The sequence below is a fragment of the Carcharhinus amblyrhynchos genome, chromosome 23, assembly GCF_965287045.1.
Source record: "Carcharhinus amblyrhynchos chromosome 23, sCarAmb.v2.hapA, whole genome shotgun sequence".
NCBI classification, from domain to species: Eukaryota; Metazoa; Chordata; class Chondrichthyes; order Carcharhiniformes; family Carcharhinidae; genus Carcharhinus; species Carcharhinus amblyrhynchos.
This window is the reverse complement of record NC_137346.1, coordinates 8586722-8817966: the sequence shown is the minus strand read 5'-3', so window position 1 is coordinate 8817966 and position 231245 is coordinate 8586722. Positions and strand designations below refer to the sequence as shown.

The window sequence follows — 231245 nt, the reverse complement described above, 5'->3', positions numbered from 1 at the left end:
GCGCCAGGGACCCGGGTCCGAATCCCGGCTTGGGTCACTGTCAGTGTGGAGTTTGCACCTTTTCCCGTGAGACGTAGGAGCAGAATTAGGCCACTCGGCCCATCAAGTCTGTTCCGCCATTCAATCATGGCTGATATTTTTCTCATCCCCATTCTCCTGCCTTTTCCCCATAACCCCTGATCCCCTTACTAATCAAGAACCTATCTATCTCTGCCTTAAAGACACTCAATGACCCGGCCTCCACAGCCTTCTGCAGCATAGAGTTCCACAGATTCCCCACTCTCTGGTTGAAGAAATTCCTCCTCATCTCTGTTTTAAAGGATCGTCCCTTTAGCCTGAGGTTGAGCCCTCTGGTTCTAGTTTTTCCTGCTAGTGGAAACATCCTGCCCATGTCCATGTCCGCTCTATCCAGGCCATGCAGTACCCCTGTGTCTGCGTGGATTTCCTCCGGGCGCTCCAGTTTCCTCGCACAGTCCAAAGATGTACGAGTTAAGTCGATTGGCCGCGCTAAATTGCTCCTTAGTGTCCAAAGATGTACAGTTAGGTCGGTTGGCCATGCTAAATTGACCCTAGTTTGAGGAGGATTAGCAGGGTAATTGTGTGGGGTTACGGAGTTAGGGCCTGGGTGAGATTGTTGTCACTGCAGGCTCAATGCACCAAATGGCCTCCTTCTGAACTGCAGGAGTTCTATGTAATGTACCCGAACAGAGCGTGGCAACTAACAGATTTTCGCAGTAACTTCATTGCAGTGTTAATGTAAGCCAACTTGTGACACTAATAAATAAACTTAAACTGTACAGCTTTTGCATTGAAGTGATGAAGAGAGGTTGGGTAGGCTTTGGGTTGTCTGCGTTGGAGCAGAGAAGAGCGAGGGGTGACCTGATCGAGGTGTACAAGATTATGAGGGACATGGACAGAGTGGATAGGGAGCGGCTGTTCCCCTGAGTTGAAGGGTCAGTTGCGAGGGGACACAGGGTAAAAGTGAGGGGTGGGAGGTTTGGTGGGGATTTAAGGAAAACCCTTTATACTCAGCGGGTCTGGAATGCGCTGCCTGGGAGGGTGGTGGAGGCGGTGGGATGTTGAGAAGGACCTGGGTGAGTACTTGGCGCCCCAGAACATTCAAGGCTTTGGGCCAAGTGCTGGCGAGGGGGATTAGGTGGGCAGGTCAGGGCCTTTCATACCTCAGTGCAGACTCGATGGGCTGAAGGGTCTCTCCTACACTGTAGTGATTCTGTCAGCGGCGAGGCAGAATCTGAGTAAATCAATAAATTGGAGACATTGAAAAAAATCAATTCACAAATCACTTTGCAGCTGTTGGGTTAAGCATGGACCGTTCTTTCATGAACCCGGGACAGAGTGCAGAGGACTAATCAACACAGCTTTAATCTGTGGCTCCATTTGAGTCCAAGTAGCTCCTGCATTGATCTTAGAGTGTTTTATAATTACATAGTGGTAATTCTCCTGAGGAAACATCAAGATCAATAATCAGGGAATCATGTTCCATCACATTATCTTCTAAACTGAACTAAATGACTGAGCAGAATCAGGCCTGCTTTTAAATACAGCGTTATTTCAGCTATCCCCCGTGAGACCCAGTCCCCAGGGGTCAAATGAAATTCCTCTTAGAAACATACAAACCAGACCTTTGGGGGGCACGGTGGCAGAGTGGTTATGAACCTCACAGCGCCAGGGACCCAGGTTCGATTCCCGGCTTGGATCTCTGTCTGTGTGGAGTCTGCACATTCTCCCCGTGCCTGCGTGGGTTTCCTCCGGGTGCTCCGGTTTCCTCCCACACTCCAAAGATGTGTAGGTTAGGTGGATTGGTCATGCTAAATTGCCCCTTAGTGTCAGGGGGACCAGCTAGAGTAAATGTGTGGGGATAGGGCCTGGGTGGGACTGTAGTCAGTGTAAATTCGATGGGCCGAATGGCCTTCTTCTGCATTAGGATTCTATGATTTAGTCTGTTTTGTCTTCTCCGTACAATTGTGATACTTCAGGCATCACAACAGATACATCCTTCAACCCACCTAGAACCATCGCACATCCTAGAGAAGATGAAAATCCAGGACAAATTTGGAAATTAGATCCGACCCATCTGGGCAATCACAATTACTTCTCCCCAGCTCTGACTTCTGTGTGGCACCAACCTCTTGTAAGAGATAATGTCCATTCCAACCAGTCAGAAGTCTCACAACACCAGGTTAAAGTCCAACAGGTTTATTTGGATTCACGAGCTTTCGGAGCGCCGCTCCTTCATCAGGTGAGTGGAGAGGTGGGTTCACAAACACGGCATATATAGACAAAGGCACAATTGCAAGATAATTACAGATTGGAATGCAGAGAATGGTTGGAATGTAATTCTTTGTAGGTAACCAAGTCTTTACAGATACAGAGACTGTGAGTGGAGAGAGGGTTAAGCGCAGGTTAAAGAGATGTGCATTGTCTCCAGACAGGACAATGGTCCAGGTCAAATGGTGGGGGTTACAGATAGTGTGACATGAACCCAAGATCCCAGTTGAGGCCGTCCTCATGTATGCGGAACTTGGCTATCAGTCTCTGCTCAGCAACTCTGTTGTTGTGTGTCTTGAAGGCCGCCTTGGAGAACGCTTACCCGAAGATCGGAGGCTGAATGCCCGTGATCGCTGAAGTGTCCCCCGACAGGAAGGGAACACTGCTGCCTGATTAAAAACAGGTCCAACTAGAAACAGGTCCAGCTCTCGCTTACTGGAATTGAGTGAGTTGATGCTCCGGTGGTTCACCGCTCTCCAGCTGGCGCAGTGGTTAGCACGGCTGCCTCACAGCACCAAGGTCCCAGGTTCGATTCCAGCCTCAGGTAACTGTCCACGTGGACCACTAGGGGGTGATGACCTGCAGATACCCATCAGCTCCCCACATCGTAGGTACAGACGGAAGAGGCAGAGCTGGAAACACTGTAAACATTGAAGCCACTGGGCTACTTCTAACAATAAGACGGACATCTGTATTCAAAAACAGAAAATGCTGGAAAATCTCAGCAAGTCTGACAGCACCTGTGGAGAGAAAATAAAGCCAACGTTTCGAGACTGGGTGACCCTTCGTCAGAGCAGACAGCAAAGAAAATCAGAAGAGATCTATACAGTGAGGGGGGGTGGGGGGGGGCTGTAATAGGACAAAGGGAATGTGAATGAGGATGATAAAGGCTGAGAAAGGTGCTAACAGTGTCCGTTCAGTGCTCAGAATGTGTGAATGGCAGGGCAGAGGTACAGATGGTTAAGGCAGTTAGGCTGAAAGTGGCGGGGGGGGAGGAGGGGGCAAGTAGGAGAGTGAAAAAGTGGGAGTGAGAAAGAAGGATAATAAAACAATGCATGAATGAGATGAAAAGAAGAAACAAGGTGAAAGAAAATAAATGGAAATGGGATCATAGAGAGTAACAGACTGGTTTGCAGCATGGAAACAGGCCCTTCGGCCCAACCTGTCCATGCCATCCAGTTTCAAACCCCTAAGCTCGTCCCAATTGCCCGTGTTTGGCCCATATCCCTCTATACCCATGTGTCTGTCCAAATGCTTTTTAAAAGACAAAATTGTACCCGCCTCTGCTATTACCTCTGGCAGCTCATCCCAGGCACTCACCACCCTCTGTGTGAAACAATTGCCCCTCTGGACCCTTTAGTATCTTTCACCTTAAACCTCTGCCCTCTAGTCTTAGACTCCCCCCACCTTTAGGAAAAGATGTTGACTATCTACATTCCTTATTATTTTATAGACCTCTATAAGATCACCCCTCAGCCTCCTAAGCTCCAGGGAGAAAAGTCCCAGTCTATCCTTATAACTCAATCTGTCAAGTCCTGGTAGCAGCCTAGTAAATCTTTCCTGCACTCTTTCCATTTTCTAGGGTGAAGGCGGAGGAGAGAGTTCATGTTCTGTATCTCAGTGCCTTGACATGTAGCCACTGACACAGTTCCCAGGGAACAAGCAGTGAGTTAAGAACACTTCAGCAGAAACATTTAATTGTGATGAATGGGGAGCATTTTAATCATTGCAGGGGAATTAGGGTTGGGCAATTGTCAGTGCTATCCACATCTCAAGAATGAAATGAATAAAAATTTAATGAATCTAATTGTTGCTTTCATTCATTGCTACGATTTGTCATCACGATTGGAAACAACTTTAACTTTAACAACTCAGTTCTCATTTACAAGCTATAATGTGAGTGCTTTTCAATCTGGATTCAACTGCTTGCTTCATTGTAATATTGATACAGACTTGAGGCCTTAGAAGTTTACAGCACGAAAGGGTTCTTCATCCCATTTTGCTTGTGCTCCCTCTGTTCTAAAGAGTTCCAAACTAATTTGGAACCAAACACCTAGACCTCTCTTCAAAACAGTTCAGCACCAAATTCTTACACTCAATAAACGTTGGCACAGTGGTTAGTACTGCTGCCTCATAGCATTGGGAACTCGGGTTCAATTCCAACCTTGGGTCACTATCTGTGTGGAGTCTGCATGTTCTCCCTGTGTCTGCATGGGTTTCCTCCAGGTGCTCTGGTTTCCTCCCACAGTCCAAAGCTGTGCAGGTTAGGTGGATTGGCCATGCTAAATTGCCCCTTATTGTCCCAGGATGTGTGTGGGTTAGGGAGATTAGCTATGCTAATTTGATCCTTAGTGTCCCAAGATGTGTCAATTAAAGGGATTAGCCAGGCTAATTTGCCCTTTACTGTTCCAGGGTATGTAGGTTATGGGGATTGGGCTTGGGTAGGACGCTCTGTCAAAGAGTTGGTACAGACTCGATGGGCTGAATGGCCACTTTAGGGATTCTATGATTCCTTGAGTATCAGAAAGTAATGTGTTTGTTGTAAAGTGCTTTAGGATCTCGGGAGGGCAGAAAGGCCAGTTTGTAAATGTAATTTTTATTGCCTAATCCATTTACACCTTGTTAGCCAATTTCTTAATGGACATCTCAAAAAGTCTCATTGTGATAAAGCACAGCCCAGCTTTGCCTGTGGAGACCCTGGGGATTAGCGATATTGTCCTGGACACTGTGTGAGGGAAAACCCAGGAGAAATATCACAGGGGCATTAAAAAGAACATTTTATATTTTCACCTTCTTCGAACTCTTTTGTTTAGTTACAGAAATATTTGAATCGTGAAGAACATTTGTTTGATCATGTAAAGATGTGCGGGTTAGGTGGATTGGCTGTGCTAAATTGAGCCGAGTGTCAGTGGGATTAGCAGGGTAAATGTGTAGGGTTATGGGAATAGGGCCTGGGTGGGATTGTGGTTGGTGCAGACTTGATGGGCTGAATGGCCTCCTTCTGCACTGTACGGATTCTATGATTCTAGACCTGGCTGCTGGAGGTTTTGTAATAAGGCTTCCAGGAATGTGTCCACCCAGAGTTGACAACCCTATATCCCACTGGAATTCCCTGTAAAAGTTCCTTCAGGAACATGCAAGGACCTTGAAGGAGATACTGATGGAATCTTGGTTCCCACAGCCCAGCATAAGGCAGAGATTACTGGAAATGAAGGGTGGCTTTAAGGTCTCACTTTAAGTTTAAGTTAAGGTTATTTATTAGTATCACAAGTAGGCTTACATTAACACTGCAATGAAGTTTGTGTGAAAATCCCCTAGTTGCCACACTCCGCTGCCTGTCCGGGTACACAGAGGGAGAATTCAGCATGGCCAATGCATCCTAACCAGCACATCTTTCGGACTGTGGGAGGAAACCGGAGCACCCGGAGGAAACCCACGCAGACACGGGGAGAACATGCAGACTCTGCATGGACAGTGATCCAAGCTGGGAATCGAACCCAGGTCCCTGATGCTGTGAGACAGCAGTGCTAGCCCACTGTGCCACTTTACATAGGAGTGATAGATTCCAACGAGTGCGAGAAGAATTGTCAATCACCATTGTAAGTGTGTTGGGTTCCGGAAACACTGACAACCAGGACCTGTAACAAACAATGGTTGATTCAGGAGCTGAGCAGCTATTTCAGGTTTGTACTCTGCCCATGTTTCTGAGGGGGACTCCCACACTCCTGACATGTGAGCCTTCTTGAGAACTTACTAGGTTGCTGGTGGCAGAGGAAGGCTGCTGTGGTTTTGATCTTCAATATAGAGTGAAATGACTCCACTTTCCACTTGTGCTGCATCCTTTACCATACGAAAGGACGCGATGGCCTAGTGGTATTATCGCTGGACTATTAACCCAGAAACTCAGCTCATGATCCGGGGACCCGGTTCGAATCCTGCTACGGCAGATGGTGGAATTTGAATTCATCAAAGTAAATCTGGAATTAAGAATCTACCAATGATTATGAAACCATTGCAGCCTGTCGGGAAAAGTCCACCTGGTTCACTTTAGGGAAGGAAATTTGCCACCCTTACCCGGTCTGGCCTACATGTGACTCCAGAACCACAGCAATGTGGTTGACTCTCAGCTGCCCTCTGAAATGGCCTAGCAAGTCACTCAGTTCAAGGGCACCAAGGGATGGGCAATAGATGCTGGCCCAGCCAGTGATGACCACGTCCCACAAATGTTGTTGTGTTCTCAGTTTGTCCCTGAACCGTGAAAACTTCTGTTTCAACCGTCTAATACCTCTGCATCTTTTCTCCGACTGCTCATTCAGCACGTGGAAACTAATGTCTGCAACGCCAAATCTTTCTCTCACAGCTGATTTGATTTATTGTCACATGTATTAACATGCAGTAAAAAGCATTGTTTCTTATGCGCTATACAAAGCATACCATTGATAAAGAAGGAGACAGTACAGAATATAGTGTTATAGTCATAGCTAGGGTGAAGAGAAAGATCAACTTAATGCAAGGTAAGTCCATTCAAAAGTCTGACAGCAGCAGGAAAGAAGCTGCTCTTGAGTCAGTTGGTACATGACCTTAGAGTTTTATATCTTTTTCCCAATGGAAGAAGGTGGAAGAGAGAATGTCCGGGGTGCATGGGGTCCTTAATTATGCTGGCCACTTCTCCAAGACAGTGGAAAGCGTGATCAGAGTCAATGGATGGGAGGCTGGTTTGTGTGATGGATTGAGCTACATTCATGACATTTTGTAGTTCCTTGCGGTCTTGGGCAGAGCAGGAGCTGTACCAAGCTGTGATACAACCAGAAAGAATGCTTTCTATGGTGCATTTGTAAAAGTTGGTGAGAGTCGTAGCTGACATGCCAAATTCCCTTTGTCACCTGAGAAAGTAGAGGCATTGGTGGGGCTTTCTTAACTATAGTGTCAGCATGGGGGGGTCTAGGACAGGTTGTTGGTGATCTGGACACCTAAAAACTTGAAGCTCTCGACCCTTTCTACTTCGTCCCCGTTGATGTAGCCAGGGGCACGTTCTCCGTTACGCTTCCTGAAGTCGATGACAATCTCCTTCATTTTGTTGACATCGAGGGTGAGATTATTGTTGCCGCACCAGTTCATCAGATTCTCTATCTCATTCCTGCGCTTGGTCTCATCATTATTTGAGATCTGACCCACTTCGGTGGTATCAGCAGCAAACTTGAAATCAAGTTGAACGGGAATGTGGCCACACAGTCATAGGTATGTAAGGAGTATAGCAGGGGACTAAGGACACAGCCTTATGGGGCACCAGTGTTGAGGATGATCGTGGCGGAGGTGTTGTTGTCTATCCTTACAGATTGCAGTCCAGCAGTAGGACTGCTACTACTGCACTACAAGGCCTCTTAGAGACCTACCTTAAAACAGCAGCAGCAGCAGTGAGCCATTGACTTAGTGGTAGCTCTCCCACCTCCCTGTTTTTCAAGTGGAGACTGGAGCTGTAGCTCTGAGTTCTGGCTTAATGCCTGGGAGGACACGAACATCCAGTGGGTGTAGATGGTGGCTTCCTCGCCCCCACCCCCCCACCCCACCCCAATTGTTGAAGAGCGAGTTGATAAAAACCTCTCACCATGCAAGATTAACAGCACTCACAACTGCCACATCATAATCTGTCTATAAAGAGTCTAAATCCTCCCTCTACATCACACTCTCTCCCAGCTGTCGGGTGTTAAAATACAACTAGAAAAACATACACCAGGCAAGTGTCACCACAGGAGAGCATTTTGTGTGAAATAAACAGGAGCTGCCATTTTTGGTAGCCCTTTTAAAAGGTTGCATTTCCATGTAGAAGACTTGACTATCATTGTACTCTCTGTGATGATCACTTCGGGTGGCACAGCGGTGAGTACTGCTTCCTCGCAGTGTCAGGGACTCATGTTCGATTCCCAACTTGGGTCACTGTCTGTGCGGAGTCTGCACATTCTCCCCATGTCTGCGTGGGTTTCCTCCAGGCGCTCCAGTTTCCCCCCTCAATGCTGATTAGGTGCATTGGCCATGCTAAATTCTCCCTCAATGTTCCTGAACAGGCGCCAGACTATGGTGACTAGAGGATTTTCACAGCCAAGTTAATTGCAGTGTTAATGTAAGCCTACTTGTCACACTGATAAATAAACTAATCTTTGAAAGAACATTGCAAACATTTCCAATTATTTTACAACTAAAGTATTCTGTTTTGCAATGAAAAGATTACATTTCTATTCAACTTTCAAAATGCATGTTTTCTACCTTCAACGACGCATTGGGTTAATGCCATGGTGTTAAGTGCAGCATGGAACTACATTGTCACAGATTTGATCCCTTGTCCATGCTGAGTAAGTCAGGGCAAAGATTATATGTTAACAATGATAAGGTAGAGGGGAGAAAAATATTCATTACAGGCTCTCCAATGACGTGTGTTGCAAAGTACACATACAGGGTCATTAGGTGACAGCAGGATCGTTTCTCCCCATTCGTTACCACTCTGAGGTAACAAAGTACCGGTATTTGGGTTAAACTAAAGTATTAGTATTCCAACTACATAATTTTCTTTTTAAAAACATAAATCACATTGGCAATGAGAACAGGCTGTGCAACAATCAAACTGGTTATTTTAACGTATAAAAATTCAACTTAAACCATGTTTTGATTAGAAGGCTCAAAGACTTTAAATAAACCATTAGCACAAGCCCTAATACAATTCTAAATATTTAGCCACTTCCAGCATAAGAGCAATTACTGCGGATGCTGGAATCTGAAACCCAAAAAACACTGAAAAATCTCAACAGGTCTGGCAGCATCTGTAAGCGGAGAAAAGAGCTGATGTTGAGTCTGCTTTGACTGGCAGCCACTCCCAGTACTTGGCTGTATAGTGCTGCTTGGAAACAAAACCTATAAACACTGCTTGGTATTCCAAGAGCTTTGCTAGCCAATTTGGCCATCACAATGGATCTACAGATTTGGTTAATTTGCTCTGTATTTCATGTCCTCCGGCATTCTCACAATTCCCTCACCCACCCTGCAAACAAAGACCTAAACATTAATCCATCCATAAACCCACACTAGAATCTGTTGCTGTTACAAGACTCCTTCTGATATATACAGTTGGATTACACCGATGCAGAACTGTTGGTAAGTGATAGCCCATTCCCCCAGTCTTGCCTTCCAATGTTCAGGGGTGGCATGGTGGCAAAAGTGATAAGCACTACTGCCTCACAGCACCAGGGATCTGGTTCAATTCCTGGCTTGGGTCACTGTCTCTGCAAAGTTTGCACATTCTCCCCATATTTGCGTGGGTTTCCTCTGGGTGCTCCATCTTTGGATTATAGCTGGATTGGCCATGCTAAATTGCCCCTTTCTGTCAGGGGGACTAGGTTGGATCAATGTATGGCGTTACAGAGAGAGGGCCTGGGTGAGATTATGGTCAGTACAGACTTGATGGGTCAAATGGTCTCCTCCTGCACTGTAGGGTTCTATGATTCTCACCTGGATGATAGCCATCAATCCCACCTTCCAATCAGATTTCTAACATTCCCCCCTAAGCGATGGTCTATTCCTCTTTACTTTTTATCCTGTTTTAATGTTCTCGCCTAAAGCCACAGATGCACTTGTGCATCTCGTCATCGTCCAGTACTTCACCATCAACTCCACTTCACCCATTGACCCAGCCACCATACCTGTACCTCACAGTTAACTCTCCTTATTTAATCTACACATTTTTCAGGAATCACTGGCTCCTGCATTGATTATTCATAGAATCCCTACAGTGTAAAAGGTGATTTGGCCCATCAAGTCTGCACTGACTCTCCAACACAGCATCCCACCCAAGCTCTCCCCTCTCCTATCCCCATAACCCCACACCGTTGGACTGCATGCAGACAAGGGGAGAACGTACAAACTCCACACAGGGTCACCCTAGTGTGTAGAGGGACACATAAAAGATCCATGGCATATTCAAAGAGCAGGAGTGTTCCCTGGTCAACTCCATAACAAACAGATTTTCTGGTCATCATCACTTCACTTGTAGAAGCTTGCTGTGTGTTAATTGGCTGCCATATTTCCCACAACAGTTGGCTACATTTTACTGGGTGTAAATCACGAACAGTCATGATAAGGTGTCTATAAATAGAAGTATTTGCAGAAATCTTGCCTACCCAATTAAAGCTACATTGACTGAAACCATCTAACACAGCACCATCAAAGGATCAAGACCAAAACTTTGCAGAATCCCTACCATGCAGGAGGCCACTAGGCCCCATCGAGTCCGCACCAACAACAATCTGACCTCAGCCATATCTCCGTAACCCCAGATATTTACCCCACTAATCCCTCTAACCTACGCATCCTAGGGGCAATTTAGCATAGCCAATGCACCTAATCCGCACATCTTTGGACTGTGGGAGAAAACCAGAGCACCTGGAGGAAACCCATGCAGATACAGTGAGAACGTGCAAACTCCACAAAGACAGAGATCCAAGCCAGGAATCAAACCCGGGTTCCCTGGGACTGAGAGGCAGCAGCGCTAACCAATGTGCCACCCTGAAATGAAGATAAGTGCAGACAAAATTCATTCATTAACCGTTTCCAAAATCCTTCCCTCCTTTGGGCCCTTGTATTAACACATTATTTCCCAAGGGAAAAGAACGTGTGCCTGGGACTCTGAACTTGCCAGACCATTTGAGAGACTTTGAGTGATAGAATTTTCCAGAATGTACTCTGCCCATTGTGCAACAAATACCTTGAATCCTTTTCCTCAACACTACTGCAATCCCAAGGTTGTTAAAACCATAAGTAATATTGAAAGGGGGAGGGATTCCCATTGAGAACATGTGGAAAATAATCAAGTCAGGCAAAACCTGGATGGAAGGTCGATTTGAACCTACTGCCCTCTCTGCTGCTGCTGCCTGATCTTCAGTTCCCCAGCATTTTCTGTTTTGATTTCAAATTTCCAATATATGTAGGTCTGAGAGAGTAAAAGAAAATGGGACCTTTGCAACTAAACCCAATCCTATCACCAACTTGCTTCCCCAAAGCAAAATTCAAGTTGTGTGGCATTTTTCACCTACTAAAGCATTTTACAACCAACACGTTACTTTTGAAGGAATTATTGCTGCAAATGAGATCGCAACGTTTCAACAATTGTAAGTGAATGAATGATACCATGTGCCTTTGATGTTTAGGTTGCGAGAGAGAATGTTGGCCAGGACAATTCCCAGCTCCTTTTCAAATAGCATCATTGCGCTCCCTCAGTTTAATATTTAAACATGAAAAATGGCACTTCTGATACTGTAGAACTCCCTGGCTATTTACTGCACTGAAGTGCTAAGGTCTACAAGTAGGGTTGGAATGCAAAACGATCTGATCTTCCACCAAAGCCAAGCCCAAGCTTTGCTTACAAAGGTCACTGGAAAACAATCTTGTGTAATTAATACAGTGCAGAAGGAGGCCATCAAGCCTGCACAAACAATCTCATCCCTATCCCTATAACACTGTGCATTTACTCTGCCAACCTGCCTAACGCTAAAGGGAAATTTAGCATGGTCAATCAACCTAACCCACACATCTTTGGACTGTAGGAGAAAACTGGAGCATCCGGGGAAACCCATGCAGACACAGGGAGAATGCGCAAATTCCACACCGACAGTCACCCGAGGCCAGAATTGAACCCAAGTCCCAGGGTGCTGTGAGGCAGCAGTGCTAACCACTGCGCCACCATTGTTTCCACCCATCTGTTCAAATTTCATACAACTCGGACTCACTAAAATTAAACACGAACAGCACAGGAAAAGTCAGAAAATTGTCATGTTAAAGGACATCACACATTGTAGACAGTAAATCAGAATCATCAATCCATTAATATTCCAGGACAATTTTATTTCTGGCTTCTTAATGTACATTTTTATAGGCCATATTAAAAAGGCTGCTACAAGTGAATGTGTCTGCAACCTGATTTTGTTGAGTATGCATGCCATTATACACAAATGAGAGGTAGAAACACTGTATTAAAGACCTAATAGTACAAATATTTTATAAATAAAAACAGTCTTCGGAATTAATGGAATCGCTTACAGATAAATAAAAGTACACATTAGATCTTCTCATAAAATAAAGCGTTGTGAGGGGTTGGGGGGAATAGAACGGTTTTCATGAACAAGTCAAATTCATCGCTAGGTGGGAATATTGCAAATACACTGTCTCTGGGACATTAAACATGATTGTTATGAAGAATTTAGTTCAATATTCAAGTATTCAAGCAGCTGAGTAACAAAACAAGGTAAAAAATAAAAATAAATGCTCAAGGGTGGAAAAAAAGTATTTACCAACTCCAGAAAGAAGCTGTCCAGAGAATCCAGGGTATGGGGACAAACCTGGTCGTAAATGCCAACGGCAAAATCTGTTCTGCTGGGCATCTAACTTAATTGCACAGACTGGGCGGGCAATTTCTTTTTTGGGTTAATAAAAAAGGTACAAGGACTGACCAGGGATTGGGGGGGCATGAAGAAGAAAAGAACATGACTGCTGATTCTTAACCCATGTGTACCAACGGAAATATCGGCTTCCATTAAATGCATACTTCACTCCAAATTACTGCCCGCAATTGTCATTCAATTTTAAAATTACAAAAATAAGATTTCCGGTTGAATACTCTTTCAAGCTCACAAATGCCATTGTTGGTTGCAACCCTCCACCAGCCAGTGGGAGGACCAAACCACTCAATCTGATCACACACAATATAAAAATGGATCATTGTGCTTCTCCACTAGGTATACACTGATTTACATAGATGCGTAACATCATAGAATCCCCACAGTGCAGGAGGCGGCCATTCAGCCCATCAAGTCTGCATTGACCATAATCCCACCCAGGCCCTATCCCCATAACCCACGTATTAACCCTGCTAATAGTCACCCCCTCCCCCCAGACATTTGGGTCAATTTAGCATGGCCAATCATCCTAACCCGCACATCTTTGTTTGTGGGAGGAAAGTGGAGTACTCGAGGAAACCCACATAGACATGGGGAGAACGTGCAAAATCCACACAGGCGCAGTGGCCTGAGGCCGGAATTGAACCTGGGTCCCTGGCGCTGTGAGGCAGCAGTGCTAACCACTGTGCCACCGTGCTACCCCAATATGTGTATATAATACACATACAGGACTGGAAATGAATCTCAAGACTCTTTAGCTTATATGCCAGTGACAAAAATGCCCTTCAGAAGCATAACTGGGGCTTCAAGACAGTCTGAACCACTTTTTTTTTCCTGTTGTCTAGTTCCCAGAGTCCTGATAATTGGTTTCTTTCCACCCCTGAAAATACTAAATGTTACATTAGTCTGCACAACAGGTTCTCAATCTACAGGAAAGATGCTTTATTTCCATAATACTGTCCGAACAAACAGCATCGTTAGCAATATTATCAGGCCAGTGGCACAGTCACACTTATCACATGCACAACATAAAGCCAGCCCAAAAATATTGTTTAAAAGTCAGCAATCACTGGCAAAGAGAGAAAAAAATACTAGTTTCATTTATATACAGACAGTTGCTCTATACGAACTACTCAAGTATTTAATAAGTAAAAAAAATGGAAAGGCTTGTAATTAATACAGGCTTTTTTTGCAGTCTTTTTAGTTAAAGTGTCAAGCACTCTGTGCTTCTTGCTCCAAAAGCACACTTTAAATGTCTTTTGTTGAATGCATTGGAGCTTAACCTACTTTGAGAGTTTTCCTTTTCCTATTTCTTCAATACAGCTTTTAAGCTGTGCTGTTTTACAAGGAGTTCTGCGTAACATTACTGTTATCAAAGCTGTTCAAAGAATTGTAATAGTGCAATCAGAAGTGGTTGTCTGTTGGAGCAAAGTCTTTGTGGTTTCTGCGACTCCCGTGTGAGGAGCATCTAAATTAAAAAAAACAAAAAAATGACAAAATCCCCTCTCTCCATCCCCATCCAAAGTGATGCCCGGATTCCTTTCTGGTTGACAAGGTCATTGAGCTGGGCTGTAGACATCCCCTCTTGTCTCGTCGTGAACTTCCCATCCACATAAAGTGCTTAACTCCTCCATGATGATCTGTGGTTTGATATGTATGTGATGCAGTCGATGATACAAGACTATGCATGCCTTGGACTGGCTGTACGAAAGTCCTGGTAAAACTCAAAACTGCCGCGAGTAACTGTGACTCATTCATCACACTATTAATGTCTTTAAAATAAAAACTTAACAGCTTGACTTGGAGAAAGACAACTTGTCAAATTGCCAAAGCACTGTACTGTATATACACAAGGTCATCAGATCTTGGAGCTCCTTTGTAACCCACTTTTGTTTGAATGTAGGTTCTTAAGTACCCAGTGAGTTCTGTGACAAAAATAGAGGACAGGCTTCAGTTTTACTCTCGTGCTTGTGTTAACACACTCCAGTGATAAAGCGGCTTTGGAAGCCAAATGTAGTGAATCTGCCCCACAACTTTACCTCTTTGAGGTAAATTGAAATGAAAGATAATGCTACATCGTTGAGAGGATTTTCCAGAAATATAATCTGTATTTATACATAAATGTCCTTTCTTTTGAAACAAGAACTCCTCTTTGGTAACTCTTCAAAAAAAACAAACGTTCCTCACTTTGTGGGCTGACCTGTGTGGTGAACACAAAAATAACTCCAGTATGAACAGTTTTCTGAAAATCAAGAGGGGAAGGAAAAAAAAAGGAAAAAGGCAACTCCAAGACTCTAGGACTTGATCCAGGAAGGGTGGTGGTCCCTGCTCTGCTGCTAGTGGTCCATTTCAGAAGGCTAGTTTTCATACAGAGCTACAGTGCCATGGCACAGTGCAGAGAGTCTGCGTTCAATGCTGGTCTTATCTGCAAAACAAGTAAAAGCACGTGTTCACTTTGTCAGCTGGACCCCAAAGAATCCCAAAACATGCACAATCCACCTTCATTTTTCACAACACCATCAGTGGCACTGTTCACTCATCATCTGCACTCGCCCCTTGTTAGTGTAATGTTTATTATAGAATCCCTTCAGTACAGGAGGCGGCCACCTGGCCCATTGAGTCTTCACTGACCACAATCCCTCTCTCCGCCCCTCTCCCCTCCCTCTCTCCCTAGTAGGACTAGAGGGCACAGCCTCAAGATAAAGGGGGGGGGGGGGGGGGCGGTTTAGAACAGAGTTGAGGAGGAACTTCTTCACTCAAAGGGTGGTGAATCTCTGGAATTCTCTGCCCGTTGAAGTGGTGGAGGCTGCCTCGCTAAATATTTTTAAGAAGCGGGTTGATGGGTTCTTGATAAGAGAGGGGATTAAGGGTTATGGGGAGAGGGTGGGAAAGTGGAACTGAGCAGCGACAGATCAGCCATGATCTTATTGAATGGCGGGGCAGGCTCGAAGGGCTAGATGGCCTACTCCTGCTCCTATTTCTTATGTTCTTATGTTCTTATGTTAATCCCACCCAGGCCCTATCCCCATAAACCCCACCTATTTATCCTGCTCACCCCAGACACTAAGGGTAAAGTTAACATGGCTAAGAAACCTAATCTGCACATCTTTGGACTGTGGAAAGAAACCCATGCAGACATAGGGAAAACGTGCAAGCTTCACATAGACAGTGACTCAAGGCTAGAATTGAACCCTGGTCCCTGGAGCTGTGAGGCAGCAGTGCAAACCACGGTGCTGCCCATTTTCTCCTGGGCTTGGATGGTTCCCCAACAGCTGTCATATAGCATACTGCAGCAACCCAAGATAAAAATCAGGCAGTTCCTTCCCTTCAATATTCCTTGGCACGCCAGTGAGGAGTAGGAGAAGGCATCAAATGCCAGCGAGTTCAAAAGTTCAACCTTTTTCTTCAAAATATTTCAACACATTTAAATATGTAATTTTACTCACCAACTGATGTAGGGGTCCTCTGAAGAAAAATACTCCCTCCATTACTTTGTTGGCCTCAATGCTCAACAAATCAAACCACTTAACCAAATGGAACTCAAATTAAACTGGACTAAAAGTAGATTTACAGTATGTCATTAAATTATGGAAATTTAAATATTCCACGTCCAATTAATCCACTATTCTTTAACAACAACGCAACTGCTTACATCCCAACTAAACTTCATTAAACATTATAATTGTCTCTGTGCTACTTAGGAAAGTGAACTTGCCAAACTTTTCAGTTTGCTTCCATTTTTCCCCTGTAAAACCTCCCAGGGAGATGATAAAAAGTGCTCGAAAATATAGGTACTGAAAGTGCTTTGAAAGGTGTTCTTTTTATCCTTACATTTGTGGATGTTGTCAATATCAGCAGGATCTTGCAGGGTCTTCGTCAAGCCTTCCAGCAACAATGCTGCTTTGTGGTACCGGTATGTGATGTCTTCTGTTTGCTGGAACATTTCATCAAGTGCAGCTGACTGTACCTACAGATACAACAACGGCATTAGCACCAACAACTGGCAACTCAAATTTTCAACATGCAGGGGGCTACATCTAGAAATTCACTTTCCTTAATTGAATTACTTATTACTGCTAACTTTACATGAAATATTATATGTGAAACTGCTAAGTACCCAGTAAGTAATCAAACATATTTAACTGCTGATCTGAAAAAATGATTTACCCACCTTTTATATCAAATTGAACCAGTCCAAGATGGTGCACAGAGTTTATTCTCAGACCTCTAGAAATGCACCACAGACATGAAAAGCAGTTCACCACTTTCCTAATTCCTAGCTCACTTGACAGAAGCACTACCTCCAGTCTTGCCCTTCTTCCAGTACAGTCCATGATCGTTAGCAACATTGCAAGCTTCTGGTTCAGGATGGTCCATACCACCAGGCCTCTCCGTAGTCACGGAGAGCAATTTGTTCGGGAACAATTATTCATCTAGCATCGCAATATATAACTACATGCTAACCAATGCACTGTCCGATGAAAGTCGGTACCAATAAAGACAGCAATGTGAATGTTTGGCTGATCACCATCTCCCCCCATCCCAAACCAAGAAAATCCTCTAATTTTCAAGCAACTAAAACTGATTTCAGTGAAGGATTGAAACTTAAAGTTGTCCTTTTAATATTTTCTTTTTACCTCCACTGGAGGAATGGACGGATTATATATAGACTGTGCAACAATAGCCATTATATCTAAGACAACTAAATACAAAGTATACCTCACTGGATAATTACCACCATGAAACTTGTCCAATGATGGAAAATCTATATTGAAAATGTTATGCTTGCATTTCCTGTTGTCAACTTCTCCCATACTAAATTCAATTACAACATTCATGATGCAAACTATTTATGTAAACAGACTATGGTGTAATTAAATGCACCCTTTAGATTGGCCTCCCCCAGCACCAGAAAACAGCTCTTACGCTTTCCTCTTATACTTCCCAAACTGCTGTACGATCAGATTCTCTTATTTAGGTTAGTTTCATTTAGTTTCAAAAAAAAAACAAAAATAAAGACAGATGCACAATTAAAAATTGAGCCTGATCTCCCTGCCTTCAACCCTGCTTCACTTGAAGATTACATTTGATCTTGCCTCATTGGGCAAGATAAACAAAACGAAGGAGATAGTCATGGACTGCAACAAGCATAGTGGAGGACATGCTCCTGTCTACATCAATGGGGACAAAGAAGAAATGGTCGCGAGCTTCAAGTTTTTATAGTGTCCAGATCACCAACAACCCGTCCTGGTCCCGCATGCCGACACTATAGTTAAGAAAGCCCACCAATGCCTGTACTTTCTCAGGGGACGAAGTAAATTTGGCATGTCTGCTACAACTCTCACCAACGTTTACAGATGCACCTTAGAAAGTATTCTTTCTGGTTGTATCACAGCTTGGTATGGCTACTGCTCTGCCCAAGACTGCAAGAAAGTACAAAGGGTCATGAACGAAGCCATCCATCACTCAAATCAGCCTCCAACCCACTGACACCATCTACACTTGCCACTGCCTCGGTAAAGCAGCCCGTATAATTAAGAACCCCACCCCACTGGGACACTCTCTCTTCCACCTTCTTCCATCCAGAAAAAGATACAAAAGTCTGAGGACACGTACCAACCAATTCAAGAACAGCTTCTTCCCTGCCGCCATCAGACTTTGACCTACCTCACATTAAATTGATCTCTCTCTATATCCTAGCTACAACTGTAACATTAATTCTGCGCTCGCTCCTTTCCTCCTCTATGAACAGTATGCTTTGTCTGTATAGCACACAAAAAACAATACTTTTCACTGTATACAAATACATGTGACAATAATAAATCAAAGAGACATCAGGTGGTCATTAAAATAAACTGATCTTGCTATCCTCAGCTACTCACCCTTACCACACCACTAATACTTCACAAAAATCAAATTAGACTTTCCTTCCATCAAAATACCCCTCAGAAACCTAGAAACATGTAATAGTAGTTACCATTTCCACAGCATAGCTATAAATCAGCTTTTCTGCAGTAACACTGTTGATTTCATCCACAAATCTCTGCTTATCGGAGAAGAAGCGGTTCAGTTTCTCAGTAAGTTTCTTGCAGAAGGAGATGCAACACTTGTAGCGATCGTTCAAGTTTTTAACAACTGTAAAAAAAGGAGGGAGGATTATTGGGCCATTCCTAGTACCCGCGTGTCTTATTTTGAACTTCAGATTAATTTTACATTTTAAAATGGGAAGGATGGCTGCTGAGGGTCAACTGATTTCTTTTGTGGATTGGAATCATTCCTCCTATTTCAACAGGAACAAAATGTAAAGCCCTTCTCGGAAACCGATCAAAAGAGTTTCATCAGATTGAATGGGTCCAAGACAGGTCACGTGATATGGCACACAAATAACTATGTTTCTGTCAGCTCTGCCGCTATCCATCCTCTAATCCTTTCACTTATAGGGTTCACAGAGCCCATACTTACTTAATCTGGTAGTGAGAACTCCATATTACGTCCCTGGAAGATTTCTGGTTAAACATTGGTGACGAGAAATATTAAGAAAACCATCGATAAGAGAGAGCAGTCAGAAGTAACTGAGGTGGAGTCGGTTCCTCAACTTAGGGTACGAACAGGAACTCAATCGAGCACTGTCAAGGACATTTCAGCTGATGAGAAACTTATTTACACAGGATATCAATGCTCATGCCACAGAACTGTTCAATATTGGTAAAAGCTTGATGAAGTGGAAGAGAAACTCCTTAAATGTTGAAAATGAAGCTTCCTCGATTGAGGCCCGCTGCTTACAATCCTTGGAAAAATAGTTCCATGGTATAACAGAATTCCTGGACGATCTGGAGAACAGAGGCCAGAGGGAAGCTGTCTGCATTGTTGGTTTACCAGAAGGACCTGAGAATAAGTTCCCCAGTTAAATTCCTTGACAATTAGCACATATTCTTCATATTAAATTAGAGGGGGCACACTGTATCCTATCTCTGAAGCCTCGGAACAATTAGCGACCCTGGCCCACAATTGTGTGTTTTCATAACTTCAGAGATCACCAGAGTGTTGGAGGCAACTCAACGTGATGGGGTCTTGCTCAATCATGGAGCGTGGGTCTCTTTCTCCCAAGACTTCTCGATGGCGATACATCAGATGTGCAACAGCTTTGATGAAGTTACAGAACAGCTAAAGGCTATCGGAATGCAATAAACCCTACCATATCCTGCTGCACTAAGGATGACGTTCAACAATTCTATAAAGATGGTCGACAATCCACCTAAAGCCATGGCCTTTGTGAACTCCATGGAAGGCAACAATCTGGAGTTCACTGTGAATTTTGGACTTTATGCTTTAAGAACATAAGAAATAGGAGGAGTAGGCCATCTAGCCCTTCGAGCATGCTCCGCCATTCAGTAAGATCATGGCTGATCTGAAGTGGATCTGTTCCACTTACCCACCTGCTCCCCATAACCCTTAATTCCCTTATTGATCAGAAATCTATCTACCCGTGACTTAAACATATTCAACGAGGTATTAATGTCAGTATATTTATACTGACAGTATATTTACACTGACATTAAACTTTTTTTTTAAGTTGACAGCTTTACTGCAGGAAACTCATTTGGATGACAAGTGTGGTTCACTGTTATCTTTTGAGCAACTATGACAACAATTTGATATTGTAAGTGTCCTATTGCTTATGGTTAGTGTTCCTTTAATTGCATATTGTTAGCGTCCCTTTAAGAAAGTTTTTTTTTTAAAAAAATCATGTTCTCAGCCTTGGATGATGTCATTGCTGGAAGGAGGAAAACAAACTGTGCGCTAGTCAGGTGACAAAAGTCATTTTTATTTTTGTTTTAGCTGCAGTGTTAGAGGCAGCCTTAGAAGCAAGTGGGAAAAGAAGTCTCTCTCTGTTTTGCTTTGAAAATTTTACCAATTAGCTGATAGAAAGAGTATGTAATATTTGGCCTTTTGGGTTGCTAATAACTTTAAGCTGCTCTAGGTTTCAAGATTATTTGAAATCAGCATTCAACCCAGGGAACTGGATTCTGGGATTATGTGAGCTTTAGCCTGTGCTGTGATAAATCTGTTTAGGAACATCTGATATAATATTATATACATACTTTTTTTTAAAAGGGTTATACATCAGCGGTTTTGCTTCTTGTTTGTAATTGATAAAAATTCTTGCTAATTTTCTTAAACATGTTGACTATATTCTTAAATAAACTTTGAAATAAAAACTCCCTAGTGGGTCACTCGAACCACACTCAAAGTGAAACATCTCATGTTTATCCTAGCCAAATTTAAAATGCAAAACTTATGACTCAGGTAGGCTTTGTAAAACACTTTGGAGTTTCTGACCTGAACCATAACACAAAATACTCCTTTTTCAGGAATCTACAACTCAGACTGTATCCTTAATAAGGCATCCTTGCATCTTGATACCAATATCCATTTGGTGGGAAAAATCCCGATATCAACAGAACTCAAGCAATTTAATCAGCATATTTTATGACACTTTGTGCTCCAGATCCTGTGTGAATATACCAGAGACTCAATGGTCCTGAGGGAAAAGGACCGCTAGTGAATATTGATAAGGAGACTTGGGCAATATATGGGAAAACCCCAACTGAATCTCAGAAGGAAGGCAGCTCACCTTAAAATATTACACCTAGCTTATGACACATGGTTGACCCTACCACATCCTCACTGTGCCAAAAGTGCAAAGTTGTTAGGGGCAAATACACAAGTTGCATTTTGTCCCATGTCAAAATTAAATCCTACTGGTCTGGCATACTTAAAGAGCTTGAGAAGATATTTGACACGACCTTAGAATTGATACTTTGTTTTTACTTCTGGGGCCCCCAGATACAAAGACAAGGATATACACACACATACTGATCCTGGATTAGCAATAAATCTCCTTCGGTTCAGAACTGACATATCATGGAACGCATCCCAATGGAATTCCTAACCTGTATACTCCAATGCAAATCGGATGCATTCCAAAAAGGATGGGGCCCCAATGGGTTCCATAACATCTGACTTGCTTCTACAAACTTTTCCATAAGCTATGTAACACTGCTTTTAACATGCTACATGAGAGGGTGTGCATCATTTTCCTATGTTTCCTTTCCTCACATTTGTCCTTTCAACTTTTTTTGCATAAATGGAAGCACAGGGTATAACGTACAAGGTGAATCAACCATGTTGATGTCCTCCTGGATTTTTCTGTATTCTTAGATGGAGAAATGATCATAGAATCCCTACAGTACAGAAGGTGGCCATTTAGTCCATCGAGTTTGTACTGACCATGATCCCACCCAGGCCCAATGCCTGTAAACCCACACATTTAGCCTGCTAATCCCCCTGACACCAGGGTCACGTTAGCATGACCAATGCACCTAACCTGCACATCTTTATCATGCTGTACCCAATTTTGAGGGTACATTGCGTTATTTGCAAAAATGGAAAAAAAAACCACTAAGTTTTTAAACATGACACCAACTTAAACTGCAGAGGTACTAACACAACATTATAATCAACATTAACACCACTTTGTTATTCAAAAAAGGCTTTGAACTTGTGAAAGGTCACATGATAGGACGCAGTCTTTTTTTTTAAAATCTGCTTTTAAAACTCAAAAGCTTTTAATGGAGCGGCACAGTGGTTAGCAATGCTGTCTCTCAGCGCCAGGGACCCGGGTTCGATTCCTGGCTTGGGTCACTGTCTGTATGGAGTCTGCAAGCTCTCCCCGTGTCTGTGTGGGTCTCCTCCGGTGACTCCAGTTTCCTCTCACAGTCCAAAGATGTGCGGGCTAGGTGGATTGGCCATGCTAAATTTTCCCTTTACGTCAGGGGACTGGCTAGGATAAATGCACGGGGGTGTGGCGATAGGGCCTGGGTGGGATTGTGGTCAGTGCAGACTCGACGGGCCAAGGGCCTCCTTCTGCACTGTAGGATTCTACGATTCTTTACAGGCAGTTCTAGCAAAAAGACATCAGAAGCACCGGTTTCAGCCAGTTGTGTACCAGGCTCAAACTAAGCTGCGAGACATCAAGCAGAAGTACATACCGCCACAACCCCCAGTTTACAGCTCACCTGACAGCAAATCTCAATAGAATTGACTACAAGGAACATCACAACTTGATGAGACTGGTTTGCTTTACGTGAGCCTCGCTTCAACTTAAAAGCATCAAAACCATCCAAGAAACCACAAGCCTGCCACGTGAGAGACCAGAAATCGTATCAGAGACACAGACAATTTTGTTTAGGTCGCAGGCTCGGCAGGTGCTGCTAAGGAGGCTTACTAAGTTTCTGTAGTGCGTCCTGTGGGTGGCATACACTGCTGCCAGTTGAGAGACAGAACGTTTAAAACAGTGGATGGAGTGCCAGATGAGTGGGCTTCTTTGTCTTGGATGGTGCCACGTTTCTTGTATTTTACTGAAACTGTACTCACCCAGGCAAGTGGAGAGTATTCCATCAGACACCTGACTTGTGCCTTGTTGATGGTTATTAATTGTAGCCAAAGACATTTCCGCAATTTAATGACATTTGAGGCTGACGGAATTAGCATATATGAAAAGCTGCAACGTTTGAAAGTGACGATTCACTGAGCTATAAGGTTTCAGTTAATCATGCACGTGAGAATTGGCCTCGTGTAAAAACGGCAATGTGTTTTGCTGCATGTTTCTTTTTGCAGAAAGGTGGAGTGCATTGGGAATTAACATTTTTTCTGCATCAATTACAATCGCAAACACTGCAAGGTCAAACGAAATACAGAGCTTGTACTATGCTACAAACTCTCAATGCCATAAATAGCTTGCAAATAAAGCAGGTTATTTAACTTGGATGATACAACGGGTCTGAAAGATAGGTATCAAATTGTACAGCATCAAGATAGACTATACATTAGAAGGGCCCCTTCCCTCCCAAGTACAATATATGAGAGCGGTAATTTGCAGCCATTTCCACTCTGAAGTCTTCAATTTAACTTTGTGCTCATTAATGTGTGCTAATATTTTTCTCTTCCTCCAACTTTAACACTGATCCAATGCCTTTGGAGCCAGTACACTTTCATAAGAAAGGGTTTCAGTACCTTGCTTAACGGCTGTAGATGGGTTCAGCTTGCCTGACTTGACCTGGTCTTTTGCAAGGTGCAAAGAGGATGCCAAGAGCTGCGCGCCTTTCATGTAAAGCACAAGCTGCTCCACTTGTCTGTAAAATAAACACAGGGATAAGTATTCCAACAAATGTCAGAGTCAGCTAACAAATATCTGAAATGTCCTAGCTCCCACTATTCAGGGAGAAAAAAGTGGGCCGTGCAAAACAACAGCATTCAGACAGAATGAAGCCTTCATCATCATTAGAATCATAGAAACCCTATAGTGTAGGAGGAGACCATTTGGCCCATCGAGTCTGCACCAACAATCCCTCCCTAACCCTACACATTTACCCTGCTAATCCCTCTAACCTGCACATCCTGGGACATTAAGGGGCAATTTAGTATGGCCAAGCAATTAACATGCAAATCTTTGGACTTAATACTTCAGCTCCCCAATAAGCAGCATTTTGGTTCTCACATGCAGCACAATGCCATGAACTGCCTTGCTTCCTGATCGTCCAGCCAGTGATAGATATTTTCCACACTCACACAAACTCCAGGGATTTGCTCACTCAAGACACTTCTTTGAATCACCTAGCAACTGATCAGAGTGGCAGTACCCTGGGAACACTCTGCTCTTTCAGGCAGAGAGTGATGCAAGAGAATGGAAAGCAGCATGTTTTTGGATTGGGGGGTGCGTGAACAGGGTGCATTTCAGGTTTCATTCACCCTTTTGAGATGAGGAATGACTTGATTGTTCCAAATCACTCAAGATTGACACAGCATCATTGGACAGAAGTCACAACTTTATTCAGGAATGCCATTCCATGAACAGTCAAACAAGAAGTGCCAGAAAGATCACAAGAGCTGCATTTTACTTGTCACTCAAAAGCACCATCAACACACAGGAACAAAATACACACTGTACGGCACACAAACAAGACCTGCAGTCACCTACTTTGTGCACTGTTATCAGAAGGTACAGAACCATGCAAGCATCTGAGTGATATAAAATGTTTCTTAAATACACCACAAAGACAGGCACTTATAGCAGTGAATTGGGTGCTTTTAATTAAAATAAATTCAGGATAACAAGTTTTGATTGACAAGATACCCAGGTTTTTGAGCAGCTCCACACAGCAGCACCCTTTTTCACAATCCCAGATGTATAAAAAAATGTGAATAACTACAAGTACTAACCCCCACTCCTTGCTGAGGCGACTGATCTGGTCAACCACTACACTCTCCTGGATTTGGTAGAGGGAAGCAGCAGAGGTCCCCAGGTCCAAACTGCCGCCTTTCATCACTGCAATGTCCATGATGCATTCTGCAAATGTCAGCATTGTGTTCAAGTGGCGCAAGGTATCCGTATGCTCTCTCTACAATCAGATAGACAGAAGGAAAAGTTACTTTACTTTGAATTTTTTTAAAACATGCTCAGGCCAAACTGTAATTAAACTAACTAGAACTGATCAATTTCACTTAAATGAGCCAATGAATAAAAGCCATTTTGTCCTGATTTTTAATATCTCGAGTTCTCAGACTCAAGGCAGATCCTTCGTGGTTATGTGCCAAACCAGAGCAAGATGTCATGACTTTTTTTACTCCAGATATGGCAAGGAGGCAAAAGGTCTTCTAGCAGAATGAACAGCGTCCCTGCCTCAGCCAGAAGCCCCAAGACTCGATGGCTGCAGAAACCCTAATAAGGTTAAAAGTGGGGATGTTTGTCAATGATTGCACAACGGTCAGTACCATTCAAACTCCTCAGATACTGAAGTAGTCCATGTCCAAATGCAGCAAGTTCTGGATAGTATCCAGGCTTGGGCTGACAAATAGCAAGTAATATTTGTGACACACAAGTGCCAGGCAATGGCCATCAACAAAAGAGTGTCTAACCACTACCCCATTACATTCAATAGCATTGCCATCACTGAATTCCCCGATATCAACATCCCGGGGATTACCATTGACCAGAAACTGAGCTGGATTAAGCATACAAACACTATGACTACAAGAGCAGATCAGAGGCTTGCAATCCTGCTCTGAATAACTCATCTCTTGACTCCCCAAGCCTGTCCACTATCTGCAAGGCATAAGTCAGGTGTCTGATGCTACACTCTCCATCCACATGCCTGGATGAGAGCAGCTGTGAATGTCAGTACATGAATTCACAGACAGGAAGAGTTTAAGAAGAATGAGACATTGTTGGTCTTAGAGAATAGAGGGCGAGGTCAGTAGAGATGGACGTGAAAGTTACTTGGCACAGCAGCTGAAGGAGGAAAGCAGTGAGAATACTTCATGAGAAACTTGGTGTTGGTGCTTGACCATAAAGTATTATTGACCGCTTTGGCTATACCTTCAACCACTTGCCCTGCCTTAAACTGCCATGATGACATATGTAATCCTTATCACCAAATCTCATCCCAGTGTTATCTCCATTTTTAAGCAGGAGGATTTAAAGGATGAGTGGAATGAGGTGAGGTGCTTAAAAATGGAGATAACACTGGGGTGAGATTTGATGATAAGGATTACATTTGTCATCGTGGCAGTTTAAGGCAGGGCAAGTGGTGGAAGGTATAGCCAAAGCGGTCAATAATACTTTATGGTCGCCCAAAATAATGTGCATGCTTTACATCTGAAGCTTGATAAATGTTGGCAACAAGGATACTTTAACAATTCAACACTTTAGAAACTGAGAGGTTTATAACAAAACCGGAAAGAAAAGAATAATTTTGCGTCAAAATATTTTCACTGGCTTTGCACTTTAAACACCAGTGACTGACTGAGTGATGAGTAACATGCACCATGTTGAGGAAAAGTTCTAGCTCCTAATATAGGAGCTGTTCCTTTGTTTACATCTCAGTTGTTCTCTTTCAACCCCCCACAGAAGCAAGTGAAGCAACAGCAGCTGATGTGTGCCAATTGCCACATTCACAAAATGTCACATGATGAGCAGACTCTGGGAGACTGGAGAGCAGATTTGTTGTTTCTGGTAAACAAACTACTCAAGTCTCTCATGCATTCAGTTATACAACCAAATCAAGTATTACATGTTTAAATAACCACCACTGAACAATAGAAAATCTTCCACTCCAGTTAAAATCTTGTTTTCCGTCAGCTGCAGATAAGAAAGATAGATTTAAAAACCACAAAACAATTCAGAAAGCAACAGTATGCTGCACTGTCTCCTTCCTTCCTATTGCTAGGGACGTGCACTCTTTCAAAGTGTACAACTATAAATATAACTTTAGGCTGTTTCCTGTTATGGTGCATAAGAAAATAACAGCAAGAGAAACAGACTTTGTAACTGCTGTGGCTCTTCTTACAGCACAAATGAGACAAGAGGCCAAAAAGCCTCATGTTTGTCTCAACAGTTGCAAAAGTCACAACAGATGGGAATCTGTGGAAGGTGTCAACATTGACCGTGAAGTTTATATAGTGAAGATCTATTGACAATTTCAGGAGCCCCATAATTATGCACCCTGGTTCAACAGTAGAAATTCCTCATCACTCAAGCAGCACTGTTGCATACTGTGGTCCCAGATATGGTGCTCGGAGGTAAAACAGGATGTCACTGGAAGCAGTGTTCAGGTGCAAAACAGCTGTTTTTTTGCTGAGCCTCTGGGAGCAGTAATGCGTCAGGTGTCAGGAGGGTGGTAGCAAGGGATGATATAGGAACCAAAGAGCAGAAAGTGGAATCGTTGTGGGTGGAGATTAGGAACAGCAAAGGGAGGAAGACGCTGGTGGGTGTCATCTATAGGCCCCCGAATAATGATCTGGTGGTGGGGCGGGCTGTTAACGCGCAAATAAGTGCGGCGTGCAGGAATGGAACGGCGATAATTATGGGGGATTTCAATCTACATATTGATTGGTCGACCCATGTTGAACGCGGTGGGCTCGAGGAGTTGTTCTTGGAATGCTGCTGGGATGGTTTCCTTGAACAGTGTGTGTTGGAGCTGACGAGGGAGCGAGCCATCTTGGATCTGGTGTTACGTAATGAGGTGGGTAGAATTAGGGACCTTGTGGTGAAGGATCCTCTTGGGGAGAGTGATCATTGTATGGTGGAGTTTCTGGTGCAGATGGAGGAGGAGAAAGTGGGTTCCCGGACACACGTCCTTTGTTTGAACAGAGGGGAGTACGGTAGGATGAGAGAAGAATTGGCGAATGTTGACTGGGGGAGCGCGTTGGAAGGTAGGTCTGCTGAGGAGCAGTGGAGGATCTTTAAGGAGATCTTTCTTGGTGCTCAGCAGAAATTTATTCCGATGGTTAAAAAGGACCGTAGGAGAGGTAATAAGCCGTGGATAACGAAGGAGGTGAAGGAAAGTGTTAAATTAAAAGCGGAGGCATTTAGAGTAGCTAAAAGTAGTGGGCGAGAAGAGGATTGGGAGAGGTTTAAATGTCAACAAAGATTGACAAAGAAGTTGATAAAGAAAGGTAGGAGAAACTATGAAGCTGGGCTAGTGCTTAATATAGAAAAGGATAGCAAGAGTTTTTATAAATATATAAAAAGGAAGAGGCTGGCTAGGGTGAACGTTGGACCCTTGGAGGATGAGAGGGGGGGACTTAGTGGTAGGGGATGGGGAAATGGCTGAGGTCTTGAATAACTTTTCTGTTTCGGTCTTCACGGAGGAGGACGTGAATAATTTGCCGGGTGTTAGCGATGGAAAGGTGGTAGGACTGGAGGGTCTCAATGACATTATTGTTACTAGAGAGGCGGTGCTCGACAGACTGGAGGGACTGATTGTGGACAAGTCCCCAGGACTGGATGGAATGCATCCGAGGGTTCTGAAAGAAATGGCGGAGGTGATAGTGGATGCCTTGGTGGTTATTTTCCAAACATCGCTGGATTCCGGGGAAGTGCCGGAAGATTGGAAAACGGCTAATGTTGCGCCGTTGTTTAAGAAGGGTGCCAGGCAAAAAGCAGGGAATTTTAGGCCGGTTAGTTTAACGTCTTTTGTATGTAAAATGTTAGAATCCGTCATCAAGGAGGAAATAGCAAGGCATCTTGAGGGGAATTGCTTGATAGAGCAGACGCAGCACGGTTTGGTTAAGGGGAAGTCGTGTCTGACAAATTTACTGGAGTTCTATGAGGATGTGTCTAGGGCGGTGGATAGAGGAGAGCCGGTGGATGTGGTCTTTCTTGATTTTCAGAAGGCGTTTGACAAGGTACCTCACAAGAGGTTACTGCAGAAGGTAAGGGGGCATGGAGTTGGGGGTAGGGTGTTAGCGTGGATAGAGGATTGGTTGTCAAATAGGAGGCAGAGAGTGGGGGTTAATGGGTCCTATTCGGATTGGCGGTTGGTGACTAGTGGAGTGCCCCAGGGGTCGGTGCTGGGGCCTCAGCTATTTACCATTTATATACATGATCTGGAGGAGGGAACCGAGTGTATGGTGTCAAAATTTGCTGATGACACCAAGATTGGTGGAACAGCAAATTGCGCGGAGGGTGTGGAGAGTCTGCAGAAGGATCTAGATAGGCTGGGGGAATGGGCCAGGAACTGGCAAATGGAATTTAATGTTGGCAAGTGCGAGGTGGTCCACTTTGGTAGGAATAATGGTAGGAAGGACTATTACTTACGTGGCAAAAAACTGCAGCATGCGACGGTGCAGAGGGACCTCGGGGTCCTTGTGCATGAGTCGCAAAAACCCAGCCTGCAGGTGGTCAGGAAGGCGAATGGGATGCTGGCCTTCATAGTGAGGGGGATTGAATATAAAAGTAGGGAGGTCTTGCTGCAGCTGTACAGGGCATTGGTGAGGCCGCAGCTGGAGTAGTGTGTGCAGTTTTGGGCGCCGTACTTACGCAAGGATATTTTGGCCTTGGAGGGAGTGCAGAGGAGGTTTACTACGCTGATACCGGAGTTGAGGGGGTTGAGTTATGAGGAGAGGCTGAATAAACTAGGCTTGTACTCATTAGAGTTTAGAAGAATGAGGGGAGATCTCATTGAGACGTATAAGATGATGAATGGGATGGATAGGATAGAGGTGGAGAGACTCTTCCCACTCAGAAAGGACAGTAGGACTAGGGGGCACAGCCTCAAGATAAAGGGGGGGCGGTTTAGAACGGAGTTGAGGAGGAACTTCTTCACTCAAAGAGTGGTGAATCTCTGGAATTCTCTGCCCGTTGAAGTGGTGGAGGCTGCCTCGCTAAATATTTTTAAGACGCGGGTTCTTGGGTTTTTGATAAGCGAGGGGATTAAGGGTTATGGGGAGAGGGCGGGAATGTGGAACTGAGCCACGACAGATCAGCCATGATCTTATTGAATGGCGGGGCAGGCTCGAAGGGCTAGATGGCCTACTCCTGCTCCTATTTCTTATGTTATTATGTTCTTATGTGTAACTGTGTCATCAACACTGTGTCATCAACAGTAGAGACAATAATCTTTCCTACTTTCACAGGGACAAAGTACAAGTGCATAGGATAGCATCAACTTTTTCTAAAAATAAAACAGAACCGTTTCGAGAAGCAGTTCTATAATTAGAGGGAGGTCAAACACAAACACCAGAATTTGTGGTATTTGAACAATATAGACTGTAGCACATGGAAAATTATACACAGTTCAAGGATTTTTCAGAATGACAGGGTTTTACCAGTAACTTTCTTTTGTGAACACTGGCCTGCACCTAGGGCTTTGGAAGGCTGTCCAGGAATGATAGGAAACCAGGCTTGAATTCCAGAGACGCAAACATCAATACTGTACTAAAATTTGGGATCAGAGAGATTTGCCCCACTAGATATCAGCTTGGTGAGACAGTAAGGCATGCAGTAGGTCCAATATCTGTAGAGGGATTCGAATTGATGGCCAGATTCCATGTTTTCTCGCATTCTAAAATTCAATATCAAGTTATCATTTTTACCAATTGTTCAGGAACCTCGGAAAAACATAAGTCCTTTCTTCGTGATTTGTAACTTCTTTGCAGTCGAAAATCTCATTGCATTTTTACTGCAAAGTTAAACTGAACGTATCATCTTTACTTGGATTCAATTATTAGGCAGAAACTGAAAATGCACTGACACTTAAGAATTTATACAATCGAGGGAATACATGCCCAGACTTGCAGGTTGGTGGCCCCGGGATGCCATTCACTAGAGTGAGTAACACGTGTTCTAACTTCAATTCAAACCACTATGTGAACTCACCTCCATTAACGTCTCTTCTGGCAGTTCAGGAGCTTCAAACGTGATAAATCCTTCTAAACTGGGAGGCGAGGTACCAAACGTCATGTACTTCAAACTTGAAGGAGCTTCCGCTCCAGGAGGCGAGGTGCCCATGTAAGCACCTGGCGGTGAGCCCATGCAAATTCGTCCACTATTAGAGCAGAGAGATCCAAGTGGGCTATTTGAGCCAACTGCAAAGAAGGAGACCAAAGTTAAGCAAAAGGAATCAATTTCCCTCAAGGACATTCTACCCGTAGCTATGGAATAGCTGGAAACACACTTCCAAAATAAGAGAATCTTAGGCTCTTAACTTTGAGATAGAAGTATTTTAAAAATAAACTTACTCAGTTTCATTAATGTCATTTCAAAGTACATCATAAAAGCAGATCCATTTTCAATTGGCATTATGACATTGTAATGACTTTGTAGTCATTACAAGTAACTGATAAATCCTGTTGGGTACTGTCTCATGGATAATTACACCTTTGAAGTTAACTCTCTTCCCCAAACCAGCTGACCACCTCCCCCAGGTAACCTGTAACTCAGTGTGAAAGGCTACAGGCTGACTAAAGTCACGTTATAATTTTAATTTTCTCAGCAGTCAAGTCTTACCTGACATTGTCCTTGTTCTGGTGACCATGTGACTACTATGGGGAGGGGTGACACTACTTGGTGGCGAACCTACAGTGAACACCACAGTCCTTGGACTCACTCCTATCACCATGGCAGGGGAACCCACTGTCAAACCAGAAGCACCTGCTGGAGCTAGGCAGAAAGAAAAATAAATCATGCAAACAGGAAGAAATAGTGCAAAATGTGCAGACTGCAAAATGCACCTCAATAGGACAGACAAAACCCACAGAATTTGCTAACACTTCGTGCACTATTTCAACTCGGTACTAAATTAAAAATGTATGAACTGGCTGGTTTCGAGTACATTTGTACTGATGTTGTGCACTATATAATGGCATGAGGCAAGCACATTTCAAACCTTTCTTACAACGTGAGCTTTGATGGCAGCTTGGCCATCAGGGAGGGCTGACAATCAGAGGCAAGATATTTCAGGCAAAGCAGGAAAAGAAAACAAGTTCAATTAAGCTGCTGCAGTGCACCTCAATTGTAGAATATTGGCTACAGAATGCCCATCCTTCTGGGTTAAAATTATACACTGGGGCTGGGAGAATGGATCAGAATGCAAAGCAGAGGTGAAATACTGTCATTTTGAGCATCAGATATATGCAACAATACATGTTTAACCGATTCAATTAGTCACAATAGTATAGATATGCCTTTGCTCTTCCATCCCTTACTACCTTCCCCCTCCTTCACGAGTTAACTTGCACTCACAGGTTCTGGGGAAAGAGGAAACGGGGGGAGGGGGAAAGAGGAGACGGGGGGAGGGGGGGAGGAGCTGCAGCTCTCCAATACCTTGCTCATTTAGTCATTTGTACAGCCACATGTGGGGGGCTGGGCAGTGAATGCCCACTGGTAAATTACTGTGGATGTGAAACCACAGCCGAGCCTAAAGATAGCCACACTCCAGTATCCCCACGAGCAGTAACCACCAACATTCCCAGTGCACCCCACTAACTCCCAACCATTCCCACCCCATCTTCACCAACATGCAATGTTTATCATATTTATCTTTGAAAAACCTGCAGCAGGAAAACGGAGGGAAACAAATCCAGGGTTTGAACAGGCAACTCTAGGATGGCACCATTGGGAATATGGAAAAGGTCACTTGATTGTCTTTTACATGGAGAATATTGCTAAGCATACAGAGATGAAAAGACTTACAAAAAACAAAAGGCGTGAACTGATGGCAAAGTTCTTCTGGAAGTCTTGATCTAGTTTTGAGGGGAGTAGGTACAGGATAATAAAATGAATACTAGGTACCAGATACAAAACTGAAGTAACTAGCATGCGGACAGAATTGAAGAGGTGCCCTCATAACAGTATTGGCATGCAACCTGCAGTTTCCTTTACCTGTGTCCATGGGCCGCTCTGTATTGAGACTATCTGTGCTGCCTTGATAGGTCTGCCCTCCAAACGTGGTCTTTATCACCTGATCTGATAACCTTCCTGTGCTTACAGACCTATAAAAAGATTAAAATCTTATTTTGTATGCCTCAAAGGCCACTATAAATGCTACTGAAGCCAACATTACAAACACATTAAAAGTGTTTTTCTCATAAATTTTACAGAAAGAAAAATCTTGCATTTGTAATGCATCTATAAGAACCTCAACGTTTCAAACAGCTTTCCAAATAATAAAGTATTATAGTAATGCAAGAAATGTGAATTTAGCAGCTCATCTACACACAGCTAAACCCTCCAAGCGGTCATATGACATGATACACTGCTTTACTGATGTTGAGGGCTAAACATTGCCCCAGGGGAACAGAGAGAACTCCTCTGCTTTTCTTTGAATTGTGCTATGGGATAACAGGTGACACGCTGGCACAGGGGTTAGCACTGCTGCCTCAATGCCAGGGATCTGGGTTGAATTTCAGCCTTTGGTGACAGTCTGGGTTTGATTCCCGGCTTGTACTAACTGTGTGGTGTCTGCACACTTTCCCCCACGTCTGCGTGGATTTCCTCTGGGTGCTCCAGTTTCCCCCCGCCCCGTAAAGTCCAAAGACGTGCAAGCTGGGTGGACTGGCCATGCTAAATTGCCCCTTAATGTCCAAAGATGTGCAAGTTAGGTGAATTAGCCATGATAAAAGTGTGGGGTTACATGGATAGGGAAGGGAGGGCCTGGATGGACGCTCTTTTGGCGAGTCAGTGTAGACACGATGGGCCAAATGGCCTCTTTCTGCACAGCATTAATGTAAGCCTTACTTGTGACTAATAAATAAACTTTAACTTTAAATGGCCTCTTTCTGCACTAATCAGGATTTTACGATTGTTTACATTTAACCATGAATAGACACTGCCTTGGAATTACACCTCATCTGAGAGGAAGCATTTTTGACAGTACAGCATTCCCTCAGCACTGAAGAATCCAGTCTTCTAACTTAAGAGTTCACACTCTTGATTCCAAGACAAGGCTGACATTGTGTACTGGTATTGTGCATTCTTAAGTCAGATGCAACCCAGCCCAGACATAAAGCTCACTCTGATCTTCACTAACAAGAGGTACAAATCATTCGAGTCAACTTGGCCAGTAGCTCAAAGCAAAGTTATCTTTCTGCCCAGGAAATGTATTTAACCTTTCGTGTTAATACAACTAATCAATTAATCTGGATCGCAATGTTATCAAAGAACAAAGCAAATGATACCTGCCAAAAGTGGTTTTATTCTCTTCAGAAGCTGCACACTTAGCACTTGCTTGTGGATAATGATAGGTGCAGAATTCCCTAGCCTCCAGCATGGCTTTGGATTGCATTGGCGGACTCTCAGTCAATCCTTGCTGCGCAGCCAAGGCAAGCAGATTGGAAGATGCTTGCGTTTTTGGCAGCTTGAGAGGAGCAGTGGTCTATAATAAAACAAATGTGGCAAATTTCAATTCACCTGAAGAGCAATCATGTCCTTTTCCTAACCCTCCCAAAATAAAGTTGAGTATTTCCATTGGGTGGAAGTAATTAGTATTAATACTACATATTTACATACCTTTGTTGGCGATCCAATGATGGTGGGCAACGGAGTTTTATGCAGCCAATCTGAACTCCGTGGAGATGTTCCCATGTGCTTTGTGGGGGAAGTACCAAGGCTGACTGGTCTGCTAGGCTGTGGAGAGTGGCTACATCCATACCCTGCTGAAGGAGGACAGACTGGGTCCGAATGCTGCTTACGCAGTTTCTGCTTGCTCTGGTAGATGTCAGTAAGAGTTGGGGTATTCTGGAGTCTGGCACCCAGAAAGTGAGACTGAGGAGAAGGTGATCCTGGAAGCAGTAAAAATCTGGCATTAATCTCTCAGTGAGGAAAAGAAATATCAACACAAACCTCTACTAATATAGCATTTGCAAAACTATAAACCACATTCTTTCCTTTGAATCAAATGCACTCTGCTATGGCTACACTCATTCTGCTGCAGATCATAATCTTAGAATCCCACAGTGCAGAAGGAAGCCATTCGGTCCACCAAGTCAACACAGACCACAATCCCACCCAGGCTCTATCCCCACAACCTCTTGCATTTACCCTAGCTAGTCCCCCTGACACTACAGGGCAACTTAGCATGGCCAATTCACCTAACCCATACATCTTTGGACTGTGGGAGGGAACCCATGCAGATACGGGGACTACGTGCAGACTCCACACAGACAGTGATACAAGCTGGGAATTGAACCCAAGTCCCTGGTGCTGTGAGGCAGCAGTGTTAACCACTGGACCACCGTGCCAGCCATAATATATCCTTTAATCACAATTGTCATGGAGAAATATCAGTAAAAACTGTGATATGTTTCTTGAATTTGTCTATATATCAGAAAGCTCAGGCAAAATAAAATATTTAGAGCAAATGATACAAACAGGAATGGATCATAATCAGCTATAAGAAAGAAGTAAATATCACTAAATAATACTATACACAAATAAAGAGAAATGGTGTGGTTAAGCATGGTTACTTATTATTTATGAATGAAAAGGACAATCATTCAGGCAGATATAAAAGCATGGTACTGAAAGCATGGTTATAAAAGCATGGTACTGAATAAAGTCCTGGTATCCTGATCAACATTTCTTCTTCAATCAAGATTAAAATACATTTGCCTACACAACAGTCAGTACACTTTGCAACACATCCTGTTAAAACTTTAGAAATGTTTTGATGTGAAAGGAGTCACGTAAATAGGGATGATCTTTAGATTGTATCTAAATTGTATTTAAGAGGCAGCTGGATGTAACACTTGGGGCAAATGGGACTAAAGGTTATGGGGAAAAAGCAGGATTAAGCTATTGAGTTGGATGATCAGTCATGATCGTAATGGATGGCAGAGCAGGCTCGAAGGGCCAAATGGCCTCTTCCTGCTCCTATGTTTCTATGTAAGGCTTATTTTGCAAATCTGACTCTTCAAAATTCATGAGAGCTCCTTTCACCATTCACTAATTTTAAATTGGATAGCAGCAATCACACATTTGAATTAGAAAGTGATGTCATTAAAAGCCTTTACAAAGCCATTATTTCAGCACCTCAATCCTTTATGAAACATTCCCATGGTACACCCATTTCCTAAGAAAGATTTAAGGAATAATGACTACACAATCTAACAGCCTGGCTGATTGTTTTTAAAAAAAGAATGCACTGGAGGTTACGTTCTTTGTTTGCCTTTACCACAAAATACTCTGACTTCATAGTCATTTTAAGTTATTTCAAATAGGGATAACAAAAATAATTACGCAAACAAATTACTTTTCTCTAAAAAATTGATGGCCAAAAAATGGTGTATTTCATACACTGTGTACATCATAAAATTTTCTATACCGTGCAACAATTGCTTTTAAACGTAATTACTAAAAAATTTAAAGGAATTCATAATTATCACATGAAATTTTACATTGAACACATAAGGAAATATTAGGAAACCAGGTATGATCATACGAACTTAGGAATAAACCATTTCAGCCCATCAAGGTTTTATGGAATGTTATAAGAGGCGAGAGGGGTGGAGAAACAGAGGGAGAAAATTCCCTCAGAACCTAGACAGGTATGAATTTGAAATGGACAGCACATCTTTCAGTATCTTAAATTTAAAAAATCAAAATGTGCATAGACCTAACTATCTGCCTGCCTTTATGCCAAAATGCTTTCAGATAAGACTTTTGCCAGATTCCACCAATGGTTTGTAGTACATGTTGCCTGTGTAAGCTTGTCATGCTGCACTCTGATATTGAATGGCTTTGCATCCAGTCTGTAAACATCCGCACAGAAGTTCTGAAAATTCAGGACTTCACACTTTCATCTTGTTTGAACTTCATCACTAAAGCAAATTTAGTCAGCAACAGGCCAAAACTTGCTTCAATATCCTTTTCACTTGATAACGTACATTCCCCTGGAACAACAGAAATGAGAGATTTTGACTCCTGCTTCCCATAATGCTCACCTGATGGGGTTCTGGACCTTGAATCGTGTCCTGGAGGCAAACCACAGCAGCAATGACTAAGTTGTTCAGGGATCGTCCCAACTGCAGAAACATGAAATAGTTAACAATTTTGGATTCAGGCAATTTTAAAGTCAATTCATTTTATCATTACTGCAGTTCCACTAGGGTAGCATGGTGGCACCGTGGTTAGCACTGCTGCTTCACAGCTCCAGGAATCTGGGTTCAATTCTCAGTTCGGTTCACTGTGTTGAGTTTGCATGTTCTCCCTGTGTTAGTCTGGGTTTTTTCCAGGTGCTCCGGTTTCCTCCCACAGTCCAAAGATGAGAGAGTTAGGTTGATTAGTCATGCTAAATCAACTCCAAATGTCAGGGGAACTAGCAGGGTAAGTACATGGGGTTATGGGGATAGGTCCTGGGTGGGATTGGCTTCGCTGCAGGCTCGATGGGACAAATGGCCTCCTCCACACTGCAGGGATTCTAACAGCAAAAGCTTTCATTCATATACTGCGAATGGTAAAAGTGGATCAAATAAATATTGATACAGGCAAGTCTATAATGGTGGACCTGTTATTTTGATACCTTGCATCATTCTTAAAGTGAAGGAAAGGACAAAATATCAATGCCAAAAAAGCATTTAAAAAGAAATCAAGAATTTAGCAAACTTATTACAATTCTATTTTAAATGGTATTGGAGAAAATGGGACTGAAGACAGACATAGCTCCAATACCTGATAGTGTCCATTCCAAGGTGTGAAAGGGTGTGTGATGGAATTGTAACTGCATTAGTGATAAACAAAACTCCCTAATTCCAACACTTCCGCCATGCTACAATTGTACAGTTTTGGTCTCCATGTTTAGGGAGAGATGTACTTGCATTGGACACAGCATAGCAGAAGTTCACTAGGCTGGTTCCTGCAATGAGAGGGCTGTCGTATGATGAGAGACCACATAGTCTGGGCCTATACCCTCTGGAGTGGAGATGAATTAAAGGTAATTTCATTGAAGGGCATCAGATTTAAGATGTTTGACAGGGTAGGCACAGGGGTCGTTTCCCTTGGCTGGAAAATCTGGAGCACCAGGGCACAGAGGCCAAACAGTTAAGACTGAGATGAAATGAAATTTCTCCATCATAAGGGGAGGGAACCTTTGAAATTTTCTACCTCAGAGATGGATGCTTCATTGTTAAGTACATTTAAGGCCATGGTGTACAGATTGTCTCTCGAGGAATGAAGGGATATGAGAAGCAGACAGGGAAGTGGAGTGCAGGCCAAAGATAGCCATGATTACATTGAAAGGTGGAGCAAGCTCAAAGGGCCTTGTGATCTTGTATTTCTTTTGTTCTTAAGTGTGGAAAATTGCAAATGTCATTAATTATTTAAGCAGAGAGGGAAAGAGAAACCAAATAGCTAGAAATGTCAGTTTAACAAGTTACAGGAATTGATCAAAGACAGTGACTGAGCACTTGAATAGTCATCTGACACCACAATCTGTTGATTGAGAATCAGTATGGATTTGTGATGGATAGATCATGTTTGAGAAATCAGGAAGCACTTTCTCACACAAATCTCGCTATCCATCAGGCTGGAAAAAACTGGGCCAATTTTATTCATGAAGGCCAAGATGAATAGATGTTTGTTCAGTAAGGCCATTTGGGACATGAACAAGCCAATGAAGTTGAGGTACATAAGAACATAAGAAATAGGAGCAGGAGTATGCCATCTAGCCCTTCGAGCCTGCCCCGCCATTCAATAAGATCATGGCTGATCGCAAGTGGATCAGCTCCACTTTCCCACCTGCTCCCCATAACCCTTAATTCCCTTGTCTATCAGAAATCTATCTAACTGTGACTTAAACATATTCAACGAGGTAGTCTCCACCACTTCAATGGGCAGAGAATTCCAGAGATTCACTACCCTTTGAGTGAAGAAGTTCCTCCTCAACTCTGTTCTAAACTGCACCCCCCCTTCCTTATTTTGAGACCGTGCCCTCTAGTTCTGGTTTTCTTCCTTAGCAGAAAGAATCTCTCTACCTCTACCCTGCATAGCCCCTTCGTTATCTTGTAAGTCTCTATAAGATCCCCCCTCAGCCTTCTAAACTCCCACGAATACAGGCCCAGTCTATTTACAAGATCTGTCACTATCTAAAAGAACATCGAAGAGGTTCTCGGAGCTGAAAAAATGACCCCGGTTCAATGCTTTGGGATGTCACATGCTATTCCAGGGCAAGCGTGGCCTTTTACATCGTTTGTGGTTTATATATTAACAGCTGGGAGAGAAAAGGCCTGAATTCATTATAGTTACACACCTAGAGGTGAAGGAGAGTAAGGCCGGGAGGATCCAGTGGAGAGTCTGCGGCCTGGATTTTGTGGTGCATCTGCTGCAATTGGTGACCCAGATGTTGGCTTAATAAAACCTACTGGGCTTGTGTTCGATCTCTTCACCATTCCAGATCTGAAAAGTTCATAAAGGAAACAATGAGTACAGAACTTGCATTTATATAGCACCTGTCATTAAATGTCACATGGTTCTTCAAAGGAGTATAATGAAATAAAATTCAATACTGAGCTACATAAGGAGATATTAGGACAGCTGATCAAAAGCTTGGACAGAGGGAGATTTGGGGGAGGGAGGGGTAAGAGGACACCAGAGCTTAGGACCTGGGCAGTTGAACATACGGCTGCCAATAGTGGAGAAATTAAAGTCAGGATGTGCAAGAGGTTAGAGTTGGAGGAACACAAATTTCAAAAAGTTGGAGGTGGTTACAGACAGAGAGAGCCCACATAGGGAATAGGGAATAGAGGGGAATTTTAAAGGTAGCAACTATTCCTAAAGCAGTATTCCACACATGTTCAAAGCCGTCAGGTATCTCATTAGGGAGATCGTTTTTATGCACAAGTTTAGAAAGTACATGTCAGCATCACAGTTCGGCCTATTGCAGTCCTTCCTTGTTTACAGAAATACAATTAGAATCACAGAATCCCGACAGTGCAGAAGGAGGCCATTCAGCCCACTGAGCCTGCACCAACACAGCATCTCACCTAGGCCCCATTCCCATAACCCCACAAATTTAATCTATCGAACCTACACATCTTTAGACACTAATGGGCAATTTAACATGGCCAAATTAACCTAACCTGCACATCTTTGGAGTATGGGAAGAAACCAGAGCACCTGGAGGAAACGCACACAGACACGGGAAGAACGTGCAGACTTCACACAGACAGTGACCCAAGGCTGGAACCTGAACCCAGTCCCTGGTGCTGTGAGGTTGTAGTGCTAACCACTGTGCCACCCCGTTTGCAGAATTACAGTTTATAGCAAAAAATACTGGAGCGCAATAAACAAACCAAGTCCAGACTAATTTTCTGCATCATAGCTATGGAGCATTGAACTCCATTGCCATTACTATACAAGATGCAGTAACTTTGCATAGATCATGGATTGAATCTTTCTAGAGGGGAACTTTCTAGCCCATCTGTCCAAGTTTTCCTTTGGTGCAATTCCAATAACTCTGAACCCTATTTTGATGCTAAAAACTTCCCTCAACTCCTAGTCAACATAATATAATACTTTTCATCTCATCACTCATGCCATATATTTAGCACTCTTAGTTAAAATCTCTTCCCTTGCAATCATCTTTTCAGTACATTAATGCTAACAGATGATTTGATTAGTGGTGAGCATGTTGATTTGATGTATTAGTATACAGTGAAAAGTATTGTTTCTTGATTTGTCCTAATTTCATCGCACATTTTAGTAGTTGATAATTATTTCTAGAATGGACATGTGAAAACTATCCTCGAAACTGTCCTCCAGGTGGCATAACATACAAGCTGCACTGTAGCGAGCTATCTTGGATCTGGTGCTATGTAATGAGGCGGGTAGAATTAGGGACCTTGCGGTGAAGGATCCTCTTGGAGAGAGTGATCATTGTATGGTGGAGTTTCTGTTGCAGATGGAAGAGGAGAAAGTGGGTTCCCGGACACGCGTCCTTTGTTTGAATAGAGGGGAGTATGGTAGGATGAGAGAAGAATTGGCGAATGTGGACTGGGGGAGCGCGTTGGAAGGTAGGTCTGCTGAGGAGCAGTGAAGGATCTTTAAGGAGATCTTTCTTGGTGCTCAGCGGAAATTTATTCCGATGGTCAAAAAGGACCGTAGGAGGAGATGTAATAAGCCGTGGATAACGAAGGAGGTGAAGGAAAGTGTTAAAAGCGGAGGAATTTAGAGTAGCTAAGAGCAGTGGGCGAGAAGAGGATTGGGAAAGGTTTAAATGTCAACAAAGATTGACAAAAAAGTTGATAAAGGAGGGTAGAAGAAGCTATGAAGCTGGGCTAGCGCTTAATATAAAAAAGGATAGCAAGAGTTTTTATAAATATATAAAAAGGAAGAGGCTGGCTAGGGTGAACGTTGGTCCCTTAGAGGATGAGAAAGGGGACCTAGTGGTAGGGGATGGGGATATGGCTAAGGTCTTGAATAACTTTTTTGTTTCTGTCTTCACGGAGGAGGACGTGAATAATTTGCCAGGTGTTAGCGATGGAAAGGTGGTAGGACTGGAGGGTCTTGATGACATTACTGTTACTAGAGAGGTGGTGCGTGACAGACTGGAGGGGCTGATTGTGGACAAGTCCCCAGGACCGGATGGAATGCATCCGAGGGTTCTGAAAGAAATGGCGGAGGTTATAGTGGATGCCTTGGTGGTTATTTTCCAGACGTCGCTGGATTCCGGGGAAGTGCCGGAAGATTGGAAAACGGCTAATGTTACGCCGTTGTTTAAGAAGGGTGCCAGGCAAAAGGCGGGGAATTATAGGCCGGTTAGTTTAACGTCTGTGGTAGGTAAAATGTTAGAATCCGTCATTAAGGAGGAAATTGCGAGGCATCTTGAAGGGAATTGCTTGATAGGACAGACGCAACACGGTTTCATTAAAGGGAAGTCGTGTCTGACAAATTTACTGGAGTTCTATGAGGATGTGTCTAGGGCGGTGGATAGAGGAGAGCCGGTGGATGTGGTCTTTCTGGATTTTCAGAAGGCGTTTGATAAGGTACCTCACAAGAGGTTACTGCAGAAGGTCAGAGGACATGGAGTTGGGGGTAGGGTGTTAGCGTGGATAGAGGATTGGTTGTCAAATAGGAGGCAGAGAGTGGGGGTCAATGGGTGCTATTCGGATTGGCGGTTGGTGACTAGTGGGGTGCCCCAGGGGTCGGTGCTGGGGCCTCAGCTATTTACCATTTATATAGATGATCTGGAGGAGGGAACCGAGTGTAGGGTGTCGAAATTTGCTGATGACACCAAGATTGGGGGAAAGGCAAATTGTGCGGAGGGTGTGGAGAGTCTGCAGAAGGATCTAGATAGGCTGGGCGAATGGGCCAGGAAATGGCAAATGGAATTTAATGTTGGCAAGTGTGAGGTGGTCCACTTTGGTAGGAAGAATGGTAGGAAGGACTATTACTTACGTGGCGAAAAACTGCAGCAGGCGACGGTGCAGAGGGACCTCGGGGTCCTTGTGCATGAGTCGCAAAAACCCAGCCTGCAGGTGCAGCAGGTGGTCAGGAAGGCGAATGGGATGCTGGCCTTCATAGCGAGGGGGATTGAATATAAAAGTAGGGAGGTCTTGCTGCAGCTGTATAGGGCATTGGTGAGGCCGCAGCTGGAGTACTGTGTGCAGTTTTGGGCGCCGCACCTGCGCAAGGATATTTTGGCCTTGGAGGGAGTGCAGAGGAGGTTTACTAGGCTGATACCGGAGTTGAGGGGGTTGAGCTATGAGGAGAGGCTGAATAAACTAGGCTTGTACTCGTTAGAGTTTAGAAGAATGAGGGGAGATCTCATTGAGACGTATAAGATGATGAATGGGATGGATAGGATAGAGGTGGAGAGACTCTTCCCGCTCAAAAAAGACAGTAGGACTAGGGGGCACAGCCTCAAGATAAAGGGGGGGCGGTTTAGAACGGAGTTGAGGAGGAACTTCTTCACTCAAAGGGTGGTGAATCTCTGGAATTCTCTGCCCGTTGAAGTGGTGGAGGCTGCCTCGCTAAATATTTTTAAGAAGCGGGTTGATGGGTTTTTGATAAGAGAGGGGATTAAGGGTTATGGGGAGAGGGCGGGAAAGTGGAACTGAGCCACGACAGATCAGCCATGATCTTATTGAATGGCGGGGCAGGCTCGAAGGGCCAGATGGCCTACTCCTGCTCCTATTTCTTATGTTCTTATGTTAAGACCATTCCCAATCACTAAGGTTTACTGCTGCTGGGTGAAAGACTGCCTTTTCCCACAATGGCGGCTTGCGGATACAAAGCTGCCCTACTTTACATGAAAACTTGTTGCAATTAATTTTCGCTCTTATATTAAGCGCGTTTTGCCTTTTCTCTGGGCCTTCTGTGACAGAAACCAATTTCTGTCTAAAGGATGGATGAAATGGCTGGGAGTTCAGTATATGTGGAGAAATGTCAAGTGGACAGAAACTACTCCGCTGCATTGTCAGGGGTTGACTCACCTGACGAAGGAGCAGCACTCCGAAAGCTAGTGGCATTTGCTATCAAATAAACCTGTCGGACTTTAACCTGGTGTTGTGAGTCTTATTGTGTTTACCCCAGTCCAACACTGGCATCTCCACATCATAAGCGTGTGGGGTCAGGGAAGAGGGCCCGGGGAAGATACTCTGTCAGAGTTGGTTCAAACCTGTTGGGCTGAATGGCCTTCTGCACTGTAGAGATTCTACGGTTCAAAGATAATTAGCAATGGGCAACAAATGCAAAATTTCATGCAATCTTTATTATTCCAATAGGCCATTTTTCAACGCTTTGTGAAACCTGCGTAGTACAGTCATGTTCTAAGCTGCAGGAAGTGCATTTACTCCCACTGAAGAGTGATCAATTACAAATCTCAAAAGGAGGTTCAAATGCTGCATCCAGTTAACATGTTTGAATTGGAGAAATCCTTGAATCTAGCAGGCACATCTCTGGAAGAGGTAATATACCAGAATCTTACAAAAAAGACTGGTGTGATTGTATACCTGCTATAAAAAAGCTGTGTCTATAAGAACATAGATGTGCAATGACTGTACATTAGCTCCACTGTTAACTAGCCAATTCAGACGGGCCATGTAGCATCAATTACTTGACCAGCGTGGGCAAATTACAAACCTGAGGCAGAAACCAGTCAGAAAATCCCCCCTCAGAACCCAACGTCCCTTCCACTGGGGCATTTTGGAAAAAGACAAAAAATTGCGTTATGAAATAGCTCAGCCTGTTCACATGCCCTACTCCCATCTAATTACTCCTGACTTGAAGTCTTGCCAGCTTTCAACCCATTCACCCCCATGACTCAATTCCAGAAAGGTCATCCATTCATTCAACATATTTCAGTTGATAGTACAGTGATCTGCAAGCTCCAAATAGAGTGGATGCCTTCAACAGCAATGCAGTCCCAGCTCAACATCTGAACCAGCAAGAACACAAAAGTACTTCATACGTCTCCAAATTATACAAGTCCATGCATCAGCTTGAAGTGTTGTTCCCCTGATACAAGGGCAACATCACACAAATCCTCGGATGAAAAATAATGCAGAAATCTCTCAGGCTACAGTAGTACTCTCTGAACTGAAGTGTTGGTACGTATTGAACCATTTCATTTATGATGCAGCATCAGTTAATGCATCAGCAAATGTTCCATCAACTGGAATAAAGCATTAGCATTTAGCAAATCGTATAATTGTGCCTTATTTTGAAACTGGGGCTGAATGCAGCTGGCAAACCTTCTCTATCTAACCAAAATATGTCATGATTTAATAGTCTTGACATATTTATGTTATTAAAGATGCTCATTCAGGGACTGATTAAGTGGAAGAAGAATACACAGTTACTCTGCTTAAGCTGCACCCACATCACAGTAGAACACAGTATTGAAAATTATACACACAACACTGCAGTCTGTTACTAGGTTAGGTAGAAATCTAGAAATTTAAAGAACTATTGATAAGAAATCTGGAAAGGAAGATGGAACGGTTGGGAAAATGCTATCATGGATTTTTTTTGGTTTTATTCCAATTCAGAGTCTCAACAAGTTCCAAGCTGACAAGACAGGGCTCTCACCTTCTGTCTTGGGTTTGATCTACGTGATCCAAGCTGATTGGAATAGGCACAGCTCCTCCTCCAAGGCTTAATCTTATTTGCAGGTTAGCCAAAAGGACGAGATGCCACTTTTAAAAGTTGCTTCAAATGTAGCTGAAATGTAATCTAATGACTTCAACTAAGCACAGCATGTCAACACTACATCTGATCTTAGCCAAAAGGCCGAGAAGTGATCATAGTCTTTAAACAGTTAAAATTCTTACAAGCAGGTTCTCATGACACACTAAAGCACACCGAATGCAAATAAACATACCTGGGTGACCCATAGGGATTAGTGTTATGGCTGGAAGTGACATGCAGGTTCTGCTCAATCCGCTGGTAGTTTCGAATCTGTGTCGGGACAGGAATCGGAGCCGACTCAGTGCGAGGAGAGACTGGAGGTGGACACTGCCTGAAGTCAAAACACACAACAGCTGGCCATGAAGCAGGAGTTCCAACTTCTCAACATATTTGCACCATTATCTGGGTACTAAATTATGAGGTATTTAAAAATATCTGGAGCAGCTGCTACGAGATATCAACCTGAGCTAGAAGGAATCAATGACAGCTATGTTTCTCTCTTGTAAACAATGCTCCACTTGAAATATGACTACCGATTGCATAAAACTCCCATGAACTTCCTTTCAACTTTGTCTGGATGAACCACGTAATGAAGTCCAACTTTAACGAAAAAGAGTGAGCTTCAACTGGATTGGAAGCTCTGCGCTAAATTTGAAACAACATTTACACAACACCCCCCCTTCCCCCATCCAGCTTCATCAGATTACACAAACCCTAGAAGTTTCCAAGAAAATAAATACAGAGAACGTCATTGGGAACGCCGTGTTCCAAGGCAGTACCCAAATGGTACACCAGAATGAAAAGGTGACAAATCAACATCACAACGAAAACTGAAGCCAGCAACGCAGTTCAAGGCAAATACAATTTGTAGCAGGGGTGCTTCTGAGAGGCGCAGCTTAAATTGACAAACATGTGACAGACTGAATGACGACGCTCAGTTCCTCATATTCAGTTAAACTTAAATGACACCTGCAAAATACCCCTGCTACAAGTCTTATTTGCCACTTTCTTGGCATGGAGAGATCCTTCTCAATTGACTTTCCAAGGACTTGATGAAAACACTAACTGCAGCCAAAAGAACACTTTAAAAAAAAGTTCAAGTTAACTCTTCAATAGCCAAATAGAAAGACTGACTAAATTATTGGATATCCAGAGTGCAAATGATAAACGATTACTTCAAATCATTAAGTCTCACAATACCAGGCTGAAGTCCAACAGGTTTATTTTGAATCACGAGCTTTCGGAGTGCTGCTCCCTCAGGTGAGTCACCTGATGAAGAAGCAGTGCTTCGAAAGCTTGTGATTCCAAATAAATCTGTTGGACTTTAACCTGGTGTTGGGAGACTTCTTACTGTACCCACCCCAGTCCAACACCAGCATCTTCAGACCATTCTGAACCATCTGTATCTTTACCAACTCAGTTGGTCATGGATCCCTCCCCCACACCACCATAAATTGTGCAGTCTTAAATTTTTCAAACAATGCTGAAATTAAGTCCTATTTCTTAAATTCGGTTTGTAACATTTAGTCTAGACAATACTGTGACCAGCTCTTATAGAGCATCCTGCTTACCAAATAACAATCACACAACTGTCAAGCTGGGAGTGACAGAAAAGGCACAATTATAATTATTTCAACTCCTCCACTTTTTTGACACCTAGATGAAGGAGGGCAGGATAGGCGTGCTGCATATAACTACAGCTCCAGCCAAGAACAAAATGAATCACCAGAGAATAGGGGTCGGGGAGAGCAGAAAAGAGGAATCAATCGGTGGCTGATATTCATGTAGTATTTCACAGTTCCCACAAAAAAAACAAATTAAAGAGTAAGATATACACTTTAAATGACTCTTTTGGAAGGAGAGATGTGCTTGAGTAATTCCACCTAGCAACAAGCATGAAAATAAATGGACCATGTTTATGCATTTTGTTGAAAACATAGTGGCAGGCAAAGTAAATCCACACAATTAAAATAGATTTCTCTATAAATCCACCCCAAGACCACTCTTAGGCTGAGAAGGGTAGTATTCTGCCAAGCATAAATCTGGAGTTACATATCACAGACCACATTCCTCTGTAACATCTCAGCTAAAGAGAAATTAATTGCATAAGACAAGAGCCACGTCCTGGTACCTTATACATGCACACCATGCCAGAGCTGTTTTTAACAAAACAAAGTGAGAAGCAGCGTTTATGTTATGCTGAACAAGTCAGCAAGAGCAAGTTATTTATCAAAAGGTATGTGCAGAATGGTTAAACAAGAAGTTTTTGAAAGCTGGGATCCTCATCACATGTAACCAGTGGGCTGTGGAAACTTAATCACTGAAGCATGCTCAAGACAGAAATCAGTAGATTTATGAACACTAAAGAGAAGAAGAGATCTGGAGATAACACACAAAAATGGCATTGAGGTAGTGATTAGTCGTGATCATAGAACAATAAACAGAACCACAGAGCCCCTACAGTGCAGAAAGAGGCTATTTGGCCCAATGAATCTCCACTGACTCTTCAAAAGAGCATTTTACCAAGTCCATCCCCACCCCACCTTGCCCTATCTGTGTAACCCCATGCATTCACCATGGCTTATCCATCCAACCTACACATCTTTGGACAGTGGGAAGAAACTGACAGACACGGGGAGAACATGCAAACTCGACACAGTGACCCAAGGTCAGAATCAAATCGTGGTCTTGAGTGCTGAGGCAGCAATGCTAACAATTGTGCCACCCCAACTGAATGTTAACCACCATGCCAACCTTTTTGAATGATGGAGCAGGCTCGATGGGCCAATTGGCCTGCTCCTATGCATCAGTTAAATGCCAGATAAACAACAAATCTTCCAAGTTCAATCCCTAATCTGTCGAGTCTGTGCTCTATTAGTGGGTGGCAATAATGGAGGAGACAGAATTTGCCCCAGCACACCTGGACCCAACTTGGTTGGGAGGACAAAGAAATCAGACTCCATTCCTGCCACTGACTCCGACTCAGAGTATGCACATGAACTCCGGATAATAACTGACATCCTTCACATACAACAAACATACATTTAAAGAACAGTCATTTGGATAGAGTACTTGGAGCTCAGCCAGTGCCCATGAAACTGTAACCAAGCATTAAATAGCACTTCTAGAAAAGGAGAACAGGAAAAACCAAGTCTTGAAAAACATCAGAATCTAATTAGAGCCAAGTAAAACAAGGTTCGACTCTGAACAGATATCTGAGGTGCAATAAAGGAGATTAGTTCAACTGAACGGTTATTTTATTTAAATCATAATCTTGACAGACTGCACAACTTCCCTTCCTGAGACAGACCGTTGTAAATGGAAGCTACAGCTTCTCCTCACAGTCTGAAGCTGGGTTGATTCTAGGGATGTCAGTACCTTGTGCAAATGGCCACGCTTTACTTGTCGAACACTGAGGGCGGGATTTTATGGCCTCGCTTGGGCGAGATCATAAATTCTGCCCGAGACTAACAGATTCTGTTCTGGGAACCTTGCCCACTCCTTTAGCTGAATGTCATTTGACCGAATTGGGTAAAATTTGATCTTCAGTTTACATCCACATCAGAAGGTTATCACATGATGATAACCTTGACACTTGCTGGTTCGATCATCCCAAAATTGGAACAGCTACAGAGTGAAAGCTTTTCTAAAATGGAACTTTGTTGAGATTTGGGTTGATGCTCTTCCCATGTTAGGATCAACAGAAATTTTCCTAACTGAGATTAGTCAATTTCTATTTGGTCAGGGTCTTGAGGGAAATGGAGCAAAGGTTAGTAAAATGAAGTGAAGATACAAATCAGGCATGTTTTTATTGAATCAAAGCACAGACTTGAGAGACTGATCAGCTTACTCATGATCCTAATACTCCTATGCAACAGCAATGGTGCTGAAATAGAACATAGAAAAACTACAGCACAAACAGGCCCTTCGGCTCACAAGTTGCACCGATGATAGCCATACCTACTAGGCTTACCTGCAGCCCTCAATTCTATTAAGTTCCATGTACTCATCCAGAAGTCTCTTGAAAAACCCTATCGAGTTTGCCCCATGATTTTGAGCACCTCGGTCAAATCTCTTCCCAGCCTTTTCTTCTCCAAGGAAAACAGTCCCTACTTCTCTAAACTATCTCCAAGTTTCTCATCCCTGGAATCATTTTTGTCAACCTCTTCTGCACTCTCGCCAATCCACAGTTGGCTGGGGTGAACACATTCATTAATAATAGACTTGGGTTCAGCTGTGCAATAAACGGGGGCCTAATGATGATCCAGTAAAAATAAACTGCTCTGTTTGTAAGCTATAATGGCTAATGCCATTGGCAGAAGTCTGCGACAAAAGAGCAAAATATAAAATCCAAATTGCTGAGGTAGACAGAATGTAAACAAACTTGCTTGGATTCTTTTCCTATTAAATGTTCTTCCAAATCTTTCATCATTCTCTGGCCAGAACAGTGGGTATTCTTCTCCCAGATCTCTCCAATGCTCTGCAAGCAGCCGCTATGAGGTGTAGATGCAATTCAGTTCACTCACCCATTGATTTCTTTTTTCCCCTCCCTTTTTATAAAGAAGTACCTTTTGTTTGGCATCTTCCCAACAACACAGCCATAAACTGGCAACTCATCGCTATGAGCATGTATCCCATTACTTCGTGGCTTACTGCGTTGATACACCAACCCATTGCGCCACAGGATGCAGTTCCAGTGGATTCTTAAAGAAAAACTGAATTATCTTATACACTGTACAAAAATCCACAACAGTCAGCAGCTTCTCAATCTTCAATTGTAATTTCTCAGCAGCAGAAATGTACATATCTGAAAGAATGTCAGAAACTACTGAACAGAGCACTGGAGCAGTTCCCCCCTTCAACTAAATTAGAATTTTTGCATTGCAGGGAAAGGAAGTAACTTGAAATTCTATCCTTCACAGCCTTCACACTAACATTTCACTTGCAAATGAATACTTATCAATATGCACTACATACAATCACCTACAAGACAGCAACACCAATTTTCTTTCACCATTCAGCCCCCATCCCTTCTGTAGTGAAGTGCCATGTGCACCAATAGATCTCCAGTACCTCAATTAAATGGCTATTCCACTAGAGTTATCAAAGGCAGGCTACTAACTGTGGGAGATATAATAATTCACAGCAACATCCACACACAAAGAACAAGGGGACCTTGGCTGAATTAGACCGCTGAGTGGATGCCCCAGATGTCAGCCAGGCACAGGCCAAGAATTAAAACTAGACCTTTCTGATCTAAACCACACCAGCTGGTGGATCCAACCATTGAGCCAGCCAGGAAGTTGCAAAACTCACTTGCATTAATTTAGTAAGATTAAATGTTTGTAGATAGAAATAAAGTCCAGACATGTGTTGACCTCGCCAAGAAATTTTTTGCACTCCAGATACTTGCTGTTTTGTCAGTTACCCTGCTAGGCTGAAACTAACATGTTTGACATAGGCCAATACCACTTATACAATAATTCAAATAACTTTAATATTTGGAATTTAAATACCTTTGATAATATTTCACCAACTTCAGTCACATCCTCATACTTGATGAGCAGAGGAAAACTAACTTGGAAATGCAAAACTTCCACACAACTCATATACAGTTCCTGACAAGCCAAACAAAGCAGCAAGATACTTTCACCAGAGAAATGTCCTTGCCTCATTAACAATTCTGTTAAGTCCCACTAATAACGCTCTGTTTTAAGAATTGAGGAAACTGAGGTAATCAATAGGATATTTAATCCTGAGGTGACAGTGAGAGAAGCTGTCTTTGAGATAAAAACAGAATTTGACCAAACCTGACATCAAGAAGCTCCAACAAAACTGGAGTCAACAGGAATTGGGGGAAAACTCTCCACTGTTGGGAGTCATGCATAGCACGAAGGAAGATAGTTGTGGTTGTTGGTCAGTCATCTCAACTCCCGGACATCGCTGCAGGAGTTCCTCAGCATAGTAACCCAGCTATAAGAGGTCAGAGGCTCAGAATCTTGTGACAAGTAGTCACCTCCTGACTCCCCAAAGCCTGTCCACCATCTCCAAGGCACAAGTCAGGGGTGTGACAGAATACTCTCCACTGGCTTGTATGAGTGCAGCTCCAATCATGTTCAAGAACCTCCACATTCTCAAGGACAAAGCAGTTTGCTTGACTGGCATCCCATCCATACACATTCAGTCCCTCTACCGCTGACGCATTGGTGGTAGCATTTACCACCTAAAAGATGCACTGCAGGATCTCAAAGCACCTTAGGCAGCATCTTTCAAATCCACAACCACGACCATCTAGAAGGACAAGGACAGCAGACACATGGGAACACCAATACTTGCAAGTTCCCTCCCAACCACTCATCATCCTGACTTGAAGCTAAATTGCTATTCTAGTGCCACCAGATAAAAATCCTGGAACTTATTCCCAACAGCATTGTAGATGTACCTACACCACAGACTGTAGTGGTTCAAGGCGGCAGCTCATTACCATCTTCTCTATGTAAATAAGGTTGTGCGATAAATCTTAGTGATACCCATAGCCCACGATGAAAAAAACTGGACCACTCAATGATGGTACTGCTGCATGCTAAAGGTGTCATCCTTAAACCTCAATGTTTTGATTCAGGTAAAATTAAAAGATTGGTTGTACAATTTGAAGAGCTATCAGTTTACAGATGTCTTGATCAACATTTCCAACTGTAATCATCATAAAAAGATTAACTGTTTTTCACCTCACTTGCCAGTTTTGACAACTTACAGCTGAGGGCGTAGAAGCTGCAACTGGTCACTCCACAGTGACTTAATTTCAAATATAATTAAGTGGTTGAGAGGCTTTGGGACATCCTGAATATGTGATCAAACATGATATAAATTCAGATTCATTCTGCAACATGACAGCTGCTTATTTTGGTGCAAGGTGACAAAATTACTCAAACTCCAAAACATTCAAAGAAAACCCATTGTGGAAAAGGTGAAATTAATGTTGGATTTTAAAGTAGCCTTTGGATCACTCGGCTGAGATAAATCCAAAATGAATGCAAAGATTTTTGAAGGACTACAGTTAGTACTAAATTCAGTATGAGTAAACACACTTTGCTTTACAGATAGGTGCATCTTTTTTTTAAGAAAAAATTTCACTACTCATACATGATCTAACATAATAAAATGTCCCATGGAGTTTCAGAGCATTAGAAAACAAAATGAGACCGAATTAAATAAGGCGATATTACATCACATGACTATAAACTTGGCCATAGTAGTAGGTTTTAAAGGCAAGACCCATAGCAACAAAGCGAGGTAAAGAGGGGGAGTGTTGCTCAACGGACTTCCAGAACCTAAGGGCTTAGATATGTGAAGGCATGGCCACCAGTGGATATAAGATTTAAAACAGGATGCTTGTTTTTAAATGAATAGTTTGATATAATTTTCATTCTGGGTTTGGTGCAAATCCAAAGGTTTGGGATTTTTGTAGGCTGTGGCTATCCACAGGTGGATGCAACATAACACAAGTGAGGCTTTGAAGGTTTAAAGAGTTAGCATTTAGAATTCCAAGTGAAAAAGTACCAAGAGTTTAAGAAATGTACAAAACTCAAGAACATGGAACTCAGTAGAAGTGACTTCCCCTCTGAAAACTCCTGACAATTATATGGAAAACAAAATATGAAGTCCCACAGAGCACTATTTGCGCCCCACAAGTCAGCTAAATCAGCAGCGTGCTCCGGCCAACATCATGAAACAAAAAAAGCATGCTCCAAATGATCTATTTACACAATATTTATTTGACAATGACATGGATAAAAACAGCAACAGGTTTTACTGGTACAACAGATTAACAGAAACACATTTAGGTGGCACCCCAGAGGATTTTGTAAATCTTGGCTCTTACACCAGAAGATTCCATTTCTTTTCTCAAAAGTGTATTGATTTCCCCCACAAAAATTGCGAGTCAAAGAGTGTTCTGATCTGAAAAACTAACAATTTAAACAATTTTTTAAAAAATATAAATCGGTCAACCCTCAGGTTTTAATAATACCTGTGCACAAATGTCAAAAATTTTGGTTCCTCCCCGGTCTTGTCTCAAATGACTTCAAGGTGGCTCTCTAACAGATAATTAAAATACTGGGAGGAGTTTCTGCTGGTTTTGCGGACAGATTTGAGTACAAGTTGACTGAACTACTGCCAAAACTTGGTAAATTTAAAACATTGGTGAAACATGCCCAGAACCACTTACACTCATTTTCCACAATCTTCTCTGTGGTTCACAATTTAATTTGGCCCAGGTTGCATTAACTGGCCACACCAAAGTCAAAATTGAGAGATTTGCCAGTTTCATTGGTTTGAGAAGGCTTTTCAAATTCCAGTTTCTTGGGCACGGTTTAAATATTTTTAATGTGAAAAAATCTTTTAAATGATAATGTATTTTTTTTTAAAAGACATTTTCAATCATCTTAAAATCAGGTTACCCACAGACAGAGGAGTGGACACCCATATTAATATAGTGTCACTAGGTTACCATGCTTTAATGCAAAGAATATTTTTTTAAAATGGAAAAGAAACACTTGTGTTTCATTACACTGCCTGATCGCGCTTGTTCACAAAATATTTTACATTTGTAAACATGCAAATAAATTTTATTGGAAGTTGAAAACAGGAAAATTTCAAGCGTAGTGTAATTACTCGATTTTGTCCAAAGCAGAAACTCTACCCCCATGCTTATTCCTTTTAAACTCTACACGAAGGTCCTACCTGTTGGCCGAGCTAGAAGAGCTTGACCTGGATGAGGCTGAGGAAGGTCTCTGCAGAGCTGCTGAGCCCCCAGAAGAGGTTAAAGGTGACTGCCTGATAAGTTGGTGGAGACAGAAAATCGAAGATGCTGATTTAATTCTCTGTTTTGAAACTAGCGTTTGTCCTGTGAACCTTTTGAGTGTTTCAGCCTCAAGGCTCATACCCCCAACACGTCCTCCTTCTGGCCAACTGAGATTAAACATCTGCCGTGAACTTTTCCTCAGGACTTTCTTTGGAATACAATGTTAGAATACTGAATTTCATTTTGCCACTGAGTTGCATATCTTTCACAGGAGCAAGTCAATAGTCAATGAAAATTTGAACTTTGGTAAAGCGAACGGATTTCTGCTTTTTGTAGCCTCCATAGCTTGGACCATTATTTGCTCCTCAGCAGTTAAAAACTTTCAAAATACATTTCCGAAAATGTTTATTATTCAACCATTGATGCCTAAATTATTAAAAGACTGGAAAGAACTTGGAAACTGGTGCGAATAACAAATGTTACTGAATATTTATTGTACTCAGATGCCATGCTGCATTCTAATCTTTTCAAGAATTCAGCATACATTTTTGTATTTTAACAATATTGCTTTACTCAAGTGAAGAATATGTTTAGACATCCACAGTTTACACAAGAACACACATTAGGGTGCCATGCAAAGCAACACAGAGCTACGTTTATTACAGAGCAAGATGCACTCCTGTTTATCTTCCAAGGCTGCAAATCCTGGTAAAGAAATACATCTCACAATGAGGCTAAACTAACAGTCATGTGCATGCCTGACAATTCCCAACATCACATTTTATCAAGTGAATAAATGTTGAATTTTGAAATTGTAACTCAATATAGTGAAATATTTTTATTGCATGAACTCCAAGTGTTTGCAGAATTATACAAACATAAATTCAGATAGTGATTTAGGCATTGGATAACACAGCCCAAAGTAAAGAAAGCCTTTGGCCCAACCCACCTATACAACTATATGTTGTTTGTGAGCTCCAATTCTCCTCACACCACCCAATCACACACTTGATCTTCCAAAAAGAAGCACAAAAGCCTGAAAATTACTGCTGCAAATATTAATAGAAAAAGTATTTATAAGCATTCCCCTTTGTACAGTTTTATTGAAAAGATCAGATCAAGTTTTGCAAATGGATGAACACCTTTGTTAAAGCAACAAAGTGAAGATCCCACATTTAATTAGCACTGTTATTTCTACTCGCAAGTTCCTTGTCCTATCCCTACTGGGGAAAGGGAATCAAACAAGCTATTAATCCCCAATCCTCAATCAATGTTGATTCAACTCCCTTTAAAGCCCATTCCAAATCGGTAACCTTCTCTCTGAGTTCTCATTTCCACCACCCTAGCACTGAGGGCAACGGGACAAATCGTAGTTTACAGCTTTTCTCAAATATGGTGAATTTTGAACCGGCGCCCCTTCTAATCCTTAAATCACTAAATAACAAACTTAATCGACTAACTGGTTTTACCTACAGTTTTAAAATAAAGTCTCTCTATATGCAACCTGCTCCTGATATCTATTCCAATGAATGCAGCATTATTCCAAATCATTCCTCCATCACTTTTGGACAATCACAAAACAGACTTTTAGTTGATTTGTACGTACCCTCCACACATCAAAAATTCACTGGAAGCTCGTCTGCCAACCGTTCCCAACGGCATGTCATCTGCATAAAGTTTTAGAAGAAACTTAGAAGAATAAGCTTTGTCAGAAACACCAAACCCTTTCTATGCGAATACAAAGGTAGCTAAATATTTACATGTTTCAATTTAAGTGAGTGATAACTTTGAAAGAAGAGTTCGACTGTTTAAAAACTATGCAATTATGTAAACAACACATCTGATAAATACTTGAATTCTCTGGGTTACAACACAAAGCTTTGTGATAGAGTGTAATTAACTAGGAATGAATAGCAGATCCAGTTTTGAATTCAAAGTAGCTCTTCAAAAAGACTGAGTTTGAGCCAATTCATCCTATTACAGCATCAGCATCATCCACTCGCTTAGGTATCAACCTAGAGTCAATGAGGACACTCTTCCATTTTAGAGGTTTAAAAGGCCAAATCCACAGATTTAAAATAGGCTGACTCCAGAAAAGAACTGAGAAATCCTGTACTGCTGGAGATGCCATCTTTTGAATAAGTCATGAAATATGTTACATGAGAAATTGGGAAAAGGGAAAAAATATCTTTACAGGAAACCAAATATAGGGAAGATTTTATTTGATTTTCCAAGTATTCATATAGTTGGCAAACCTTTTTTGCGTCACCGAGGAAAGGTATTCCATTGCCGTGGCTGAAACACGTCTTTATTTTGGACACCCCCAATCAGACAGAATAAAACACATTTACTCTACAAAGCTATGTCTTTAACTCAATTCTGGAAGAGATGCAATGCAGAAGAGGAGGAGGATTGTAAGAAAGAATATATTTGCCACAGAGGGAGTGCAGTAGAGGTTCACTAGGCTGATACGGGGTTGATGGAACCGTCCTACGAGGACAGGTAGGTTCATCTGGGCATGTACTCACTGGAATTTGGAAGGAGGAGAGGAGATGTGATTGAAAGGTATAAAATTCTAACAGGATGGGCCAGATTAGATGCAGGGTGGATGTTTTCCCCTGGCTAAGGAACCTAGAATAAGAAGTCTCATAACACCAGGTTAAAGTCCAGCAGGTTTATTTGGTAGCAAAAGAATGGCTTTTGCTACCAAATAAACCTATTGGACTTTAACCTAGTGATGAGAGACTTCTTACTGTGTTTACCCCAGTCCAACTTCGGCATCTCCACGTCATGAGGAATCTAGAACCAGGGGTCACATTCTCAGGATACAGGGCAGCCTACTTAGGACTGAGGTTAGGAAAAATTTCTTCATTCAAACCTGTGTAATTCTCCACAGGAGGAAGTGGTGGCCAAGTCACTGAATGTATTCAAGAATGAGGCAAATGATTTTTTAGATTTTATTGGTATCAAGAGATATGGGGAGGATTATGGCCTTGAGATAGAGGATCAGCCATGATCCAATTGAATGGCTAAATGGGCTATTCCTGTTCCTAGTTTCCATACCATGCAGTTTTCAAGCCCTCATAGCCTATGTTGCAACAGTACAGTCAAGCTGCTTCTGGATTCCTCAAGGTTTTTTCTCCCTCTATGTGTAGACAGATATTATGGCAAACTTGAATATTTGAAGCAAAGAGCAGCTGCTTACATGACTGATCTGAAGAGATGCTATGCGGAACTAGAACAAAGTCATCTGTGTCACATGAAGAGTTCTTACTGCCACTGCTGGCAGAGTCTTTGGAAACCTGTAGATAGTTAGGCGGACCCAGAGGTGGGGAAGGCAGAGTGTCCTCCTGTATACGTTGCATATCTGGTAATGACTAGAAAAAGAGAGGTTATATTTTAATAACCATATCAGAAGGTAAGGTTATATTTTGTCTTTACATTCATGGAGCTGTATTAATAAAATTATAAAGAGCTTATTCTGTTATTTTGCAAGGTTTCATGAACACAAAACAGTTTAATATTTTATGTTTGCTTAAAATATTACCCTTCAGAAGACTAAGATTATATATTTACTATACCACAGGGCAAGACCGGACTAGTTTATTTTCTCTATTTTTAATTCCTCCATTCACCACATCACAACCATAATTTAGGATGGACTCAAAAGGTATATTAAGGTAAAGTTATATTAAGGATGCCAAAAAGAGACCAAAATACAACCACTATTTTGAAGATGAGCCAGGAAGGTATCTCCAGTATTTGGGCCAATACTTATCCCTCAACCAATATCATATCTGGTCATTATCATATTGCTGTTTGTAAGAGTTTGCTGCATACATATTAACTGCTTTTTTGCCTACATTACAACAGCGATTCTTCAAAAAATACTTAATTAGCTGCAAAGCACATTGAAACATCCAGTGCTTTACAAATCCAAGTCATTTTTTGGTTTCCTGAAATGCATTTTTATTGCGGAAATGCAGTATTTGGTCCCAATCATACATGACCTTCACAGTCCATCACTGCCTGATTTGAAGAGGACACCATGTCACACTAACTCAAGACTACACAGCACACCAACTTTAGAAGAATTTACTTTAATTTGGCCATGAAGCCAAACATCCCATGTCAAAAAATGGCACCCTATTATCACAGAAGGTTCGCACAGCAACTATATTATTGATCACCTACCATTTTCAAGTTAAGTTATCTAGTCATGTTTAGTAGCTACAAAACACTAAAGATTACACCCTTAAAGATGATCCAAGGGCTTGGGAAGCTAGGTAACAATGAACCAGAACTTTGAGTTGCAATTTTAGAATTGTTGCTATCAAACCATGTCTCAGTTCTTCATGGAAAAATGCGCAAAAAAAGTTCAATTTCAAAGTTTAGAAATTTGTCACAAAGCACCAGGAAATCCCAATCTGGACTACTACTCTTGATCTTGGGGGAAGTTATCAAAAAGATGGAGACAGATAGCAATGAAATACATACATCAGAACAGAAGCTGTGATGAGTTGATTGGACTATAATTTAAAATCAACATGGGTGGCATGCAAGAGAAAATGCCATCATTCCAACTGTGCTATCCAAACTTTGGGAAGCTGACTGTCACTGAAGAGAAGAAAAAGGTTGGTTTGGTGCACAACATGATGTAGCCAATTATATGGGTGCTTGGCTTAAAAGAACACTGACAAAATAAAGCAGAGATCAGGCTACATACAGGAACATATAAAACAAATAGTTGTGTGTGTTGGTTTATTCTACAGCTGACTGATACAAAACAAATGCCAACTTAGCTGGAATACAAATTTAATTCGCACAAATGCAAATTGGGTTATGAAAACAGCATCAAGCTGAATTTCCCCACAAAAAAAATTAAAAACATGTCAAATTTGATTTGTGTGTGTAAGTCAAGGTTCACAATTGTTCCAAAATTTCTATTAAATGCATATTCTTTGAATGGTAATGAAAATTAACCTTGCTAATCTAAAACTGGTGTAAAAATTGGGTTTCTAAGACTAGATGTTGAGTCAAAAAAAGTGGGTCAACTTTTATGAACAATATTTGCTCTCGCCCATCTTGCGATCAGTTACCAGATATGACTGTTCCCACCAATTTCACCCCCAGAGTCAGTGCAAAAGGAGCCAAAAATACTTCTATTACATTTTTATTTACAAATAATAAGCTCCCTTGAGTCACAGATAAAAGTCATATATACAAATTCATATAATTTCACTCAGTTTTATCCACAGTACAGAAAGAGGAGCGCAGGAGAGCATGCACTGATTAAAATGCATAAAAATTACTCTCATCTTCAAAACCAAATAAAATGCCTCAATCGGTTTCTTGAATGGCATCATCAGATGGATCAAGTACATCATTTCATCACTGGCTACTATTCCACACATAATCACCTTCATGTGCCATCAATTCACTGGATATCCCTCTTACTTGACTTGATGACAATTTCGTTTTTGATTTCATCCCAGGCCTCTACAACCTATTCACAGGATTACTAAAGTTCGGGCCTGCATGCTGCTACCTGAATGAGCGTCTTTCCTTCTGATCCAGTCATTCCACTTTCTTCTCATTCTATCCTTGAAGGGCTTCTTTAGCAAAACATTCAATGGCTTACGGTTAGACCACAGGCAATCACAGCAACATCACTGTTTTGCAATCCAACTTCAACAAAATCAACAAGGTGCGATCCCAACATGTCCCAGATGAAAGGACTTTTTTCTTTATATAATGCTCTTCGGCAGAAACTCCAAACTTTCCTCCACCATATTTTCAAGCCACCTTTGTCTACCATCTTTAATCATGAACATGGATGACTATTCCTGCTTTGGGAGGATTTTTCTTTTTAATATCACATTCAGCTTAAGCTCTGTCCCATCAGACATATGCAACAGCACAATGGTGAATCTGCTTTTTTCATGAGTTACTGTCTTCACAAACACTGTTTTCTCTTCAACTTTGCTCGCCATTTTACGGGCTAGCACATCAAAATTAACAGAAGTCTTGTCCATACATGCCAATGCGTATCCATTCTTTTGTCAATGTTTGATTATAAACTGCTGAAATGTCATCAAGTTCTGCAGAGAGACGCTGTGAAATCTTCGTCCAGTATCGCAATACAAAATGCAATGCCTTATTTCAGGAACATAAGAAATTGGAACACGAGTAGGACATTCAGGCTTTCAAGCCTGCTCCGCTTTTCAATAAGATCTTGGCTGATCTTCTACTGCAAGTAAGAACATAAGAAATAGGAGCAGGAAATAAGAAATAGCATTTTTCTTATTTCAGGGCAAAGATTCGGATAGGTTTTCGAGAAACTGAGTCTATTCTGATAAGTTGCATTGATATATTTTGCAACTTTGTCTTCCAATTGCAGCTACATGCTAGGCTTTTCTCTGTTTGTGCATCTATTCTCAGGCTTTATTCTTATGCTTGCAAGCTGTGTAGCAAGCTTCCCCCAATCTCTCATCACTCCCTTGAATTCTCTAGCTACTGCATAATTATTTGTCTGCCCTGTAACTCAACAACTTCAAGTATGAACTGTGGCGTGTACCCCTTTGCTCCTTCTTGATAGCATGCTGCCATATTAGAGGATGTGATTGACAGGAACACATAACCCACCAGTCAGGCAGTGCCCTTGATTTATTGATATACACAGACATGAGAAGTTGAATAGTCACATTAAGTAGAGTGCTATTCCATGATTCTACAAGGAAGTCTGCACCAGGCTAAGCGGGACTTCAGCAGCGAGTAGGTGGAAAGAACAAACAGCTTGGATTTTTTGGCTAAAGGTCAGGGTCGACTTGTACACAAGACTGACGATTACATGGGTGTATATGGTGAGTATAAAATATATTCAACTAAGCCAGCTTTACAGCAGTTTCAAGTCATTCACTTACCAATTAGCTATTAACGGAACGAGCAATAGTCAGATTCATTCATCATTGACATAATGGCAAAATTTTAGTCAGAGGTTATGTGGAATGAATAATGCATCAATAAAATAAACTACTTACAGGAGGAGAGGCAAAATGACAAGATGGAGAGCTGCCACAAGAGCTACCGGAAACAGAACCAGGGCACGTGGGTACAGGCACAGGACACGCTGCAGATGTAATCGTTCCAATCCATTAGGTTTAAGTACTAGATTTCATTTTGGCTTTACATTAGAACACCCAATTTAATTGATCAAATGCATTTCAAGCGCACTCCCTTCCATTCAACTCAATCCTGATTTAAACAAGGCACAACGAGATGGCAGGATATAAAGAGTGAAAGGGCAATTTCCATAAGAGCACGTTTCCACTTCCTTTGAGGCCATTGTGCAGAGAGGTACAGTGAATCTTGAACAAAAACGTCAGCAGTGACAGTGACACTAAGTATAACCTGCCATTTTAAGCTCACAGCAGAAAAATACCACCCAAATCACAGAAATGATCTTTAATGTGAAATAATGCCTATTGTCAGCTTCAGCCTCTCCCAATCTGACATTAATTTTGCTGTTTCCTCTGAAGGGTAATTTACAATACGCTGAGAACATTCAGAGTTATACAGTGCAGAAGAGGCCCTTCAATTCACTGAGCCTGCACCTGAATTCCCACCTAATCCCATTTACCCACACTTGGCCCATAGCCTTGAATGTTATTATGTACCAAGCACTCATCCAGGTACTTTTTAAAGGACGTGAGGCAGCCCGCCTCCACCACCGTCCCAGGCAATGCATTCCAGACTGTCACCACCCTCTGGGTAACAATTTTTTCTTCTCACCCCTGTAAACCTCCTGCCTCTCACCTTGTACTTATGTCCCCTTCATGATTGACCCTTCAACTAGGGGGAAAACAGCTGCTCCCTAGCCACTCTGTCCACGTCCCTCATGCTTTTGTACACTTCGATCAGGTCACCCCTCCGTCTTCTCTGCTCCAACGAAAACAATACTAGCCTACCCAACCTCTCTTCATAACTTAAATGTTCCATCCCAGTGCAATCACATCCTTTCTATAATGTGGTGACCAAAACCATGCACAGTACTCCAGCTGTGGGCTCACCAAGTTCTGCACAAATATTAGTCAATAAAACAATAGTAGCAGCAGAAGCTAAAGCTAAAAAGCTGTTTAACTTTCCTGTGTTACCTAAGAATTTATTTGTCCAGCTGCCTTCAGACTCTAAGGACTGCTAATAAGTATGCTCATTTTGGAGAGTAACTTCGAGTACAATGCAATTTTAGGTGTCAAGATGAACATGTCTTCCAATTTATAATTTTATTGGTCCAAGAAATTCAGCTCAAGAGAACGGCTCAAACCAGTGAAAACCTTTTATTTTAAACGGCTGTTCCCACCACTGAAATATGCAATAACGGTCAATAGGAGACCACCAACAGACAATAATAAATTGGCAAAGGCCACAAATATCTTTCACGATACTCCTCAGATTAAAATCACATGCCAAACAAATGAACTGCAGATGGTTACTAGCATGAATACAACGCATACAAATTGCATCTGCCTCCCTTCCCCCAAACCAAGCTTTTCACTAAACAGCCAGGAGAGTGTGAGGTCTTCGTGGTTGCGATCTATCGTGATTGTTCCTTTCACTCTGCATGCCCAATGTTATGATCTGCGCAACTGAATGCAACAATAGATTAAAGAAATAGCTTGAAGGAAATAGGGAGGGGTTGTGGCAGGGGAAAATTTTACACCCATTTCCAAAGTGAGCTGGATTAAACTCAATAATAACCATTTGAGATTAAGGTGCTCAATAAATACATGTTGTTAATTTTCATTGAAATATATTTAAAGAACATCCATGTGAACATCACACTCAAGAAAGAACCCAAGTATAAACATTCGGCAGAGGCCGCTGCACTGCTTTAGCTGCACAGCGGGCCGGTAGACTCGAGCGTAGACCATTTAGCAGGCTTCCCGCTGGACGCCACGGCCTCTGCCAGTCTCCGGCCGCTGGATTTTTGGCGCCATCAGCTCCACACCGATTTCAGCATAAATTATTACAATGAAAATCTGCACATCTGCAGGCCCAGAACTGAAATTTCTTCCTCTCCCTCCAGCCAGAAGCATTTCACTCCAGCGGGTTTATAGTAGCTCCCGATTAGCTGCGATCTGGCAACCCGACTCCGCCGGAGTGAAAGGAAGGGGGCAATCACTCTGGGCATTGCTAGCTTGGCTCTTCCCAAAGGGCAAAATGGCAATGCCCATGGGGCACTTTGACACTGTCTACCAGGCATCAGGCATGGGGGCACAGCCTCTTTGGGGGATGGGGTGAGTGAGTGAGTGAGCGAGCTCATTGGGGGAGGGGATACAAAAAGTGTTGAGGAAGTGGGGAGGCTGTAGGATGACTTGGACAGGCTAGGAGAGAGGGCAAGTAAGTGGCAGATAGAATACAATATGAAAAAGTGTGCAGTTATGTACTTTGGTAGGAAGAATAGAGGGATAGACTATATTCTAAATGGGGAATGACTTCAGAAACCAGACACAAAAGGACTTGGGAGTCCTGATTCAGGACTCTAAGGTGCAGGTTCAGTTGGTAATTAGGAAGGCAAATTCAACATTAGCATTCATTTTTAAAGGGCTAAAATACAAGAGCAGGGATGCTGAGGCTGTATAAGGCTCTCGTCAGATCCCATTTGGAAGAATGTAAGCAGTTTTGGACCCCATACCCAAGGAAGGATGTGCTGGCCTTGGAGGTAATCCAGAGGAGATTCACAAGAATGATACAGAAATGAAAGACTTTCACATGAACACTTGTTGAGGAATCTGGGTCTATACTCGATGGAGTTTAGAAGGCGGAGGGGGAATCTAATTGAAACTTACAGAACACTGAGAAGCCCAGATAGAACGGGCTTGGAGAGGATGTTTCCACTAGTGGGAGAGACTAGAATTCAAGGGCACAACTCAGAGCGAAAGGATGCTCCTTTAAAACTGAGATGGAGGAATTTCTTCAGCCACAGGGTGGTGAATTTGTGCAACTCATTGCCACAGAAGGCTGTGGATTCCAGGTCATTGAGTGACTAAGACAGAGATAGATAGGTTCTTGATTAATAAAGGGATTAAGGATTACAGGGAAAAGGCAGGAGAATGGGCAGTAGAATCATATCAGCCATGATTGAATGGCAGAACAGACGCAATAGGCTGAATGGCCCAATTCTGTTCCTATATCTTATGGTCTCCCATTCATTGACGCTTCCTACTGCCTCGAAAAAGCAACCAGCATAATCAAGGACCCCACGCACCCTGGACATACTGTTCCATCTTCCGACTGGAGAAAGATAAAAAGTCTGAGAACGCATACCAACCAACTCAATCATAGAATCGTGGAACCCTATAGTGCAGGGGAAAATTCAGCCTATTGAATCTGCAATGACAACAATCCAACCTAGGCCTTATCCCTGTAACCCCACATATTTACCCCGCTAATCCATCTAACCTACACACCCCAGGACACTAAGGGGCAATTTAGAATGGCCAATGCATCTAACCCACACATCTGTGGAAGGAAACCGGAGTACCCAGAGGAAACCCACGTGGACCCATGCAGTCTCCACACAGCCAGTGACCCAAGCCGGCAATCAAATCCAAGTCCCTGGAGCTGTGAGGCAGCTGTGCTAACCACTGTGCCACCCCAAGAACTGCTTCTCCTCTGCTGCTAGCAGACTTTTGAATGGACCCATTTTGCATTAAGTTGATCTTTCTCTACATCCTAGCTATGACTGTAACACTACATTCTGCACTCTCTCCTTTCCTTCTCTGTGAATGGAATGCTTTGTCTGTAAAGCAAGCATGAAACAACTTCACTGCATCCCAACACGTGACAATAATAAATCAAATAGAACTCAAAGGGAGATATTAATCATGAATATTCTCTGCCTTATAAATGAAAACTATTTGCAGCACTCCTCCCGCAATTTAGTGACGGCCACTCACAAATAATAAAACAAAACCACTGACTTACATTTTTTGACTGACAATGTCTGATCCATGAAAGGATGGTTAAAGAATGTTTCTGAAAAACAAAAATTGCCTTTGTTTTAGTCTTTGAAACACCTGGTGATTCAGAGTTGCCTCTAAGTCATTATCAGCAAGATTTCAATGAGCAAATATTAAAAGCTACATATATATTTTCCAGCAAAACATTTACAACACAACTGGTGATTGGAGACAAATCAAATTGCCAGCTGGGATTAAGTACACAGTCCAAAGTATACTGCTAATTTCTACAGTACAGAAATCACAAGCACACCCACTTGAACCATGAAATTAGACTCAATTAACACAGGTATGAGCTCCAGCATTGGAAGACATCAGCTTTCCCCTGTGGGATTAATTTGTCGACCAGAATCAGTTTTGTGGGGAGCGCGGCGGCACAGGATAACACGGGGCGGGGAGCGCGGCGGCACAGGATAACACGGGGCGGGGAGCGCAGCGGCACAGGACAACACGGGGCGGGGAGCGCGGCGGCACAGGACAACACGGGGCGAGGAGCGCGGCGGCACAGGACAACACGGGGCGAGGAGCGCGGCGGCACAGGACAACACAGGGCGAGGAGCGCGGCGGCACAGGATAACACAGGGCAAGGATCTATGTCTTCTCATGAATGAATTGCAACAACCTAGCAAGTAGGTTCAACAAGTAGTTACGGTGGCAAACAACATTTTGGCCTTTATTGTAAAGAGGTTGGGGTTTAAAAATAGGGAGGTTTTGTTGTAATTGTACAGGGTGTTGGTGAGATGTCACTTGGAATACTCCATATAGTTCATCTTAAAAAGGTAATCATATTGCACGCTGTCCAAAGGAGATTCACCAGGCGAATTCCTGGGATGAGAGGGTTGTTCTATCAAGAGGCTAAATAGCCTGAGTCTGTATTCCTTGGAATTCAGAAGAGTGAGGGGTGACCATATTCAAACATAAGATCCTGAAGGGGTATGACAGGGGAGATGGAGAGATGTTTGCACTAGTGGGAGTGTCTCAAACAAGAGGACATAGCTACAAGATAAAAAAAAGTCATTTAAAACTGAGGTGTACACAAGTTTTTCTTGCAGAGGATGGGGGATCTCTGGAATTGTCTGCCCAAAGGCTGAATTTTTAGCAGTATTTAAAGTGGAGATGGATAAATATTTGATAGATCGAGGAATAGAGGGCTATAGGGAAATGGCACAGAAAAGGAGTTGAGCTTGGCATTGATCAACCATGATCATACTGAATGGTGAGGCAGGCTAAAGGGCTACTCCTGCTTCTATCGCTTGTGTACTTGCGTGGTGGACTCCCTCTCTGTGTGGCCTAAGTGGTTCAGTAAGCAGGTTGCCATTTTAGGATAGGCCTTTTCTACCCTAAGGAAATTCAGGATATAGTTAGAAACTGAGCTCCTTCACAATATGTACATCACAACAATAGTGCATGAGCTCTAATTTAACCATCTATCACAGATTAACATAATACAATGATCTGCTTCTATATAGTGTTCCAGCCTCCTTCAACAGGCTCCTTAAAACCTACCTTTGACCAAGTTTTTATTCACCTGTTCTAATGCATACTTACGTGGCTTGATGTTCCTTGTTAAAGCTCTGTGAAGCAGCTTAACAAGCCTTACCATGATAAATTAAATAAAGTTGCTCTTGTTAGGAGAGGTGACCAAAGGGTTAGGCAAACAGCTAACGTTTAAGGAGCATCTAAAAAAGCAGAAAAGTTTAGGAGGGAATTCTTTAGGATCTAGGAAACTGAAGGCATGGCTGCCAGAGCTGTAGTAGTGACCATTGGGTATGTACAATAGGTAAGTATTGAAGGAGCATAGAGATTTTGGGACAGTTTTGGAGAGAGATTATAAATATAGGAGGATCAGAAAACAAGCACAATAACTTTAAAAAGCAAGCCATTGCTGGGCCAAGAGCCAATGTAGGCCAGCAAACAGAGGAACAATCAGTGAATGGGATTTTGCAGGAGTTGGGATATGGGCGTCAGTGTTTTGGGTAAGTTCAAGTTTCTAGAGAGTGCAAGGTCAGCCAGGAGAACATTAGAACAGTCAAGCCTGTGGCAAATCATGTTGCAGCTATATAAAATTTTGTTTTTTTTGGAGTATTGCATGCTGTTCTGATCACCAGGCTACCAGAAAGACATAGAAGTTTTGGAGACAGTGCAAAGAAGGTTGCCTGGTCTCGAGGGCTTTGGCTATGAGGAGAGATTGAATAAATTAGGAGTTCTCAGTGGAAAGGCAGAAGCTAAGGAGAGACCAGATAGAGGTCGACAAAATTATGAGGCAGAGACAGGATGGATTGTCAGAGGTTTTTCGCAGGGTGGAAGTGTCAATTACAAGGGAGTAACAGATTCAGGATATGAGGGGGAAAGTTTAAGGGAGATATGCAGGGGACATTTTTCAGTGGTGGGTGCCTGGAAAGCACAGCTAGGGAAGGTGGTGGAAGTAGGCACATTAGCAACATTTAAGAGGCAACTGGATGGGTACATGAGTAGGAAGGAAATAACGGACCGAGTAAGGGCAGAAGTCTTTTTTTAAAAGTCTAGTTAGAGCATCAAGATCGGCACAAGCTTGGAGGGCTGAAGGGCCTGTACCTATGCTGCACTTTGTTTTTTGAAGCAAACACATGAATGAGTGTTTGAGCAACAGATCAGCTGAGGCAAAGGTGGTTAAAGGTAAATACAGCAAAGTGAATGACTGAGATCAACTAGTTCTAAAACTTAAAGGATATGAAATTAAAAAACTAAAAACTAAAACTAGCAACTCACCAAAATCCATTCTGTCCTTCTGGTTTCTTTGAAGCAAACCAAGCAATAGGCCACCCAGGTGACTAGAAGTTTCACTTGGGATGCTGTTTGATAGATAAATCACCATCAGTTGAAAAAAGGGAGGCAGTAATGCAAGACTAAATAACAAAATTAAACAAGTTGTGCCTTAATACTTGAGTGAGAAAAAGCAATGCTGTCACTGAAGCTCATCACACAACATGGAGTTGCACCATTTGTTGGCACATCTGCCCCATCGATTAGTTAATAATTCTGAAGCTTCCTCTCCCCATATATACCAAGCACATTTGATAATAACATCAGCGCATTAAACAATGCATTAATTTCCTATCTAAAGCAATCAGCAAACGCTGTCGGAATTGACTTCTGCTCTTGGCATCAATGATCTTACGTAAATTCAACATGGGAAGGCTGTCTTTCTACAGCAGAGAATTGTCTACAACTTGGTTCAAATTAGCAAGCTCGTCTGGGAAGGTCTCAAGGGTGGATGATGTGTGAAAAAGGAAAAGTTCAACTTTAGTCAGAGTTGAGGCTTTTTAAGCATTTAAAAGGGTTTTTATTCTGCCTGCAATAAATGCTGTAACAGATCCATTAGCACTCAGCAATGACACATGACCAAAATGGCAGTGTTCAGTTTCCCAGCTGCACAAGTTCAAAGAAATAAGGTGCTTAAAAGCACAATAATGCAGTGACAAAGTAGTGGTATGCTCCTATTCACACTGAATAAGAGTGTAAATTTGCGTGACAGTTCTGAAGTAAATCTCATTTCAAAATTAACAGCAGAAACTGCTCAAGATATGGTAATCAAAAAATTCTGCTCCTGAGACATAGTCTTTCATTTTTAACAGTTCAGACTAAATTCTGAAATCTGTGCAACAGTCCTGGACATAATTCAAAGAAGAAAATTACAGCACAGGAACAAGTCCTTAAGGCCTCCAAACCTGCATCGAACATGCTGCCCAACTTAACTAAGACCCCCTACCTTTTCGGGGACCATATCCCTCTATTCCCATCTTATTCATGTTTTTATCAAGATGCCCCTTAAAAATCACTACCGTATCCACTTCCACTACCTCCCCTGGCAATGAGTTCCAAGCACCCACCACCCTGTGTAAAAAATCTGCCTCGTACATTTTCTTTAAACCTTGCCCCTCGCAGCTTAAACCTATGCCCTCTAGTAGTTGACTCTTCCACCTTGGAAAAGGCTTCTGACTATCCACTCTGTCCATGCCCCTGAATCTTGTATCTATCAGGTCGTCCCTCAACCTCCATCATTCCAGTGAAAACAAGGCAAGTTTCTCCAACTCTCCTCACAGCTAAAGGCCTCCATACCAGACAGTACCCTGGTAAATCTTTTCTGTACCCTCTCCACAAGCTTCACATCTTTCTGGTAGTGTGGCGACCAGAATTGAACACTATTCCTCTAAAATTGTACAAAGTCCTGGCACTGGAACAGGTGGCAGTAATGCTTTGTGGCACAAGTTTTCTAGAATTTATTACGCATGTTCCCACATGTGAAAACAGCTTCACACCTCAGAGAATGACCACAACACATTTAAAAATAAAACTGAAACAAATTTGACCCAGGAATAAATAGGTAATCACTTACTTAGGCACTAAGGTCTTGTTCTTCTCATAGAAGAGCCGCAAATCTTGTGGGCTGTTGGCCTACAACAGGAAGACATCTTAAATGCAAAATAGGTGTTGGTTCAGTTACTCGAGAGAACAATAACCATTCCGAGCTTGCCCTGGTGGGCGTAAGCATCAAGTAGTTTGCTACATATTTCAAATTCTATATTTTAAAACACTGAACTGTTGAGCAGACATTGCAGAGATAGTTACAGTCATTAATTGAAGGTGACCCAATTCTGATGTCATAATAAGCTGACGAATGTTAATCAGCTTAATACTGCAGTGTGTGAAAATAAAACATATTATTCCGTTTTGTGTGTGCATGCTTGGACAGCATGGCAGCAATATTCAATCCTTCTAACTAATCCTGAGGGATTTATTGATCATGGGCACACACATTCTTGAAGGTATCGCATGCAATCCATGTTATCCAGAATTCAAAATTAAGGTGGGCTTTAGAAAAATTGCTTTCATCGTCGGAGAGAGAGCTCTTCAGAGGATAAAATTTGGAAAATCAAGCTTCAAATAAGCAATGTGTACTAACGCCATTAAAATGTTATTCCTGCTCGCAATCCTTGCAAGGCACTCCCAGCTAATGAACTCCATGTGTAAGGTTGATTGCCAAAATTTTGATCCATTTGTTTATCTGCCAACTTAGCAACTGTGATGTTAACAAGATGAGTTTCAGTACATTTTAACCTCTACCACCCCCAATTCAAACACCTCTTTCTCACTGGACAAAGCCTTATTGCAAGATGTCACTTCATTACAAGGTGATTCACATGGATACACAAAACTACATAATGAGCTTTTGTCTTTGTACCCATGCCTACCATATTGCTGGACCATTTGTGCAAGTGTAACACTTGGGTATTCTTGATGTCCATTATCTCCAAGTTGGTGGCAGGGGGTCCTTTGCTCATGGCAGACAATAGGATTTCTACAGCACTTCAGGCAAACTACTGCACCATTTGAAACAAAAACAAACTATCGCAGAACATTCAAAGTTAACATCCTATAAATGTATCTTTCGCTCAATGTACCTGGAAAGGAGGCTTGCCAACAAGACACTGAAATATTACAGTGCCTATACTCCAGAGGTCTGCCTTGGCGTCATAATGTTGTGACATAATGACCTCAGGTGCCTGAAACAAAAGAAATATAAATAGCACCACAGAGTGAAAGGTCAACAAACTTATCGTAGTCTCCATTTTAGCTTTAATTACATATTCTCTTAAATGCATGGTGTAATTTCACAACCTCAAATTACTTTTAATACCAAAACAAGAAAAAAAACATTTTCCTTCTGGAAGTGACTGTGCAGATTCTTCTTTGGCTCCTTGATTGGCCAATCCAATTTCATCATCAATCTCCTGCTTAAGAGAGACTTGTCAGTTGCCCAAATCATACACTTACCATCTCTCCATCATGACAACCTGTCTCTCTTTACAGCAATATTCAGTGTCTGTGCTACCAAGCCACAATAAAGTAAAATTTGTACTTTATGTACAATAATAAAAATAGATTTATACTTTGCACTAGATATAAAAGTTTTACAACACTTGCCAGCTTAAAGATCTCAGTATCTTGCATGCTCCAGGGCAAGCACTATACTATGCAATACAAAACTATCACTCAAGTGAAGTAAAATTCTGCAGTTTTACGGTGGACATGGTGTGAATAGCATGCTAATAATTTCCTACGTGACTATTTTGCATCAAGGTGTGCCAAGTGACACTGCCACATTTCCACTCCCACCTTCATTCAAATTTCAGGAATGGTGTGAAAAAACAGATAGAGATGTCAAAATCCCCTAAATACACTGTTCAACAAAAACACTTCCTTCAGAAGCTACATTCAAACCCAAAAACAAAATTCCCAGCACTGCACTCACCAGTTACTTGCCTCCATCTCCAAATTTTCTCACCTACTCTTTAGAATGGTTAGTGCATAGGAGGCCATTGAGTGTGAGCTGTTCAAATAATTATCCAATTCCCTTTTGTAAGCTATGATTCAATCTGCCTCCCCCTACGTTCTCAGGCAGCACATTCCAAATCCAAGCAATTCACCGTGTAAAAATGATTTTCTCTCGATCTTTTGCTGTGCACCTTAAATTTGTGTTTTTTTAAAAATAGAACCATAGAATCCTTACTGCAGGAAGCCATTTGGCCCATTGAATCTGCACCTTACTCTCCGACAGAATATCTTACCCAGGTCCACCCACCATCCTATTTCTGTAACCTTACATATTTACTCCACTAATCCCCCTAATCTATATACCTTTGGATACTAAGGGGCAATTTTAGCATGGCCAATCCACCTAACCCGCACATCTTTGTACTGTGGGAGGAAACCAGAGCACCTGGAAGAAACGCACGCACGCAGACGGGGAGAATGTGCAAACTCCACACAGTCACCCAAGGCCAGAATCAAACCCAGGACTCTGGCACTGTGCGGCAGCAGTGTTAACCACTGTGCCACCATGCTGCCCAAATTAATGTCCTCTGGCTCTTAATATCACATTTAAGCTCACTGAATCAATCCCTTTGCGCACAGCAAGCAAGTTAATAAGTCCATATAACAATCCCCATAAGTAACTTCATACAGGATTGGATGGGATTTTCCGGCCACTCTCGCCCCAAAACCAGAAAATTCCAAACCGTTCCATGGTCCGTCCCTCAACTGCTGCAAATCATGTGGCAGACGGAATGGGAAAATTCACTCCACTGTATCATGTACTCCTGCTCCTCACTTCCACTCCTCCCTTTTCATAACCTCAGTAAATACAGGTTATATTCTTGTTACAGGGACAGGAAATATGATAATGAATCAGGACACAGAAAAAACAATGGGTGACAAAATGCAGCATTGTAATGGACTTTTGTTGATTAAGTTGAATTTGTTAGTTACATTTTTATCCCTTCTCATTCTCTTGTTACAAGTGTAAAATATACCACACCACAGTGAATTCAAGAGATGCTCGAGGTCAAGAAGGTAGACAGCCAGTCACTGAGATGTTATTCAGCTTTGGACTGTCCCCTTATAATGGATGTAATATGTCTCCTCCGCTCATCCATCACAGGTTCTGAACCACAAATCTGGATCATAACATCCCGTGTGTGCCCAAATTGTATTTCCTACTATCTGAAACAGTGGGCAGTGGAGGGTTGAGACAACATACAAGTCGTACCATACAAGTACAGATTGAAGAAACAAGTACATATAATTACTCAATTGTAAAAACAGTGCTGTACAAGTTACGCAACATTTTCAGAACGATCTGCATCCCATTTAGTAGGCAAGCTGATACATTACTTACCATGTACATGGGCGACCCACAAAGAGTGGCAGCCATCATATTACTCTGTAAATACCGAGCAAAGCCAAAGTCAGCTGCAAGACAATAACAAAGAAATGCTTTCAATAAGTTGATTGCAATATCTGACTAAAGAAAATGCATAAAGGAAATTTTGCAATTATACAGCTTCTGAGCATATCTAAACATTTCAAAGCTTTTACGATGCAGCAAATCACTGAATTAGTGGATTCTATATATAGAAGTCACTTTGCACTACTAAAGCAGCAGGGAATGCTGTAAAGGTTCTTACTGCGTCTCACAGTTGTAACTGAAGCAAAGCACCTCATAAACTTGTAATTTCATGAGATAACATGGCTGATTTGCAATGAAACCTTCTCAGTAACTGAAAAGGATCAGATTCAAGAAACCGGAATGAAATGACGAACCTACATACAAGGTGAAAGGTTAAAACTTAATTAGAATGTTTGCAATGTGTCTGGGCAATTAGCTCAAAGGGCATTTTTCCATGATTAACTAAACTGGGAGATGGTTTAAGATAACTCGTCTGAGTGTGCTGAGGGATAAAAAGGTAAAGCTCATGCATTGTATTGAGCGGCTATGAGGAGGTTAGATTTACTAGTAAATAGGTTGGGTTTAACATCTGCATTGAAGAGGTAGAGACTTGATTTTTCAGCTGCTGAATTTCAACAGGGATGTTCCAAAATGACAAGGGGCTTTTAAAGCTCACAAAGGTAGATTAAATTTTACTGACCCAAAAGTGGAAGCAAAATACGAAACATGAAAAATTTAGTACAGCGAATTCAAAGAGATATAAGAACATAAGAAATAGGAGGAGTAGGCCATCTAGCCCTTCGAGCCTGCCCCGCCATTCAATAAGATCATGGCTGATCTGTCGTGGCTCAGTTCCACATTCCCGCCCTCTCCCCATAACCCTTAATCCCCTCGCTTATCAAAAACCCATCAACCCGCGTCTTAAAAATATTTAGTGAGGCAGCCTCCACCACCTCAACGGGCAGAGAATTCCAGAGGTTCACCACCCTTTGAGGAAGAAGTTCCTCCTCAACTCTGTTCTAAACCGCCCCCCCTTTATCTTGAGGCTGTGCCCCCTAGTCCTACTGTCCTTTCTGAGTGGGAAGAGTCTCTCCACCTCTATCCTATCCATCCCATTCATCATCTTATATGTCTCAATGAGATCTCCCCTCATTCTTCTAAACTCCAACGAGTACAAGCCTAGTTTATTCAGCCTCTCCTCATAACTCAACCCCCTCAACTCCGGTATCAGCCTAGTAAACCTCCTCTGCACTCCCTCCAAGGCCAAAATATCCTTGCGTAAGTACGGCGACCAAAACTGCACACAGTACTCCAGCTGCGGCCTCACCAATGCCCTATACAGCCGCAGCAAGACCTCCCTACTTTTATATTCAATCCCCCTCACTATGAAGGCCAGCATCCCATTAGCCTTCCTGACCACCTGCTGCACCTGCAGGCTGGGTTTTTGCGACTCATGCACAAGGACCCTGAGGTCCCTCTGCATCGTCGCCTGCTGCAGTTTTTCGCCATGTAAGTAATAGTCCTTCCTACCATTCTTCCTTCCAAAGTGTACCACCTCGCACTTGCCAACATTAAATTCCATTTGCCAGTTCCTGGCCCATTCGCCCAGCCTATCTAGATCCTTCTGCAGACTCTCCACACCCTCCGCGCAATTTGCCGTTCCACCAATCTTGGTGTCATCAGCAAATTTTGACACCATACACTCGGTTCCCTCCTCCAGATCATCTATATAAATGGTAAATAGCTGAGGCCCCAGCACCGACCCCTGGGGCACTCCACTAGTCACCAACCGCCAATCCGAATAGCACCCATTAACCCCCACTCTCTGCCTCCTATTTGACAACCAATCCTCTGGAGAGGAAAGGGCAAAAAGATATTTAAGGGAAAAGGTTTAGCGGAGTTGCGAGAACTTTGTGACCAGATCTTTGCTCAGAGAAGTTGCAAAAGTTGCAAATTAGAATCAGCCACATTTAAACCAGTAACAAAGGGACTTGGCTGCCAAGCAGTTTATTGTATTCTGATCAAGTGGATTTTCTTTTTGGGAGGCAAGAGCTATCCTGCAAGACTGTTTTCACTGTAACTTTAATTTTGTGTGAAGTTTTGCTCTTGTTTTTTTAAATTCTAAAAGGTATAACTGATATTCTACACTTTTGAGATCCTCCTAGTTTTCAAAACCCAAAACAAAGGGTTATGATCAGGAAGACAGGTTTCCCTCTGGGATTTGGCTTGCTCAGCAAATAACACTTGCTGTGTCACAACAGGCAGCATCCACAAAATTACATACTTAAGGAGCATTAATCAAGTCTGTGCAGAAGTTGAGTGGCTCTTTAAGAGACTTGTTCTTGGGCAACAATAATGGAGTCAGCCAAATAAAAGACAAATTTTGAGGAAAAAATAATTGATAATACTGAAAATACACAAGTTCAACAGTCTTTAAATTACAGGTTACACAGCTTAAAGCAACATCCAAACCAGTGTTTAATTTGAAGCCCTTGAGTATTTATTTTCGTTTACATAGTAGGGATTGAATTATTCTGTTTACCAAATAATTGCAAATGACGTATGACATTGGCCATTGGTTAAACAGCATGATGCCTCTGTTTATATCTGAAGCACGATCATATTTGCCTTTCAGCAAAATTGTAAATAATCCCTACGTACCAGGAATTACTCAACCCAGATGGAAATTCTTGGAACTTACCAGGAGAAGGTGTAGTGCCAGTAATTAAAAAAAGCCTTGTGTCAAGTTTCTCAAAGAGCAGTCCTAGGATAAACCCATCATGCCACGTGAATTTGCTATTGCCAATTCAGGTGTCAAGGCATCTGTTGTCATTCTGCAATTTCTTTGATATAAACGAAAACTCATCATCTCTACTGGTGGTCCCAGCCCTTACAGGATGAACTCCTCTTGTGCCAGTTTTTAGCCCAGGAAGAAGTTGTCATGTGAGAATCTGGACTGCGAGTGTTGGAAAGCTGTTCAACTATCATAGCCAAGCAATTCTGCAGTCACCAGACACCCACGCACTCTAGCGAGAGTCACTGGATACCAATCATGCCTATTTTCCTTGGGCCAGTAGCATTGAGGAACACTAAAGCACATGACTGCTGTTAGCACCCATCCCCTTTCAAAGCAATTCAAAGTAGTTCAGCCCTTTAAAGTGTTTCAGACATGTTGTAAAATATTTAATTCTGAGCTTTAACTCAGCATAAAAAGTGAATTGAACACAAACTTTGCTGGACTCTGATTTTACCGAAAGCTTGAAGAATCTACACTGCGGCAAATGATCCGTTTTTGACCTTTGATTCTAACAATTCTAGCCACACAGCTCAGGCAGCTCTGTTCAGTTTAAGCTTTTGATTCTTATTTGCTCCTTTATGCCAATTACATGGTTTAGTAAGAGCTGTTCCCTCATTAGAAATGCCAGAATCTGCTGAAATCAGCAGTTTGAGATGAGTACAAATTAACAGGGACATTTGTGTAAAAACAGTACCATCTCCAACTTTTCAAAAAGATGGGGCTCATCCTTTGTAATGTTCTGCACAAGACTGACTTTGCTTAAGAGAACAACATGCTTAACTTTACCTATTTTGACACGAATGCCATTCATATTAGATTTTTTCCGGCTGACGTAAGACAGTAGAATATTCTGTGGTTTCAGATCCCGATGGATTATTCCTTTGTTGTGAAGGATTCGCATGGCAGCTGCGATCTGCTGGAGAAAGATTCTAATGGTGTCTTCGCTAAGGGTCCCTTTGGCTATTCAGAACACAAAAAAATGTTACCAGTACTTCAAAATCTGAGATATAGCGTTCTAACGTAAACTTCTGATGTCAGAGGCTATATGACTGCAAGACTATTTTCAATTAACTAGATTTTTGAAATTAAAATTAAAAAGAACCAATCTCAGAGTTGCAGACAAAGGAAAATTGAAATTAAAATAATGAATGTTAAAAACACTCGGGCCAGGTAGCATCTGTATGAAGATCAGTGTTAATGATTTGGGTACATCACACATTGCATTTGATGAAGGTCCCATTATCAAAACCATTAATCCACCTGCTCTCTTCATAAATGGTGCCTGATCTGCTCAGTAATCCCAGTATTTTCAGTTTTTGACTAACAATGTTTCATTCTGCTCATTTACGTGATGCATTTCGTACAGAGCAACATCAAGGAACATTTGTTCAGATCCAAACATCAAAGCGTTCCTGACAATCAATATAATTGCAAAACTGTGGCGAGAACACCGTTCACTTCTCCAGAGTTAAGACTTCAGCATGAGAAACTCCTTGCCCTCAAAATGATTACAACATTTTGATTACAAGTTCATCTGAATAACAAAACATTCTGATCCAATACTGATGCAAGGCAAATCACTTTCTGATTTAAAGCACAGGGTCAGTTAAAAACAGCAAGATGCACCCACTGAAGACAATGTTATTTTCCAGCTTGAGATTTGGGAGAAGTGGGAAGTCATGTATTAATTACCCTGTAGCTTTGTAAGAGGAATTTCAAGAACACATGCATACTACTGTTGTGGTATTCTGAAGTACCAGTTTTTCCAATACTCAGACCATAATCTTGAGTTTGATGAATTGAAATCTGAAAATACTTTCTCAACTCGTGCAAAAGTTACTGTTAAGCTATCATATTTTTATATTTTCAGGACATTCAATTTTTCCTCAAACTCTATATCCATGAAATTTCCACAGAGTCTATGCTCTGTTTAACATATAGTAACAGATATATGCCCTGGTCTGCCAACACTGTAGCAAACTGAAGAGTTAAATATAAATCAGGCAGCATGAACAATAATACAAAACTGAACATTTTCAGTTATAAAAATATATTCAGGCATCTGAAACATTAGAATCCAACAATGTGCATGATTAAATTGCAGCTAATCAATACAGGAGTCTACAACTGACTCCAACTTGAATTGTTCTAACATAAATGGACTCTGCTCACTTTTAACTGTGCTGAATCCTGATATTAAATAGCAAGACTGGGAGAACAGAGTATTTCAAACCAACTTAAAGTACAATACAAATGGCCAAGGAATATCTGAGCAGTATTTTCCAGCACAGAAATCAGCAAAGTTACTGATACCCTAGTCTCAAATTTTCAATTTACAATTCCAAAGTCTCAGTAAACAAGCAGATGTATTTAAGTAGGGAAGTGCTGAATTGGCCTCTTTCATATTGATGAGCCCAGCAGTTACTCCTGCGTCAGAGTTTTGACTATTAATCCTCTGAACAGTATTTACTCTAACAGCTATGGTTATCAACTGTAATGAAGAACATTTTAACGTACCTTGCAGATAATCTGCCAGGTCACCTCCATTGCAGAACTATGAAGTGGAAGGAAAAAAAAAAATCAGCATAATATTTAAGTTTAAAATACTACGTTTATTAATCTCTCATTAAAGGAAATAAACTGTGCATCGTCTCTCAAATCTAACCAAGAAAGTGAAACAAGCACAACTCCAAAGTACTCGTTAACTTCACTAATTTACCAGGGGGTCGCCTCAAAGCAATACGAAGTCATGTAGTCATTAAATATTCAGCGTGTTGTATTCCTTCTGGAAGATTGGACAGCCTAAGTTGTGCAGCCAAAAAATGACTTACATGAAAAATGTAAAAGATGAAAGGTGATAGACTGAAGTTGACGGTCGAACAAAGCTTCTGGTGATGTTAAGTAGCTGCGCTTGAATATCTTTAGTTCAGAAAATAGTTAAAGCGCAAAAGTGCAATTCCAAATAGAAAACACTGTTGAACCTGGATCAAAGTATCAGTGAAATTAAATATCATAGCGGTACAAATGCTGAGGGCTAAAAAGATGTAAAGGTTTTGCATGCCTGGAAGCAAACTGCAGTTGGTAACAGATTGCTTGGATAAAAAGAGCAAAAGCAAAATTAAAGATACCCAAAAGAATTTAAAGATTGCAATTTATAAAAATTGCACAAACTAGTCAGTTAAATTAACTTCCACCCACACTTCCCTAAAATCAGACAGTAAGATTTCCTTCCTCAGACTGACATACCTGCCCAAATCAAGACACCAGCACACTCACAGAGCAGTTGCTGATAGTGCTGGGGATTGTCAGAGGAGATGTGGAGATGCTGGCGTTGGACTGGGGTAAACACAGTAAGAAGTCTCACAACACCAGGTTAAAGTCCAACAGGTTTATTTGGTAGTAAATGCCACTAGCTTTCAGAACACTGTTCCTTCGGCAGGTGAGTGGAGAGTTCTGATCACACAGAAACGACAGATGGAGTTTAATCCAGACAAATGCAAGGTGATGCGTTTTGGAGGATCAAATTTAGGTGTGAATTATACTGTAAATGGCAGAAGCCTTAGGAACATTAACATATGGAGGGATCTGGGGTGTGCAGCTTCACAGTTCCCTAAAAGTGGCAACAGGTGACCAAGATGATTAAGGAGGCATATGGCATGCTTGCCTTCATCAGTCGCATCACTGAGTACAGGAGTTGGAAAATCATATTGCAGCTTTATAAAATCTTGATTAGGCAACATTTGAAGTATTGCATACAGTTCTGATTGTCACACTTCCAGAAGGATTTGGAAGCTTTGGAGAAAGTGCAAAGGCGGCTCACCAGGATGTTGCCTGGTCATTGACGATGAGGAGAGGTTGAATAAACCAAGATTGTTTTCACTGGAAAGATGGTGGGTGAGGGGAGACTGAATGGAAGTCTATAAAATTATGAGGGGCATGTACAGGAAGGATAGAGGCTTTTTCCTAGGGTGGAAGTGTCATTTACAAGGGGGCATAGGTTCAAGATGAGAGGGAGAAAGTTTAAAGGAGATCTGTGGGGGAAGTTTTTCGCACAAACGGAAGATGCCTGGAACGTGCTGCCAGAGGTGGTGGCGGAACATTCGCAACATTTAAGAGGCATCTGGATTGGGTACATGAGTAGGGAGAGGATAGAGGGGTATGGTCCAAGTAACAGCGAGAGATTTTGTTTTTAGTTTAGTTAAGGCATCACGATTGGCACGGGTTTGGAGGGCCGAAGGGCCTGTTCCTGCGCTGTACCTTCCTTTGTTGCTTTTTTGCATTGACCAATATTCATTTTAAAATTTACTTGTGCACAGCTCCTTCAAATGTTTTGTAATGTGATCTTACGCACATTATTTATCAATGATATTCTTCAGGCTGCTGTGCAGCCATACCACTTAGTGGGAACAATGTTAACCGCACCAATTAAAATAAATCTGTTTTTGGAAATTATCTAAAGTCATACTTGCAGATCTTGCATTTTACTCAAGTACCAAGATGGTCAGCCCCTGATTTATTGCTTGGCATTTATTGTTTCTACTAATTTAAAATGGATTGGTAAACTATCTTAAGATTACGGGGGCAGATATAGGCCATTCAGCCCATCGAAACTGTGACTGATGATCCATTTTCCCGCCTTATCCCCAAAATCCTCTATTCCATTACTGATTAAAAGTTTGTCTATATATCCCTTGGTCATAACAGAAATGAAGTGTTTGAAGCCTGCACAACAACATGAATTATAGAACCTTACACTGCAGAAGGAAGCCATTTGGCCCATCGCATCTGCATCAACCACAATCTACTTAGGCCCTATCCTCATGCATTTATCTTAAGTAGACCCCCAGACACCAAGGGCAATTTAGCATGGCCAATCCACCTAACCCACACATCTCTGGACTGTGGGAGGAAACCGGAGCACCCGGAGGAAACCCACACAGACACGGGGAAAACGTGCAAACTCCACGCATTCAATGACCCAAACTGGTAATCGAACCCAGGTCCCTGGCGCTGTGAATCTTATTTTCTCCTCCCAGCATGATCACCTGCAGTCAGATGAACAAGCAGGCGTGTTGCTCCCAGATCTCTGCCAATATTACTGAATCAAGCAATGGGGACACAACGATCCCCCCCTCCTCTGCTTTAATTATCACTGTCAGGAAGCACTTACAATGCAATGGAGGCCGACATCTCAGTAAGTGATTCCCATTCCTCCCTCCGATAGAATACAATGCAGTTCTCTGACACACTTCACAACAACAGCGACATACCGTTTTAGGGTTGCTGACATTAACCATTGTTCAATCAGCTGGCTACTCCTGAAAACTCTACCGGATAGTTGAGACTTAGGTGACAAATCTGGACAACCAGAATCAAGATGCCAAACATATTCAAGTGGATAACACGTATCCATTTAGCTGATCAGTCGGGTGAGGTTGTAGTCATCAGTTTCATCAATTACAAGAGAGCTATGACTATAAAATGTGAATATTCCATCGCACTGCATACAGAATGAACAATTCTGAATATACAATAAAAGCATCCTTCATGCTTACCTCCATCACTAAGTGGACAGAGTTGGGAGTCTCCTAGAATGGAAAAAAAATGAATTACTTCTGTTAAGAACCATTTCATAAAAATAGAAATAATATCTCAAGGGATGAAAAATACTGACTTGCCTAGAAACATGTTGCATTCAAATGCATTCTGTAGAAAAACAGCTTACTTCAGCTGAGAAACTATTTCAGATTGAAAGCTGTACATCTCTTAGGCCAATTAATCATAGAAGCACTTCTAAACAATAATTAAGTTTGAGCACCAGCAATAATAGTCAGAACAATTAAGTGCATGTATTGCTTGTTTTGCTTTGCACATCTAGGTTTATTATCATGTGTGTAGCAGGCTGTTGAAAGTATGAGGTGATAATTTCTCCAGCTGATATGTCCCAGCCTTTAGTCTTGAATGTATTACTGCTTATTTCCCACCCCCTTAATTCCATCGGAGACCAACCTTGTCAGTCTGCCTGGAGTTCTCCCAGAAACTGTTTCAGCTCTCTTTCATTCCCTGCCTTCAAAACTCTCCTGAAGAGTCAGTTTTTCTACTCTCTTGTACTCTGCCACACAAAACTCTTCCTTTCCCTGATCAGCATCAACCTCAGATTGTCAAGTCCTCTGACAGTTTGAGAATTGCATTCGACTGCCATTGTTTTCACAGAGCCCAGTCAAAAGTAGAAACTGTAGCAAAATCTGACCCAAGTCACTAAATTCTCAAAAATGAATGGCAGAATCTGAAGTTAAAAATAAAATACCCGTTAGTTATAATGTTCTTCTTAGCTATGTAATTTACAGCAGCATTTACAATACCAAGCTGAAGAATGATGGTCACAAACTGATGATGAATACTGAAGCATGGTTTATTCATTCTTTTTAATTTTGTCACTTTGGTTAATACCAATTCTATTAGACTGTAAATCAACACAGACTTCAGTGATCATCAGTCACAGATGTAGTTAAAATTCAGGTTTGTCCTGTGGAGTGGTGAAATGCAAGTCAATGTGTCATGATATCCCACTTCAATCATGTCACAAGGGTAGACACCAAAAAGCAACAAGAAATTTGGTTTTGATTTGATTGGTTGTCACATGGATTAGTATACAATATTGTTTCTTGTATGCTATACAAAGCATACCGTTCATAGAGAAGGAAAGGAGAGAGTGCTGAATGTGGTGTTACAGTCATAGCTAGAGTGTAGATAAAGATCAACTTAGTGCGAGATAGGTCCACTCAAAAGTCAGATGGCAGCAGGGAAGAAGCAGTTTGAGTCGGTTGGTACGTGACCTCAGGCTTTTGTATCTTTTTCCCAATGGAAGAAGGTGAGAGAGAGTATGTCTGGGGTGTGTGGGGTCCTTAATTGTGCCGAGGCAGCTGGAAGTGTAGACAGAGTCAATGGATAGGAGGCTAGTTTGTAGTTTCTTGTAGTCTTGGGCAGAGCAGGAGCCATACCAAACTGTGATACAACCAGAAAGAATGCTTTCTGTGGTGCATCTGTAAAAGTTGGTGAGAGTTGTAGCTGACATGTCAAATTTCCTTAGTCTTTTGAGAAAGTAGAGGCACAAAACTCTGCTGTTGCTCTGCTTGAGCTGCTGCTCAACAAATTTTGCTTCTGGACAGACATGAAATGGGACAATAGACAATGTGGAATAGTTTATTATCAAAGCATCTCAAATATTTAGCCAGAACTATTCATTCTGGACAGTTTGAATGGCCAAGGGTAGGGACATTTTGTTTATCCTAGAGCTAACTAATTTAAAACTCAAGAGCTCAAATTTGTATCAGGTACAGGGTACAAACCTGGACTCCGTTATAAAAATAAGTGCTGCTAACCTTACTATGAAACTTAGTCACATTTACATGTTTGCATAGCAAGAGCACATTTTTTTCAGATCACAAGCATTATTGGCTTACAGTTGAGCCTTGCACCGAGAAGTGGGCAAAGTACCAACAAAAGCAGCTGGCAACCAACTATAAATATCACTTCCAGCAGTGTGCATGCACGTGATTAGTCAGAAGGCAGATTGTGCAGACCTTTTCCCAGTATTGAAACAGATTCCATTCACAGCAATTACCTGCATACAGTACACCTACATTATTCATTTGTGTATATATGTTTGTCTTTTTAAAGTCTGTCACCAATTTAAATTTCTATTCACACACTCCTGATGGGTGCATAAGAAACAACGAATAAATAAGATACCTGAACGACTCTTTTCTAACAAAGTGACAGCAGGTGAACAAAAGCAAATGTGGAATATATTGAAATAAAAGACAAATCAACTTGCCACAATAGCAACAAAAACAAAGTTTACAAAGTCAAGCCATATTAAGCAAGCCTCAGGCACAGAGGATCCCAAGAAAAACAGAGTTCAATGAAGGGGAAAGGGAAATCCTTCCAGTAGTTGAAATCTTAACTGACGCCAAGGAAAATGGCTGCCAGATACTAATCATTGCAGGCCAGGACATTCTCTCAAGGAGGCGGCCTTGATCCAACATCTTCAGCTATTTCATAAGGTCAAGAATGAGGCCGTTCTCTGACAATTCCAGTGTTCAGTTTCATTTGTAACTAAGAACATAAGAACATAAGAAATAGGAGCAGGAGTAGGCCATCTGGCCCTTCGAGCCTGCCCCGCCATTCAATAAGATCATGGCTGATCTGTCGTGGCTCAGTTCCACTTTCCCGCCCTCTCCCCATAACCCTTAATCCCCTCTCTTATCAAAAACCCATCAACCCGCTTCTTAAAAATATTTAGCGAGGCAGCCTCCACCACTTCAACGGGCAGAGAATTCCAGAGATTCACCACCCTTTGAGTGAAGAAGTTCCTCCTCAACTCCGTTCTGAACTGCCTCCCCTTTATCTTGAGGCTGTGCCCCCTAGTCCTACTGTCTTTTTTGAGCGGGAAGAGTCTTTCCACCTCTATCCTATCCATCCCATTCATCATCTTATACGTCTCAATGAGATCTCCCCTCATTCTTCTAAACTCTAACGAGTACAAGCCTAGTTTATTCAGCCTCTCCTCATAGCTCAACCCCCTCAACTCCGGTATCAGCCTAGTAAACCTCCTCTGCACTCCCTCCAAGGCCAAAATATCCTTGCGCAGGTGCGGCGCCCAAAACTGCACACAGTACTCCAGCTGCGGCCTCACCAATGCCCTATACAGCTGCAGCAAGACCTCCCTACTTTTATATTCAATCCCCCTCGCTATGAAGGCCAGCATCCCATTCGCCTTCCTGACCACCTGCTGCACCTGCAGGCTGGGTTTTTGCGACTCATGCACAAGGACCCCGAGGTCCCTCTGAACCGTCGCCTGCTGCAGTTTTTCGCCACGTAAGTAATAGTCCTTCCTACCATTCTTCCTACCAAAGTGGACCACCTCACACTTGCCAACATTAAATTCCATTTGCCATTTCCTGGCCCATTCGCCCAGCCTATCTAGATCCTTCTGCAGACTCTCCACACCCTCCGCACAATTTGCCCTTCCCCCAATCTTGGTGTCATCAGCAAATTTCGACACCCTACACTCGGTTCCCTCCTCCAGATCATCTATATAAATGGTAAATAGCTGAGGCCCCAGCACCGACCCCTGGGGCACTCCACTAGTCACCAACCGCCAATCCGAATAGCACCCATTGACCCCCACTCTCTGCCTCCTATTTGACAACCAATCCTCTATCCACGCTAACACCCTACCCCCAACTCCATGTCCTCTGACCTTCTGCAGTAACCTCTTGTGAGGTACCTTATCAAACGCCTTCTGAAAATCCAGAAAGACCACATCCACCGGCTCTCCTCTATCCACCGCCCTAGACACATCCTCATAGAACTCCAGTAAATTTGTCAGACACGACTTCCCTTTAATGAAACCGTGTTGCGTCTGCCCTATCAAGCAATTGCCTTCAAGATGCCTCGCAATTTCCTCCTTAATGACGGATTCTAACATTTTACCTACCACAGACGTTAAACTAACCGGCCTGTAATTCCCCGCCTTTTGCCTGGCACCCTTCTTAAACAACGGCGTAACATTAGCCGTTTTCCAATCCTCCGGCACTTCCCCGGAATCCAGCGACGTCTGGAAAATAACCACCAAGGCATCCACTATCACCTCCGCCATTTCTTTCAGAACCCTCGGATGCATTCCATCCGGTCCTGGGGACTTGTCCACAATCAGCCCCTCCAGTCTGTCGCGCACCACCTCTCTAGTAACAGTAATGTCATTAAGACCCTCCAGTCCTACCACCTTTCCATCGCTAACACCCGGCAAATTATTCACGTCCTCCTCCGTGAAGACAGAAACAAAAAAGTTATTCAAGACCTTAGCCATATCCCCATCCCCTACCACTAGGTCCCCTTTCTCATCCGCTAAGGGACCAACGTTCACCCTAGCCAGCCTCTTCCTTTTTATATATTTATAAAAACTCTTGCTATCCTTTTTTATATTAAGTGCTAGCCCAGCTTCATAGCTTCTTCTACCCTCCTTTATCAACTTTTTTGTCAATCTTTGTTGACATTTAAACCTTTCCCAATCCTCTTCTCGCCCACTGCTCTTAGCTACTCTAAATTCCTCCGCTTTTAATTTAACACTTTCCTTCACCTCCTTCGTTATCCACGGCTTATTACCTCTCTTCCTACTGTCCTTTTTGACCATCGGAATAAATTTCTGCTGAGCACCAAGAAAGATCTCCTTAAAGATCCTCCACTGCTCCTCAGCAGACCTACCTTCCAACGCGCTCCCCCAGTCCACATTCGCCAATTCTTCTCTCATCCTACCATACTCCCCTCTATTCAAACAAAGGACACGTGTCCGGGAACCCACTTTCTCCTCCTCCATCTGCAACAGAAACTCCACCATACAATGATCACTCTCTCCAAGAGGATCCTTCACCTCAAGGTCCCTAATTCTACCCGCCTCATTACATAGCACCAGATCCAAGATAGCTCGCTCCCTCGTCGGCTCCAACACACACTGTTCCAGGAAACTATCCCGGCAGCATTCCAAGAACTCCTCCTCGAGCCCACCTCGTCCAACATGGGTCGACCAATCAATATGCAGATTGAAATCCCCCATAACTACTGCCGTCCCATTCCTGCACGCCGCACTTATTTGCGCGTTAACAGCCCGCCCCACCTCCAGATCATTATTCGGGGGCCTATAGACGACACCCACCAGCGTCTTCCTCCCTTTGCTGTTCCTAATCTCCACCCACAACGATTCCACTTTCTGCTCTTTGGCTCCGATATCATCCCTTGCTACCACCTTGATGCTGTCCTTAATCAGCAGAGCTACGCCACCCCCTCTTTCCTCCTGCCTATCCTTCCTAAACACTTGATAGCCCTGTACATTCATCTCCCAGTCCCTGTCACCTTGCAGCCACGTCTCTGTAATGGCCACCAGATCGTATCCATTTGTGTCGATCTGCGCCACCAGCTCATCCACTTTATTCCGAATGCTTCGTGCATTCAGATAAAGCGCTTTCATCCCAGCCTTCTTCTGGACTCTATTTGCCGTAACGCCACCACTTGGGACATCCTCAGCCTCTTCCCTTACCTGTACCCTATCCTTAACTGTAGACCTCCTAACATCACCTACCCTCGCACCCTCCCCCCCCCTAATTAGTTTAAAGCCCTGTCTACAGTTCTCTTTACTCGATTCGCCAGCACTCTGGTCCCAGCACGATTCAGACCAACCCCATCCTGCCCGAACAAGTCCCACCTACCCCAATACTGGTGCCAATGCCCCATAAATTCGATCCCATTCCTCCCACACCAATCTCTGAGCCACCCATTCACTTCCTTTATCCTGTCAACCCTACGCCCGTCTGCACTCGGTTCAGGCAGTAGCCCAGAGAAGACCACCTTGTCGGTTCTACTTTTTAATTCCATTCCCAGCTTCTCATACTCCCTCCCCAGATCCTCAGTCCGCACTTTGCCTACGTCGCTGGCACCCACATGTACCACCACAACTGGGTTCTCACCCTCCCACTCCAGATTCCTCTGCAGCCCAGCTGCGACATCCTGTACCCGAGCACCAGGCAGACAACACACCCTTCTGTGCACTTTGTCATTGTGACAAAGGACAGTGTCAATACCCTTCACCCCACTATCTCCAATCACTACTACGTTCCTTTTCCCCCTCTCTTTGCCTATGTCCTGCTGCATCACTGTACCGTGTGCAGTTTGCTCACCAACCTCACCTGCCTCGTCCTCTTCCAGACTGGAAGCAAGAACCTCAAACCTGTTATGCAGATTAAGAGGCTGAGGCCTCCGCTCCTCATCCCCCTTCCTCCTCCCAGCAGCCCCCTTTTGTTCCTGACCCTTAGATTTAGACAGTCTAGGGGGGGTGGATGTCACTTGCACCCCATTGACAATGGCACCCTCTCTCCCCCTGATGAGCCTCAGTGTCTGTAGCTCAGAGGCCAGCTCATCCACCTTGAGCTGGAGCTCCTCCAGCAACCTGCACTTACTGCAGACATGGCCACTGGGAAGGACCCTGGGGTCCACCAGTTCCCACATCATACAGGAACCGCACATCACATGCCCCTCCATTATTCAATATAATTTGTTGTGGGAAAAAATATTTTCCTTGTTTTTTGCTGTAGTAGTTTTGAAAAAAAAAAAAATTTTTTTTTTTCCTTGTTCTTTCCACCTGGCCTTTTTTCTTTCCAGCCCTTTTTGATATTAAGCCCTAATAGCTCACTCTGCTGCCCTCTCACTCCGCTGCCCGCTCCGACGCTGCCCGCTATCTACACCAGGCCTCCTTTTAAACTTGGCGCTGATTTAAAGCTGATGGGCCACAACTGCCTGATAATCACTCCCTCACAATTCTTAAAGCAGTAAATACAATAAGTAAATGCTTTAAACAGTTCTACAAAGAACAAAGTGCTTTAAACTTATTTTAAACAGGTTTTTAACAGGTAAAGTCTTAGCTTTCTCTCTGATGCTCCTTCCTCGTCTGCTCCAGCAAACAATGTAAGGCTTCACCGTGTGGACACTTGATAATTAAAGCTGATGGGCCACAACTGCCTGATAATCACTCCCTCACAATTCTTAAAGCAGTAAATACAATAAGTAAATGCTTTAAACAGTTCTACAAAGAACAAAGTGCTTTAAACTTATTTTAAACAGGTTTTTAACAGGTAAAGTCTTAGCTTTCTCTCTGATGCTCCTTCCTCGTCTGCTCCAGCAAACAATGACTCCACTGATGAAGCAAAGCAAAGCAACCTTCTGCAGAACCTTGTCAACATCCAAGCTAAGGTTGACAGGTACATAACTGGATCACACAGGTGCCAGGTAATAGTCACAGGAACATAGGATCACCTGAAATAACAGGAATGGCAATCACCTTTTCCCAAATTTCAATGGAATCACCATTGAGAAGTACTCAGCTATCAAAGTCTTTGGGTTTGCCAATGATCAAAAGGTTAGAATGGACCAGTTTAATGTATTGGCGACAGAGTAGGGAAGACATCATCCGTGACCTAGTTTATCTCTTGACATTTAAAAACTATTGATTCATATCAAATGCTGCATGCAACTTGGTATTTTTGAGAGGCATGAATATGTCCCACAAAGCACATATAAAACATTGTCACATTTACTTTTTTTGGCTATGCATCCCATGGATTTAAATTATGGGCAGTCACCCATTCTGCTTAAAAACATGAGTCAGCTGCCAGATGGACTGTAAATTACAGCCCAGGACAATTGATCCTCGTTTTCCCTTCTTCCCACCTCCCAACAGGATATGCAATAAACTGTGTGCTATCATACATTACCAACTAGAATCCTCTACTGACTGGAATTTCTGATGTTCACCTAACACAAATCATTACCTGACCAACTGGAAGCATTGCCTGGAATGTGTGCAAATACTTTGCATTTTAATGTACTGTTGAAGATTGAAAGAAAAAGAACATTGTTCTTTCTTTACTTCCTGAGTACTTCCACATTAGTTCATGTATTGTGGTGTATTCCATTGGTAAATGGAAGTCTCCATTAACCGGCAATTTGGATCAACCAGCACCACCCGTTCCCCTCGCAAGCCAGAAAATAAAGATTTTACTGTATTATGGTCATGAGGAGCAGCTTATTTTATTCTATCTGGTACTAAACCAGGCTGAACTATGCTATGCAATCTCCACTGTCATTCACAGAGTTTTCATGTGCGTCAACAATGCTTTGGAAATAATTTCCCAAGTAACAAACTTTAGAACAATGTCATCCAAGTAATCCTGAACCAACATGTTTCCTGCTTTTCCTTCAATTCCATTGGTGAACATTTTTTCTCTCTCTCCAAAAGCACCAACTGCTCAAGTACAATTCCAAAGGTGTCAGCTCCCTTGTCTCTCCCAACCAGCCACTGTTAAATGACAGCACTTAGACAGACCACAGGTAAAATATTCCAACTGGAGCAGAGAGTGACAGTGAAACTCACGGTCCATGCTGAGCACTGATCATGGCTAGTTTATTTTTATAAACTAGGAACACAGGAATTTATTTTCATGGCATTCCACGCTCAATGGAGGCCCCTTAGATTATCACACTCCCTGTTCATAAACAAGAGACTTGCATTTGTACATACAGCACTTTTCATGATCACGGCCAGATGTCTCAAAGTACTTTATAACCAACAACATACTTTGAAGAGTAGACATTTAGGTTCTGTAGGAAACGCAGCAGCCAATTTGCATACAAGCTCATAATTAGCAGTGTGAAACACAAAATCTATTTTTTGTGACAGTGGAGGGATGAATATTGGCTGGGATACCATGGATAACTCCCCCTGCTCTTCTCTGAACTACGTCCACCTGACAGGCCAGATGGGTATCTTGATTTAATGTCATCCAAAAAACAGCATGACCAACGCAGCATTCTTTTCATATTCACTAGCATGGTACTCAGGTCCTGGAATGGACCTGAACTTAGACCTGGAACAATGTGATTCCAAGCTGCTTCAAATTGAATCATGGCTGATAATTGAATCGAATCCTAGAGGTGGAGGAACTTGCACATTTGCAACCAAGGCTACTATAAATCAACCTGTAAACTGTCGGGATCAAGGCCTATTGGAAGAGGCGTCGTTAGCACAAAATAAGTCATGTGGAAATGGGAAATATAAAATGGAATAGCACGTGGAACCGCGACCTATAAAAAGGGCAAGCAAACACTACTGCTGAATAACGTACGTAAACAAAGTGGCACATTAGAACATTCAGATGTGAATTATTCTGCTAGGTTAGATGCTGTTTTTACTCCATATTTAGCCTGTACTGGTGGACTGGGCACTGCAGCCCATCAGTGGCTTTTGTTTTTGTAGCAACTCTTATTTCTGCTAAAGGCACAGTACAATCCAGAAGCGTCAGCAGACTTGCACTTTTTCTCTATTCTGCATCACCTAATAGATCATAAACATTTCATTCCATTTTATCTTTCATCCACAAAATCTAAACTCTTGCTCTAAATAGCTCAGTTACAAATGTAATACACTTTATCATAACCTCATGCAGGTAGCTAGTAGCATCTTTTCTCATTTACTTTCTGACAATTAGGAATCATGTCTATGGCAACATAGTGAACTAAATGGAGCAAAAAAAAATCACATTTGTCAGTTACAGCTTGAAATTTCACAACATTTGGAATAAAAAAAGTGTTGAAAAAGTATCCTTGGACACAATAGTTCAGAAGCATGTGATTTAAGTTGTTTACGTCAGATTCAAGCCAATTGCTCCTTTTAGTTTATATACTGCTCTGCCATTGCAGACATCTTTCAAGAAAAACAGTCTTTCTTGTGCAGAAAAATATTGTAGGGCAACAGAGAATTAAATAATGAAACACATGTTCTCAAACAGTGCTAGGACTTGGATAATATATTTACTACCTAAAGGTACATGACCTTGGCTTTCATAATTACTCAGTGATGAACAGTTTGTATCAAATACCTGCCTTTTAATAAACTTTACACCCATGGTAGGGCAGGGCACTATTTATTTCCTCAACACATGACCCAGTTGTCAGTTGCAAACTATTTATTTCTTAGGTGTTTGCAGGTGTTTCTTAGATGCCTTTAACATTGAAACAAATTGTTAATCATAGTTCCCTGGTGCTTCTGTCAATTCAAACTACACAGAAGAACAGTAGAACTGTATGCAAAGGCCCAAAATTGTCATTGCTGAATTCCAAATAGTTTCACAATTGTACAATTCTCACTAAAAAATACATTATGAACATGGAGAAGTGCGAGGTAATAACTTGGAATAAAAATGGATTGACATTTTGCCAGCTTATACATATATACCTCATCTTCACTCTGACTTGAAACGTTGGCTCTATTCGAGGATTTTCACAGTAATTTCATTGAGGTGTTAATGTAAGCCTAATGTATGACACTAATTAATAAACTTTAAAAAAACTTAACTTAAACTATTCTCTCTCCATATATGCTGTCAGACCTACTAAGATTTTCCAGCATTTTGTTTCTGGTAAACACACGTTCAGTTCAGTTCAGGATGGAATGCATCCGAGGGTTCTGAAAGAAATGGCGGAGGTGATAGTGGATGCCTTGGTGGTTATTTTCCAGACGTCGCTGGATTCCGGGGAAGTGCCGGAAGATTGGAAAACGGCTAATGTTACGCCGTTGTTTAAGAAGGGTGCCAGGCAAAAGGCGGGGAATTATAGGCCGGTTAGTTTAACGTCTGTGGTAGGTAAAATGTTAGAATCCGTCATTAAGGAGGAAATTGCGAGGCATCTTGAAGGGAATTGCTTGATAGGGCGGACGCAACACGGTTTCATTAAAGGGAAGTCGTGTCTGACAAATTTACTGGAGTTCTATGAGGATGTGTGGATAGAGGAGAGCCGGTGGATGTGGTCTTTCTGGATTTTCAGAAGGCGTTTGACAAGGTACCTCACAAGAGGTTATTGCAGAAGGTCAGGGGACATGGAGTTGGGGGTAGGGTGTTAGCGTGGATAGAGGATTGGTTGTCAAATAGGAGGCAGAGAGTGGGGGTCAATGGGTGCTATTCGGATTGGCGGTTGGTGACTAGTGGGGTGCCCCAGGGGTCGGTGCTGGGGCCTCAGCTATTTACCATTTATATAGATGATCTGGAGGAGGGAACCGAGTGCAGGGTGTCGAAATTTGCTGATGACACCAAGATTGGGGGAAAGGCAAATTGTGCGGAGGGTGTGGAGAGTCTGCAGAAGGATCTAGATAGGCTGGGCGAATGGGCCAGGAAATGGCAAATGGAATTTAATGTTGGCAAGTGTGAGGTGGTCCACTTTGGTAGGAAGAATGGTAGGAAGGACTATTACTTACGGGGCGAAAAACTGCAGCAGGCGACGGTGCAGAGGGACCTCGGGGTCCTTGTGCATGAGTCGCAAAAACCCAGCTTGCAGGTGCAGCAGGTGGTCAGGAAGGCAAATGGGATGCTGGCCTTCATAGCGAGGGGGATTGAATATAAAAGTAGGGAGGTCTTGCTGCAGCTGTATAGGGCATTGGTGAGGCCGCAGCTGGAGTACTGTGTGCAGTTTTGGGCGCCGCACCTGCGCAAGGATATTTTGGCCCTGGAGGGAGTGCAGAGGAGGTTTACTAGGCTGATACTGGAGTTGAGGGGATTGAGCTATGAGGAGAGGCTGAATAAACTAGGCTTGTACTCGTTAGAGTTTAGAAGAATGAGGGGAGATCTCATTGAGACGTATAAGATGATGAATGGGATGGATAGGATAGAGGTGGAGAGACTCTTCCCGCTCAAAAAAGACAGTAGGACTAGGGGGCACAGCCTCAAGATAAAGGGGAGGCGGTTTAGAACGGAGTTGAGGAGGAACTTCTTCACTCAAAGGGTGGTGAATCTCTGGAATTCTCTGCCCGTTGAAGTGGTGGAGGCTGCCTCGCTAAATATTTTTAAGAAGCGGGTTGATGGGTTCTTGATAAGAGAGGGGATTAAGGGTTATGGGGAGAGGGCGGGAAAGTGGAACTGAGCCACAACAGATCAGCCATGATCTTATTGAATGGCGGGGCAGGCTCGAAGGGCTAGATGGCCTACTCCTGCTCCTATTTCTTATGTTCTTATGTTCTTATGTTCTTATTTCACTCCCATGTTCAATCTCGCCTCAAGTTTGTAATCCAATCAAAACTTTTCTTCTATGCTTCCTGAATAAAACAGCATCCCTCACACATCTTTTTCTGCTTCTTTGACAAGTCCTATTTTATACAATTGCTGTGCTTTCTGCCTTGGGTTACACGTTAACTAATCTTTTACTGATAATTTGCTCGTGTGCCCCATGGTTATTTATCTACAAATTTTATAAATGGAAAAGAACACTGAACCCATTCCTCCAATCCATCTTTGGTTTACAGCTCAGCTGCATTTTTGAAGAGTGTTTTGATGCAAGCATAATAACATTTTTTTTGATATAACTCATTATGGTTATGTGATTATCATGGTCCAATAACATGAGACTTTTTAATCACACTGTGCCCACTCAAGAGGATCACACAGTGGCACACTGCTGCCTCACAGCACCAGGGACCCAGGTTCAATTCTGGCCTAGGGTGACTGACTGTGCATTCTCCCTGCGTCTACATGGGTTTCCTCTGGGTGCTTCAGTTTCCTCCCACACTCCAAAGACGTGCAGGTTAGGTGGACTGGCCATACCAAGTTGCCCCTTAGTGTCAGAGGGATCAGCAGGGTAAATGTGTGGCGTTATGGTGAAAGGGTCTAAATGGGATTGTTGCTGGTGCAGGCTTGATGGGCCAAATAGTCTCTTTCTGTGCTGTAGGGATTCTATGATTCGAGGTCAAATGGCTACTGTTGGCCTGTGAGACATAAGAACATAAGAAATAGGAGCAGGAGTAGGTCATCTAGCCCGCCCCGCCATTCAATAAGATCATGGCTGATCTGTCGTGGCTCAGTTCCACATTCCCGCCCTCTCCCCATAACCCTTAATCCCCTTGCCTATCAAAAACCTATCAACCCGCGTCTTAGATATATTTAGCGAGGCAGCCTCCACCACTTCAACGGGCAGAGAATTCCAGAGATTCACCACCCTTTGAGTGAAGAAGTTCCTCCTCAACTCCGTTCTAAACCGCCCCCCCTTTATCTTGAGGCTGTGCCCTCTAGTCCTACTGTCCTTTCTGAGCAGGAAGAGCCTCTCCACCTCTATCCTATCCATCCCATTCATCATCATATGATGATCTCATGATCTCATCATATCATGATCAATGAGATCTCCCCTCATTCTTCTAAACTCCAACGAGTACAAGCCTAGTTTATTCAGCCTCTCCTCATAGTTCAACCCCCTCAACTCCGGTATCAGCCTAGTAAACCTCCTCTGCACTCCCTCCAAGGCCAAAATATCCTTGCGTAAGTGCGGCAACAAAACTGCACACAGTACTCCAGCTGCGGCCTCACCAGTGCCCTGTACAGTTGCTGCAAGACCTCCCTACTTTTATATTCAATCCCCCTCGCTATGAAGGCCAGCATCCCATTCGCCTTCCTGACCACCTGCTGCACCTGCAGGCTGGGTTTTTGCGACTCATGCACAAGGACCCCGAGGTCCCTCTGCACCGTCGCATGCTGTAGTTTTTCGCCATGTAAGTAATAATCCTTCCTACCATTATTCCTACCAAAGTGGACAACTTCACACTTGCCAACATTAAATTCCATTTGCCAGTTCCTGGCCCATTCGCCCAGCCTATCTAGATCCTTCTGCAGACTTTCCACACCCTCCGCACAATTTGCCGTTCCACCAATCTTGGTGTCATCAGCAAATTTTGACACTATACACTCGGTTCCCTCCTCCAGATCATCTATATAAATGGTAAATAGCTGGGGCACTCCACTAGTCACCAACTGCCAATCCAAATAGCACCCATTGACCCCCACTCTCTGCCTCCTATTTGACAGCCAATCCCCTATCCACGCTAACACCCTACCCCCAACTCCATGCCCCTGACCTTCTGTAATAACCTCTTGTGCGGCACCTTATCAAACGCCTTCTGAAAATCAAGAAACGCCACATCCACCGGCTCTCCTCTATCCACTGCCCTAGACACATCCTCATAGAACTCCAATAAATTCGTCAGATATGACTTTCCCTTAACGAAACCGTACTGCGTCTGCTCTATCAAACAATTCTCCTCAAGATGCCTCGCTATTTTCTCCTTGATCACGGATTCTAACATTTTACCTACAACAGACGTTAAACTAACCGGCCTATAATTCCCTGCCTTTTGCCTGCCACCCTTCTTAAACAACGGCGTAACATTAGCCATTTTCCAATCTTCCAGCACTTCCCCAGAATCCAGCGAGGTTTGGAAAATAATCACCAAGGCATCCACTATCACCTCCACCATTTCTTTCAGAACCCTCGGATGCATTCCATCCGGTCCTGGGGACTTGTCCACAATCAGTCCCTCCAGTCTTTCGAGCACTGCCTCTCTAGTAACAATAATGTCATTCAGGCCCTCCACTCCTACCATCTTTCCATAAGTGTGACTGATATTTGGAAAATTTACATCAAGATGTAAGGCCAATGAGATTGCTTGAAAAGGATAATAAGAACATAAGAAATAGGAGGAGTAGGCCTTTGAGCCTGCCCCGCCATTCAATAAGATCATGGCTGATCTGTCGTGGCTCAGATCCACATTCCCGCCCTCTCCCCATAACCCTTAATTCCCCTCTCTTATCAAAAACCCATCAGCCCGCGTCTTAAAAATATTTAGCGAGGTAGCCTCCACCACTTCAACGGGCAGAGAATTCCAGAGATTCACTACCCTTTGAGTGAAGAAATTCTTCCTCAGCTCCATTCTAAACCACCCCCCCTTTATCTTGAGGCTGTGCCCCCTAGTCCTACTGTCCTTTCTGAGTGGGAAGAGTCTCTCCACCTCTATCCTATCCATCCCATTCATCATCTTATACGTCTCAATGAGATCTCCCCTCATTCTTCTAAACTCTAACGAGTACAAACCTAGTTTATTCAGCCTCTCCTCATAGCTCAACCCCCTCAACTCCAGCATCAGCCTAGTAAACCTCCTCTGCACTCCCTCCAAGGCCAAAATATCCTTGCGTAAGTACGGCGACCAAAACTGCACACAGTACTCCAGCTGCGGCCTCACCAATGCCCTATACAGCCACAGCAAGACCTCCCTACTTTTATATTCAATCCCCCTCGCGATGAAGGCCAGCATCCCATTCGCCTTCCTGACCACCTGCTGCACCTGCAAGCTGGGTTTTTGCGACTCATGCACAAGGACCCCGAGGTCCCTCTGCTGTTGCCTGCTGCAGTTTTTCTCCACATAAGTAATAATCCTTCCTACCATTATTCCCACCAAAGTGGACCACCTCGCACTTGCCAACATTAAATTTCATTTGCCATTTCCTGGCCCATTCGCCCAGCCTATCTAGATCCTTCTGTAGACTCTCCACACCCTCCGCACAATTTGCCGTTCCACCAATCTTGGTGTCATCAGCAAATTTCGACACCATACACTCGGTTCCCTCCTCCTCAGTGTTTTTGGAAAATGGCAAAACAAGAAACAATACCTAACAATAACCATAAAATACAAGGTCACAATTGTCACTTTATGCTGCACAATATCTATACTAATCTTCTATAATGATGCAACTAACTAAGGAAGGTCAAGATTACTTATTCTGCATTCATATAATCAATATTAGAACATTACTCCTTCAATGCATGAATACCAAAAGGGCTCATTTGAACATGTTAAGTGGACATGCACGCAAAGTATTTTGAGGTCTGAAATATTATTGACCTGAAAAGCTGACTGTTTCTCTCTCCAATGATACTGCCAAGCCCGCTGAGTGTTTCCAGCATTTTCTGTTTATATTCTATTGCAATGTAGTTGCTGGCGTATTTCCAGTCATTGCTTGCAATATCACTTGGACCCTATATGGTACCTAATGTTCTTGCTGTTTAGGTACAACCCAAACCTGTCCTACTACCACGTTATCTCCAGGGATAAATGACTTGTGCAAAGGGCTCATTCAACAACGCTAATATCGTTTAAGTGAAGATTCACTTGTTAAAAAATTTTCCTCCATCTCTGGCTGTTCAGCTGAAGCTTGGCAGCCAGCACAAGAGCAACCCAATCTCAGTTTATAATTCGATGCATCAAGATAAAGTATATCTTCTTGAAATACTCTTGCGAGCCTCAACTAACTAGGCTTAACAAGGGGAGTAAGCAATTAAGGCAATGCGCATGTGAAAGAGAAGAAAACATGCAAAACTGCTGCCAGAACATTTTGTTCCTACCCATTAGTTAAGGTGCAGCTAGAGGTCGAGATGCAACCTTCCTATTACTATTCTATCTGGCCACATGACTGATTACACCACAAAGCTCAAGTTCGTAAACATTAAATGAACAGCGTCATGCCTGGGAATATTCAGGCATAATTAATGGAAAGCCTCACAGAGCAATAAGGATTTCTACTGCCATTCCAGCATAGCTTCGTACAAAATATAGCACAATAGCTGATGCAGTGCAATTATTGTATTCTTTTCTTCATTTTTCTTATTAATGCAAAGACAAAACCAATTCACGTTAATGCTAAGCGTTGGAAATACTTCATTCTATGTTATAATTCTCAGCCTTCCACCATAACAATCAGTCCCTTTTTTGACAAAAACAGCAAGTCAAAGTTTTTCCCTCCCAATCATTCACATTTGGGATATCTGAAAATTAGCTGACAGATGCCAAAAGGATAGGTTATGCAAATGTGCTTTTTGGAAATTCCTCAACCGTATGCAACTTTCTCAGAACCTCGAAACTCTCCAGTTGACTGCAGTAGAAAACAAATCATAAGAATTACACTGAAAGTTACTATCACATTAGCAACTTATAATATTAACAAGTGAAGTATTCACAGTTTCCATTCTCTGGCAATGAAGTTGGGATTCAGAGTTCCCCCAGAAAGAGAACCTAAATACAACAATACCTTCAACCAGCAAGCGTTTTCACTGATAAAATAGTTCTGTTACACTTTTCTCAGGGATAAACACAATGCCTTAAGTTCTAACATCTGGTGCTGGTTAGCTGCATTGACCTGAACAGGCACCGGACTGTGGCGACTAGGGAAATTTCACAATAACTTCACTGCAGTATTAATGTATGCCTTACTTGTGACTAATAAATAAATTTTAAACTTTTTTTGCCTACTGCAAATTTAAAGTTCATACCCCTTAAATATTACTTCTATTTCAAATTACATGGAAACATAGGCACTAGGGGCAGATGTTGGCAAATTCAGCTCGTCGAGCCTGCTCCTCCATTCATTCAGATCATGGCTGATCCCTCCCTGGTCTCAAATCCACCTCCCCATCTGTTCCCCATATCCTTTATTAGAAATACAACTTGCAATTCAATAATCCATGCACTAGCCCCACATGAATTTCAGCAAATGCATGTATCTTTTAATCAACACATCTTTTTCCACTTCCAAACTGCCACACTGAAACAAATAAATGTAGTGAAACACCACAGAAAGCATATTTACTTGCTTAATCACTGTAGTACCTTGTTAATATTCCAAAACAGTACTCTCAAACTATAAAAAACATCAAATCTGTAGTCATCAAGAAAACAATTCCTTGCTGACACTAAACGTTTTTTATTTGAGCATTAGCCTAGAACAAAGCAACTTCAATGTCAGAACATAATATCTACAGGGATTAAAAGCTGTCAATTTAAAGCCCAAATCCTTTGCTTAACTTTGAAGTACTAAAAATCAAAAAATGTTCAGAAAAATGCATTCTATACAAAGGGAAGGAAATGATTGAAAACTGTTGGAGTAATTTTCTAATTAAAACTGCATGATTTGCGGCATTGAAGAAAATGGTGAAATCTACTTTCAGGACAATTCTCCGACGACATCCTCAGTGGCTTTGACTATGAGCCTGGGTGGGATTGTTGTCAGTGCAGGCTTGATGGGCCAGATGGCCTCTTTCTGCAATGTAGGGATTCTATAGTACTTCAATCCAGCTTATCCCCGTGACTTCCATGTGCTTAATATTGGAAGCGCGATTTCAGCTCAAACCACAAACTCCATAAACTAACCAGACTCAATTTCTTTCCCTGGCCACTCTATCAAGTTAAATCTGATTATGTTCTAATTCTCAGTCTTGTACCATGACAATTGTCAGTCCATTATTTAAAAAGTAGCAAACCAAAGTTTTATTTCCCCGGCCCTGCCTGCCTCCAATCGTTCACAATTGGGGAGTTTGAGAATAAGCTGGGTCTTCCGTCAAATCAGAAAATGAACTGTTAACCCCATAATCTCTCCAACACAATTTCACTTTTGTACCATTGCCCATAACCATCTTTATCTCAGCCCTCATTCCAATAAAACTCTTGTGCATGATGTCACCAAATTAGATTTGGTAACATCATGCACAACATCGTGACTAGTTTTCTTTACTCCACAGACTTCAGTTCTTCCAAAATTCTCATGTATCACAACCACACCAAGTCCTGCTTTACCCCTCAAATCTGCCCTCAGTCATCTACATTAGCACCAAGCAAACACAGCCCCTTGCCCACATACCTCAAGCGTCAACATTTTCTTCATGGTGTTGAAATCTACCCGTTGCTTTACTGATCCTCACCAAGCTCTACACCCCAGCCTTTGCTTGCTGGCTCAGTGCCTGATATCTTCTCCCTCACGCCGCCATGATTGCCTTAGGATGTTTTTATGTGAAGTGTTACGTCTAAATGAAATTTGATGATGTTTGTGGTGCTATCCCAGGTCATAAATCATCGCTAACGAATATGTTTGTTCTTTTACAATCCTACCAGTATTATTTTAAATTTATCCTTAAAACCCTATAGCCAACCACAAGGTAAGGCAAAATCCTGGCTATGCAACAATTTACCAAATAAAAAAGCCAATAAAAAATTACATAGCTTGTAAAATGGAAATGAGTTACTGCCTTCAGAATGTGGAGCTATGACTTGCAAATGGCTGTTCAGACCAGCAACTCTTGATTAAATTACCTGAGTAATTCACTGGAATGATTGCCCAACTACCTGTTGGCACCACAAGCAGCAGAATAATGCACATTCCTGGTCATATCTTGACTATACAATGTACATGCATAAAATATTGTTTACAGCAGACTTTAATATTGAAGGAAATCAATGAACAAGTCACGTTTATTGCTTGAACTGTGCATTTTCTAATAACTAAATGCCAGAGTTTGAATTTGACTAAAATTTACAATGAGGTCGGAAATGAAGTTAGAGCTCTAACAACAAACATGCTTTAAAGAACACTGCGTCCTTTCAGTAACTGGTTATTAAAAATAAAATCCACTTACTGGTAAAGCAAAGTCTAAAACCCAGAGCTTTCTCCAAGAGGCCATGATGAAAGGCTACTAATAAATAAAGTGTAACTTGACAAATAACATTGCAGGAAGTTTGCTTAATTTGGGAGATTCCAGAGGACTGGAAATGGGCCAAGGAACACACCACCGTTTAAAAAATAAGTTGAGAAATATAATTGGAAATTAGTTTAACATTAGTTGCACAGAAAATAAAGTTTAACAACTGACAAAGCAATGACTCACAAAAGGGTTTATTTATCAAAGGTTTTCTGAAAGTATTACCAATGTTGTGCAGCTGACACTTGAATTTTCAAAGTTTCGGACAAGGTCCCACGTGCGTGATTAATAACAAGGTCACAAAATGAGAAGATCAGAGAACCTAAAATTGATTTAGAACAGGAAACAGAAGGCATCTAAATTGGATGGGTTCAAGTGAAAAAGTGAGGCTGCTCAGGTTAATTTTGTGACTCTTGCTTTCTGATGTGCGATTGTAAGGGAAATTTTCAAGTTTGCAGAGAATGCCAACATAAAAGCAACTGAAGAGCATAAACATAACTATGCATTGCTGAAAAAAAGACGTCAAAGCATACTGTCTTGGCCTCTCACTCATCAGGTCATTTCGCAATACCAATACAAGGGGGAAAACAACAATTTGTACTGCACGAGAAGAGTGCGCTAACTATTGGCAAGTGGACTCTGATTGGTAAAGGTTTTCACCAATACTCAAGTATATTGCCAAACGACTAAAGATAAATATAACTCTGCTCCTTCTGATCAAAGTTATGTCAGCAGTTCCCCAAACTGTGGTTTTTACCTCAATCGGGATCACGGAAAAAGCAAATGGAATTGTGAGGTCTCCCTCATCCGACTCTATGCCCCACATTGGTACAAAAGGCCAGGCAAGACCAGTGCAGTCCTTGCCCTGCCCATCTCTCAGTTTCTTTCTGAAAGAAATGGCGGAGGTTATAGTGGATGCATTGGTGGTTATTTTCCAGACGTCGCTGGATTCCGGGGAAGTGCCGGAAGATTGGAAAACGGCTAATGTTACGCCGTTGTTTAAGAAGGGTGCCAGGCAAAAGGCAGGGAATTATAGGCCAGTCACTTTAACGTCTGTGGTAGGTAAAATGTTAGAATCCGTCATTAAAGAGGAAATTGCGAGGCATCTTGAAGGGAATTGCTTGATAGAGCAGACGCAGCACGGTTTCATTAAAGGGAAGTCGTGTCTGACAAATTTACTGGAGTTCTATGAGGATGTGTCTAGGGCGGTGGATAGAGGAGAGCTGGCGGATGTGGTCTTTCTGGATTTTCAGAAGGTGTTTGACAAAGTACCTCTTAAGAGGTTATTGCAGAAGGTCAGGGGACTTGGAGTTGGGGGTAGGGTGTTAGCGTGGATAGAGGATTGGTTGTCAAATAGGAGGCAGAGAGTGGGGGTCAACGGGTGCTATTCGGATTGGCGGATGGTGACTAGTGGAGTGCCCCAGGGGTCGATGCTGGGGCCTCAGCTTTTTACCATTTATATAGATGATCTGGAGGAGGGAACCGAGTGTAGGGTGTCGAAATTTGTGGATGACACCAAGATTGGGGGAACGGCAAATTGTGCAGAGGGTGTGGAGAGTCTGCAGAAGGATCTAGATAGGCTGGGCGAATGGGCCAGGAAATGGCAAATGGAATTTAATGTTGGCAAGTGTGAGGTGGTCCACTTTGGAAGGAAGAATGGTAGGAAGGACTATTACTTACGTGGCAAAAAACTGCAGCAGGCGACGGTGCAGAGGGACCTCGGGGTCCTTGTGCATGAGTCGCAAAAACCCAGCTTGCAGGTGCAGCAGGTGGTCAGGAAGGCGAATGGGATGCTGGCCTTCATAGCGAAGGGGATTGAATATAAAAGTAGGGAGGTCTTGCTGCAGCTGTATAGGGCATTGGTGAGGCCGCAGCTGGAGTACTGTGTGCAGTTTTGGGCGCCGCACCTGCGCAAAGATATTTTGGCCTTGGAGGGAGTGCAGAGGAGGTTTACTAGGCTGATACCAGAGTTGAGGGGGTTGAGCTATGAGGAGAGGCTGAATGAACTAGGCTTGTACTCGTTGGAGTTTAGAAGAATGAGGGGAGATCTCATTGAGACGTATAAGATGATGAATGGGATGGATAGGATAGAGGTGGAGAGACTCTTCCCGCTCAAAAAAGACAGTAGGACTAGGGGGCACAGCCTCAAGATAAAGGGGGGGGCGTTTTAGAACGGAGTTGAGGAGGAACTTCTTCACTCAAAGGGTGGTGAATCTCTGGAATTCTCTACCCGTTGAAGTGGTGGAGGCTGCCTCGCTAAATATTTTCAAGAAGCGGGTTGATAGGTTTTTGATAAGAGAGGGGATTAAGGGTTATGGGGAGAGGGCCGAAAAGTGGAACTGAGCCACGACAGATCAGCCATGATCTTATTGAATGGCAGTGCAGGCTCGAAGGGCCAGATGGCCTACTCCTGCTCCTATTTCTTATGTTCTTATGTTCTCCAGGCCTTGGCCTCCACCCGTGCCCACTTCAGAGTCTTGATTTCAAGTTTGTCAACCTGCTCTTTGCTGTTCCCTGGCCACGGTCAATAAGCCAGAGCAACTTAAATGAAGTATATAAAATAATATTTTTACTAAGTACTCATCATATAAGGAAGCCATGTTTTTAATGTGTATATCTATAGCTCCCACCTTGAACTCGATGGCAGAGAAAATAAAGTTTATCAATGGATGCAGAAAATGAAGATCTGCTTTATTCACCAGAAATTTATGGCTGAACTGCGGCTCTATCTGAGCCCAAGCCTATCAGTAACATCAGCTACCTCAAGATTTTTAACCTGCTCTTTCACTGCTCCCTGGCCAAGTCGATGAGCCAGGGCAGCTTAGATGAAGTATATAAATAACATTTTTATAACGTATTTTTAAAAACGTGGCTCGTTTATTTATATGATTACATGTATACCTGCAGTAAGCAAACTTTAAATAATTCTACACTGCATGTTACTATGCTGCTTTATTGTTGGCATCTGGGATCGTATTAATTTTCAAGTGCTAAAATGGAGTCATACTGGAAACTAGTTTGGGAATTACAGTGCTGTTTTAGGTCATAAATGATAGCTACAATGTGAAGTATAAAACGATTAGAAATGAGAGAAAGGGGTCAAAAACAGGCAAGATCGTACAAAAAATTTGATTCTTAAGTTTTAGAAGCATCCCCAAAGAGCTTCAGATGGAAGGAATTTTGTTTTACTGTTAGAGGTCTGTATGGCAGCTATTTTGTACATAGCAACATGGTCTCAAAACACTAATAGCACCAATTAAGTCATTTTTTTCAGTGGTGTTAAGGGAGAAGTATTGGAATTGTCAGAAAACCAACAGAACTTGGTTCTTTTCTATAAAAGGAGTAACTTTAATATGCACCTTTAAGCACCCGATTAAGCACATAGAGCCACAATTTTTCACTGACTTGTTCAATTCAGCATTTCCGCAGTACTATACAAAGCAAGAAATTCAACTTTTGTTCAAGGCTGAAGTGAATAGAATAAATGGGTTCAAACTGTGGTGACATAAACTTGGAGAACAGATTCAGGGGCACGCTGAGAAGATATACAGACCGAGATCAAATGGCCTTTCTTAAAAAAATTTATACTGCATATGAAAAGCTTAATGTACTGTTTGGAAAACATTTCAGGCAGGTTCAATTCTTCAACACTCATAAGGCATCAGAATAGCTACTGGGACACGAATTTTCAGGCACCATTAAATGAACTGTGGCAATCAATTCACAGTCCCATGATATAAAACAGCAAATAGATGGTAGTCACATTTAAGTGACTGTTATAACTGAGACCTGAAAACAAATATCTATTTGTGATCTACAATCACACAATGCAACAGCTTTAACAGGAAGCACCACCTCTTCTGAAAGGACCAGAATTTTTGTACAAAGCAGGGACCACACCACCACAACATGAATACATTCTATTTAATGTAAGCCTCATGCTCATCATTATTCTATTTGTTTTGGCTAGCATGCCAACACATTAGAAAGCATATAGAAAATTTACCTGAACATGCACCTGAAGAAAAGCAACATCTAGGAGGGGAGGACTGACAAGGGCCAGGTCCCAAAATTTAACAAAAACAGCATCCAACTCGCAATCTAGTTTGCGAATGATCCCAAAGTGGGAGGGACTGCCACCTTTTCATTGTCATTTAGTATATAAGTTGAGTATCGCTGAAAAAAATCCACTGAACAAGTCAACATTCTTATATGGCATAAATTTGCTGATTTCCCTTGTATTATGTTCTTGCAAATATCCTGAATGCAAGACAAAAAGCTTCCACAAAAAAATCTTGTTTCTCAGCAGTTTTGAATTGTGTGGGAATGAGGCTCCTACTTTTGACAAAGGGCTGAATGTGCAGTTAACTCAATGAACATAGAATTTAATATAGATATCTCCATTTAGACTTGAAGCCTGTTTCTGAAAACAAAATTTGATAACAACAAAAACAGGTTGCTAAAATTAATAACCATCAGAATAGTTTAGGGAGCCAAGTTAAAACTGCCAAATGTCACAATGTTGACAAGTGCAAAATCAGGAGAAAGTTAAATGGTAATAAGTGATCATACAAGTTAAATGGAATTGTTTTACAATCCAAATGATAGATAGATTCAGGATGCTGGTTAATACATCCAATGAAGCTTCGAGCACAGTGCCTTTCAGCATTAGAATGTCAAATTCGATAGCCACAGCACTGCTTTCAAGAACTGATTTGATGTTTATGCAGTGGCTGGTCATGCTACAGTGCTGTGCTCAACTCTGACAGTTGGATCATGGGAAATTAATCTAGGCAATTGGAAGCTTGCAATAAAAGAACAATTAAACTGTTAGCTAATAACGGACACCTGAGTTACAAGGACCAGCCACTGCAGATGGGAATTAGGTCTGTTCCAACTTAAGTGTTCAAGATTCTAAAGGATTGCACATGGCTGAATCCAAGTGTGCTCTGACACTTTAACTTAGGTGCTATTTTTGGCTAAGCAGCCCTGCTGTATAGACAAACTTCAATTCAATACAGGTAAAAATCCAAAACACTGCTACACTTAAAATAACCTGTACACGTCAAAAGTATGTAATGTCCTCTTAGAATTAAAGTGATTAATGTTGAAAAACAAAACTAAAACTGACTGTATCAACTGGAACTGGGAATTCCATCTGAGAAATTACAGCAACAGCAGAGTCTTAGCTCTGGTGATAGGTATTTGACCTGAAACAGTGACTCTTCCTCTCATCAAGAGATTCTGCTCTGGTCCGCTGAGTGTTTTCAGCATTTTTATTTTCTTTGGATTTTTTAAAAAATTTGACTCCATTCTTAAAGTTACAAAGCCAATGCACAGATTGGATCAGGAAAGCCCATTATCCATCTCCTTGCTTGTTCCTATCTGATGTACAGAAAACCTTGGATTCAGATTGAATTCAATTCATGGTCCTCACAAGCAAGGGACATACAAGATCCGAGCTGACAAAAGGCCTGGCACCCGATCACAGGCTTTATTTGGTTCTTGATGTTCCACCTCTTCCAAGAGAGGGTAGTTTTCAAATTTCAAATGGTTCCCAAGCAAATAGTCATAATCATGCACTTCTAGAGTCTCCTGAGCTAACTTCCAAAGCCAATATCAGCTCGTCAGAGGAAAACAATCATGGCAGAACTAATTTACATGTTTGAAAAATAACATTTTGGTAACAAAACAAGTTTAGTAATCTCATGAAATCCCTTCAGACTCTCCAGAGAGTTTTTCTTAGTTTTGTTTTTTGTAATTCTGTATACCAAAATACAGAATTTGAGTCAACACAAACTCACAACTATGCAAATCCTTTCAGAGTTCAAGCACATTTACACTTAGAACTCTGCACAAACTGGTTGTCTTCACTTGCCAGGATGACCTGACTGCCATGTCAAGGCAAAATAATCAATATTTTAAAAAAATTTGGAAAACAAAATTTCTGATATAGTTCCAGTTCTTGTTTAAAGTCAGCAAAGATGTGCAAATGTAATAAAACAAAACTAAGAAAAATGCAGCCATTGTTTGGGACAAAATTCCTTTACAAATCAACTCTCGCCATACCTGAAACGAGAGCCTGTTCAGTTAAACAAATTTTCCAGTATTATACTGATGGCAACACGTTTGAAAAATACTACAACAGTAAACTGGCAACATTATATACATGTTATCCCCCAACTCTGCTGCTGTGCTATGATGAAATGCCCGACAAACCCAGAATGTCTGCAGCATCAAAACATTTGTGAATTGAATTTTGCAAATTGGAAGGAACAGATTATTAACTCATTTTGTTACAGAATTGCGTAGCTGATCAACATCTGCGCCTTAAATTTAAGAGCTCATGTTACACTGCGCATAAACAAAAGCTTAGAAAGTGAAAAAGTTTTCCATACATTTTCTTTTACTCAAAACTATACAAGAGTAATAAATCCACTAGCTGTCTGCTCATTGTCTGATCAAGATAACATGTAGAGACTGTACAACAAATCAAGGACCCAGGCAACTGCAACTTCCAACAGTAGCCTTTAACTGTTGTCAGCATCCGCTTTCAGCCGCCACCTCACAGGGGAACCTGAGCAGTGGCTTTAAAAGAACAGGCTAGCAGCTAAACATTACTACATTATTCCAAATCTCAGACTACGTACAAGATCTGCCTATGTGTATTTAAAAGAGTTTTACAACCAATGCACACTTTGTGGAACTCAATGTTTTGTTTTACTTCCCCACCATTCCATCTGTCCTGGTTGTTTCTGTTGAATGATTTATTTTATTTTCCAAGGCTTCAACAAGTCGAATGCTGAACCTAGCTGTCTCTTCATCGTTAGTGATGCAGGAGATGTTAGACGTTGAATGAGTGGTATTCCTATACATTAGTAGGGATTGATTAAGGCATTTGTTCAAAGAACCCCGTTCCTTGGTTACTTTCAATGCACGTTTCATCGTTTGAATAAAACATACTATTCGCCCATTCATAGCAGATGGTACAGTGCAAACCTTGAACACCACCCTCTTTCAAGAAACTTATCAATTTTTGAGACACAAGTTGAGGCCCATTCTCATTTATCAATTGCTCAGGGAATCCAAACCTAGTAAAGACTCCTCCTAGACTCATGATCATCTTTCTCTGGCACTTTGAATAAGCATTAACCGTTATTAGGGTATATTCTGCAAAAGGTTGAGACAAGTTGATTTGCAGCTGTTGCCAAATCCCTTCCAGCCATTCCCTAGACTGCAGCAGTGTTAACTGTGGCAAATTACATACGTTTGTACATGAAAAACATGTTCCAGCTTTCTCTTCAATCTATGCATCCAATCCAGGCCACCAGAAATAACTCCCATTTCTTTCGTGCACACAATTCTGCAATGGTCCTTGTGCAAAACACTCATTTTATCAATGGTGGCAGAATGATCACTGAGCCCCAAAAGAAGACATGAGATGGTGCCAATCTTCTGGTGGAGTACAGTTTCAAGTCAGATGTTCATGAACCCTTACAGTACAGAGGTGCCATTTGGCCCAGAGAGTCTGTACCAACCACAATTTACCCAGGCCCTATTCCTGTAAGCCCACACATTTACCCTGCTAATCCCTAGCATTAAGAGACAATTAACCATAACCAATCAACCAAACCCGCACATCTTTGGATTGTAGGAGGAAATTGGCGCCCCCGAAGGAAACCTACACAGACATGGGGAGAAAGTGCAAACTCCACACAGTGACCCAAAGCCGGAATTGAACCTGGATCCCCAGGCCTGTGAGGCAGCAGTGCTAACCACTGCGCCACCATGCTGCCCTATGTTCTGAGTCTTGCCTCGTAGCACTATACTCATTGCTTCAGGGAGTATCAGATCGCTGAGTGTACTTCTTCACTTGTCCACCTTCTCAAAGTAGAAGATGCTTCTGCACGTGTGGTCTGTCAGACTACTTGCTGATGGTAATCATGAAAGTCCACCCGCATTACAATGGAGGAGACTTGAAAGCTGATACATGATGGAACAAGTATGTGCAAACAAAAGCGAAGCCCATCTCTGCAATCTACTTGCTGCAAGTGCTGGAATTCCTGTGTGGGGTCCAAAAAATTGTTGTTAATACACAATGGTCTATCAACAGCGTAAAACTTCTTCCATAGAGGAACTGATGGAACCTCTTTACTCCATGGATAATCCTTAAAGCCTCATTTTCAATATCGGCGTAGTTACTTTCAGCTTTGCTCAATTTTGCAGAGGCAATGAGTCTTTCTTCATCCGATGGCACAATGTGGGATACCACCTTTCCAATACCATAAGAAGAAGCATCACACACCAACTGTAGGGGTAGATTAGAACCGAAATGCGAAGGACTTCAGATTTGAGCAAAGCTTCTTTGATTTGCACAAAAACTTTACTGCACTGATTGAACGCTACCGCTTCTTGTTTTGGCGCAAGTTATGCAATGGTTTTTCAATGGTTACCAAATTTGAAACAAATCTTCCATAGTAATTCAACAACCCTAGGAAGTATCGTAACTGGTTAATATTCTGAGGTACAGGCACCTGTGACAGCTTTGACCTTTGAAGGAAATTTGTGAAGGCCATTGCATCAATCACATGTCCCAAACACTCCAGAGGATTAAGAACTCACTTGTCCTTGCAGACTCTCAATTCATAGTTTTCCAATCTCTGAAGAGTGACATACAAATTCTGAATATGTTCCTCTTTGTCTTTTCCAGTGACCAGGATGTCTTCCAGACAGCACTGGGCTCCACTTAGTCCACTCAGGATTTGGTCCACGACTCTTTGAAACAGTGCTGGAGCTAATGTGATATCAAATGGTAATCTTCAGTAATGAAACAAACCTTCATGTGTCACTATTGTCAGAAGTTTGAGACTTCTGGTCATTATTCATTTGAAAGTATGCTTGGTTAGGTCAATTTTGTTAAAATGCCAATCCCACAAACAGGTCATCAATGTGAGGTAATGGGTATCATTCTGCACACAGCACTGTATTAAGGGTGACTTTGATGTCTCCACAGATCTGTACAGACTGGTACTATTGGTGTAGTCTAGTCATTAATTCCTAGACTCCTGTCTTCACAAGTCATTCCAAGTCAGCCTCCACTTTCAACTTGGTAGCATAGGGTACTAATCGTATTGTCAAGAATTTGGCTTGGCTTCCTTCTTTAATCCTCAATTTAATTGTGATGTATTTCATACTCCCCAGTTTTCCATCAAACACAGCCTTATGCTTCTTTAGAATTTTTGTAAGGCCTGATTCTCCATTAGTTATCAGGTTGACTTTGGCCAAGTTCAGTCAAATCTTTTCTAACCATGTTTAACCCATCAATGCTGGATAATTACCCTTTACTATATGCAGAGGCAAATCTGCTGTTTGTCCATTAAATTGCACAGCTATTTCAATGCAGCTCCTCAGTGGAACTACTTCATCCGTGTACACCTTCAACACTATTCTTGAAGCTTTCAAGGGAATGTGTCTGGCTTTTCCTCAGTCTCCTTCATTAGCAAAAGTGCTGACTTCCATCCTTACTGGCTGTCCATCCAGCAGTAGAGCAACGCAGAATGTAATCACAGCACCAACAATGGCAAGCACACAGTGATAGTTCAAAAAAGTCTTCACAAATAGCATGATTGCAGAATTTCTGCAAGTACAAGTTTTAGTGCCTGACTTCTCCAGTTGCACTAAACTACTGAGGAGATTGAATGTTCCTCCCAGCCCCCTCAGCAAAGTGGGAACACTAATATCTTCTGCTATTTTGTTTGCCTGCAAAAAATAGTTAAAATGCTCAGCATAACAGCCCCATCACTCCACATTTTCATCAGAGTCCCATGGCTCCAAAAGTTCCCATCATTTTCTTCCTAATGGAGGTCCCCTGTATGCACACTTTGCAATATATTTTCAGCAGCTACCCTGTGTTTCCCGTTTAAGGAGGACAACAATTAAAGCTCCTTTTTTTAAAAAGCATCCCCAGCTCTATAAATGCTCTGGAGAGGGTTGTTACTCCTGTCCATTTTTCCCGAGATGTCTGCTGCATGTGACAGCTTTTCCTCCAAGTTTTCTTTTCTGATTTTTCGTAAGCAGGTGCCAAAGCCCTTGTCACCAGTGTTTTATTGTAGTACTTACACCTAGGAAATATGGAGGGTTAAAAACTAAGTTTTATTTATTTACAAGGCGTGTCATTACAGGCTGCTTTTTCACTCAGGCACTTTCCCATGCTAGTGACCTGTAACGTCACTTCCAGTGACAATATGCACAGATTAATACACAGCATTTTCTGCACCTACCGAGATTCAATATAAATAAAAAACAGTAAAGGCTTTCAGTCATTCCAAGCTTGTTATTAATACCTTTTGAAAATCTCATCTTTGCAATGCTTGGGAGTTTTGTTTTAACAATCTACACAATTTTTATTCAACAACTGGTCACTGGTTTGACTTTGGCATAGTTACTGAAACTACTCCTACCCCATACACAGCCTAAGCTGGATAGCTCAGGCGAGGGACCACTCCATTTAAACAAGTAAACAGCAAAAGACCATGCTCTAGACGCACAGACTATCCATGATCAATGTCACATAGGTCAGCTGGAATTTAATTTAAAAATGGAATCCCCTCAATTAGATTACTGCAGCAGAACAATTCCCATTATTGTCTATTTCACATGCAGCATGGTGAGTTTATTTCTTCAGCATCCTCTTCTTGGAAAATACAAGGCTTTCAGCATGAACTTGGTGGGGGGTGGGAAAGAGAGAGAGAACACAGGCTTGCACACATCAAACTGAAGCACAGTTTAATGGATCAACTACAAAAAAAGGCTACCGCAACTTTTATTTTGTTCCCACACTGTGAAGATTAGCATCTTGGATTGCGTATGTGTCAGAGCCTGAGATACAACCAAGCATGGAAGAATGCTGAAATTCCTGCCTTCTAAAAAAACCACATCAGCAATTTTGTTCTGGCAACCAGCATGAAGTTCGATTTTTGCAAACAAGCTGGAGCTGAGAGAATGAAAATGAATGTTTCTGTAATTTTCCTACCAAATGCCGTTAAAAATGGTACTTCCAGCTAACTAAGAAAGGTTTATTTAATTATGTTTTACTTAATTCCCTTCATATCCTGACTAATTCCTAAGGCAAGATTCCTCCGCAGTCAATTTTTTATACCTTGTATTAGCTGCTCAACAGCAGGTACTCTTCTGGCCCATTTGTAAACATCTCTGTCTGTTGTCAGATGCAGCACTCTGCTGTGAAAATCTTCATACAGCAACCCAGTGGGGACACTGCAGTTTTTGGCATCAAAGAGTGGGCAACTTCACAACCAAAATTTATACATGAACCATCTTTCACCACTAGATTGAAAAAGCATACAAAACAGCGCTAAGCACAATACTGATGGGAATAAAACCAGAAAATGCTAGAAAAACTCAGCTGGTCTGACAGCATCTGTGGTGAGGTAACAGAACCGATGCATCTGCAGCATTTTGCCTTTACAATACTGATGAGAAAATACAGTTTCTTAGAACTGCCCATTGTTCAAAAAATTGCTCTCTGCTGCTTTTCTCATGCTAATCACAACAATTTACTATCTCTTGCAATGTTGATGTCATCCAGGTTTAACACTTAACACCAAACCTAGTTCAGGTAATCTGCTTCCGATTGACAGTTTCCTGCATTCGCAGATAAGTATTTGCGTATGTTAACATCTGAAACAGCTGATCCTAGGTTCTTGCATTCAAACATTCAATCTAGTCAGACAGAAAAGATTCAAACTGCCCATTTCAAATACTGAGAAAGCCTCGAGTCCCTCTTTCTTTGTAGAGATGGAGGCAATCTAAACCATGCCTCTCCACATACTCAATGCATATAAAACAAAGTTATTAACTCAAAATTTTTTTTATTTGTGCAGTTTTACAGTTCTTCATGCCAAAAGTTTTTAGGTGTCTAGATCACTAACAACCTATCCTGGTCCCTCATGCCAACACTATAGTTAAGAAAGCCCACCAACACTTGTATTTTCTCAGAACACTAAGGAAATTTGGCATGTCAGCTATGACTCTCACCACCTTTTACAGATGCACCATAGAAAGCATTCTTTCTGGTTGTATCACAGCTTGATATGGCTCCTGTTCTGCTCAAGACTGCAAGAAACTACAAAAGGTCATGAATGTAGCCCAATTCATCATGCAAACCAGCCTCCCATCCCATCCATCTACATTTCCTGCTGTCCCAGAAAAGCAGCCAGCATTACTCAGGACCGCATGCACCCTGGATAGTCTCTTCCACTTTCCTGTTCAGGAGAAAGATGCAAAAGTCTGAGGTCACATACCAACCAACTCAAGAATAGTTTCTTCCCTATTGCCAGACTTTTGCATGGACCCACCTCATACAAAGTTGATCTTTCTCTACACCCTAACTATGAATGTAACACTACGTTCTACACTCCTTTCCTTCTCCATGAATGGTACGCTTTGTCTACATTGTGCACAAAAAACAATACTTTTCATTGTATACTAATAAATGTGACAATAATAAATCAAATCAAAAACAAAGCATGTCCAACAATCTTGATATTACATCAGAAGCACATTAAGTTAGTTAATAGTCCATACTGACCTAATTGCTATCTAAACCACATCCTCCCAACTTCTAATTATATTCCACCTTCCTGATTGAAATACATTTTGAAATGTTGCAAAAACATCAGCCCAACCGAGTGTGTTTTTGCTGTACAAGATTGGTCACATGGGAGTGGTTGCAAAATACATAAATCTAGCCCCAGATTAAATTAATGACTAGTTTCCTTGTAAAAGGAAGGTAATATATCCACAAGCAATTGTGCAAACATTTATAATGCTAGTGGCCCTAACCAGTATCAGCCAACATAGGCCAGAATTTTGCCATATTGTACTGCTACCAATGCGAACGGAGAATGTGGCATTCAACCAAATTGCTATTCACAGCAGCAGGACTGGAGAATTCCAGCCGCGGACGAGGTCAGGGAATCCTGCCCCTGGTATTCAACATGAACTGCCTTGACTCATTATTGCCAAGTGCTGCAAAAAATAAATATGTCATGCTGATGCAGCACAAGGTTTCTTTTCGGCTATTGTTAAAGCACTTAATTATTGGGACACAGCACCCAGCATTGTAATCAAAAATACTTTGCCCTGGAAGTGTGAAAAGATAATGATGTGGCAAGCTAGGTGAATGACAGGGCCTAAAGTGCTTCTCCTTAACTAATTAGATTTAAGGATTAAGAAATAAACAGCAGGGGAACTGAGGAGGTAAGCGAATTACAACAGAGGATCTCACTGTCAAATCATGTCCTCAGAGAGAAACAGAGAGAAGGAGAGATTGGATAAAAAGAGAAAAATGAAAGGAAATCACTACTTGAAGATTGCACTCTTAATTCAAAAAACAGAAAATGTTAGCAAATCTCAGCAGGTCTGACAGCACCTGTGGAGTTAATAGAGCCAACGTTTCGAGCCTAGATGACCGTAAAGTTTCTCCATCATTTTCAGTTTTTGTCTCAGATTTTTGTCTGCAGTTTTTCCCTTAATCTTAGTATTGCTTTGTTGACTTTCTGGGCCAAAGGTTGATTGACAGGTTGATTGATCAGCAATTATCACATCTTTAAAATGGGTACCTACTCTTAATTAGCAGAAAATTTTGTGTCCTGAGTTTAACAGGTACAAATGTATAAATGCAGCAATTCATGAAACTCCCTCGGAGATTAAGGGAAAGATACTAGAAAATTATGTTAGAACAGCACAAATCGTCTAGCAACCCAAGGCATAAGCAATTAATAGGGTCTCCATTCCTCACAGTAAGTTGCTGACAATTTGCTCATTAATAATGGGATGTGTTATTCACATGGTTATTTTCTTCAGCAAATAATATGGAATACACCCAAAAGTAGTTCAGGACAATTTACAAAAAATACACTGAAATTCAAAAGATGTTTTACAACTAGGATAGATTGAGGTAAATTCAGGGTTAATGGTCAAAGTTATCAGACAAAATATAATTAGACTGAGAAATCACATGCAAATCATCTGCTAAAGCATCTGGCACTTCCATGACTCCATGCTCTGTTAGCAAAACACTGATGCAATAAATCTCATTAATGTTACACATTAAAATACAAACCACCATTAACAAAGAAAAATATTCCTTAAAAAAATTGGGAATACAAAATGTTTCTCTTCTGTCGTGTAAGATCATTAAACTGTTTAAAATAAACACTTTTTTCCACTCATTTAAAATTGGCTTTGCTGGACCAAAAGCATGGTCAAGGTGGAACCTTCCAACAGTAATCACAGGGCAAAACAAATCTCATCCTTATAGAATATCACATCATCGTATGGGCTGAATGCAATCAACATAACAAATTAGCAGCAATCTGAGGCCACAGCCTGGACTTGTAACAAAAATAGGACCATGAAATTTGTTATACCCAAGGATGCACAAATAGCCACTATCCATCTCCTACAGAACAATCAGAAACATTGAAATTGATTGTTAACCTGAAATTCTCTCATTACTAGGCAACACCCATGAACCAAGTTCCTTTGACCTTTGTACAGTTTTTGGTCTCCCAAAGTAGTAGGCTGTGTTACCATCCAGCAGGCCAACGCCAGAACAGGTCTCCAGGCTAACAACAAAGCCTGCCTCAAAATCCAAAGCTTGATTCTCTGAAAGATTCCTGCCATTACCTGCAGAGGTGGACCAAATTTTTGTACACCAACCTCATCCTGCTACGTCAGCTTTCAGCTGAACCTGCCTGAAATTTAACTCCTATATGAAGGAATCCTTGGGGTTTTTTTATTCCAAGTTATTCTTAGTTGTAAAATTATTTTCTTTCCCATCTCCTTCTTGTCTGTTTGTGTGTGTATGCAGTTGTGACGACCATCCCCAGATTATAATGCATCAATAATACCTCTCAATTAACCCTAAAGAGAGATTGCTGTGAGTCACTTCAAAATTGACTTCATAACAAGAGGGTTTGCGGAAACATAGCACAGTCTATTTCAAAATCAAAACACCTCTATGGATAGACTGAAAAGAAAATAAAGTGGTTCTCTCCCCTGTCCGTAACACCTGCCCCTAAGTATCTTAAAGCTCTAAAATCAAATTAACCCATGCCCCAAAGAGACAGATGCAATCGCTCTTAGGTACATTTACAATAATTTACATTTTTAACTAGATTTGAGTGGAAACAATAGCTCTAATAAATTATCTTTGAAAGGTTGTACTGTAATTGACAAAAATAAGCCAGCCAGAGTGATATCAAGTTTCTTACCTGAACATCATAAAGTGCTACGATGTTCTCATGTTGAAGCTCCTAAAATCAAAAGTGCAGAATTTGTAAATTAAGTAATGTATAGGGGAAAACACTAAAGTCCTGCCTCAAAGCTTAGCCCTTTTGTTATCATAACAGAGCACAGTGGAATCTTAAGTCTTTTTTTGAGGAAAAAAGGTATTAATTTCTTCATCAATCAGACACTACTGAATAGATGTAATAGCCACATTCCAAGCATCTGTGAATAAATCATTCACCAAAACTTGAGCAACAAGAGGTGCACAACACATTAATTTGACAATAATCAGAGGGTAGTCCGTATTTCTGGTGCTGCATCCCATTCTTTCAAAAAGAAGCCAATTAAAGAGCTCAGAATTCAGTAGGCCTCAACATAGAAAATCATTCTCATTAAGAACATTAACAAAGTCAGGCTGAGAAATATAACTAGGTTAACATTTACATTGATGTAACGTTGTACTGCAAGCTAAAAATAATGAAAAACTATACAAAAGGAATCTTTTCTTTTAAAGTAGGGAATTGGGAAAATTGGCATATCACAACTAGCCAAAACAGTTGAACTTCTGAGAATGTTGACTTCTCAATGCCCATTAACACAGCTTGGTAAACACTTTATCCAGAATGCAACAAAAGGTGATGGTGCTGATGGAAACATAGCAATTTGACCAATATAATCTATATCAAATGTAGTTGTTCAAACTAAGTTCCTTATATCAGAAGGATTACCAAATGGAATTGATCAAAGATGAGCAGCATTCATCTGCTACTTCCAGATCTGCTTCTACAGTGTTTCACAGGAATAAATAATTTAGCCTCAAAATCTCTAGTTCCCAATAATAACTGGATGTCAATATTGCAACAAAGCGATGCCCATTCAATGACAGTGGCACAGAGTAAAAACACAAGTAGGCGATTGCACAAATTGAACACCCATATTTTCAGTGCAATGAATGTTCTATTTCTGTTTATTACAGGTAATCTGGCAAGTATCTTGGAAAGCAACAAAGATTTAGATCTACATGATTATCCGAAGAATGTTTTAAATGGGGTGCACCACATAAGGAACGTAGGAAGGGAACTGAAAGGGAAAACAAAATCTGAGTGCTACTGCCAGGTGTAAATTATATTGGCATTAAATATAACCCACTTTCACGTGCCAGCAACGTTCAAAGAATTAAACTGGCCAATTGACAATATAAATAAAACACATCACTAAATGTCACTGGCATATTTAGAAAGTACATCATACCACATGGTCTATCATTACTCAATCAATTTGAATCCAGTGTCAGAACTTGGGAGTGAGGAGACTTTTAAAATCAGTAACCAAACTGTAACATGGAATATCACAGTGTCCCTACAGCGCGGAAAGAGGTCATTCAACCCATCAAGTTTGCACTGACCACAATCCCACTCAGGCCTTATACCCGTAACCCACATATTTACCCTGCAAATTCCTTAACATTAGGGTCAATTTAGCCAATCAACCTAACCCGCACATCTTTAGGCTGTGTATATCTCTGCGGTGAAGAAAACTCCTCTATGAGCTACTGCTATTTATTATGTTTGTGTGTTCATACTGGCTCAGGAGCTGTCTCATGACTACTTATGAGATGAAGGTCCTGGAGACTAGTGCTTCTTAATATTTTTGAGCCTTGGCTTCTCAGGTCATTGAGTCTGCATTGACTCTCTGATAGGCCAATAGGGGTGGCTCGGTGGCACAATGATTAACACTGCTGCATCATAGCACCAGCGGTCCAAGTTCAATTCTCGGTTTGGGTCACTGTATGTGAAGTCTGCATATTCGCCGTGTCTGCGTGTTTTTCCTCCGGACGCTCTGGTTTTTTCCCACAATCCAAAACAAGGTGCTAGTTATATGCATTGGCCATGCTAAATTCTCCCTTAGTGTACCCAAACAGGTGCCAGAGTGTAGCACCTAGAGGATTTTCACAGTAACTTCATTGCAGTGTTAATGTAAGCCTACCTGTGACTAATAAATAAATAAAACTTTAACCTTACCAGGCACTATCCCCATAACCCCATATATTTACCCCACTAATCCCCCTAACCCACACATCTTTGAACATTAAGGGGCAATTTAGTATGGTCAATCCATCTAACCTGCACATCTTTGGACTGTGGGAGGAACCCAGAGCACCCAGAGAAAACCTGTACAGACGTGGGGAGAATGTGCAGACTCCAAACAGACAGTGTCCCACGCCAGGAATTGAACATGGGTCCCTGGCACTGTGAGGGCAACTGTGCCACTGTGGATGGGCAAACAAGAGCCACTTACTTAAATGGCTATTTTCAGTGGTAAAAATCAACATCCATGACAATTTCTCACCTTTTATTTTATCTGGTGATAATTCAAAGAAAAACTGTACCTTCAATATTTTGATTTCTTTCCCGAGCAGGATTTGCGACTTGGACAGATTTTTCTTGTTTATGCATTTCACAGCTACTTCCCAATCTGGTTTCTAAGGAAAGATAAACAAAGTTATTTACATATGCAGATGAGAGGTTAAACAAAGTTGCAGAACAGCATCTCAGTAAATGTGTGGCAGAAGTAGTGTTCCGAGATGCAGATATACATACACGACATTGATCTATTGCTTGTTTTCTTCACTGAGACGCATATAACTTAGATCCAACCATACAGCATTAATGGTGTGCAACTGGATTTCACTGAATGCATGACAAAACCTGCTATCAGCCTCCTGAGCTGCTGGCAGTATTTAAACACTAAACACATAATGGAAGAGGGTGTGGCTCTTTGAACATTACAATATCTTAACGCCAAAACAAAAATACATTTAATATTTTTGCTTACTCCAGAAATTCATAGAATGAACACCGACAGGTTGCACAGTTTGTAGTATCATAAAATCCCTACAGTACAGAAAGCAGCCATTCAGCCCATTGAGCCTGCACCAACAACAATCCCACCCAGGCCTCATCCCTGTAACTTTGTGTATTTACCCTGCTAATTCCCCTGACATTAAGGGGTAATTTAGCAAGGCCAATCACCCTATCCCACATTTTTGGAGTGTGGAAAGAAACCAAAGCACCCAGAAGAAATCCGCACAGACCTGGGGAGAATGCGTTAACTCCTCAAAGTCACCCAAGGTCAAAACTGAACCCAAGTCCCTGGCGCTGCGTGCTAATCACTATGCTACTGTTTTGTCATGCATTCAGCAAAATCCAGTTGCACATCATTAATGCTGTATGGTTGAATCTAAGTTATATGCGTCTCAGTGAAGAAAATAAGAAATAGATCAATGTCGTATATCTGCATCTCGTAACACCTTTTCTGAGCCCTAATATGAAAATTTTATGCAATGTAGTACTTTAACAAAGTTATTTTCAACGCCTTCCAATTTTAGTTGTGCAAAGAAATTAAAATGTTATTTGTTATTCATGTGTGTATAACTAATATTTTAAAAGACATTCAAGTTAAATATCAGTTTATGATTAACGTGCAGGCATTTTTTGTTTGAACTGTTGTAATAAACACACTTTTACATGAAGCACGTAAAGCTCTCTTTTCCCTGACATAAATGCCAATTAACCTTTTACATAATTTTGCAAGGAACTCAACATCTAATAAAGTATAACTGAGACTGCAAAACTGGAAGGCATTTTTAAAAAATTATTTCATGGTTTGAGAGCATCACTGGCAAGACCAGCATTTACTGGCCATTCCCAATTGCCTTTAAGGTAGTGGTGGTGAACAGCCTTCTTGAACCGCTACAGTCAATATGGTGTAGGTATGTTCACAGTACTATTACGGAGGCAGTTCTAGGCTTTTGAACCAGCAACAGTAAAGGAACAATGGTATATTTCCAATTCAGGATGGTGAGTGGCTTGGATAGGAACTTCCAGATCGTGGTATTCTCATGTCTCTACTGCCCTTGTCTTTTTAAATAGTAGCGGTTGTGAGACTGAAAGGTGCTAAGGAACTTTGGTGAATTCCTATACTGCATCCTGTAGATAGGTGGTCCACACACTGCTGCTACTGTGTGCCGATGATGGAGGCAGTGAATGTTTGTGGACAGAGTGCCAATTAAGCAAACTGCTTTGCCCAAAATGGTGTCAAGCTTCTGGAGTGCTGTTGGAACTGCATATATCCAGACAAGGGAGAGTATTACAGCACACTCCTGACTTGTGCCTTGTAGGGGCAGCACAATGGTCAGCATTGCTGCATCACAGCACCAGGGACCCAAGTTTGATTCCCGGCTTGGGTCACAATCTGTGCAGAGCCTGCACGTTCTCCACATCGGTGAGAGTTTCCTCCGAGTGCTCTGGTTTCCTCGTACAATCCAAAAGACGTGCTAGTTAGGTCATTGGCCATGCTAAATTCTCCGTCAATGTACCCAAACAGGCACCCGAGTGTGGCAACTAGGGGATTTTCACAGATTTCATTGCAGTGTTAATGTAAGCCTACTTGTGATTAATAAACAAACTTTTAACTTCTTAGATGGTGGGCAGGCTTTGGGGATGCCTAACCTTTGACCTGCTCTTGAAACCAAAGTAGTTATATAGCTACTCCAGTTCAGTTTCTGGTCAATGGTCACACCAAGGGATAAAAATGAAAACGTCAGATTCGGTGCTTCACATTAAAGAAACTTTAAGGAAGTCTACTGGATAAACTTTAAATATACGAAGATTACACTACCACGATTGTAAGTCATCACTAAAATCAATTCATTGATCTAATAGTCCCACTGAACATCAATGTCAACAAAACAAGGGAGATTGTCATCGATTTCAAGATGTGTAAAGGAGAACATGCCCGTCTACATCAATGGGGATGAAGTAGAAAGAGTCGAAAGCTTCAAGTTTTTAGGTGTCCAGATCACCAACAACCTATCCTAGTCCCCCCATGCCGACACTATAATTAAGGAAGGGCACCAGTGCCTCTATTTTTTCAGACTCAGGAAATTTGGCAGGTCAGCTACAACTCTCATCAACTTTTACAGATGCACCTTAGAAAGCATTCTTTCCGGTTGTATCACAGCTTGGTATGGAACTACAAAAGGTTGTGAACATTGCACAATCCATCATGCAAACCAGCTTTCCATCCATTGGCTCTGTCCCCTCTTGCCGCTGCCTTGGCAAAGCAGCCAACATAATTGAGGACATCACGCACCAAGGACATTCTCTCTCATCTTTTTCCATTGAGAAAAAGATACAAAAGTCTGAGGTCATGTACCAAGCGACTCAAAACAGTTTTTTCCTGCTGCCGTCAGACTTTTGAATGGACCTACCTCGCATTAAGGTGATCTTTCTCTACACCCTAGATATGACTGTAACACTACATTCTGCACTCTCTCCTTTCCTTCTCTATGAACGGTATGCTTTTATCTGCGCAAGAAACAATACTTTTCACTGTATGTTAATACACATGACAATATATCAAATCAAATCATTAGGCCTTTATTTAATCAAGGGTTTTTAACAGACAAGCATTAATGATGAACACAGTTTTTTCTCAGATACTTATAAGCATTTCACAGGAATATTAACAAAATTTGACACCAATGTTCAGAGTCATATTGGACTCGAAACACTAACATTGTTTCTCTCTCCACAAGTGTTGCCAGACCTGAAGATTTTCAGCACTTTGTTTTCATTTCAGATCTACATACACAGTATTTTGCTTTTTTATTAAAATTTGACACCAGGCCACATGAGGAAAAGGTAAGTTTCAATGATTGTTTTAAAGGAGAGAGGGGAGAGACAGATATAGGGAAGGACTTCCAGATCCCAGAGTCAAGGCAGTTGAAGACATGGTCGCCAAATTTGCAGCGATTACCAGTAGAGATACACAAGAGGCTAGAATTGTAGGAGCTCATATATGGGAGGGTTGTGGGACTAGAAGCTACAGAAATCAGGAGTGGCGACACAGACATTTGAAAATAAAATTGAGAATTCTAAAAATCAGTGTGTTGTGGACTGGAAACTAGGTCAGTGAACACAGGTATGTGGGACTGTGTGCAAGGTAGGCCAAGTTTTGGACAAGTTCAAGTTTGAGAAGGATGGAAATGGGACGGTGGCCAAGGAGTATTAGAATTATAGGGTTGAGTTTAAAAACAGGCATGGATAGGAGATCCAACCGTAGAAGACCAAGGTAGAGTTGGTGACGGGTATTACTGTATTGGAAGAGCAATACACTTTGGAAGTTTAGCTCAGCCAAATAAGATACCAATGTTGTGAACAGTCTGGTTCAGTTTCCAACTGTGGTGTGAGAGAGAAATTAATTTATTCAGAATCAACTACAAGCACCCCCATGGTTTGCTGTAACACAAGTTCATTGGAATTATGCTTTTGCTGTACTGGAAACATCACACCTATCGTTCATGTTGTTGTAAATTTGGAACACTAACACTGCTACAAGGCAGTCAGTTATCTGTCTTGCTTCTAGCAATGCAACCTTAAGTTGTTTGAAGCCAGAAAGAGCTATGGGGTTCAAGAAACAAACGTGGCAAATCTGCACTCAAAATCAACGTCAAGAAATGCAAACCTACCCATTCACATCGTGAATCAACTAACTTGATACGTGTACACTGGGACACAGTAGTTGTTTCCCCTCCCCCCAGCACCCAACTAACACCACCAAAAACAAAACTCCTCAATTCATCAAGAATCAAGGCTGACATCTCAATGCTGCACTGAGGAAACATTGCACTACTGTCTTTCAGATGAAATGTTTAAACTAAGGCCAAAGGCCCAGGTGCCGCTTTAAAAAATTGCTTCAAATGAAGCTGAAATGTAACCTAATGACTTCAACCAAGTGCAGCATGTCGATACTACACTTGATCTTAGCCAAGAGGCTGAGAAGCTTCTCCCAGGATGCACCAGTGAAGTCTCTCAGCTGCATTTGGGCCTTTGGGCTAAGATGCAAATTAGATCAAACCTTGGGGGTGGAGCTACACCTACTCCAAACAGCTTGGATCATGTAGGTCAAGCCCAAGACAGGAGGTGAGAGCCCTGTCTTGTCAGCTTGGATCGGGAATGTCCCAACTTGTTGGGACTCTGAATTGGCTTTAATTTGACTTGATTGGATTGCAATAAAGTTAAGAAAAAATGTTTAAACTACGGCTCCACTTGCCTGTGCAGGTGGATGTAAAAAATCCCAAGACACTATTTCAAAGAACAGTAGGGGATTTATTCCGTGTCTTGGCAAATATTTATCCTTCAGTCAGTATCACAAAAACAGATTCTCTTATTATTACCACATTGTTGTAGTGGGAATTTAAATTAGTTGCCTGAATTCCCTCATTCCAAACGCAACTACATTTCAAAAAGTACTCTGCTAGTTATAAAACACTCAAGATGTCTGATGTCATGAAAAGCGCAAGATAAATGCAATTTTTTTTTAGATACCTCTTTACAGCAGTATTCCATGTTTCGGAGGAGAGCAAAACACAACAAACCACAATCAGTTTCAGACAAGAACAGAGCAGCCCATCATACAAGGCTGACGATGTCTAACAAAGGCTCAAAGCGCTGTCTAAAAATTTCAAATGCAATTTCAAGATTGCTTATTATATCACTGTAACATTTCCACTCATTATAATCTTCAGAGATTTCCCATTAGTGTTAAACTGAATCTGATTTAGAGTCAGAGATATATAGTTACTTTCTCAAGTAACTAAATTAAGCCTTCTAAAGTACGAATCGTGCAACCAACAGAACTTTTTCATCTCTGTATGTGCCTGGAGGTTAAAATATTGCACAACCCAAATCCCATGAATGGGTTCAATTCAATTCAATGGAAATTTGCTGGCATTGTTCTTTCTCTTCTGAAAGCCATATCAGAAACCATAAGATACTTCTCCTATGACAGTCTGCATGGGTTAACATGAAAACTGCAATACACAATATAGTCATTCAACAACACTGTCAGTGACTAGAAATGAAGACAGGAGAATGTAATTCTGATGTCGCAGGAAATGCTTTGAAGACCATAACCTGCAGGCAATTACATCGCATTTAATTAGGAAAACATAAAATCATATTCAGGGATGCATAAACTCAAATCTTCATTATTCTGAAGCAGGAATGAACATGCACTAGTCTGCTTTCAAATTTAGACACAACAGAAATGTGACCTAACCAATTAGGTTCAAAATCTGTTCATACTGAACAGTTAGATATATATCATAACTCTAAACCCAGGAAGAAAAGTAGAATATTATTTAAATGAAGCGAGACTGCAGAATGCTGCAGTTTAAAGGGATTTGGACATTAGCATGGAGGTACAGTCAGTAATTTGGATGGCAAACTGAATGTTGGTCTTTATTGCAACAGGAATGGAGCACAAAAGTAGGGAAATCTTGCTACAACTGTACAGGCAAAAAATAAAATCAACCTAGAGCACCGTGTACAGTTTTAATTATCTTTTTTACAGAGACACATTATTGCATTGGAAACAATTCAGAGAAGGTTCACTAGGCTGATGCCTGTGATGACGAAAGGTTGAGCAGATTGTGCTATACTCATTGGAGTTAGTGGTGATCGTACTGAAACATAAAAGATTCTAAGGGGATTTTGACAGTGTGCATTCCAAGAGGCTGTTTACCCTATTGGGGTATGCAGAACTAAGGGATTCAGTTCCATAATGAAGGGGTCTCCTATTTAAGATAGTAAGAAACAATTTTCCCTTCGAGGGTAGTTATTTGGAATTTTTGTCCCCTGCAAGGACTGGAAACTGGATTGTTTAATATATTCAAGTGTGTTGAGAGATTTTTGATTGAGAAAGGAACTAAAGGGAGCAAGGAGAAAAGTGAGTCAAGGCCACAATCAAATCAGCCACGATCCACTAAATGGCAGAGCAGGTTTGACAGGACTGTCCTGGCTCCTATTTCTTATATTCTTAAAAACAGAAAATGTTGGAAACACATGACAAACCAGTGTCTGTGGAGAGAACCAGTGAGCAAATTCTTCTGATGTGGATCCTCCTTCAAAATAGTTTTGACTAAGAGTCCATATCCAAAATGTTTTAATTCATCCATTTGGTCCAAAAGATTCTGCCAGACTTGCCATGCATTTTCTACTTTAGTGGTGACTGCACTTCAGAAGTAATTTGAGATATCTTGAGGATTGGAACGGTGCTATATAAATACTAACATTTTTCTAACAATGGCAGCTTTTTAAAAATGTTTAATCTCTATTTCAATGCTGCAAGTCATTTTCACAAATCCAACAGCATCAACAGAAAGCACAAACTTGTAGTTACAGAACACAACCTTGCTTACATGTAGAGTATGCCCTAAAGCTCCTCACAACCAGTGGATTGCTTCTGAAGTGGAGTGACTGTTTATGGTCAAAAGATGCTGCTGACTTGCATACCAACTCCCAAACACTACAAAGAGATGAAGAATTAGTTTATCTTCCTTTGGCGATATTAATTACTAAGTGCTGGTCAGGACACCTGGAGAACTTTCTCCTCTTCTAAAGGCACTTTAAGGATCTTTTACATCTATTGGCAGCACTATGGCACAGTGGTTGGCACTGCTGTCTCAGTGCCAGGGCCCAGGTTCGATTCCTGCCTTGGGTCACTGGGAAAATAAATCGGTTGGACCAAAACCTGGTGTTGTCAGACTTTTTACTGTGTTTACGCCAGTCCAACGCCGGCATTCCCACATCTTGGGTCACTGGGTGCAGAGTTTGCATGGGTTTCCTCTGGGTGCTTCAGTTTCCACTCAAGTCTGAAAGACATGCTGGTCCGGTGCATTGACTTGAACAGGTGCAACAGTGTGGCAACTAGGGGAATTTCACAGTAACTTCATTGCAGTGTTAATGTAAGCATTACTTGTGACTAATAATTAAACTTTACTTTTATGTGAGCAACCTAATAGACAGGACTTTGGCTGACAGTCGTAATGAAAAGACAGTAACCCACTTCCTCAATTCAGCATTATGTTAAACTAGATTACGTATTCAAGCCCCGGGGTACCCTCAAACCTTCTCACTTGGAGGCAAAAATGTAATTAAATGGATCAAACTGATAAAGCACTCTAGCGATTATAGCTTTTACACATTTTGATAAAGGACATAATTCAAGACATCCACATCCAAAAGAAAACAAGTCGATTTTAATTACAAATGTAAGTAGGCTCAATTCTTTTAGTAATTGAAACTGTTCAGGCTCAAAAAATTGCAGATTTGATACTCCAGCTGCATAGACATTTGATCACAATGCTGAAAACTGTCAAAAATTTCAGGAAAGATTAAACACTTGAGAATAAACGTAGGCATATTTGATTGAGTCAAAACATATTTACTTTTAACAAGTCATACACACAAACACTCAACAGCCTGCTTCCTAAAGTTATTCAACCAATAGTTGTAGCTGGTAAGAGGACATTCCAGGCTTGCTCCTTTCCTTCTTGGTGAATCTGTCCTATACTTTCTCTCCCAACTCCTAATCATCTTTCAACTGGATTCTTATTGAAGGTTTCAATAAGGATCAATAAGGCTTAAAGCGGAACTTCCAAACCTGAGGCTTCATATTAGAGTCCTGCTTATATTCAAATTGTTGATTGTGTTATTTGCTCCAGTTTTTAACAAGATCGTTGGATGGACACTGCGCTCAAAAGATGGGGCCAGTTCCATCTCTCAAAGTCACAGCTCAATGAGGGAACATCATTAGCGTTAGTAGCGTGGGAAAGGTGGCAAGAAATTGCATCAAATCATGGGCTGACAAAACCAAGAGCGAGCTCAGGGAAAAGGAAAATTTTAAAAATTAAATCACACGGTCAGAAGTGGAAGGATTGATGATGTCAGTCCTATACAGCCCGAGTTCAATTAAAAGTTCGGGGGAGGCAACGTCCTAATGGCATTATTGTTAGACTGTTAATCCAGAAACTCAGCTAATGCTCTGGCAACCCAGGTTTGAATCCTGCCACAGCAGATGGTGGAATTTTAATTCAATTAAATATATCTGGAATTAAGAATCTACTGATGACACGAAACATTGTCAATTGTCAGAAAAACCCATCTGGTTCACTAATATCCCTTAAGGAAGGAAATCTGCCATCCTTACCTGGTCTGGCCTACATGTGACTCCAGAGCCACAGCAACTGGGGATGGGCAATAAATGCTGGTCAGCCAGCAATGCCCATATCCCACGAATGAATGAAAAAACAAGAAGTGGAATATAAAGTGAAAAAAATGACAAGAGCTTTAAAATCAAAGCAACAGACTAAAACAGAAGAAGTGGATTTTCCAGCCCTATAGGATCTCAGCACATTGAGAAAGGAAAGATGCTGCAGAATGACGCATCTTATATAGCCATAAATGTTCTGCTCCCTGAAAGATATAATCAATGCTCCAATGATCAAATTAAGAGGAAATTAACTTGATGTCATGGTATACTGTGATTAATGTTCTGATTTTCTGCAATAGTATTTTATACACTCATTAACCTACCATGGCATTGCTCAAACAAAAACATATTTAAAAATGTCTCAACTTTTGCCTCATCTTCTTGTCTCTTTCTCTCTGCCCACTTACGTTTCATTCTTTATATGAATCTCCCATTCTCTGACACTGGGGAGATGTGCATAGCAGACTCAGTTGAGTCATTCTGATTTATTCTCCTAGGTGAGAAAGTGCTGTCCCTGAGATGTAGATATGATTAATTTACTATGTGGTTGATGAGGACAAAGTATCTTAACAATATGGCACAGTACATACATTCAGGCTAATCAGCAAATTAGACCAGACTTTCTTTCTGTTGGACACCAGAGACAAGAAAGAAACTTTTTAAAATGCAACCAAACATCTGATTGAAATGCGGTTACTAGAACGCTAAGCTTCAATAAGCTGAGTGGTTTTCACTTTTCCCTGACTTTTTCATGCTATTGATTCACTGTGCGTTGGAGCATCACTTGAATTATACCACAAATGGAGATGCTATCATTCAGCTTATATATGCTGATCCAAAATCTCATCTGTAATGATTAATCTGTTGACTGATATAAAAGCACAGTACAGCCAGTTTACTGTAATTTAAACTAGTAATATATATTAAGTTTTAACAATGCTGTGAAATAGTTTACCATATTTACCACAACAAAGTTCATGTTAAATCAAAGTTGGGAATCAGCCAGTTGTGATGGTAAATATTGAATATTGCACAGTACAACATAGACTGACCTTTGGGTGACATCCTCTCCAGACTCTGCTTAAAATCACCGATTTCAGCCAATTCATTTGCAATACACAAAATCCATGTCTACAGTCACCAGAACAAAGGAGGATGGATAACCTTTACTTCTGACACAGTGGATCCTGTTCCAAATTTTCCTCATCTGCTCCAGTTACATCACACACAAATGTGATCACCACAAATGTGACTTCAGCACTTCCTAACAGAGGCTGCTAACTGATGCAGCTCAACTTCCTCGACTGACAAGAGCACCAGGGATCCGGGTTCGATTCCAGCCTCGGGTAACTATCTCTGTGGAGTTTGCACATTCTCCCAGTGTCTGCATGGGTTTCCTCCCATAGTCCAAAGATATGCGGTTAGAATAATTGGTCATGCAAAATTGCTCCATAGTGTCAGAGATTAGCAGGGTAAATAGGTGGGGTAATGTGGAGGGGGCCAGGTGGGATTGTTGTCAGTGCAGACTCAATGGGTCAAATGGCCTCCTTCTGCACTGTAGGGATTCAATGATTCTATGACTACAGCATTCAAGGACTCTACTGCAAGATGCATTGAAAGACAAACATGTTACTGAAACTACTCCCTTTGGAAAAATAATTACACACGCACACAACTGAGAGAATTAAGTTATACCGCAGTGACTACAACAGAAGATTCCAATACTCTTTCCTTTGCCCACCAAATTGATCTTGCAACTGAACTGTACCACTGACAGATCATAAATAAGCATATCTTCCCATGCTATTGGAAATCTGAATCCCACCAGATCATTTACACCGCACTCAAAAGGGTAATTGGACTCAACAGTATTCAGTTCCTTAGAGCAACATTTTCGAAGCGATTACCCCTGAAAACTAAGCAGTGTTAGTTGTTGCAAAAGTATCAAGAACATCATGGTGAGAATCAGCATTGTTGATTATTGATCCAAAATAACAAGAACTAACTATGATTAAACCAAGATCAATTACTTTTGTGTCAGATTTTCATCTCTGGTACAAATCCAAGAAAAAAGTTTTGACATTTGTACTGTATTTTGTGCAGTTACTGAAACAAAGGAGCAAAAAGAAAATCAGAGACTGCAGCAGGAATTCAGTTCCAAGCCAAATCTCCAATTATTCTAACCCTGATTAACAAGGATGGATGACAATACTTAAAAGAAAGCCATTTTACAAATGGGAGGCCTCACTTTGATTTGCAACGAAGTGAATCCCTTTACTGCCCTTTGAACGGATGTACAATCTTTAAAACATGCACCAGGAATCACATGGCACGATTCTGCAGGTGTTTCTTCAAACATCAGGTTGGCTCAGCAGACAGCACACTATCAATTCTAAGAAAAGGCTGTGGACTCCTTGTCAGGAATCAGATGCATGCTTGAGCCAAGCTGACATCTGAGTGCAGTATTGAAAGAGTGCGGCACTGTCAGAGATAGTGAGTCTTGGAAAGCATCCCAAGTTAAAGCTCCATCCATCTGGTCTGATGGTTTAGGTGGGCACAAAAGAACTCTGAAACAATGAATCAGAGCAGAATTCTATCAAGATCCAGGCAAAACAACATTCAATCACCTAACTTGCTGTCTGCATTGTGCATACACTGGCTGCACACATAAACGTGATGCATTTTCATTAAGTGACAGATCCCATATGCATACCCTGCAAGTCACTAGACGGCCTCACAACTCATGGAATCATTTCTTACAGAACTTGTCAAAATAATGTTAATTTTCCTTATATTCTATAATCTGATGAAAACTTTCAATCAAGTCTCCCTTAAAAATAAAAATGAATCTGGACATAGCTAAGTGACATTACAATTGTGGTACACCAATTATTTTACAATAGGTGCAAAACTACAGATTATACAATTTTTCAGATCTAGTCCTGCCCAAAGAAAAATTCAAAGATGTGGTATCCTGCACTATCCTTAGATCCTTAGCACAGATTCGGGGAGGCAATGGTATATTGTATATTATATATTGTATATTATATTCTCAACTATTAACCCAGAAACTCAGCTAATGTTCTGGGGACCCAGGTTCAAATCCCCCGATGGCAGATGGTGGAATTTGAATTCAATAGAAAAATCTGGAATCTGATTACCATGAAACCACTGTCAATTGTCGGAAAAAACCCATCTCGTTTACTAATGTCCTTTAGGGAAGGAAACCTGTTGTCCTTAGCTGGTCTGGCCTACATGACTCCAAAGCCACAGCAATGTGTTGACTCTTAACTGGCCACAGGCAACTTGGGATGGGCAATCAACGCTGGCCAGCCAACGTCCCACGAATGAATCGCTGCTTATGAGTCTTTTGTTGAGAAATGGGCATTAGTGATGAGACAAATCAAAATTGAAAAAATGAGATTTCCATTAACTTGAATGGATAAACCCATTCATTTGTGTAGCTAGATGGGCCATGAAGATCCCAGCATCAGTCCATGATTCTGTTTTATCTAGATAGATAAAACAGAGCAGTACTTGGAACACTAACTGAACATATTTCTGGGTTAAGGAGAACACACAGTGACAGTAGAAAACAAATAAAATTGTTGATTTTTGTCTGGTAAAAGATTTCCACATGGATAGGTCTGCTTTTGGTTGTGACTGCTGTCCATGATCAAGGCATCCAATCACTATCCACTACTAAGGGCAATGTAAGAATGATTATTTGTTGAGATACCAGGGGTTACGAGTGCGGTGCACCCCCCAACATAAATGACCATCTTCAGGAGTCACTAATATAGAAAAGGTAAAAATAAATTTTAAAAATCATACTCACTAGTCATTAATCAAACAATAGGTTAACAAATTAGCAAAGCTCAGCATGAACTTCTGAATGTCAATCGACCTATTTATACTTTGTAGCAGAGCAGAATTTTTGCTCCTTGCTGAAGTAGGCTTCCACAAATACCAGGCACCCTCTTGTACTTCCCTTATGCCCATGTGTGATCCATAATAGCGAGGGCATCAATCGGGACACTGTAACTTTACTCAATGTTTCCCTTTCTCCACAAACTTTCACATATATACATTACAGCAACACATTTCACACTCATGAACACAACCCAGACAGAAACTAGTTTGCATGTCACTGACAATTTTCAATGGGGCAAGGTTGGCTACAGGGTGGGACAGTCACAGTTCCTGTCATGTGCTAATGCTGATTCCTGTATGGTAAGACAGCCAGAAAACAGTGATCGAGTTCACTGGATCAACCCTGAAATCATCTCTCTGTAAAAATGAATAGGCTACACCCTCTGGAAAGGTACTTGTCAACTACAATCCAACTGATCCACAACTATCAATGTCAAGAGACTTTGTATTTAACCATGAATTACCTCTCCAATTTTGCTTCTGGATTATCGAGTTATGTATTCTCTCCAACCAAGCGGAAACTTTCACCCAGCCTTTGCTTGCGGCCTGACACATCTACTCAGCCTTTTACACATTGCAGAGTAGATACAGGTAAAAGATAACTCCAAAACACAAGATCATGCCAGCCAAAAATAGAGTCAACAACAATCAACTGGCAAAGCAAGTTGCAGCAATCATGAGTGACTAATCTACTTGCATATCAAAGCCGCGTCGCAACTTAGCCCTGTACGTTAAAGCCGCGTCGCAACTTAGCCCTGTACGTTAAAGCCGCGTCGCAACTTAGCCCTGTACGTTAAAGCCGCGTCGCAACTTAGCCCTGTACGTTAAAGCCGCGTCGCAACTTAGCCCTGTACGTTAAAGCCGCGTCGCAACTTAGCCCTGTACGTTAAAGCCGCGTCGCAACTTAGCCCTGTACGTTAAAGCCGCGTCGCAACTTAGCCCTGTACGTTAAAGCCGCGTCGCAACTTAGCCCTGTACGTTAAAGCCGCGTCGCAACTTAGCCCTGTACGTTAAAGCCGCGTCGCAACTTAGCCCTGTACGTTAAAGCCGCGTCGCAACTTAGCCCTGTACGTTAAAGCCGCGTCGCAACTTAGCCCTGTACGTTAAAGCCGCGTCGCAACTTAGCCCTGTACGTTAAAGCCGCGTCGCAACTTAGCCCTGTACGTTAAAGCCGCGTCGCAACTTAGCCCTGTACGTTAAAGCCGCGTCGCAACTTAGCCCTGTACGTTAAAGCTGTAAGGTAGCGGGTGGCATAGTGTTAGCATTGCTGCCTCACAGCGCCAAGAACCCATGTTCAATTCATGGATTGGGAGACTGTCTCTGCGGAGTCTGCACATTCTCCCCATGTCTGCGTAGGTTGCCTCCCACAATCTGAAAGATGTGCTGGTTAGGTGCATTGACCCGAACAGGCGCCGGAGCGTGACTAGGAGAATTTCACAGTAACTTCGTTGTAGTGTTAATGTAAGCCTTACTTGTGATTAATAAATAAACTTAAAAAGCTGTAGCATAACTTAGCTCTGTGCATTAAAACTATAACATAATTTAGCGCAGTATATTAAACTATAAGTGCTGTACATTAAAGCTGTAGCACAACTTACAGCGGTACATTAAAACTAACATAACTTACTGCTGTACATTAACATTACCATAACTGAGTTGTACATTAAAACAGCACAATTCAGCATTTGACATTAAAGCTTAGCGCTGCCCTTACTAAAATTCTCTACAAACTGGTCTAGAAAAACTGTGCATGAGAAACATTAGAAGAACCCAAAAGTTTGCACACAAGGTGACAATTCAAAAAGCAAGACTGGCAACTTTTTAAACAAAAAGAAGACATGCTTGCAAAACGTTCCCACAACATTTGAGGCAATCCCGTGCCCGGCTCATTACCTTCCTGTGGCGGCCTTTAAAGACCACAGCAAAGGCTCCGTGTCCGATCAGGTCCTTCCTGTTGTACTCGAAATCCCCCACCACCTCCATGGCCAGCCAGTGCAGAGAGAGAGAGGGGGCGAGGGACAGAGAGAGGGGAGGGAGAGAGACAGACACACAGATAGAGGGAGAGACACAGAGAGAGGGGGAGGACCGAGTGTGAGGGACAGAGAGAGGGAGAGGGACACGCAGATAGAGGGAGAGACACAGAGGGGGAGGACAGAGTGTGAGGGACAGAGGGAGAGACACAGAAAGAGGGACACAGTGAGGCCGACGGAGTGAGGGACACAGAAAGGGAGACAGAGGGAGAGAGACACAGAGAGGGAGGGACTGAGGGACAGAGAGGGAGGGACTGAGGGACAGAGAGGGAGACACAGAGAGGAACCGAGACAGAGAGAGAGGGGGACACAGAGGGAGTAAGAGATCGAGGAAGATAGAGAAATTGAGGGCTACAGAGGGAGAGGGACACTGAGGGTGGGAGTAAGGGACAGAGGGAATGAGGGGGGGGGACAGAGGGAGTGAGGGGGGGTCAGAGGAATTGAGGGACACAGAGAGGGAGTGAGGGGCTATGAGGACCCAGGGAAAGGGCTGAGTGAAGAGGCGGAGGACGGAGCTGTCGCCGGCAGTGTTTCTTCCTCCCTCAGAGAATCATTCGCAGGACGAAAGCCGGTGACGGCCAGCAGCTGTGAAGAAGAAGCAGCAGCAGCTCTCCCACCATAATCCCACTCCACTGGAGCCTGGTCCCTGCGCATACTTAGCAATTCTATATATATTATATATATATATCAATGTAAAAGCGGGTGGAGTGTTTTTTTTTAAATTCCCACTTTCTCTTGTTGCTACGGAGATTGGCGCGGTGTTTTTATTGTTTCTTTTGTCATGGTAACTGGTGGTTTGTTCTGAATGTGGAATCCACACTCTATTTCATCCTTCCTCCCACCCACCCGCTCTCCACCGCTGCCGACCCAACTGAGCGCAGCCGCCGCCGCAGCGTGCTTTATATAGTGCCGCGGCACCCCCACCCCAACCTCAGCGTCTCCCTCCGCCCCGGCCAAAGAGTGCACCCCTTCTCCCCCCTCTTTCAGCGATTGGAGCCCACCGGCTCCTCATCTTCCTGTCACCAATTGGGCAAACACGAGGGCTGCCTACCCGTTCCCCCCGATTTGGGATGGGAAAAAAGTCGCAGTTGAAAGATGGTTCTCCCTTGCCCCCTCCCCTCCCCCGTACCGGCCGAATTCCCCAACGGTTTTTATTTTTCTCTCTGCCTCCGCCAGTTCCTGCTCACCCCCCCCCATATCCCTCCGCCAGGTTTGTTTACATGGCGCGCTCCGGCCGTGCCCCTCCGCCGCCTACAACATAGTCCCCCCCTTTCTTCTGGAGGAGAAACAAGGCAAGGGGAGGGGACGGGGCTCTTAACACCCCTTTCACTTGATGCATTGGCAAACTTGTTTTACTCAGCATGTCGCTGCAGATGGGGCTGCAGCAGAGCTGAGGCAGAATAAAAAGCTGTTCATGTGACTTATTGCAGCTTTGCAATGGTTTGTTTTTGCAGAAAGAGCTGGCCTTGTGCATCATTTCCGGCCCTTATGTAAGCCTGGGCTTTGATTGACAGGTCTTAAAGGGCCAGCATCATTTCCCACTGGGCCTATGGCTCCCCCTCTTGCACTGGCCAAAGGGAAAAAAGGACACAGGACCTTGCCCTCACTCAATGCACCTCATACCTCTCATTCCTCATCAACATGGAAACAGAGAAAGCTTATAGCACAAGAGGGAGGTCCATTGGGTCCTCTGAGTTCCTGCCAGCCCAAAAAACCTCTCCTACTTTCCACTCCTGATCCGTCAGTTATAACACTTTCAACAACTTATATTTTCATAGCACCTTTAACATCATAGAATCCTTACAGGATGGCACAGTGCTTAGCACCACTGCCTCACAGCGCTAGGGACTCATGTTCAATTCCATCCTTGGGTCACTGTCTGTGTGGAGTTTGCACATTCTCTCCGTGTTTGCGTGGGTTTCCTCCGGGTGCTCCGGTTTCCTCCCACTGTACAAAGATGTTGCTTCTTCTTCACAGTTGCTGCTCCACACTCCAATGACTTGCTGAGTAAAACAAGATTGCCAATTCACCAAGTGAAAGAGATGTTAAGATCATAAGATGTAGGAGCAGAATTAAGCCACTCAGCCCATCGAGTCTGTTCTGCCATTCAATCATAGCTGATATTTTTCTCATCCCCATTTTCCTGCCTTTTCCCCATAACCCCTGATCCCCTTATTAATCAAGAACCTATCTATCTCTGTCTTAAAGACACTCCATGACCTGGCCTCCACAGCCTTCTGCAGCAAAGAGTTCCACAGATACACCACTCCCTGGCTGAAGAAATTCCTCCTCATCTCTGTTTTAAAATTTAGTCCCTTCAGCCTGAGATTATGTCCACTGGTTCTAGCTTTTCCTACTAGTGGAAACATCCCCTTCATGTCCACTTAGTCCAGGCCTCGCAGTATCCTGTAAGTTTCAATAAGATCCCTCCCCCCTCATCCTTCTAAACTCCAATGAATATGAACCCAGAGTCCTCAAATGTTCCTCATACGACAAGCTCTTCATTCCAGGGATCATACTTGTGAATGATCTTCTTCCCTTACCCTTGGCATTTTTCTCCTCAAGAAGAAAGGGGGCAGACTATGTTGTGGGGCGGCACAGTGGTTAGCACTGCTGCCTGACAGCACCAGCGACCCGGGTTCAATTCCTGGCTTGGATTATTGTGGAGTTTGCATGTTCTCCCCATGTCTGCATGGGTTTCCTCCGTGTGCTCCAGTTTCCTTCCACAGTCTGAAAGTCGTGCTGGTTAGGTGCATTGACCTGAACAGATGCCAGAGTGTGGCAGCTAGGGGATTTTCATAGTAACTTCATTGCAGTGTTAATATAAGCCTTACTTCTGACTAACAAATAAACTTTTCTTTCCTTACAGTGCTGAAGAAGGCCATTTGGCCCATCGAGCCTGCACCGATAACAATCCCACCCAGGTCCTATCCCCGTAACCCTACCTATTTAATCCCCCTGACACTAAGTGGCTATTCAGCATGGCCAATCAACCTAACCCACACATCTTTGGAGCGTGGGAGGAAACCAGAGCACCCGGAGGAAACCCAAACAGACACAGGGAGAACGTGCAAATTCCATACAGACAGTGACCCAAGGCTGGAATCGAACCCATGTTCATGGCACTATGAGGCAGCAATGTCAAACTGCCGCCAACATAGTGAGTTACCCCAAGGTGCCTCACAGCAACAGTGTCAAACAAAATAGGATAAGAAGCCGAGTAAAATTTAATCAAAGAGGAAGGGTTGTTAGGAGTGTCAGAAATGAACAAAGCAAGGTAGCATGGTGGAGAGGTGTAGGGAAGGAATTCCAGAGCTAAGGTGAGGATGCAGCATTCATTGCCCATTCCTGAATGCCGTTGAGATGATAGTGGCGAACTGCTCGCCTGCCACTTGCCCCTTGGCGTGGAGGACCAGAGGGTTGGCAAGAGCATGTGGAAGCTGAATGTCAAACTGTTGACTCTGGAAAACACTGAGGAATTCAAAAGGGAGGCAACAAAGATTGGAGAACCGTGAAACTCCTCTGTGAGTCCCTGACACACAGGTGGGAGGCAACTAAAGCAAATATCAAGAGGATTTTCATCCTCAAAGGTATTCAGAAGATGAGAGACAGATTGGGGGGGTGGGGGGGGGGGTGGGGCGAGGTGTGAGGTGGTGGTGGAATGTCCCAACCCCGGAAAAGCTTGCAGAATCTGCTCCAGTTATAGTCGATGGGGGTCGATGTCAAGGAGGACCTCCAGGAGGTGAAGGGCTAGCGAACCTCACTCTTTGCCATGGAGGCTTCCAAGATCAGCTTCCGGTCCGGAGTCCATTCCATGAAGCAGGATGAGATGTGCTTTGTGTGCCTTCTTACAAAAGGTGCAGAGAGGGAGCTCGGTGATCAGCAGCCTGAAGGAAGAAGATGGCTTAGCTGTGGCAACACAGTCTGACAGTTTGAGGGTCCTTTTATCCGGACTGTATGACGTGAAGCTCACAGACAGCTCGGCCTCCCAGTCCTTTCTGTCTTCTATCACGGAAGTCTTAGTGGACAGCGAGCAGGGGAACCTGACCAAACCAATATCCCTGGGTGACTTGACCTAGGCCTTTGAGTCCTTTGAGAAGAGTTAAACTCCCGGAAACCATGACTTATGGGCTGAGTTGTATTCGACTCTGTGGGACTGGTTCGACCCGGAGCTGCCGGAAGTGTACAAGAGTGTGCTCCTGTCTGGGACCATGTCAGGATCCATGAGGAAAGACATCATTACCTTTATCTACAAAGGAAAGGGAAGAAATTAGAAATTGGTGACCCATTTCACTGCTGAATGCGGACTATAAAATTCTGTCTAAGGACATCTCCAATCAGGTCAGGTCTGCCCCTGAGATGGTGATCCACCCTGACCAGACCTGCTGTGTTCCCAGCAGGAAGAGGTCTGTACCTTTAAGACTTGGTTACCTGTAAAGACTCACATTCCAACCATTATCTTGTAAGTTGAGTTTGTGTCTGTATATGTCCTGTTTGTGAACATTCATCTGATGAAGGTCAATGCTCCAAACACTGGTGGCTCGTGCTGCCAAATAAACCTGTTGGACTTTAACCTGGTGTTGTGAGACTTCTTAGTGAGACCAAAGGGAACAAGAGTCCTCTGGGGCTGATTGACTCACTGAAAGTGTACCGTGTGTATTGCATGTGACCCAGTTGTGATGAAACACCTCGGAGTACAATTTGTTCTATGTAGACAATCTTGAAATACCTTTGCACCATTTAGAAGTGTCTGTAATGTTTCTTTGACTGTAGTGAAGCGCCTCAGAGTGTAACATGATATAGGTAAAGTACCTAAATATCATCACAGTTTGTGTGACGGCCATTTTGGAATGTTTGTGATGTTCTTTCAGATATTCAATAAATGAGCTATATTTTTGCAAAAGAAAGGTGATGTGTCCAGGCCTTTTGGCTCAGATCAAGCCCAAGGTGGGGTGCAATGCCTTATCTTCTCTCCGTGGATCTTGTTTGTCTCTTTTGTGGGGACCATGAATTGGATTCAGTTTGAATTTAGTTTTTGGAGCAAGGAGATGGATTCAAGTCTGTCCAATCCATTCTGAGCACTGGCTTTCTAACTTCATGGAGTAAAGATTTTTTTAAATATCAAAAAAAAAAGTGATGGTGCTGCTCTGCCTTCTTGAATTCCTATGGTCCATATGGTGTAGGTACACCTACAGTGCTGTTAGGGAGGGGAGATCCAGGACTTGGACCCAACGAGAGTGAAGGCACAGTGATATATTTCCAAGTCAGGACGGCAGATGGCTTAAACCCCACAGGGATGTTGATAGTAGGGGATTCGGTGATGGTAATGCCATCCAATGTGCAATCAATCATGGCACAGCAGTTAGCCCTGCTGCCTCACAGCACCAGAGGCCCAGGTTCGATTCCTGGCTCAGTTCACTGTGCAGAGTTTGCATGTTCTCCCCGTGTCTGTGTGGGTTTCCTCTGGGTGCTCCAGTCTCCTCCTTCAGTTGGGAAAACGAGCGGGTTAGGGTGCAGTGGCCGTGCTAAATTCTCCCTCAGTGTACCCAAACAGGCGCCAGAGTGTGGCGATTCAGGGATTTTCACAGTAACTTCATTGCAGTGTTAACATAGGCCTACCTATAACACTAATAAATAAACTGAACTAAAAAATAGAATGTCAAGTGGCGATGGTTAGATTCTCTCATTGCCAGGCCAAGCCAGTGGGCGTAACAAACAATTTTACCTTGCTGCCTCACAGTGCCAGTGACCCGGGTTTGATTCCCAGCTTGGGTCATTGTCTGCACGGCACATTCTCCCCGTGTCTGCATGGGTTTCCTCCAGGTGCTCCAGTTTCCTCCCACAATCCAAAAGACATGCTGTTTAGGTGCATTGACCCAAACGGGCGCCAGCGTGTGGCGATCAGGGGATTTTCACAGTAACTTCATTGCAGTGTTAATGTAATCCTTACTTGTGACTAATAAATAAACTTTACTTCCAGCCCATAACAGACCTCCTTCACTCTTACGTTCCTGGCTTAAAAACTCTTACACTCCTTTCTTCAGTCGTTGAACTGAAATGTTAACTCTTCTTTCTCTTCACAGAAAGCAACTGACCTGCTAAGCTTTTCCAGCTTTTTTTTGTTATACAGAATGTGTCCACAGCATTGAATCCTAGCAATGGGTTAGTTTATAATTTGGGAATGGCATGGGTAACAGAACACTTAGCACTGCCCCCTCACAGCGCCAGCGTCCCAGGTTTGATTCCTGCCTCGGGTCACAGTTTGTGTGGAGCTTGCACATTCTCCCCGTGTCTGCGTGGGTTCTCTCCGTGTGCTCCGGTTTCCCCCCGTAGTCCCGAAAGACGTGCAGGTTAGGTTGATCGGGCATGACTTAAGGTACGAGGGGAGACATACAAAAGGGTCCAGAGGGGCAATTTTTTCACACAGAGGGTGATGAGTGTCTGGAATGAGCTGATAGAGGTAGTAGTAGGGGCGGGTACAATTTTGTCTTTTAAAAAGCGTTTAGACAGTTACACGGGTAAGATGGGTATAGAGGGATATGGGCCAAAAGTGGGCAATTGGTATTAGCTTAGTGGTTTAAAAAAAAGGGTGGCAGAGACAAGTTGGGCCAAAGGGCCTGTTTCCATGCTGTAAACCTCATTGACTCTATGATAAATTGCTCCTTAGGAGGGGAGGGTAAATATGTGGGGTTATGGGGATAGGACCTGGGTGGGATTGTTTCAGTGCAGGCTCGATGGGCCAAATGGCCTCCTTCTGCACTGCACATTCTATAACTCTTGTGATAATTCAATCCAACCCAATAGTTTGTTTGATGTGAGTTTTTTCTTTGTGAACGAAAGTATTGACCACTTTGCTTTGTACTGTCCAGATAGTGTTGCTGTAACAGTCTTCTGAAGACAACTTTTTTTTAAAACATCACAAGGTAATTTAATAGGCGGGGGGGGGGAAACTTTCAGTCTAACTCAGCCTCGCAGAATAACAACCGTGTCATTCTATTGCAATATGATTCATGTGTTTACAATGAAGGACGAACACATTAGACAAGTGAGGCTGAGACAGTTGATTTACGCCCCTTATCTGAGAAAATGAGCTACCTCCAAGTACTCTGTTGGTTGTTAACTACTTTCAGTGATCTTAGGGGGTACTAGTCAACAGTTCTCTGCCACAACATTCCCTAAAGTGAAATTAGTGTCAGAAGTTAATAGAACCTCTGCTGTTTTGCCACAGCTCCTTAAACTCAACAGCTGCGATGGCAGGGGTCACAACTCTGCCTTGTGAACAGGAGAATGAAGTCAGAGAGAGAAAAATATGGCTGAGAAAGCAGAGCCATGATAGATTTCCTTACCAACGGCACAGTGGTTAGCACTGCTCCCTCACAGCGCCAGGGACCCGGGTCCAATTCCAGTCTCGGGTAACTATCTGTGTGGAGTTCTCCCCGTGGGTTTCATAGAATTCTTACAGTACAGTAGGCCATTCAGCCCATCAAGGCTGCACCGACAACAATCCCACCCAGGCCCTATCCCCATAACGCCATGTGTTTATTTTTCCCCCCTCTGACACTCGGGGCAATGTGGCATGGCCAATCCACCTAACCCGCACACCTTTGAACTGTGGAAGGAAACCGGAGCAGCTGGAAGAAATTCATGCGGACACGGGAAGAATATGCCAACTCCACAGTCACCCAAAGCCAGTAGTGAACCCCGGTCCCTGGCGCAGTGAGGCAGCAGTGCAAACCAGTGTGCCGCCCAACATGAAGGATTTTAGATTGGACCTTTTATTTATTGATTTGTGGGACCTGGACGCCGCTAGCTGGGCCAGCATTTATTGCCCATCCCTAATTGCCTGAAGGCAGTTAAGAGTCAACCACATTGCTGTGGTTCTGCAGTCACGTGTAGACCAGACCGGGTAAGGACAGGTTTCCTTCCCTAAAGGACAGTAGTGAACCAGATGGGTTTTTCCAACAATTGGCAACAGTTTCATGGTCATCAGTAGATTCTTAGTTCCAGATTTCTTTTAAATTCAATTCAAATTCCACCACCTGTCATGGCGGGATTCGAACCCAGGTCCCCAGAATATTAGCTGAGTTTCTGGATTAATAGTCTACCAATAATACCACTAGGTGATTGTCTCCATGTTTCCTCCAGGTGCTCCAGTTTGCTGCCGCAGTCTGAGGATGTGCCAGTTAGCTTGATTGGCTATGCTAAAGTGTCCCAGAATGTGTAGATTAGTGGGATTTTGGGCGTAATTAAATAAGGTTACAGGGATAGGGCTTGGGTGGGATCCTCTACTGGAGAGTCAGTACAGACCCAATGGACTGAATGGCCTCCTTCAGCACTGTAGGGATTCTATGAACATCAGTCGAGCAACTGCCACCTGCCAGAGCTAACAGTTCCAACATAGAAGGCCCAGAATATTCCAGAAGACACAAAACCTGGTTTTATTTTAGAGAGTGGCTAAATTCTATTTTGTTAATGAGTAGGAATTGTATTTATTTGAATAGCATACCATTAGAATGTTGTTTTATTCGGGAATAGTTAATTAGTTAGAAGGGATTTATTCAGTTTGTTAATAGTTTAGTTGATTTGCTCACTGTTAATTAGATAAATAAAGTTACACATTGATTGTAAAAAGAATAAGAAATCTCACAACACTAGGTTTAAGTCCAATCAGTTTATTCGATAGTAATCCCACAAGCTTTCGGAAACGCTGTTCCTTCGTCAGGTGTGTGGAAGATTCTGATCAGAGAAAGGCAGATAAAGACACACACAGTTTACAGAAATTTTCTAATCAGTATTCTGGAAACTGTGTGTGACTTTGTAAGCCCTTCTCTGATCAGAACCTTCCACACACCTGACGAAGGAACCCTGTTTCCGAAAGCTTGTGGTATTACTGTCAAATAAACTGATTGGACTTAAACCTGGTGTTGAGAGACTTCTCACTGTGTTTACCCCAGTCCAATGCCAGCATCTCTACATTGTAAAGTGTGCATCAGGGTGTTATTTTGATTTAACCGCTGGAAGTTGCTGAAAAGCAGGTCACACCACTTCACACACACCTTTTACAGATTATAGAATGAGGCACTCCTCTTTGGGTGATTCGGTGCTGGCTCTCAGACAGGGGAATCAACCTCCACTTTATAACACTACAGCAGCAAGTACACATCATAAAGTGCTTCATTACCTGTGGGGTGCTTTTGGGATACCCTGAAGCCATGAAGGGTGCTGTACATATACACAAGTCTTTCTTTTACTGCACTTGTGCCCGACAACGCCTCACGATCCTCTGTATAAAAAGAGTCGCTCCTGCTCTCTACCCTACACTGTCTGCAATTCTCCTGACTGTGCAAGAGACAAAAACAGGGACATTTTAAATCTGTAAATGCAATATTTACCACCAAACTGAGGAAGTCAGTGTGCAGATATATCAGACACCAACAAAACTGCAAGTGTACAAGACAAGGTAAATGAACTTTTTTATTTATTCTTTCATGGGATGTAGACACAGCTGGCAAGGTCAACATTTGTTGCCTGTCCCCAGTTGCTCTTGAACTAAGTGGCTCGCTTGGCCATTTGACCGAGCAGTTAACAAGTAAACTACATTGCTGGATTCACATGTAGGCCAGATCAGCTAAGGATAAATTTCCTTCCCTAAAGAACATTAGTGAAGCGGATGGGATTTTCCAACAATCGACAACGCTTTCATAGTCTCCATCATCAGGATGAACCTTCAATTCCAGGTTTTTTATGAATTGGATTAAAATTTCACCAGCTGATGGGATTTGAACCCACGTCATAGAATCCCTTCAGTGCAGGAAAAGGCCATTCAGCCCATTGAGTCTGCACCAACCACAATCCCTTCCAGGCCCTATCCCCATATCCCATATACATATTACCCGCTAATCCCTCCTAACCTCCACATCCTGGGACATTAAGGGGCAATTTAGCATGGCCAATTTTTGGACTGTGGGAGGAAATCGAAGCACCGGGAGCAAACCCACGCAGACACAGGAAGAATGTGCAAACTCCACACAGACAGTGATCCAAGCCGGGAATCGAACCCTGGTTCCTGGAGCTGTGAAGCAGCAGTGCTAACCACTGTGCTTCCGTACTGCCCTCAGAGCATTAGCTGGGGCCTCTGAGTTACTTAGCTGGTGATATGACCATTGGCTCCCCTTGTGGGGCAGGTAGAATTAAAGTCCACACCCATAGAAAAAGGCCATTCAGTCCAACAGGTCCATGCCATGGTTTATGCTGCCCTCAAGCCTCCTGTCAGAAAACTTCATCTCCCTCATCTGCACATCCTTCAACTTCCCTTCATTTATTTATCTAGTTTCCTCTGAAAAAGCACCAACTTTCTTACTGCCACTAGGAGTGGTTGTGAGTGAGTTCCACACCATTCTAACCAAGTGCTTCCTTAATTCATTGAATTTATCAGTGCCTATTCATGATCTGCCCCATCCAAATCAGGAACAGTAGATTGGTTCTAGTCGGCTTGGGTTTTTGGAAGAATCCTAAAATCCTACAGTGCAGAAGGAGGCCATTCAGGCCATCGAGCCTGCACCAACAACAATCCTACCCAGGCCGATCCCCATAATCCTACCTATTTACCCTGCTGGTCCCTTGACACTAAGGGTCAATTTAGCATGGTCAATCCACCTAACCCACACATCTTTGGAGTGTGGGAAGAAACTGGAGCACCAGAGGAAACCCATGCAGACACAGGGAAAATGTACAAACTCCACACTGACAGTGGCCCAAGGCAAGAATTGAACCTGGATCCCTGGTGCTGTGAGGCAGCACTGCCAACTACTGTCCCACCATGCCACCCAGATTTTTAACAATGTTAAAGGCATGACACAAAATCAAGCCGCTGTTCTCCTACATGGTGGCACAGTGGTTAGCACTGCTGCTTCTCAGTGCTAGGGGCCCAGGTTTGATTCCCGGTTTGGGTCATTTCTGTGTGGCGTCTACACATTCTCCCCCACGTCTGCATGGGTTTCCCCCCCGAGTGCTCCGGTTTCCTCCCACAGTCTGAAAGACGTGCTGGTTAGGTGCACTGGCCGTGCTAAATTCTCCCTCGGTGTACCCGAACAGGCGCCGGAGTGTGACGCCTAGAGGATTTTCACAGTAACTTCATTGCTGTGTTAATGTAAGCCCGCTTGTGACATGAATAAATAAAACTTTGTAGGAAAAAAAGGGATAACAAGAGGGAGATGGGGAATTCAAAGTTACAGATTCCTCGGAATAGGGACCATGCTGTGATGAATCTGGAGGAGTAAGTTTATATTTTAGCTGTCACATACAATGACCTTTATTAAAATATGGAATCACAATCCAGCAGACCATGCTTTGTGTTTTGTCACCTCTTGTGCGTACAGAGATTTCTGGCTGATTATCACAATAAGATGACAGGGCTGTCACAAGGCAGGAAATTCTAGAAATCACAAGCAAGATCTCCTTTCTGAAGACAGTGGATAAAACCGTGGAATTCTGACACCACACACCCACGTCCCATACAATTAAAAAGACTTTAAGCTTTATTCAGTTGCTCCAAGGTGACGTCAATCCTTTGCTGAAAGACGTTACGTCTCCTGCGGTGATGGACATGGTCGGCAAAGGTGAATCCCGGGGGGGGGGAAGAAACAGGGATCTCTTCAAAACGGTTCTGCATTCTCACCACCTCCAGCTGAAAAACACGAGACACAGCGCGCAAACTTTGCTTAACATAGATTGACAATTGCCTTAAATACTGCCCCAGCTTTGTATCCTTTGGTGCCCCCAACCAAAGGAGTAGATTTGATTTGATTTATTATTGTCACATGTATTAGTATACAGTGAAAAGTATCGTTTCTTGCGTGCTATACATGAGAAGCATACTGTTCATAGAGAAGGAAAGGAGAGAGTACAGAATGTAGTGTTACTGTCAGGGGGTTGGGAAAATGAGATGTAGTCCAAAAGCCAGTGTTGAGGATCGTGAGGTACTGAGGAAGGTACCAAGGTCGCAGGAGTGTACAGGCAGACAGGATGGTGGATTGAAGTGTATCTACTTCAATGCAAGGAGCATCAGGACTAAGGTAGGTGAACTTGGAGTGTGGATTGGTACTTGGGACTATGATGTTGTAGCCATTATGGAGACATGGTTAGAACAGGAACAAGAATGGTTGTTGGCGGTTCCGGGGTATAGATGTTTCAGTAAGAGTAGGGAAGGTGGTAAAAGAGGTGGAGGAGTAGCATTGTTAATCAAGGATAGTTTAACGGCTGCTGAAAGGCATTTCGAGGGCAATTTGTCTACTGAGGTAATATGGGCTGAAGTTAGAATTAGGAAAGGATTGGTCACGTTCTTAGGAGTTTTCTATAGGCTCCCAAATAGTAATAGAGATGTGGAGGAGGAAATGGCAAAGCAGATTATGGATAGGTGTGGAGGTCACAGGGTAGTTATTATGGACGACTTTAGCTTTCCAAATTTTGATTGGAACCTTTACAGGTCAAATAGTTCGGATGGGACACTTTTTGAACAGTGTGTGCAGGAGAGTTTCCTGACACAATATGTGGATAAGCCGACAAGAGGTGGGGCCACATTGGACTTGATACTAGGAAATGAACCGGGGCCAAGTGTTAGATTTGTTTGTGGGAGAGCATTTTGGAGATAGTGACCACAATTCGCTGTCCTACATTATTGCAGTAGAGAGGGATAGGGTCACACGACAGGGCAGGGGAAATTATGATGCGATTAGGCAAGAATTAGGGAGCATAAGATGGGAGCAGAAATTGTCAGGAATGGACACAAACAAAACGTGGAGCTTTTTCAAGGAACAAATGCTGTGTGTCCTTGATAGGTATGTCCCTGGCAGGCAGGGAGGAAATGGCTGAGTGAGGGAACCATGGTTCACAAAGGAGGTTGAATGTCTTGCCAAGAGGAAAAAGGAAGCGTGTGTAAGGATGAAAAAACAAGGTTCAGTTGGGTTGCTTGAGTGTTACAAGGTAGCTAGGAATGAGTTAAAGAAAGGGCTTAGGAGAGCTAGGAGGGAGCATGAGAAGTCCTTGGCAGGTCGGATAATAGAAAACCCCAAGGCTTTTTACTCTTATGTGAGAAATAAAAGAATGACCAGGGTGAGGTTAGGGCCAGTCAAGGATAGTAGTGGGAACTTGTGCATGGGGTCAGGAGAGATAGGTGAGGTGTTGAATGAATACTTTTCTTCAGTGTTCACTAAGGAGAGGGGCCATGTTTTTGAGGAGGAGTGTGTGATACAGGCTGATAGGATGGAGGAGGTAGATGTTCTGAGGAAAGATGTATTAGCAATTTGGAAAACCTGAGGGTGGATAAGTCCCCTGGGCCAGATGTGATACATCCTAGAATACTTTGGAAGGCAAGGGATGAGATTGCAGAGCCTTTAGCTTTGATCTTTGGGCCCTCACTGTCCACAGGGATAGTGTCAGAGGACTGGAGAGTGGCAAATGTTGTTCCTCTTTTCAACAAAGGAAATAGGAATGACCCTGGTAATTATAGGCCATTTAGTCTTACTTCAATGGTCAGTAAGTTAATGGAAAGGGTCCTGAGAGATAGGATTTATGACCGTTTGGAAAGATTCAGTTTAGTCCGGGATAGTCAGCATGGTTTCGTGAGGGGTAAGTCCTGCCTCACAAATTTGACTGAATTCTTTGAGGAGGTAACTAAGTGTATAGACAAAGGTAGAGCGGTTGATGTTGTATACATGGATTTTAGTAAGGCGTTTGATAAGGTTCTCCATGGTAGGCTCATGAAGAAGATAAGGAGGTGCGGGATAGAAGGAAATTTGACCAACTGGATAAGTAACTGCCTGTATCATAGAAGACAGAGGGTGATGGTGGAGGGAAAATTTTCAAACTGGAGGCCAGTTACCAGCAGTGTACCACAGGGGTCAGTGCTGGGTCCTCTGCTTTTTGTGATTTTTATCAATGATTTGGAAGAAGGGGCTGAAGGGTTGGTTAGTAAATTTGCTGATGATAACAAGATTGGTGGAGTAGTGGATGAGGTGGAGTGCTCTTGCAGGCTGCAAAGAGACATTGATAGGATGCAGAGCTGGGCTGAAAAGTGGCAGATGGAGTTTAACCCTGATAAGTGTGAGGTGATTCATTTTGGTAGGACAAACTTGAATGCGGAATATAGGGTCCAAGGCAGGGTTCTAAGGAATGTGGAGGAACAGAGAGATCTTGGGGCTCATATCCACTGATCTCTGAAGGTTGCCACTCAAGCGGAAAGAGCTGTGAAGAAGGCTTATAGTGTGTTGGCATTTATTAACAGGGGGTTTGAGGTTAAGAGCCATGGGGTTATGCTGCAACTCTACCAGACATTGGTGAGACCACATATGGAATATTGTGTTCAGTTCTGGTCTCCTCGTTATAAGAAGGATGTGGAAGCCTCGTCCCCACCAGCAACAAACCAGAGATGACCACATGCTTTGTCCTAGCTTTCAGCGTCCAGCCTAGCTCCCCAAGTTCCTGTTTTAAATCCCCATCCCTCTTTCTACCTACATCGTTGGTACCAATGTGCACCACGACCTGTGACTGATCCTCCTCCCCGTTAAGGATCTTGAAAACACGGTCCGAGACATCATGGACTCTTGCACCGAGGAGGCAGCATACCATCCATGAGTCTCTTTCGAAGCCGCAGAACCTCCTATCTGTCCCTCAAATCATCGTGCCCCCAATTACTATTGCTGTCCTCCCTTCCCTTCTGAGGCACAGGGACGGACTCGGTGCTCGAAGTCCGGTCACTCTGGCTTACCCCTGGTAGGTCATCCCCCTCAACAGAATCCGACACAGAATACTTGTTGCTGAGGGGAACAAACACAGGGGATCCCCGCACTGGCTGCTTCCTCCCAGGCCCCTCTCACCGTCACCCATCTATTTTCATTTTTTGGAGTCTCCAAATCCCTGAAGCTCTAATCTATGATCGCCTCTGCCTCCCGAATGATCCGAAGTTCATCCAGCTCCAGTTCCCTAACGCGGTTTTTGAGGAGCTGGAGATGGGTGCAGTTCCCACAGGTGAATTCAGCAGGGACACGAACGGCATCCCTCACCTCAAACATCCTGCAGGAGGAACACTGCACTGCTTTCACTGCCATTCCCTCTAGATAAAAAGAAAGAAAGATCTTGCCTGATTTTCCTCATCCCCTTAGATTAGAGGAATAAGTGAAAAAAGAAAAAAAGCTCACCTGCTCTCACTCCAGGTTAGAGGAGTGGGGAAGACTCTAGAAGTCCAGAGTCTCGGGTTTCCTCTCTGTTCAAATTTATTGGGGAAAAAACCTTCCCAGGTGTCACTGGGGCCTACTTCCGGTTTTACACTCCCAGTTTAGAAAAAAAAACTTCCAAAAAGAGTAAGGTAAAAATCCCTCTTACCTTCAAGCTCTCTGCACTGAGTCTCCACTCCAACTGCTCCTCTGGAAACAATTGGAGATGTTGGTGCACCAACTGCCCCAGGGTGTCAAAGGCTGGGTTGTAAGAGGTATACAGTGCACATTGACCTTTATATCTACTGATCTCCTCCATGTGGTAGCAATCACATACTGTGCTGCTGTGCACTCAAAATCTAAAACATTGCAATTGCTTCTTTGCTCTATCCCTTCTTCCAAACCTTAACCTCGCACTCATCACTCAATCTACTGTCACCTCACTCGCAATTATTCTGTTGTCACGTTAACTTCAAACAAGACTTGGGCTACAAACTTCACCGGTTTTGTTCCTAATACGTCATTAGAGAGAGGTGGAGAGAGGTGGAGAGAGGTGGAGAGATGTGGAGAGAGGGAAAGGAGAGTGGGGCGTCGAGGGAGGGTGGTGGGGGGGGTGTGCGCTGAGGGAGGGCGGGGGAGAGATGCACCAAGGAAGGGCGGGGGGGTTGTGCGCCGAGGGAGGGCGGGGGTTGTGCGCCGAGGGAGGGTGGGGGTGTGCGCCGAAGGGGGGGAGGGGGTGTGCGCCGAGGGATAGCGGGGGGGGATCGCCAAGGGAGGGCGGAGGGTCGCCGAGGGTCACCGAAGGGGGGGGGGGGGCGAGGGAGGGCAGGAGGGACGAGGGAACAAGGGAGCAGGAGAGCAAGGGGGGGGGGGAAGCGAAAGGAGGAGAGTGAGACAGAGTGAAAAAGAGACAGCCATCAGAACAGAATTTAGTGCTACCTGACTTGCTGAGTGTTTCCATAGTAACAATCTAGAAATAACTTTCAGCTCCTCATGTCATCGCTGCGATTAAGGGTACTTGGAAAAAGTTACAGAATGACATCAGTCGTTTACAAATTTAAATAAAGTCTTTGAAAAGTTTAGAGAAAGTTTAGTTTCTCTACCTTTCTCATTCCAACAACCCCACCTCCTTTCCCAACTCACATTCTCAGGACTTTGTCCTTTCCACCACTGGCGACTCTTTGCCCATCAGGACTCCAATCAACTGCGTAAACCTGGAAGTGTAGAACAAGAACATTTTTGTTTTCTGAAACAGGTGGTTATCGTACAGACCCATAACCTTCAACCCATCAGCCAAACTGCGGCACATTACAAATGGTTTCCGCATCTATTAAATTGGCACAGAATGGAATCCCCAAGAATAAATTCAGAATCTTTTCTGAAAACAGGCTTTCTGAAATTAGTAAGTTGATCAGTAAATTGATACAGATAGAATCATGGAATCCCGATAATGTAGAAAAGGCCATTCGGCCCATTGAGCCTTTCACCTACTCTCTGACAATCTTACCTAATCCCTCAGCCTGGCCTATCCTCAGACTGTGGGAGAAAACCCAAAACGTTTACCGTGGCCAATCTTGCTACCCTACACATCTTTGGACACTCAGGGGGCAATTTACCATGGCCAATCCACCTAACCTGCACATCTTTGGAGTGTGGGAAGAAACTGGGGCACCCAGAGGAAACCCACGCAGACACGGGGAGAACTTGCAAACTGCACACAGACATGATGTGGAGGTGCCGGCTTTGGACTGGGTGGGCATGTTAAGAAGTCTCACAACACCAGGAGCGCTGCTCCTTCATCAGGTGAATCCTCAGGCGAGCAGCAGCACTCTGAAAGCTCGTGCTACCAAATAAGCCTGCTGGACTTTAACCTGGTGTTGTGAGACTTCTTACTGTCCACACAGACTGTCACCCAAAGCCGGGATTGAACCTGGGTCCCTGGCGCCTCGAGGCAGCAGTGATAGTCACTGGGCCAGCGTGCCACCCATCAAATTCCCTGGGAAGCTATAGACAATTCAATCCACTGACCGTGTCAGAGGCTCACACCACTTGAGGGCCCTAGTTCAAAGAACCTTAAACTATTTCACTGATGGGCAGAGGGAGGGACTTGTATCAGGGATGTGAGTTCAGGCACAGTTATCAAAAGGTGTCACCTCGACATGTTTTAAAAAATGTGGTCATTTCAAAGAAATAGCAGCTTCCTTTTATTTATTTTACTACTTGCTCATGGGATGTGGGCATCGCTGCTACACCATCTCCTGTTGTCATCGAGAAGGTGGGGGTGATCTGCTTTCTTGAACCAACTGTAGTCCCTGAGGTGTAGGTACACCCACAGTGCTGTTAGGCAAGGAGTTCCAGGATTTTGACCCAACGGCAATGAAGGAACGGCGATGATGTTCGAGATCAGGATGAAGTTTTTAAAGTTTAAAGTTTTGAAGCTTATTTAGACTTATATTAACACTGCAATGAAGTTGCTGTGAAAATCCCCTAGTCGCCATACTCTGGCACCTGTTCGGGTACACTGAGGAAGAATTTAGCATGACCAATGCAGCTAACCAGCACATCTTTCAGACTGCGGGAGGAAACCAGAGCACCTGGAGGAAACCCACGCAGTTACGGTGAGAATGTGCAAATTCTACACAGACAGTGACCCAAGCCGGGAATTAAACCCGGGTCCCTGGCACTGAGAGGCAGCAGTGCTAGGCAGAGTGACTTAGGAGGTGGTAGTGTTCCCAAGTGCATGTTTCCCTTGTCCTTCTAGGTGGCAGAGGTTGCTGGTTTGGAAAGAGCTGTGGAAGGAGGTTTGATGAGTCACTGCAGCACATCTTGTAGATGGTGCAGACTGATATCACTAATGTCACTGATGGGGTGTGTGTATATGTATGTGTGTGTGAATGTGAATGTGCGTGTGTGCCTCTACGTGTATGTATGAATTGATGAGATGCCAATCATTCTCTAGCATAGAAAAACGTCCCAAGGTGCAGGAGCCACTGCCAAACCAAATTTCATTCTGCGTCATCTAAGGAAATACCAGGGCAGATGACCCAATACTTGGCGGAAAAAATAGGTTTTTAAGCAGCAGCTTATAGGAAGCGAGGGAGTTAAGGCAGAGATGTTTAGGGAGGGAATCCCAGGGTCTAGTGCATACCATGGCCACTGACGGTGGAGTGATTAAATCTGTGGATATGCACAGGGCGGGGACTGGGCCAGTCACTATTGAATCCAATAGGGAACTCAGCGGAAGCATTTTTTTAACTCGGAAAGTATTTAGAATGTGGAACTCTGCACCAGAAGGAATGGTGGACGAGAAGCGCAGGGATGCATTTAAAGGGAAGCTAAGTACAAGGCTGAGAAAGAAATAGGATACATCGCTAGGATGAGCTGAAGTAAAGTGGGTGGAAGGTATTTTCTTCCATTCATTCAGAGAATGCCAGTGTTGCTGGCTAGACCAGCGTTTACTGCCCATCCCTAACTGCAGTGAAAAGGTGGTGGTGACCAGCTTTCTTTCAACTGCTGAAATTCCTGAGGTGTAGGTACACCTACAGTGCTGTTAGGGTGAGAATGCCAGGATTTTGACCCAGCGACAGTGAAGGAATGGTGATGTATTTCCAAGTCAGGATGGTGAGTGCCTTGGAGGGGAACTTATATATGGCGTTGGTGTTTCCAGGAGATAAACACAGGTGTAGACCAGTTGAACCAAACAGGCTTTTACAGCACAGAAACAAGCTATATGATACAGAGCTGCCATGGTTAACGTAACAGAAGATCAGACTCAATGGGGCCAATAATCAATGTCCGTTCCAATTTTTAAACCCATTCAATTCTTTTGCTGTCTTGGAGAGAAGTTTTCTTTTCCAACTCCTGTCCACATATCGTTTCAGTTTAACGGGGAAGGTATTTTCCGCTCAGGGAAGATGTCTCACCTCATCCGCGTGACCAGGAAGATCGACGGACAATTTCCGAGCCTTCACATCCCACACCTTCAACGTGCTGTCACTGCTGCCACTCACCAGCAGCCTGCTGTCCGCTGACCATGCAATCTGGTACACCGCCGACACGTGACCTCGGAGGGAGGCCAGGTATCTGGGAACAAACAGAAGACTGGGTTTTATTTAAATCAAATGGGAGGCGGCATTGGGCGGCACGGTGGTTCGCACTGCTGCCTCGCAGCGCCAGGGACCCGGGTTCAATTCCTAGTCTTGGGTCACCGTCTGTGTGGAGGCTGCACATTCTCACCACGTCTGCGTGGGTTTCCGCCGGACGCTGCGGTTTCCTCCCACAGTCTGAAAGATGTGTGGGTTAGGTGCATTGACCACGCTAAATTGCCCCTTAGCATCCCAGGATGTGTCGGTTAAAGGGATTAGCCATGTAAACATGTGGGGTGACAGGGGTAGGGTCTGGATGGGATTGTGGTCGGTGCAGACTCAATGGGCCGAACAGCCTCCTTCTGCACTGTCGGGATTCTATGCTTTCTATGAAGGCAGCAATCTGGATAATTAACCACTTCAAATAACTGTTTCCTGGGGACCAACCACAAATTCCTGCACCTATAATGCCACAGCCACAGCAATGGGCGACGTAGTGACACAACGGTTAGTACTGCAACCTCCCAGCGCCAGGAGCCCGAGTTCGATTCCTGCCTCGGATGAATATCTGGGTGGAGTTTGCACGGTGCCCCTGTGTGAGTTTCCTCTGGGCGCTCCGGTTTTCTCCCACAGCCCAGGGATGCGCAGGTTAGCTGGACTGGCCATGCTAAATTGCCCCTTGGTGTCCCAAGATGTGTAGGTTAGGGGGATTAGCTATGCTAAATGTGCGGGGCCACAGCAATAGGATGGGGGAAAGGACCTGGGTAAGATATTCTGCCAGAGAGTTGGTGCAGACTCAAGGGGATGAATGGCCTCCTGCACTGTAAGGATTCTACAATTCTAGTTAACTCTCAACTGCCCTTGAGGAATGAGAGATAGGCAATAAGTGCTGGCCAGCCAGCGATGACCATGTCCCGTTAATGAATAAAAAAATAAAGTGGCTGTCACTGGCTGGGCCAGCATTTATTGCCCACCCCTAATTACCCTCCTTTTCAGGTTGCAGTGGCTCTGGAGTCAAATGTAGGTCAGACCGGGTAAGGGCAGCAGATTTCCTTCCCTAAAGGGCATTAGTGAACCAGATGGGTTTTTTCTGACACTGAGTAAGGAAATATGGCCGTGAAAGCAAGTCTTGGTAAATACCTCGTCCAACACCAAGAGAGAAATGGAAAGCACTGAAGGTGGATAGGGGAAGTGAGACGTACAGAAATCCTGCCTTCAGGGTAGGTATTTCCAGGAAGAAAAGTGGCAGTGAGTTAAACTCGAGGTAAAAGCAAATTACTGCGGATGCTGGAATCTGAAACCAAAAGGGAAAATGCTGGAAAATATCAGCGGGTCAGTGGCAGCATGTGTAAGGAGAGAAAAGAGCTGACGTTTCGAGTCCAGGTGACCCTTTGCCAAAGGACTCGTAACGTCAGCTCTCTTCTCTCCTTACAGATGCTGCCACTGACCCGCTGAGATTTTCCAACATTTTCTCTTTGGGTTTTCCCGACGATCGACAATGGTTTCGTGGTCATCCGTAGATTCTTAATTCCAGATATTTTTTATTGAATTGAAATTCCACCATCTGCCGAGGCGGGATTCGAACCCGGATCCCCAGAACATTAACCGAGTTTCTGGATTAATATTCTCACAATAATACCACTAAGGCCACAGCGACGACATTTTAATGTGTATTTAATTCGCTGAGAAGGGCAGTGTGATAACATCGGGGGGGGGGTGGTGAAAGGCGCTGTAGGAAATGCCTGCCCTTTCTTTAGGGCGCAGCAAGTTGAGAGCCGTACTTGCCAGTCCTGCCGTCCCAGAGTTTCACCGATTTGTCGAACGACGCGCTGGCAATAAGCCGAGTGTCGGGGGAGAAGCAGACTTCGTTTATCAGAGCTTGGTGGCCCGTCAGCCGAGCCAGAGGCTTCTTATCCTCCGCGGGGGCCCAGAGGAAAAGCGTGAAGTCGTCCGACCCCGAAACCAGCCTCTCCCGCCCCTGACCCTGAAGAGAGGGGAAGGAAGAGAGGATGTTAGGGTCAGTTTGGTGACAGGGACCGTCAATAACATTAAGTCAGTCCTGAAACGGGTTCTGACCCTGCCCCACCCTGACTGTCAGCTCCTTCGATCCCACACGATCTCCCACGCTGCAGTATATAAAAACCTGACGGCTGCTGCTCTTGACGTCGCTGCCACGAAACAGGCCAGCCCGGTCTCTGGCACTTCAATAACTTTCCAAACTTCGCCACGATCAGACCGCCAGCCTTCAGCTGCTCGGTGGCCGGGATCTCACAGTCCCGGAGGCAAGAAGGGAAGGAGCTGTGGAAAACCAGCCCTTTCCCAGCTTACCACACAGGACAGCAGCCGGTACCTCAAAGCCCAACACTGTGACAGATCGTTCACGTGGGATGGAGGAAGTTGCATTCATATAGCACCTTTCACAACCTCGGGACATTCCCAAGAGCTCCACAGTCAATGAAGTCCTTTTGAAGCGTGCCCACTGATTTAAAACATCGCAACATACAAACGTGATTAGGCCATTTGGCCCCTCAAGCTGTTCTGTCACTCACTTAGACCATAGCTGACCAGTATCTTAATCTTTGAGCCACAATCATTTACAACCTTACTTATTAAAACTCATGAGCAGCGCAGTGGTTAGCATTGCTGCCTCACAGCAACAGGGACCCGAGTTCGATTCCTGGCTTGGGTCACTGTCTGTGTGGAGTCTGCACATTCTCCCCGTGTCTGCGTGGGTTTCCTCCCACAGTCTAAAGATGTGCGGGTGAGGTGGATTGGCCATGCTAAATTGCCCATTGTCAGGGAGTCTAGCTAGGGGAAATACATGGGGTTATGGGAATAGGGTCTGGGTGGGATTGTAGTCGGTGCAGACTCGATGGGCCGAATGGCCTCCTTCTGCACTGTAGGGATTCCATGACTCATAACTTAAAACATTAGATTAACACAGTGTCTACTGGGGAAACAACACACAGGTCATAGTGTGACGAAGAGTTTCCTGAGCACAAATGGTCATGCTCAAATTTTAATCTTAAACTCCCATCAGAGAATAAACCAAGTTTATGCAATCTGACCTCATAATTTTATCTCTTTACAACCTGATAACATTATGTGATATGGCGGACTCTCAACTACCCTCAGGGATAGACAATAAATCCGGGCCCAGCCAGTGATGTCCACATTTACGAATGAATACTAAAAAAAATTCTCAGCAAAATCGCGGATTGTCCCCACCCTTGTAAGCAGCGAGTTTCAGCTCATTATCACACGCTATGTAAACATGTACACTGATGGATATGTTGAAGAATAGAGGTCCCATTACAGATCCCTGGGAAACATCCAGAACCCAGGCTAAAGGGACAATCTTTTAAAACAGAAACAAGGAGGAATTTCTTCAGCCAAAGAGGAACAGTTGAGGACTCTGGGTCTGTCCTCATCAGAATTTTGAAGGATGACTGGGGGGGGGGTGGGGAAATCTTATTGAAACGTATAGGATACTGCGAGGCCTGGACAGAGTGGACGTGGAGAGGATGTTTCCACTAATAGGAAAAACTAGAACCAGAAGGCACAGCCTCAGGCTAAAGGGAAAACAGAAATGAGGAGGAATTTCTTCAGCCAGAGGGTGGTGAATCTTTGGAACACTTTGCTGCAGAAGGCTGTGGAGGCCGGATCACTGAGTGTCTTTAAGACAGAGATAGATAGGTTCTTAATTAATAAGGGGATCAGAGGTTATGGGGAAAAGGCAGGACAATGGGGATGTAAAAAATCAGCTATGATTGAATGGCGGAGCAGACTTAATGGGCCGAGTGGCCTAATTCTGTTCCTAAAGTTTATTTGTCACGAGTAGGCTTACATTAACATTGCAATTAAGTTACTGCGAAAATCCCCTAGTGGCCACACTCCGGCGCCTGTTCGGGTACACTGAGGGGGAATCTAACATTGCCAACGCACCTAACCTAACCCAATCTTTCAGACTGTGGGAGGGAACCGGAGCACCCGGAGGAAACCCACGCAGACACGGGGAGAAGGCGCAGACTCCACACAGACAGTGACTCAAGCCGGGAATCGAACCCAGGTCCCTGGAGCTGTGTGGCAGCAGTGCTAACCACCGTGCCACCTATGTCTTCTGGTCTTAAGTCACATCCCACTAATCAGGATGCGTTCCCTTTAAGCCCTCACTGTTGTTTCCTACCTCCCAGCCAATTACCAACCCACGTCACCAGGTTGCTTCCAGAACCTTTCATTTTTTTTTGCTGCTGTGAACCTCTCCTGCTTAACCTTATCGAGTGTAAATTAAATGTCAGGCCACCTACAGAAGCCCTTAGAAATCAATAGCTTTGAACTTTCATTCCGCTCCCTTACCCTGGTTTGCTCATATCTCTGCAAAGCTTTTTGCTTCAGTTCCTCCACTGAAAAATAAACCAATGATGAGAGAATGAGAATGGGAGACTGGCAGTTTCACCAATAGACCTTTACTCGGTTGTCGGTCACACACTGAACAACTCACAGCTCCTCAAATTAATTTAAATATATCTTAACTGTGCTAACACGCGAGAAGCAGACCTTTATTTGCAGTGTTTCCTAGTTGCCCACATGACGTGAGCAAGCTGGGCTATATTTAGAACATGTTGTGAAATGGGGAAGAGGCGCCAGCTACTTATACAAGTCACTGCAGGCTTAACAACAACAGCATACATTTACCATTGGATGGAATAGGATGATGGAATCCCTACAGTGCAGCAGAGGCCATTCAGTCCATCAAATCCACAATGATCCCCTGACACAGTATCTTGCCCATCCCTCCGCCCCTGCAACCACACACATTTATCATGCAATAATAGGGCGGCACAGTGGTTAGCACTGCTGCCTCACAGTGCCAGGGACCCAGGTTCAATCCCGGCCTCGGGTCGCTGTCTGTGTGAAGTTTGCACATTCTCCCCATGTCTGCGTGGGTTCCCTCCAGTGCTCCGATTTCCTCCCACATGCCAAAGATGTGCAGGTTACATTCCCTGGCCATGCTAAATTGACCGTAGTGTCGGGGGATTAGCAGGATAAATATCTGGGATTGCAGGAATAGGGCCTGGGTGGGATTGTGGGCGGTGCAGACTCGATCGGCTGAATGGCCATCTTCTGCACTGTAAGGATTCTGTGAATCTAACCATCTAACCTACACTCCTTGGAACACTAAAGAGCAACTTATCATGGCTATTCCACCAAACCTGCACATCTTTGAAGTGTGGGATGAAACACACGCAGACACAGGTAGAACGTGCAAACTCCACACACACAGTGACCCAAGCCGGGAATCAAACCCGGTTCCCTGGCGCTGTGAGGCAGCAGTGCTAACCACTGTGCCACCGTGCTGCTCCAATCTAAGTCCCTTACTGTCATGAGGCACTTCATGGCTGCGTTATCAAACAGAACTTGACATCGGGCACTTAAGGATTGCTAACTAAAAGCTGATAGGTTTAAAGAGTAGAAGAGCAAGGTGGAGAGATGTAGGGAGGGAAATCCAGGGTTCAGAGCTTGGGAAGCTGAAGATTTGGACACCAGTGGTGGAGCAATGAAACGTGAAGGAGCAGAGAGACTTTATAGGGAGTGGGATATCTTGATCTTGGGTTTAGACATAGCTCGGTACAACATTGAGGGCCCAAGGGCCTTTACTGTGCTGTACTGTTTAATGTTCTATGAATGTTTTTAAGGCAGGGATAAATAAATTTTTGAACAGTAAAGGAATTAAAGGTTATGATGAGCAGGTGGATAAGCGGAGCCGAGTCTACAAAAAGATCAGCTGTGATCTTATTGAATGGCAGAGCAGGCTTGAGGGGCTAGGTGGCCTGTTCCTGCTCCTATTACTTATGTTCTTAAACCCATGACCACTCACATCTAGAAGGACAAGGGCAGCAGATACATGCGAACACCACCACCTGGAAGTTCCCCTCCAAGCCACTCACCGGCTTGGAAATATATCGCTGTTCCTTCGCAGTCGCTGGGTTAGCATTGTGGGTGTACCTACACGATGACTGCAGCAGTTCAAGGCAGTGGCTTATCACCATGTTCTGAGGGGCAATTAGGGATGACCAATACAGGCTGACCTGATGGGGGATTCAGCGATGGTAACGCCATTGAATGCCCATAGAAGCATAGAATCCCTACGGTGTAGGAGGAGGCCAATCAGCCCATCGATTCTGCACTGACTCTCCAAAAGAGCATCTTACCCAGGCCTAACCCGTGCATTTACCATGGTTAATCCACCAAACCTACACATTTTTGGACACTCAGGGGTAATTTAACACGGCCAAAATTCCTTCATGGGATGTGGGTGTCGCTGAGCAAGGCTGCGTCTCTTTTCTTCAGAAAAATGAAGGTTTGAAGAGTGGCCTCCGAGAGCTCTTTCTAATCACAAAAGGATTTTGTATTGTAGACACAGAGACACGTCCACTCACAGTTAAGAAGAAAAGTAAAGGCATAAACATAAAACAGGCTACAATAAATCCAACAGACTTAAATGATTACAGGTTCAAGCCCTACTTGCACTGATCTCTCAGCCTTGAGCACCCAGGCTGAGAGATCAGTACAGTTGTAAATCGTCAGACACGTTTAGGAGGCAGTTCCAGGTCCTCGACTGACTCACTTTGTCCTTGACTATTCTAGAGTGAGCAGGACATGTGAACACAAAGAAAAATCCTTCCATTGCAGAATGGTGGGAGAGAGTAAAAAGAGCAGCTTGTCTTTTGGCGTAAATTTGAAGACAAACATTGGTTAAGGAAACACGGGAAGAAAGGCAACGTGATTACCCACAAGAATCATTCCTGTCCTGGGGAACCACTGTGGCTTCAGCTGGTTCGAAAGCTCCGGTTCGCAGTACGTAGTCTGTGCTGAGTGCCATCGTATTGACCCAGTGTGCATGTCCCTGGAGGGTTCTACACATGACCCCCTGAAAATAGACCGGACAAACAGTTACCAAACTGTCCTCAGTATATTCCTCATGGAAACAAAAGGCCAAGACATTAATATACAATGCAGTACATTCACAAGGTCATCTGTGTAACCTAGAACATATTACGTACATGAACACAGTCTGTACACAAATCTTCTTCCTTACATCATTTCAACACACAACACTCTGATCCGCAACTGTTGACCCACAAATAGATGGAGCATTTTGAGAATGGTTTTTAATAACATTAAAGAACCCAGATTGTCGCCAATGAGAATGTATCTAAGGAAATTCATCTCGGAGTGAATGCACTCAGATCAAACTGACCTAAGCCAGGACGCTTTTGATAAGATAGGCACTGTAGCCATTTACAGGGTGCCCAAAGCTAGAGAACAAAAGTAGAAGATAGTAACCAAACAATGCAAAGAGGAACTGCTTTGTCCAGGTGGTACAGTGGTTAGTGCTGCTGCCTCACAGCACCAGGGACCTGGGTTCGATTCCCGGCTTGGGTCACTGTCTGTGTGGAGACTGCACGTTCTCCCCATGTCTGCATGGGTTTTCTCCCACAGACTGAAATACGCGCTGGTTAGGTGCATTGGCCGTGCTAAATTCTCCCTCAGTGTACCCGAACAGGCGCCGGAGTGTGGCGTATAGGGGATTTTCACAGTAACTTCATTGCATTGTTAATGTAAGCCTACTTGTGACACTAATAAATAAACTTTCAGCTTTAGAGGGCAGTGGCAATGTGGAACTTGCTGCCACAGGAAGTACCTGAGGCAAATACCATCTTTCTTCAGTCTCAATGGGATGTGGGGGTGTCTCTGGCTGGGCCTATTCCTAATTGTCCCTGAACTGAGTGGCTTGCTGCACCATTTCAGAGGACAGTTGGGAGTCAATCACATTGCTGCGGCTCTGGAATCACACGTAGGCCAGACCGGGTAAGGACGGCAGATTTCCTTCCCTGAGTAACATTCATTCACAGAGGGGTTTCTCGGTCAATCCATGATAGGTGTCACGGTTACCATTGATTGCAGGCTAGCTTTTCAGTTCCAGATTTACTAACTGGATTTAAATTCCACCAGCTGCTGTGGTGGGAATTAAAACTCATGAAATTCTGGGGCTCTGGATTACCAATCCAGTGACATTAGCACTGTGCCAAATCAACCCCTAATCGTTAATACATTTAAGGAGAAAGTAGAGAAAGACGTGAAGGGGGAAGGAATTAATTGGTTTGCTGATGGGGTGAGATGAAATAGGATGGGAGGAGGTTTGACTGCAGCATAAACACCATCATGGACCAGATGGGCTGAATGGCCTGTTTCTGTGCTGTAACTTCTATCTAATTCTATGTAAAAGCTGGCTGCCACACAGTAAGGTCCCAGGATTTCTGTATCCCTGCTCACTTCCCTTAACACGTTGACTCATACACATTAAAACGGCCATGGCTTTGAAAGTCTGATTCCGTCCCTTCCACAGGTTTACTGCCACTCCTTATTGCTGCACAGGTCATGCTGCGGGACCCCAATGCTTCCAGTTGAGAGCTTGTTCTCATGTCGAACCCTGGAAATTGTACAATTCACCAACAGCGGCCAGTAGGCTGCATAAACAACTGCACAGGGAGCACACATCAACCCCTCCGACCGCCTTAATCCTCTCTGCCCACTCCCCATCTTCCCAACAGCGATGAGACCGAATTACTGCCCACCCCCCCAACACACAAGACACGTGCGTGCGCGCACACACACGATGCACACGCACACACGACGCACGCGCACACACGACGCACGCGCACACACGACGCACGCGCACACACGACGCACGCGCACACACGACGCACGCGCACACACACGACGCGCACACACAGACACACTGACGAAGACATAGTCACACACATGCAGACAGATGGACGCAGACAGGTGTCCTATTGTTCAGAATTGCCGCTTTAAAAAGTAAACCCACTCACATCTTGGGCCCGCCACACTTTTATTGTCCGGTCCTGCGACGAGGAAAAGATGAGACCGTCACCACCCCATTTCACACAGGTCACTGACTGTGTGTGCCCGGTTAGGATCTTATCGCAACGTCCCAGCACCGTGTCCCATATCCGGACACTGCCGTCTTTCGATGCACTGGCCAGGTAACGGCACTGCGGATTTCTAAACATGTGGGAGACAAGAGATTAAAGAACCAAATTCCAGCCTGAGAAAAATAAACATTCCTTGCGTTGAACGAGAAAGAGAAAGTTCAGAGCTCTAGGCATTGGGCACACTGTGACTTTATCCCAATCTGAAGACCAATCCACTCTGACCATGGTGGCACAGTGGTTAGCACTGCTGCCTCCCAGCGCCAGGAACCCGGATTTGATTCCCAGCTTGAGCCACTGTCTGTGTGGAGTTTGCACATTCTCCCCATGTCTGCGTGGGTTTCCTTCGCATGCTCCAGTTTCCTCTCACAGTCCGAGACACGTGCTGGTTAGGTACACTGGCCATGCTAAATTCTCCCTCAGTGTACCCGAACAGTCACTGGAGCGTGGCAACCAAGGGATTTTCACAGTAACTCCATTGCAGTGTGAATGTAAGCCTACTTGTGGCATTAATAAATAAACCTTACTTTACTTTATATTCAATTCCCACCTCGGGTCACTGTCTGAGTGGAATTTGCACATTCTCCCCATGTCTGTGTGGGTTTCCTCCGGGTGTTCCAGTTTCCTCCCAGTCTAAAGATGTGTGGGTTAGAGGATTAGTGGGGTACATATGCAGAGTTATGGGGATAGAGCCTGGGTGGGATTCTCTGTCAGAGTCAGTGCAGGCCCGATGGGCCAAATGGCCTCCTTCTGCACTGTAGGGATTCTATGTTCTATATAATGAAGACATTCTCGGCAATGTATGATAATAATAGCATATAAGATGTGGAATAGGATTGAATCCCACTTTGAATGCTAACAAAAACCAGGCCATGAACACAGGTCAATGAAGCACTGATAGTTAAACCATCAATAACTCTCTCCAGAGAGTGCTCTGTATCCTCTATTAGTTCCCACCCATTTTCTGCTCCCACTCTATAATGCATTATCCATGATGCGCAACAGCAGATGGAAGGCAAGGAATCTTTTCCCAAAATCCCTGCTTCTCGGAAACAATTGTTGATGTCATATCAACTTCACTGTGAAGGGAAACGGAAAAGTTATGAATGGTCTTTGAGCACAAAGGGGAGGTGGTGTTAGGCTTCTCATCACCCCTGGAATATTTTAGTTTGATCTTGTATATTTTCTTCTGAAATTTTGATTTTTGTTAATTTTTTTTGCATTTACCCAACTAACCTTCTTAACCTACACAGCTTGGGACACCGAGTGGCAATTTACCATGGCCAATCCACCTAACCTACAATCTTTTGCAGGGATTGGAAGATGATACCCTCCCTCATTAGTTGAATTTATCAACTTTTGATTGATGTTAAGAGTATAAATAGGGGAGGGGCTGTCCACCGCATCCATTAGTTAATTCGCTTTGACCTTTTGTTTTATGGGGATGGCTGGGACACTGGGTTGAGGGGGAGGAGAGCCATGAGACTGAACAAGTCAATAAATACTCTCAATAAAGAAAAGCTCCATGCCTTGGCTTCAGCTTCATCGACCAGCTAGGCTCCTATTAACAGCTGTCACCCACTTTGGGGTGGCACGGCAGCACAGTGGTTAGCACTGCTGCCTCACAGCACCAGGGACCCGAGTTCAATTCCAGCCTTGGGTCACTATATGTGGGGTCTGCACGTTCTCCCCATGTCTGCGTGGGTTTGCTCTGGTTTCCTCGCACAGTCCAAAGATGTGCAGGTTAGCTGGATTAGTCATTCTAAATTTCCGTTTGGTGTCCCAGGATGTGTAGGTTAGGGGGATTGGCAGGTAAATGCATGGGCTTTTGGGGAAACGGTGAGTGGTGGGCCTGTGTTAAAAGGCCTGTGCTGATGGGCTGAATGGCCTCCTTCTGCACTGCCTGGATTCCATGGTCCACTCACAGTTTCAGTTGATCTCACTGTCACCTGAGTTAAAAGGGCTTTGAGCACAGGAGTCTGTGCTGCAGTTCCAATGCAGCACCAAGGGAGTGTCACTGAGTCTCAGTGCCTAACACTGTCTGCAGAAGATCCACTGGTCCCGCTGGCCACTCAAATTAAAACCCTTGTCAACAGGACATTTGGTTGCTGGCTGGGAGGTGTTACGAATTATTCACTCACAGATGCAGCGGTTCCCAGCAGAGATACGTAATCCACTTCGAGTGCCCAGTCAGTACCTTTCCCATTTGCTTGCCAGTGTTGGGATCCCACAGGAATATCTGAAATTAAACAGAGTGCAACTTTACCCAGAGACGAGAAGAAAAAAAGTCCACGCACTTGGCGACGCTTCCAAAACCGACCTGCCATAAATCTCTGCCCAGACTCCATCCGTGTATTCGGGCCAGACTCGACAAGTCAACACGCTTTCCTGAGACAAGCGAGGGGCTCGGGTGAAATGTAAAAGGTGGCGGCAATGTGTTAAAATACATAACGTTGCTTTTTCAATGTTCTTATCTTAACACTATTTTCTCCCCCTGCCATTGCTATGGAAATGGCAAACAGCAGTTTGAGAGTAAAATGGTTAATTAGTGACCAGAAAAAATATTGTCACACACTGACTGCTTGATAAATATTCAGCTTCTTCCCTGCTGCCATCTGAATGGACCTACCTTATATTAAACTGATCTTTCTCTACACCCCAGCTATGACTGTAACAGCACAATCTGCACCCTCTCCTTTCCTTTTCATAGAACTCCTACAGTGCAGAAGGAGGCCATTCAGCCCATCTGCACCAACAGAGCATCCCACACAGGCCCATCCAAACAACCCACATACTTACCCTGCTAATCCTCCGAACCAATACATCTTGGGACACTAAGAGTCAATTTAGCAACTGAACCTGCACATCTTTGGGCGGTGGGAGGAATCTGGAGCACTCACAGGGAACACACGCAGGAACGGGGAGAACTCCACAGTCACCGGAGGTCGGAATCGAAACTGGGTCCCTGGTGCTGTGAGGCAGCACTGCTAACCCACTGTGCCACCCCAAAACTACGTACGGTATGCTTTGGCTGTATAGCGCACAAGAAACAATATTTTTCCCCGTATCCCAATATATGTGACAATAATAAATCAAATCAAATATAGACAAAGCTTGAAGAGGAGTTTTTTTTTAATGGATTAAATACCTGACTATTTTTGCACCCAGAAGCCAGCTTCTTCCCATCTGGAGACCAGGATATGCTCAATACCCAGTGCCGGTGACCTAAGGAAAAGAAATGGCAACTTCTTTCAGACAGGTTAACCCCCGAGTCCTCTGCCAACTTTGATTTATTAACGAAAAACACACATTACTCAAATGGAAAATTATCTCATTCCTGCTAATTTGTTGAGGATTTTTTTTTTGGTTAGTTAATGGTTGCCAGGGTCCAATCTCATGTCACTTGCTGCTATAAACATCCCGCTCAATTAAAGTGAGACAGATAATCAGAGAGTACACACAGAAACGGAGGGAGTTAAGTGGAAGGTTAATTTGCAATTGCTCAGAGCAGACGGTGCAGACTTGAAATGAGGCTTTCCAAAGAGTGATGTGGATGGGATTCACTCTGTCCATCATTTTAAATAGGCTGACGCCCCCATTATAAAGCAGCGGAATTAGATACACATAACGAGTAGCAATGTTCAAAGAAGCCCAACTTAACATTATTACATCTTTTCATGGTTATTAATTGACGGCAGGACAGAGAGCCAAGCCAGCCATAGAATTTCTACAGTGCAGAAAGAGGCCATTCGCCCATCGAGTCTTTACCAACAACAATCAAACCCAGATCCTAACCCCGGAATCCCACATAATTGCCCTGCTAGTCCCCCTGACACTAAGGGAAAATTGAGCATGGCCAATCAACCTAACCTGCACATCTTTGGACTGTAGGAGGAAACTGGAGTAAACCCACGCAGACACGGGGAGAATGTGCAAACACAGCACCTGCAATTACCCCAGTCCAGAATTGAACCCGGGTCCCTGGTGCTGTGGGGCGGCAGTGCTAACCACTGTGCCATCTACCCAATGTGCCACTGTGTTGCCTGCCCACCGCGCCACCGGGCCACACAGTGGGTGGCAGTGTTGAATATTAAGAACTTGTATTTACAAAGCACCTTCCATGACCTCAGAATGTCCCAAAACGCTTTTAGAACACCAAGGCACTTTTATTTTAAGTATTGTGGCCGTTGCTTTGTAGGAAGCACAGCACTGAATTTGTGCACAGCAAGATCCCACACAAAAAAACCGACCAGAAAATATTTTAGAGTTTGTGTACAAAACTACCACTAGATTCGGGGAACCGTTCAAGGGTTACAATTCCCTTGTTGTTTGAGTGCTGGCGGAAGGATAAACATTGGCCAGAATACCGCCGATAACTCCCCCATTCTTCTTCGCAATAACTCTGTGGGATCCTCCATTTAACACCTGATCTGAAAGGCTGCGCTGGCAATGCAGCACGTCCCCAGTACTGCGCTCTGAGGTGCCGACCTGGATAATGCCTCAAGTCTCCAGCGTGGGTCTTAAACCCACAGCCTTCCGACTGACGCACTTGAGTCACACTTAACACAGCGCAGAGTGAATCGGACCAAAGATCACAGGGCGGCACAGTGGGTTAGCACTGCTGTCTCACAGCACCAGGGGGCCGGGTTCGATTCCCGGCCAAGTGTCTGTCTGTGTGGGGCTGGCACATTCTCTCTGCGTGGGTTTCCTCCGGGTGCTCCGGTTTCCCTCCCACACTCCAACGATGTGTGGGTTAGGTGGATTGGCTTGCTAAATTGCCCCTTCGTGTCAGGGAGATTAGCAGGGAAAAACGTGGGGTTACAGGGATAGGCCCTGTGTCGGATTGTGGTCGGTGCAGACTTGATGGGCTGAATGGCCTCCTTCTACACTGTAGGGATTCTATGATCACCATAAGGACTCTGCTTTTTCTGTTTTAAGCGGTGGGGGGGGGGGGGGTGGGGTAGTAAGTATTGTGACTCATTGCAGAGTCTGCACTGGGAGATGGGTCACTGTTTCCTCTGCATCGTACACGCCCAATACAGGCACAGGATGGCTTCACACCAAGTTCACCTTCTCTCCTCTGTGCCCACAGTCCCAACTGGAGGAACAGCACCACCTGCTGCCTGTGGCATGGCATCTTTCTACCTCCTCTCACCAGCTGAAGGCAAAGCATTAAGGATTTTTATTATTAAAAAAGAACTTATATTTGCATCGCAATGTTCACAGCCCCAGGACTATAAACCCACAACCTTCTGACTCAGAGGCCACGGTGCTAGCTACCCACTGAGTCACAACTCAAAGTTTGAAGTTTTTAAAATTTATTAGTCACAAGTAAGGCTTACACTAACACTGCAATGCAAGTTACTGTGAAAATCCCCCAGTCGCCACACTCCGACGCCCGTTCGGGTACACTAGGGAGAATTTAGCACAGACAGTGCACCTAACCAGCACATCTTTCGGGCTGTGGGAGGAAACCAGAGCACCCGGAGGAAACCCGCGCAGGCACGGGGAGAATGTGCAGACCCTGCACAGTCACCCAAGCTGGGAATCGAACCCGGGTCCCTGGTGCTGTGAGGCAGCAGTGCTACCACTGTGCCACCGCGCCTCACATGAAGTTATGGGGAATGATTAAGATTGTAGGGGGTATGTGTTTGTGGAAGGTTCAAAAAGGCAAAATCAAAATGTGCAGGTTAACATACAAAGTTAGCAGCAAAACAATAAACATTGTCATGGCCAAACATACGAAGGAAGGCTCTGAAAACTAACTGAATAAAAGGGTCCAGGAGGTCATTAGTTAGGAGGCCATAGAAAGGAGAGAGAGCGAGACGTGAATCCAGAACCTTCTGATACAGGTGTGCCAACAACTGACCCAGGCTGGCAAATTAATTCAATGTCCTTCAGTCTCACCACCACCCTCCCCCAAAGGAGACCATTCAGCCCATCAAGCCTGCACCCATAACAATCCCACTCAAGACCTATCCCCGCAATCCCACTTATTTGGTTTGCTAATCCCCCGACACTCAGGGGCAATTTAGCCCAGCCAATGCAGCTAACCAACACGTCTTTTCAGACTGTGGGAGGAAATCGGAGCACCCGGAGGAAACCCATGCAGACACGGGGAGAACATGAAGTCTCCATACAATCACCCAAGCCAGGCATCGAACCTGGATCTCTGGCACAGTGAGGCAGCTATGCTAACCATTGTGCTGCCACGATTTAAAAGTATTTTTTTATATTCATTTGTGGGAAATCGGCGTCGCTGGCTGGGCCAGTATTTATTGCCCATCCCTAGTTGCCCCTTGAGAAGGTGGTGGTGAGCTGCCTTCTTGAATCACTGCAGTCCGTGTGCTGTGGGTTGACCCACAGTGCAGTTAGAGAGGGAATTCCAGGAATTTGACCCAGCGACTGTGAAGGAACAGTGATATATTTCCAAGTCAGGATGGTGAGTGGCTTGGAGGTAAAGACAAGGTCGGAGAGAGGGCCAGTCACCTTCCCGGGAAATGCATCAGGATCCTAAAGCAGGAAGCGAATGGGATTGGTGGCAGGAGGAAGGATAATATTGAAACGTTCAAAGCGAACTTGCCTTTAGCTGTAAAGTGAGGGGTTTCCGTCGACAGATCCCAGAACCGTACCGTGGTGTCTCCTGATCCACTTGCGAGATACCTTTAACAGCAGAGTTACTGGGTCAATACTGCACACAGTAGACATGAGCTCAGGACGGAGTTTACTCATCGACAGACTGTGCGGGACCCCAGCAGGACAAGGTTAGGAGCAGCCCGCTGGCTTTTCCCGCCACATCCTTTGACACAGATTAAAAAAACCAAGGAAACAGATTCCACATTATCCCACTGGCCCTGCACGAGCCCTGGCCACCAGCAAGCTCAGTCCCTGACACAGCGGGATGCCCTTTTTAAAGGAAACAACACCGCCCACCAGGGAACCACCCCTCCCCTTCGCCACGGGCCAGAATCAGAGGGCAATGCCAGGGTAAGGCCGAGGCGTGATCCTCCACCACCTTCCCTCCCAACCCCAGGGGGCAGTGTCAGGGTAAAGTTTAAAGTTTATTTATTAGTGTCACAAATTGGCTCACATTAACACTGCAATGAAGATACTGTGAAAATCCCCTAGTCGCCACACTCCGGCGCCTGCTCGGGTACACTGAGGGAGCATTTAGCACGGCTATTCCACCCTAACCAGCACGTCTTTGGACTGTGGGAGGAAACCGGAGCACCCAGACCATGGCCTGGGTCACTGGAGTTTGCACGTTCTCCCCATGTCTGCACGGGTTTCCTCCAGGTGCTCTGGTTTCCTCCCACTGTCCAGAGACCTGCTGTTAGGTGAATTGACCACGCTAAATTACCTTGTGGGTTTCTACGCAGAAAGAAGTCTCACAACACCAGGTTAAAGTCCAACCAGTTTATTTGATAGTAAACCCACAAGCTTTCGGAAACACTGTTCCTTTGTCAGGTGTTCTGATCAGAACTTTCCACACATCTGACGAAGGAACACCGTTTCTGAAAGCTCGTGGGTTTACTATCAAATAAACTGATTGGACTTTAACCTGGTGCTGTGAGACTTCTTACGATCTTTACCCCAGTCCAATGTCAACATCTGTACATCATACCTACACAGGACCAGCATTAGGTTTGGATGACTGCCCAGGTGTCTCAATTCCCCTCCTCAGCACAACAAAATAATAACACCCCCACCCCCCCCGCCGAGATTTTGACAAGGTAAGAAAGTGCGACATATTATTACAGCATTGTTCCTCTCCGCCTTTGAACAGGGGGAGGTTGTTTAAAAATGACAGCACTTACATTTCTGAAATGCCCTTCACCACCACTAGATGTCGCCAAATGCTTCACAGCCAATGGAGCACCTTCAGAGTGTCGCCATGGTTGTGACATCGGAAGTGCAGCAGCCAATGAGAGCACAGCAAGTTCCCACAAAGAGCCACAAGATGATCAATCTTCGTGACGTTGGGGTTGAGGGACAGGCGGAGGCCTGGGCTGTGAGGAAAATCTCCCAACTCTTTGTAGAATTCCTACAGTGCAGGAGGAGGACATTCGGCCCATCGAGCCAGCACAGGTAACAATCCCACCCTAATCCCCACGATGTCATGAATTTACCCTGCTAAAGAGGCAATTCAGCACGGCCAACCAACCTAACCCCCACGTCTCTGGAGTGTGGGAGGAAACCGGAGCACCTGGAGGAAGCCCATGCAGGGACGGGGAGAATGTGCAGACTCTGCACAGACAGTTACCCAAGGCCAGAATTGAACCTGAGTCCCTGGCGCTGTGAGGCAGCAGTGCTAACCACTGTGCCGCCCCACTTGTTTGAAATAATGCCAGGGGATCTTTTGCATCCACTTGGGTCGGTGCACAATGTCCTGGTTTCTCGTCAACCCAACCGAAACACTGCATTCAACAGTGCAGCACTCCCTCAGTATTGCACTGCAGCGTCAGGCTTGATTTTGGTGTGCTTAAGTCCTGCAGTGAGGCTTGACCCAGGAACCCTGTGACTCTGAACTGAGCCTAAACCGGCATCAAAGGGAGAGACTGGAATAACCTTTCAGGAATTTATTTTTCTTTGAGAGACTTGCCTTCCAGTAGGGCTGAAGGCCACAGAAATGACAGCCTCCGTGTGCCCTTCCAATGAGCTGGTACACCGTGTCACAGCCCGCACTCGAAACACTGCCTGCGGCTGATAAATAATGTCAATCACATTTTCCGTTTCCACCTCCTGCTCCTCCAGCGTCTTCTCCAGTGAGGTGACAATTTCCGTCTCGTTCACGTAGAAGGCCAAAGGCAGGGGGTCATCCTGAAAACATCAGACCAGAAATAAGGATGATAACAGGGTGACCAAATAGGAACATAGAAAAACTGCAGCACAAACAGGCCCTTCGGCCCACAAGTTGCGTCGATCATATCCCTACCGACTAGGCTTACCTATAACCCTCAATCCTATTAAGTCACAAGGAGGGAGGGAATAGAGAGAGACAGTCTGAGTGAGGGCAGAAGGATTTTTATTTTGATAGGTTAGGACATCATGATCAGCACAGGCTTGGAAGGACAAAGGGCCTTTTCCTGTGCTGTACTTTCCTTTGTTCTAAACCTAAGGCTGCATTTATGTAGCACCTCTCAGGGCATTTCAAAGTGCTTTGTAGGTAATTAAGTACGTTTGTGGTCACGATTGCATGATAGGAAACCTGGCAGTTAATTTGCGGGCAGCCAGATCCCACAAGCAAGAATGTAACTACGACTAAATATTCTATTTTTAGTGATTGCTGGATAAATATTAGCCAAAACACCAGGGATAAATCCCCTGCTGTTGTTCAAACTAATGCAATGCTTCACATGAAACTAATGAGAGGAGCTGAACAGTGGTTAGCACTGCTGCCTCACAGCGCTTAGGGACCCAGGATCGATTCCCGGCTTGGGTCACTGACTGTGTGGAGTCTGCACATTCTCCTTGTGTCTGCGTGGGTTTCCTCCAGGTACTCTGGTTTTCTCCGAAAGTCATGCTGGTTAGGTGCTTTGGCCGTGCTAAATTCTCCCTCAGTGTACCCGAACAAGCACCGGAGTGTGGCCACTTGGGGATTTTCACAGTAGCTTCATTGCAGTGTTAATATAACCGTTACTTGTGACTAATAAATAAACTATAAAAAAAAAGAGCGAGCTTTGGTTTAATGCCTCATGTGAAAGACTTCCTCAGCACTGCACTGGAACAGAGGTCTTAGAGGCAGCTGTTGGCCATTCAGCCCATCAACTCTGCTACACCATTCAATAAGATCTTGGCTGAAGGGGTTGTGGTCTCTCCTCCCATAACCCTTCACCCTCTTGTCCATCAAAAATCTTTCTAGCACAGCCTTGAATAAATTCAATGACCCAGCCTCCATCGCACTCTGAGGAAAAGAATTCCCAACACTCTGCCCGAGAGAAAAAATTCTCCTTGTCTCCATCTTAAAAGGTAGACCTCTTAGTGTCCCCTGGTACTGGTCTTTTCCGCCAGTGCAAACACCCTCCCAGCTTCCACCCTGTTAAGTCCCCTCAGGATCTTGTACATTTCAATAAGATCACCTCTCATTCTTCTAAACTCCAATGGTACAAACCCAACCTCTTCATCCTTCTTTCTAAGAAAATCCCTTCATCCCAGGAATGAGTCAAGTGGACAGCACCTTCTAACACAATTATTTCAAATAAGGAGACCAGAACTGTACACAGTTCAGGGGTGCCTGCCTAGATTTTCTGCTCAAATCTCTGGGGTGAGCTTGAACCCGCAACGCCTGACTCTGAGGCAGGAATGCTACCCACTGAGGTAGAGCGGGAACCATCGTCTCAGGATGGTGGGACTCGAGGTGGTGGCTGTGGCTGAGGCTGACTGCACAGTGGGCCCTTCACGGGGACTGTGCAACCTTGGGGAAGGGCTGAGAGGAGGCCAGACATCTTCGTACTGAGTTAAACCCAGAAGGAAAACTGTGTCAGCCTTAGGAAAGGGTTTGGAATCATGGATACCATAGAATCCCTACAGTGCAGAAGGAGGCCATTCAGCCCACCGAGTCCACACTGACAACAATCAGTGTCAGTGTGAGGGGACCAGGACAGACGTTCTGTCACTCGCTCGTTTCCTCCTCTATGAAAGGTATGCTTTGTCTGTATAGCGCGCAAGAAATAACAGTTTTCGCTGTATACTAACGCACGTGACAATAACAATAAATCAAACCAAATTAAATCAAATCAAAAAGTATTTCGGAGAACTGGAACCCCAGGGGGAGGAGGAGGTATCAGAAAGCCAGCAAGTCTCATGGGTCAGTGGGGTAGTCGCCACCTCCGCCTGGGTCAGAAGCCCTGGGTTCAAGTCCCACTCTGGGACTCCTCCGTGTACCATGTCCCCAGAAGGTGTTGGTGACCCTGGGCTTCCATTGCATTGCTCCATGATTATGGAAGATTAGAAAGTTAAACAGATCATTCTAAACATAGAAACACAGGAGATAGGAGCAGTTGGAGGCCATTTGGCCTTCACGCCTGCTCAGCTATTCATCACGATTATGGCTGATTGTCCAATTCAATAGCCTAATCTTTTCTCCCCATAACCTTTGATCCCATTCGCCCCAAATGCTCTATCCAGCCGCCTCTTGTATACAATGTTTTGGCATCAACGACTTCCTGTGGTAATGAATTCCACAAGCTCACCACTCTTTGGGTGAAAAAAAAGTCTCCTCATCTCTATCCTAAAAGGTCTACCTCAAATCCTCATTTGGTGATCCCTGGTTCTGAACACACCCACCGTCAGGAACATCCTTCCTGTATCTACCCTGTCTAACGTGGAGAGTGAAAGCAGAGGGGGCTACGGAGCAGCTTCAGAAGCAAATGGATTCCAGGTCCTCGTGTGCTCTTCTAGAAAGCAAGGTGAAAGGCAGGACTTGACTCTGATCTTTACACTTTATAGGCATTTATTTACAGAGATACACATTACAAACATGCGTCTCCTTAACCCAACAAGCACAGTTTCAGTTTGCCCCCATATATAAGAACACAAATGAATCCCCAATTAAAGTACCATCAAAACACAACTAAGGGCGGCACGGTGACACAGTGTTTAGCACGGCTGCCAGAGATCCGGGTTCAATTCCGGCCTCGGGTCACCGTCTGTGTGGAGTTTGCACCTTCCTCCTGTGTCTGCGTGGGTCTCCTCCGGGTGCTCTGGTTTCCTCCCAGGGCCCAAAGATGTGTGGGTTAGATGGATTGGCCATGGTAAGTTGTCCCTTAGTGTCCCAAGATTTGTAGGTTAGTCATGGTAAATTTATAGGGTTGCAGGAATAGGGCGGGGGAGAGGGCCAAGGTAAAATCCTCTTTCAGAGAGTCAATGCAGACTCATTTGGCCAAATGGCCTCCTTCTTCACTGTAGCAATTCTAATGAATTAAACACTCAATTAAGAAACATAGAATCCCTATAATACGGAAGTGCATCTTATCATGGCTACACATCTTTGGACCTGAAGGGGCAATTTAGTATGGCCAAGCCACCTAACAATCATAGAATCCTTACAATGCTGAAGGAAGCCATTGGGCCCATCAAGCCTGCACTGACAACAATCCCACCCAGGCCCTATCACCATAACCCCATATATTTACCCTGCTAGTCACCCTGACACTAAGGAGCAATTTAACATGGCCAATCAACCTAACCTACACATCTCTGGAATTACTGTACAACTTTGGTTCCAGATGGCTGAAGGTGCAGCCACCAATGGTGATATGATGAACGGGGAGATGTATAAAGTGCCACGGTACCCTGTGTGTGACTGCATCAAAATATGAGATGGTTTTACCTTGGGCAACAGGACGTTGCACACAAGCTGCAACTTGTCGGGTGTAATGTCAATTGGCACATCAAAAGGTGTGCCCAATATTTCGCCGCCCTCATCCTTGAACTGTATCAGCAGCCGCTTGCTGTCCTCCTTCATCGCTGGATGCTGCATAAGAGCTGGAAAAGAGAGCGGGAGAGAGGCTGATACAATATCCAAACTCCTGAAATTATTTCCAAAACAACTGCAATATTTCCAAATACTATTTGGAAATTTCTAAAAACACAAATAAACACGCTCCAAAACGGGAAAGTTAATATCCGGCAGGCAGAGTTTTGCTTTGTTGTCATGAATAAAGCAATCTGCTTACCCGATTCTTCCCAATAATCCCTCATCTACATCGATTATTAATAACAAGCCATGAGAATACACACAATGCCTGCTCAATATGTTGTATTTACAATCTCTGCTTACATCGCCAATCAACACTGAAACTCCCGATGTAAGTATTTAGAATGGAACTCCTATATGTGAAAATAAGAAACTGAACTGGACTCGCCGTATAAATACTGCGTTACAAGAACACATCAAAGCTAGTAACTCAGGTCCTGATAAAGTCTGTCCACCATCTACAAGACACAAGTCAGGAGTGTGATGGAATGCTGTCCATTTACCTGGATGGGAGGAGCTCCAACAACATGACAGCTACCAACTTTCACCAACTTTTACACGTGCACCATAGAAAGCATTCTTTCTGGTTGTATCACAGCTTGGTACGGCTCCTGCTTTGCCCAAGACCGCAAGAAACTACAAAATGTCGTGAATGTAGCCCAATGCATCACACAAACCAGCCTCCCATCCACTGACTCTGTCTACACTTTCCGCTGCCTCGGCAAAGTAGCCAGCATAATTAAGGACCCCGTGTACCCCGGACATTCTCCCTTCCACTTTCTTCCTTCGGGAAAAAGATATAAAAGTCTGAGATCACGTACCAACCGATTCAAGCACAGCTTCTTCCCTACTATTGTCAGACTTTTGAATGGCTTTACCTTGCATTAAGTTGATCTTTCTCTACACCCTAGCTACGACTGCAACACTAAACAATATTTTTCACTATATGTTAATATATATAACAATAATAAATCAAATCAAATCAAACTAAGATGCCTGACACCATCCAGGACAAAGCAGCCCGCTGGATTGCCATCTCTTCCACAAACATTCAATCCGGCCACCACCGATAAACAGTGGCAGCAGTGTGTACCATCTACAAGATGTAACTGCAGGCTCCCCACCAGGCCACTCACCATTCTTAGTTGGAAAGATTTCACTGTCTCGGGGGTCTATATTTTGGAATTTCCTCCCTAACAGCACAGTGGGTGTACCCACACCTCAGGATCAGCTGTTCAGGAGGGCAGCTTACCGCCACCTTTCTCTGTGGAAAATAATATTCACCAAAACACTTTTTTCTCCCCAAGGGGAGGTTGTTCGGAATGAGTTAACAGACTTTCCGATTAAGCCCTAATTTGATGTCAATTATTCAATAGAAGTCACTGATATATAAATGGGCCATAGGTGGCACTGGGTGTTGGCGGAGAATGGTGTGTGGAGTTGGATCAGCACAGTCACAATGAACCCAAGGAGAAAATCAACAGGGAAAAAAACCCCAAGGACTAATATTTATAGCACTATTAAATAGAGAGACACTGTGTCATCCACTGACTGCACCCCCACGCCATCCCTCCCCCGCTAATCAGTGGGTATCAACTCTTGTCAGAAGGTTGTAGGTTCAAGATCCGCCCCAGAGCCTTGGGCACAGAATCTCAGTGCAGTATTTCAACTTTCAGCCAAGATATTAAACCAATGCCTGGTCTACTTCCTTAGGTAAAGGACCTAGCTGCTGAAGGATAACAGGGACTTCTCCCCGACGTTCTGGCCAATACTTGTCCCTCAACCAACATCTCTTAGAAAGAGTATCTGGTCACTCATTGCAATCTGTGGAATCTTGCTGTGCGTAGACTGCCTGACATATTTCCCACATTATAACGGTGACTACTGTCATCACGTCAATGAATTTCAAAGCCTATGTGATGCCTTGGCAAAGCAGCCGGCATAATTAAGGACCCCACGCACCCCAGACATTCTCTCTCCCACTTTCCTCCTTCGAGAAAAAGATACAGGAGTCTGAGATCACGTACCAACTGACTCAAGAACAGCTTCTTCCCTGCTGCCGCCAGACTTCTGAATGGACCTACTTTGTATTAAGTTGATCTTTCTCTGCACCCTAGTTATAACTGTAATACTACATTCTCCACTGTCTCATTTCCTTCTCTATGAACGGTATGTTATGTCTGTATAGGGTGCAAGAAACAATACTTTTCACCGTATGTTAGTACTTTGGCAATAATAAATCAAACCAAAATCCCACCTACCAGCACTAGGCCCATAGCCTTGAACGTTCTGATGTACCAAGTGCTCATCCATTAAAGGATATGGGGCAACCCGCCTCTATCACCGTCCCAGGCAGCACATTCCTGATCGTCACCACCCTCTGGGGGAGAAGGTTTTCCCCTGAACCTCCTGCAGATGGACATTTCTGTGCTTTCTTTTACTGATTCATTCATGGAGTGATAGTCATCACTGGCATTTTATTGCCTTTCTCTAACTGCCCTCAAGAAGATGGTGGTGAGCTGCCTTTTTGGGCTGTTGCAGTCCCTGGGGTTTAGATGCACCCACCATGCTGTTCGGAAAGGAGTTCCAGGATTTTGATCCAGCAACGGCAAAGGAACGGCTGACATATTTCCACGTCACCAGGCCAAAATCCTGCAACACCCTCCCGACAGCATAATGGGTGCAGCTACACCAGGTGGACTGCAGAGGTTCAAGAGGGCAGTTCACCACCAGCTTCTCCAGGATAATTAGAAATGGCCAACGAACGTTGGTCTAGCCAGCAACACCTACACCCTGTCCGAGGGCAACATTGGTTAGCACTGCTGCCTCGTTGCACCAGGAACCAAGGTTTAATTCCCAGCTTGGGTCACTGTCTGTGCGGAGATTGCATGTCCTCCCCGTGTCTGCGTGGGATTCCTCCCACAGTCCGAAAGACGTGCTGGTTAGGGTGCTTTGGCCGTGCTAAATTCTCCCTCAGTGTACCCCAACAGGCGCCAGTGTGTGGCAACTTGGGGAATTTCACAGTTACTCCATTGCAGTGTTAATGTAAACCTTACTTGACAATAATAAATAAACTTTAAACCATGACCTCCACCATCTCCAGGACAATTAGTAATGGGCAATAAATGTTGATTTCGCCACCAATGCCTACATCCCATGAAATTTTTTTTTTAAATACCTGAAGGGGAGTGGGGGGGGGGGGGGGGGGGACAATTGAATTTGCATCCCTTGTGTACCATCATCATCAGAAGAGTTTTTAAAGTTTATTTATTAGTGTCACAAGTAGGCTTATATTAATACTGCAATGAAGTTACTGTGAAAATCCCCTAGTCGCCACACTCTGGTGCCTGTTCAGGTACACCGAGGGAGAATTTAGCATGGTCAATGGACCCTAACCAGCACTTCTTTCCGAGTGCGGGAGAAAACCGGCGCAACCAAAGGAAACCCACGCAGGGACAGGGAGAACATGCAGATTCTGCACAGACACTCTCGTTTCCTTCTCTATGAATAGTACGCTTTGTCTGTATAACGCACAAGAAACAACACTTTCCACTGTAATGATAACACACGTGACAATAATGAATCAAATCCACATCAAACGAGTGACCCAGTCGAACCCGGGTCCCTGGTGCTGCGGGGCAGCGGTGCTAACCACTGGGCCACTGTAGCCAGAGATGCCTCTATCCCATGAAATTAATTTTATAAAAATGTCTGAAGGGTGGGGCGTGGGGGCAATTGCAATCTTGCATCTCCCTTGTGTACCCTCAGAAGGGGGAGGATTGAGGGGGGGGGTTTGAAGGAAGGGTAGGCAGCAATACTGGGACTGGTGTGGGGATGGGAATTGTTACTGTATCAGAATGTGGCAACAGTAACAATTCAGATTGTTACAGTCACAGCGTTCCAAAGCCAGGACCATGTCCGAGTCCACAGGAAGGGCTCTGACACACAGGCACTGAGGAGACTTTTTACAACACTGCCAGCATTAAAGGTGATATTTCTTCCTCCCCAGCCCCTTGCTCACTAACCCGGGAATCCGGCAGCCGCGGGGATCTGGGGCTTGGAAGCTCTCGCCGTCCCCAACAGCACGAATTGCTCTTTAAACTTCAGCAGCAGCAGCAGCACATGGACTAACTGTGCCTCCCCCTCCACACCGAGCTGACAGGGGCAGAAAGAGTCTCCCCCCCAACCCTCAGCCCTCCAGCAGAATGCACCCACAGCGCCCCCAATGCCTGGGAGGACCAAACAGCAGGAAGAGGCTTTCAATTACATTCCAGCACTTACTCTTTAAAAAAAACATTCTTTAACAAAAACATTCTTTAACATCCCCTGCAAGAGCCAAAAAATGATTTTCTTGAGGCAAAGTCTCTTAATAATGTTTGTTTTGTTCACCTGTGCTAACTCCTCTATATTAGCTCTCGGTTAAATAATGTCTCCGTTTGAGAATTATTCTTTCTAAATCCTTCTGTGGTCTCATGCCTCCCTCTGTCTGTAGCCCCCCTCCAGGTCAATCCTCCCTATGTCTGGAGCCACCCCCCCCCCATGTCTGTAGCTCCCCCTCCAGCCCCTCTCCCCCTATGGCTGTAACCCCCCCTCCAGCCCCACTCCTCCCTATGTCTGCAGCCACCTCCAACCCCCTCCTCCCTATGTCTGTAGCGAACTCCAATTCTCTCCTCCCTATGTCTGCAGCCACCTCCAACCCCCTCCTCCCTATGTCTGCAGCCACCTCCTATCCTCCCTATGTCTGTGACCCCCTCTAGCCCCACTCCCCCCATGCCTGTAACCCCCTCTAGTACCACTCCTCCCTATATCTGTAATCTCCACCAGCCCCACTCCTCCCTATGACTGTAATCTCTTCCAACCCCACTTCTCCCTATGTCTATAATCTCCTCCAGCTGTCCCCTCCCTATTTCTGTAATCCCCTCCAACCCTCCCCTTCCTATATCTGTAATCCCCTCCAGCCTCATTCGTCCCTATGTCTGTAATCTGGGGGTGGCACAGTGGTTAGCAGTGCTGCCTCACAGCGCCAGGGACCTGGATTCAATTCCTGGTTTGGGTCACTGCCCGTGTGGAGTCTGTATGTTCTCCCCGTGTCTGTGTGGGTTTCCTCTGGGTGTTCTGGTTTCCTCCCACTGTCTGAAACAAGTGCTGGTTAGATGCATTGACCATGCTAAATTCCCCCTCCGTGTACCTGAACAGGCACCAGAGTGTGGTGACTAGGGGATTTTCACAGTAACTTCATTGCAGTGTTAATGTAAGCCTACTTGTGACAGTAATAAATAAACTTTAAACTTTAATGTCCTCCAGCCGTTACCTCCCTTTGTCTGTAATCTCCTCCAGCAAAAAGTCTGACAACACCAGGTTTAAGTCCAACCAATTTATTTGATAGTAAACTCACTAGCTTTCGAGGTTTCCCTCTTCTTCAGGTGAACTTTTTTTCCCTCTTCTTCATAGAACTTTTTCTACGTAAAAGTTGGTGGGAGTCAGAGCTGACATGCCAAATTTCCTTAGTCTTCTGAGAAAGTAGAGGCGTTGATGGACTTTCTTAATTGTAATGTTGGCATGGGGGGACCAGGACAGGTTGTTGGTGATCTGGACACCAAAAAACTTGAAGCTCTCAACCCTTTCTACTTCATCCCCATTGTAGGCAGGGGCACGTTCTCCCTTATGCTTCCTGAAGCCGATGACAATCTCCTTCGTTTTGTTGACATTGAGAGAGAAATTATTGTTGCCGCACCATAATTCATGTATTCCAGTGTTCAGGCAACACAGAAGAGTGGGAGATGTATAAAAACATAGAAGATAGGAGCGGGAGGAGGCCATTCAGCCCTTCGAACCTGCTCCGCCATTCATCACAATCATGGCTGATCATCCAATTTAATAGCCTAATCCTGCTTTCTCCCATTAACCTTTGATCCCATTTGCCCCAAGTGCTATATCCAGCTGCCTCTTGAATACATTCAATATTTTGGCATCAACTACTTCCTGTGGTAATGAACTTCACAGGCTCATCACTGTTCGGGTGGAGAAATGTCTCCTCATCTCCATCCTAAATGGTCTACCCTAAATCCTCAAACTGTAACCCTCAGTTTCTGGACTCCCCCACCATCGGGAACATCCTCCCTGCATCTACCCTGTCTAATCCGAAGTGTAATTGTACATTTATGTAAATTTATACAAATGAACACATACACTCTCTTCTTCTCCGCTCCGGAGAAGTACTGGACGACGAAGGGTACTCTGTCCACCGTGTCCCCTGTTTGTCTTCTGAGGAGGTCAGTGTGGTTTTTCGCTGTGGTGCGTCGGAACTGTCAATTGGAGCAGAGAAGCTGCGACATCTTCTCCGGAGTCTTCAACATGTCATTGATGAAGATGAACATCTCTCCAGGGCCATCCCCACACCCCCACTTCTTGCCTTCAAACAACTGCACAACCTCAAACAGACCATTGTTCGCAGCAAACTACCCAGCCTTCAGGAGAACAGTGACCACAACACCACACAACCCTGGCAAGATATGCCAGATCATCGACATGGATGCCATCATCTCATGTGAGAACACCATCCACCAGGTACATGGCACATACTCTCGCAACTTGGCCAACATTGTCTATCTGATACACTGCAGGAAAGGATGTCCCGAGGCGTGGTACATAAGAACATAAGAACATAAGAAATAGGAGCAGGAGTAGGCCATCTAGCCCTTCGAGCCTGCCCCGCCATTCAATAAGATCATGGCTGATCTGTCGCTGCTCAGTTCCACTTTCCCGCCCTCTCCCCATAACCCTTAATCCCCTCTCTTATCAAAAACCCATCAACCCGCGTCTTAAAAATATTTAGCAAGGCAGCCTCCACCACTTCAATGGGCAGAGAATTCCAGAGATTCACCACCCTTTGAGTGAAGAAGTTCCTCCTCAACTCCGTTCTAAACCGCCCCCCTTTTATCTTGAGGCTGTGCCCCCTAGTCCTACTGTCTTTTTTGAGCGGGAAGAGTCTCTCCACCTCTATCCTATCCATCCCATTCATCATCTTATACGTCTCAATGAGATCTCCCCTCATTCTTCTAAACTCTAACGAGTACAAGCCCAGTTTATTCAGCCTCTCCTCATAGCTCAACATTGGGGAGACCATGCAGACACTACGACAACGGATGAATGAACACCGCTCGACAATCACCAGGCAAAACTGTTCCCTTCCTGTTGGCAAACACTTCAGCGATCGTGGGCATTCAGCCTCTGATCTTCAGGTAAACGTTCTCCAAGGCGGCCTTCACGACACACGGCAGCGCAGAGTCGCTGAGCAGAAACTGATAGCAAAGTTCTGCACACATGAGGACGGCCTCAACTGGGATCTTGGGTTCATGTCTCACTATCAGTAACCCCCATGACTTGCCTGGGCTTGCAACATCTCACTTATTGTCCTGTCTGGAGACAATACACTTCTCTTTAACCTATGCTTAATGCTATCTCCACTCACATTGTCTGCATCTTTAAGATTTGATTAGCTGACTAGCTGTAAAGACTCGCATTCTAATCAGTATTCTGTAAACTGTGTATGTCTCTATATGACCAGAACTCTGTCTGTGATCAGCACTCCCCACTCACCTGACGAAGGGGCAGAGCCCCGAAAGCTTGTGGCGTTTACTACCAAATAAACCTGTTGGACTTTAAGCTGGTGTTCTTACTGGTGGCTTCTTACTGTGTTTATCCCAGTCCAACACCGGCATCTCCACATCATAATTGGAGCCAGTCAGTGGGTAGGCAATACAACCTTCAAACTCTGCTTGACAACCAATGTGCCAAAGCCCCTTGTTTCCACTGCATGCTCTATTTACTCAGTTGCAGGGTCTTGGTTACTTATTGCTCCCTAGACTAACAGACGCATAATTGCACACATCCACCTTGGGAAGGATTGCTGTATGCTGGAATTGGTAGTGAAGGGACCAACCAAGGTTCAGCTTGTTCACCTTGTACCAGTCTGAGAGTTGCATGACACAATGATATTGGAGCTATTGATTAATTGCAACAATGAATCTCTATCAATTAGCAGACTCAGAATGAAGGAAAGTCCCAACGGTGGAGGGCCAAAATCTTATGTTCTGCAAATAATCGATCAAATTTGCATTTCAATGCATCAGAATGAGCTGCCTCCTCTGTGTCCTGAGGGAGTTTGTTCCATAGTTTATCCACTCACTCAGTCAAGTGTTGATTCTATAGATCTGATTTGAGTTTACATCACCTTTTCTTACCCTCAGCCCCTCCTCACACACCCCCTGCTACCTTCTACTCTGCCCTCTAGCTCCACTGTTCCAGGCTCCCAGCCATTTATGTCCCAGTTGTACGACACATTCACTTTGCTGATGACACTAATTAAGAGTGTTCCTGTTTAATGACAGTATTCATCACAGGCACAAGATGGAGGCTGCGAATGCTGTTTTTTCCATTGGCTTGAGTGGTGATTTTGGCGTTGGACTGGAGTGGGCACAGTAAGAAGTCTCACAATGCCAGGATTAGAATGGTGGGCAGCACGGTGGCACAGTGGTTAGCACTGCTGCCTCACAGCGCCAAGGACCCAGGTTCAATTCCCAGCTCGGGTCACTGTCTGCGCAGAGTTTGCACATTCTCCCTATGTTTGCGTGGGTTTCCTCCGGGTGCTCCAGTTTCTTCCCACAGTCCAAAGATGTGCTGGTTAGGGTGCATTGGCTGTGCTAAATCCTCCCTCAGTGTACCCGAGCAGGCACCGGAATGTGGCGACTGGGGGATTTTCACAGTAACTTCATTGCAGTATTAGTGTAAGCCTACTTGTGACACTAATAAACAAACTACTTTATTTGGAGTCACGAGCTTTTGGAGCGCTACTCCATCCGGTGAGTGCCACCAGAGTGCTCCGAAAGCTCGTGATTTCAAATAAACCTGTTGGACTTTAACCTGGTGTTGTGAGACTTCTTACGTTGGCTTGGGAAGCATTACAACCAACCCTAAAGCAAAATAATTTTGAGGAAGAGACATATCAGACTCAAAACATTAACTTTCGTTTCTCTTGCCACAGACGCTGCCAGACCTGTTGAGTATTTCCAGCATTTTCTGTTTTTATTTCAGATCTCCAGCACCCACAGTATTTTTCCTTTATTATATCACCAGAGCAAAATTACCTAATTCATTAAGGATGACAACTAGGGAAAAATCGGGTCCGAGGGACTTGGAAAATTCACCAAATTTGAGACGATGGCCTAGTGGTATTATCACTAGACTATTAATCCAGAAACTCAGCTAATGTTCTGGGGACCCGGGTTCAAATCCCGCCACAGCAGATGGTGGAATTTGAATTCAATTCAAAATATCTGGAATTAAGAATCTACTGATGACCATGAAACCATTGTCAATTGCCGAAAAAACCCATCTATTTCACTGATGTCCTATAGGGAAGGAAATCTGCCATCCTTACCTGGTCTGGCTGACATAGGATCCCAGAGCCACAGCAATGTGGTTGACTCTCAACTGCCCTCGGGCAACTAGGGATGGGCAATAAATGTTGGCCCAGCCAGCGATGCCCATGTCCAGCAAATTAATAAGATAAAATAAAAAATTCCCTTTAGTAGGGACAGAGGGACCTGGGGGTCCTTGTGCACGAATTGCAAAAACCCAGTCTGCAGGTGCAGCAGGTGATCAAGAAGGCGAATGGGATGCTGGCCTTCATAGCGAGGGGGATTGAATATAAAAGCAGGGAGGTCTTGCTGCAACTGTACAGGGCACTGGTGAGGCCGCAGCTGGAGTACTGTGTGCAGTTTTGGTCGCCGCATTTGCAAAAGGATATACTGGCCTTGGAGGGAGTACAGAGAAGGTTCACCAGGCTGATACCGGAGATGAGGGGGTTGGACTATGAAGAGAGACTAAATAGACTGGCTCTGTACTTGTTAGAGTTTAGAAGGCTGAGGGGGGATCTTATAGAGACATATAAGATAATGAAGGGGCTAGATAGGGTAGAGGTAGAGAGATTCTTCCGGCTTAGAAAGGATAGCAGAACTAGAGGGCACAGCCTCAAAATAAGGGGAGGGCAATTTAGAACAGAGTTGAGAAGGAACTTCTTCACTCAAAGGGTGGTGAATCTCTGGAATTCTCTGCCCATTGAAGTGGTGGAGGCTGCCTCGTTGGATATATTTAAGTCACGGATAGATAGATTTCTGATAGACAAGGGAATTAAGGTTTACGCGGAGAAAGCAGGAAAGTGGAACTGATCCACTTCAGATCAGCCATGATCTTATTGAATCATAGAATCATAGAACCCTACAGTGCAGATAGAGGCCCTTCGGCCCATCGAGTCTGCACCGACCACAATCCCACCCAGGCCCTACTCCCATATCCCTACAAATTTTACCTACTAATCCCTCTAACCTATGCATCACAGGACACGAAGGGGCAATTTAGCATGGCCAGTCAACCTAACCCACACATCTTTGGACCGGGGGAGGAAACCGGAGCACCTGGAGGAAACCCACGCAGACACGAGGAGAATGTGCAAACTCCACACAGACAGTGACCCGAGCCGGGAATCAAATCCAGGACCCTAGAGCTGTGAAGCAACAGTGCTAACCACTGTGCTACCATGCCACCCAATGGCAGGGCAGGCTCGAAGGGCTAGATGGCCTACTCCTGCTCCTATTTCTTATGTTCTTATGAGTAGGAACTCTGATCATTCACTGAAGCCAATAGAAAAAGCAGTCCAGCTCAGAAAACAATTACCTAAGGTTACCAACTCACCAGCATTCTCCTGAGGTTTCCAGAAATTGAAGCTTAACCTTCTAGACACCATCAGCAGCTCAGGAGAATCATTACATCAGTCCTGTCAGCTTTGGCTCAAGGGATAACACTCTCACCTTTAAATCAGAATGAAAGGTCTGACATTCGGAAGTTCTGAAGAACAAAGGGACGTTGGCATGTTTGTCCATAGATCTCTGAAGGCGGAAAGGCAGGTTAACAGGGTGGCGAGAAAAGTATACAGCACACTCAACCTTTATCAATTGGTTACAAAAGCAGAGAGGTCATGAAAGAGTTGTGTAGAACTTTGGTGAGCCCATAGCTGGAATATTGTGTGGAGTTCTGGTTGCCACATTATAGGAAGGATGTGAATGCACTGGAGGGGGTGCAGAGGAGGTTCACCAGGATGCTGCCTGGCATGGAACATCTAAGTTACAAAGAGAGGTTGGATAGACATGGGTTGTTTTCGGTGGAGCAGAGAAGACTGAGGGCAACCTGATCGAAGTGTACAAGATTATAAAGACCATGGACTGGGTGGGTAAGGAGCAGCTGTTCCCCTTAGTTGAAGGGTCAGTTGCGAGGGGACACCGGGTAAAAGTGAGGGGAAGGAGGTTTAAGGAGGAATCGAGGAAAAACCTTTGTACTCAGAGGGTGGTGAGGGTCTGGAATGTGCTGCCTGGGAGGGTGGTGGAGCCAGCGGGATGCCTCATATCCTTTAAAAAATACCTGGATGAGTACTTGGCACACCATAACATTCAAGGCTGTGGACCAACTGCTGGCAAGTGGGATTAGGTGGGCAGGTCAGGGCATTCCAGATATTGGTGCAGACTTGATGGGCTAATGGGCCTCTTCTGCACTGCGGTATTCTATGATTCTATGATTCTGGATTCAAGTCCCACTCAAGGACCTAAATACAAAAAGTTCAGAGGTTCTGTTTGCTGATACTCTGGTGTGATGCTGTGGGACTGCTGCACTGTCAGAGGTGCTGTTTGCTGATACTCTGGTGTCATGCTGTGGGAGTGCTGCACTGTCAGAGGTTCTGTTTGCTGATACTCTGGTGTGGGAGTGCTGCACTGCCAGATGTTCTGTTTGCTGATACTCTGGTGTGATGCTGTGGGAGTGCTGCACTGCCAGAAGTTCTGTTTGCTGATACTCTGGTGTGATGCTGTGGGAGTGCTGCACTGCCAGATGTTCTGTTTGCTGATACTCTGGTGTGATGCTGTGGGAGTGCTGCACTGTCAGAGGTTCTGTTTGCTGATACTCTGGTGTGATGCTGTGGGAGTGCTGCACTGTCAGAGGTTCTGTTTGCTGATACTCTGGTGTGATGCTGTGGGAGTGCTGCACTGCCAGAAGTTCTGTTTGCTGATACTCTGGTGTGATGCTGTGGGAGTGCTGCACTGCCAGAGGTTCGGTTTGCTGATACTCTGGTGTGATGCTGTGGGAGTGCTGCACTGTCAGAGGTTCTGTTTGCTGATACTCTGGTGTGATGCTGTGGGAGTGCTGCACTGTCAGAGGTTCTGTTTGCTGATACTCTGGTGTGATGCTGTGGGAGTGCTGCACTGCCAGAGGTTCTGTTTGCTGATACTCTGGTGTGATGCTGTGGGAGTGCTGCACTGCCAGAGGTTCTGTTTGCTGATACTCTGGTGTGATGCTGTGGGAGTGCTGCACTGCCAGAGGTTCGGTTTGCTGATACTCTGGTGTGATGCTGTGGGAGTGCTGCACTGTCAGAGGTTCTGTTTGCCGATATTCTGGTGTGGGAGTGCTGCACTGCCAGACTAGGAACTCAAGCTGGGAATTGAACCCGGGTCCCTCACGCTGTGATTTGATTTATTATTGTCACATGTATTAACATACAATGAAAAATATTGTTTCTTGCAGGCTATACAGACACACCATACCATTCATAGAGAAGGAAACGAGAGGGTGCAGAATGTAGTGTTACAGTCATTGCTAGGGTGTAGAGAAAGATCAATTTAAAGCGAGGTAGGTCCATTCAGAAGTCTGATAGCAGCAGGGAAAAAACAATTCTTAAGTCAGTTGGTATGCAGCCTCAGACTTTTGTATCTTTCTCCTGAAGGAAAAAGATGGAAGAGAGAATGTCTGGGGTCCGTGAGGTCCTTAATAATTCTACACTACATTCTACTGTCTCTCCTTCCCTTCTCTGTGAATGATATGTTTGGTCTCTATAGCCCACAAGAAACAATACTTTTCACTGTATGTTAATACATGTGACAATAATAAAGCAAATCAAATCAAATAATGTAAGCCTACTTGTGGCAATAATAAACAAACTTAAAACTTAAACATGGCGTCAGGAACCCGAGTTCAATTCCAGCCTCGGGTCATTGTCTGTGCAAAATTGCACATTCTCCCCGTGACTGCGTGGGTTTCCTCCAGGTGTTCCTATTTCCTACCACAGTCCGAAGGATGTGCTGGTTAGGTGCATTGGCGATGCTAACTTCTCCCTCAGTGTACCCGAACAGGTGCCAGAGTGTGGTGACTAGGGGATTTTCACAGTAACTTCATTGCTGTGTTAATGTAAGTCTACTTGTGACGCTAATAAATAAGCTTTAACTTTGAACATAGGGGAGAAGGAAAGGAGAGGGTGCAGAATATGGTGTTACAGTCACAGCCAAGGTGTGGAGAAAGATCAGTTTAATATTAGTTAGTACATTCAAAAGTCTGATGGCAGCTGTTCCTGAGTCAGTTGGTACATGACCTCAGACTCTTGTATCTTTTTCCAAAAGGAAGAAGGTGGAAGAGAGAATGTCCGGGGTGCGTGTGGTCATTAATTATGCTGGCTGCTTTGCTGAGGCAGTGGGAAGTGTAGACCGAGTCAATGGATGGGAGGCTGGTTTGCGTGATGGATTGGGGCAGCAATGCTAACCACTGTGCCACCGTGCCACCCCAAATCTGCATCAAAGCTGCTATTACAGAAACAGAAACAGAAAAGTGACAGAGGATGTATAAATGGAAGGAGGACACTGGGAAATATCAAGATAAGCGCAAACAAATTCAGTTCCTATTCACCAGCCTTTAGCATGCTGATACCAAGGAACATACCCTTATTGTGTAAATGCAAACCATTCAGTTATGAAGCAGAGACACTCTTCAAAAATACTTTTCTTATCTTAGCATTGTTTAACAAATTCATTTTATGACTGAGATAAGCAACGTTTTTTTTCCCAGCAATTTATCTTCTTTGTCGGAGAGCTTACTGCTGCTCCTTTCACCCCCTAATCTTTTCACTGAACTCTTGACTTCTCCAGTCACTAAAATAACGCGGCAATTATTCCTCGTGTCAAAACATAATTTAAATTGCACATCGTTGGAAATCAGGTCTTTTTTTTTCGAAAAGGGGCTTGTGACAAGATGTGGTTTTCTGGAGCGCCGTTAACTCAGTGAAGTGACACATTGGAATCAAATCCTCATTCCAGCTGATGCATAATGACAGCCTTACTGAAAACGCAGCATGAAAAGAGAGCATGAGCCTCTCATTATTTCCTCACCTCCTATAGATGTGCTTTGGTTAATCATTTCAGTACCAAGCTGCACCTGGGTTGTGCTGTCAAGGGGTAAAAAAAAGCATTAATGTATCATCAGTGATTAGAATCCTTTTTTTACATCAGTTCCTCAGTGAACTGCTTTCACCCATATAACAAAGTCCAGAATCTCGCTGGCCCACGGGCCCAGGCTCACAGTGGTCTGCATTCATAGAAGGAATCATAGAATCCCTACAGTGCAGAAGAAGGCCATTCGGCCCATCGAGTCCGCACCAACCACAATTTACTAGGCCGATACCGGAGATGAGGGGGGTTGGCCTGTGAAGAGAGACTAAATAGACTGTGTCTGTACTCGTTGGAGTTTAGAACGATGAGGGGGGATCTTATAGAGATGTATAAGATAATGAAGCGGATGGATAGGGTAGAGGTAGAGAGATTCTTCCCGCTCACAAAGTACAGCAGGACTAGAGGGCACAGTCTCAAGATAAGGAGGGGGGGGTGGTGCAGTTTAGATCAGAGTTGAGGAGGAACTTCTTCACTCAAAGGGTGGTGAATCTCTGGAATTCTCTGCCTGTTGAAGTGGTGGAGGCTGATTCGCTAAATATATTTAAGTCACGGGTAGATAGGTTTTTGATAGACAAGGGAATTAAGGGTTATGGGGAGAAAGCGGGAAAGTGGAACTGATCCACTTCAGATCAGCCATGATCTTATTGAATGGTGGGGCAGGCTCGAAGGGCTAGATAGCCTACTCCTGCTCCTATTTCTTATGTTCTTATAATCCCACCCAGACCCTATCCCTGTAACATATTTACGCTACTAATCCCCCTGACACTAGGGTCAATTTAGCATGGTCAATCAACCTAACCCACACATCTTTGGGTTGTGGGGGGAAACTGGAGCACCGGAGGAAACCCATGCAGACATGGGGAGAATGTGCAGCCTCCATATTAACAGTGACCCAAGCCGGGAATGGAACCCAGCATCCTGATGCTGTGAGGCAGCAGTGCTAACCATTGTTCATAAGTTCATAAGATATAGGAGCAGAATTAGGCCATTCGGCCCATCAAGTCTGCTCCGCCATTCAATCATGGCTGATATGCTCTTCATCCCCATTTTCCCGCCTTCTCCCCATAACCCTTCAACCCATTACCGATTAAAAATCTGTCTAACTCGTCCTTAAATGTACTTACTGTTCCAGCACTTTGGGGTAATGAATTCCACAGATTCACAACCCTTTGGGAGAAGTAGTTTCTCCTCAACTCTGTTTTAAATTTGCTGCTCCTTATCCTAAGACTATGACCTCTCACCCTGGAATGCCCCACAAGAGGAAGCATCCGCTCCACGTCTACTCTATCCACATACCTTTTATCATCTTGTACACCTCAATTTGATCTCCCCTCATTCTTCTAAATTCCGGAGAGTGTCAGCTGCACGGTTCAACCTTTCTTTATACGACAAACCCCTCATCTCTGGAATCAATCTAATGAACCTCCTCTGAACTGCCTCCAATGCCACTACATCTTTCCTCAAATAAAGGGTCCAAAACTGTGCCCAATACTCCAGCTGGCACCACGCTGCCCCATTGTATATTTTCACTGTATCCCAATAACGTGACAATAAATAAATCAAAGACTAGGGGATTTTCACAGTAAATTCATTGCGGTGTTAATGCAAGCCTACTTGTCACACCAATAAAAATAAACTACACTTTAAAATCTAATTTGGATGTCTTTCGAATGCCCCACCCCAGGGATTTCTGGTTCTCATTTGCGCACCCCTGCTGTATTTTATGTCACTCTTTTTGAAAGGTGTGTTGTCGCTCGGTTTGTCAAGAAGGGAGGCGGGGAAACAGGAATCAGGAAATGGGATCGTGTTTTGAGTTTCCCTGTGGTTTGTCCCTTCCGGGCTGCCGCTGTCCTGTTGCTGGTTACTGATCCAGCCCAGGGCAGCCCAGGCCATTCACAACAGCAACAAGTAGCGGCACCCACATCAGTTGCAGTGATTGTAGCGAGTCAAGTTCAGGGTGACAGTGTTGCAGCAGCTACTACCTGGGGACTGAGCGCTGTACAAGGACTCAGAGACACTGCTCTCTCTGTGTCCCTCTCTTGCCGTTCACTGACTGAACAAGTTCCGCTGTTCCTTTCCGGAACTGTAAGTGACTTCTCCATTTCTCTCTCTTTATTTCTCTCACCTTTTTACCCAGCCGCAGTCTAAGGGAAAGGTCTAGGTGTCATTTTATAGCCTGTCGTGGGAGTGGGGGGTGCTGTGATCCTGGGGTAAGATGGGTATAAAGAGATGTGGATCACTGAGAGTAGCTTAATGGTTGTTTAAAGGTGATATGGACAAAAGTTTTGGCAAAGGGTCATTTGGACTCGAAACGTCATCTTTTTTCTCTCCTCATAGATGCTGCCAGACCTGCTGAGATTTTCCAGCATTTGGTCTTTTGGTGGTGTGGACAGGTTGGGCTGAAGAGCCTGTTTGCATGCTGCAAACCTCAATGACTTGTGTTCCTCACTGAGGACTTGTCCTGGGTTGTATGTAAACTGCCTTCCGTGCCCATTGGGCACCGCAGGGGCTGAGGTGCGTTATAGACCCTGACAACCACATTTTGATTTGATGTGTCTTAAAGTTTCCTTTGTACTTTTTTGTTTCTGTTTGGGCTGTTCCCCTTCCTTTTGGGGAGCTGCCCCTTTTTTCTCTTTGCCCTAACGTAATTTGAGTTTGTTTACTTGGTTTGACCCGAAACAGACCCCCTCCCCACCTGATGCAAATCCATCTTCCTCTCAGGCCCAACCCTCGGATTCCCGATAAGCTGGTCCAGATATTCTGACAATCAGATATTGCGGGTGCCAGAAGTTTATCATGAATTTCTTGAGAACAGCCAGACTGTCTGGTATCTGTGTGGAACAGGGATGTGCGTGTGTTCATACTGACTCAGCAGCTAGCTTGTGACTACTTTTAAAATGAAGGCCCTGGAGACTAGTGTTTCTTGTTGAGCCTTAATTTTTTTTTAGATCATTGAATCTGCATCAACTCTCTGACAGAGCATTAGGGGTGGCACAGTGGTTAGTTGCTGCTGCCTCACAGCGCCAGGGACCCGAGTTTCTACCTGGTTTGGGTCATTGCCTGTGTGGAGTTTGCACATTCTCCCCATCTCTGCATAGCCTTCCTCCGGGTGCTCTGCTTTCCTCCCACACTCCAAAAAAATGTGCTGGTTAGGTTCATTGGCTGTGCTAAATTCTCCCTTTTGCGTGCCTGAACAAGTGCCAGAGTGTGGCGACTAGGGAATATTCACGCTAGTTTAATTGCAGTGTTAATGTGAACCTACTTGTGACTAATAAAGAAAACTTCAATCTTACCCAGGCACCATCTCTGTAACCCCACACATTTATCCCACTAATCCCCCTAACCCATACATCTTTGAATGTTAAGGGGCAATTTAGCATAGCTGATCCACCTAGCCTACACATCTTTGGAGTGTGGGAAACTGGAGCACCTGGGGGAAACCCACACAGACATGGGGAGAACATGCAAAATCCACACAGACAGTCACCCAATGCAGGAATTGAACCTGGGTCCCTGATGCTGTGAAGCAGCAGCGCTAACCACTGTGCCACCCTTTCCTGTAATATCTACTCTTAGATTTTTTTTAAAAAATTACTTTTCTGCCTCTCTCTCTCGTGCACCTCAAACATAACCTTGTTTGCTGAGGTTTTTAAAATTCTCAATCTTGCATTCAAATCCCTGGACTTTCCTTAAATCTCTGCTGCTGTTCCTACAGTTGCCTTGATCCTAAACTTTGGAATTCCCTTCCTGAAGATCTCCTTTTTAATATTTTTCTTAAGACCTCATTCTTTGACCAAATGCTTGGTCATCAATCTTAATATCTGCTCGGGTGCCTCAGTATCAAATTTAATTTGGCTATTAATGCTTGTGAAGCATTTTGAGACGTTTTGTTAAAGGTTGCTGTCTAACTCCACATTATGAGTATAATTTGTCAAGTAGGCTTACATTAATGAAGTTACTGTGAAAATCCCCTAGCCGCCACACTCTGGTGCTTGTTTAGGTACACTGAGGGAGAATTTAGCACAGCCGATGCACCCTAACCAGCGCGTCTTTTGGACTGTGGGAGGGAACCAGAGCACCCGGAGGAAACCCACGCAGACACGGGGAGAACGTACAAACTCCATGCAGACAGTGACAAAAAAAGCTGTGAATTGTACTTGGGTCCCTGGTGCTATAAGGCAGCAGTGCTAACCACTGTGCCACCCTTTGCTAAATTGAGTCCTTTTCCTTTCATTCTGTGCTCAGTTTTAGGGAAATATAGACTCGGGTGATTTGATGACAGGAGTAAGTGTACTGGATAGTTTGTTTCGACAAAATAGATCGGCAGGGCTACAATTTTGAGTCAGGCAAGACCAAATGTGGATTAAACGTCAGGGGGTGATTTTTTTTTGTGTGACTTTCTAGAACAGACTTTCCCCTGTGCACTTTGACTGCTGATTCTCCAAATCCCTTCTCGCGTGAGTTAACCTATTTATGGCAGGAGTAGATATTATCTCTCCCAGAGGGCGGTACAGTGGTTAGCCCTGCTACCTCACAGTGCCAGGAACCCGGGTGTGATTCCTGGCTTGGGTCACTGCCTGTGCAGAGTTTGCACGTTCTCCTCGTGTCTGCGTGAGTTTCCTCTGGGTGCTCTGGTTTCCTCTCACAGTCCAAAAGACGTGCTGGTTAGGGGGCATTGGCCACGCTAAATTCTCCCCCCCCTCAGCATTGCCAAACAGGCTCCGGAGTGTGGCGACTAGGGGATTTTCACTGTAACTTCATTGCGGTGTTAATGTAAGCCTACCTGTGACACTAATAAATACACTTAAAACTTAAATATTTGTAACATTTTATCGGGGTGATCCACCTAGGTTAGTTTTGAGTCAGTAAGAAGTCTGTCAACTCCTGGTTAAAGTCCAACAGGTTTATTTGGTAGCAAACGCCACTAGCTTTCGGAGTGCTGCTCCTTCGTCAAGTGAGTGGGGGATTCTGATCATAAACAGGGCATATCAAAGCACACAGTTTACAGAATACTGATTAGAATATGAATCTTTGTCTGCATCTTTAAGACTTGATTAGCTGTAATGTAAGTGGAGATGGCATTAAGTGTAGGCTAAAGAGATGTGTATTGTCTCCAGACAGGGCAGTAAGTGAGGTTTTACAAGCCCAGGCAAGTCATGGGGGTTACAGAGAGTGTGACGTGAATCCAAGATCCCGGTTGAGGCCGTCCTCGTGTGTGGAACTTGGCTATCGGTCTCGGCTCAGCGACTCTGCGCTGTCGTGTGTCGTGAGGGCCGCCTTGGAGAACGTTTACCCAAAGATCAGAGGCCGAATGCCCGTGACCACTGAAGTGTTCGCCAACAGGAAGGGAACAGTCTTGCCTGGTGATTGTCGAGCGGTGTTCGTTCATCCATTGTCGTAGCGCCTGCATGGTCTCCTTGGTGGTTGGTAACTAGTGGAGTGCCCCAGGGGTCGGTGCTGGGGCCTCAACTATTTACCATTTATATAGATGATCTGGAGGAGGGGGCTGAGTGTAGGGTGACGAAATTTGCTGATGACACAAAGATGAGTGGAAAAGGAAATTGTGCAGAGGGTGTGGAAAGTCTGCAGAGGGATCTGGATAGGCTGGGCGAGTGGGCGAGGACCTGGCAGATGGAGTACAATGTTAGCAAGTGTGAGGTTATCCACTTTGGCAGGAATAATAGTAGGAGGGATTACTGTTGAAAGGGCGAAAAGCTGCAGCATGCTACGGTGCAGAGGGACCTGGGGGACCTTGTGCACGAGTCGCAAAAACCCAGTCTGCAGACGCAGCAGGTGATCAAGAAGGCAAATGGGATGCTGGCCTTTATAGCGAGGGGGATAGAATATAAAAGCAGGGAGGTCTTGTTGCAACTGTACAGGGTACTGGTGAGGCCGCAGCTGGAGTACTGTGTGCAGTTTTGGTCGCCGCACTTGCGCAAGGATATTTTGGCCTTGGAGGGAGTGCAGAGGAGGTTTACTAGGCTGATGCTGGAGATGAGGGGGTTGGACTATGAAGAGAGACTAAATAGACGGGGTCTGTACTCGTTGGAGTTTAGAAGGATGAGGGGGGGAATCTTATAGAGACGCATAAGACAATGAAAGGGATGGGGGATAGGGTAGAGGTAGAGAGATTCTTCCTGCTCAGAAAGGATAGCAGGACTAGAGGGCACAGCCTCAAGATAAGGGGGGGCGGTTTATATCGGAGTTGAGGAGGAACTTCTTCACTCAAAGGGTGGTGAATCTCTGGAATTCTCTGCCTGTTGAAGTGGTGAAGGCTACCTCGCTAAATATATTTAAGACGTGGGTAGATAGGTTTTTGGTAGACAAGGGAATTAAGGGTTATGGGGAGAGAGTGGGAAAGTGGAACTGATCCACTTCAGATCAGCCATGATCTTATTGAATGGCGGGGCAGGCTCGAAGATGGCCTACTCCTGCTCCTATTTCTTATGTTCTTATGTACCATACCTCAGGACATCCTTTCCTGCAGCGTATCAGGTAGGCAGTGTTGCAAGAGTGTGTACCGTGTTTTGATTACCCAGTGGGCTGGAGAGAACTTGACCTGATGCCAGTCTGGATTTGCCATTCCCAGGGAATTACATAGCTCTCAGCTGAAGTAAGGGAGGATGTGACTCACGATGATAAGCAAAGCATTGTTGTGTACCACAGGCTGGGAGAATCAGATGGTATGTTACAATTCACCATTATGTAAGTTTAAAATTCAGATGAAACCTGTTTCTGTTCCGACCTGCTGCCATTAGTTGCTGACAGTATTGTAGTGGTATTATCACTGCATAACTAATCCAGATGCCCAGGCTAATACTCTGGGAACATGGGATTGAAGCCCACTGTTAATAATTTCCACGAGGGAAAGGAGGCGTTGTTAATAGATCTCCCCATGGCCTTCATGGAGTACAAGCTGTGCAAGAGCGATCTCAGAATCATAGAATACTACTGCGCAGCAGAGGCCCATCGAGTCTGCACCAAGCGTGAAACGCCCTGACGTGCCCACCTAATCCCAAAGATGTGTAGGTTTGGAGGATTAGCCACAGTAAATGTGTGGGACAGTCGGTGCAGATATAATGGGCCAAATGGCACTCCTCCCACACATTCAGGATTCTATGGATTTCACGTTTGACCTTTAAGATCCAGTGCTTAGCCCCTCATTCCACTATCACTTGGAAAGAAACAAAGGTTTTCCCTTCATTCCATCATTATCTTTATGGTATCTGTTCTTTGATCTCCTGTATTAGTGTCCTTTTGCTCTAATGTACCATGACATGAACATTATACGGTCGTCCTCACTAATAAAAGCTATCAATTAGCATTTCCTCACCGTAGATTCTAACTGGCCGAGTATTCCCAATCTTATTGAATCTCTGTTGTTGCCACAGCAAAATCTTCTCGCAGTCAACAACCTTTTGTTCTGTTTCTCATCGGTTTATTTCCCAACAGGCGTTGCAAGTGACTCGTCAGATGCTTTGGTTGGGTGTAGAACTTGCATTGCATCCCAAACCTTACTCAGGATCACATTTTATAGATAGTCATTAATTCAATGACACTTATTCTATTCCAAACCCTGTATGCTGTGACTTGGGGGTATTACATCTGGGTCAGAATGTCAAGTAACTGATCCACACTTTTTTTATGAGCCTTTCTTGTGTTTTTTTTATTTAGCCAAGCATGAGGAAGAGGCTGGCTTGCGTGCATTCATACACAAACAGAGGAGCAGGCACCGCACTCTCTCATGTACATTTTCTTCAGCTTGTAGGCTGAGCTTACTACTTTGTCCAATATTTTTAATTCCCCTCCTCCCGCTCTCTTTAACCTTGTCCTCCTATTCCACCTAGTTGCTTCTCGTTTTATATCCATGAGCAACTATCGGCGTGTACTAATGGGTAAAGTAAGTCAGTCTGCATAATATCCTGCCTGTGCAAGCAGTTTTGTCATTATTTTCATGCTAAAACTAACCTCGTCATGTATATATTTTCCAGGTTTATGGATATAGTTTCGCGCCTGATTTTCTTTTTCTCCCACTCACCCAAAGAGCCTGGAAACTGGGAGGAAGAGAGTGCACAAGGAAGAAACCTGGCTCACAACTTGTGAGGGGGGGTGGGGGGGTGCAGAAGGGTCTTTCCATTATCCTTGGGTTTATCTCTGTGGTGTCTCTGCTAGTCTTGATGCAGGAACTCAAGTTGCCATACAAGATTTTTTTAAGATGCTAAAATACCAATGCGGGGTGCCACGGTGACACAGTGATTAGCACTGCTGCCTCAGCGCCAGGGACCTGTGTTCAATTCCCAGCTTGGGTCACTGTCTGTGTGGGTCTGCACATTCTCCCCATGTCTGTGTGGGTTTCCTCCGGGTCCTCAGGTTTTCCCCCGCCCCCACAGTCCAGAAGATGTGCTGGTTAGGTACATTGGCCATTCTCCCTCAGTGTACCCAAATAGGCTCTGGAGTGTGGCGACTAGGGGACTTTCACAGTAACTTCATTGCAGGGTTAATGTAAGCCTACTTGTGACTAAAATAAACTTGCTGCTCTGGGATGCTGTGCCATCTTACAATGCACCAGAGTGACTGCTGATGGACGCTGGTGAAAGCCCTCTCGAAATGATTGAAGGTGATAATGAGTGGTTTCTGATACTCTGGTCTTTGCTCTGATCTACCTGAGTGTAGAAGTTTGCACATGGCATGAATTGCTGCCCCAGAAATCTGCCTGTCCTTTCTGAAGGAGTCAGTCTATTCCTGCTTTCAGTCCGTTGAAGAGCACTGTGTACCTTTTTTTATGTCCCTCCACTTAATGGCTGTTACTGCGTTTCCCTTTCTTTAGTAGTTTGATGGTGACCCTTCACCATCGGGAATGTTCTCCGTGTTCCAGATCTTGTTGGTCAGGACCTTGAGCTCTGTGACATGTTTCATGCTGGCATCTCATTGATCCAAGGTGCCTTGTCATTCTTCAGACACTTGTTGGCTCCTTGGATCTGGTCTGGTCACTCCCAGGTTGACGTTTAGCTGTTGCAATGCACTCATTGAGCTTGAACCATGAGCGGAGGTCTGAGTGTTCCACCTACTTCACCTCCCACTGTTTGCCTATCAATGGGGGAAGTGGCCAATGCCCCTCGAATGTTCTGTTGCCCAGTGACGGTGGGAGGGTCTTACAGAGTTGGAGCAAGGTAACTTCTTGCAAGCTGTGCCCAGCATACCCTCTAATTCTATCTTTTACCCTCGTTCTGTGCTTTTAAAACTTCATTTTAACTCTCGTTTCTTTTGAGTGATGTGCTTTGTAAGTGCGCAAGAAACAATACTTTTCACTATGTTAATACATGTCACAATAATAAATCAAAATGTGTGTGTCACTGCCCTCGGGATTGGGAATATCTTGGAGATCACGCCCAATTTCTCGGCCAGCAGGATGCGAAGTTCAGGTCCGTTGATCAGTGTTGTCGTTGGATGCCAAAGTCAACGCCCAGAATCGCCATCCTTGCCCACCATTGGTACTATGGTGTTGCTTCTAGCACACAGGCAGCTCCTGCGTCTTGGGGTCCTTCAATTTGCTGCTGCCTGTGTCTCTCTGCCTTTTTAACTCTATCCATCCTTGTTTGTCTCCCCTTCACTGCTTTGCCCAGTCTGCTGTACTTTGCCTGATGACGCTCCTTCTCCTTCTGGTTACTGATTTGGGGAAGGTGGTCCTGGGTGCTGACTCTGGAACCCCGTGACACCATGGATTGACATCCTTCTGCTGGATGAGGAGTCGGGCACGTGCTCCAAGGTGTTCCCGATCCTCAGGGTAGAGGCAGCCGAGGTTGGACTGCTCTTTTTTTTTTAATTCATTCATGGGACGTGGGCATCGCTGGGGGCCCAGCGCTGTTTGCCTGAGGGCAGTTGAGGCAACTACATTGCTGTGACTCTGGAGTCACAGGTAGGCCAAACTAGGTAAAGATGGCAGACTTCCTTCCCTAAAGGATATTAGTGAACCAGATGGGTTTTATCGACAATGGTTTCATGAGCATCAGATTCTTAATTCCAGATTTTTTATATTTGAATTTAAATTGAATTCAAATTTTTTTTAAATTGAATTCAAATTCAACCTTCTGCCATGGCGGGATTCGAACCCAGTCCCCAGAACATTAGCCGAGTTTCCGGATGAATAGTCTAATGATAACGCCGCTAGGCCATCGCCTCCCATCTGCTGCAAGAAAACTACAACACCAATGATTGGGTGGCAACAAAAAAAAAGGTTTATTAGTCACAAGTAAGGCTTATATTAACACTGCAATGAAGTTACTGTGAAATGCCTCTAGCTGCCACACTCCGGAGCCAGATTAATGCACCGAACCAGCACGTCTTTCAGAACGTGGGAGGCAATTGGAGAACCTAGAGGAAACCCACGCAGACACGGGGAGAATGTGCAAACTCCACACAGATAGTGACCCAAGCTGGGTCCCTGGCACTGTGTGGCAGCAGTGCTAACCACTGTGCTGCCCTCCCATCGTCACCAGGCAATGGGAAATTGAGAGCATCACACACGCACTTCCCTGATCTAATGAGCAACATCTCTTGGAAGGGCAATTCACGGCCACACAAGAAGGAGAGCAATGCAGCATTGTGGTGGCAGCAGCATGTGGCCATGAAGTAGTGACTGTCTATGTCCATAGTAGTAGCAATTGTAATCTCAGGTAGCTGTCATGACCATGTTTTAGAGCAGTAAGGAATCCCTGTTTTCTGCTCCTGAGGTTGTGTGAATTTTTAAAAGTTCAGTTTTATGTTCTGTGCTTGCAAAGCTACATAAAGAAATAAGCTAACCAGATTTTTTGACTTGACAGGTTAGTTTTATTGTTTTAAAAGCCCACGCAGACAAAATATCCTAAAGTGTTTGCACTCATAGTCTCAATAGTGGGCAAAACAGAACAATTCACAGCGTAGAACGTGTTATTGATCAGAGGGTTCTGACATTCCTTTCACCTTGAAATTCCAGGTGTTGTGGCCAGTTGGAAATTTTTTTTTTTGTTTCTCTCAAACCGTAACCCCATTTTTGCAAAGTTGGTGTTACGATACTCCAGTTTCTTCCAATTAAAAATCTCTTATCTCTGCAATTGTATTACAAAATTTGGAGGAGTCTAAGCCTGAACAGCAGGGACTGATGATGTTACATTCTGTTCTTTCTTCCTCCATCACTGCCTTCACTCCTATGCTTGTTTCTTCATCCAGAAATCTCCCTCCTCGCACCCAACTCTGTAAATCTGACCCTGGTTTCCGGTCTGCTCGTTCCTCCTGGATTCCCCCCCCCCCCCCCAACAACATTCCGAGTTTTAGAAATAAGGGCAAATTACGGTGGATGCTGGAATCTGAAACCCAAAAGAGGAAACGCTGGAAAATCTCAGCAGGTCTGGCAGCATCTGTAAGGGGAGAAAAGAGCTGATCTTTCATAAGAACATAAGAAATAGGAGGAGTAGGCCATCTAGCCCCTCGAGCCTGCCCCGCCATTCATTAAGATCATGGCTGATCTGTCGTGTCTCAGTTCCACATTCCCGCCCTCTCCCCATAACCCTTGATCCCCTTGCCTATCAAAAACCTATCAACCCGCGTCTTAAAAATATTTAGCGAGGCAGCCTCCACCACTTCAACGGGCAGAGAATTCCAGAGATTCACCACCCTTTTGAGTTCCTCCTCAACTCCGTTCTAAACCGCCCTCCCCCCCCCTTTATCTTGAGGCTGTGCCCTCTAGTCCTACTGTCCTTTTCTGAGCGGGAAGAGCCTCTCCACCTCTATACTATCCATCCCATTCATCATCTTATACGTCTCAATGAATTTCGAGTATACGTTTCGAGTCCAGAACTCCCAGCTTTATCCTCATCATTTCATTTTGAGAACAATCTCTGAGCCAGGAATTATATTGAGTTCAGTTCCTTCAGACGAAGGAATCGGGTTAGAGCTGAAACATTAATCTCACGTTAGTTACAGACACTGACCATTGTGCCTTTCCTGTTCTGGTGACGGGACCCTCCCAAATCTGCCGCTGACTTTATTGCTTCGTAACATCACTCAGCTGTTCCTACTTCACCTATCCATATCGTTCAGTCACCTCCCTGAATCACCATAATAACACCCCAGTGGGGATGGCCAAACACAATGTTCAATAACACAGCATTCCCTCTATTTATTATTTTTTACATTTATGGCACTCCCAAATGTGCTTGAAGAAACTTACTGTAATCACTCGGGAGTCAGTCGTAAAGTAACGGTGCCTCATTGCACAAAGTAAAACAAAATCACGAGCCTGTGGTGAATACGATCAGGTCCTAACTGAGACATTACGATAATGGACCCGCTCAAGGGCCTGCTTTATAAAGGGCTTGGGATACAAGTTCCACCTGGTAAGGTAGTTACCAATCAGTCAGGGAGCTCGTATTCTGAGTCCTATTGGGAGATGAGTCAGGGATTCCCCCCCCCAGTGTAAGTCCTGGGGTTTATCACACTGACCATTGCTTTGTCTTCCTTGGCAGGTTGGGACATCATGGATCAGATCAGTCTTGTTGTATCCAGTGCGAGAGCCGCCTACAATCAGGGGAAAACCCGGTCTCTGGAATTCCGCATTCAGCAGCTGAAGGCGTTAGAGAGGATGATCACGGAGAGAAAGGAAGAGTTCTCACTGGCGCTCAAAAAGGACTTGCACAAGGTTTGAAACCGCTGTTGATATGCATTCAGCCAGGTTGCACAAACCCCTCCGCAATCTCCCCTGGATGTTGATGATAATTAGACATGTTTTCATTCACTGCTAAAAGTATGTCAGTTTCTTGCTCTCCACTCTGGAGTGTTAATTTGGTTCCATCGCGCCCTGAGCTACAGAGTGTGTTAGTGGAAGGATCTGCGGCTGGTTAACAGCCTGACTGACAGCAAAACCAATACTCCTTCCATCGGCTTAACCACCTTCACACTGGCTGGTCAGTCCTGTACAATGGGAAGGAGTTACAGGCGTTCACAATTCTAACGGCCCTCCCTAACCTGGGAAATTCTATCTGGTCCGTGATGGGGAATCTCATTGAAATGTATAGAATACTGAGAGGCCTGGATCGAGTGGACGTGAGGAAGTGTTTCCATTCGTCGGAGAGACTAGGGTCTGAGGGCACAGCCTCAGAATAAAGGGATGACCCTGTGGAACCAAGATGAGGAGGAATTACTTCAGCCAGAGGGTGGTGAATCTATGGAATTCATTGTCACGGAAAGCTGTGGAGGCCGGGTCACTGAGTGTATTTAAGATAGAGGTTTGTGATTGGTAAGGGGATGGAAAGTTGTTGGGGGGATAAAAGTGAGACAATGGCAGTGAGAAATCTATCAGCCATGATCAACTAGCAGAGCAGACTCGATGGGCCAAATGGCCTACTTCTGCTCCAAATCTTATGATTTTATAATCTCTCTCTAGGCTTCTTGCCTTAACCGAACGTCAAGCTGTAGGGGAAGGGAAAGTGGGAAGGAGATTTGTGTCTGTCTGTCGATTGTGCATCTACCATTGTTCTCAGTGCTGTTGTCGCTGGCAACTTGATTGTCTGATCCTCCCCCCGAGACTGCCGACTGGAATATTTACTGGGAGTTGTGACAGAGAGCGGAAGTTACTGTCGACCAGGGCATCAAAGACAGTGCGGTTGATAAGATGGGCAGCTACAGAGTTATTCTGGTGAATGGAGAACCAGCGCTTTGTGCTATTGGGTGTTTGTAATCAGTTGTTTTCTCTCGGGTTTGGGGGGTGGGGGAGAAAAACTGGGACTGAACTAATTGAAGACTGAAAAGACATCCAGTGTTAATGCTCCTGTGTAGTGTTGAGTGATACGTGCGTTATGTATGGGGGAAGTTGACTGTGTTGTTCTTGGCTGTGATGCCACACATGACCGAAAAGCCCCCTTGGATGGCCAGGCCCTTTCCTTTAAAATGGGGGATCGCAGAACAATACCCGATTCGCCAGGGAAGGAGAAAATGGATGGTGAAAGGAAGAGATCCTTAAGAACGTTTTTTTCTTTCTTTTTGAATTTGCAGAATGCGTTTGCTGTGGAGGTTTTTGAAATGGCAGGCATCCTGAATGAAATTACTTTGGCTATAAACAAATTGCCCGAATGGACAGCCCCAGAGTACGTGTCCAAGAGCATGGCAACGTTTATGGACACTGTCTATATCCATCGAGAACCTCTGGGAGTGGTTCTGATCATTGGGGCCTGGAACTACCCATTGGCCCTTACGATCCAGCCTTTAGTTGGGGCAATCGCAGCAGGTAAGCTCTGGGTTAATCACCTCCCAATCTCTGTCAGAAAGGTCAATGATAATCAGTGAATTATAGAATCCTGACAGCGTGGAAGGAGGCCATTCGACCCATCGCATCTGCACCGACCACAGTCCCACCCAGGCCCTATTCCCATAACCCCATGTAGGTTGTGGTTTATTTTCATTTTGATTTCTTACTTCATTATGATTTCCCCAGTTACCTATCTCCGCTGGATTTGATTTGATTTATTACGGTCATATATATTAGCACGCAGTGAAAATATCGTTTCTTGCAAACTTTACAGACAAAGCATACCATAGATAGAGAAGGAAATGAGAGAGTGTAGAATGTAGTGTTAGTCATAGCTAGGGTTAGAGAAAGATCAACTTAATGCGAGGTAGGTCCATTCAAAAGTCTGGGAAGAAGCTGTTCTTGAGTTGGTTAGTACGTGAACTTAGATTTTTGTATCTTTTTTCCGACAGAAGAAGGTGTGAGAGAGAATGTCCAGGGTGTGTGGGATCCTTAATTGTGCTGGCTGCTTTGCCAAGGTAGCGAGAAGTGTAGACAGAGTCAATGGATGGGAGGTTGGTTTGCGTGATGGATTGGGCTACATTCATGCCCTTTGTAGTTTCTTGCGGTCTTGGGCAGAGCAGGAGCCCATGCCAAGCTGTGATACAACCAGAAAGAATGCTTTCTATGGTGCATCTGTAAAAGTTGGTGAGAGTCGTAGCTGACATGCCAAATTTCCTTAGTCTTCTGAGAAAGTTGATGGGCTTTCTTAACTGTTGTGTTGGCGTGGGGGGAGCAAGACAGGTTGTTGGTGATCCGGACGCCTAAAAACTTGAAGCTCTCGACCATTTCTACTTTGTCCCCATTGATGTAGACGGGGGTATGTCCTCCTTTTGACTTCCTGAAGTCAATGACGATCTTTTGTTGGCATTGAGGGAGAGATTATTGTTGTCGATCCAGTTCACCAGCTTCTCTATCTGATTCCTGTCTCATCATTATTTGAGATCCAACGCACTGTGGTGGTGTCATCAGCAAACTTGAAACTGGGGTTGGAGGTCTGATTTGTGGGGCATTGTAGCTGAGTCTGGCCTTGCCCTCCCTCTGAACTTGTGCTCACCACCTTGCACACACAGCGGAGGCTTGGATAGTGGCCAGGAGCCGAGAGGCTGGCTGACTTTTCTTCCCTGCTCTCTCTCTCTCCACCCCAGCGACACTGGAGTTGGCCAAATTCCAAACTGCTCCTTGGGCACAGCAGAGTGGTGGAACAAGAAATCCGTGTATGCCTCAGCAATCCGCATTGCCGGAAATGAGAGCATTGAATGAGCCCAGCTGGAAAATCCAAGGAGTTTTATCAAGTTAGACTCAACCCTAAGTTTTACACTTTGATTTTGGCATTGTGGGCCATTGGTGCTCCATTCCGATTGTGTTTCAACTGACCCACTGGGGAACTTTTATCAAACAAACTTTACTTAAGAACACGGCTAAAGTATAATAAGAAAAATTAGCATAACTTTTACCGTTTACACAAATCAGCCACAATATAATTTAAACATTAACAGTTAAGGCAGCACAGTTGGTTATACTCTGCCTCACGGCGCCAGGAACCTGGGTTCAATTCTGGCCTTAGGTCACTGTCTGTGTGGAGTCTCTCCCCGTGTCTGGGTGGGTTTCCTCCCACAGACCGAAAGACGTGCTGGTTAGGTGCATTGGCCATGTTAATTTGCCCCTTAGTGCCAGAGGGATTAACGGGATAAATATGTAGGGTTATGAGAATAGGGCTTGGGCGGAATTGTGGTCAGTGCAGACCTGATGGGCCAAATGGCCTCCTTCTGCACTGTAGGGATTCTAGTTAACTCTGATGTTCCCAGTCAAACAACACCCCATAAATAGACACCCCTTCCTTGACTTAGCACAAAATTAACTAGTACGTTTAAAACTTATTCACCGGTGTCACAGGTAGGCTTACATTAACACTGCAATGAAAATTCCCTAGTCACCACACTCGGGCACCTGTTCGGGTACACTGAGGGATAATCACCTGCTGGAAATTGGTCCTTTGACACGTAGGATGAAAACTTCTGAGGCTTTCCAGTCCGGGAACTCAGCACACCTCTGAAGGAACAGAGACAGAGAGACACTGCCTGCCTCCACCAGCTTCTAGCTAGCAACTTACAGGCAGCAGAGTTCTTTGAGAGGGAAATGGGAAACAATGCTTTCTGTCACAAGCTCAAACAGTGCAAAATAAAACTAAAAATCTTGGTGGAATCTTCCCATTCCACCCGCCACGGGAATCGTACCGGACGGGATACGGACCACGCAAAGGTCTATTGACTTGCAGCGAGTGCAACTGGAAAATTCTGCCCTTGGACTTTTCTGTGGGGAAAGAAAGCTGTTCCCCAGGCAGTACCTGACCTTTCAATCAATTCCAAAGGATCATTAAAACCCCAGGACACTGCATTAGTCCAGAGTAAAAACAAACAGGTCGTCCATTATGTTGCCTCAGTAACAATTAGAGATCGCCACTTACCAACTTCTCATAACAATGGGCGTCACAGTGGCAAGCACTCCTGCCTCACAGCACCAGGGACCCGGGTTCAATTCCTGGCCTCGGGTCACTGTGCGTATTTTCCCTCCCCCATATCTGCATGGATTTCCTCCCACACTCCAAAGATGTGCGGGTTAGGTTGATTAGTCAGGATAAATTGACCCAAGTGTTGGGGGATTAACAGGGTAAATGAGGGGTAATGGGAATAGGAGTTGGTTGGGATTGTGGTCAGTGCAGAGTCAATGGGCTGAATGGTTTCCTTCTGCATTGTAGGGATTCTATGATTCTCGCAGGGCTAGTCTGAAATAACTGCACAGTGTTATGGTTCAGGTCAGAGACTCAGAGTTCTATGGAGCCCACCTAAATCTTAAAATTTGGCTCTTAAATTTAGGTGGATAAGCATGAGACATTTCACTTCAAGTTTGATTCAAGTGACCCACTAAGGAGCTTTTAGCAAACAAAGTTTATTTAATAATATAGTTAACATGTATAGCAAGAAAATTAGCAGGGACTTTTCTCAATTATAAACAAGGAACAAATAGTCAAGATAATGTGTAACCCTTAACCATGCTATCTACAATGTTCCAATCAAACCAAAGTCCATAAACAACCCTTTAAACAAGTTCAATACGTCAAAGTCTACTGCTTATGTGATAATGGAAATTGGGCCCTTTGGTTAAAGTCCGCAGTTGAAAGTAGACTAAGGTTATGATGCTTGCTAAGAGAATTAAGCCTCAAGATTCCACGGGTTTTGTATGAACAAAACATAACTTTACAAGACCAGAAAGATAAAATCATCTATTGTGGGTCGGATTCTCCAACCTCGCTTTCAGGCAGGATTCTCCAGTCCCACTGCTGTGAGTGAAGATTTGGCTGAATGTCAAACTCTCTGATCTCACTGGCAATGCGGGACGGGGTGTCCCATGTCGGAGAATTCCGGTCAATATCTATCTATCTTAACCCTGAATGTTAGAGGATATGTGGTACATGTGAATTTATAGACAAACTTTGTGGTTGAGAACACACCACTTGCGCAATAACTGGTAGACGCAACCAAGATAGATTCCATGGATTTCACGACAATCCCAAAAACTACATGGTCTGTTGGGTCTTGGAGTTTTCAATGGCAAGGGAAGTCTGTCCGTCATGACGTCCGTCTATCTTGATAAGTACGCAAGGGAAAAAGGAATAGAAGGAAACTGTGATAGATTTGGATGAGGTCTGGTTGGAAGGATGCCCACATGGAACACACCAGCTTGGACAATGTTCTATTTCTGTGCTGTATTTTCCACATAATACTTTGCCAGTGATTATTTTTGTGTTACGACTCCGTTCTCAGGGAATGCCATTGTCCTGAAGCCGTCTGAAGTGAGTTGGAATACGGCCCAGTTACTGGCGGAACTCCTCCCTCAGTACTTGGACAAGGTGAGTGCAGACTGGGGGGAGGGGCGTTAGTGATGGGCAAGAAAACTGATTCGACACTGAGGACTGTTGTGTCATTGGCTTAGACACTGGACAAGGCACCAATCACTCATAAGGGATTGGGTAAACACATGAAGGGGTCATTCAGTAAGGGGTGGGACAGTGGGACAGTGGTTAGTGCTACTGCCTCACAGCACCAGAGACCCAGGTTCAATTCTGGCATTGGGTGACTGTCTGTGTGGTGTTTGCACATTCTCCCCGTGTCTGCTTGGGTTTCCACTGGGTGCTCTGGTTTTCTCCCACAGTGCTAAGATCTGCAGGTTAGGTGGATTGGCCGCGCTAAATTCTCCCTTTGTGTCAGAAGATGGGTAAATAAGGTGGATTACCCGTGGTAAATACATGGGCTTACGGGGATAGGGCAGAGGGGAGGGTCAGGGTGTGATGCTCTCTTGGAATGTTGGTGCAGACTTGACGGGCCGAATGGCCTCTTTCTGCACTGCAGGGATTCTATGATTAGTTAGATGAGAACAGTAGTATTTGTGTAGAAGATATCAGAACCGTGTTTTTTTTTGGACGAATCAAATCAGCAAATTGAGGGATAAATTAGAAGGCAGCTCCTCAAATCGATAGTGTATCAAAGTAAACGGAATCGCTAACTAAAACTGAAACATCAAAACAAAGTCTGATTAAAGGGCTCAATAATAAACCCCAGTCCCTATGGTGCCCGCTGGGCATGGAAAGCCTCGATCATGCCAGCGGACGCTGTCTGTTCCCTTTCCAGGAACAGCCGGTTGTGAACATAACGGGGCAGACAGTGGGGACTGTAGCTTCTGACCGTGAAGATGTCTCCCTGACGACCACCGCTATTCCGGATCGGGGGGGGAGGATGTGGCTCAAAGCAATCGAGCTTCGGACTTTTATCGAGTCCTGGTAAAGGACGGGCGATGGCAAGAAGGAATTACAAAGATTCCTCTGGTCTAAAAACAGGAGCTGCACCCGGTGGAAGAAATCCATCGCCAAGGCTCACCATCCAGGCGGGGGAATCAATGTAAAGGTATCGCTGCAGGGTCTGAAGGGAGAAGGTCACAGTCTGGGTGCGAAGGCACACCAGCGTCTGACCACCCTCCCCAAGTGGGAGATGCAGAATCTCAGCGGTGACCCAGTGCAGCATTTTGTCCCAGAAGTCAACGGCCAACTTTCGTATTTTTTGTGACAAATTCTAAGGGGGAGAGGGGTCAAAGTGACCAGCTGGTATGACGGGATGGAGGCTGGTACGATGGAATGGAGGCTGGTACGATGGAATGGAGGCTGGTACGATGGAATGGAGGCTGGTACGATGGAATGGAGGCTGGTACGATGGGATGGAGGCTGGTATGACGGACTGGAGGCTGGTATGACGGAATGGAGACTATCAGCTGCTTTATGACCAACTCTTGACCCCTATACGACAGCACTCGGAGCAGTCCTGTCCAGCCTCTGAGGCGAGCGGTGACTTTGACCTCAAGCCCCTGCCCGTTCGCCGGCTTCGATTCCTTAGCAGGGTAAAGAGGGGCTCCCTGGTGGCAGAGACTGCTCCTGCTCTCGGTGAAAGGCCTGAGTTCCGATGGGAGGGGGTCCATCCTCCACCAGGACCAACCAGGAGCCCGGAACAGCTGTGCGTGTGCGCTCTGCTCAAAGCAAAAGTGAAACTAAGGCAGGATCATATGACACCTTTTATCTTCTAATGATATCATGGGAAATTTGTCCAGTGTTTAACATCACTCGCCTGCACTGCTGCTGCTCTTGAGGGAGAACTGAGGTGAAATTGTGTTGCCTTTGAGAGTGCAACTTGACGTAGGTGATCGGGGGGGTGGGTGGTGGGGAGAGGGAATCGGGGACAGAGACCTGATTTAATGAGGGTCCATTTTGTTCTCAACCATAATGACATCTGGCCCCTACAGAGAGAGCAAAGAAATTGGAAATCTACACGGGAAACCAGCCTGTAGCCCCTCACTGTCTGAAAAGGCCTGGCTATCGATTTTGGGTGCAGGTTCTCCTCACAGTGGAAGGGGCTACGGACAAAAGATGAACTTGCCTCAAACTCTGCTCTTTAGCAACATTTCCTGTTCCTGCATCAGCGACGTCCTGCCGAGTTCTTACGTCAACTGTTTCCGAGTGAATGCTGCTCTTGTAAATTTTGCCATTCATAAAATTGACGGTAGTCTACCTCACTGTGCTTTTCTCAGTGATCCGAGCTACAGCCCCTATCTCGTCCCTGTCCTCCTGACACCTAACGTTGGAAATCGGAGACCTCGATTCTTTGACTGGAGTGAGCCTTTGACCCGTTTTCAGATCCGTCCCAAATTCCCAAAAATGTCTCTTGATCCATAATAACAGTAACAATGCTACTTTGGCTGTAACGTGCTTTTGGATGTGAAAGGTGCTTCATCAACACAAGTTTGCTCCTATTTTTCTGTTTCTGTATGGAGCTGTGGCACGGATCTACCTGAATGTTGGAGTAAGTTTGAGGGGCGGGGTGGCCAAACCACACCCCCTGTTGAGCGATTGACAGTATAACTGTGATCCATGGGGGAGGGTAAAGTGATTTGATTGTGATTTTTCTATCTTTACACACCCTCCTCCATCAGGACCTCTACCCAGTCATCAATGGAGCAGTGGAGGAGACGACGGAACTCCTAAAGCAGCAGTTTGATCACATCTTCTTTACGGGCAGTACCAGCATTGGCCGGATTGTAATGGAGGCTGCGGCCAAACACCTGACCCCCGTGACCCTGGAGCTTGGAGGCAAAAGTCCCTGTTACGTCGACACTGACTGTGATCTGGACGTCGCCTGCAGGTTGGTTTCTGGTTGCAGAGTTGTCACGCCTGCTGCAGCAAGTGGTGGCACAGTGGTTAGCACTGCTGCCTCTCAGCGCCAGGGACCCGGGTTCGATTCCCGGCTCGACTCCCGTCTGTGCAGAATCTGCATGTTCTCCCCGTGTCTGCATGGGTTTCCTCCGGGTGCTCCAGTTTCGTCCCACAGTCCAAAGATGTGCTGGTTAGGTGGATTGGCCATGCTAAATTGCCCCTTAGTGTCAGGGGGACTAGCTAGGTTTCCTCCCACAGTCTGAAAGACATGCTGGCGATAGGGCTTGGCTGGGATTGTGATCAGTGCAAACTCGATGGGCGGAATGGCCACCTCCTGCACTGTAGGGATTCTATGATTCTATGACTGAATATGGGTTTGAGGTTCATATATTTGCAGCAGTGTAGAGGGAACATTACTCTATCCAACCTGTGTAGAGCTTGCTATATTCTGTTCCCTATCCAGTTCTCCTCGTAACCCACTATCAAACCCATGCTATGCCCATATTGAGAGTGTATGGGCAGGGGTGGCACCGTGGTTAGCACTGCTGCCTCACAGTGCCAGGGACCCATAATCGATTCCTGGCTTGGATCACTGTCTTTCAGAGTCTGCATGTTCTCCCAGTATCTGCGTGGGTTTCCTCCAGGTGCTCCAGTTTCCTCCCACAGTCTGAAAGACGTGCTTGTTAGGTGAATTGGCAGTGCTAAATTCTCCCTCAGTGTACCCGAACAGGCACCAGAGTGTGGCAACTAGGGGATTTTTGCAGTAACTTCATTGCAGTGTTAATGTAAGCTGGCTTGTGACACTAATAAATCTGGTGCACAAAGAGGAGAATAAACTTCTTGAATGCTGTAAACATTCTGCAGTTATAGACTCGGAGGTGAACAGCACAGAAAGAGGTCTTTCGGCCCATTATGTCCATGCTGGCCATCTCTCACCCCTTTTTCCAGCACTTAGTCCGTAGCCTGGTATGCTGCAGCATTTCATGTTGATTTTCAGGTTCTAAGAGCATAATTTGAATTCTAAAAACATTACGCTGGGATAAGATCGCTTTGTGAATTACTTGTTTATTCTTTGTAGACGTATTGCATGGGGACGATTCTCTAACTGTGGACAGACCTGTATCGCTCCAGATTACATCCTGTGTGATAAAAGTATCCAAGATGCCGTGGTGAAGAAGATCAGCACACATCTCTCTGTGAGTTAAGAAGAGGGTCGGTGCCAGTGGGCAGTGGGGGTTGGGTCATTTACACAGATACCTGACTCTCCAGGGAGACCGGGGATATGGAGGAAAGGCAGGAAAATGGGGTTGAGGCCACAGTCGAATCACTGAATCCTACAGTGCAGAAGGAGGCCATTTAGACCATCGAGTCTGCACAGACCACAATCCCACCCAGGCCCTATCCCCATAATCCCATGCATTTACCCTAGCTAGTCCCCCTGATACCATAAAGGGCAATTTAACCTGGTCAATCTACCTAACCTGCACATCTTTGGACCATGGGAGCACCTGCAGGAAACCCACGCAGACACGGGGAGGACATGCAGACTCCGCACAGACAGTGGCCCGTGCTTGGAATCGGACCCAGGTTCCTGGTGCTGTGAGGCAGCAGCGCTCACTGCTGTGCCACCAGGTTATGGAATGTGGAGCAGCTTGATGGCAGTGTCAACATGTCAGGTGGGATCTGAAAGATCCATTTCAGATGGGAGTTGTCCTTGGAAGTGAGGCGTGGATAGAGGATTGGTTGTCAAATAGGAGGCAGAGAGTGGGGGTCAATGGGTGCTATTCGGATTGGAGGTTGGTGACTAGTGGAGTGCCCCAGGGGTCGGTGCTGGGGCCTCAGCTATTTACCATTTATATAGATGATCTGGAGGAGGGAATCGAGTGTATGGTGTTGAAATTTGCTGATGACACCAAGATTGGTGGAACGGCAAATTGTGCGGAGGGTGTGGAGAGTCTGCAGAAGGATCTAGATAGGCTGGGCGAATGGGCCAGGAACTGGCAAATGGAATTTAATGTTGGCAAATGTGAGGTGGTCCACTTTGGTAGGAATAATGGTAGGAAGGACTATTACTTAAGTGGTGAAAAGCTGCAGCAGGCAACGGTGCAGAGGGACCTCGGGGTCCTTGTGCATGAGTCGCAAAAACCCAGCCTGCGGGTGCAGCAGGTGGTCAGGAAGGCGAATGGGATGCTGGCCTTCATAGCGAAGGGGATTGAATATAAAAGTAGGGAGGTCTTGCTGCAGCTGTACAGGGCACTGGTGAGGCTGCAGCTGGAGTACTGTGTGCAGTTTTGGTCGCCGTACTTACGCAAGGATATTTTGGTCTTGGAAGGAGTGCAGAGGAGGTTTACTAGGCTGATACCAGAGTTGAGGGGGTTGAACTATGAGGAGAGGCTGAATAAACTAGGTTCCCCCAAGATTGGGGGAAAGGCAAATTGTGCGGAGGGTGTGGAGAGTCTGCAGAAGGATCTAGATAGGCTGGGCGAATGGGCCAGGAAATGGCAAATGGAATTTAATGTTGGCAAGTGTGAGGTGGTCCACTTTGGTAGGAAGAATGGTAGGAAGGACTATTACTTACGTGGCGAAAAACTGCAGCAGGCGACGGTGCAGAGGGACCTCGGGGTCCTTGTGCATGAGTCGCAAAAACCCAGCCTGCAGGTGCAGCAGGTGGTCAGGAAGGCGAATGGGATGCTGGCCTTCATAGCGAGGGGGATTGAATATAAAAGTAGGGAGGTCTTGCTGCAGCTGTATAGGGCATTGGTGAGGCCGCAGCTGGAGTACTGTGTGCAGTTTTGGGCGTCGCACCTGCGCAAGGATATTTTGGCCTTGGAGGGAGTGCAGAGGAGGTTTACTAGGCTGATACCGGAGTTGAGGGGGTTGAGCTATGAGGAGAGGCTGAATAAACTAGGCTTGTACTCGTTAGAGTTTAGAAGAATGAGGGGAGATCTCATTGAGACGTATAAGATGATGAATGGGATGGATAGGATAGAGGTGGAGAGACTCTTCCCGCTCAAAAAAGACAGTAGGACTAGGGGGCACAGCCTCAAGATAAAGGGGGGGTGGTTTAGAACGGAGTTGAGGAGGAACTTCTTCACTCAAAGGGTGGTGAATATCTGGAATTCTCTGCCCGTTGAAGTGGTGGAGGCTGCCTCGCTAAATATTTTTAAGAAGCGGGTTGATGGGTTTTTGATAAGAGAGGGGATGAAGGGATATGGGGAGAGGGCGGGAAAGTGGAACTGAGCCACGACAGATCAGCCATGATCTTATTGAATGGCGGGGCAGGCTCAAAGGGCCAGATGGCCTACTCCTGCTCCTATTTCTTATGTTCTTATGTTCTTATGTTTGTACTCGTTAGAGTTTAGAAGAATGAGGGGAGATCTCATTGAGACGTATAAGATGATGAATGGGATGGATAGGATAGAGGTGGAGAGACTCTTCCCGCTCAGAAAGGACAGTAGGACTAGGGGGCACAGCCTCAAGATAAAGGGGGGGTAGTTTAGAACAGAGTTGAGGAGGAAATTCTCAAAGGGTGGTGAATCTCTGGAATTCTCTGCCCGTTGAAGTGGTGGAGGCTGCCTCGCTAAATATTTTTAAGACGCGGGTTGATGGGTTTTTGATAAGAGAGGGGATTAAGGGTTATGGGGAGAGGGCGGGAATGTGGAACTGAGCCACGACAGATCAGCCATGATCTTATTGAATGGCGGGGCAGGCTCGAAGGGCTAGTTGGCCTACTCCTGCTCCTATTTCTTATGTTCTTAGGCCTCCTGACACTCACACCTTCGGGCACCTCGGGCCTCCTCACACTCACTCGCTCGGGCCTCCTCACACTCACTCGCTCCAGTCTCTGTGTTGAGGAGCCGGCGGGGGGTGTGATAACTCTGCAGTCGGGGTTTAAATCTCAGCGTTGACACGATGCTGTAACAATTGTGGTGTTCTGTCGGTTCTTGAGGATATATTGGAGAATGACAACACAAATAGGCCCAGCCAGTCTGTGTTAGTGTTTATCCTTCACACACATCCTTATCCCATGTGCCTGACCTTTATCCCCCTTTTTCCCTTTTAAACCACTTTTCAAACCTCTTCCTAAACATTGATGCTCCTGATCCCATCACTAACTCCACCAGTGACCCCAAAACCATCACCCGTGTCTAACAAACAGCTCTCCCCACCCTCTCTGCCCCGACTCATTCAGTTTAACTTGATTCTAATTTCCCTCATTTCACCCACGGGAATTTGCCAGTTTCCACCAATCCCGTCTCGTCATAATTTTAAACCAATCTCCTCCGTAATGTGTGTTGGATTGAACAGGGTCCCAGTGTCTGAACTATCTGTGGACTGTCCGCTGTGGCAGTCTTTGGGCGGCAGGGGTTCACCAAGGCTGCTCACTGCCACCTTCTCGAGGGTCATTAGGGATGGGGATGGGTGATGAATGTTGGCCGTGCCAGCGAAGCCCACATCCCGGGAATGAATACAAGGAATGGCCACCAGTTACTCGCCCTCAGGGAATGGAATTGGGAATGAGATTGTGTGAATGGGAAAGGATGGTGGGTGCCCTGTGTTGTTTTATGGGGTCCCCGGGCTGTGGGCATTGCTGGGAGGTGGGCATTTACTCACCAGCCAGAGATGCTTTTGAGAAGATGATGGGCTTCCTTCCTGAGGCTTTTGAGGTAATAAATTGCTGGCAGCTGATTGGTTCACACGACCATCTCAAAGGTCAATTAAGGGTCAAGCGTGTTGGTGCGTGTCTGGAATCATGTAAAGTCCCAGACTGGGGAAGGATGGCACCTTTCCCTCCGGGGAACACATTAGTCAACCAATCGGAGTTTTCCAGCAATCCAACAGCTTCATCCTCACTCTTCCCGATTTTTGTTCAATCTAATTCCCAGAATTTTAATGTGGAATTCCAACTCTCCCAATGCTGAGGGGAATGGAAGAACTTGATACAAAACTCTAACGTGTGTGGAATCACCCGTCTTGTGTCTAATTCCTTCCTATTGATCCAATCAATTAGACGTCCCCCCCACCCCCCCACCCCCCAAAACCAACGTTGCAGCATCAAGATGGCCATTGGAGTGTTTCCCTGTCTGACCATTCCTTACTCGGTCTGTTCCAGGAATTCTACGGAGCTGATCCCCAGAAATCCCCGGATTATGGACGTATTGTCAACCAGCGACATTTTAAGAGGCTGATGTCTTTGCTGGAGGGAGCGAACGTTGCGTACGGTGGTCAAAGTGATGAAGAGAATCTTTACATAGGTATTGGAGAGGCTGTGGGGGGTGGGGGGGGGTGAAGTGTGGCCATTAACCCAGCTGCTCTGGGACTTTTGTATCAATATCGGGACGATGCAGGCTGGATGAATATTATCTCATGGAACCGAGGTGATCTCTGTCACACTCTTCATAACTCTCTTCTCTTTTAAAATGCATTACAGCCAATAAATTCATAGACGTTTACTGCACAGAAGGAGGCCATAAGGCCCATCTAGTCTAGACTGGCTCTCCATAGATAAGTCATAGAATCCCTACAGTTCAGAATGAGGCCATTCGACCCATCGATCATAATCCCACCCAGGCCCACATATTTATCCTGCTAACTCCCCTGACTCTAGGATCAATTTAGCATGTCCAATCAGCATAAAGCGCACATCTTTGGACTGTGGGAGGAAACCGGATCACCCGGAGGAAACCCACGCAGATACGGGGAGAATGTGCAGACTCGAGGCCGGGAATTGAACCTGGGTCCCTGGCTCTGTCAGGCAGCAGTGCTAACCACTGTGCCACCGTGCTGCTCAGTCCAGTCAGTCCCATCTGCCTCCACTCTTATCCCTGTAGCCCTGCAAGGTTAATTCCTTCAGGTGCCTGTCGATTGAAATGAATTGATTGCCCACGAGGGAGACAGTGAGTTCCAGGTCCTTCCCACTTTACAAACAAACAATTCTTCCTCAAATTCCTCCTGTATCCCTTTCCCAAAACCTTGAATCTGTATTTGTTAATCCTTATATCCACAGCTGATGGAGGTCTTGGGAAGGGTGGGGAGTGGGGGTGGGGGCAGGTGTCCAGGTTGGAGCACAGCCTGAGAGTGCGCTAGGCTGTGGATCGGAGATGGGAGAAAGAGTAGAAAGCTGGATATTGTTCACCGACAGCTGAACTTTAATATCCTCTCACTCCCATATTCTATTCCCCATATTTATATCGGTGACTTCTCCCTGGAAAAGAAGCAGGGACTGGGTTTTCCACATCCCATCCTGCTAATGTCCCAGTGCTGAGCATTCTGATACGGAGAGGCGCACAGACATAGGAACAGGGAGTGGGAGGAAGCCATTCAGTTCCTCCAGCCTGCCATTTAATAAGGTCGCGGTTATTCTGACTGTAATCTCAAATCTGCATCCCGTCTCCCAACAGCCCACTGCCCACTCACTCAACTTATTGATATCTTTCTGTAGCCTCCTTATGTTCTCTTCACAACTCACTTTCCATCTCTCTTTGCGTCATCAGCAAATTCCACAACCAACCCTTCATGCAAATTATTTATATAAATTGTAAACAATTGAGATCCCAGCACAGATCCCTGTGGCGCACCACTTATTACATCTTACCCACCTGAAAAAGACCCACTTGTGCCTACTCTCTGCTTCCTGTTCACCAGCCAATCTTCTATCCGTGCCAAAATGTTGCCCCTTATACCAGGAACGTTTACTTTACACAATAACCTTTTGATGTGGCACTTCGTCAAATGCCCTCTGGAAATCTAAGTCCAGTACATCCACTGGTTCCCCTTTATCCACAGCACCTGTTACTTCCTCAAAAAACTCCTATACGTTGGTTAAATATGATTTGCCTTTCACAAAACCATGTTGACTCTGCCTGAATAAGCTCAAGGTAATCCAGTGCCCTGCTATAACCCCTTTCATAATGAATTCTACCATTTTCCCTGTGACAGATGTTAAACTAACTGCCCTGTAGTTTCTGACTTTCTGTCTCTCTCCTTTGTTGAATAATGGAGTTACATTTGTTATCTTCCAATCTAATGGGACCTTCCTGAATCTAGAGAGCTTTGGGAAATTGAAATCAATGCAGTAACTATCTCACCAGACACTCATTTGGTCACTGATTGGAGAGAACTCCTTCAATTACTAAACGGAGCCTCTTGTTAATATTTGCTCAGCTCCCACAATCGTCAGGGACACGGATCCCGACTCCAAGATCATGCAGGAGGAGATCTTTGGCCCCCTGCTGCCGATAGTCACAGTCGGTAGTGCCGACGAGGCCATTAGCTTCATCAACAAGAGGGACAAGCCTCTGGCTTTCTACGTCTTCTCTCACAACAATAAGGTGAGGATTGCAGCCTCTGGGGCTGTTTGGTGCGTTGGTCTCTGAGACGGGAACCCTCTGGCTGCTCCCTTCCCTTTCGCAGTTTGACGTGTATCTCTCTCTGCGTTTTCTTTGAACTAATTGTTGTCACGGTGCGTGCGGAACCGGGGAGACGGTTCATCCAGTGAGTGGCCAACACAGTCACACCAGGAACAGGCCCCACTTTGTAACCCTGGGTCCGTGAAGAGTTACCTGATCTGGGTCTGGCCCCGTGCCTCAGGCGCGCTGGGTTAGAAAGGGACAAATTAACCAGGGTCCCTCCCCTCACACAGTCCGTGCTGAGTGAGCCGCGCTCGATTATCCTGGAGATTCCCTGTCTGATTCCGAATGGAGAATCAATGGGGATCTGACACCTGGTGAACTGTAGTCACAACAAGGATGGAATTCCTTCAGGAAAGGTGGGAGGTGGGGAATTTGAGCTTTTAGAAGTTGTGTTTGAACCTTCCAAACCCTTCAACCGAGAGGACAGGTCACCAACACTTCCCAGGTCTCCCTGGAAGGCTGATTCATGGTGGCCATCCTCAGAACCTCCCATTGAGAGAGAATTTTACCTCCAACTTCCAGCCTCACTGCAGCGAGCCGGCTGAGATCAGGAACTGACTGAAGGAACTGTTCCTGTGAACTCCAATACGTGACGCTGCTACGCAGCCTTCATTTAATCCGGTTTCTTCTACTGGTGCTCCCGCTGATCCTGGACGTGCTGTGAAATGAACCAAGGCCTGGGTGAAAATCCTGGGAGACGGGATAGCAGTGGCTCTCTGACACCGGCTGCTGTGAGATGGACCGTGGTGACGGTGTGAGATACCGGGCCTGGTCACGTTTAGGAGCTCCTGCCTTCAGCCATATCCATCCTGAGCTCAGGAATTCCCAACCCCTCCTCCCACCCCCAGCCCAAACTACTGCCTCCCCTCCATCTCCCCCAAACCATTGCCCACTCCCACCCCCCCTCTCTCACTCTTGTAATGCTGTTTAAAGCTCATGTCCGTGACTAATATTTTGCTCGCTTGTTGTGTTGCTCGGTCTGTTTCTGTATCGTTTGGATGATTTACAATGTTAAAGTTGTGATTATAACTGTGTGTGGTTTTATTAATCCACGTTCCGACAGTAGCGCTGTTTAACGTTGGGGAAACAGGTGTAACTTCTTGTATTCACTGACCCGATGTCAGTGTCACCGGCCACACCAGTTTTAACACCCTGGAGAACGTGCTGGTGAACCTTGTTGAAATGCTGCAGTCTGTGTGGTGTAGGTACTCCCACGGTGCTGTTAGGGAGGAAGCTCCAGGATTTTGACCCAGCGACGGTGAAGCAATGGCGGTATTATTCCAAGTCAGGGTGTTGTGCGCTTTGAGTGTTGGTGTCCCCGTTGTATCTTTCCAGCTAATTGAGGTCCAGGGTTTAGAAGGTGCGGTGAGTGGGGCCTTGGTGAGTGGCTGCATTTTGTACATGGTACACACTGCGTGTGGTGGTGATGGAAGGAATTCCAATAAACCCAAGGCTGTTTTGTCTTGGATGGCATTAAGCATCTTGGGTGTTGTTGGAGCTGCACTCGTGCAGAGTATTCCATCAGACCCCTGATTTGTGCCTTTTGGAGATGGTGGACAAGCTTCAGAGAATCAGGAGGTGAGTAACTCACCAGTCCATGGTTGATTGGTCACACCACATTGAACTGAATGTCAGGGAGATTAGCAGGGTAAATATGTGGGGTTACAGGGATAGGGCCTGGGTGGGATTGTGGTTGGTGCATACTCGATGGGCTGAATGGCCTCCTCCCTGCCCTGGAGGGATTCTATGATTCAACTGGTAATCTGGAGCCAACTGGATTGTTCAATGCTATAAACTGAAGATTATTTCTGCCTCTCTTTCTGCAGCTAATAAAGAGAATGATCGCAGAGACTTCCAGTGGTGGAGTAACTGTAAATGACTGCATGATCCATTACACTGTCGACACCTTGCCGTTTGGGGGTGTTGGTGAGTCCAGAGCATTTGTTTACATTTCTGACTCTCCTGCAGGGAGGGTCGGACTGAATGAGACACGTTGGAAAGAGGAGAACAAGATCCTTTGGTAAAAGGCATCCTTGGTTCTTGCTGCAGGACTGGTTCCCCATGTTAATACCTACACGGACAGTAAATAGTTTCTCAACACCAGGTTAAAGTCCAACAGGTTTATTCAGTAACAGAGCAGGTGATTTAAGGGGCAGCGCTCCGAAAGCTCGTGCTACCAAATAAACCTGTTGGACTTTAACCTGTTGTTGTGAGACTCCTTACTGTGCCCACCCCAGTTCAATGCTGGCAACTCCACATCATGGCTATCTACACGGAAGCCATCCTTGTGTGCAGGGGGTCGGAGAACATTTTTATTCTTTCAATTACTGGGCGAACACTAGTTTGAGGGAGAGCAGGGAAGTGTTCGAGTCAGTATTTCCCCCTCAATCCATATCACAGATAATGCAAATGTGACGCAGTGGTATTGTCACTGGATTCGTAATCCATCGACTCAGAGTAAAGTTCTGGGGACCCCGGGGTTCGAATCCCTCCGCAGCGGATGGTGAAATCTGAATTAAAATTCGGGATTAAAAGAGATGCCGCTGTGTTAAATACAGTTTATGTCATCATTACATCAGTCCCTTTGTGGGCAGCATGGTGGCACAGTGGTTAGCACTGCTACCGGGTTCGATTCCCGGCTTGGGTCACTGTCTGTGTGGAGTTTGCACGTTCTCCCCGTGTCTGCGTGGGTTTCCTCCCACAGTCCGAAAAGATGTGGTGGTTAGGCAGATTGGCCATGGTAAATGCGTGGGATTATAGGGAGGGGGGGGAAGGAATGGACTTGGGTAAGATGCTCGGTCAGAGAGTCGGTGCAGACTCGATGGGCCGAATGGTCTCCTGCACTGTAGGGATATTACAACTCAACGGAAGAGATTATCTGGTGATTAGCTAGGAGGATTAGCGAGGCTGAATACATCAGGTTACGGGGATAGGGCCTGGGTGGGATTGCAGTTGGTGCAGACTCGATGGGCCGAATGGTCCCCTTCTGTGCTGTAGGGGTTCTATGATTCTATGGTAATTGGCCCCAGCATTTCCTGTGTTACCACAGTAGCTTTCCTTTCCCCTCGTCCCTCCGTTTCACTTCCCCTTTTGAGTGGGATTGCAGGGTGTGACACCAGAGTCAAGGACAGAGAGGACAGAAAGCTTTACCGTTTATACGTGAGAGAGTTCGGTTCCTACCATTTATTCCCAATGTTTATTGGGCAAAAACATTTGCTGTGGTAATCCAGACACCTTCAGCTGTTTACCCATCCCGCTCTGGAGTTGGGAATCTGATGGGAGTGAGTTTGGTTTCTCCAGGAATGCTGTCAATCCAGCTGTTGGCGTTCGCTCCAGCTGTTGGCGTTCGCTCCAGCTGTTGGCGTTCGCTCCAGCTGTTGGCGTTCGCTCCAGCTGTGGGATGCCTGGTTGCAGAAGGCATTTTCTGAATGGGAGCTCCGAACTGTGGACAGAGTCGCTCACAGAATAAAAGCAGGAAGGCCATTCCGCCCATTCTAGCCCACCCAACTTCGGGAAGGAGGGGAATGGAGGGGGGGCCTGTAGAGCTGGCATCAACTGATACGGCCAAGTGTTTCCTGGAATTCCCCAGGGTTAGAAAACATCTTCCAATCCCAATCCCACTTTATCCTCTGAAAACCCCACCCTGAATCTCTAATTGACCTGAGCCTGTGTTGACGTAACAATGAAACTTCTGTGATCTTAAAGGGACTGAGCTCCATGTTCTCAGCATGAGGTCTTTCTGACGATGGGTCCCACAGAAGCCACGCTGGTGTTTTATACCACGTTCACCTTCAGGGTGGCACAGTGGTTGGCGCGGCTGCCTCACAGCGCCAGAGACCCAGCTTCAGTTCCTGGGTTTGGTCACTGTCTGTGTGGAGTTTGCACGTTCTCCCAGTGTCTGTGTGGGTTTCCTCCGGGTGCTCCAGTCTCCTCCCACAGTCCAAAGATGTGCGAGTTAAGTGGATTGGCTGTGCTAAATTGTCCCTTTTTAGTAGTAGAGGATTATCAGCGTAAATATGTGGGGTTACGGGGATAGGGCCTGGGTGGGATTGTGGTCAGTACAGACTCGATGGGCCAAATGGCCTCCTTCTGTACTGTAGGGGTTCTATGATCCCTCTAATCTTTCCCCCCAGGTAAAAGTGGCATGGGCGCGTACCACGGCAAATGCACCTTTGAGACATTCAGCCATCGCCGTGCTTGTGTGGTGAGGTCACTGGGTTTTGAGAAGATGAACAATGTCCGCTACGCGCCAGCCACTGACTCGAAGCAAAAGATGATCCTGTGGGTGATGAATAAAAATGGAGGATGCACAGTAATGTGACTCGTTGGCGACTGTTGTACTGGGAACACTGGGTTCCAATGCCAGGTAGGTCTTTCTCATTTATTCTCTGGGTTTGAGCAAGAGCAGCATTGATTAACCATCCCTAGTTCCCTCTTGGGAAGATGGTGGTGATCGGCTGCCTTGAACTGCCGCAGGTTCAGCCGTGGAAATTATTCCCACAATACTGTTCAGCAGAGAGTCCCGGGATTTTGACCCAGTGACAGTAATGGAACAGTGGCTGTATTCCCACGTCAGGAAGACCAACACAATGTTAGCATTCATGTCGAGAGGGCTAGAATACAAGAGCAGGGCTGTACTTGAGGCTGTGATCAGACCCCATTTGGAGTCTTGTGAGCAGTTTTGGGCCCCGTATCTAAGGAAGGATGTGCTGGCCTTGGAAAGGGTCCAGAGGAGGTTCACAAGAGTGATCCCTGGAATAAAGAGCTTGTCGTACGAGGAATGGTTGAGGACTCTGGGTCTGTACTCGTTGGAGTTTAGAAGGATGAGGGGGGGTCTTATTGAAACTTACAGGATACTGCGAGGCCTGGATAGAGTGGACGTAGTCGGAAAATTGAGAACCAGAGGGCACAACCTCAGGTTAAAGGGACGATCGTTTGAAACAGAGATGAGGAGGAATTCCTTCAGCCAGAGAGTGGTGAGTGTGTGGAACTCTTTGCTGCAGAAGGCTGTGGGGGCCGGGTCATTAAGTGTCTTTAGACAGAGATAGATAGGTTCTTGATTAATAAGGGGATCAGGGTTGTGGGGGATGAGAAAAGTATCAGCCATGATTGAATGGCGGAGCAGACTCGATGGGCCGAGTGGCCTAATTCTGCTCCTATGTCCTATCCTTTTGAGGTTAGTGTTCAGCCTTTGTGCCCTTGTCCTTCAAGGAGGTTGAGGTTGCCGGTGTGTATTATGTTTGAGGTCTGATATTGAGACGAATAAAAGACCACAAGGTAAATGGAAGAAAACTAACTGGAACTGTTTATTGACACGTCGGTTCTCTCGCACAGTCTGCATAAGGCTGGCAAGGCAAGCTTACAACACACGACAGCGCAGAGTCGCTGAGCAGAGACTGATAGCCAAGTTCTGCACACATGAGCACAGCCTCAACGGGAATCTCGGGTTCATGTCGCACTATCTGTAACCCCCTGGGCTTGTAAAATCTAACTTTCTGTCTGGAGACAATACACATCTCTTTAACCAATGCCTAATGCTATCTCCACTCACATTGTCTGCATGTTTAAGACTTGAAGAGCATCTTAGCTGTAAACTCTCACATTCTAATCAGTATTCTGTAAACTGTGTGTGACTTTATCAGTCCTTCTCTGATCAGAACCTTCCACACACCTGACAAAGGAACACCATTTCCGAAAGCTTATGGGATTACTACCAAGTAAACCGGCTGGACTTTAACCTGGTGTTGTGAGACTTCTTACAAGGCAAGCTTTGGCAGGGTGGAACTTGAATCCTAGTGCGGTAGACAGAGGGGAACTGGTGGATGTGGTGTTTCTCGATTTTTCAGAAGGCGTTTGATAAGGTGCCGCACAAAAGGTTGCTTTAGAAGGTTAGGGGGCATGGAGTTGGGGGTAAGGTGTCAGCGTGGATAGAGGATTGGCTGTCAAATAGGAGGCAGAGAGTTGGTATCAATGGGTGCTATTCTGATTGGCGGTTGGTGACTAGTGGAGTGCCCCAGGGATCGGTGCGGGGGCCTCAACTATTTACCATTTACATAGATGATCTGGAGGAGGGAGCTGAGTGTAGGGTGTCGAAATTTGCTGATGACACAAAGATGAGTGGAAAAGCAAATTGTGCAGAGGGTGTGGAAAGTGTGCGGAGGGATCTAGATAGGCTGAGCGAGTGGGCGAGGACCTAACAGATGGAGGACAATGTTAGCAAGTGTGAGGTTATCCACTTTGGCAGGAATAATAGTAGGAGGGATTACTATTTGAAGGGCGAAAAGCTGCAGCATGCTATGGTACAGAGGGTCCTGGGGGTCCTTGTGCATGAGTCGCAAAAACCCAGCCTGCAGGTGCAGCAGGTGATCAAGAAGGCGAATGGGATGTTGGCCTTCATAGCGAGGGGGATAGAATATAAAAGTAGGGAGGTCTTGCTGCGACTGTACAGGGCATTGGTGAGGCTGCAGCTGGACTACTGTGTGCAGTTTTGGTCGCTGCACTTGCGCAAGGATATTTTGGCCTTGGAGGGAGTGCAGAGGAGGTTCACTAGGCTGGTACCGGAGATGAGGAGGTTGGACTATGAAGAGAGACTAAATAGACTGGGTCTGTACTCATTGGAGTTTAGAAGGATGAGGGGGGATCCTATAGAGACGTATAAGATAATGAAGGGGATGGATAGGGTAGAGGTGGAGAGATTCTTCCTGCTTGGAAAGGACAGCAGGACTAGAGGGCACAGCCTCAAGATAAGGGGGGGCAGTTTAGAATGGAGTTGAGGAGGAAATTCTTCACTCAAAGGGTGGTGAATCTCTGGAATTCTCTGCCCATTGAAGTGGTGGAGGCTACCTCGCTAAATATATTTAAGTCACGGGTAGATAAGTTTTTGGTAGACAAGGGAATTAAGGGTTATGGGGAGAAAGTGGGAAAGTGCAACTGAGCCACAACAGATCAGCCATGATCTTATTGAATGGCGGGGCAGGCTCGAAGGGCTAGATGGCCTACTCCTGCTCCTATTTCTTATGTTCTTATGTTATGTTCACCTGACCCATTCCCTTTAATGGGGCAATCCCCTCACATCCGTAATAGTTGTATTAGAATCCTGGGCAGTGCGTTACACTGCGTTCTGAGGCCTGTATGTGCTGCAGACACCAAACCCTGGAGACAGAGAGAGTGTCAATCAAATGGATCTCCTTATGGACTAAACATTCCAAGATTTGTTGACGTTCCTGTGTGGCCATCACCATCTCGAACTCCAGGCTGAAGGAGTGACTGCTTGGACAAAATACCCCTCGCGGGAAGCCGAGACATTCTGGGAGTGGAGATGAGACGCTGCTTCCAATTGCAAGAGTTTGGTTAAAGAAAATTCACTCTGATTTTGTCCCTTTTCCAGCTTTGCTGTTTGAAGACCCACGGGGGAGAGAGACAACGTGACGATGCTACAATGACCTCCTGATGAACCTGGGAAGCGATGATGTGAACTGAGCCTCGGAATCCGGGGGTGGGGGTGGGGGGAGGTGAGTGGGAGTTGATGAAAAGCTGTGACCCACAGTGGGTGTGTCCCCAGCACTCGCTACCTCGACCGTATCAAACACCCCAACTCACCACTACACCTTCCCAATCTCAGTTTGATAATCCTCGTGGGAGAGCTAGCACGGGCACAGCCAAGATGGGCTGAATGGCCTTCTATCCTGATAGTTTCTCTGGCATTCTTTATCTGATGTTTATCGGGTTGTAATTAACAATGGCTTTTATTTTTGACACAATAAGAAGTCTCACAACACCAGGTTACAGTCCAACAGGTTTATTTGGTTGTAAAGGGCATTGTATAGGGCATTGGTGAGGCCGCAGCTGGAGTACTGTGTGCAGTTTTGGGCGCCGCACCTGCGCAAGGATATTTTGGCCTTGGAGGGAGTGCAGAGGAGGTTTACTAGGCTGATACCGGAGTTGAGGGGGTTGAGCTATGAGGAGAGGCTGAATAAACTAGGCTTGTACTCGTTAGAGTTTAGAAGAATGAGGGGAGATCTCATTGAGACGTATAAGATGATGAATGGGATGGATAGGATAGAGGTGGAAAGACTCTTCCCGCTCAAAAAGACAGTAGGACTAGGGGGCACAGCCTCAAGATAAAGGGGGGGCGGTTCAGAACGGAGTTGAGGAGGAACTTCTTCACTCAAAGGGTGGTGAATCTCTGGAATTCTCTGCCCGTTGAAGTGGTGGAGGCTGCCTCGCTAAATATTTTTAAGAAGCGGGTTGATGGGTTTTTGATAAGAGAAGGGATTAAGGGTTATGGGGAGAGGGCGGGAAAGTGGAACTGAGCCACGACAGATCAGCCATGATCTTATTGAATGGCGGGGCAGGCTCGAAGGGCCAGATGGCCTACTCCTGCTCCTATTTCTTATGTTCTTATGTTCTTATGTAAACGCCACTAGCTTTCGGAGCGCTGCTCCTTCGTCAAGTGAATGGGAATTCTGTTCACAAACAGGGCATATAAAGACACAAACTCAATTTACAAAATAAACGGTTGGAATGTGAGTGTTTACAGGTACTCGAGTCTTAAAGGTGCAGACAATGTGAGTGAAGAGAGGGTTAAGCCCGGGCTAAAGAGATGTGTATTGTCTCCAGACAGGACAGTTAGTGAGATTTTGCAAGTCGTGGGGGTTACAGCAAACCACCCAGCCTCCAGGAGAACAGTGACCACGACACAACCCCGTCACAGCAGCCTGTGCAAGACATGCCAGATCGTCGACACGGATGCCGTTATCTCATGCAAGAACATCATACACTCTTGCAACTCGGCCAACGTTGTCTACCTGATACTCGGGAAAGGATGTCCCGAGGCATGGTACACTGGGGAGACCACGCAGACACTACGACAATCACCAGGCAAGTCTGTTCTCTTCCTGTTGGGGAACATGTCAGCGGTCACGGACATTCGACCTCTGATCTTTGGGTAAGCGTTCTCCAAGGTGGCCTTCATGACAGATGACAATGTAGGATCGCTGAGCAGAGACCGGTAGCCAAGTTCCACACACATGAGCACAGCCTGAACTGAGATCTTAAGTCCACGTTGCACTATCTGTATCTTACAAAGTCTCACTAACTGTCCTGTCTGGAGACAATACACATCTCTAACTTGAGCTTAACCCTCTCTCCACTCACATTACCTGTAAAGGTACAGACAATCAAGTCTTAAACACTCACATTCCGACCATTTATTCTGTAAATTTTGAGTTTGTGTCTTTATGTGCCCTGTTTGTGAACAGAATTCCCACTTGCCCAATGAAGGAGCAGCAAGGGCTCTGAAAGCTAGTGGCTTTTGCTACCAAATAAACCTGTTGGACTTTAACCTGGTGTTGTAAGACTTCTTACTGTGTTTACCCCAGTCCAACGCCGGCATCTCCACATCATTTATTTTTGAACCATGGTTTTTATTTTTACTGGGGTTTAATCACTAACCCATTTGCAATAAATGATACTTACTTCCTGTCACTCTCTCTGTAGTGGACAGCTGCTCCTAACCACGTTAATAGCCTATTCATGTTGTGCTCCCTGGCCATTTAACTAGAACCGTTTTGTATGTACAGGGCAAACTGAACCACAGTCGGAGTCACTACCCCGCTAATCTGGCTAGCCTTTTGCATCCTGGGACACTAAGGGGCAATTTAATACGGCCAATCAGTCTAACCTCCACATCTTTGGACTGTGGGAGGAAACCCACGCAGACATGGGGAGAATGTGCAAATTCCAACGGGCAGTGACCCAAGCTGGAAATCGAACCCCGGTCCCTGGCACTGTGCTACCTGACGAAGGTAGCACAGACGCTTCACCTGACGAAGAGGTAAACCTCTCAAGCTTGTGAGTTTACTATCAAATAAATCGGTTGAACTTAAACCTGGTGTTGTCAGACTTCTTTATTGTGCTACCTTGCCACATCGGCAGTATTTTTGCTTTTATCTAGACCCCCATGGCCTCGGTCCTGCCATCCTGAAGTATTTCTGATTTATCTTGCCTGTTTAACTTCTTGTTACATCTTGCAGTAGTTGGTCTTGGATGTATAACACCAACAGTTGCTGAGTGTAACGCTGAAACAGCAGATAGGGCAACACTGGCTATCGAGATCTTCAATTAGCTGCCGGAAGCTGCTGTTTAAACTTCCCCTCCTGCTAACTCGTTCCTTTAGTGGAGATTCTATCTGTCACTGAGCTTCACTCCAACTCAAACAGACATGTTTGGCAAAAGAAAATAATTGTTGACTGCAGTTGTTTCTCCTTCAGGCTGACAGCTCCCTCAGCTGCCGTGTTCAGCATTTCTGGATAGTTGTTTATTTTTATCCCCTGCTGTAATCCGCAAACCCCCCTTCCCCCCCCTTGTCGCGAGACGTGTTACTCGTATCAGACAATTCAAGCTGGGCTCCAGAGACCTGAGCACGAGATCGAGGTGGACACCTCCTCCTGTGCTGTGCTGAGGGAGTGCTGCATTGCTGGCAATGCTGCCTTTCACATGGCTCACTGAACCAGAGTTACGAGGGGTCCCCCCCCCTCGCAAGATCCTGTTCTGAAGGAGAACCGGGGATTAGCCCTGGTGTCCAGGCCGAGATTTATCCCTCCAATCAACGTCACAGAAATGCACTGTTCTCAGCAAGCTCTCCCGAGCAGCAGTTTCATTGCTGTGTTGTCCTGGATTACAACAGTGACTGCACTGCAGATACTTACTCGTCTGCAAAAGCACATTGGGAAGTTCTGAAGTAGTCGGGCTCCAACGGGAACAGTTTGCACCCTTGGTCTGTGGATTCTGCTCCCAACACTCCCTGCGCCGCAGAAGGAGGCTGTTCGACCCATCAAATCTGCACCACCTACAGCCCCACCCAGGACCTATCCCCGTAACCCCACATATTTACCCTGTTAATCCCCCTGACGCTAATTTATCGTGGCCGATCCCCCCTAACCCGCACGTCTTTGGCAGGAAACCAGAACAGCCGGAGGAAACCCACACAGACACTGAGAGACTGTGCAAGCTCCACACAGACAGTGACTGAAGGCCAGAATTGAACCTGGGACCCTGAGGCAGCGGTGCTAATTACTGTACCACCCGTTCTAATTCCATGTAATGTAATAAAAGTTGCAAGTATCTTTTCTGTATTAATAAAAAAAAATGCAATTAAAACATACATGTTTGTTTTACTGACAGTGAAACGGGGGGGGGGGCGGGGGGGGGGGCAGAATGGCCTGTCCCATTCTATGGAAATATGGAAAGCGTGTGCTCTGTTAATATTGACTCGGTTTAGTCACCGTGTTCAGCGGATGGGCTACGGAGCAATTCCTGCTACACAAGGCTTGGGAATGAGTGACATGGCAGGAAAATGTTCTGAGGAGCTCTCTGCTTATTCCCCCCCCCGACTCCACCACCAGCTTCTGTCTTAAAGTTATAAATAGCGTACTGTACAAAGAGCTGCGCGTTTCTAAAGCAGTGTCCCAGACACACTCCGAATTCAGGCCCTTCATCAGGGGAGAGGTTTTAATGACAGGAAATGGCAGGGATTGGGTGGGGGTGCTGGTGGGGTGGGTGGTGCAGTGATAATACACAGACAAAGCGTACCGTTCATAGAGAAGGAAAGGAGAATGTGCTGTTACAGTCCTATAACAAAGAATCAAGAACAGTACAGCACAGGAAACAGGCCCTTCGGCCCTCCAAGCCTGTGCCACTCATTGGTCCAACTAGACCATTCGTTTGTATCCCTCCATTCCCAGTCTGCTCGTGTGACTATCCAGGTAATTCTTAAACGATCCCAGCGTGTCGGCCTCCACCACCCTACCTGGCGGTGCATTCCAGGCCCCCGCCACCCTCTGTGCAAAAAAAAGTCCCTCTGATATCAGAGTTATACCTCACCCCTCTCACCTTGAGCCTATGACCCCTCGTGATTGTCACCTCCAACCTGGGAAAAAGCTTCCCACTGTTCACCCTATCTATACCCTTCATAATTTTGTACACCTCTATTAGATCTCTCCTCATTCTCCGTCTTTTCGGGGAGAACAACCCCAGTCTATCCAATCTCTCCTCATAGCTAAGACCCTCCGTACCAGGCAACATCCTGGTGAACCTTCTCTGCACTCTCTCTAAAGCCTCCACGTCCTTCTGGTGCTGCGGTGAGCAGAATTGGACGCAGTACCCCAAATGTGGCCTAACCAACGTTCTATACAGCTGTAACATCAGACTCCAGCTTTTATACTCTATACCCCATCCTATAAAGGCAAGCATACCATATGCCTTCTTCACCACCTTCTCCACCTGTGCTACCACCTTCAGGAATTTGTGGACTTGCACACCTAGGTCCCTCTGTGTTTCTATATGCTTGATGGCCCTTGCCATTTATTGTATAGCTCCTCTCTACATTAGTTCTTCCAAAATGCATCACCTCGCATTTATCTGGATTAAATTCCATCTGCCATTTCTCTGCCCAATTTTCCAGTCTATCTATATCCTGCTGTATTGTCCGACAACGTTCATAGCTATCCGCAAGTCCAGCCATCTTCGTGTCATCCACAAACTTGCTGATAACACCAGTTACACCTTCTTCCACATCATTTATATATATCACAAATAGCAGAGGTCCCAGTACAGAGCCCTGCGGAACACCACTGGTCACAGACCTCCAGCTGGAAAAAGACCCTTTGACTGCTACCCTCTGTCTCCTGTGGCCAAGCCAGTTCTCTACCCATCTAGCCACCTCTCCTTGTATCCCATGAGCCTTAACCTTCTTAACCAACCTGCCATGAAGGACTTTGTCAAACGCCTTACTGAAATCCATATAGACGACATCCACGGCCCTTCCTTCGTCGTAGCTAAGGTTTAGAGAAAGATCAACTTAATGTAAGGTAGGTCCATTCAAAAGTCTGACAGCAGCAGGGAAGAAGCTGTTCTTGAGTCAGTTGGTACGTGACTTCAGACTTTTGTATCCTTTTCCCGAAGGAAGAAGGTGGAAGAGAGAATGTCCGGGGTGTGTGGGGTCCTTAATTATGCTGGCTGCTTTGCCGAGGCAGCGGGAAGTGTCGACAGAGTCAGTGGATGGGAGGCTGGTTTGTGTGATGGACTGGGCTACATTCATGATCTTTTGTAGTTTCTTGTGATCTTGGTCCTATCTTTAAATTCGATGAATATATCTGGAATCTGCAGCAATTCTCAGTAATGGTGGATTCCCAAAGAAGTGCGTTCATTTCTAATCATTGTAACCAAAGGTACTGGGATGTTGCGGGAGGTGTGGGTGTGTTTGAGAGGGTGGAAACTAACTTTGTAGCAACTGTAAATGTGATTTCTCCTGCGGACAGCAAAAGAAATCCTTCACCTTGATTCAGTCTGCTTCCAACAAGTTATTCCACTGAAATCCAGTTTTGTTAATAACTGAAGTCGCAATTGCTACGACAGCGCGCAACCTGTAGGTCACTGCTGAGGTCAGAGTGCCAGTGGAGTCTCCTCTGTGGCACAGTGGGTTAGCACTGCTGCCTCACAGTGCCAGAGATCCAGGTTCAATTCTAGGTTCAATCCAGGCCTCGGGTCACTGTCTGTGTGGAGTTTGCACATTCTCCCCGTGTCTGCGTGGGTTTCCTTCAGGTGCTCTGGTTTCTTCCCACAGTCCAAAGATGTGCAGGTTAGGTGGATTGGCTGTGCTAAGTTGCCCCTTAGTGTCCAAAAAATGTATCGATGGGTGGGGTGGGGTGGGCCTGGGTAAGGTACTCTGTCAGAAGGTTAGTGCATACAATCGGCCTTCTCCTCCATCAGAGGGATTCTATGATTATTCATTCCTGGAAGCTGGATTAACATTATACACGCTATTAGAATATTTGCATCCTGATTGTATTTTTTTCAAAATATTATTCCTTAAAGTGATAAAGCCAATGTGCTGATTGGGTGGCACAGTGGTTAGCACTGCTGCCTCACAGCGCCAGGGACTGGGTTCGATTCCCAGCTTGTGTGGCATCTACACATTCTCCCCGTGTCTGCATGGGTTTCCTCGGGGTGCTCCGGTTTCCTCCCACAGTCCAAATGGGTTAGGTTGATTGGCTGTGCTAAATTGTCCCTTTTAGTGTCAGGAAAATTAATCGATAGATAGATAGGAGTGCAGAAGGAGGCTATTCAGTCCATCATGTCTACACCAACCATTAGATTGGTGTAGACATTAGATTGGTTCCACTGGTCGGCACAACATCAAGGGCCAAAGGGCCTGTACTGTGCTGTAATGTTCTATGTTCTAACCACAATCCCACCCGGGCCCTACCCCCCATGTATTTACCCTAGCTAGACACCCTGATACTGAGGGGGTAATTTAGCATGGCCAATCCACCTAACCTGCACACCTTTGGACTGTGGTAGGAAACGGGAGCACCCGGAGGAAACCCACGCAGACACGGGGAGAACGTCAACCCTCCACGGTGGTGACCCAAGTCGGGAATTGAACCTGGGGTCCCTGGCACCGTGAGACAGCAGCGCCAATCATTGTGCCATTGTGCTGCCCATTAGCAGGGTAAATTTGTGGGCTACAGGGACAGAGCGGGTGGGATTGTTGTCAATATAGGTTCAATGGGCCGAATGGCCTCCTTTTGCACTGTAGGGATTCTATGATTCCCATCAATTTCCCTTTGTTTTTGGTTAAAAGTATGCACTTCTTATTCTTCTCCAGTAGGTGACGGTGTTTACTAGGTATTCTGCTGGATTCCTCTGTTTAACTACGGCGAGGGACATTCTCCAGGTCAA

At 44.4% G+C, this 231245-nt stretch overlaps 3 protein-coding genes across 5 annotated transcripts; 1 reads left to right on the top strand and 2 right to left on the bottom strand.

Annotated features, from left to right (window-relative positions):
* Positions 1–12153: 12153 nt before the first annotated feature.
* Positions 12154–132931, bottom strand: ulk2 (unc-51 like autophagy activating kinase 2). 2 transcript variants are annotated; one of them, XM_080210723.1, is made up of 28 exons: positions 132777–132931; positions 118222–118314; positions 115817–115858; positions 81134–81166; positions 78096–78132; positions 76365–76538; positions 72731–72804; positions 70455–70556; positions 69389–69447; positions 67762–67844; positions 64979–65029; positions 61033–61121; positions 57198–57369; positions 55599–55659; positions 53932–54024; positions 45383–45520; positions 39311–39456; positions 37008–37088; positions 34576–34847; positions 34245–34441; positions 32950–33059; positions 31576–31728; positions 30946–31154; positions 25008–25186; positions 23802–23920; positions 18703–18860; positions 16557–16692; positions 12154–15150 (listed from the first exon to the last, which is right to left on the bottom strand). In XM_080210723.1, the coding sequence occupies exons 1-28, from the start codon at positions 132864–132866 to the stop codon at positions 15083–15085; spliced, it is 3219 nt and encodes a 1072-aa protein (XP_080066849.1). In that variant the 5' UTR covers positions 132867–132931; the 3' UTR covers positions 12154–15082. The 2 variants fall into 2 exon arrangements, with proteins under 2 accessions (XP_080066849.1, XP_080066850.1); XM_080210724.1 differs by lacking the exon at positions 53932–54024.
* Positions 132932–143918: 10987 nt separating this feature from the next.
* nle1 (notchless homolog 1 (Drosophila)) lies at positions 143919–177845 on the bottom strand. The gene is made up of 13 exons (XM_080210407.1): positions 177728–177845; positions 173556–173710; positions 169827–170044; positions 167808–167887; positions 164373–164449; positions 163366–163463; positions 161105–161297; positions 159003–159138; positions 156564–156610; positions 153989–154191; positions 152046–152205; positions 149266–149336; positions 143919–144599 (listed from the first exon to the last, which is right to left on the bottom strand). Exons 2-13 carry the CDS (start codon positions 173703–173705, stop codon positions 144587–144589), a joined length of 1446 nt encoding a protein of 481 aa, XP_080066533.1. The 5' UTR covers positions 173706–173710; positions 177728–177845; the 3' UTR covers positions 143919–144586.
* A 12042-nt stretch (positions 177846–189887) lies between these two features.
* LOC145357256 (aldehyde dehydrogenase, dimeric NADP-preferring-like) lies at positions 189888–224301 on the top strand. 2 transcript variants are annotated; one of them, XM_080210433.1, is made up of 11 exons: positions 189888–190105; positions 200521–200693; positions 202046–202277; positions 206162–206247; positions 208872–209080; positions 210170–210287; positions 214205–214346; positions 216256–216422; positions 218330–218429; positions 220637–220869; positions 223891–224298. In XM_080210433.1, the coding sequence occupies exons 2-10, from the start codon at positions 200532–200534 to the stop codon at positions 220822–220824; spliced, it is 1404 nt and encodes a 467-aa protein (XP_080066559.1). In that variant the 5' UTR covers positions 189888–190105; positions 200521–200531; the 3' UTR covers positions 220825–220869; positions 223891–224298. The 2 variants fall into 2 exon arrangements, with proteins under 2 accessions (XP_080066559.1, XP_080066558.1); XM_080210432.1 differs by lacking the exon at positions 189888–190105 and adding an exon at positions 193164–193383 and having other exon boundaries at positions 223891–224301.
* The last annotated feature ends 6944 nt before the right edge of the window (positions 224302–231245 follow it).

Coding starts and splice junctions, on each gene's coding strand:
- ulk2 (XM_080210723.1), bottom strand. CDS start 132,866: ATGGAGGTGGTGGGGGATTTCGAGTACAACAGGAAGGACCTGATCGGA. Junction 25,187..30,945: donor CAGAAGAGACGTTAATGGAG/GTGAGTTCACAT, acceptor ATCTGATTGTAG/AGAGAGCATACGGATACCTT. Junction 18,861..23,801: donor ATCTACAGCCGTTAAGCAAG/GTACTGAAACCC, acceptor CTTTTTTTACAG/TTGTTAAAAACTTGAACGAT.
- nle1 (XM_080210407.1), bottom strand. CDS start 173,705: ATGCAGCATCCAGCGATGAAGGAGGACAGCAAGCGGCTGCTGATACAG. Junction 167,888..169,826: donor GCCTTCAGCCCTACTGGAAG/GCAAGTCTCTCA, acceptor CTGCTGTTAAAG/GTATCTCGCAAGTGGATCAG. Junction 164,450..167,807: donor CCCTCACTTTACAGCTAAAG/GCAAGTTCGCTT, acceptor TCTTTTCCTTAG/GTCACCGGCACTGGGTATTG.
- LOC145357256 (XM_080210432.1), top strand. CDS start 193,332: ATGCCCGTGACCACTGAAGTGTTCGCCAACAGGAAGGGAACAGTCTTG. Junction 200,694..202,045: donor TCAAAAAGGACTTGCACAAG/GTTTGAAACCGC, acceptor TTGAATTTGCAG/AATGCGTTTGCTGTGGAGGT. Junction 216,423..218,329: donor TCTTCTCTCACAACAATAAG/GTGAGGATTGCA, acceptor CTCTTTCTGCAG/CTAATAAAGAGAATGATCGC.